A 288,358-nucleotide genomic window follows, 5' to 3' on the forward strand; every position below is an offset into this window, starting at 1 on the left:
CCCCCCAAACATCCCCCCAAACCCCATAAACATCCCCCCAAACCCTATAAACATCCCCCCGGACCCCATAAACATCCCCCCAAACCCCATAAACATCCCCCCGGACCCCATAAACATCCCCCCCCCCGGACCCCATAAACATCCCCCCCCCCCGGACCCCATAAACATCCCCCCCCCCCCGGACCCCATAAACATCCCCCCCGGACCCCATAAACATCCCCCCCGGACCCCATAAACATCCCCCCCCCGGACCCCATAAACATCCCCCCCGGACCCCATAAACATCCCCCCCCGGACCCCATAAACATCCCCCCCCGGACCCCATAAACATCCCCCCCCGGACCCCATAAACATCCCCCCCGGACCCCATAAACACCCCCCCCCCCCCGAACCCCATAAACATCCCCCCAAGCCCCAGAAACATCTCCCCCAAGCCCCAGAAACATCTCCCCCAAACCTCCATAAACATTCTTCCCCCTGCTCCAAGCCAAGTGTGCAAGTACACAGGCAATTTGAGGAACTGGAATGTGTGGAAGAGGGAGTGGTGGAGGCTCATGTGGAGCAACTGGCTGAATAGCCTGTTTCCGTGCTGTAAATACTTTGTAGAACGAGAGCTAGAATCAGTCCAGGGCTAGAACACCATTTTCAAAAAGGTGACACATTGACACTTGACACCCCGTTTTGCACACACCCGCTGACCATTCTCTGCCCTTGTTGCATGTTCTGCAGTCCATTGTGATGAAGTGTTTAACACTGATTGACCGAGTCACACGAGTTCATGGGACCCTGGTATGAATTCCCTAGTCCTACAGGTCACTGAAAAACTTTCCAGTTTTCAAGTCAATCCCTCATGATCAGAGCCATAATACTGTTCAGATCTCCAGAGGAAGTAGAGAGCCTGTAAAGGGATGTTGACAGGTTAAGTGAGTGGGCAAAACTTTGGCAGATGGAGCATAACATGGGTAAATGTGAACTTGTCCATTTTGGCAGGAAGAATAGAGAAGCATACTATTTAACTGGAGAGAGATTGCAGAACTCGGTACAGAGGGAACTGGGTGTCCTGGCACATGAATCACTTTAAGTTAGTATGTAGGTACAGCAAGTGATTAGGAAAGCAAATGGAATGTTGACATTTATTGCAAGAGGAATGGAATATAAAGGTAGGGATGTTGTACTGCATCTGTACTGGTGAGACCACATCTGGAATACTGTGTATAGTTTTGGTCTCATTTGAAAAAAATATATAATTGTGTTAGAAGCAGTTCAGAGAAGGTTCACTTGACTCATTCCTGGGATGAAGGGTGTTTTAAAATTCATTCACAGGGTGTGGGCTTCGCTGGCTGAGCTGGCATTTATTGCCCATCCCTAATTGCCCTTGAGGTTATCTTATGAAGAAAGGTTGAACAGGTTGGCCCTGTACCCATTGGAGTTTAGAAGAATGAGATCAGCTTATTGAAACATGTAAGATCCTGAGGGGATTTGATAGGATAGATATTGGGAAGATGTTTCCACTTGTGGGAGAGACTAGAACTAAGAATAAGAGGTCCACCATTTAAGACGGAGATGAGAATTTTTTCTCTCAAAGGATTGTTAGTCTGTGGAATTCTTGTCCCTAGAAAGCAGTGGAGGCTGTGTCATTGAATTTATTCAAGGCAGAATTAAACAGATTTTTGATAGACAAGGCAGTCAAGGGTTATGGGGGAAAGATGGCAAAGTGGAGTTGAAACACAACCAGACCAGCAATGATCTTACTGAATGGCGAAGCAGCCTCAAAGGGCTTGTAATGAATGGCACCTTCTCATGCGATCACAGAAGGTGCAACACCTACCCCTTTACCTCCTCCCTCCTCACCATCCAAGGGCCCAAACACTCCTTTCATTACAAGCCCACCGACTCCCACAGCTACCTCGACTACAGCTCCTCACACCCAGCATCCTTTAAGGACTCCATCCCATTCTCTCAGTTCCTTCGCCTCCGTCGCATCTGTTCTGATGATGTCACTTTCTAAAACGGCGCTTCTGACATATCTTCCTTCTTCCTCAACTGAGGTTTCCCACCCACTGTAACTGACAGGGCTCTCAACCGTGTCCGACCCATCTCTCGCACATCTGCCCTCACACAATCCCCTCCCTCCCAGAACCATGATAGGGTCCCCCTTGTCCTCACTTATCACCCCACCAGCCTCCACATTCAAAGGATCATCCTCTGCCATTTCCGCCAACTCCAGCATGATGCCACCACCAAACACATCTTCCCTTCACCCCCCCCGGTGGCATTCCGCAGGGATCGTTCCCTCCGGGACACCCTGGTCCACTCCTCCATCACCCCCAACACCTCATCCCCATCCCAAGGCACCTTTCCATGCAATCGCAGAAGATGCAACACCTGCCCCTTCACTTCCCCTCTCCTCACCGTCCAAGGGCCCAAACACTCCTTTCAAGTGAAGCAGCATTTCACTTGCACTTCCCTCAATTTAATCTACTGCATTCACTGCTCCCAATGCGGTTTCCTCTACATTGGAGAGACCAAACACAGACTGGGTGACCGCTTTGCGGAACACCTTCGGTCTGTCCACAAGCATGACCCAGACCTCCCTGTCACTTGCCATTTTAACACTCCACCCTGCTCTCTTGCCCACATGTCCGTCCTTGGCCTGCTGCATTGTTCCAGTGAAGCCTAATGCAAACTGGAGGAATGGTACCTCATCTTCCGACTAGGCACTTTACAGCCTTCCAGACTTAACTTTGAGCTCAACAACTTCAGACCATGAACTCTCTCCTCCATCCCCACCCCTTTTTTTAATCCCCTTTTTTCCACCATTTTTATATTTTTTATCCACTTATTTTTATTTTTATGCATTTATCTGAGGTTTTATCCCCCTTTCTATCCCATTTTCTATCTCTTTTTTTCTGCTTTGATTTGAGTTCCAGTGCCTGCAGTCTTTCCTTTTTGTGTTGACACAGGCAATTCTGGTTGCTTACTCTAGACATAGAGCTCAGCACAGACCACTGAGTAAAGTTATCACTTCACTGACAGGGTGGTGTCTGCATTTACCAAGCTATCGAGGAAGGAGGCAAATGTTTTCCATTTTACTGTAACGTTACTTCTGTAAATACGTGTGGTAAAAGTTTGAAATAGAATTGATAAAATTTTCGTTGATCTCCTGACCAAAAGACCTATTGCAGGTTAATGCCCCGGCAGGATATCGATGTTTATTTGTTGATTAGCAATCTTGCTGCCCATGTGTTGGTGTGATGTGTGTTGTGTTATTTTAAGGTGGCTGTTTGTACTATGTGGGGCCAAAGAAGGATGAGAAGAGAGAAGTGGTGGCAGATCGAGAGAAGCGGCGGCAGATATTCCTGGAGTGTCACTTCTCTGATATCGGCAGTCACCTGGGTCAGAAAAAAACTGTGCACAGGATCCAAAGCCGATACTATTGGTTGGGAATTGTAAAGGATGTTGTTGATTGGGTAAGGAAGAAACTGCAAAAAAAAAATCAGTGAATAACAACTGACAAGCTTTTTAAACTCGAGTTAACTGCATAGAATCTTACAGCTCATGAGCCTTTAGACCCTACCCTAGACCCAGGGGAATGCTCTGGGAACCAGGGTTTGAATCCTGGGAATGGTGGAATTTGAATTCAATAAAAATCTGGAATTAAAAGTCTGATGATGACCATGAAACCATTGCTGATTGTTGTAAAAGCCGATCTGGTTCACTAATGTCCTTTAGGGAGGGAAATCTGTCGTCCTTACCTGGTCTGGATTTCATGTGACTCCAGACCCACAGCAATGTGGTTGACTCTTAAATGCCCTCTGAAATGGTCTAGCAAGCCACTCAGTTGTAACAAACCGCTACAAAGTCACAAAAAAGGAATGAAACTGGACAGACCGCCCGGCATCGACCTAGGCACCGGAAATGATAATGGCAATCTCAGCCCTGTGACCCTGCAAAGTCCTCCTTACTAACATCTGGGGGCTAGTGCCAAAATTGGGAGAGCTGTCTCACAGACTAGTCAAACAACAGCCTGACATAATCATCCTCATGGGATCATACCTTACAGATAACGTCCCAGACACCACCATCACCATCCCTGGGTATGTCCTGTCCCACCGGCAGGACAGACCCAGCAGAGGTGGCGGCACAGTGATATATACAGTCGGGAGGAAGTTGCCCTGGAAGTCATCAACATTAATTCTGGATCCCATGAAGTCTCGGAGTTAACCTCCCTCCCTCAGCTGATGAATCAGTGCTCCTCCATGTTGAACATCACTTGGAAGAAGCACTGAGGGTGGCAAGGGCGCAGAATGTTCTCTGGGTGGGGACTTCAATGTTCATTACCAAGAGTGGCTCGGTAGCACCACTACTGACCGAGCTGACCGAGTCCTAAAGAACATAGCTGCTAGACTGGATCTGAGGCAAGTGGTGAGGGAACCAACAAGAGGGAAAAACACTTTCCACCATCAACAAGGCACTAGTCAGGAGTGTGATGGAATACTCTCCACTTGCCTGGATGAGTGCAGCTCCCACAACACTGAATAAACTTGACACCATCCAGGACAAAGCAGCCCGCTTGATTGGCACCACATCCACAAACATTCACTCCCTCCACCACTGATGCACAGTAGCAGCAGTGTGTACCAACTACAAGATACACTGCAGAAATTCACCAACGCTCCTTTGATAGCAACTTCCAAACCCACGACCACTACCATCTAGAAGGACAAGGGCAGCAGATAGATGGGAACACCACCACCTGGAAGTTCCCCTCCAAGTCACTCACCATCCTGACTTGGAAATATATCACCGTTCCTTCACTGTCACTGGATCAAAATCCTGGAACACCCTCCCTAACAGCACTGTGGGTGTACCTGCACCACATGGACTGCAGCAGTTCAAGAAGGCAGCTCACCACCACCTTCCCAAGGGCAACTAGGGATGAGCAATAAATGCTGGCCCAGGCAGTGAAGCCCACATCCCGTGAATGAATAAAAAAAATCATTTGTCCTTATTTACTCCATCTAAAGCGCTTATGAATTTGAACATGAATTTAAATCTCACCTGAGTTTTGTCTGCTCTAAGGCTTCTGCCGTGTTAGCTGGAGACCCAGCTTCTCCAGTCTCTCGAGTTAACCTTGTTTAACGAGCTTTATTGTTTGGAGAGTTTTTGCTTAAAGTGACTATGTTTAATTGCTGGTTGGTTGAAAAGTGATTTTTCTAAAGGACCATTTCTTATTTTTGTGTTGAAACTGTAGATTAAAATGTGCGACACTTGCCAGCATGCAGAACACTACAAGAACATGTCACGCAAGTATCCACCCTTGAAAGTGACCAGACCCTGGGAAATCCTTGGCTTTGACCTCATCGGTGAGTCACCTTTTCAATCGGGATTGTTTGCGAGTATTTAGTTTTTACAAAATCTGACGGTATTTGTGTCTTCTCAGGTCCTTTCCCAGAAACCACCTGCGGAAATACCTACGTACTGACGGTCACTGACTATTTTACCAAGTGGGTCGAAGCCATTCCAATAATGAAGAAAGATGCTTTGTCAGTAGCCAAAGGGTTGGCTACCACCTTTTACAGGTATTCCCTTTAAAATGTATTGGCTTATTCTGCCATTTCTCCTGTTCTAGGCATCAGTTATTTGTTTCTTTTGATAGATTCCTTGTTGTAAGTAGGAATGGGTGGAATTTTACTCTTAAAGCAATGTCCGAGACATGTGGCCTATCTGGAACCTCAGAGCTAGGTACAAAGTTTCATTCAATGCACCCATTGCTTTTCAGATATCACAAACTGCAGATACAGATCCTGAAGTTCTACAGCTTTGGGGTAAAATCTCTTTCCAAACCTCCAGACCCACAAAATCTTGGTCCGTCAGGGTTGTCGTATGAGGAGAGTTTGAGTAGATTGGGCCTATCTATATTCCCAAGAATTTAGAAGAATGAGGGGTGCTTTCGTTGAAACATAAAATTCTTAAAGGGGCCTGACACGGTAGACACTGAGAAGCTGTTTACCCTGGCTGGAGCATCTAGCAAATGGAGACACAGTGTCGAGATAAGGGGTCAGCCACTTAGAACTGTGATGAGGAGAAATTTCCTCAGAGGATTGTCTACCTTTGGAATTCTCTATCAAAGGGGCTGTAGATGCTCCATCATTGAATATATTCAAGACTCTGATGGGACAGATGTTTGGGCACGAAAAGAATCGAGGCATATGGGATCAGGCGTGAAAGTGCAGATGAGGTAGAAGATCAGCTATGATCATATTGAATGGCAGAACAGGCTCAAGGGGCCAAGTGGCACTGCTCCTGTTTCTTAGGTTCTTAAAACTCGAAACAGGACGAAGCGGTTGCTTAGAACTATAAGCACCAATTGAATGGGGTTACGTGGGTTTCACGGACTAGTTTGCTGGGCCTGGAGAAATGACAATGGCCCTCAGACTGAGGATGGGCCGTCTGTTGCTTCACACATTATAAAACAGTGTGGGTGCTGTCCTGGTTATTTTGTTTTTTTAGCCCCTCTCACAGACTCACCTTAAAAGATGTTTTTCTAATTTGTCTTGCTTGTAGTTCAAATTTTCTGTAAAACATTTTTGGAAATGCATAACATTAACACTGCGACATCAGTGAGTGCCTTTTAATCATCTCATATTACATACAAACATGTGAATTTGGAGCAGGAGTAGGCCATTCAGCCCTTCAAGCCTGCTCTGTCATTTGATAAGATCATGGCTGATCTGATTGTGGCTTCAACTCCACTTTCCTGTCTACTTCCCTATAACATTTGACTTCCTTGTTAATCAAGAATCTATCTAACTCAGCCTTAAAAATATTCAATGACTCTGCCTCCACTGCTTTCTGGGTTAGAAAATTCCACAGCTTAAAAGCCCTCTGAGAGATAAAAGTTCTCCTCATCTCTGTGTTAAATGGGAGACCTGTTGTTTTTCAGCTATGCCCCCTAAACCCACACCCTCCTTGTGGGTCTGATCGGTGACAGTTGGCATTGATGGGCTGTAACTGTAATGGCAGCAGAAGAAACCTTGATCCATTCTGCAATGCTTGCTTCGAAATCTAAGACTTGTGTTGATGAAGTGGTGCTGTTTGATTGGAGCATTCTCTTATCCCTACATCACTCAATTGTTAGCCTCATGCATGTTATTTATTTGACACAGGTTTGGGGCTTCAAAAGACATATTCTCCAATGAAAGCAGAGTATTTTGTGATGAGGTAATGGGTATTTTCATATGGATATTGTATGGATGCGCACATGCGTGTGCACGTGTCGTGCGTGTTTTGTAAGTGTGCGTACATACCGGATGAAAACTGAAAATTTGTTAAATCCTGCCATCAGTCAACATAAGTACATATCAGAAAACAAGGCTTTTTTCCTCCTTGCTCCCCCAACCCCATGATGGACAGTAGTGACTATTATCCTGTTAATTACATGGAGTGACATGCTTATAGTCTCTAGCTGTACAAAGTCCTGTTAGACCACACCTGAAGTTACTGTGTTCAGCTCTGGGAAAAGCAGCTTCTGAAGGATATATTGGTCTTGGAGGGAGTACAGCACAGATTTACCAGAATGATACCTGGATTCCAAGAGTTAAACAATGAAGGAAGATTACACAAACTAGGATTGCACTGTCTGGAATTTAGGCGGTTTAGCAGTGATTTGATGAAAGCTTTCAAATTATTAAGGAGAACAGATAGGGTAGAGAGAGAAACTATTTCAGCTGATTGGGAAATCTAGGGACTAGGGTCTAAAACTTACAGTCATTACCCATTACCTCAGCCAAGAACTTTCAGGAGCAAAATTAGAAAACACTTTCACACTAAAGGTTAGTAAAAGTTTCAAATGCCAATTGATACTAGATCAATTGTTAATTTTAAAAATGTGATTGATAGATTTAACCAAAGGTATTAAGGGGTATGGGGCAAAGGCAGGTAAATGGAATTAGGCTGCAGATCAGCCATGATCTCATTAAATGGTCGTATAGGCTCAAGGGGCTAAATGGCCTCTTCCTGTTCCAATGTTCCTATGCCCAGTGTGACTTTGCACTTCAATAATTGTAAGCTCTCCCTGTATATCAAGTTGGTATTTTATTCTTTCTCCCTCCTCCTGTCCCTCTGTGGAAACTTGGCCCCTGACTTTTGTTGCACATTCCACAGATTATGAATTTGTGATCACAGCATCAATTTTACTAACTGGTATCCTCCAGCTCAGCTTACTTTCCCAATTCTAAAAGAGGAGTGAAGAAAACTCTCTTGTTTCTGGTTTCTCATTAAGCACTTTTGTGCATATTTCACAGAACAATGTTTTTTTTGTTGTTGAAATATTCTGATGTTTATCCTTGGCCCATTTGTCAGTGTCTGAAATGTTTAATGTTGTGCCGGGGGTAGAATTTGTGCTTCTCTAGCTTTACATCCTAAACTCGTGTTTTGCTTACTTTCCATAGGTGAGCAAAAACCTGTTTGAAAGATGGAACATTAATCACAAAGTGACTCCCGCTGAACACCTGCAGCACACAGGACTCGATGACAGAACCAATGAAATATTGAAAGCAGCAATTAGAAATACAGTGAACTCCAAGCAGGGGGAGTGGGATGACTGCTTGGATCCCATCCTGTTTGAGTTTCGGACCTCAGTAAATTCAAGTACTAAGTTTACACCCTTTTTCCTGCTTTATAATCGAGAAGCTCGGCTGTCATCTGAGGTAGGATTGCAATCTGCTGGTATCCTCCAGTTACTATGAAGCAAGTACAGGCTGTTGATAAATTGTTTATACGTAGTGTTATGTGATACTTCTTTGGTGAACTCACGACTGGTTCTAACGGAAGGTCTTTGACCTGAAACGTCAACCCTACAGGTGCTGCCTGAACTGCTGAGCGTTTCCAGTATTTTCTGCTTTTGTCACACTCGGGGGTTTGTAACAGTTAATGTTGTGGGGTAATTTGATACAGTGGGTTTCGGTTGTGATCTGGATGTGGTTTCCACCCAGGCAGCACAAGGCAGGAGGGAGAATCTGTGCCAGAAGACCATCGAGAGACAGTCTCCACTCCTTTCCCAGGACTAGGTCGCCAGTGTTAGTTCTGCTTTGGGAGGTCCCATTCCAAGCTGAATTTGATAACTTGCCCGAGTACCAGAACCTAGGAACTACCAGGTAAACAGACCCCTGACCAGATTCCAATATAAGCCCACAGTCCACAAACACGAGACAGGAATAGTTTGATGTAAGTTTAAAGTACGTGTAAATGAGTAATGGTCCCAAAAAACTTGACCAGCTGAGTCAGAAGGTTGAGTTCTTGACCCACTTCAGAGACCAAGGTTTAAGCTGACAATACTGAGGAAGTGTTGCACCGTTTCAGATGATACGTTAAACTGCGGCCCATCTGCCCTCTCAAGCAGACACAAGAGATCCCACAGCCACAATTTCAAAGAAACCTTATCTGTTCCCATTAATATTTTGCAAACCTCCATCAAAATCACCCCTTAACCTTATAAATTCCAGGGGAATACAACCCTAGTTTGTGTAATTTCTCTCTCATAATTTAACCCTTGGTGCCAGGGATCATTCTGGTAAATTTACACTGTGCTCCCTCCAAGGCCAATATATCCTTTCTAAGGTGTGGTGCCCAGAACTGTGCACAGTTTCTCCAGGGCTTTGTGTAGCTGAAGCATGATGTCTACCCCCTCATATTCTAATCCTCGAGACAGAAAGACCAACATTCCACTCGCCTTTTTGAATATTTTCTGTACCTGTTCAGGACATTTTAATGATTTATGTACCTCGTCCACCTACCCCCCCCCCCCCCCCCCTCAATCTCCCTGGACCTCCTCTGTTTCCAGCTTTTCACTGTTTGGAAGGTCCCCTTTTTTCATATCCAAAGTGGATGACCTCCCATTTGTCCACATTGAAATCCATTTGCCACAGTTTTACCCATTCACTTAATCCATTGAAATCTCATTGTAGATGGAAGAATAAAATTACAAGGCTTACAATTACCACCTAGTTTTGTGTCATCAGTAAATTTGGATATTGCATTTCTATCTCATCATCTAAGTCATTAACAAATACAGTAAATAGCTGAGGTCCAACACAAATCTTTGTGGGACACCATTAGTAAGATCTTACCAATTAGATCACCTGCCCATTATCCTACTTTGTGTCTCCTTCCACATAGTCAATGTCCCAACCAGCTCAAAACCTGCCCTCAATTCCTTAAAGCTTCAGCTTAGCTAACAGTCACTTATGAAGGACTTTAACAAATACCTCCTGAAAGCCCATATAAATAACATCCACAAACATTCCCCTGTCCACTGCTTTAGTCAACTCTTCAAAAATTTTAACTGGGTTTGTCACATCTAACGTACCCTTTACAAATCCTGATGGACTGAAACTCCGATTATGTATAAAGGAATAACAACAATAAACTATTCCATTGCAGTAAAATAATCAGAATCCCACCCTGAGTGCATATGCTCATCAATACATCAAACTCCTGTTAAAAGCTCTTACAAAGAAAGGCACAGAGAGCTCAGGGACTGATTTGTCCAGAGTCTGAGGGATTGTAATACTGATACCGGGGGTGGTCCTTGTTGTTAATGACACTCTTTACCTTTGTTAAAGTTCTTCAAGAGCAATTTTCATGCCTGCCTGGTTCTGCATTTGGTAAAGTTCAAATTCTGTGCTTAAATCTACTACAAATATAAAATTACTAATAATAAAGTAACTTTAACTCCCAGCTGTGGCTTATTAGCTTAATATCTGTAGTTGGGAATTTACTCGAGTTTATAATTAAGAATAGGGTGACCAAACACCTTGATCAGAGAGAGAGAGACTGTGGATTTCCTAACGAACAAACACCATTACCCAGAATGAATTTCCTCATGAATATTGAAGTGAAATTGAATTCAGTTGAAATGAAATGTGTGTGTTCGTGTGTTTTCAGGGAAAATTTGAAATTGCACATGAGTACAGATTGCCAGAAACCTGTGGTATCAAAACTGAAAGTATAGATGAGTTCACCGATTCTGTGACTGAGCAGCAAAATGCGGTTAAAGAAATGGTAAGTGTGGGAAAGCTTGGCAAATGGTCCCTTTCTGTGAGCCAAATCCTTCTGATTTAATGGTGGATATCAGTTAGTAAAGACCTGGATCTTGGAAAAGCCTGAATTTTGAGTTCAGCGTTGGTGGTAGTTCCATCCAGGGAACAGTCATGATTGTTTGCAATATTAGTGAGCTGGGTGAAAGTGTGGATGAGTTGAGTTGTGTTCAGGCAAAATCACAGTTCAATTCTGCGAGTTATATCCACTTCATTGTGTCATTTTTATAATTTCTCTCTAGTTTGAGGCTTCTTATTCTTGTACTGCTGAGAAATAGCTGCTTCGACAGCTAACGTATGAAGTAACAGACAAGAAAAGCTTGCAGGTGGGTGGGGCTGGGTATAGACCTGCGCCTGTAGCAGCAGTTAAATTCTACGTGACTTTGATTTGAAGACTTAGAAAGGTTTGAAGGTTTTCTGTGTGTCGGAGACTGAAACTCCTTCCCAACCATTTTGTAAGCAAACTGATCTATGCACAGCTTACAAAATAAACCTGCATTTGAAGAATATTCACCAAACTTACACATTAGCTATTTGCTGAACCTTGACACGTAACTTGTATCTTATTTTAACTTCAGCTTTAAAAGCTTTTTAAAAATTGTGCGTCACCACTGACTCTGAGGTGGTTTTATGTTGGAAATATCAAAGAGGAAAATGAAATCTCCGAGCTCTGTGAATAGTTGTGTTTTGACTCTCTAGGTGATCGCTAACATGACTGCCGCTCATAAACGGGAAAAGAAGAATGCAAAGAGGAAAGCCAGGAAAGGAATTGAGCTCACTGCCGAAGAGGAGGTATTTCCGGGCAACTCCAACCAAACAGCTAAAAAGCACAAGAAAAGTCACTTTCTTTCTTTCCAAATCGAAACAACTTTGTCCTCTGAGCACAACGTGAACAGTGGGTTGGTGTGAAATGGCTTTTCAGTGATGTACAATAATACCGAGGAACTGAAGGAGAGAAATTGTTCAAATGAATCCTCCTGGGAATGTCATCTCAACAATGGTGTAGGTGACAGCGAAGAAATCCCAGCACTGAGTCCCAGCACTGTGTGCGCCTGGTGTCGAGCAGTCCAAATGCCAACTGTGAAGTTGACTGTGAATCTGATCAAAGCATCTTGCATCCATATTACTTTATACACAGACAGCATTAACTGTCAGTAGGAAAATACTGTGGATGCTGTTCATTCATTAAAGTTCAGTTGTTTGTGCTGAATTTGCTTTACAATTTGCACCATGTAAATATCTAATACCTGCTGAAATCCATCATTGTAAAATTATGAGGTATGTGATAAAAAGTGGTTCAGTAAATTTGCAGAATTACATGTAATCACTTCAGAAACTGAAATGATGTCCCGGCAGACCAATCGTGTCAGCCTGTTCCTGCCCCACGGAACTCATTTCTCGCTATCTTGACTCCCTTCTCTCTCCCCTTGTCCAGTCCCTTCCCACCTACATCCGTGATTCCTCTGACACCCTACATCACATCAACAATTTCCAGTTTCCTGGCCCCAACCGTCTCCTCTACACCTCCATCCCCCAACGGGATGGTCTGAGGGCTCTCCGCTTCTTCCTTGAACAGAGGCCCGAACAATCCCCATCCACCACTACTCTCCTCCGTCTGGCTGAACTTGTTCTCACACTGAACAATTTCTCCTTTAACTCCTCTCACTTCCTCCAAATAAAAGGTGTGGCTATGGGTACCCGCATGGGCCCCAGCTATGCCTGTCTCTTTATGGGGTATGTGGAACATTCCTTGTTCCAGTCCTACTCCGGCCCCCTCCCACAACTCTTTCTCCGGTACATCGATGATTACTTCGGTGCGGCTTCATGCTCTCGTCGGGACCTGGAAAAATTTATTAATTTTGCTTCCAATCTCCACCCCTCCATCGTTTTCACATGGTCCATCTCTGACACTTCCCTTCCCTTCCTTGACCTCTCTGTCTCAATTTCTGGTGATAGACTGTCCACCAATATCCATTACAAGCCTACCGACTCCTACAGCTCCTCACACCCCGCTTCCTGTAAGGACTCCATCCCATTCAACTCCTTCGCCTCCGTCGCATCTGTTCTGATGATGCCACTTTCAAAAACAGTTCCTCTGACATGTCCTCCTCCTTCCTTAACCAAGGTTTTCCACCCACGGTAGTTGACAGGGCCCTCAACCGTGTCCGGCCCATCTCCCGCGTATCTGCCCTCACACCTTCTCCTCCCTCCCAGAAACATGATAGGGTCCCCCTTGTCCTCACTTATCACCCCACCAGCCTCCACATTCAAAGGATCATCCTCCGCCATTTCCGCCAACTCCAGCATGATGCCACCACCAAACACATCTTCCCTTCACCCCCCCTGGCGGCATTCCATAGGAATCGTTCCCTCCGTGACACCCTGGTCCACTCCTCCAACACCCCCTACTCCTCAACCCCCTCCCACGGCACCTTCCCATGCAACCGCAGAAGATGCAACACCTGCCCCTTCACTTCCTCTCTCCTCACCGTCCAAGGGCCTCACTCTTTTTAAGTGAAGCAGCATTTCACTTGCATTTCCCTCAACTTAGTCTACTGCATTCGTTGCTCCCAATGCGGTTTCCTCTATATTGGAGAGACCAAACGCAGACTGGGTGACCGCTTTGCAGAACACCTTCAGTCTGTCCGCAAGCATTACCCAGACCTCCCTGTCGCTTGCCATTTCAACACTCCACCCTGCTCTCATGCCCACATGTCTGTCCTTGGCCTGCTGCATTGTTCCAGTGAAGCTCAACGCAAACTGGAGGAACAGCACCTCAACCCCTTTCCGTTTTTTCCCCCTCTTTGTTTTTTCCAATAATTTTTTTGATTTTTCTTTTCCCACCTATTTCCATTATTTTAAATGTATTTCCATCCATTGTTTTATCTCTACCTTTTAGCCTTTTTGATCCCTTCCCCCCACCCCACCCCCACGAGGGCTATCTGTACCTTGCTTGTCCTGCTTTCTACCCTTAATTAGCACATTCCTTAGATAATATCACCACCTTCAACACCTCTTTGTCCTTTTGTCTGTGACATCTTTTGGTTATCTCCACCTATCACTGGCCCTCTATCCAGCTCTACCTGTCCCAACACCCCCCCTCCCTCCTTTTAACCAGCTCATATTTCACCCCCTTCCTATTTTTACTTAGTTCGGTTGAAGGGTCATGAGGACTCGAAACGTCAACTGTGTTCCTCTCCGCAGATGCTGCCAGACCTGCTGAGTTTTTCCAGGTATTTTTGTTTTTGTTTTTGTCCCCCTATCTTAATCCTGAATGGGCCGGATCCACATCAACCACTGTAAACCATCTCACCTTAGTCTGCTGCAGGACAAGTACAGCTTACAGATGTCGGAGAGACAGGGAGAATAGGCTGCTCGAGTAGTAAGGAGTATTTATTTAATTATGTGCGCCTCATACTGAGGAAATGGTGCTGAAAATTGAACTGGTGCTACAAGTGGCAATAAAACACTCTAGGTTGTCCCTAAGGAGTCAAGGTCCCTTAATACTGCCCTAACCTTGGAAAGGTGTTGCTACTGCACTAGATAGGAGCTTGGTGCCTGTCCCTCCTCCCGCCCAGGATCTATCCTAGTCTCTCTCCTATTTCTCATCTACCTGCGGCCCCCATTGAAATCATCCAAATGCACAACATCAATTCCCACATGGATGCTGATAACACCCAGCTCTACCTCACCACCTCTCTCTTGAACCCTCCACTGCCTCTAAATTATCAGACTTCATATCTGAAATCCAAAACTGGAGAAACAGAAATTTCCCCCCCACTAAATATTGGGAAGACCGCAACCATGATCCCCACCACAAACTCGACTCCCTAGTCAACTACTCCATTCCTCTGCCTGGCAACTGTCTGAGGTTAAACCAGACTGTTCGCAACCTCAGTATCATATTTGACTCCAAGATGAGCTTCCAATCACAAATCCATGTCATCATTAAGACCGCTTATTTCCAGTTTGTAACATCACCTAATGCTGCCCTGCCTCAGCTCAAGTTTTGCTTTTGCCATCGTTCCAAACTTGACACTCCTGATCGAACTCTCATCTTCCACCCTCCAGAAACTTCATTCACAATTCAGCCGCCAGTATCCTAACTCTCAGCATGCTCTGTTCTCCCGTGCCCCCTGGGCATGCTAACCTGCATTGGCTATCGGCCTTGATTTTAGAATTCTCAATTTTGTTTTTCAAATCTCTCCATGACCTCGCCACCTCCCTATCTCTGTAATCTCTTCCAACCCTCCGAGATCTCTGTGCTCTTCCAATTCTGGCTTCTTAACCCCAAATTTTTAATCGCTCTGTCATTGGCAGCTGTGCCATAAGCTCTCAAATTCCTTCCCTGAACCTCGCCACATCTCTACCCCTCTTCGCCTGTTAATTCTCCCCTTAAAAGCTACCTCTGGCCAAGCTTTTGGCCATCAGTCCTAATATCTCATGTGGCTCAGTGTCAAATTCTGTTTGCTAACGCTCCTGTGAAGCACCTTGGGACGTTTTGCTGTATTAAAGATGCTCTATTTCCTACACCAGCTGTTCGGAGATCCCTCTGCGTAAAGGGTTGACAATTACCGTTGAATCTGCTGCAGTTCTGGGTTTTAATCAGAATTATGCAACACTTTAGCTGCCATCTTCATTAATTGTATTTCTGATTTGTAAATTGAAACAAGTAACTCAGTCATTCAGTCACATGATCTCAGTGCTGTTCACGTGTGTGTGCATGTGAACTATAAGCGTTTTGTGCATTTGTATGTAAAATGATAAGATGAAAAGCTGAGTGAGAGGATTTTTATATCTTTGAGTATTTTGCTTTCTTGGTTACTTCTGATAGATGTTTGTTCAGTAAATATCTGCCTGTGGAATTCACGTTGCCTACAGTTTGTGTGAGGTGTTTTCTACTAAATTTAGTACATGTTAAAACAGTTTCTCCTGGGCCACGCCTAGGGTTAGTCAGCATTTTCTACAGGACAAGCACTGCTTCAGGCTGATACCCACTACATACAGCCTAAACACATTTCACATAGGACCCAGACATCCAACTGACATGGGGAGGCGAAAGCAAGGTTCCCAGAGAGGAAAGGCGAGGTGTCTGAACAGCTGCACAATTCCTCTGCAAAGAGATATTTTACAGAATTGTAGCAAGCGCTGATAAAGACCAGGTATTCCATTAAGCCTGTCTTATCCTGGTGTGGCGTAACTCCCTACCCCCACATAGGCATCCAATCAGCAGTAAAAAGCAAAAAATGAAACCAGGAAAATCCTTCAATCATTTCTGACCCCTGCACCCTCCCCGCCATCCTCCTTTTTCCTGGTGCAGGAGACTGTTCAGCCCATTGTGCTTGTGCTGGCTTTTTGAAAGAGCTACTTAGTCAGTCCCGCTCTCCTCTTTCCCTGTAGCCAACTCTTCAAGCATTTAGCCAATTCCCTTTTATTCTAATTCCACCGCACTTTTGGGTAGCACATTCCAGATCACAACAACTCGTGCATAAGAAGAAATGTTTCTTCATGTCCCCTCTGGTCGAATTTCGAGGGGACTAGGGACACACAGTCCCCATTTACCCACCTAACCTCTATGGATAAGTACTATCACACAGACCAACTCTGATTTATCATCTGTTCCTTATTCAGCTGGATGAGGGCAAACCACTGATAATGATCTAGAATCGGTAACAGCTATCTCCATCTACAACGAGGGAGGGCAAATAAATCAACAGTTCGAGAATCGGGGGCATGACATTTAACCTTGCTGCATGCATGATGAAAGTGGGCAGTGTATTTTAATTAGCTCCATCTGACAGTAGTAGATCCTGTGTGTGGATTAATGTCTGTATTCTGGGCACTATATTTAATCCTGCAGTGGAGGTTTTATAATATCAAACCTTTGCAGAGATGAGTTTTATTTTCCTATTGTAATTTAAACATTGCATCTGAAAAGCAAATATTCAGAGTTTACTCATAATATGAAGTGATGCTACTGGGAACTTAGTGAAGGCATTGAACATATTGTGCATTTGAAGTCTGTAGGTGTTACTGAATCAATGGGTAAATGTGTGGACCAAAGGCTGGGTCCTTGTTCCAGGAGAAGCAAAATTGTTGCCTGGCTGTGCACAGTCACTTGTGTTGGGAACAACTTAATACTTCACAAAATCTTAACTTCATGTGCCTCTCTCTCACACACTAGATCTCTAATCATATCCTGGCACATTTGGAACTGTGTATTTGTTTATGTAAACCGTCTACACATTTAGAAATGTGTCGTCTTATTTAGTGCTTTATTAATTTGATTATTTATTCTGTATAGATACTTTTTCAAAACAAATTTTAAAAAAAAACTTCACAACTAATTTTGTCTGTTCACAAATTGGACGAACTGGCTGCATTTTAATCTTGGAATGTTTTTCTCTTGTCCCAGAGCAAATGACTATTAAGGATCTGCCCTGTGATTGTGTGTGTGGTGTGTTTTTCTGGTAAGTGGACGAGGCAAGGGTTTGTTGTCTTGTTCCAAACTGGGTTAAAGAAAATACTCAACACAGCAAACCTGGATCACCAGTTGAAAGCGTGTTTTTAACACTTTAATTTTTTGAACAGGTAGCCCTTGCATTTATATAGCGCCTTTCAACATCCTCGGGACGTGCCAAAGTGCTTTCCAACCAGTGAATTCCTGCTGTTGTGCAGGAAAATGACTTGGTGCAAAATGCCAGACCAAAGAGACTTTTTTTTACACCAATTAAGAATTGTAAACAAGCAGAAAGAGATTCCAAAATGAAGGCTGAGGAGTTGGAGGAAAGTACCCAACCTCATTACAATTTTGATCGATGAACCATAAAGCTGAATGGAGAGGATGTTTGGCTCATTGAAAGAGCTACCTAGTTATTTTCACTATTGTCTGCCTCCCTCATTGCCCTCCAAATCTCTCTCTTTCAAGTATCCATCCTCTTCCCTTTTGAATTGAGATCCCCTATGATAGGTGGATTCTTCAAAGTTTGGTGATTGAAAGGTGCCAAGTCATTGATCTCTTGAGGGAATTGACACCTTCGCGTTCCAGGAGCAGAGGCCATGTTGCCTTGCCCCTCAGTGATCTATTCTCTCTTCACCAGGGTCTGTACAAGGATGAGTTATATTTCTCATTGCTCCACAATGTCCATCCAAACTGACACACAGACTCCGCCTGCACACCCTGACACCGCCCCACCCCACCTCCGCTCACCCCACCCCCGGCAGAATTCAATCTTGCCTTCCAAGGCACTAATTCTGTTTTTCCAAGGAGCATTGTCCAGTTTTTTGATGAAAAAGGAAATTTGCCCATTTACTGCTGGAAGTGAAAGATTTCCTCTGTCATGTTTGTCAGCTATGACTGTGGCTGTTATTTTTAGCAAAAGGACAGTTGTGTTTTAGCTTTTCAAACTTTTGGGTTTCATTTTTTTTTTGCCTTCCTTTTGTACCTCAATGTTTGATCTGTTGCGGCTCTACTATATCACCAGTGCTGCCTTATCCCCAAGAAAGGTTTCATTGCTTGTTTTAGATTCATTTTCTTTGGCTAAGGTACAAGTAAACAGTTTAGTCTATGGGCAAGTTTAAGAAAAGTCTTAAATAATATGCGGTATTAATCCTTGTGAGATGTATTAAAAATGAACTTGAGTTTTGAATAAAAATGGAACAGGAGTCTTTCTGCCAGTCTGGGAATTACCGGCCAGAACCTTGCTGAATAAATCTATGAAATTAACAGTGGTGTACACTGTTGTTCCACTTCAATGTCAAATTCAATTATGTCAGGGCCATGGCTCAGGTGGTAGCCTAAGCCAGACCAAAACTCCCAGTACAGTACTGAGGGAGTACTGCACTGTCAGAGGGTCTGCCTTTTGGATTGTTAAACAGAGCTCCCGTATGTTCACTCGGGATCCAACAGCAATATTTCGAAGAAGAACAAGGGAGTTCTCCCTGGTGTCCTGGCCAATATTTATCCCTCAAGGACGTTACTAAAACAGATGATCTAGTCATTTATCAAGTTGCTATTTGTGGGAGCTTGCTGTATGCAAATTGGCTGCCTCATTTCCTACCACAGTTTATTGTACTGGTGATCTAACTCAGGGCAAGTTCTCTGCTCGTTTCTCCACGCCTCGCAGTCCTGTGCCATCCTCTTCAGCTGCTCCTAGGAGCCTCCCATTTTCAACTTCAATGGGCGATATGAGTCAGGAAAGATTACGTGAGGTGGTTTCCTTTTGCCTCGTGTGCTTAAACAAATCACAAGGCCCTCTTCCCGAAGGATCCTCTGCCTGTAAGCAGCTGTTGTCCCCCAAGGTTCCTGCTCTTCCACCATCACCACCAAAAATTCACTGCTTCTGCCATTGGCTATGGTTGTAACTCTGAGCATGTGAACCTTGTGTGGGCCTGGGGCAACTTGCAAAAGGACAAGACCGTCCCCTGAGGTCTTGATCCTGCAATAACAGTGACTACACTTCAAAAAACACTTCACTGGCTGTAAAGCGCTTTGGGCCATTTGGAGATGGTGACAGGCAAGTCATTTTTTATTACTTTCTGTGTTAGACAGGCTGCAGAGTGACTCAGGCATGTCTGTAAACATTGAGGTGTTCCTTTTTGTAGATGATAGTGTTGGCATATTCACGTAGGGACCCAGAGTTCTACTTACCATCATGAACAAGGACCTCAGCACCAGTGAAATAAGGAGTGTTGAGTGTCCAAGTCCATGATAGATCTGCACTGGTCAAGAAGTGGGGGGTTGGGGGGGAAGAGTCTCAAAAGGAATTGATCACAAGGCAAAAAGCATTTTTAAGATTTAACTCCAAGTTTGTTAGTTACCATCAAGTTTGTTGCAGATACCATCATGCTGTATGAGTTTCTTGTGTGGACTGTACATTTCTCCAGGAATCATGAAGTGTGAATTAAAGGTTTCTTTACACAATCTGATTGGCTGAAAGTACATTTAGAGTGTGAAGGGACAGCTGACGATGTTCACATCCCCTACAAGGCCAATGCTTGGTCATCCTGAAGCTTTGACTTGGAGGCTTGTATTAGAAGCACAATTGCATTTGGAGACCCAAAGAGTAATGGAGAAAGACTGAATGTCCCACTGGAGAAAGGGGGAAACAGATCATGGTTTTTTTAATGAGCTGGGGCATCATAACGTTTTCAAGCTGATGCCAGAATCATTCCTAAAGCTGTATCTGGGATCAAGCTCCTGGTGTACGGGTAGATGAGAATCTTGCAGAATAAATCAAGTCAAATGTAGAATTGAAGTTAGGCAATCTACTGACCTTCTCTCTCCTAGTGTTGGATGGTGCCAGAGTGTCTGTACCAGGCATTTTTGAAGGAATTGAGCTATCCTGTTTTTTTAAAAAATGGATGATCACTTTATCGGCAGATTCACTTAGGGGTCTTGTACCTAGAGACATTCTTACATTCTTGAGCAATGAGCCTTATCAGTGACATATGGTGGTGAGTGTTCTTGGATTGGCACAGTTTGGGGGGGGTGTGGGGGGTGGGGGGTGCTGGTATCAAAGGAATGCAGCCTGTGGTGGTGTGTTCGATCCCATGCCTAATATTGGAAGGTGGGAAATGCCGCCTTCCTTTTTGGTCGGCCTGTTAACTCAGTTATCAGGCAGGTTTCTAGTACTGCAGACGACTGCTGCTGCTTGATCAGCCTGTGAGTTGGAGGAAAGATCTGTCACTGGGGGGTTGGGAAGCCCTGAGGGTGGATTTGGGGGTGTGGGGGAGTACGGAGGTATCCTGGGGTGGATTTGCAAAAAAAAATACTGTATGATACAAAAGTATTAATGAATTCTTATTCTTAGCATTTTGTTGATTTAAGATGAAATAACAAATAAGTGGGTTAATTACACAGAAAGGACTACTTGAGTCTAAGGCAACAAATTACAGTTACTGTAAAAGAAAAATTGTTTGACCCAAGAGATAGACAGAGTTTGAAGATGTGTCTATCACTCCCATGGTCACCCTTTCAATTACAGCAGTAAGATGGATAGAAACTCAGGATCAAAAACAGAAAATGCTGGAAAAACTCAGCAGGTCTAGCAGCATCTGTGGAGAGAGAAACAGAGTTAATGTTTCGAGTTCATACGACTCTTCTCCAGAGCTAAAGACAGGTAAAAATGTGATGAAATTTATACTGTTTAAGGGGGTGGAGCAGGTGAAGCTGGATAGAAGGCCAGTGATAGGTGGGGGCAAAGGAGAGATTGACAAAGATGTCATGAATAAAAGGACTAAGTAGTGGTACTGGCTAAAGGAGATGCTGATGGTGGCATTAAGGTAAGAACGCAGAATGTGATAATAGCAGTACTCCTGTTAGACCTGCTGAGCTTTTCCAGCATTTTCTGTTTTTGTTTCAGATTTCCAGCATCTGCAGTATTTTGCTTTTATCTGAGAAACTCAGGATCTTTGCTTGGCGTATTGACACAAGTGAGTCCTTGGGCTCACACAGCTGTGCTTTTCCAGATCACAAGTCCTTAACCTAGATTGAATTGGTGTCTGGAGTGCTATTTCAGTAATGGGAAGCTTATAGTCTTGGAGTGTGTGAGCTAAAACCTTTTACCTGAAAAAAATAGCCATGTGACACTCTGGAGCTGCCACTAATCCAAGATTACAGCATCATAAATATCACAGCACAGAAGGAAGTCATTCAGCCCATCCTGCCTATGCTAGTGCCAGCTTCTCTAATCGCATTCTACTGCTCAGTCCATGTATCCTTTTACATTCCTCCTTTTGCAAATGATTTATTCAATTCATTTTTAAATGGGATTTAGTTATAATTCCTATAGAGACCTATAACTTTTACAAAAGAGATTTGAACTTCCATTTGATAGCTGAACGAATGACACAAGATATCATGTTTTGAAACTTTTACTGTAATAAATGACCAAAAGCTCTATTGACTAAGCACTATTTTCTTTTTGCAGGCAACTTATACTTTAACCTCAGCAAGGAACATCTTCTTTTATACTTATCACACATTGCACTCTTCACGGAATTGCAGTCTTTATAGTAAACAGTCCACAGTTCATCCTGGTTTCCAATGGGTTCCTATATCCCAGCTTTGACAAGTAGTAACTTCAAGTGACCTTCTTCAGGCATTTTCCTCCATTTCTGGAGAGTTCCTTACCACCACCAGCAGCAAAACCTGTTGCAATGATTCTTTTTCCTCTAGCCAAGCCAGACCAAATCTCCCAGGATCTGTAGAAGGCTACAGGATGCGTCTCTTTGACTAGGGACTGTCCCCTTCTCGCATCCAGCTGTGGTAGCTCGCAAAGTCGAGCAGCGACTCTCTCTGCTGACCAGACAGAATTGCTGTCTGTTTGTGATATTCACTGAGCCTGGAACCTGATCTCAAGAGTGGCTTCCTCTGCCCTCTTCCCCATGGCAATGTGAAACACATTAGCATTTCTCCCTAGAAAAAAACTTAATTAGCTATCCTTGATCCCGACTCCCTTTCAGCTTACAGGTAAGTAGACAGTTTACAGTACAACTGTTTGGAACCCGGTACCTTCAACCCTTTTCTGGGGCTTTGGGAGATTTAGAGTCTACTCGTTGCAAATCCAGAGACTGCTGCCATTGTCTCTTTAAGCAAATATACTTTGTTTTTACTGAGAAGAAGGTGAAATCTAATTCTTCCTTTTATCTTTAACAATCAAACTACCCAGGCTTACTGTCAGGCAGAGTGCAGAACAGGTCATGTGACCCCCATCATTGATCCTAAATTTAAAGCTACAGTCCCAAAATATAATAATCTTTTATAAACCTCACAATTGTAACAATAGTCTTAGTCTTATTTGCCACTCTTGAGTGAAGTATCACATGCTCTAATAGCCCTGACTAGAAAAATTATCTTTTAACTTCCTCTTTTATTCTAATAGTGATAATCCTCAATCCATTCCTGATAGAGGAAAGAGCTCCTTTCTATCTCTGAACATCATGGATTAAAATGTGTTTTAAATTCATTCAGTTTTCCTAAAAATAAACTCCAGCAATGAAAAGCTGGTGTCAGTAAAAGTGAGCATGAAGCTGTTGGATTGTTGTGCAAACCCAACTGGTTCACTAGTGTCCTGTAGGAGAAGGAAAGCCATGTCCTTACCTGGTCTAGCCTAAATGTGATTCCTGTCCTGCACTAACCCTAACTATACTCAGTTCTGCCGAAGGGTCATGAAGACCCAAAACGTTAACTGATTTCTTCTCCACCGATGCTGCCAGACCTGCTGAGTTTTTCCAGGTAATTCTGTTTTTGTTTTGGATTTCCAGCATCCGCAGTAGCTTTTAGCTTTTTGTTTTTATCTTTGGTTGATTCTTAGCTGCCCTCTAAAGTGAAGGTGCTACATCAGGGTAATAAATCTCAGGTATGCCAGCAACACCCACATCCCGAGAATGAATTTTGATAACTTCATTGAAAAGAAAATGATGGAATGTAATTAAAGATGTTGCTGATTGAATATTCAGTGTTGGCCTGAGTTATAATAAAACAAAATACTCTCTCCAGAGCGGGGCGAACAAATAAACTAATCTTTTAAAGCGCTTCTCTGTAGACTTGTGGAGTTTAGCCTCTCTAATATTTAAATAAGAATATGATTGCATATCAATTTAAATAAACTGCAACTCCAAATTAAACACTTGTAGATTTGCTGGCACAAGACACTGAGTCATCGAGGAAAATGGATTCTTATGGATCAAGTTCAGCTGACAGACGTCAATATTTGAAGGCAGAAGTGAAAGAAATATCCTGTTAGGGTTAAAAATATTACATACTTGCTTTATCTAATGGAAATACTTGCTAGCAATGGTAGAGTTATTTCTAAGCCTAATTTAATTCTGTAAAAGTAAAATAAATGGAGTGAATGTAGATAATTTTTATTATGTATTTATTTTCTTCCAAATTTTGTCACCATCTTATGATTTTAAAAAAAAATTATGCACCAACATCATGAGAAACTTACCAGAACAATATAATTCAAAATTGTACATGTGCAAGGCCTCGTCTCTCACAGTTCAGACATCAGACTTCCCGCGTTGCCATTTTGGTTAGACCTTTCTGTCACACCAGCACAGGCAAACTCCTAAAACTGATTTCCTTCTTCAAATCTCTTCCAACACTTCTTACCAAGACAGGGAAAGAAACAAGGGAAAGAAGCTTGGTTGTGAAGACGACATTGAGACTAGGATGCTTTGGCGGAGATTGTTTATTGCTTCTTACAAGTGTCTCCACCACTAAGGTGCTTTTAACTACTCTTTATTTTTATTGATTCCCAAGCTGATGAGCAACATTTATTGTTTTCTCCCACTAAAAATATAATGAATCCTGCTGTACTTGAATAAAGTTTGCAAAAATCATTGCTAGAAATAAGTTCTACAGGAATGAAAGCTGGATAAAGTGACCAGATGTATAGGAGGAGAAAAGAGTTTGATCCTTTCCAGAGAAAATTGATATAATGTTCCAGGGTAGGGCATTTATGTAATATTCATAGGACCAAACTTATCTTTAGCTGCTGAAATTATTTGCAAGTTTACACAGCTCTCCTAGCCATTTTAAACACAACAACCAGGGGGGCAACATGGATTTAACTTGTCATTCTTTCATCTCCATTTTCCATCATCAAGCTATTGTAACCATAAATGTTCCAAATGGCACAATTAGCCATCTACTCAGTTCTGCTACTCCTCGTCTGACTGCTTTTTCCTACAGGAATTGGACCAGGAAGAAATGGGGCTTTAATGTTTCTTTAATCCTTTTCAGCCTCTTCATCCTCGTGTGAGGCGTCACTAAAAATGACTAATTTCATCCCTTCTGAGTCACCCAGGTCTGGAAATCTAAGTGTACATTCTTCTAAAATTAATTTTTTCAATGTCTTATTTGTTTTTAGCACTCCCCTAACAGTAGCATATTTCAGCATGGTGCTCAATTCTAGCACATCATAGCACGCATCTGGTCTAGTTTGTATGTATAACCAGTTTAATTGCTCAATGAAGCTTCTTAGTTGATCTGCTTCTTTCTTAGTTGTAGGGTCTTCCTTTTGTGAGGATCTGGCCTGATTTATCGGGATCCTAATAACATTCTCTTGGTAAGAATGTTGAGTCAGGGTTATTCCCAATTTAGTCTGCCTAATATCTAACCCTATGTACTTAAAAGCTCCAGAAACCTGACTTCCAATTTTTAATCTCTTTATAATTTTACCTATCACAAATTTCTCAAATGTTGGTGTATTTGCTTTTCACAGAATCGTTATGGTGCAGAAGGAGGCCATTCGGCCCATCATGTCTGCACTGGCTCTCTGAGCATTTTAACTCAGTGCCATTCTCCTGCCTTTACCCTGTAACCCTGCACATTGTTTCTATTTAAATAATCATCCAATACCCTCTTGAATGCCTCAATTGAACCTGCCTCCACCACACTTCCACACAATGCATTCCAAACCCTAGCTGCTCGCTGTGTGAAAAAGCTTTTTCTTGCCTCGCATTTGCTTCTTTTGCAAAACACTTTAAAACTGTGCCCTCCGGTTCTCGATCCGTTTACAAGAGGGAACAGTTTCTCCCCATCTACTCTGTCCAGACCCCTCATGATTTTGAAAACTTCTATCAAGCCTCCTCTCAGCCTTCTCCTCTCCAAGGAAAACAGCCCCAACTTCTCCAATCTTTCCTCATAACTGAAGTGTCTCATCCCTGGAGCCATTTTCGTAAACCTCTTCTGCACTCTCTCCAATGTGTTCACATCCTTCCTATAGTGTGGCGCCCAGAACTGTACACAATACTCCAGCTGAGGTCTAACCAGTGTCTTATATAAGTTCATCATAACCTCCCTGCTATTGTACTCTATGCCCTATTAATGAAGCCTAAAATAATGTGTGCTTTAGAAACAACTCTCTCTACCTGTCCTGCCACCTTTAATGACTTATGTACATATACACCCAGGTCTTTCTGCTCCTGCACACACTTTAGAATAATATCCTTTATTTTATACTGTCTCTTCATGTTCTTTGTACCAAGGTACAAAGTACATCACCTCACACTTCTCCACATTGAACTTCATCTGCCACCTATCTGCCCACTCCACCAATGTGTCTATGTCCTTTTAAAGTTCTACACTGTCCTCTTCACAGTTTACAATTCTCCCAAGTTTTGTGTTGTGTACAAACTTTGAAATTGTCCCCTGCACACCAAGATCGAGATCATTTATATACATCAGGAAAAGCAAGGGTCCCAATACCGACCCCTGGGGAACTCCACTACAAACCTTCTTCCAGCCTGAAAAATACCCATTAACCATTACTCTCTGTTTCCTATCCCTCAGCCAATTTTGTATCCACGTTGCTATTCTCCCTTTTATTCCATGACCTATAACTTTCCTCACAAGTCTGTTGTGTGGCACTGTATCGAATGCCTTTTGGAAGTTTATGTGCACCACACCAACGGCCTTGCCCTCAACAATCATCTCTGTTACCTCTTCAAAAAACTACAAGTTAGTGAGACGCGATTTTCCTTTAAAAAATCCATGCTAACTCGTCTGAATCAATCCACATTTTTCCATGTAGCTATTAATTCTCTCCTGAATAATTGTTTCTAAAAGTTTCCCCACTATTGAAGCTAAACTGACTGGTCTGTAATTGCAGGGCAGACCTTTACGACCCCTTTTGAACAAGGGCGTAATGTTTGCAATTCTCCAGTCCTCCGGCATCTCCCCCGAATCCAGGGAACATTGAAAGATTATTGTCAGTGCCTCTGCAATTTCCACTCTCTCTTCCTTCAACATTCTTAGATGCATCTCACCTGGTCCCAGCACCTTATCAACTTTAAGTACCAGCAGCTTATCCAATACTTCCTCCTTATCAATTTTAAACACTTCCTGTGACTGAGTTTCCTCCTCTGTCACCATGGCCTGGGCAGCAGCTACCTCATAGGTAAGGACAAATGCAAAATATTCATTTAAAACCTCAGCCATGCCTCTTGCCTCTATGTGTAAACCCCCTTTTGCTCCCTAATCACCCCTACTCCTCCTTTTACCACCCTTTTACTATTGATGTGCTTATAGAATAATTTGGGATTTCCTTTTATGTTAGCTGCCAGTCCTTTTTCATAATCCCTCCTTGCTTCTCATATTTGCTTTTTCTCATCCCTTCTGAACCTTCTGTATTCAGCTTGGTTCTCAATTGTACTTGTTACCTGACAGCTGAAGACAATCAGCTTTTAATAGGACAGACCTAACTGAAAAATACCATAGCATGGATGCATCGTTAAGCCCATTAACACACTTCGTCAACCTCCATAATTCCCCTTCTATATCTCGAGCTACTTTCAGAGGTTTTAAGAATACTTCTCTTGTTCCCCTTGCAAAAATGCTGCTTTGATGTCAATGAATTTACATTCCCATGAGTATGTCACTAGGACTGCCAGGAAGATCCTCAAACTTACTTTTCCTGCTGTTGCGGGGGGTCTACACTAACTTCCTGGTGCCGCAGCTGTCCCTCAAACCCTCGAGCTACAAGTCTGGCCTTGGCTTTATACGCACCTTTGGGAAGTACTTTCTCTGTACATATTCATTTATGGGACAACATTGGCTGTCCTTGGTCTGACACTTCTGTGTAAATGCCAAACTCTCTCCACCTGTCAAGTTCTTTTTGTTTTGCCTCCTTTACCAATTTACCATCTAACTTGTTAGTAGACACTAGAGATTCTCTATGGTAGGGGCTCCTGTTTGTGTTGCTCCTTGCCTGTTCCTTGTTCCTTGCTCTTGGTAAACTAGGCCCCCTTCTAGATCTCCTGTCCCTATCCCGAACTGCAGACTAAAACTGACAAGTCTGTTTAATCTCAGAATTCACTGGCGATTAAACTCCAAACAACTATTCAGGTTGTGTTTATTTTACAACAAATCGACTTGTGGCTGTAGCCCCACCTCAGGAATATAACCAGTTCTCTATTTTGTGGTGTGGCACTTTGTCCATGTAGCACAGTGCATCATCAAACTTACCAGTGCAACACCATAAAACATCAGCTAATATTTAAAAACACGTACAAATACAAAATATATAATAAATACAAAAACACAAACAACTACAAAATATATAACCCTTTGTTTGTATTTTGAGCAGAGATTGAACAGAGATGTACACAGCTGTCAGATGGTGAGAAGCAAAGAGTTGTCATAGCCCATGGGTTGGTTTCTGACCCTCAGGTTTTATTTTTGGATCAATCTACAAGTGCACTGGATGGAGAAAATGAATATAATGTAAACAAACACATGAAACTGAGATATGCTGTAACACTCAGTGTATTCCCACAAAATATAATTTACTAACCTGAAATGAAAGTTGTTTTTGGACTCTTAAGACTGCAGGTCCGGTTTCTGAGTAGAACTCATGCAGCTAGCGTTCACATTAGAGACCACGCTCACAGTGAGCCAAGAAAACAATTTATATTTATCTCGCACCTTTCAAATCCTCGGGAAGTCCTGAAGCACTTTACAGCCAATGAAATACTCTTGAAGTGTAGTCACTGTGTAATGTGGGAAATGCAGCAGTCTATTTGTGCACAGCAGCTCCCACAAACAGCAATGTGACAAACGACCAGATATCTTGTTCTTGTTAAGTTGGTTGAGAAATAAATATTGGCCAGGCCACCGGGGAGAGCTCCCCTCTTTGTCTTCAAAATAACGCTCGGAGATCTTTTACATCCACCCGAGAGGACAGACATGCCTGTTTTTTTAAACGTCTCATTCAAGCTACAAAATTCTGAAGGGGCTTGATAGGGAAGACATGGAGAGATTGGGCAGAATTTTGCCCTTGATGGGCGTGTGGGCCCCACTGGCTCGGCAGCGGGTGGGCAGCTGACCCCCGCCACCGAAACGGACCCCACCGCCATTTTAAGTGGGCGGGTCACCCGATGGGAAGCGCCATGCACTTCCTGTGCGGGGGGGGGGGGGGAGAGGGATTCCCTCACTGTCAGAGTGCGCTCTGTCGCGCATGTGCATGAAAGAGCGCACATCTCCCTGAGACTAAGTGCTGCCTCAGGGAGATCACTGACAGTTTTTAAACATCAAGAATAGGCAAATAAAAAATTTATTAACATGTTCCCCTCACGTGACGATGTCACACGAGATGGGACATGTTAATAAAAAGAACATAAAGTTTATTAAACATGTTTAAAAACGGACATGAAACCTCATCCCGCCAGTGGATGAGGTTTGATGTTTTTTCAGAAGCCCGCTGGGGCTCTTGGCCTGTCTACCAGCCTTAAGGTTGGACGGGCAGGGCCTTTAATTAGCTTAATTATCCTGTCAATGGCCTCAATTGGCTATTGACAGGTCGGCGGGCAAACAGCTGATTTCGCTGTCCGCCCGCCTTCCTCGATATTTAAATGGACCAGGATAATGTTGGGGGTTCCTCCCGATGTCATCCCGCGTCATTTTCCCCTCAGTGAGTGGGCCCCACCCCCAACTCGCCGACGGAAACATTCTGGCCATTGTTTCCGCTGTTTGGGGAACCTCAAACATGGGCGTACAGTCTCAGGGTAAGGGCCTGATCATTTAGGACTGAGATGAGGAGAAAATCTTTCACTCAAAGGATTGTGAACCTTTGGAATTCTCTAACCCAGAAGGTTGTGGATGCTCCATAGTTGAACATATTATAAACTGGGTTAGACAGATTTTTGGTCTGTCAGGGAATTAAGGGATATGGGGAGCGGACAGAAAATGGAGTTGAAGCCCAAGATCAGCCATGATCATATTGAATGGTGGAGTAGGCTCAATGGGCCGAATGGTCTACTCCTGCTCCTATCTCTTGTGTTTAAAAGACAGCACTTCCAACAGTGCAGACCATCCTCTGTACTGCTCTGGAACTGTCAGCCTGGATTACATCTCCACAACCTTCTGTCTGGGAGATAGGAATGGTATCACTGAGCCAAAATGGAACCTTAAATAAACAAATGGCCCAAATAGCATAATAGGCCCAAAGGTGCAGAATAACGAGGGCTGTCCACTGGGTTAAAGGGAAGGAAAGTCTGCGGCTGGCGCTGTGCTTGTGGTTTCATTCAGTTCAATGGCAGACATGACCAGCCCTAGAACCCAACACGAAAATCCAACTATGGAAGCTTCACTACTGGCTGGTCACTCTGCCCCCCTCAGCTGTAACACAGTCTCCTGGTGACAACGAGTAACAGATCAGATAAAAGCAAAATACTGCGGATGCTGGAAATCTGAAACAAAAACAGAAAATGTTGGAAAAACTCAGCAAGTCTGACTGCATCTGTGGAGAGAGAAACAGGGTTAATGTTTCGAGTCCTCAACATATGTTAACTCTGTTTCTCTCTCCACAGATGCTGTTAGACCTGCTGAGGTTTTCCAGCATTTTCTGTTTTAGTAACAGACCAGTTTCTGTGCTGATCCAAATCTGTGGTAATGTTGCGACGAATGGAGTCCCATTGGGATCCTCTCATATCACCAAAGCCAAACAGCAAAGAGACATCTGACCACATGGAGTCCAGAGAATGGACATTCTAAATGTTTCTTTTGTTCCATGTCAGGTATGATTGTTTTTATGTTTTTTGCTTTTGCAACAGTCTGTGTACAGTGATAATGTTAAAATAACTGAGTTTCTAATCTGTTTGCACGAGCAGGACAAAAGGTGCTGCTAATCTCTTCAATATTTCAGGACCAGAAAGCACTAATCAAGGCAAAGCAGCGCCTCACCAGCCTCAGAGTAACGCACCATTTGAGCACTGAGAACAAAGCACAGAAAATAATCATCATCGACAGGGCATGGTGATGTAACAAGGTACACGTGAGGAATGAATAAAGAAAGGGAACCTGTATTTTAAGCTGATGCAGCGACAGGTACTCAGACGGGAGTCTGGAGACGATTCAACCGTGAATCATTCGGACACAACAGTCTACAGGAGAGCATCAGTCAGTGAGCACAGCAATAACTCTGATAAAGAATTGTAATTCAGAGACACTCTGAGAGTGACAAACACTGAATCAGTGAATTATCTGACTGCATGCAGCCATCTTAGTTTATGGATCATTTGCAGGATGGACCACCACACAACAAAGTAATTCACAGCCTAAAGTCCCAAGACAGCTTTTAAATTCAGATTGATTCCAAAATCACAAAATAAAGACAGAAATGAATATTTTTATTTCACACAGCTCATCAGAAGATTATAGTAAGATACTCCTTTTGCTTTCTCGTACAAAGCATTTTTAAACAAGTTTTGGTCCATTTTAATTTAATTTTTTCCCTACAGAAAGGGAAATTGATGTGCTGCCAGGCTTTGGCCGATGCTGCTGTGACTCAGTTGACCACCAGGAGGTGCACTTGTAACATGTGGCAAGCTAGCCTTCAATTAGCTTTTTGCCCTGGAGGAACGCGATGTGCTTTACACTGTCTTTCTCCGAGTTCCTGGGAAAGTTTGAAAATTTAACAGCTTTGTATTTGTGAATGAGAACTGGCATCTAGCATTCCAACACCCAGCACAATGCGAATCCCAACATGATTTTATTCCCCTGAATGTCATTGCAGAAATTGTGTTCACAAACCTCGCTCATTTCAAGATCCTCAGCACTGATTCTAAAATCAGTTCTCTTAAACATTTATTCATCTAAAATACATATTTTATTGATGCTTCTTTTACAACCTCCACCAACTAGAAGGTGAGGGGCAGCAGGTGTTTGAGGACACCGCCGTTCCAAGTCACACATCATCCTGACTTGGACATATATCAGCCATTAATTAACTTCATTGTCGCTGAATCCTCTGTCATTCATCCTGCCCTGTGTTCTTCACTAATCACTTTAACTATGCTTACCTCCCAAGTTCCTGCTGACTAAGACTCTATTGTAGAGCGCAAGAGGCTGGGGCTCTCGAACCATGTGAGAAAATTTACAGGTTCACAGGGACTTAAACAACTGTATGTATGTGTGTGTGTGTGTGTTTGTATCTATATAAGTGCATTTATGCAGCAAAACATAGACCTGGTTGGCAGGAGTTTAATAAAGAGTAAAATGCTTTATAAACTGAAGATTTGTCCATTTCTCCACTTGTGTGTGTACCAAGCTGGTCGTGTTGGCCACTTAGCTTCTCAAACCTGTTCCACCATTCAGTTAGATCACCTTTGATCTGTATCTTAACTCTGCCTTTGCTCCTTTTCTCTGGATACCTTTACCCTCAAAGTCTCACACTTTATGGTGGCCATCTCTGGTTGGATGTAGCACAGAAGGTTTCATTGCATGACCTTCCCCCACTGCTGGCCCAATACATCCTTCCTTGAGGATTTTCCCTGCTTTCCAAGATGGGAGGGGTAAAGTGATTGACAAGTGACCAGGAGTGTGACGTATATGTAAAGAATGGAGGGAGCTCAAGCAATCACTGTATCTACATTTGGTCTCCTCCCTGAACCTCTATATGGAGGATACTGCACCGAGATTCTTTTTTATTCATTCACAGGATGTGGGCTTTACTCACTGGGCCAGTATTTATTGCCCATTACTAGCCACCCTTGTTCAGGGGCATTTAAGAGTCAACCCCATTGCTGTGGGTCTGGAGTCACATGTAGGCCAGATCAGGTAAGGATCCTTCCCTAAAAGGCATCAGTGAACCAGATGGGTTTTTGGAACAAGCAACTATGGTTTCATGGTCATCATTAGACTTTTAAATCCAAATTTTTATTGAATTCAAATTCCACCATCTGCCATGGTGGGATTGGAACCCAGATCCCCAGAGCATGACCCTGGGTCTCTGAGTCCAGCAACAATACCACCGCACCATCACCAACCTCAAATACAATGCACAAAGGTGCAGGATGCACAAGCAAATCATTGTCTTACCCAGAAGGAGTGTTTCAAGTCCTGGAAATTCAGTCTAAAACTTTACCAGCTCTGCTTCAATCTTCATTGATCTTTTCTTCCACTCCTATTCTGAGGACAGTGACATAGAGCGGAATTGTCCGAGGCCGCTGGTCTGATAGGTGGTGGGTGTGGAAAATCTGGCAGGACCCACTCCCTGACGGTGCGAAGGCAGATTGCAATCTCCCGCTCAGCCGCTGATGGCGGGTCACGTTTCCCACCATCGATCGGAGGGGAGCTCGTTGTAATATGTTAGCATCTAATTAAAAGACCATCCTGCCAGGCTCTTGGACCCCGTCGTATCGTCCATCTCACGCCGACGTGTTTCACAACTGCACACAGGCCACGTGCACCTGGCGGCCTTCACTCTGGGGGAACTGGGGTGAGTGAGCAGCAGTGTTCACCACAGCTCACCCACTGTTTACAGGCCTCAGGGCGCCAGGGGGGGGCGAGGGAAACTGATGCCCGGCCCTGCAGGTGACTGCTGATGCATGAGGATGTCTGGGGGCAAGCGCACCCACCCATGCAAACATCACGAAGGCACCAAAGGGCCACCAAGCTCTCCATACCTTACCCCCTCCTACCCACCTCGCCCCTCCCTCCTCCAACAGACTGTGAGTCCACCACCACTTTATTGGACCGCGGAGCAGTTGGGCTGCACACGTTGTACAATCTCCTCACCAACACTGGCCATGTAGCAGTCACTGCTGGAGGTGCTCACAGCCCTTTGTAATCTCAGCATCCCAGTGTGGACCAGTGTCCCCCAGGTCGCAGGCTGACAGGACAGCCATGTAGCGCACTCATCTGTGGCCATCCGAGGGGTGACCAGCACTCTCCGGGAAGCGTTAAGGGGTGGTCACACAGGGCCAGGAAAGATGCTAAGTACAGCCATGATAACCACGTCTCTCTCTCTCATGCTGCAGGAGGACCACATCAGGATCATGGATCCTGGTGATCTAGCTGTATGCCTGATGGCCGACAGAGACAGTAGGAGATGGAGGAGAGAGTGACTGAGGCTCCTGGCCGCACAAAGGCAGGTGCAGCAACCTCAGGAAGAAGGGGCAGGAGTTCCCAACACGCTGCCCAGGAGTGACAGTGATCTGTGGCTGGTCAGCGCCTAGCGACACCCAGGGTCTATAGACGCCGCCTGTCATTCCTGCAGACGACTGAGAACCAGTGTCACTGCCAACTGCACATGTCTAGGGACCTGGTCGCTCACATCTGCCACTTGCTGCAGGAGATGGTGCCAAGGGGACATGGAGGACATCCTCTGCCAGTGGCTGTGAAAGTGACTGTGGTGCTCAACTTCTATGCCAGTGGCTCCTTTCAGGTGATCTCTGTGGGATTTCACAATCTACCAGCCACAAATGTGCCCATAAGGTCATGAATGCCACCTTCTCAAGGGCACACAACTTTGTGCATTTCGCCCAGGACCAGGACACCCAAAATGCAAGGGTTATTGGATTCACCCTGATCTCAGGATTCCCACAGGTGCAGGGTGCGATCGACTGCACTCATGTGGTGCTCAGGTCTCCATCGCTGCACTCAGTGACTTCATCAACTGCAAGGGCTTCCATTCACTCAATGTGCAGCTAGTGTGTGACCACCAGAAACGCATTCTGCAGGTGTGCGCACGGTTTCCAGGGAGTGTGCACGGCACCTACATCCTGAGTCACTTGCAGATCCCTGCAGTCTTCCAGGATCCACAGAGGCTGCAGGGTTGGCTCCTCAGGGACAAGGGCTACCCGCAGAGGCCGTGGCTGATGTCACCTGTGCGGCGGCCTCAGACTGCAGCAGAGTGACGGTATAATGAGGCTCATGCAGCAAATTGCAACTTGGTGGAGCAGATCATCAGGATGCTGAAGATGAGGTTCTGGTGCCTGGGCCAGCCTGGTGGGGCCCTGCAATACAGTCCACAGAGGGTATCAAACATCATCGTCGTCTGCTGCGCCCTTTACAACCTGGCACTGCAATGGGAATGGGAGCTGGCTGAGGAGGGAATGGCTGCACGTCTCCTCCGATGAGGAGGACGCTGATGGGGATGAGGGTGAAGGGATCGTCGGTGGTGATGATGACAGGAATGAGGCTCTCGCACTGGCTGGGTGAGGCAGGTGCACAGGAGGCTCTCATAGCTGTCAGCTTTGTGGGGGATGGTGATGACCTGCAGTGAGGTGACCCCATAGATCCTCACATTGCAGTTGTGAACGTTTTACTCCAGCCTGACTTATCCACCGCCAATACCCTCTGTGAGAATGCTCCTGTCATGGAGATGCAGTGGAGGCCCTAATAGTCACTCGATCGCAGGAGGATGATGACAACATGCAGTGAGGACACTCCATAGATCTTCACATAGCCTCTGAGAATGTCTGACCCCTGTCTGACTGAGGGCAGCTCACTTGCGCTCCATGATCAGGGCCAGCTCAGAGATGCAGCCATGAAACTTTAGGTTCTGTGTCTGCCTTTAGCACCTCAGCCTTTCAGGAGCTGGAGCACAGTGTTACTGGTCACAGATGCTGGTGTGATGGGGGCCAGCCCCACCTTAAAGGTGCTGAGAGCACAGAGAGAGAATGAGGGAACTCTGTGGTGCCTGCCCACGACATTCTGGCAGCAATGACCAGCACCATCGAGGTGCAGGTATCAGTAATGTGTCCAGGGAGTGTGAGGCTGGACCATCACTTTGGTCTGAAGGCTGCACAGACACAGGGAAGAGGCCCTGGACTGAGACACCTGCTTTTATCTTGTGCAGAAAGGTTTCACATCTGAGTGACAAACACTGCTCATCAGAACAAGGAGCCATAGGCAGGGAGACATTCTTGGGAGTTTATTGACAATAGTGAACAGTATGTACAAGTGATTAACACCCGTGCCCAGGCCGTGCAACTAATTCTCCTTAACTGTCCTAACTCTGCTGCTACGTCTTGGTGCTCCCTGGACATCCACAGTGGAGGTGGAGGCAGCCTGCTGACTGTGACACCCAGTCTGTGATGACCTTGGTGGGCGTCCTCTGGAGGGCCGAGACTTGGAGGGCCCCGGCCTGCTTTCGGGGTCCTGCTGTGTGGCAGTGACACCCTCCTCAGCCTGTGGAGCTGGAGCTGCTGGGGTCACAGGGAGAGGGGAGTCGGATGGTCTGGACACTCCCAGAGTCACCTGGGTGGATGACCCCGGACTGTGCACCTGCTGATCCTCCTCCCTATGGGTGCCCGAGGGCCCCAGGCTGACTCCATCAGCAGAAGGGGTAGCTGGAGTGAGATTGTGCTGCCCAGCACCCCTCTCGTGTACACACTGTTAGAGGCCAACTATAGCATCAGTGATGGAGTTGAGCCCACGCAGCAGTGCAGGAGTGATGTCCTGGACCAAGGTCTTCATGGCTGCTGCCATCTTGCCAGTGTTGACCTCAGTGTGTTGGCAATGCCGGCGCTATCACCTCAGCCTGAAGGCAGACGGACTCCTCCATTGTGCCTTGCAATCTGAGGAGTGCAGTGGACATCCCTTCCTGATGTTCCCCAGCTTGTCTTTGCAGCTCCAGCAACTGTGACATGACCGAATCCAGAGGCTCATCATCTGACTCAGACTCAGCAAATTTCTGGCCTCCAGTCCTTCGAGTGCCGGGGATCTGGGAAGTCCCTGCTTCCGCCTGCTGTGGATCAGACAGTGCAACACGCTAACCAGATTGTGATCCCGGGGCTGCTCTAAAGCTAGGTCCCACTGTGGTGTGTGTCTCTGCACTGGTGGAGGGTGTGGGTGAGCGCTGTGACGGGACTTCAGGGAGGGTGCCTTCAGATTCCTCTCCAGAGGCTTCTTCAGAGCCTGCTTGTAGGGTCTGGGCCGTGGACTCTGTCTGCAGCTTCCCAGTTGTGCCTGTGAAAGCAAGAGGAGATAATTAGTGCCTGGCAGTGGCCGGTGAAAGAGGACACATCACTCACAGCCTGGCTGTCTGGTGGATGTTGCACTGCTGGATCCTCACTTGGTAGAGCAGCGCCGACCTCACGGTCAGCACAGGACCGATCCCGGTCATCACTGGCCAGCTGGATGGCTCTGTTTTCAAAGTCCATGAGGACCTTGAATTCCTTAAAAACTTTGAATTCTGGCATTCCTCCATCTGCGAGCTTTCCCTCCTGTTGTGAACCAGTTTGTCCTGCATGGATAGAGATGGGAAGAGTGTTATCAGGACACCTGCCAGGCCAGATGATAAGTATGCCTGGTTTGTGTGGGTGGTGAGTGGTCCCAATGGACAGGTTGAGGATGGTGTGTGTGAAAGAGTGAATGGTGATGTCTCTTGCACTGGCAGTGAGTGAGGGCCCTGTGGGTGTGTGATGGGTTTGTGAGTGTGAGAGTTGGGAGTGATGAAAAGAGTGACTTATCCTGGTGTAACGGAGGAGATCATTCATCCTCTTGCGGCACTGGGTGGCTGTCCTCTTCTGCTTGGCGTTGGTGCTGACCATCACTGCCCCTGCTTCCCAAGCCGGGTTGGTTACGTTGTTACCCATCCTGTGGCCACAGCGGGGGGTAGAGCACATCCCGGCCGCCTCCACAGCATCCAGCAGTCGCTCGAGGGACCCATCGTTGAAGTGGGGGTGCTGCAGTCTTTTTGTCTTTGCTGGCCATGTCTCCCAGGCAGTGGTGCTGAGCCGGTGGTGATGAGCGCTTTGCTGGCCATGTCTCCCAGGCAGTGGTGGTGAGCTGGTGGTGATGAGCGCTTTGCTGGCCATGTCTCCCAGGCAGCGGTGCTGAGCCGGTGGTGATGAGCGCTTTGCTGGCCATGTCTCCAAGGCAGTGGTGCTGAGCTGGTGGTGATGAGCGCTTTGCTGGCCATGTCTCCCAGGCAGTGGTGCTGAGCTGGTGGTGATGAGCGCTTTGCTGGCGGCTGCCTTTAAAGATGGCGGCCGGCGTGATGCAACAGCGGGGCAATGGTGAGCGGGTGAATGAGAGCCCACCCACCGTGGAAACCCTGTGTTTAGCGGGAGTGAATATATAGTGAGGCTCAGGAAGATACGGTGTGAATGCCCGCCATTTTCATCAGCGGGTAGGGCTCCATTTTACCCACCCACTACCACACTTAGTGCAACTCTGGGAAAATTCAGCCCATAGTGTGGCATTGTGAATGCCGTATCACATATTCTATGTACGTAGAGTTGTTTAGTTATGTAATTTGTAACAACTTGTGTTTCTAAAGCACCTTTAGCATAGTTAAACATCCCAAGGTGCTTCACCAAAATGTTAACAGGCAAAGCCTGTCACCCAGCCACACAAGGAGATATTAAAACAGGTGCTCAAAATTTGGTCAGACTTAGATTTTAAGGAGTGAGGAGAGAGAGGTAGAGAGGCGGAGAGGTTTACAGAGGGAATTCCCGGGCTTAGTGCCTCAGCAGCTGCAGGCAGGGCCGCCAACCGTGGAGCAAAGGAAACCACAGATGAATAATTTGCTTTAATTAGAGCAGCATTGTTTTTATTTCCTGCCAGCACTCTGCAGATTACTGTGCACTTTAGCTTTTACTCCCAATGAGCAGGTTCAGTTTAGGTATTGGGGACCTAGATTCCATGCAGTATATTTATTTACCTAACTGGCAACTGTTATGCAGACAAATACAGCAACCGATTAGCACACAGCAATGTCCCATAAAATATGACCATTTAACCTGTTTTGCTGGTGCTGTTTGAGGGAGAACTTGGCCCAGAACATTTGGGACAGTTCTGTTAATCCTCAACAATTCAGATAGGCCTTAAAAAGATAGCATGTTTGATATTACAAAGCATTGGGGTCAGTTTATTTTAATTATTGCTCATAAAGTGATGAATATATTAACATTCTTTCTGCAAATGTTGCTGTAATGAATGGAAGTGACAAAAATCTAACGTACCTTACGTTTACACAATGGCCAACGATCATTGTGCTTGATCGTTATTTGACACAACTTATCTCAAAGCCAGAGTCCAACAGAAAGCCTCTTATCTTTGGGTCCAGTAGCTTAACTGTGTACTGATGAAATTAGTGAGAGTGGGGTAAAAATCTGCTGATAGCCCCTGTGTCTGCCTCTTCTCCCAGAGCTGCATGCTAGTCTCTGATGCAGAAATCCATCAATCACATGTTTGAAAGTTTTAATTGACCTGCAATATTTAGAACATTTTGGGGGGAACAGAATTCCAGATTTCCATCACCCTTAATCAGTCATTAGGTGTCATTTTAAGGTTATTGCTTCCTTGTTCTGGACTCCCCCCCCCAACTTTAGAGGAAGTAGTTCCTCTCTTTCTAACATATCATATCTACTCTTAGACTTAGCATAGATTTAGAAGCGACCTGATGGAGGTTTATAAAATGATGAAAGGGCTGGATATGTTCCTATTGATACTACAGTAATGATAGACTATTCCAGTTTAGCAGATTGGGTGGTGCGGCATGAGGGGACATGAGTTTAAATTGTATAAGAGTAAATATACCATTGACCAGAAACTGAACTGAACTTGCTATATAAATACTGTGGCTACAAGAGCAGGTCAAAGGCTAGGAATCCTGTGGCAAGTAACTCACCTCCTGACTCCCCAAAGCCTGTCCACCATCTACAAGGCATAAGTCAGGAGTGTGTTGGAATACTCCACACTTGCCTGGATGAGTGCAGCTCAAACAACACTCAAGCTTGACACCATCCAGGACAAAGCAGCCCACTTGATTGGCACCATATCCACAAACATTCACTCCCTCCACCACTGATGCACAGTAGCAGCAGTGTGTACCATCTGCAAAATGCACTGCAGGAATTCACCAATGGTCCTTAGACAGCACCTTCCAAAACATCTCTGAACAAGTAATTAAATACAAGCATAGTTCCTGCATAACAGTTTGAGAAGTAACATTTGTGCCACATAAATGCCAAGCAATGGCCATCTCCAATGAGAGAGAATCTAACCACCTCCCTTTGATGTTGAGCAGTATTACCATTGCTGAATTCCCCACCATCAACATTCTGGGGGTCATCATTGACTAGAAACTTTACACAAACATTCACTCCCTCCACCACCGACATACAGTAGCAGCAGTGTGTACCATCTACAAGATGCACTGCAGGAATTCACCAATGCACCTTAGACAACACCTTCCAAACCATCTTGAAAGACAAGGGCAGCAGATAGATGGGAACACCACCATCTGGAAGTTCCTCTCCAAGTCACTCACCATCATTACTTGGAAATATATCGCCGTTCCATCACTGTTGTTGGGTCAAAATCCTGGAACTCCCTCCCTAATAGCACTGTGGGTGTACCTACACCACATGGACTACAGCTGTTCAAGAAGGCAGCTCACCACCACCTTCTCAAGGGCAATTAGGGATGGACAACAAATACTGGCCCAACCAGTGATGCCCACATTCCACGAATGAATAAAAAAAAAATAGACTGGATGTTGGCAGAATCTTTCTTCCCAAGACAGTAGTGAGTTGCTGGTGTGGTGGGTGCTGACTCTCTACCAAGTGTCTTTATAGATAACACTTGGTCCATGTAAATAAAAAATGAGTAATAGGTGTTAAATCCAATATTTGTGTGTTGAGGGAAGAATGAGTCTGAAGCCAGTTTGTACCTTAAAATAGATTTATTTCCAAGCCTGCAGGGTAAAGACACAGACTCTTCCAATTCCCCCAGTGAGAACCCTAATTCTTCCCCAGCTGCTCTTGATGACCATGTACTCTATTGTAGCACAATTCCAACATTAACAACAGGCACCATTGTTGGGCCTGTGATCTCAATACTCATTGACACGTGTATGATTGTGATCTTTAACATTTTTGTGCATTTGTTGGTAAAATGATAAGAATGAAAGTAGAGTTGCATGAGTTGAACATTGTAAATGCTTTACAAAAACAAAAATACCTGGAAAAACTTAGCAGGTCTGACAGCATCTGCGGAGAGGAATACAGTTAACCTTTCGAGTCCGTGTGACTCTTCACCAGAACAGCTTTACTTCCTTGGTTACTAAATGGTGGTAGATGTTCCAGAATCTTACAGAACAGAAGGCCATTTGGTGCATTGTGCCTGTACCAACGCTTTGAAAGAGCTATCTCATTAGCCCCTGTTTTTTCCCCCATAGCCTGCAAATATTTCCATTTCAAACACAAATCCAATTCCCTTTTGAAAGCTTCCACCATCCTTTCAGGAGATGCATTTCAGATCATAACAAGCTTTGTATAAAGGGAAAATGTCTCCATTTCCCTCTGGTTCTTTTGTCAATCATCTTAAATCTATATCCTCTGGTTACTGACCCATCTGCCACTGGAAACGGTTTCTCTATATCTACCCGAAAAAAAAATCACAATTTTGAAGATTTCAGTTAAATCTCCCCTTAACCTTCTCTGCTTGAAGGAGAACAATCCCAACTTCTCCAGCATCTAGTAAATCTCTTTGGCACTCTGCATGGTGTTTTAAAATTTATTTGTGGGATGTGGCATCACTGGCTAGGCCAGCATTTATTGCCCATCCCTAATTGCCCTTGTTCAGATGGCATTTTTAAGAATCACGCACATTGCTGTGGGTCTGGGGGCCAGACCAGGTAAGGATGGCAGATTTCCTTCCCTAAAGGGGTTTTTATGTCAATTGACAATGGTTTCATGGTCATCATTAGACTTTTAATTCCAGATTTTTATTGAATTCAAATTCCACCATCTGCTGTGGTGGGATTTGAACCCAGGTCCCCAGAGCATTACCCTGAGTCTCTGGATTACTAGCCCAGTGACAATACCATTACGCCACTGCCTCCCCCACAGTATATTTAGTTCAGTAAATATATGTGTTATCTAAATGTACTTGTATTGTCTGTGAGGGGTTTACTACTAAAATGACTGCATGTGGTTAATGTAACTAGTTAGCAATTTCTATTGAACAACATTGATCAGAGTCCCAGCTGATACAGCAGCCAATCAGCACACCCACTCCCTCTATCGGGAATCTCTTAGGCAAACAGAATTGATCACACATTGCACAACAACTTTAATCATTGGAACATTGTACTATTTCCATGCCATCGGTTTGGAATAAAGCAGGAGCCAACAAGAGATGGAAACTGAAGGAATTTGAAAAAATGCAGGAAGGTAGAGAGGAACTTGGGGGAAAGGTAACGTATCGATGTGGCATTCGCTGGATGGCATCAAGGTAAAGTTCTATGGCTGATAACAGCACTTCCCTATAACTACATAGTCTCCAAAATGGCTCAAGTGATATACAATCCATTGCCTATTTTAAATGGGTTATCACAGTCCAGACTGAGATCAGCAAATTCAGCTCAAACCTGGGAACTTCCTAATTGGTATTGACACATTGGGCATGTCATTCCCAACTTGGGGAGTCTCAATACCAATTATATCCAGTTTATCTTTCCCTCATTCATTAAGTTAAGGTTCAGCCTTTGTCCATTAAATGGGAAGTTGAGGAGCTGCAAGACTTGGGGCTGCTCAGTGATCTCCTGTGGTGAATTTATGCAGGTTTGAGCTGTGGTATTCTTCCTATTGCAAGTTCCATACAGTGAAGCGAGAGGCTATGTTTTCACATATCTTTAAGCAGCAAGTTAGAAAGGGCCATCAACAGACATTTAACTCAGAAAACACTGGAGTTTTCATAATCTGAGGGTAGTGTAGGGTGAGATTTCCTCTTTCATGCACCCTATGTATTTTCATACATGTGCAACAACATGCAGTCCATGTCCAAATGCAGCAAGATCTGGACAATATCCAGATTTGGGCTGACAAGTGGCAAGTAACACGCCACACAAGTGTCAGGCAATGACCATCTCCAACAAGAGAGAATCCAACCATAGCCCCATGATGTTCAATGGCATTACCATCACTGAATCCCCCACTATCAACATCCTGGGGAGTTACCACTGACCAGAAACTGAACTGGACTAGCCATATAAATACTGTGACTGCAAGAGCTAGGAATCCTGCATTGAGTAACTCATCTCCTGACTCCCCAAAGCCTGTCCACCATCTACAAGGGACAAGTCAAGAGTGTGATGGAATACTCCCCACTTGCCTGGATGAGTGCAGCTCCCACAACACTCAAGAAGCTTGACACCATCCAGGACAATGCAATCCACTTGATTGGCACCCCTTCCACAAGCTTTCACTCCCTCCACCACCAACTGTGTGTGGCAGCAGTGTGTACCATCTGCAGGATGCACCGCAGGAATTCACCAAGGCTCCTTCGACAGCACCTTCCAAACCCATGACCACTACCATCTGAAAGGGTATGGGCAGCAGATAGATGGGAACACCACCATCATGGAAGTTCCCCGCCAAGTCACTATCCTGAGTTGGAAATATGTCGCCGTTCCTTCACTGTTGCTAGAACTCCCTTCCTAACAGCACTGTGGGTGTACCTACACCACATGGACTGCAGCGGTTCAAGAAGGCAGCTCACCACCACCTTCTCAAGGGCAACTAGAGATGAGCAATAAATGCTGGCCCAGCCAGCGAAGCCCATATACTGTGAATGAATAATAAAAAAAACCTCATTTTTCTTCAAAGATGAATCCTTGGTCTATAAGGAATGCCTGTGGGAGAGGAGTAGCTCTGGGGGTACAGGGCAGCTCTTAGTTACGATGTGTTGTGCACAACTGCCAAGTGTTGTAGGAGGAAGTGACTGGTGGGTGCTGCAGTTTTGAAAAGCTCCACAAAGGCCAGTAAGCTAATTACTATCACTATGTAGCCAACTAGAAAGGATATCATAGGGCTGAATATACGGTCAGGTCCACTGATAATTCCAAAGGGTGGAGGCAGATAGAGACAATGTACAACCGGGCAAGCTGGCTTGAGGCCTTGTTCTCATCTGATACATAGAGCCAGGTGGTGGCCAAGCCATGTTTTAAGAACAAAGAATGGGTGCATATTATATGGAATCCTCTCATCAATACCATAAGTTTAATATTGATATAATGACAGCTTGGACAATGTTAGGGGTCCCACAATAAACTTCGGGACCCTGGCCTAGCAAAGTCCGCCTGTTCTCACAACTGACCACTATCCGGGATGATGGTTTTTACTGTTGTTTAACTGCAGTCAGGGTAGAAATGGGAGATAAACTGAGAGTGGCCACATCTCTTCTTTGTTAATGTTGCTCCATTTTCCATTCTGAAGAAGAGGAAATTACTGCAATATTGTTTTGAGAAACCTGCTATTGCCTGATAACACCTGGTTTATGAGTTTTCAGAGAAAGATATGGTGGTTCTTCCATTGGGGAAAATGCAATGACCAGGTAGAAATGAACATTTTAGGATATGATCTATAAGTAATTTGAGAGATGACACCCAGACAGTATGCAGATAAGCACACGGTCTAGGTCACATGGCCAGTGTCTGGCTGATGATGATGAAAGAAAAGAAAATATCTAGTGTAAAACTTCAAAAATCACAACAGACGCAACTTCAGGTTTTTGGCAACTCACATTGGTGTAGCAAGTTTCAATTTATCCATCTTCCTCAGTCCTTGTTGCAGGTCCAGGTACTGAACACTGTCCTTTGATGTTGTTTCAGCTCCAGAGGTATATCAAGAAATCCATAAGCTATGTGAGCACACTGAAGGAGTGATATCAATGCCACAGGAGTGTAGGGTTCATCTAAAGAGAAACATGGGACAGAATTTTACAGCCCCTCCCATCGGCAGGATTTTCTGGTCCCGCCGAAGTCAATGGACTTTTGAACAGCTGGCCACATTTAGGGGTTATGTATATGTGGCAAAAGGTTAATATGCAGGTACAGCAGGTAATAAGGAAAGTTAATAGAATGTTATTATTTATTATGAAGGGAATTGAATACAAAAGTAAGGAGGTTATGCTTCAGTTATGCAGGGCATTGGTGAGACCACATCTGGAGTACAGTGTACAGTATTGGTCTCCTTATTTAAGGAAAGATGTAAATGCATTGGAAGCAGTTCAGAGAAGGTTTACCAGACTAATACCTGGAATGGGCAGATTGTCTTATGAGGAAAGGATGGGCAGGTTAGGCTAGTCTCCACTGGAGTTTAGAAGAGTAGGTGTCTTGATCAAAACCTTTAAGATCCTTGACAGGGTGGATGTGGAGAGGATGTTTCCTCTTGTGGGAGAATCTAGAACCAGGGGTCACTGCTTAAAAACAAGGGGTTGCTCATTTAAGACAGAGATGAGGAGAATGTTTTTCTCTCAGAGGGGCTTGAGTCTTTGGAACTCTCTTCTTCAAATGGCAGTGGAAGCAGAGTGTTGGGATATTTTTAAGGCATTGCTAGATAGATTCTTGATGAACAAATGGGTGAAGGGTTATCGGGGGTAGGCAGGAGGTTACAATCAGATCAGCCATGATCTTATTGAATGGCAAAGCAGGCTTTAAGGACCAACTGGCCTACTCCTGCTCCATGTTTGTATGTTTATAAATATAACCTGTTTTCACCACTCTTTGAGACAGTGTATTCTGGATCACAACAACTCACTATATAAGAATAATCCTCCTCATCTTCCCTCTGGTTCTTTTGTTAATGATCTTAAATCTGTGTCCTCCGGTTACTGACCCTTCTTCCAGTGGATGCAGTTTCTCCTAAACTCATCAGGATTTTGAACACACTTATTGAATCTCCCTTCAATCTTCATTGCTCTATGGTCTCTTCACTTAACTGAAGGTTGTAATTTTCTTGACACTTGCATATGTTGTAAACTGTCTGATGTGTCAGGTGTTCTCCTGAGGTAGTGCAGAGGGATGGAATGGCTTGAAAGCTTCCCTTGTACAAGAGGAGCTGTTCTTTCTCTGGTTTTCTAAATTTTAATTGCATCTTAGAAGTTAGCCCCCTATCCCATACTTTTGTATACAGTGCACTAATCACTTGGGTGGCACATTGTCATAATCTCTGTTATTTTCTCAAAGAACTCGGGTCAATTTAAGACCTCTTTTCCAGAAATACATGCTGACTCCCTCTTGCCATCCCATTTTTATTCTCCATATTTCATTACTCACGATAGATGTTAGTCTCCTTTGCCTGTAGTTGTTTGGGCCCTCCCTAAGCCACTCTTCAAAGACAACTGCTTGCTAATAACTTCCAAGAAATAGTGGCAAAGACATTATTAAATTCACTAGTCACTTCCTTAAGTTCCATTCTTTGAAATTCACTGGAGCTTTGGGCCTTAGTCTTTCTTAAATTTCCTTCTGCCTATCAGTATAGGGAGCAAGAAGTGTAGTGGTAATGCCCCTGAACTAGTAATCCAGGGGCCCAGGTTAATGCTCTGGGGGCATGGGTTCAAATCCCACAACAGCAGCTGGTGGAATTTAGATTTGATGTGACGTGTGGCTAACTGAACAGAGTGAACAGTTGAGGGTTTGATGAAGAGGTGAAGGAGATCCTTTTTTCCTTTCCTGCCTTTTTCAGGTTCCTACTTTGGTACAGAGGAAGAAGCTGATTGGTGAGCAACCGGTAAGTTATTCTACCTATAATAAATAGTTTGTAAAAGTTAAGGTATGACAGGGCAGCTCAGCTGAGTGGAATACACATCCTGTGGAATGTGGGGAGTCATGGACACATCTTGTGTCCTAGACAAACACATCTGCAGCAAGTGTCACTGGCTGTAGAAGCTTAAGCTCAGGGTTGCAGAACTTGAGCGGCAGCTGGAGTCACTGTGGTGCACCCGCGAGGGAGAGAATTGTGTGGATAGTATGTTTAGGGAGGTGGTCACGCCGCAGGTTAGGCACCTGCAGGCAGAGAGAGAATGGGTGCCAGGCAGTTTAAGAGTACCAGAAGGATAGTGCAGGAGTCCCCTGAGTTGATCTCGCTCACTAACTGGTTTTCCGTTTTGGATACTGGTGGATTCCTCAGATGGGTGCAGCAAGAGCCAAGTCCATGGCACCACGGGTGACTTAGCTGCACAGGAGGAGAGAAAGAAGAGTGGAAGAGCAGCTGTCACAGGGGATTTGTTAGTTAGGGAACTGACAGGTGTTTCTGTGGCCATAGACGTGACGCCAGGATGTTGTGTTGTCTCCCTGGTGCCAGGGTCAAGGATGTCTCAGAGTGACTGTAGGACATTCTTCTGGGGAACAGTGAACAGCCAGAGGTTGTGGTCCACATTGGAACCAATGATATAGGCAGGAAGAGGGATGAGGTTCTGAAAGCAGATTTTAGGGAGTTAGGAAAGAAATTAAAAAGCAGGACCTCAAAAGCAGTAATCTCAGGATTACTCCCAGTGCCATATGCTAGTGAGCATAGGAATAGGAGAACTGAGCGATTGAATACATGGCTGGAGAATTGGTGTAGGAGGGAGGGCATCAGGTTTCTGAGGCATTGGGACTGGTTCTGGGGTGGGTGGGACCTGTACAAGATGGACAGGTCACACCTTAGCAGGACTGGGACTAATATCCTCGCAGGGAGATTTGCTAGTGCTGTTGGGGAGGGTTTAAACTAGATTGACAGGGGATTGGCAACCTGAGAGGGAGCTCTGATTGGAAAGGAGCAAAACTGGAAGTAAACTCAAAACCTGAGAGAAGTAAGCAAAATTAGAAGGTTGATGAAGTGAAGGCAAGCCTCAAATAGGATCAGAATGTGGAATGATTTTAAAAAGACAAAGTTAAGGACACTCTACCTGAATGCATGCAGCATTCACAACAAGCTAGATGATCTGAAGGCATAAATAGAGGTAAATGGGTATGGTCTAATTGCCATTATGGAGATGTGGCCACAGGTTGACTGAGACTGGAAACTGAGTATTCAAGGATATCCTTCATTTAGGAAGGATACGCAAGAATGAAATGGAGGTGGGGTAGTGCTGTTAATAAGTGATGAGATCAGTAGAGTAAACTCCCGCCGTTCGTGCCCCCTGCCATCGCAATTTTGTTTACCCGCGCGAAACTGTATTTCGAATCACAGTTTGCGCCCCCGAATCCTTGCTCATCTGCGGTTAAAAATATAACAATCCCAATTTAAAAAGCACACATGCACAAACGTTAATAAACAAAATACTGCACCTTATAAAATTCCACCAGAAACACTGTTTGCCCCCTTGTCCTCGAAGAAAGCGTGCCCTGCAAAAGACCCTTCACTGCGCATGTGCAGTCTCCATGTGCATGTGGATTGGTGTGATTTACAGGGTTCTACAGGAGTGCAGTATTTTGCAGTACAGTTACAAGATAGGACAGCACTTTACTAAAAATGAGTGAGTCAGAACCAAGCAGAAAATGTCTCAAGAAAGTGATGATACCTGAAGAAAAAGTCACAATCCTGTATAGACTGCAAAATGGTGCAAGTGCTACCATGTTGGCCAGGGAATACTCTGAATGAATCCACAATCAGGTGCATTAGGCAGTCTGAAGAAAAAATAAGGGCCAGTGTTAGTGTTTCTGGTAGTCATACTATCAAGTTAACTTTTGCAAGGAGGAAAGATCCATACTTTAGAGGAAATGGAGAAGTTACTCAACATGTGGATAGAGGAGCACCATCAAAGGAGGATCCCAGTTAATGGTCCAATCATTCAAAACAAATGAATTGAATTATATCAGCACAAACAGTAGTAAAGAGGGTAGTGCTGGTGTCATCGGTGACGATGAAGGTGGTGCAGAAGGTGCTCCTCCTTGGACTTCCAAAGGATTCTCAGCCAGCACTAGATGGTTCGATTAAGCAGCATTTTGGGCTACATAACGTGAAGTTGGTGTGGGAGGCTGCTTCAGCTGACCATGCAGCTGCATGAGTGTTTCCCAAGGTGCTGCAGGAATACACTGAGGACAGAGGCGGTCTTCAACACAACCGAAACTGGCCTGTTCTGGAAGATGCCACCAAATAGGACCTACGTTTTGGAAGGAGAAAAGACAGCTCTTGGTTTTAAAGCAGGAAAGGACAGGCTGACACCTCTGCTATGTGCCAATGTGGCTGGCTTTAAATGTAAACTAATGCTGGTTTATAGGCCAGAAAACCTTCAAGCTTTCAAAAAGGAAAAATAAATCTCATCTGACAGCCTTTTGGAAGGCTAACAGCAATGCCTGGGTTACAGCAGCCGTGTTTGAAGATTGGTTTGCCTATTGCTTTCTGCCAGAGATCCACATTTATCTGAGGGTAAAGAACCTGTCTTTCAAAGTCCTACTAATCCTCGATAATGCACCTAGGCATCCACACACTCTCATCGTTGAGAGCCATCCAGATGTTGACATTTTGTTCTTACCCCCAAAACGACCTCACTTATCCAACCAATGGACCAGGGGTCATTGCCTCATTCAAGGCTCACCACACCCAACAAAGTTTCAGCCACATCCTTCATCTTCTAGAAACAGATGCTTCAACCACAGTCCTCGATTGCTGGGAAGAATTCAACACTCATAGCAGTAGGCATAATTAAGGACTCGGGGATGAATTTAGAGCTTCAACCATAAATGCCTACTGGAAAAAAGTTTGTCCTGAGGCTGTGGGTGGTATCACAGGGTTCCCCAATGTGGATGCTGAAGTGTTAAGGATTGTTGACTTGGCAAAACAGGTTGGAGGGGAGGGGTTCGAAGACATGAGCACAGCAGAAGTGGATGAGTTGCTTCGATCTCATTAAGAGGAACTCTCTATGGAAGAATTGTTGAACTGATGAGATTAGAAGAGCCTGAACAGGAGCAGGAGCAGAAGCAGAGGAGCCTAGAAATGCTCAATTCACAATCAAGATGATGGCAGATCTCACAAGGTCAGCTGAAGATTTGAAAAAAACAGGCGACAGACCATGATACAAGCATGGAAAGTATCATCGCCTCTTGTAGTGTGATTGACACGGCTATTGCTGCTTACAGAGAACTTTACAAATTTGAAAAACAAAGGGCGAAGCAGTCAACAACAACATCATTCTTCTCATCCAAATCAACACCTGCATCAGCCACATTGCCCATTCCATCTACATCCACTCTCAAGTAGAGGATGGTACCTGTACTGTGATTTGTAAATTATACTACAGGTAGGTACTGTATTCTGTAATTGATAAGTTTTAAATTGTTCCTGTTTTCTTGTGTTGACAAACAACTTTTTTTAGTAAAATTGTCTTCAATGTACCTGTACTGTAATGTACTGTACTGTGGTTTGTAAACTGTACTACAGAGTACTGTATTCTGTAATTGAAAAGTTTTACATTGCCAAACAATTTCTTCAGTAAAATTGTTTTTAATTTAATCAAAGAAATTAGTTTTTATTCACTCCATTAAGGTAAAAATGTGAAATTTGGAGATGGCTGGAACTTATCTAGTTCAGTCCCATTATAAACTGTGTTCACTGTTTGTGATTTCACCCTTCGCAAGATCTTGCGGGAATGGAACCCCTGCCAATGGCAGGAGTTTACTATATATTAGTGAGAGAGGATCTTAGACTGAAGATCAAGGTGTAGAATCAATTTGGGTGGAGCTAAGAAACAGTAAGGGGCAGCAAACATGGAATCAATGAGTCCTCAGAAAACTGGAGTCAATAAGAATCAGGGGGAAAACTCTCACTGGTTGGAGTCATATCTAGCACAAAGGAAGGTGGCTGTGATTGTTGGGGGTCAATCATCTCAATTCCAGGACATCACTGCAGGAGTTCCTCAGGGTAGTGTCCTAGGCCCAAACATCTTCAGCTTCTTCATCAACAACCTTCCCTCCATAATAAGGTCGGAAGTGGGGATGTTCGCTGATGATTGCACAATGTTCAGCAAAATTTATGATTCCTCAGATACTGAAGTAGTCCATGTCCAAATGCAGCAAGATCTGGACAATATCCAGGCTCGGGCTGACAAGTGGCAAGTAACATTTGTGCCACACAAGCGCCAGGCAATAGCCATTTACAACAAGAGATAATCTAACCATGGTCCCTTGACATTCAATGGCATTACCATTGCTGAATCTCCCACTATCAACATCCTGTGGGTTACCATTGACCAGAAACTGAATTGGGCTAGTCATATAAATACTGTGGCTACAAGAGCAGGTCAGAGGCTAGCAATCCTGTGGCAAGTAACTCATCTCCTGACTCCCCAGAGCCTGTCCACTACCTACAAGGCACAAGTCAGGAGTGTGATGGAATACTCTCCGCTTGCCTGGATGAGTGCAGCTCCAACAACAGTCAAGAAGCTTGACACCATCCAGGACAAAGCAGCCCTACTTGATTGGCACCCCATCCACATATTTTCATTCTCTCCACCACCAATGCACAGCGGCAGCAGAGTGTACCATTTACAAGATGCACTGCAGGAACTCACCAAGACTCCTCAGACAGCACCTTCCAAACCCATGAGCACTAAATCTAGAAGGACAAGGGCAGCAGGAGCATGGTGTTATGACACAGCAGTTGGTAAATGCTGAACTGTTCAAATCCCAGAGGGAAACTTGAAATAAATGTCACAACTAATTTTCAAGTTGTATGTTTCGAGATGCGGGCTATGAATTCAAAGTAATAATAAGACCGCTGAGTCTGAAGAGGTTTTATAAAACTAAATTAAACCTTTATTAATTAAAGAAAAGATTGTAAGTACATGCATATGTCTACAAATTACTGTTACAATAATTTTTAAATCCTCTAGTTAATCTGATTCCCAGTTACACCTTCATTAAGGCAACAGTAAAACATATAGATTTTAAAAGACCCAGGCAAGGTAAAGATACCCTGGACAGTCGAATGCAAAGTGAGTTCTCTTAACTTCAGTCCCAGAAGGCTGCAGTTTGAGGCATAGATGCTGAAGGCTTTTCACATTTGTTGAATTTTTGACTGCCTACCCTTACACACAGCCTTCACTCCTTTATACATATTTTCCCCTTTGAATGCAAACTCCCATTGTTTCACTATGTCTTTGGACTTTATCTTTCTGATAATAAAAATCTCTCATAGCAGGAAGGCTTACCAGTAATCTTTGGGAAAAAAATAAACACATTCTTTCTAGACTTCACCTGGCTAGGTGACACATTTCACTCCTTCTTTTGAAAACAATCTAGTCTGGTTTATTTAAAAAAGCAAATGTTCCCTCAACACCTATGTTTCTAAGCTTCCCATGTTTACCTAATTAACATTTCAAATCTAACTTCTCTTCTTCCATCAAAGCACACAGAGTAGCTGCCTCTAATTCAATTAAGTCTCACACACACAGACACACACACATATATAGATACATCCCACTATTACGCTATTTTACAATAAATTCCAATAACATTATGAGAATTAATATATCTTCCTGACACATGGGAACACCACCACCTGGAAGTTCCACTCCAAGCCATGCACCATCCTGACTTTGAAATATATCCCAATTTCTTCACTATCGCTGGGTCAAAATACTGGAACTCTCTTCCTAACAGCACTGTGCATGTACCTACACCACATGGACTGCAGTGGTTCAAGAAGGCAGCTCACCACCACCTTCTCAAGGGCAATTAGGGATGGGCATTAAATTCTGGCCTAGCCAGTGATGCCCACACCCCATAAATGAATATTAAAAAAAAACTAGAGGGAGTTGTTTATAGGCCACTAAACTATCGTGGTAACATTGGGCACAGTATAAATCAGGAAATTAGAGATAAATGTAACCTGGGAAATACAGTAATAACGGGTGACTTCAATTTATATGTAGACAGGACAAACCTAATTAGCACTAATGCTGTGGAGGATGAATTTCTGGAGTGTGTTCGAGATGGGTTTCTGGAGCAGTTCGTTGAGGAACCAACTAGAGATCGGGATATTTTAAATTAATATTATGTAATGAGAAATGGCTAATTAATAACCATGTTGTAAAGGAGCTTTTAGAAAATAGTGACCATAATATGATAGAATTTTACTTTAAGTTTGAAAGTGATATAATTCATTCTGAAACTAGGGTCTTAAATCTGAACAAAGGAAACTATGAGCGTTTGAGGGGCAAGTTGGCTATGGTGGATTGGGAAAACACACTAAAAAAATTGACGGTATACAGGCAGCAGCTAATATTTAAAGAAATATCACACATGGTTTACAACAAATATACATTCCTCTAAGACACAGAAGCCCATCAAGAAATCAACTGTGGTTAACAAAATTAAGTTAAAGATTGCATTAAATCAAAGAGAGCAACTTATAAGGTTGCCAGAAAAAATGGTAAACCTGAGGATTGGGAGCAATTTGGAAACTAGCAAAGGAAGACCAAGAAACTAGCGAGAAACATAAAGGTGGGCTGTAAAAGCTTCTTCAGGTGTGTGAAAAGGAAAAGATTAGCAAAAACAAAAGTGGAGACAGAAGAATTTATCATTGAGAATAGGGAAATGGCGGAGAAACTAAACAATTATTTTGTGTCTGTCTTCACGGAGGAAGATACAAAAAATCTCCCAGAAATACTTGGGAACCAAGAGGCTCATGAAAATGAGGAACTTAAAGAAATTAGTATTAATAAAGAAGTGGTACTTGAAAAATTATTTGGATTGTAGGTTGATAAATCCCTGGACCTGATGAGCTACATCCCAGGGTGTTAAAGAAGGTGGCCATAGAGATAGGGAGGGAGAGAGAGAAAACTGAGAACTACAGATCTGTCAGTTTGACGTCAGTAGCGGGGAAAATGTTAGAATCTATTATAAAGGATGTGATAACTAGACACTTAGAAAATAATGATATGATTGGACAGAGTCAACATGGATTTATGAAAGGGAAATCATGTTTGACAATCCTGTTGGAGTTTTTTGATGATTTTACTTGTAGCATAGATAAAGGAGAGCCAGAGGAAGTGGTGTATTTGGATTTTCAGAAGGCTTTTGATAAGGCCCCAAACAGGAGCTTAGTAAACAAAATTAGATCAATGGGATTGGGAGTAATATATTGGTTTGGTTTGAGAATTGGATAACAGACAAAAAACAGAGAGTAGGAATAAATGGGTCATTCTCAGGAAGGCAGGTTATTACTCGTGGGTTACTGCAAGGATCAGTGCTGGGGCCACAGCTGTTCACAATCTATATAAATGATTTGGATGTGGGGACCAAATATAATATTTCTAAATTTGCTGATGACATAAAACTAGGTGGGAATGTGAGTTATGAGGAGGATGCAAAGAGGCTTCAAGGGGATTTGGGCAGGCTAAGTGAATGGGTAAGAACATTTCAGATGGAATATAATGTGAATAGATGTGAAGTTATCCACCTTGGTAGAAAAAACAGAAAGGTGGAGTACTTCTTAAATGGTGAGATGTTGGGAAGTGTTGAGCTCCAAAGGGACTTGGGTGTCCTTGTTCATGAGTCACTAAAAGCCTGGAGCAAGAAATTAGGAAGGCAAATGGTATGTTGGCCTTTGTTGCAAGGGAATTTTCTGCTTCATTTATTCATGGGTTGCAGGCACCGCTGGCTAGGCCAGCATTTATTACCCATTCTTAATTGACCTTGAGGAGGTGGTGGTGAGCTGCCTTCTTGAAGCGCTTTGAGTACAGACGTAGAGATGTCTTGCTGCAATTGCACAGAGCCTTGGTGAGACCACACCTGGAGTGTTGTGTACAATTTTTGTCTCCTTATCTAAGGGTGTACTTGCCATAGGGGGAATGCAACAGAGGTTCACCAGACTAATCCCTGGGAAGGCGGGATTGTCTTTTGAGGAGAGATTGAGGAAACTGGGCCTGTATTCCCTAGAGTTTTGTAAAATGAGAGGTGATCTCATTGGAACTTACAAAATTCTTATAGGACATGACAGGGTGGATGTAGCTAGGGATGTTTCCCCTGGCTGGTGAGTATAGGAGCTGAGGTCACAGTCTCAGAATAAGGGACAGGCCATTTAGGATTGAGATGAGGAGAAATTTCTTCACTCAGAGGGCAATGAACCTTTGGAATTCTCTACCCCAGAGGGCTGTGGAGGCGCAATCACTGAGCATGTTCAAGACAGAAATCGATAGATTTCTGGTCACTAATGACATCAAGGGATATGGAGATAGCGCAGGAAAGTGGCGTTGAGGTAAATGATCAGCCATGATCTAACTGAATGGTGAAGCAGGCTTGATAGGCCGAATTGCCTACTCCTGCTCCTGTTTCCCATGTTCCTAACGGCCTTATCTGAAATTTCTATGATTCAAAAAAAAAATAATATTCTATCTCCAGCCCCTGGAAATGTATCTTTCCTGCTGGGAAAATTATTTCCATTTTCCTCAGTGAATACATGGAGCAGTGCATATTTCTTCTTCCGTAGTATGGTAGTAACAAGAAAACAAATCAAACATTAATATCAAAGTTAGATATCCAGGCTAAAGTTTCTGGTTTAATAGCATGGATATCTTGCAAGCTGTCTGCCAATCCTTTCTGAGTACAATGTTTGATGATGTGCTCCAGCATCTGCTTAGAAGATCCGTGGTTGCATGATGGGGCTGCTTTAATTTTCACCAACACCCCAGACGATCATACTTGCAAACATTGCACCAACACACCTACATCACGATACGTAATATACAGACAAGCACTAAGAGAGATGAAGAATCGATGGTGGGAAAACAAGGCTGATGAGCTTCAAGCAGCTGCTGATGAAAATGACCTGAAGGTTCCAGATGAAGGTCTGTGATCAATCTATGGTCCAAAATCAACAATGTGACACCCATTCTCTCAGCAGATGACAATTAGCTCCTAACAAATTGGTATAAGATTCCCTCTCATTGGGAAAAGCACTTCAGTAATCTCCTAAACTAACATTCTATAGTGTGCAATGATACCATTTAGTCAATTCCACAGCACCACACTCTGGAAAAGCTTGCTCTCGATTCTTCTCAAGCAGAAGTCACAGAGGCCAGAAAGCAGTTTTCTATGGGCAAGTCGCCGGGAGCTGATGACATCCCACCTGAAATATTCAAGTACGGAGGTATTCATGTGCTTAGGAAACTCATTAGTCTCTTCTGCCTAATCTGGAACCAGGGCACTGTGCCCCAAAACTACAAGGTTGCCTCCATAACTGATCTCTACAAATGGAAAGGGACCAAGTCCATCTGTGACAATCATTGTGGAATATTACTTCTTTCAAATGCAGGAAAAATTCTAAGAGTTATTCTTAATTGGATTCACCTCATTTACTGTGTACGCCCAGAATCACAGCGTGGCTTCTGTGAAGGATGTAGAACAGTAGACATGGTCTTCAAAGCATGTCAAATTCAAGAAAAGTCCCACGAACAGAATGAGGACCTTTATATGGTGTTCATTGACCTGAACAAGCCTTTTGACACAGTAAACTGTGGCAGGTTCTGTACAAATATGGCTGCCCTGAAAAGATGGTCAGGATCATTTGCTCATTTCACAATAACATGATGGTCAGCGTGATGCAAAGTGGCACATCATTGGATGTCTTTCCTGTCACCAATGGCACCAAGCAAGGCTGTGTAATGGCTCCAGTTCTGTTCGCCATATACTTCTCAGCCATGCTCCAGTACACACTCAAAGATCTTGACGCAGGAGTACATGTTCAATCCAGGACAGATGGCAAAAGGCTCAAGGCTTGTACAAAGTTTACTAAACAGCTATTGAGTGAACTCTTGTTCATGGACAATTGCACTCTCATAGCACATACTCCGGAGGATATTTAGCTGCTGATTGATCACTTTGCCCTAGACTCAGAATACTTTGGCTGACAATAAGTATCAACCTGCCTCTGGTCACCTACTCCAAGACCCTACAGTCACTAACAAAATCACACTCTTCTGTTCAGTAAACAAGTTTTGCTACCTTGTGAGTTTCCTCTCCAATAAGACTACCACTGGTGATGAAATCAACCATCGCCTGGCAAAAGCAAGCTCAGCGTTTGGCAGACTCACTTTGGAAAGAACACGGAGTTTGTCTCAGAACAAAGATCAAAGTCTACCAGGCAGTGGTTCTTACATCACTTCTTTATGGGTGCAAGACTTGGACAACCTACCGGCACCACATAAAGCAACTAGAAGCATTCCATCTTCACTGTCTGAGATTTACTTACAACATCAGGACAAAACCCCCAACACTAAGCTTCTTGCAAAGTACTGCATACCTGGCCTTGAGGGCATGCTCATCAGAGTTTAGCTTCACTGGGTCGGTCATGTGGTTCACATGGAGGAATTCCACATGCCAAAGGCATTATTCTATAACCAGCTGGGCACAGGAGCTTGCACCACAGGATATCCCAGAGATATAAAGACAATTGAAAGCTAACCTCAGAGCTTGTGAGCTAGATTCCATGACATGGGAAAAGACAATCTTGGACAGACAAATGGAGAAGTTTCTGTCAACAAGCGATTTCAACATTTGGGAAGAACAGAATCAAATGCCTTCAGGACAACAAGTACAACACAAAGCCAATGTCTCCATCCATCTTTCCAACACTGAAGTCATATGCAGTATTTGCAATTGGTTATGCACATTGAGACTTGGCCTAACGTCACACTAGACAACATCAACCTAGGCTGTAAACTGGTCTCTTTTTTTTTGCTGAACATGCATCTGTCGAAGTGACGGGAAAATTCAATTAATTAACAACTGCTACATCAGCAAAGAGATTCCAATTCACAGCAACTTAACCAACCCGTCAACAACTTGCCTCAAAACTAGAAGACAATTTTGGGCCTAAGTCCTTCAGCAATCTTACCTCTGCATCATGAGGATAGCATAATGCATGGAATACCAACTAGATTTCTTATAAAGGACCCCATAGTGCAAGCTGAAAGGTCAAACCTCCCTCACAAACAGTGAACAACCATCCACTGCCTCAGAACTGGTAGATGCTGTCACTTCTCCATAGACAGAAGGTTAAAACTGTTCATTTAGGAGATTTGTTATCCCTTGATATTTCTCACATTTGGGGCCTTTCGAAGATTTCAACATTTCCTTTTTCACCTGTTTGTTGTAAATATATTTATTTTAATATTCTTACATGTGGAAAAGGTACATGGAAAATATCGTCCAAAGGTACAGAAAGGACTGAAATTGAGTTGAACTGATAATTAGAAGAAAAAATGTACAGAGAATTTTTGAAATTGTAATTTTAAATTTCTGAGTGCATGTGGGGCTTTATTGTGCAAAACCAGTAGTAATAAATGGAATTCCATTGGTGGAATGAGAAAATTGCTGCTTCCATTGGGAACCATCTCGGCAAGTAAACTACCATTCTTTCCAACTTCTATCTGCAGCAAACAGAAGCCACTACTTCCTTCCCTTTGAAACTTAGCCATTAATAACGATAAGGTTGTTGAAACTTGTACAATATTCAAGCTTTTGCAAAATGACCAATGAGTCCTTTTCACCTAGCTCCTCCCAGAGGTGGAATCCAAGCCCCAAAATTAGGTCCTTCTTGCCTTTTGAGGTGGGTAACATGTTGTGAAGCCTCCAGTCCGGGGTTTGCTCAGCAGGTTCGTTCTTGGTCTTGTTAAGGGGAACCCTGGTGAGTGCTGCCAGGTGGCAACTTTTAACTTGGGAAGTAATTCGGAGACTTTCTGTTAGCTCTGGTCAGCTGCTTCTCTGCTGTTTGTGTTTCATGTTTTAATGTGATTTGAAGCCAATCAGAATTTAATTGTTTGGAGAGGGAAGTTTTAAGATTGGTGAATGTTTATAAATTTCTAACTCCAGGTCAGAATAAAACAGCAGGGATGTTTATCTAATCAATATATTGAGGATAATGCAAGAAGGTGAAAAAATGTTTACTGAATTTCTGTAGAACTGCATAACTCTCAATTTAACCGTTAATGAGTTTATGTTGATCTCCTTCGTAAATGGAATGAATATTGTAAAGTGCCTGTGCAGTGCTGCTTATTCATTGTATCTTTCTGTTGCACACTTGAAAGATAAAAATAACTTTTCAGTTTGGGAGTTTGGATCTGGTGAAGGTGGTACAGATGGGAGCTTTGTGATATTTCAGATAAATGCCAATGCGATCATGGCAGTTATTTTAATTTTGCTTATTGGAGGGTTTGATTACCTAACCCAGCAACTAGTGCACACACACCAGTCGGTATTGGTGCTGGTCCTCAGCCCAGGTAGATGGGGAGCGTTGGCAGCTGGAAGTGCATTCGGTTGTAAAACCACCTGCCAAATCCAAAAGAATGAAGGGTGATCAACCAGCATTGTGGTGACCCCGTGTGACATGCGAAAAGCTAAAAGAGAGAGCAAGCAAAAGGAGGGTTTGGTTACCTGTCAGTAGCCCACATCAGTTTGTAGACCCTGTACATTATTAAAAAAATTGGTATCCTCACTGAAAATAAGCATTAGTTTAAATGTGATGTTAATGTATTGTTAGTTTCAAATCCTACACATATGCTGTTCAATATAAAAATACATACTTGGGAATTAGTAACACAATGTCCATTTCATTCATGGAAGTGTTCCACAATTTATAATGAGGCCAATTGCTGAAAAAAAGAGACTTTTTTGTCAAAGCTTTTCCTTTTGCACTCATCAGGACAATTTGCAAGAATACCAAATTTAAAGGGAACAACAATTATGCTATATGAGAAGAATGCTGATTGGTTGGCAAGTGGACTCTGACTGATAGAGGCGGTGCTATGTAAAATGCACCAATTGATTGTGAATGACAGTTAACTGCCACGCATTGTTTGGAAAATTTAAACCAGACAGCTTAACTCTGATTGATCAAGGCATTGCCCTGAGGAATGAACCAGCGAATGGCTGTCACTTATCTTGTTTAGCTGGAACAGGCGCAATGTGTAAACGTGTCCTTTTTACCTGTAAAGAACAGGGCCCTGTGTATCAATATATATAGCTACCAGTACACACAAATGCGCCACACTGCCAAAATAGGGCTTGTAAAGACATCCTGCAGGATAATGGCTACCCTGATCAGATCATTTTGTGCTGTATATCACACATCATGAACGGGTCTAAGGCCGTCACTTTCAGCCCTAAAAGGTGCTCAGTCTACCTCAGATTACCCTGGAAGGGAAAGGCATCTTGAAAATTTGAGCAACAGGTAAAGCTAGCTGTTTCACAGTAGCAACACAAGTGGTATTCGCCACTAACAGGATACTGCCAGGAACCGGTGGATGTACTGTACTTAGATTTCCAGAGGGCATTTGATAAAGTGCCACATCAAAGGTTATTGCAGAAGATAAAAGCTCATGGTGTAGGGGGTAACATATTGGCATGGAAAGAAGATTGGTTAGCTATCAGGAAGCAGAAAATTTACATAAATGGGTCTTTTTCTGATTGGCAGGATGTAATGAGTGGTGTTCCACAAGGATCAGTGGTGGGGCCTCAACTTCTTACAATTTATAAAATGGCTTGGATGAAGGGACTGAAGGAATGGTGGCTAAATTTGCTGATGACACAAAGATAGGTAGGAAAGTAAATTGTGAAGAGGATGTAAGGAGGATACAAAGTGACATGGATAGGTTAAGTAAGTGGGAAAATATCTTATAAATGGAGTATAATGTGGGAAAATGTGAAATCGTTCATTTTGGCAGGAAGAACAAAAAAAGCTTATTATCTAAATGGTGAGAGATTGAGGAGCTCTGAGATTCAGAGGGATCTGGGTGTCCTAGTGCAAGAACACAAAAGGTTAGTATGCAGGTACAGCAGGTAATTTGGAAAGTTAATAGAATGTTATCATTTATTGTGAGGGGAATTGAATACAAAAGTAGGAAGGTTATGCTTCAGTCGTACAGGGCATTGGTGAGACCACATCTGGAGTATTGTGTACAGTACTGGTCTCCTTATTTAAAGAAAGATAAAAATGCGTTAGAAGCAGTTCAGAGAAGGTTTACTATACTAATACCAGGAATGGGGGGGTTGTCTTATGAGGAAAGGCTGGACAGGTTAGGCTTGTATCCACTGGTTGTGAGTCTTTGGAACTCTCTTCCTCAAAAGGCAGTGGAAGCAGGGTCTTTGAATATTTTTAAGGCAGAGCCAGATAGATTCTTGATTAACAAGAGGGTGAAAGGTTATTGGGGGTAGACAGAATATGGGGTTGAGGTTACATTCAGATCAGCTATGATCTTATTGAATGGCGGAGCAGGCTCAAGGGGCAGAGTGGCCTACTTCTGCTCCTAATTCGTATGTATGATTGTATGTCAAGCCAAAAAGACATTCTGCCTATCACACAAATGAATAATGTGGTATATGAATTTCAATGCCAGTGTGATGCTAGGTATGTAGGCTGTACATCCCAAAGACTGGCAGACAGTCAGACTGGCAGATGTTTCAAACAGCATGTTCCTTCCACTGTTCACAATGGGCAGGGTACAGACTGTACCCAACCATCCCATGCTTGGAAAACTCAAAACACAATGTCAAACATTAAATGCAATTCTACAATTGGACAACATTTGCTAAATAATCCTTAGTGTGCTAATAATTACGCTGACAACCAAATTAAGACTGTCACTCAGGCTCACAGTGTGGTGCATTTGTGTGTTCTGGAAGCTACATATATTAATACACAGGGCCCTGTTCTTTGTAGACAGAAAGAACATGTACACACGTTGCACCTGTTTCAGCCAAACAAAATAAGTGACAGCCATTCGCTGGTTCATTCCTCAGGGCAATGCCTTGGCCAATCAGAGTTAAGTTGTCCAGTTTAAATTTTCAAACAATGCTGGGCAGTTAACTGCCAGTCATCATCAACTGGTGCATTCTCCATGGCAACGCCTCTACCAATCAGAGTCCACTTGACAATCAATCAACGGTCTTCTCATATAATATAAATTGATGTTCCCATTACATTTGGTATTCTTGCAAATTGTCCTCATGAGTGCAAGATGAAAAGCTTTGACAAAAAATGACTTTTTTTCAGCAATACTCAAGTTCTGTACTACCAAATGACAATTAGCCCAATATTAAAATGTAGTGAAACAGACAATGTAGGTGCCAGTTCTGAAAGCAATTCTGATGTTTACTCCTCTTGCACTGGTCACTGTTGGGTAAGTGCACCAAATAATCTTATTTGGTTTCAGGTTTAATCCAAGTTAACTTGTGAATAAAAATCTAGGTATATAAAATATTAAAGGATCTGCTTTCCATCAAGTTGGGGCAACATGAGGCATAATCCAGTCCAGGTAAGGAGCTGCTGGGTGATATTTAGCTCCTCTTGTGGGGAAGAGCATAACAAGAGGCCATCAATATAAAATAGTCACCAAGAAATCCAGTAGGGAATTCAGAAGAAACTTATTTACCCAAAGAATAACGTGAATGTAGAACTTGCTACCACAGGTTGAAATGAATAGTACAAAAGCATTTAAGAGGAAGAAAAACAGAAAATGCTGGAAAAACTCAGCAGGTCTAACAGCATCTGTGGAGAGAAAGACAGAGTTAACGTTTTGAGTTGGTATGACTCTTCTTCAGAGCTAAAGAGAAGTAAAATTGTGACGAAATTTATACTGTTTAACGGAGGTGGAGCAGGTGAAGCTGGATAGAAGATCAGTGATAGGTAGAGGCAAAGGAGAGATTAACAAAGATGTCATGAACAAAAGGACAAAGGGGTGTTAATGGTAGTGGGTACTGGCTAAAGGAGGTGCTGATGGTGGCAATAAGGTCAGAAAGCAGAATGTGATAATAGCAGGACAATGGTAAGAACTCTGGAAAGAACAACATGAACCAGTGATAGATGGCCCTTGTGGGGGTGGGGTGCTGGGAAAAAAAGATCGAAAATAGGATAAAAGGTGGAGATAAAACAATGAATAAAAATGAAAATAGATGAAAATAAAAATAAGTGAATAAAAAATGAAAATGAATATTGAAAAAAGGGGATAAAAAGGAGGTGAGGATGGAGGAGAGAGTTCATGGTCTGAAGTTGTTGAACTCAATATTCAGTCCGGAAGGCTGTAAAGTGCCTAGTCGGAAGATGAGATGCTGTTCCTCCAGTTTGCGTTGGGCTTCACTGGAACATTGCAGCAGGCTAAGGACGGACATGTGGGCATGAGAGCAGGGTGGAGTGTTAAAATGGCAAGCGACAGGGAGGTCTGGGTCATGCTTGTGGACAGACCGAAGGTGTTCTGCAAAACGGTCACCCAGTCTGTGTTTTGTCTGTCCAATGTAGAGGAAACCGCATTGGGATAGCGAATGCAGTAGACTAAATTGAAAGAGGTGCAAGTGAAATGCTGCTTCACCTGAAAGGAGTGTTTGGGCCCTTGGACGATGAGGAGGGAGGAGGTAAAGGGGCAGGTGTTGCACCTTCTGCGATTGCATGGGAAGGTGCCGTGGGAGGGGGATGAGGTGTTGGGGGTGATGGAGGAGTGGACCAGGGTGTCCCAGAGGGAATGATCCCTGCGGAATGCCACCAGGGGTGGGTTGAAGGGAAGATGTGTTTGGTGGTGGCATCATGCTGGAGTTGGCGGAAATGGTAGAGGATGATCCTTTGAATGCAGAGGCTGGTGGGGTGATAAGTGAGGACAAGGGGGACCCTATCATGGTTCTGGGAGGGAGAGGAAGGTGTGAGGGCAGAGGCACAGAAGATGGTTCCGACACAGCTGAGGGTCCTGTCAACCACAGTGGGTGGAAAACCTCGGTTAAGGAAGAAGGAGGACATGTCAGGAGCACCGTTTTGGAAAGTGGCACGGAGGTGAAGGAACAGATGCGACGGAGGTGAAGGAACTGAGAGAATGGGATGGAGCCCTTACAGGAAGCAGGGTGTGAGGAGCTGTAGTCGAGGTAGCTGTGGGAGTCAGTAGGCTTGTAATGAATATTGGTAGACAGTCTATCACCAGAAATTGAGACAGAGAGGGTCAAGGAAGTGAAGGGAAGTATCAGAGATGGACCATGTGAAGGTGATGGAGGGGTGGAAATTGAAAGCAAAATTGGTAAATTTTTCCAGTTCCAGTTGAGAGAATGAAGTGGCACCGAAACAGTCATTGATGTACCGGAGAAAGAGTTGTGGGAGGGGGCCAGAGTAGGACTGGAACAAGGAATGTTCCACATACCCCATAAAGAGACAGGCATAACTGGGGTCCATGCAGGTACCCATGGCCACACCTTTTATTTGGAGGAAGTGAGACAAGTTTAGGGAGAAATTGTTCAGTGAGAGAACAAGTTCAGCCAGACGGAGGAGAGTAGTGGTGGATGGGGATTGTTCGGGCCTCTGTTCGAGGAAGAAGCTAAGGGCCCTCAGACCATCCTGGTAGGGGATGGAGGTGTAGAGGGATTGGACGTCCATGGTGAAGAGGAGGTGGTTAGGGCCAGGGAACTGGAAATTGTTGATATGGCGTAGGGCATCAGAGGAATCGCGGATGTAGGTGGGAAGAGACTGGACAAAGGGAGAGAGAACGGAATCAATATAGGAAGAAATGAATTCCGTGGGGCAGGAACAGGCTGACATGATCGGTCTACTGGGCCAGTCCTGTTTGTGGATATTGGGAAGGAGGTAGAAGCAGCTGTCTGGGGTTGGGAGACTGAGGTTGGAAGCTGTGGAGGGAAGATCTCCAGAGGAGATGTGGTCAGTGACAGTCCTGGAAACAATGGCTTGATGTTCAGTGGTGGGGTCATCGTCCAGGGGGAGGTAGGAGGAAGTGTCTGAGAGTTGGTGCTCAGCCTCTGCGAGGTAGAGGTCAGTTCGCCAGACAACAACAGCACCACCCTTGTCGGTAGGTTTGATAACAAAGTCAGGGTTGGACCTGAGAGAACGGAGTGCAGCAAGTTCAGAAGGAGACAGGTTAGAGTGGGTGAGGGGCGCAGAGAAATTGAGATGACTGATGTCACACCGACAGTTCTCAATGAAAAGATCAAGAGCAGGTAAGAGGCCAGAGGGAGGGGTCCAGGTGGAGGGAGAATACTGGAGGCGGGAGAAAGGATCCATTGAATGGGAGGAGGACTCCTGCCCAAAGAAGTGAGCATGGAAATGAAGGCGGAGGAAGAAGAGTTCAGCATTGTACCAAGCCCGAAATTTATTGAGGTGAGGGCGTAAGGATATGAACTGAGTCCTTTGCTGAGATTGAACGTTCAGCATCAGAGAGGGGAAGGTCAAAGGGTATGGTGAATACAGGACAAGGGCTGGATTAGAAGACGGGGTGAGGTCAGAGGGATGGGAAGACGTGGAGGGTCCTGGATGGGTGTTGGTAAGGGGAAGCTGGACAAGCACATGAGGGAGAAGGGAATAGACGTTTATGATGATAGATTTACATGAGGAAAGGTAGGAGCAGGCTTGAGTGGAGCATGAACACCAGCATGGACTGGTTGGGCCGAATGGCCTGTTTCTGGGCTGTATATCCTATGTTATCCTTATTTTTTAGTAAGATATGAATAATGACAGTAATAGCTTCAATAAAACAAGGCAGGCTGTTGTTTGGGCAGTAAACGGCCTCCAGTATGGCAAGTGGAAAGCTCAATGTGAGTCAGGCCCACCATATTGGTAAAGACTGTAAAAATCATCATGCTGTGCCCGCATCTGAAGCAGGTGTGAGGCCCTTTACCTATTCACATAAGGGGCTTAATGCCTTCCACTGCAAGATTATTTCGCCCAACGCAGCTGCATTCAGGAAAACCAGGTTGACATGCAAACTAACAGACAATCCTTAAAGGAACCCTTGCAGCATGCCACAAATATGGTAAGATTTTAAATTTCCTAATCTGCATGTGGAGCAAAGGAGGAGCAGTGGTGCCCCTCTCAAACCCACATTAAAAGGATGTTCACCGCTGCTAGCCCCAACCCCCTCCATTGGTGCTCAACAAGGAGAAACAGCGACTCGACTCCAGCCCCAAACGATCGCCACTGCTCTCCAGCGGCCACTGATCACTTATTTTCAAATTCTATACAGGAAAGAGGGAACTACTGCTCATGCTGGTTGTAGAATCATGTTCTTCAGAGTTAAAATGTCATTGCCATCCCTAAAATTTCTCTTCAAGTATTTTAAATATTAGTGGCTGTGAATAGAACCTGAAAGAATATTTTCTAACTGTTTTTGATTTTCTGTTTTTGCATTACAGTAATGGAAAATTCACTGATTGCAACTGCAAACATTCTGTAACAGAAGAAATAAAAGATGAAAGTCTGGCAAATACAAGTCTATGCCATTGTTTTTCAAATTCTGGACGTGGTCATAACAACGCTTTTATGCACTTATGTCCATGATGACAGTCAGTTCGGTTCTGACATAATTAACTTTGATATTTCTCATTCTTGTCTTGATCTTTGGGCAATCTGTATACTTAGGGTCACCTTAATAATTGGAGCCTCAATTGGAGTTTGTGTTAACCAAATAGATGGGCCAAAGAGACTAAAGTCGGCTGAATTCTACATAAGTATATTGTGTCTGCTGATGGTTGCATATGCAGAAGTAAAAATGTTGCTTTACTCTGAAACTGAGAATTTCCCAAATGACCCATGGTTCTGGTCTCTCTTTGCATGGACTTTGATATCTTCAGTTGCCACCTTCCACATTTTGCAAAAATATTCATGCTTAAAGACATCATCAACTTTTACAGTTGATTTAGAAGGAGGGAATGAAGACGAGAAGAGCTTAATGAGCAATGCTGGCCAGAATGAGAGAGAAAAGGCCAAGAAAAGCTCAAATTCAATCAGTACTGCATGGAGACTATTGACCTACTCTAAAAATAACACAGGCTTGATCACAGGAGCATTTTTCTTTCTTTTGGTAGCGAATGTAGGTATGTAAAATTTATTTTTGTTCATTTAAGTTAAGCTCTTTTTTTCCAAAAACTAATTTATCTATCTCACTTCTCATTCTGAACCAGATGGTTGCAAACTTGCAGTCCCATTCCTGGACTTGAAGCTTATACTCCAGTGCAGTACTGAGGAGTGCTGCTCTGGCAGAGCCACTGTTCTTTAAAGGAAACATTAAATCGAGTCTGGTGGCTGTTAGTAGATCCAAGGCACCATTTGAAGAAGGTCAAGAAACTCCTACTTTCTTGGTCAATACTCCTTAACTGACACCATCAAAAATGAATTAATTTGGCATTCAACTCAGTATTAATTCTGGGAATGCGTCATGCATAAAGTGCCTGCTGAATACATACTAACAGTTCAAAATAATTAATTGTATATGAAGCACTTGAGACATTTTTGAGTATGTGCCTAATGAAAAGCTTTAGTTTTTCTGGTGCAAGAGAGCAGTAAGTTCAGCCACCCTTTGTTTATTGATTAATAGGTAGCACTGTCATAGTAATGGGCTGCATCAACTTGGCAAGTACAACATAAGGCAAGAACTGTGATACCTGGCAGGCTCTCAGCATATCACTGAGTGGCTTTAGCAAGAATCTCCAAGCACTCAGCAGCACAGAATGCCCTCCCTTTTAATTTCAGGAAACGATGTGGTTGCAGGGACAGGCTACAGTGTGTCTAAATGGGGGAGCAGAGGTGGACTAATTAAACAATAAATTAACATTTTTCAAATATATCGATCGGAACTGCTTGCCCTGAATATAGGCCTGTAACAGTATTATCCAACAGGAATTGCTGACTAGCCACATATTTGGCTATGGTGACACTGCTTTTACTCATATGCATTAATTTTTGTGGAATTCACCTCACACAGAGTACATGTAAATGTACTTAATGTGCATATTTAATTAACTAACATCTACCATATTCAGTGCAAAACTTTGTAGTTTTTAACCCCATGGAAGCAGTTTTGGAGGCAGGGGTTGCGGAAATTTGTTCCTGCTCTCAACAGCAGTGACGGACAGTCAATTAAGGTACTTAATTGGGCAATGATCCAATATTCTGGCAAAGCATTGAAATTGCATCGGTGGCAAACAGGCACCCCCCCGCCCCCCCCTCATCCAACCTCCCCCCGCCCACCCCCCCCGCCCCCCCCAGCCACACCCTAACAAACACCACTCGCCTGGGTCAGGAAGCCAACAACGCATCAGAGGCCACACACACATGACCCTTCTGATTCAAGTGAAAATGAGCAAAAAGGCTGAGTGCATCACATCCACAGGCATTTGGAGACATTCCCCGAGATGACTCCAGTCACTATTTGAAGGATTCTGTTTGGACCATTAGATGAGTACCACCATCGATTTTTCATCTACAAGGGAGTCAAGGGTTATGGGTGGCAGACAGGAAAGTGGAGTTGAGGCCACAATCAGATCAGCCATGATCTTATCAAAGAAGTAGGGTTGAGAGGCCAAATGGCCTACTCTTGTTCCTAATTCTTGTGTTCTTTTGTTCCATTGTGTGGCGTCTCTTGCTCTCTGTCTGCCTGAGCAGTGCTCACGTTCCCCAGTGGGGTTGCTGGCCATCCCTCCCGTGGGCCCCTCCGATTGGCCCTCCCACATCTATTTGCCACCCGCCGTCCTTTATTTGATGGCGAGTGCTGGAGTTGGCCTGTTAACTGGTGGCCTCCTGTAAGATCACAGTCCAGGGCTCACCTCCGACACGAATGGCCTCGGGACTGGCCTCACCTCCTGAAAATTTTTAAAGTGGAGAAAATTTCAGCCATTCTCTTTCACCAACGTTTGGAATTCTGGCATGAATTTATCAGATATGCCCATCTTAATGCAGCTTCTAAGCTTTTGTTCATGTGTTATAGGACCGTGTTATGCACCAGGGGCCAGGAAAATTGTTCCATGCATGGATTCCATTTTGTGATAGATTGATATAAATATGGTTCCACTTTTAAACAAGTGATAGTAATATTTTGGGGAGAATGGCCTAGCCAAACTGACAAACAACCTAAATAAGAATAAACTAAATAACATACCAGGAAAGGAGTTTGAGGGTTATCATTAATAAACAGCGAGACTTCAGGACGGGGAGGTTAAAGCAGTGAGACTTCGGGACGGAGAGGGTAAAATAGTGAGACTTCGGGAGAGAGAGATTAAAGCAGTGAGACTTCAGGACAGAGAGGTTTAAACAGTGAGACTTCGGGACGGAGAGTTTAAAACAGCGAGACTTCAGGAGAGAGAGGTTAAAACAGCGAGACTTCAGGAGAGAGAGGTTTAAACAGCGAGACTTCGGGACGGAGAGGGTAAAATAGTGAGACTTTGGGACAGAGAGGTTAAAACAGTGAGACTTCAGGAAAGAGAGGTTTAAACAGCGAGACTTCAGGACAGAGAGGTTTAAACAGCGAGACTTTGGGAGAGAGGTTAAAACTGAGAGACTTCAGGAGAGAGAGGTTTAAACAGCGAGATTTCAGGAGAGAGAGGTTTAAACAGCGAGACTTTGGGAGAGAGGTTAAAACAGTGAGACTTTGGGACAGAGAGAGGTTAAAAGAGTGAGACTTCAGGACAGAGAGAGGTTAAAACAGTGAGACTTTGGGAGAGAGAGGTTTAAACAGCGAGACTTCGGGACAGAGAGGTTAAAGCAGTGAGACTTCGGGAGAGAGAGGTTAAAACAGTGAGACTTTGGGAGAGAGAGGTTAAAACAGTGAGACTTTGGGACAGAGAGGTTAAAGCAGTGAGACTTCGGGAAAGAGAGGTTAAAACAGTGAGACTTTGGGAGAGAGAGGTTAAAAGAGCGAGACTTTGGGACAGAGAGGTTAAAGCAGTGAGACTTCGGGAGAGAGAGGTTAAAACAGCGAGACTTCGGGAGAGAGAGGTTTAAACAGCGAGACTTTGGGAGAGAGAGGTTAAAACAGTGAGACTTTGGGACAGAGAGGTTAAAACAGCGAGACTTCAGGAGAGAGAGGTTTAAACAGCGAGACTTTGGGAGAGAGGGGTTAAAAGAGCGAGACTTCGGGAGAGAGAGGTTTAAACAGCGAGACTTCGGGAGAGAGAGGTTTAAACAGCGAGACTTTGGGAGAGAGAGGTTAAAAGAGCGAGACTTTGGGAGAGAGAGGTTAAAACAGTGAGACTTTGGGACAGAGAGGTTAAAACAGCGAGACTTTGGGAGAGAGAGGTTAAAAGAGCGAGACTTCAGGAGAGAGAGGTTTAAACAGCGAGACTTTGGGAGAGAGAGGTTAAAAGAGCGAGACTTCAGGAGAGAGAGGTTTAAACAGTGAGACTTTGGGAGAGAGAGGTTAAAAGAGCGAGACTTCAGGAGAGAGAGGTTTAAACAGCGAGACTTCGGGAGAGAGAGGTTAAAAGAGCGAGACTTTGGGACAGAGAGGTTAAAGCAGTGAGACTTTGGGAGAGAGAGGTTTAAACAGCGAGACTTCGGGAGAGAGAGGTTTAAACAGTGAGACTTTGGGACAGAGAGGTTAAAGCAGTGAGACTTCGGGAGAGAGAGGTTAAAACAGCGAGACTTCGGGTTGGAGAGGTTAAAACAGTGAGACTTTGGGAGAGAGGTTAAAATAGTGTGACAGAAGTAGGAGAATGGGTAAAATAAAAGCAAGGTTCCATATTCTATTCAGTTAAGATTGTCTGGGGAGCTCAGTGTGTGATTTGCACATCCTGCGCTATGTGGGAAATCGTAGAAGTTCCTGGCAGTCCGGATGACCATGTGTGCAGGAGGTGCCCTCGACTGGAGTAACTCGAGCTCCGGGTTTTGGAGCTTGAGCAGCAGCTGGGGGCACTATGGTGCATTCACGAGGCTGAGAGGTTCGTGGTTAGCATGTTTCAGGACGTGGTCACCCCGCAGCTTAAGGAAGTACAAGCAGAGAGGGAATGGGTGACCGCCAGACAGAAGAAGAGGACCAGGCAGGTAGTGAGGGAATCCCCTGTGTGCATCTTGTTCACAAACCGTTTTTCAGCCTTGGAAAACGGTGAGCGATGGTTCCTCTGTGAACATCCCTGCTCCTGTACTTGAATCCTCTCGCTATGAAGGCCAACATACCATTTGCCTTCTTTACCGCCTGCTGCACCTACATGCTTACCTTCAGCGACTGGTGTACGAGGACACCCAGGTCTCATTGCACATTCTCCCCTCTCAATTTATAGCCATTCAGATAATAATCTGCCTTCCTGTTTTTGCTACCAAAGTGGAGAACCTCACATTTAACCACATCTACTGCATCTGCCATGCATTTGCCCACTCACTCAGCTTGTCCAAATCACCCTGAAGCATCTCTGCATCCTCCTCACAGCTAACCCTCCCACAGGGCAAATACGTTCCCGTAAAGACAAGGGGGGGGGACCAAGTCTGGAGAACCCTGGATGTCAAGGGACATAAAGGTTTGGATTAAGAAAAAAGAGAAGCTGAGGGCAGATACCGAGGACTCAATACAGCAAGGTCCCTAAAAGGATACAAAAAGTGCAGGGGGAGCTTAAAAAGGAAATTAGGAAAGCTAAGAGAGTGCATGGGAAAGCATTGGTGGGTAGAATAAAGGAAAACCCAAATGGGTTTTTTAAATATATAAAGAGCAAGAGAATAGCTAGAGAAAGAGTAGAGCCAAATTAGGGACCATAGAGGTAATCTGTGTGCAGGGACCCAGAAGAAGTGGGTACAGTCCTCAATGAATACTTTGTGTCGGTCTTCACAATGGAAAAGGACGACACAGGTATATACATCAGGGTGGAGGACTGTGAAATATTAGAGGAAATTAACAGAGAGAGGAGGTACAAGCGGGTTTAGCGTTCTTAAAAGTGGATAAATCCACAGGCCTGGATGAGATGTATCCCAGGCTGTTGAGGGAGGCAAGGGAAGAGATATCAGGGGCCCTGGCAGTAATTTTCAAATCCTTTCTGCCCACAGGTGAGGTGCCAGAGGACTGGAGGACAGCTAACATTGTGCCATTATTAAAAAAGGGAGGAAGGGATAGACAGGAAATTACAGGCCAGTCAGTCTAACCTCGGTGGTGGGGAAGCTACTAGAAAGAATTCTGAGGGACAGAATATAGCTGCACTTGGAGGGACACCGATTAATCAGGATTAGTCAGCATGGATTTGTTAAGGGAACGTCATGTTTGACAAATTTGATTGAATTTTTTGAGGAGATAACCAGGAGTGTCGATAAGGGTAATGCATTTGATGTGGTCTACATGGACTTTAGCAAGGCTTTTGATAAGGTCCCTCATGGCAGACTGGTCAAGAAAGTAAGAGCCAATGGGATCCAAGGCAAAGTGGCATGTTGGATCCAAAATTGGCTGAGAGGCAGGAAGCAGAGGGTGATGGTAGAGGGATGTTTCTGTGACTGGAAGTCTGTTTCCAGTGGGGTTCCGCAGGGCTCGGTGCTGGGGTCCTTGCTGTTTGCGGTGTACATAAATGATTTGGACTTAAATGTAGGGGTATGATCAAGAAGTTTGCGGATGACATGAAAATTGGTAGGGTGGTAAATAGTGAGGAGGATAGCCGTAAACTGCAGGAGGATATCAATGGACTGGTCAGGCGGGCAGAGCAGTGGCAAATGGAATTCAACCCAGAAAAGTGTGAGGTAATGCACTTGGGGAGGGCTAACAAGGAAAGGGATTACACTATGAATGGTAGGACCCTGGAAAGTACTGAAGGTCTGAGGGACCTTGGTGTGCACATCCACAGATCCCTGAAGGTAGCAAGACAGGTAGATAAGGTGGTTAAAAAGGCATATGGGATACTTCCCTTTATTAGCTGAGGCATAGTACGCAAGAGCAGGGAGGTTATGCTGGAACTGTATAAAACTCTGGTTAGGCCACAGCTGGAGTACTGTGTGCAGTTCTGGTCACCACATTATAGGAAGGATGTGATTGCACTGGAGAGGGTGCAGAGGAGATTCACCAGGATGCTGCCTGGGCTGGAGGGTCTGAGCTGTGAGGAAAGATTAGACAGGCCGGGATTGTTTTCCTTGGAGCAGTGAAGGTTGAGAGGGGACCTGATAGAGGTATATAAGATTATGAGGGGCATAGATAGGGTGGATAGGAAGGCACTTTTTCCATTAGCAGAGGGGTCAATAACCAGGGGCCATAGATTTAAGGTAAGAGGTAGAAGGTTAAGAGTGGAGTTGAGGAGAAATGTTTTCACCCAGAGGGTGGTGGGAGTCTGGAACTCACTGCCCGAAAGGGTGGCTGAGTTAGAAACTCTCGTAACATTTAAGAAGTATTTAGGTATATACTTGCATTGCCATATCCTCCAGGGCTATGGGCCAAGCGCTGGAAAAAGGGATTAGTGCAGTCAGATCTTTGTTGACTGGCAGGGACACAATGGCTGACTGGCCTCCTTCTGTGCTGTAAACGTCTATGAGTCTACTAATGCTTCACAAGCAAGGTGAGGTAGCTATTGGGGAAGTAAGTAGGGTTCTTGACAGTGCTACAATATTGCTCTCCCTCTCTTTCTGTATATACACCTATATATATATAGGATAAAAGCAAAATACTGTGGATGCTGGAAATCTGAAACAAAAATAAAAATAGCTGGAAAAACTCCTATATACATAGGATGTTTGTATATATGTATTAGCTGGACCACTTAAATCACCACATCAGAAACTACAATCATTTCCACCAAAGTTTCTTCATAAAGGTCATAAAAATTTCAAAACTTCAGAAGAGCAAATATGTCAGGATTTGTGTAATGATATTAAAGAGGTTAAGGTGATCTGGTCACTTAGTCCGAATGCGGAGGAATATAATACCAGACTAATCAAGAGGATATTCTATGGTGAGCTGAAGCTTGGTAAGCACTTTGTGGTGATCAATTCAAAAGATACAAGGATTGCTTAAAAAATATTCTAAAAAATGGCATTGCACTGACACATGGGAGCATAGTGCTTGTGACAGGAAAAAGTGGCACAGCATCATTTGTAATATCCGGCTAGCCAAAGGAAAGACAGCTCAAAGGAAATCAAAGATCAGCCTCAGGTCATTCCAACATCCCCATGACTGTGCGTGGGTATTTCGAACTTTGCAGTCATATGAGAACTCATAACTTTAACTAAACTGGAGAAAAACATGGGCAATCCATCACACACACATAGACACACACACAAACACAGACACACACACACATAGCCCCAAAACCACATACAGTCTCTCACATGCACATGCAAAGACTCACACACACACACACACACAGACACACAGATACACAAAGACTCACACACATACACACACACAGACACTCAGATACACAAAGACTCACACACATACACACACACACACACACAGATACACAAAGACACACACATACACACACATAGACACACAGATACACAAAGACTCACACACATACACACAGGCACACACATAAAGACCCACAGACTCACACACTTCCCCACACCCACACCTCCACACAGTCTCTTACACACACACACACTCTCGCACACACACACACACGCACAGGCACACACACTCCATACACACACATTTCACACACACACAGAAAGATACATATGCACACACTCACACAGACTCTCTCTCTTTCTCTCACACACACATACACTCGCAAACAGTCTCGCCCTCACACACACACATTCTTGCACACACACACACAGACACACAGAGACACACTCCACGCACACACATTCCACACACACAGAAAGATACACATGCACACACTCACACAGTCTCTCTCTCTCTCTTTCATACACACAAACACACACACACTCACACACACACTGCCCCACACCCACACACAGTCTCTCATACATATAAGCACAGACTCACACACACTCAGACATACACAAAGACTCACACACATACACACAGGCACACACATAAAGTCCCACAGACTCACATACACCCCACACCTCCACACACAGTTTCTCACACACACAACTCTCACACACACACACTCTTGCACACACGCACAAACAAATGCACTCACACACACACATGCACAGGCACACACAATCCACACACTTACACATTCCACACACACACAGAAAGATACACATGCACACATTCACACAGATTCTCTCTCTCTCTCTCACTCTCACACACACACACACACACACACACACATAAGAACATAACATAAGAACATAAGAACTAGGAGCAGGTGTAGGCAATTCAGCCCCTCGAGCCTGCCCCGCCATTCAATAGGATCATGGCTGATCTCATTTCGATCTCAACTCCAATTTCCCGCCCTCTCCCCATAACCTTTCAACACATTACTAATTAAAAATCTGTCTATCTCCTCCTCAAATTTATTCAGCGTCCCGGCATCCACTGCACTCTGAGGTAGTGAATTCCACAGATTCACGATCCTTTGAGAAAAGTAATTCCTCCTCATCTCTGATTTAAATCTACCACCCCTTAGCCTAAAACTATGGCCTCTCGTTCTACAATGTCCCACAAGAGGAAACATCCGCTCCACGTCTACTTTGTCTATCCCCTTTAGCATCTTATATACCTCAATTAGATCTCCCCTCATCCTTCTAAACTCTAGCGAGTATAGGCGTAAACTGCTCAATCTCTCCTCATAAGACAAGCCCCGCATCTCTGGAATCAATCTAGTGAACCTCCTCTGAACTGCCTCCAGTGCAACTACATCCTTCCTCAAGTAAGGGGACCAAAACTGTGCACTGTACTCCAGGTGCGGTCTCACCAATACCTTGTACAGTTGCAACAACATTTTCCTATTTTTATGCTCTATTCCTTTAGTAATAAATGCCAAAATTCCATTTGCCTTCCTCATTACCTGCTGTACCTGCATACTAGCTTTCAGCGATTCATGCACGAGGACACCCAGATCCCTCTGCACTGAAGCATTCTGAAGTTTCTCTCCATTTAAACAATAAGTCGCCTTTTTATTCTTCTGACCAAAATAGATAACCTCACACTTATCCACATTAAACTCCACCTGCTAAATTTTGGCCCATTCATCTGACCTGTCCATTTCCATTTGTAAATTTCTTATTTCTTCATTGCAATTTACTTTCCTGCCTACTTTGGAGTCATCTGCAAATTTAGCTATAGTACCTTCTATCCTGAATCCAATTCATTAATATAGATTGTAAATAGTTGGGACCCAAGGACCGAACCCTGTGGCACCCCACTAGTTACAGCTTGTCATCCAGAAAAAGACCCATTTATCCCAACTCTGCTTTCTGTTGGTTAGCCAATCCTCTGTCCAAGCTAATATATTATCCCTAACTCCGTGTGATCTTAGCTTGTGTATTAATCTTTTGTGCAGCACCTTATCAAAGGCCTTCTGAAAGTCCAGATATACTACATCTACAGGATCCCCATTATCCACCTTGCTTGTCACATCTTCAAAGAACTCTAGCAAATTAGTCAAACACGATTTACTCATAAAACCATGCTGAATCTGATGGATTGCATTTTGACTTTCCAAATGCCCCATTACTACTTCCTTAATAATGGATTCCAACAATTTCCCAATGACAGACATTAAACTAACTGGTCTATAGTTTCCTACTTTCTGCCTCCCTCCCTTTTTAAATAAGGGCGTTATATTAGCATTTTTCCAATCCACTGGAACCTTTCCAGAACCAAAGGAATTTTGGAATATTATAGCCAATGCATCCACTATCTCCATTGCCACTTCCTTTAAGACTCTGGGATGTAGGCCATCAGGTCCTGAGGACTTGTCACCCTTTAATCTCAATAGTTTGCTCAGTACTTTTTCTCTAGTGATGGTGATTGTTCTAAGTTCCTCCTTCTCTATACCCTCTGCACTACCTGTTACTATTGGGGTGGTACTAGTGTCCTTCACCGTGAAAACTGAGGCAAAATATTGATTAAGCATCTCTGCCATTTCTGCATTCCCTACTATTAACTCGCCAGTCTCGTCCTCCAAGGGACCAACATTCACTTTAGCTACTCTCTTTTCTTTTATATACTTGTAGAAGCTTTTGCTATCAGTTTTTACATTTTGCGCTAGTTTTCTTTCATAATTTACCTTTGCTCTTCTTATTTTTTTTAGTAACCTTCGTTGATCTTTAAAAGTTTCCCAATCTTCCAGCCTGCCACTGGCCTTTGCAATTTGGTATGCCTTAGTTTTTTGCCTTTATGTTATCTTTAACTTCCTTGCTTAGCCATGGATGCTTTTTCCCTCTCTTACCATCTTTCTTCCTCTTTGGAATATATTTTACTTGGGAGGAATTGAATATCTCCTGAAATATCTGCCACTGTTCATCAACTGTGCTACCTTGTAGTCTTCCTGCCCAGTCCACTAGGGCCAAATCTGCCCTCATGCCTATGTAGTTACCTTTGTTTAACTCCAGAACACTAGTTCTTTGAAATTAAGTTTTAATCTAGAGTTATAAAGTAAACACAGTCCCTTCTCTAACCGTCTCTAAGACCAGCTCTCTACTGGAGGCAAAAAAAAAATCACAAAAGAGGATGGGGATTTCCTTGCTGACATCAGAGAGAAATTACAATGTGGAAACAAACCTTCTCGCCCTATCAGTCTGTGTCGGTGCTTATCCACCACATGAGCAGCATCTTGGAATCCCACATGGCCTATGGTCAGTTTCCCCTTTCATGGGAATCCATCAACAGAGAGTGGTCAATTCAGCCTCTAAAGCCTTTTCCACATTGCATTAAGTGCTTCCAGACATCACCTCCAAATGGCTTGGCTCTAATTTTAAGGTTCTGCTCCCTTGTTCTGGACTTCATCACAGGGGGGAATAGTTTAGCTCTGTTTACCCAATTGAATCCTTTTATCATCTTAAAAACTTTGATCAGATCATCCCTCAATCCTCCACACAATGTCCAGCCAATGCAACCAGTCCCCTCAACTCAACCCTTCCAGACCCAGCCACCGTTCTAAGTACTGCCGAAAAAGAGATATTCTGTCAAAGCTTTTCATCCAGTACTCATCAGGACAAACACAAGAATGCCAAATTTCAACATGAGCAACAATTTATACTGCATGAAAAAAGGGTACTGATTGGTTGGCAAGTCAGCTCCGATTGGTTGAGGGGTTGCCATAGGGAATGCTCCAAGGAGCTATTGTTCCCCATGCTTTTTTTTAATTCAAAAAAGGCACACTGCCTGCACGTTCCTTTTCCCTGCAGAGGTCGGGTCCGTGCATATGAATATATGTAGCTTCTTGCACTGACTAGTCTTTTTTAATCATTCACGGGGTGTGGGCTTCACTGGCTGGGCCAGCATTTATTGCCCATCCCCAGTTGCCCTTGTGAAGGTGGTGGTGAGCTGCCTTCTTGAACCGCTGCACGCTAGGTACACCCACAGTGCTGTTAGGGAGGGAGTTCCAGGATTGTGACCCAGTGACAGTGAAGGAACGGTGATATATTTCCAAATCAGGATAGTGAGTGGCTTTGGGTGGGGGCGGTGGGACTTACAGGTGGGGGTGTTCCTGTGTGTCTGCTGTCCTTGTTCTTCTAGGTGGTAGTGGTCGTGGGTTTGGAAATTGCTGTTTATAAAAGGTTTGTTGAGTTCCTGCAGTGCATCTTGTAGATGGTACACACTGCTGCCACTGTGTGTCGGTGATGGAGGGAGTGAATGTTTGTGGGTGGGGTGCCAATGAATTGGGCTACTTTGTCCTGGATGGTGTCAAACTTCAAGTGTTGTTAGAGCTGCACTCATCGAGGCAAATGGAGACCATTCCATCACTCTCCTGACTTGTGCCTTGTAGATGGCTGTCATGAAAATATAATTATTTTCATAATATCATTGTAATTTATTGTAAAGTTGGGTCAATAGTTGAGGTCTGGATTGTCTGTGCATGTGTGTGGACTTAACTGAATTAAAAACAGCTGGTCTGAAGACTTTGATGTGTCAGAGAGAAGCTAGGTTTGAAATGTTAAAAAAGTAAACATGGCTGAAGTTTTAGAATGTGAGGTGTAAAGGAAAATTTGCATTTTTAGATAACCTAGACTAGTGAATTTCAAAGAGATTGTAAGAGGCTAAGCCAAACAGTGAGTTTATTTTTCCCAATGATTACTGATAATATATGAGTGCTATGAAAGATTTATATTATGAAAAAACTAAAGTTGCAAAGACATATTGGGACAATGGGATTTACATTAAAAAGGGAGAAACCTGTACAAAGGAGATGAGATTATGTGTAAGAAAGCATTCTAAGATCTAACAAGTGTGAAAAGCCTCCAGCCTCTATGTACCAAGCTGCTGCCCAGGGTATTGGGTACTTTGCCTGGGTCTGTTGAAATCTATGTTGTTTTACTGTTGCCTTAACGGAGGTGTAACTGGGAGTTAGGTTAATTAGGGGAGCTAGGAGTTATCATAGTAGTAATTTGTAGGCCTGTGTATTTGCTTTAAATCATTTCTTTTATTAACAAATGTTTAATTTATTTTTGATGGTAATGCCATTGAATGTCAAGGAGCAGTGGTTATATTTTCTCTTGTTGTAGATTGTTATTGCCTGGCACTTGTATGGCATGAATGTTACTTGTGACTTGTCAGCCAAAGCCTGGATATTGTTCAAATCTTGCTGCATTTGGACATGGACTGCTTCAGTATCTGAGGAGTTGCGAATGGTGCTGAACATTGTGCAATCATCAGTGAACATCCCCACTTCTGACCTTATGATGGAAGGAAGGTCATTGATGAAGCAGCTGAAATGGTTGGGCCTAGGACACTACCCTGAGGAACTCCTGCAGTGATGACCTGGAACTGAGATGACTGACCTCCAACAACCACAATGATCTTCCTTGTCCTAGAGTGCAAGGTGAAAAGCTTTGCCAGCACATCCCTTTTTTCAGCAATACTCAAGTTCACCAAAATGACAACCGGGACCAAAAGGGTCAAGCCATGAGGACAGGTCATATCGACTAGACCTGCACTCCTCAGAGCACAGGAGACCAAGGATGATCTGACCAAGTGTTTAAGATGATAGAAGCATTAGCAATATTCTGGTATTGCACTGCACCCTCTCCAAGGCCAATATATCTTTCCTGAGGTGGGGAGGTGGTGGTACAGCAGTAATGACACTGGGCTTACAATCCAGAAGCCCAGGCTAATGGTCTGGGGAGATGGGTTCAAATCCCACCATGGCAGCTGGTAGAATTTGAATTCAATTAATAAATCTGGAATGTAAAGCTAGTCTCAGTAATCATGATCATTCATTACATCTGGTTCACTAATGCCATCCTTATCTGGTCTGGCCGACATGTGACTCCAGATGCACAACAATCTCTAAAATCTCTGGTTAATTCTCATTGCCGTCTGAAATGGCCAAGCAAGCCACTTAGTTGCAAAAAACCACTACCAAAAACTTGATAATGAATGAAACTGGACGGACCACACGGCATTCGAGTGAGGTACCGGAAACGTCAACAGCAACCCAAACCCTGTAGACTCTGCAATGTCCTCCATACTAACGTCTGAGAGCTGTCCCACAGACTAGTCAAGCAACAGCCTGATACAACATAGTCATCCTCACGGATTATATCTTACACGTAATGTCCCAGACACAACGATCACCGCCTCACCGGCAGGACAGGCCCAGCAGATGTGGCGGCACAGTGGTATGCAGTCCTCAACATCGACTCCAGACCTCATGAAGTCTCATGGCATCAGGTCAAACATGGGCAAGGAAACCTCCTGCTGATTACCACGTACCGCCCTCCCTCAGCTGATGAATCAGTGCTCCTCCATGTTGAACACCACTTGGAGGAAGCACTGAGGGTGGCAAGGGCACAGAATGTTCTCTGGGTGGGGGACTTCAATGTCCATCACCAAAAGTGGCTCAGTGGCACCACTACTGATCGAGCTGGCCAAGTCCTGAAGGACATAGCTGCTAGGTTGGGTCTGCAGCAGGTGGTGAGGGAACCAACAAGAGGGAAAAACATATTTAACCTCATCCTCACCAACCTGCCTGCAGATGCATCTGTCCATGACAGTATCAGTAGAAGTGACCACTGCATAGTCATTGTGGAGATTAACTCCCACCTTCACATTGTGGATAACCTCTATCGTATTGTGTGGCACTATCACCGTGCTAAATGGAATGGATTTCGAACAGATCCAGCAACTCAAGACTGGGTATCCATGAGGCGCTGTGGGCCATCAGCAGCAGCAGAATTGTACTTGAACACAATCTGTAACCTCATGGCCCGGCATATCCCCCACTCTAACATTACCGCCAAGCCAGGGGATTAACCCTGGTTCAATGAAGAGTGCAGGAGGGCATGCCAGGAGCAGCACCAGGCTTACTTAAAAATCAGGTGTCAGCCTGGTGAAGCTATAGCACAGGACGACTTGCATGCCAAACAGCATAATCAGAAAGTGATAGACAGAGCTAAGAAATCCCACAACCAACGTATCAGATCTAAGCACTGTAGTCCTGCCACATCCAGTTGTGAATGGTGGTGGACAATTAAACAACTCACTGGAGGAGGAGGCTCCACAAATATCCCCATCCTCAATGATGTAGGAGCCCAGCACATCTGTGCAAAAGATAAGGCTGAAGCATTTGCTACAATCTTCAGCCAGATGTGCCAAATGGATGATCCATCTCGGCCTCCTCCGGAGGTCCCCGGCATAACAGATGCCAGTCTTCAGCCAATTCAATCACTCCACGTGATATCAAGAAATGGCTGAAGGCACTGGATACTGCAAAGACTATGGGTCCTGATAATATTCCAGCAATAGTACTGAAGACTTGTGCTCCAGAACTTGCCGTGTCCCTAGCCAAGCTGTTCCAGTACAGCTACAACACTGGCATCTACCCAGCTATGTGGAAAATTGCCCAGGTATGTCCTGTACACAAAAAGCAGGACAAATCCAACCCGGCCAATTACTGCCCCATCAGTCTACTCTTGATCATCACTAAAGTAATGGAAGGGGTCATCAACAGTGCTATCAAGCAGCACTTGCTTAGCAATAACCTGCTCACTGATGCCCTGTTTGGGTTCCGCCAGGGCCATTCAGCTCCTGACCTCATTATAACCTTGGTTCAAACATGGACAAAAGAGCTGAACTCCTGTGGTGAGGTGAGTGTGACTGCCCTTGACATCAAGGAGCCCTAGCAAAACTGGAGTCAATGGGAATCAGGCAAAAACTCTGCTGGTTGGAGTCATACCTAGCCCAAAGGAAGATGGTTGTGGTTGTTGGAGGTCAGTCATCTCAGCTCCAGGACATCACTGCAGGAGTTCCTCAGGGTAGTGTCCTCAACCCAACCATCTTCAGCTGATTCATCAATGATCTTCCTTCCGTCATAAGGTCAGAAGTGGGGATGTTCGCTGATGAATGCACAGTGTTCAGCACCATTCGCGACTCCTCAGATACTGAAGCAGTCCATGCCCAAATGCAGCAAAACCTGGACAATATCCAGGCTTTGGCTGACAAGTGGCAAGTGACATTCGCACCACACAAGTGTCAGGCAATGACCATCTCCAACAAGAGAGAATCTAACCATCGCCCTTTGACGTTCAATGGCATTACCATCATTGAGTCCCCCACTATCAACATCTGAGCATTGACCAGAAGCTGAACTGGACTAGCCATATAAATACTATGGCTACAAGAGCAGGTCAGGGGCTGGGAATCCTGCGACGTGCAACTCACCTCCTGACTCCCCAAAGCCCGTTCACCATCCACAAGACCACAAGCCAGGAGCGTGATGGAACATTCCCCACCCGCCTGTATGATTGCAGCCCCAACAACACCCAAGAAACTCGACACCATCCAGGACAAAGCAGCCCACCCAACTGACACCACATCCACAAACATTCACTCCCTCCACCACTGACGCACAGTAGCAGCAGTGTGTACCATCTACAAGATGCACCACAGGAATTCACCAAGGCACCCTAGACAGCAACCTCCAAACCCACAACCACCACCACCTAGAAGGACAAGGACAGCAGATAGACGGGAACACCACCACCTGGAAGTTCCGCTCCAAGCCACTCACCATCCTGACTTGGAAATATATCGCCGTTCCTTCACAGTTGCTGGGTCAAAATCCTGGAACTCCCTCCCTAACAGCACTGTGGGTGTACCTACACCACATGGACTGCAGCGGTTCAAGAAGGCAGCTCACCACCACCTTCTCAAGGGCAACTCGGGATGGGGAATAAATGCTGGCCTAGCCAGCAACGCCCACATCCCGTGAATGAATAAAGAAAAAAGACACCATCATCATCATCGCTAGATATGTTCATCCCACTGGCAGGACAGACTCAGTAGAGATTGGGCCACACAGAGACACACCCCACGCACACAAATTCCACACACACAGAAAGATACACATGCACACACTCATGCGGTCTCTCTATCTTTCTCGCACACACACACACATACACATGCACACAGATCCACAGACTCACATACACACAGTCTCTCACACATGCATGCACAGACTCACACATACACAAAGACTCACACACATACACACAGACTCACATACACCCCCACACTCCCCCCACACCCACACACACACACTCTCACACAAGCACTCACACACACACACACACACATACAAATACAGAAAGATACATATGCTCACACACACACGGGGCAGAATTTTCTGCCCATCTGGGGGGAGGTTCAGGAGCGGCGGCCCCAATTAAGGCCCGCCCAGTGTGATGTCCACCAGGAAGCGCTGTGCGCTCCCTGTTCGGGTGGGGAGGGGGGAGGTTCCCTCAGTCGAGAATGCACTCTTTCACACATGCGTACGAAAGAGTGCACTCATCTCGCTGAGGCTAAGTGCTGCCTCAGGGAGATCAGCTCCAAATTAAAAAATGTTAAAAATAGAAAAATAAAATTTCCCTGACATGTCCCCTCATGTGACACTGTTACACGAGTTGGGACATGTCCATCGCTTTTAGTTAAGCTTTTATTCAATTTTTAAAAACCGACATGAAACTTCATCCTGCCAGCGGATGAGGCTTCATGCTTTCTCTGAAGCCTGCCAGGGCTCCCGGCCTGCCCGCTAACCTTAAGGTTGGACGAGCAGGTCCTTTAACTACTGCAATTACATTTTAAATGGCCTCAATTGGCCGTTGCCAGGTCGGCGGGCGCACAGCTGATTCGACTGAGCCCCCGCCGACCTGAAAATTGAAATGACCCGGGGTGACATCGGGAGTTCCGCCCGACGTCATTCCGCGTCATTTTACGCGTCGGCAAGCAGGTCCCCCGCGCCCCCCCCCCACCCCCCCCGGCACACCGACTGGGAAAATCCTGCCCACAGTCTGTCTCTTACACACACATTCTCACACACACACATTCACACACTCACACTTATTCTCTCACACGCACACACATTCTCACACACACTCGCGTGCACAGTTTCTCACACACACTCTCACACACACACACACTCACAGTTATTCTCTCTCACACACACACATTCTCACACACGCTCGCGTGCAGTCTCTCACACACACTCTCTCACACACACACATTCACACACTCACAGTTATTCTCTCTCACACATACACATTCTCACACATACACACACTCACACATTCTCTCACACACACACACATTCTCACCCATACACACATTCTGTCACACACACACACATTCTCACACATACACACACTCACACACACACACACACACTCACACACATTCTCTCACACACACACATTGTCACACACACTCGCGTGCACAGTCTCTCTCGCACACACTCTCTCACACACACACACATATGAACACACACAGTCACTCTCTCACACAGAGCCATAGAGTCATAGTGGTCTACAGCACAGAAAAAGGCCCTTCGGCCCATCGAGTCTGCGGCAGTCAAACAAGTATCTAACTATTTTAATCCCATTTTCCAGCACTAGGCCCATAGCCTTGTATGCCATGGCATCGCAAGTGCACATCCAAATACTTCTTAAATGTTATGAGGGTTTCTGCCCCTGCCACCCTTTCAAGCAGTGCGTTCCAGATTCCCACCACCCTCTGGGTGAAAGAATTCTTTCTCACATCCCCTCTAAACCTCCTGCCCCTTACCTTAAATCTACGCCCCCTGGTTATTGATCCCTCCACCAAGGGGAAAAGTTCCTTCCTGTCTACCCTATCTATGCCCCTCATAATTTTATACACCTCAATCGTGTCCCCCCTCAATCTCCTCTGCTCCAAGGAAAATAACCCCAGTCTATCCAATCTCTCCTCATAACTAAAACTCTTCAGCCCAGGCAACATCCTGGTAAATCTCCTCTGCACTCTCTCTAGTGCAATCACATCCTTCCTATAATGCGGATTCCAGAACTGCACGCAATACTCCAGCTGTGTAACTGTGTTATGCAGTTCCAGCATAACCTCTCTGCTCTTATATTCTATGCCTCGTCTAATAAAGGCAAGCATTCCATATGCCTTCTTAACCACCTTATCTACTTGTCCCGCTACCTTAAGGGATCGGTGGACATGCACACCAAGGTCCCTCTGATCCTCGGTACATCCCAGGGTCCTACTATTTATCGTGTATTCCCGTGCCTTGTTTGTCCTGCCTACGTGCATCACCTCACACTTATCCGGATTAAATTTTATTTGCCACTGATCAGCCCATCTGACCAGCCCATCTATATCCTCCTGTAATCTAAGGCTATCCTCCTCACTATTTACCACCCCACCAATTTTTGTGTCATCCGCGAACTTACTGAGCAACCCTCCTACATTCAAATCTAAATCATTTATATATACCACATACAGCAAGGGACCCAACACCAATCCCTGTGGAACCCCACTGGATACAGGCATCCAGTCACAAAAACACCCCTCGACCATCACCCTCTGCTTCCTGCCACTCAGCCAATTCTGTATTCAATTTGCCAAATTGCCTTGGATCCCATGGGCTCTTACCTTTGTTATCAGTCTCCCATGCGGGACCTTATCAAAAGCCTTGCTGAAGTCCAAGTAGACTACGTCAAATGCATTGCCCTCATCTACACACCTGGTCACCTCTTCAAAAAATTTAGTCAAATTGGTCAAATATGACCTCCCCTTAACAAAACCATGCTGACTGTCCTTGATTAATCCCTGCCTCTCCAAGTGTAGATTAATTCTGTCCCCAGAATTGCTTCCAATAGTTTCCCCACCACTGAGGTTAGACTGACTGGCCTGTAGTTCCCTGGTTTATCCCTTCCTCCCTTCTTGAATAACGGTACCACATTGGCTGTCCTCCAGTCCTCTGGCACCTCTCCTGTGGCCAGAGAGGTATTGAAAATTATTGCCGGCGCCCCTGCTATCTCCTCCCTTGCCTCACTCAACAGCCTGAGATACATTTCATCTAGGCCTGGAGATTTATCTACTTTTAAGCCTGCCAGACCACTTAGAACCTTCTCCCTTTCTATGCTAATTTCTTTAATTATATCACAGTCCTTCTGACTGATTTCCATACCCACGTCATCCCTCTCACTTGTGAACACCGACACAAAGTATTCATTTAGAACCTTACCTACGTCTTCCAGCTTCACATACAAATTACCACTATGGTCCTTAATGGGCCCTACTCTTTCCCTAGTTATCCTCTTATTCTTAATGTACTTGTAAAATAACTTTGGATTTTCCTTTATTTTACCTGCCAATGTTTTCTCATGCCCCCTTTCTGCTCTCCTGATTTCCTTTTGAAGTTCCCCCCCTACACATTCTATATTCCTCTAGGGCTTCTGCTGTTTTGAGCCCTCGGTATCTGCCATAAGCCTCCCTTTTTCTCTTTATCTAATCGTGTATATCCCTTGACATCCAGGGTTCCCTGGATTTGTTGGTCCCACCCTTTATCTTTACTGGAATATGTTGGCCCTGCACTCTCCCTATTTCCTTCTTGAATGAGCCCCACTGCTCTGACACAGATTTACCTAAAAGTAGCTGCTCCCAGTCCACTCTGGCCAAATCATATCTGATCTTATTAAAATCGGCCTTCCCCCAATTTAGAACTCTGATTTCTGTCCCATCCTTGTCCTTTTCCATAACAACCTTGAATCTAACGGAGTTATGATCACTATCTGAAAAATGCTTCCCCACTGATACCTCTACCACTTGCCCGACTTCATTCCCTAAAATTAAGTCCAGGACCGCCCCCTCGCTTGCAGGACCTTCTAAGTGCTGGCTTAAAAAGCTCTCCTGGATGCATTTTAAGAATTCCACTCCCTCTAAACCTATCACACTATGACTAACCCAGTTAGTCACACAGCCTCACACATGCACAATCTCTCTCTCTCACCCACACACATTCTTGCACACACACATTCTCACACACACACTTTCACACACAGACTCACACACAGTGCCTTCAATAGGGTGAATATTGGTGATCTGACTTTCATTTCTGACCCTTCTTACGTCTTTGCAAGGCAAAAATATTTTAACTTTAGTTGAAATTGACTTTCTTTGTTTCTTAAATATAGGAGAAATCTCTAGCCCTTATTTTTTGGGTTTAATATTGGATGGATTATCTCAAAAGGACAGCAGCAGTTTCAATAGAAACCTAATTGGGATGCTATTATTCACATCTGTAGGGTAAGCATCTGCCACCAATATTTCAATTGTTCTGCATAATAAATGTTTATTATGTTTGTATTTGTATTCACAGGCAATTGTGTTCTTACATAGTCTATTGTTGAAAACCTTGAGTTTGGAAAAGTGCTGGTGAGGAGCATGTGCTACAAAGATTACTGATTAAAGTATTGCCATGGTTTTGGCTCTGATAGCTATTTAAAGATCTTCAGATGGGTGATGGTTAAACTATTCAGCTATATTGACAAATACTACAAAATGAGGTGTTTATGAAGCTCTTGAATGAATACTAGGAACTTTATTTGCAAAAAAAAAATGATTGTGCTGGTCTATTTGCTGTAATTATATTTATTGCAAATTGTCCTGTGACAATTTGTGTGAGAAAAGAACTCCTTTAATGAAAGTAATAGTTTGTTGTGAAGCATGATTTTAAATAATTGTCATCGTCATGGTATAAAGGTTTTAAGGAATTGGCAGAGACAATAGCTTTGTTATTTTAATGTGTCTTTTCCACAGAGCAATAGCAGTGGGTTTTCGAGAAGGCCTGTTTAATCTGGCACTTGCCAGGTTAAATGTTAAAATTCGCAACGAGCTGTTCAGTTCCATACTGCAACAGGAAATCAGTTTCTTTGATGCCCATCAGACAGGTCAGTGGAACTTATTAAAAAGTGCAGAATTTAAAGACTGAAAATAACACTATTTAATGGACTGACTTTGTAATACCCATTGTGCACTGCGGTATTGCTTAGCAATTTTTTGGCTTCTGTAATTAATGAACGCAAAAAGAATCCTGTTGAAAACACAAAGGGAGTTGTTCAGGACAAATGGAGAATAAAACCAGGCAGGGTAAAAGGGACATCAGGCTTGAATCCACACATTTCCCGCTGGCTGGGTTAGGTTAAAATTAAGTCCCCCCAGTTCCCCGCCGTTCTGAAATGTTACTTCCTTTAGAATGATAGATACTTTGAAAAACAGATGTGTAACCTGAGTTGCTGAAACGTTTGATGAACCTCCCAAACCTACAATCTCCACCACTTGGAAGGACTAGAATCATAGAGAAGAATTTTCGGGTCGGTGAGTCGGGGCAGGGCCCACTCGCCGACGCGTAAAATGAAGTGCGCAGTGACATCGGGTGGCCGTCCTGATGTCACCACGCGTCATTTAGATTTTCAGTTTAGTGGGCGCGCAGCCAACTAGGCTGCATGCCCGCCAAACTGTCAAAGGCCCATTAAGGCCTGTTAAAAACTAATTGAATTAATAAAATGAGCTGCCCGTCCAACCTTAAGGTTGGCGGGCAGGCAAAGAGCCCAGGCGGCCTTTGCATTTTTAATGGAACCTCCTCCACAGGCGGAATGAGGTCTCATGAAGTGTTTTAAAATTCAATAAAATTTTTTTAAAAATTCATTCATATGTCCCAGCTCACGTGACACTGTCACATGAGGGGACATGTTTTATAAGTTTTTAATTTCTTTATTTAGATGCTTAATCTCCCTGAGCCTCAGGGAGATTTCTGCACTCTTTTGCGCACGTGTGAAAGAGCGCTGGCCACGACTCAGGGAATCCCCCCCGCCCGCACAGGGAGTGCTCAGCGCTTCCAGATGCGCATCTTGCTGGGTGGGCCTTAATTGGCCCGCCCATGTAAAATGGCGGTGCGGACCCGATCAGGGGTGCCAATCGGGTTCGCGCCCGCTCCCGCCCGTCCCCGCACAACCCCACCCGATGGGGGGAAAATTCTGCCCATAAAACCATCGAATGGTTACAGCGCAGAAGGAAGCCATTTGGCCTATCATGCCCATGCCAGATCTCTGTAAGAGCAACTCATTTAGTCCCACTCCCCCAGCTTTTCCCTGTAGTCGAGCAAATCTTCTCTCTTCCAATAATTATCCAATTCTCTTTTGAAAGCCTTGATTAAATCTGCCTCCACTCTCAGGCAATGCATTCCAGATCCTAACCACTTGTTGCTTAAAAAAGATTTTCCTTACGCTGCTGTTGCTTTCTTTGCCAATCACCTTAAATCTGTGCCCTCAGGTTCTTGACCTTTCCACCAAAAAGGACAATTTCTCTCTATCGACTCTGTCCAGACCACACATGATTTTGAACACCTCTATTAAATCTCCTCTCAACCAACTCTTCTCCAAGAAGAACACCCCAGCTTAGAACCATAGAACCATAGAAAACTACAGCACAGAAAACAGGCCATTAGGCCCTTCTAGTCTGTGCCAAAATATTATTCTGCTAGTCCCATTGACCTGCACCTAGTCCATAACCCTCCAGACCTCTCCCATCCATGTATCTATCTAATTTATTCTTAAAACTTAAGAGTGAGCCCGCATTTACCACGTCAGATGGTAGCTCGTTCCACACTCTCACCACTCTCTGAGTAAAGAAGTTCCCCCTAATGTTCCCCTAAACCTTTCCCCTTTCACCCTAAAGCCATGTCCTCTCATGTTTATTTCTCCTAATCTAAGTGGAAAGAGCCTACTCGCATTTACTCTGTCTATACCCCTCACAATTTTGTAAACTTCTATCAAATCTCCCCTCATTCTTCTACGCTCCAAGGAATAAAGTCCTAACCTGTTTAATCTTTCCCTGCAACTCAACTCCTTAAGACACGGCAACATCCTAGTAAATCTTCTCTGGTTCTATGGTTCTTTATTCGCTTCTCCAATCCATCCATGTAACTGAAGTTCACATCCCTGGAACCATTCTCGTGAACCTTTTCTGCAACCTGTCCAATGCCTTCACATTCTTCCTAAAGTGTGGTGCCTAGAATTGGACACAATACATTAGTTGAGGCTGAACCAGTGTTTTATAAAGGTTCATCATAACTTCCTTGCTTTTGTACTCAGGCCCTATTTAGAAAGCCCGGGATCCCGTATACTTCATTAACCATTTTCTCTACCTGCCCTGTCACTTCAATGATATGTGCACATATACACCCAAGTCCCTCTGCTCCAGCACCCCCTTTAGAATGTACCCTTTATTTTATATTGCCTTTCCTCATTCTTCCTACCAAAATGAATCACTTTAGATTTCTCTGCATTATATTTCACCTGCTATTTTCTGCCCATTTCACCATCCTGTCCATGTTCCCTTGAAGTTTATCACTATCCTTCTCATTGTTCATAATAGTCCCAAGTTTTGTGTAATCTGCAAATTTTGAAATTGTGCCCTGTACACCAAGGTCTAGGTCATTAATATATAAAGCAGTTGTCCTAACACTGATTCCGGTGGAACCCCACTGTATACTTTGTACCAGTCCAAAGAAACAACTATTCACCATTACTCTCTGTTTCCTGTCATTCAGCCAACTTCGTATCTAAGCTGCTACCGTTCTTTTTATTCCATGGGCTTCAACTTTGCTGACAAGCCTGTTATGTGGCACTTTTGAAAGTCCATGATTACAACATCAACCACATTACCCATTTAAACTCTCTCTGCTATTTCATTGAAAAACTCAATCAAGTTAGTTAAATATCATTTGCCTTTAACAAGCTGGCTTCTAAAGGGCAGTAAGTACTTGGAAATATTGCAATCTCCAAGTACTGCTACAAGTTACACATCATATTGAGTTGGATATGTATCGCTATTCCTTTATCGTTGCTGGGTCAAAATCCTTACATAATCGCACTGTGGGAGTACTTTCACCACTCAGACTGCAGAGGTTCAAGAAGGTGGCTCACCGCCACTTTCTCAAGGGTAACTACAAATGGGCAATAAATACTGGCCTTGCCAACAACAGCCACATCGCAAGAACTAATACAATTTTAAATAAATGAGCCACCTATCTTTACAGCAGTAGGGTCTCGGGACCACAGTTGAGTTAGTGGTATTATCACTAAAATAGTGGCTAAGATTATAGTAGACGAACAAAGAACAAAGAAAAGTACAGCACAGGAACAGGCCCTTCGGCCCTCCAAGCCTGCGCTGATCATATTGCCCGTCAACTAAAACATTTTGCACTTCCGGGGTCCGTATCCCTCTATTCCCATCCTATTCATGTATTTGTCAAGCTGCCTCTTAAACACCACTATCATACCTGCTTCCACCACCTCCTCTGGCAGCGAATTCCAAACACTCACTACCCTCTGCGTAAAAAACTTGCCCCGCACATCTCCTCTAAATTGTTCTCCTCTCACCTTAAATCTATGTCCCCTAGTAATTGACTCTTCCGCCCTGGGAAAAAGCTTCTGACTATCTACTCTGTCCATGCCACTCATAATTTTGTAAACTTCTATCAAGTCGCCCCTCAATCTCTGTCGCTCTAGTGAGAACAATCTGAGTTTCTCCAACCTTTCCTCATAGCTAGCATTTCCAGACCAGGCAGCATCCTGGTAAACCTCCTCTGCATCCTTTCGAGCAGCTTAATTAGCCGTGCTTCCAGGAATTGTGGCACTGTTGCCCCTTACGGCTGTAATAGTGGAGACTCGAGAGCACAATCTCGAAAATTTCATCTGACTACCTTTTGGGGGAATGAGTTCCAGATTTCCACTACCCTTTGTGTGTGAAGTCATGCTCCCTGATTTAGCTCAACTTTAGGCTAAACTGTGACTGGACACTGGGGCACAGGCTCACACTGGCAGCAAGTTCTTCTTTGCTGTACAAGGTAATGGACTGAAGACATCAAAATTAGTGAGAAAACAGATGGTGTCATGAGGTAAAAACAAAAAATGCTGGAAAAACTCTGTATTGGACTCGAAACGTCAACTCCGTCTTTCTCTCCACAGGTGCTGTCAGACCTGCTGAGTTTTTCCAGCAATTTTTGTTTTTGTTTCAGATTTCCAGCATCCGCAGTATTTTGCCTTTATCTTGGTGTCATGAAGTGTCTGTCCAGATGGATAATCTAAGATGGGATAGATGGCCTTCATCATTCATAAGCATTTTGTGATCTTTTTAAGTAGAGAGCCATGTAGAACTTATAGAGCCTGAAGAACTCTTACTGCTTCAGCACAAAGGAGAATTTTAGGCAATTATACATTGCATGGGAAAACCAATAAATGCAAGTGTGGGAGGAATAGAGCCACCCTAAGAAGTTAACTTGTGACATCAATCCACATGGTATGTGAGCATGTGTGCCCACAATTGCGTGTGTTTCTGTGTTTTGTTGTTGGCCTCAGAGCTTAGGTAAATGATATTGACCATAAGTACATGAAGCTTAAGAGCAGTTAGTACTAGGAAATAGGTACTGCCACTACTTGGAATAGAACTGTTCACCTGACCAACAGGAAGAGAACAAGTCCAGTAGCCGGTACTAACTGATTGGTTTCACTTTATGTTTGCCCCCTACACAATTTCTAACACAGACTTTTGTTTCCCTACAATTGAAATTTGTGGTAATTCAATCTGGTTAATATTACAGGGGAAATCACATCTTGTCTGACCTCTGATGCAACGGTAGTGAGTGACATCATCTCGCAGAATATTAGCTTATTTTTACGGTACTTGGCAAAAGCTTTTGGAATCTGTATCTTCATGATCGTTCTGTCCTGGAGGCTTTCCATGCTTGCAGTCATAGAAATTCCAATATTGTTAACATTTTCAATATTGTATGGGAAGAGTTACAAGGTATGTTCTAGTATAAATACACTTCAGCATAAAAAATCCAAGAGCTCCTTTCACCTGGATTGGTACATTATCTTGTGTCATTGTAGCTGCTCAACTCTCAGATAAGATTCCGAACCCGGTATTCTTTCCATCAGAAACACTACCTGCTTTCACCTCTGTCTCTACCCCAGCACATCTATTGCTGAAACCTACATTTACACTTGTCACCTCCAATGTTCTTCTGTCTGGCTTCTTAATTTTAAATACTCCGTCCTGTATACCACGATCACATCTTCTGTTAACATACCATCTCTCCCTGGAAAGCCTGAACAAATTCTGGGAATGAGACCTAAGCTGCCAGATAGTAGAAATTTGGGAGATAAATCCATCATATGAAGTGTAATGCAGAAGAGTCAATTCAAACACTGGGCATATATGGGCAAATGACCCATTATAACATTGCACACCTCTGATGGAGAAGTTATACACTGCCAATTCTATTTTACTCCTGTCTCATCAAAATTGTAGATGATTGAATTTGAAACAAAATCAAAATATTCTGTTCATACTAAGCTGAATTAAAACAAAGGGGGTACGACAGAGAATTTATGTTAATTCATCAAATTCCTGTGGCATTGTTCATGGGGATTGTTTTCAAATGAAGTGGGATTTGAGGGTGGGGAATAATTGGGTCAGGGCCATGGATAGTTCAGGTCCCATTTTAAGGTCATACATTCGATCCTTATCTTCACAAAATTTAAATTTTATATTATTATTTATAGTTAAATATCAAACATTTGTTAATTTGGGAAATAAAGAAGTAAAGTTGGTTGGACTTAGGAGTGTCTTTGCAGCGCAGGCGACAGAGCTGGGAGTTAAAAAAACAGGGGCACTACAGCACACCTCTAGTGGAAAAATACAGTTAACAGCTTGATAAGTTTACATGGGCAGTGGGGACACAAGAATTTATAATGGGAAAGAAAACTGACACAAAAACAGGACATGATTGTGACAATAGGAAGTAAAGTTCTGTAGATGGGAAGTGTGTCCAGATGGTTTTCAACATTTTATCGATTGAGGAATAGATGCTTATTTAGTGCTCTTTGGAAAATTATATTGTTCACTTAAGGTCACACCATCTAATAATTTACTACAATAATAACATATAGTATAGTAATTTGCTAACCTATTTTACTTTCCTTCTTTAGAAACTAGCCAAACAGGTTCAGGATGCTTTGGCAAATGCAAACAAGGTAGCAGAGGAGACAATCTCATGTATCAAAACTGTACGTAGTTTTGCTAATGAAGAAACCGAAGCACAGGATTATAGTGAGCGGCTGAATATAATGTATAACCTGAACATGAAACAAGTTTTGGCAGTGAGCATTTTTACTTGGGGCAACAGGGTAAGAAACAATTTGTTGCATATTTGTTACCTAGTTTGAGCAATAAGTTTCACAAACTCAACATGGAATTAGCAGGCAAAAACAGTTAGTATATCCCTAGAGTAAATGACACACACTAACCTGAATTGAAGCCCAGACTTTGTAAGCATGTACGTATGTGACAGTGTGTGTACTTGAACATCAATATATTTTGAACCTTCAGTTACTAAATTTCCCTTTGCAGCATTGAAATATGCAAATATTTCCTAGTACATGACAACCATTCTGTAATCCTAGTTGATGTCCAGTGATGCTGCATACAGGGAATGAGACTAAATGTAATCTTCAACTGAAATGGGGTTTGAGGCTGGGGTATAACTGAACCACATTCCACACCTAATTCCGTACCCATTTGAAAGGTATATGCTTTGTCACTATTTAAAATAATACTGTGAATTTATTGTTAGATAGCAAAACTTGCAGCAATTTGGGAAGCAGAGGAGTAGTGATAGTTGGAATAAGAGTTTCTCTACTGCCTGAAGAGCTGGAAGATGCAAAGGGCTTGGTACTACAGCGCAACTACTGGCTGAAGAGTGTAATTGCAGTGTGACAAGTTTACATAGGCAATTAGCATTATAGATGTGGACCTAGGAATTTATCATGAAACTCACACAGGCATAAGATTTCCACACCATGTTTTAACATATATGAAACACATTTGTGTTTATTTTTATTTTGTGGCATTGCTTATACAGGGCAGAATTTTCTGTTCTGGAGACTAAGTGTAGTGGCTGGAGGGAAAGTCAGCGTCATTCCAGTTGGGCAGTGGGGCAGGTTTTCCTCCAGATCTTCCACTTTTCAGCTCACTAGTTATGCATAGCAAGGAGCTTGTCAAACCTCAATGGCAGGGTGGGCAATGGTTCATCCATCCCGCCATTAGCTCATGAGGTTGAAGGTCCTGGACCCATATTTCAATGGCACCCGCGCACACATTCACTTACTACAGGACAGGTGAGAGCTGAAGAGTCAAACTATGGCACTGAGACAAAGCAAACCCTTAACTCCATGGTTCAGCGAGGCCTCCCTGGAGAGACTCCTCCAGGCCATCCAGAACAGGTGGGAGGTCCACTTTCCGAGGGATGGAAGCAGGAGGTCACCACCATGACCACACCAGCCTGGGAGGTCACCAGGGAGGGCAGCACTTGTGGACCTCAGAATAGAAATGCTCTGCAGTGCAGGAAGAGAATGAATGATCTCATCCGCTCCACCAAGGTAAGTGAACCTTCTAACTCCAAACTCAAACCCTCATAAGGCCAAAGACATTCACAGGGTTACAGTCCACAGGGATGTCACACTACCAGAAGGGACACCAGCACTGATTGTCTGACAGCCACTTTAACATCATCATCTCCTGGAAGATCCTGCATAATTGGCAGCTTCATCCCTTACTGGGGAGCACTCAGTACACACAGCAGGCATGCATGCTTCTGAGCTGCTCTTTCATCTGTCATGCTCACAGTCAATCCATCTGGCTTTTGTGCAGGAGAAGATTTCTCACAAGAGGGAGAGATCCCAGACCGGAGGGGGATGCCACAGTGGAGGACATTCACCCCCTATGAGGAGCAGATGGCACAGCTCACTGGTGAGGACAGAGATCGTTCTCATGTGGAAGGAGAGATTAGCCTCCCCGAGAAAGCCAGTGAGGGTCCATGCAGTATACATCGGCCATAAGGGGACAATGGCCGTGAGTGGCTTTTATTGTAGGTGACTGTCTAGTCATAGGATGATAGGAACAGAAATAGGCCATTCAGCTTGTTGAGCCTGCTCCGCCATTCAATTAGATTGTGGCTGATCATCCACCTCAATACCACATCCCTGCATATCTCCATATCCCTTGATGTTATTAATATCCAGAAATCTATCGATTTCTATCTTGAACATGCTCAGTGATTGAGCTTCCACAGCCTTCTGGGGTAAAGAATTCCAAAGATTCACCACCCTCTGAGTGAAGAAATTCTTCCTCATCTCAGTCTTAAATGGCCTGAACCTTATTCTGAGACTGTGTCCCCTGGTTCTAGACCCCCAAACCAGGGGAATCATTCTATCCACATCTACCCTGTCATGCCCTGTAAGAATTTTGTAAGTTTCAATGAGATCACCTCTCATTCTTCAAAACTCTGGAGAATACAGGCCCAGTTTCCTCAATCTGGTGAACTTCCAGTCAATCACTCATTATCTCTTCTCTATTTCAGCCACCAGCAAGAAAAGGCAGAGGGAGAGCACCAACCAGCGCATCAGCCCCAGCCCCCAGACCACCTCAGATGAGGATCCTGAGGAGGCATCAGATGACCCATCACTGTATCCTCCACCAGCACAGATACATACACCTTGGTGGGTCCTAGTTCTAGAGCAGGCTCAGGGTCACTATCTGGTGATCGCCTCATAGACGCGGGTCCACAGTAGTTGGAGGCAGTTACAGCCGAGGTTTCCGACACTCGGAGGACTGCTGGACACCAATCCCATGCAGAGTCCGAGTCCAATCTCGGGCCTCTGGAATTGACAATGAGAGAAATGTTGGAGCTACAATGATAGGAAAGGGAACATCAGGCAGAGTTGTCAGAGGCCATCAGCAGGTTGGAGCAAAGGATGGAGGGGTCCGTCTCCGTTCTGTCTGATGTCGTGGCTCCAGAATGCAAGCGCATCAAAGTCTCCATGGGATGCCTGGCGGCCGCCTTGGAGGCCCAGGTCCAGCAGTTTCTGCGGATTTGTGCTCAAACTTGCTCGTCATCGCTCTAGCCATGAGTACGTTCAAGCAATGGCTAGGTGAGGGATGTAACGGGATACCACAACCTCCCTCCACGGAGGAATCAGGGAGGGGCCCTTGGGCACCCACAGGGAGGAGGCATGTCAGCTGTACACCCCGGAGGCATCAATCCAGGACACTCCAAGGGTGTTCAGCCACTACAGATTGCCTCTGCCTGTGACCCCATCAACTCCAGCAGGTCAGGATGAAGGGGGTGCACCTGCCCTTGAGCAGGACACCCTTACCAGGCCGGGGCCCTCCAGGCCACCAAAGTCATCTCCAAGCCAAGCCTGATTCTCCATTGTATTTGCTGAATGACATGCAGATGTCAGAATCAGGCAGAATACAGAAGGACTAGAGGGGAAGTGAAAAAACTAATAAGAAAAGCAAGGAGAGAGCATGAAAAGAACTGAAAACCTACATGACAGGGAATCCCAAGATCTTCTATAAGCATGAAAATAATAAAAGGGTGGTAAAAGAAAGAGGATAAATAATAAAAAGGTGGTAAAAGAAAGAGTAGGGCTGATTAGGGATAAAAAAGGGGACTTGCACATGGAGGCAAGAGAAATAGCAGAGGTATTAAACAAATACTTTGCATCTGTCTTTACAAAGGAAGAAGATGCTATGCAGGTGATGTGAGAGAGGAGGTAACTGGTACCCTAGAAGAACTTACAATTGAGAAGGAGGAGGTGTTAGAAAGGCTATCTTTACTTAAAATAGATAAGGTACCAGGACCAGATGAGATGCATCCAAGGGTACTGAGGACAGAGAGAATGGAAATTGCAGAGGCACTAGTGATAATCTTCCAGTCTTCCTTAGACACAGGGGAGGTGCCAGAGGACTGGAGAACTATGAATGTTACACCCTTGTTCAAAAAGGGGTGCAAGGATAAAGCCGGCAACTACAGACCAGTCAGTTTCACTTCACTGGTAGGGAAGCTTCTGGAAACTATAGTTCGAAATAAAATCAATAGTCACTTAGACAAGTAAAGGGTAATTAAGGAAGGCCAGCATGGATTCATTAAGTAAAAATCATGTTTAACTAACTTGCTGGAGGTAACAGAGAAGGTTGATAAGGGCAATGCTGTTGATGTGGTGTATATGGATTTTGAAAAAGCATTTGATACGTTGTCACACAACAGACTTATAAGCAAAATTCGAGCTCTTGGAATAAATGGGAAAGTAGGCACTCAGATAAGAAATTGGCTGAATGACAGGAAACAGAGAGTAGTGATTTTCAGATTGGAGGAAGGTTTGTAGTGGAGTTCCCCAGGGGTCAGTATTGGGACCCTTGCTCTTCCTGATATATATTAATGACCTAGACGGTGATATGAAGAATGGCTGAAGGCACTGGATACTGTAAAGGCTATGGGCCCTGACAATATTCCGGCAATAGTACTGAAGACTTGTGCTCCAGAACTTGCTGCGCCCCTAGTCAAACCATTCCAGTGCAGCTACAACACTGGCGTCTACCCAGCTATTTAGAAAATTGCCTAGGTATGTCCTGCACAAAAAAAGCAGGACAAATCCAACCTGGCTAATTACCGCCCCATCGGTCTACTCTCGATCATCAGTAAAGTGATGGAAGGAGTCACCAGCAGTGCTATCAAACGGCACTTGCTTAGCAATAATCTGCTCACTGATGCTCAGTTTGGGTTCCGCCAGGGCCACTCAGCTCCTAATCTCATTACAGCCTTGGTTCAAACATGGACAAAAGAGCTGAGCTCCCGAAGTGAGGTGAGAGTGACTGCCCTTGACATCGAGGCAGCATTTGACCGAGTGTGGCATCAAGGAGCCCTAGCAAAACTGGAATCAATGGGAATCAGGGGAAAAACTCTCCACTGGTTGGAGTCATATCTAACACAAAGGAAGATAGTTGTGGTTGTTGGAGGTCAGTCATCTCAGTTCCAAGACATCACTGCAGGAGTTCCCCAGGATAATGTCCTCGGCCCAACCATCTTCAGCTGTTTCATTAATGACCTTCCAGCAATCATAAGGTCAGAAGTGGGGATGTTCGCTGATGATTGCACAATGTTCAGCACCATTCGTGACTCCTCAGATACTGAAGCAGTCCATGTCCAAATGCAGCAAGACCTGGACAATATCCAGACTTGGGCTGACAAGTGGCAAGTAACATTCGCGCCACACAAGAATCAGACAATGACCATCTCCAACAAGAGAGAATCTAACCATTGTCCCTTGACATTCAATGGCATTACCATCACTGAATCCCCCACTATCAACATCCTGGGGGTTACCATTGCCCAGAAACTGAACTGGACTAGCCATATAAATACTGTGGCTACAAGAGCAGGTTAGAAGCTAGGAATCCTGCGATGAGTAACCCACCTCCTGACTCCCCAAAGCTTGTCCACCATCTACAAGGCACAAGTCAGGAGTGTGATGGAATACTCCCCACTTGCCTGGATGAGTACAGCTCCCACAACACTCAAGAAGCTTGACACCGTCCAGGACAAAGCAGTCCACTTGAATGGCATCCTTCCCACAAACATTCGCTCCCTCCACCACCGACACACAGTAGTAGCAGTGTGTGTACCATCTACAAGATGCACTGCAGGTGTTCACCAAGGCTCCTTCGACAGCACCTTCCAAACCCATGACTATTACCATCTAGAAGGACAAGGGCAGCAGACACATGGGAACACCACCACCTGGAAGTTCCCCTGCAAGTCACTCACCATCCTGACTTGGAAATATATCACCGTTCCTTCACTGTCACTGGATCAAAATCCTGGAACTCCCTTCCTAACAGCACTGTAACTCTTTCGAGTTATCAACAGATCGCATGTAATTCTTTCGAGTACATTCACAGTTCTTGGTTTCCGGGAGTGGGACATGAACCCACAACCCTCTGTTTCAAAGGCGAGGGTGCTATGAACTGAGCCACAGCTGACACCTCCTAACAGCACTGTAGGTGTACCTACACCACATGAACTGCAGCGGTTCAAGAAGACAGCTCATCACCACCTTGTCAAGTGCAACTAGAGATGGGCAATAAATGCTGGCCCAGCCAGTAAAGCCCACATCCTGTGAATGAATAAAAAAAAAGCACATTGTAGGACATTACCCTGTAACCACAAACCTCTTGAAAATGAATGGGTTATCAACTCATTAAAGTGGGTACAGGAATGTGATGCAAAAGCATTTAAGAGTGGTTATCACCAACAGAGATTTTACTCTCTAATAAATATTACACCCAGCTGGCACCTTGTCTAATCCCTATGGGGTTTTCGCTGTTTGAGAGTGCTGGACTCTGATTATTCCCAGTTATAAGGACCCTCTGCTTCTCATCATCAAACTGATTTTCAGTCCAATTAACAATTTCCTTTCATCCCAGAAGCTTTCATCCTTTAATTTGCCTTTCATGAGGGACATTGTCACAGGTTTTCTAAAAGTCCGAATGTATAACAACATAACTGTGCTGCCTTCAGCTTCTCACACCGTACCTGAACCCCGAAATATGATAACCACTGAATGAAGCCACCTTGATTTTCTCTTATTAACTCCAATCTGGCTGATCAGCTCAGTTGTCTCATTTTACAGTAAAATCCCAGCATCACTCCCCCCACCACCTCCTCCCCCACCTCATCCATCCAGCTGTGGCTCAGTGGGTGACATCCTGGCTTCTAAGCCAGAAGATGGTGAGCTTCAGCCCCACTCCACAGCCCTGAGCAAAAGATTTATGCTCTGTGCTAGTGCACTGATGGAATGCTGCACTGTTGGAGGTGCCGTCTTTTGGATGAGAAGCTAACTGAGGCCTTGTCTGCCCTCAGGCAGGGGAGTTTTCATGCTGTCTTGGGAAATATTTATCCCTTGACCAAAAATCACTAAAATGGATTATCTGGTAATTTTCATAATGCTGTTAGTGGGAGCTTGCTGTGTGCAAATTGGCTGCCACGTTTCCCAGCAGTGACTACACTTCAAAAGTATTTCATTGGCTGTAAAATACTTCGAGATCATGAATGGCGCTGTATAAATGCAGGTTCTTTCTCCCCTCTTTTCTCTCTCTTTTATCTTTTACTCTCTGTTCCCAGCCCTGTGTCTCTGTTATATCTTAACGATTCCTAACTCCCGAAAATCTGCTTTCAGGACCTCATCCCTTTTTCTACCTATGCCATTGGTTTCAATGTGGACCGCCACCTCTGGTTGTTCACCCTTTCGTAGAAGAATGTCCTACAGCTGGCCTGTGGCATCATTGATCTTGGCACCAGGCAGGCAACACACCATCCTGGAGTCTCGTTTACGGCCACAGAAATGCCTGTCTGCTCCCCTAACTATGGAACCCCCTATTACTATTGCTCTTCCACTCTTTCTCCTCCCCTCCTGCGCAGCTGAGCCACTCGCGGTGCCACAAACTTGTCTCTTGCTACAATCCTCTGAGGAACCATCTCGCTCATGAGTATCCAAAATGGAAAAGCAGCTAGAGAGCGCGATAGCCTCAGGGGATTCCTGCACTACCTGCCTGTTTCTCCTAGATACTCTGGCGGTCACCCATTCCCTCTCTGCCTGTGTACTTCTTAGCTGAGGCGTGACCACCTCTCTAAATGTGCTATCCATGTAATCCTCAGCTTTGTGGATGCACCACAGTGACTCCAGCCGCCGCTCAAGCTCCACAACTCAGAGCTCAAGTTCCTGCAGCTGGTGATGATTCCTGCAGATGTGGTCATTGAGGGCACTTTGTGCCTGCATGACTTCCCACATTCCGCAAGATGCACATTCCACATGGCTGAGCTGCACTGACATACCTTATACTTTATATAAAGCGTTTACTACGGTATTTACTAATTTATTTTAATTATTATCTTAATTTAGAATAATTCCAATGTATACTACAATTTACTCTGTTTATCGCAGTCTCATTCCGTCTTGCATTCTTTTAACACTCTGGCTTCGCCCAAGTTAAACTAACTTGCTGGAGTGTTTTGAGGAGGTAACAGAGAAGGTCGATAAAGGAAACACTGTTGATGTGGTGTATATGGATTTTCAAAAGGCATTTGATATAGTGCCACACAACAGATTTGTGAGCAAAATTCTAGCTCATGGAATAAAAGGGAAAGTAGGCACTTGGATAAGAAATTGGCTGAGTGACAGGAAACAGAGAGTAGTGTTTTTCAGATTGGAGGGAGGTTTGTAGTGGGGTTCCCCAGGGGTCAGTGTTGGGACCCTTGCTCTTCCTGATATATATTAATGACCTATTCTGTGGTGTTCAGGGCATGATTTCAAAATTTGTATATGATACGAAGATTGGAAAAGTTGTCAACTGTGATGAGGATAGTCATGAACTTCAAAAAGGCATAGGCATGTTGGTGGATTGGGCAGACAAGTGGTAGATGAAGTTCAAAGGAGTGTGAGGTGATTCGTTTTGGCAGGAAAGCTTTGGAGAGACAGTATAAAATAAAGGGGAAGCCTCTAAAGGATGTGCAGGAACAGAGGGACCTCGGTGTATATGTACATAAGTCATTGAAGATGGCAGGACATTTTCTGGGCACCATACCTGAGGAAGGATGTGAAGGCATTGGAGAGTACAGTGGAGATTCTGGGATGAAGAACTGTAGCTGTGAGGATAGATTGGAGAGGTTGGAACTGTTTCCCTGGAGAAAAGAAGGCTGAGAGGAGACTTGATAGAGGCATTCAAGATCCTGAGGGGTATGGACAGGGTAAATGGTGAGAAACTGTTCCCATTCAAGAGAGCATCAAGAACTAGAGGGCACATATTCAAAATAATTGGCAAAAGGAGTAAATGTGATGTGAGGAAAATTTTTTCACCCAGAGGGCGGTTGGAGCCTGGAACAACCTGAAAGGGTGGTGGAGGTAGGTTCGATTTATTCAAAAGGGAATTGGATTACTACCTGAAAAGAGAATGAGCAAAGTTACAGGGATAAGGCAGGGGAGTGGGACCAGGTGGAATGCTGTTTCAGAGAGCTAATACAGACTCAATGGGCCGAATGGCCTCCTTCTGCACTGTAAAGATACTGTGACTGTGACACTGAGGTGTTCAGGGCATGATTTCAAAATTTGCAGATGATACGAAGATTGTAAATGTTGTCAACTGTAATGAGGATAGTCTTGAACTTCAAAAGGACATAAACATGTTGGTGGATTGGGCAGACAAGTGGCAGATGAAGTTCAATGCAGAGAAGTGTGAGGTGATTCATTTTGGCAGGCAGAATATGGAGTGACAGTATTAAATAAAGGGAGAAACTCTAAAGGAGGTGCAGGAACAGAGGGACATTGGTGTATATGTACATAAGTCATTGAAGATGGCAGGACATGTTGAAAGAACAGTTAATAAAGCATATAGTATCTTAGGCTTTATTAATAGGGGCATTGAGTACAAGAGTAAGGAGGTCGTGTTGAACTTGTATAAGACACTAGTTAGTCCTCACCTGGAGTACTGCATCCCGTTCTGGGTGCCATACTTGAGGAAGGATGTGAAGGCATTGGAGAGTACAGAGGGGATTCACAAGAATGACACTGGGATGAAGAACTATAGCCATGAGGATAGATTGGAGAGGTTGGGATTGTTTTCTTTGGAGAAAAGAAGGCTGAAAGGAGACTTGATAGAGGTCTTCAGGATTCTGAGGGGTAGGTACAGGGTAAATGGTGAGAAACTATTCCCACTCAAGAGAACATCAAGAACTAGAGGGCACAGATTCAAAATAATTGGCAAAAAGAGTAAATGTGATGTAAGGAGAATTTTTTTCACCCAGAGAATGGTTGGAGTCTGGAATGAACTTCCTGAGAGGGTGGTGGAGGCAGGTTCGATTGAGGTATTCCACAAGGAATTGGATTGCTACCTGAAAAGAGAGGATTTGCAAGGTTAGGAGGATAAGGCGTTAGAGTGGGATTAGGTGGAATGCTCTTTCAGAGAGCTAGTACATACTCAATGGGCCGAATGGCCTCCTTCTGCGATTCTGTGATCTCAGACAACAGGGCATGGCAGTCAACAAGCTGCCTGCAGCTCTGCTGCGCATGTTGGAGGTGTACCTAGACATAGCGGCAGGGTAAGAAATTCCAAACTAATTTCCCACTAGTGAGAAACTGACTTTTGCTATCATTCCAAATTTTGTGACCCCGCCGGTCATGAATCCCGCCATTGGCATGAGCGGTACATTCCGCCCATAGTCACTTTCATGGTCAAGGAGCAGAGCAGGAGTGAAACACAGCATAGGGGAAGGGGAGGAACACCCTCAGCGACAAATGGATAGGCTCTCTTATGCCTGTAAAGAGTTTGGTTTGAGTATCAGGAAGACAAATGTCATGGTCCAGGATGTTGCCATACCGCCATCTATCAGCATTGACAATGTGACACTGGAGGTTGTTGATCACTCCACATATCTAGGCTCCACAACACCAGGGTCAGGATTTTTCCCTTGTCGGGTGGGCTCGGTGGGAGCGGTTGGGAAGCCGCCCGCCGCCCGCCATTGGGGCTGGACCATGATTTCACGCTGGTGGGCCTATTAAGGCCTGCCCAACATGAAACGCGTACTTCAGCGCTGCCTGTGTGAGGGGGGAGGAGGTCGAGAGCGCAGGTTCACGCACGTGCACGTGTGCACATCGGAAAAGCTCCCTAAAGCACAGAGCTGCCTCAGAGAGATGAATGGTTTTGAAAATAAAAAATAAAGAATTTTAAGGTGTAAAAAAACATGTCCCCTCATGTGACTCTGTCCAACCATAAGATTGGATGGGCAGCGAAAAGTTTAAATCAATTGGATTAGTAACAGCCTTAACAGGCCTTTTAATTGTCGGCAGGCTTGCTGGCATGCTGCCAACTCCCGTGCACACCCGCCTACCGGAATATCGTGCAATGACGCTTGCCCAACATCATTGCCCATCAATTTATGCTCGAGCAGGTCGGCGTGTACCCACCCGCTCAGCGAAAAATCCTGGTCCAGCAATCTGTCACTGGATGCTGAAATCAACACACATCACAAAAGCTTCAGCTGTTATGTGCAAGCTGAGTAAGAGAATTTGGAACAACAGCAATCTGACCGAGAACACCAAACTGCGAGTCTACCAAGCCTACGTCCTCAATGTGCTCCTCTACAGTGGTGAGACCTGGACAACATATACAAGGCAAGAGAAAAGGCTGAACGGTTTCCACCCTCGCTGTCTCAGACTTATTATCGGCATCTCTTGGCAGGACAAAGGTCACCAACTCAGAGGTCCTGGAGTCTGTTAATTCCATCAGCATACATTCATTGCTAAGATAATGATGTCTGTGCTGACTTGGCCACGTTCATCAGATGGATGATGGCTGTAGTCCCAAAGATCTTATGTTTGGTGAACTGGCCAGTGGGTCATGACCTCCTGAGCATCCAAACCTCTACTACAAGGAAGTTAAGTATGGAGGTAGTGAACATTGACACTGACAACTGGGAAAAAATCGCTGACAGCCATGACCTCTGGGCTGCTTCGAAGGGCATTGGAAGAGGAGAGCAGAAATGAAAAGCTTAGCTGTCCGAGAAGAGGGCCCAGAGGAAACAGAGACCAGTGAATCATGCACCTTCTGAACCCACTGCTTTCCTTTGCAGCAAATGTAACAGAGATTGCTATGTCAGAGTGGGGCTTCTGAGACCTGCCAGGTGATGCTTAACATGGAGTTGTCACAAATCATCGTCTTACGAGATGGACAGCTACCACTGAGGGATAAAGGAACAGGGCAATCCTGAACAAACAAAACATGAAGCTGGTAAGCTATGCAATCAGGAAGGGAACTGAGGCTGGGGCCAGGGAGTGGGGCAGCCAAACTGTACTTCAACTCCAGTTATCCACCTTAGTTCTGTATCCTTTTATACCCTTACCAAACAAAACTCTATCAATCTCAGTCTTGAAAGCATCAATTATCCACAGCCTTTTGGGAAGAGATTGATGCTTACCTTATCAGGAACGCAACGAAGAGTCACTTCTGAAAATTAGAGTTGAAAGAACATCTCTGTTCCTGCCAGACATGCAACTAAGCTTTAGATTTTTAGAAGAAGGACAATTAATGTAATAGAAAGTGAACAGTGTGTGGTTTTATTTTAGGGTTTTGAAAAAATTGAAAATTAGGAACATATTTCCTAACAGGTGTAGGACAGATGACATATGCATTTGGCTGCACCTCTTTTAAAATGGGCCAGGAGGTTATTAAATCCCAGCTCCAGGAAGATGGTTGTAGTTGTTGAAGGTCAATCATCTCAGTCCCAGGACATCACTGCAGGAGTTCCTCAGGGTAGTGTCTTAGGCCCAAACATCTTCATCTGTTTCATCAATGACCTTCCCTCCATCATAAGGTCAGAAGTGAGGATGTTCACTGATGATTGCACAATGTTCAGCACCATTCACGACTCCTCAGATACTGAAGCAGTCCATGTCGATATGCAGTAAGACCTGGACAACATCCAGGCTTGGGCTGACAAGTGGCAAGAAACATTTGCACCACACAAGTGCCAGGCAATGACCATCTCCAACAAGAGAGAATCTAGCCATCACCCCTTCACATTTAATAGCATTATCTTTGGTCAAATACACCACTATCAACATCCTGTGAGTTATCATTGACCAGAACCTGAACTGGACCAGCCATATAAATACTATGGTTACAAGAGCAGGTCAGAGGCTGGGAATTCTGTGGTGAATAACTCACCTCCTGACTCCCCAAATCCTGTGCACCATCTACAAGGCACAAGTCAGGAGTGTGGTGGAATACTCCCCACTTGCCTGGATGAGTGCAGCTCCCACAACACCCAAGAAGCTCAACATCATCCAGGACAAAGCAGCCACTTGTTTAGCACCCCAACCTCAAACCTAAATGTTCAATTTCTCCAAAACTGATGCACAGTAGAGGCAGTGTGTACAATCTACAAGATGCACTGCAGCAACTCACCAAGGCTCCTTTGATAGCATCTTCCAAACCTGCGACCTCTATAATCTAGAAGGACAAAGGCAGCAGATGCATGGGAACACCACTACCTGCAAGTTCCCCTCCAAGCCACACATCATCTTAACTTGGAAATATATCGCCGTTCCTTCACTGTTGCTAGGTCAAAATCCTGAAACTCCCTTCCTAACTTCACTGTGGGCGTACCTACACCACGTGGACTGCAGCGGTTCATGAAGGCAGCTCACCACCACCTTCTCTTGGTCAATTAAGGATGGGCAACAAATATTGGCCTTGCCAGTGACACCCACATCCTATGAAAGAATAAAAATTGCATGTATTCTAACAAGTGGAGAGCTTTCTCCCTGATTCCCATTGACCTAAATTTTGCTAGGGCTCCTTGATGCCACACTCAGTCAGATGCTGCTTTGAGCATCACTTTCAGCTCATTTAATTAGGAGATAAAAAGCTTGGAATAGTAAAAGTGACCATGAAGTTTTCGGGTTATCACAAAATTTCAATTGGTTCATTAGTGTCCTTTAGTGAAGCAAACCTTCCATCATTACATGCTCACCAAACTTGCTGACTCTTGGTTCTATCAAACTACTGCACTGTAACAGTTCCAGAAGGCAGTCCAGTATCATTTCCCCAGGGCAACTAGGAATGAGTAATAATTGCCAGTCATGCCAGTGTCATCCCGATCTCAGAAAGAATGATGAAGAAAAGGTCTCTCTTTAAATTGTGTCTGTGTCTCAGTAGCCATTTGTGGTAAGGCTTCTTTCCTCCCTCATTCTGCCTGACATGACTTGAACCTGAACATCTATCACTTCTGCCTTTAAACCATTTTCTGATCTTTTCTCTGACCATGTTCCTCCAATTACCCTTGTTCTCTTCCTTCTTAAATGATGTTCATCTCTAATATCTTTCTGTTCTGAGGAAGGTTTTGTACCTGAAATGTCAGCCAATTTTCTATTTCTATTTTTCTGTGCCTATTTTGAAGATAGAAATAGGCTAATTGCTTCTCACTAATTGCACTTTTTCTCCGCAGGCTTTTCAGGTTTTTCTCCAGCTCACCACAGTGTTGTATGGTGGGCACCTTGTCCTGATTGACAAAATGACATCTGGTGATCTAATCTCCGTCTTCCTTTATCAGGTGGTGCTCGCTGATGCTCTTCAGGTTAGTGTTCTATTCAAGCAATTTCATACCAAATAAAATACTGACCTTTGAAGAAATACTAGACATTGAATTAATTAAAACAGGTATTTTCTTTTATTTCAGAACATCAGCACTTCATTTACTGGGATGATTCAAGGAATTGGTGTGGCGGAAAACATCTTTGCGTACATCGACAATAAACCAACCCAGAAAAAGATTGGAACATTCATTCCAGAAACTCTGAAGGGTGAAGTCACATTTAAGAATGTCACTTTTGCATACCCTAATAGGCTGCAAAACAAAATTCTCAATGTAAGTTGCCCCAATGAAGCTGAAATATTGGGCGGAATTTTATATCCCCTCCCAACAGCAGGATTTTCTGGTCCCACCGAAATCAATGGACTTTTGAACAGTCCGTGCATTTTACATCCCCACCCCCGTCACGACGGGGCCGTAACATTCTGCCCATTGAATTGTACATTGCTGCTGCTGAAGATAAAGGGACTGATTTTTCTGCTTGCCCCTTCACCAATACTAAGTGAGCCAGTGTATCCAACTTAGATTTTACTAAATCCACCTACATATCTATTTGGTGGGTTTACATCAGACAACCCTCTGGGAACGATCGCTGTTTCATAGGAAGATATGATTAAGGGCCCGCAGCCATGCAAATTCAGGGCAACATTTACGCCAGCTATCAAAAACAGCAGCCATTACAATCCAGTTAGGGATTTAAATAGAAATCCAAATACTTTATTTTAACCAATCAAACTACAACAAAAGATTTCACTTTTTTTTAACCATACCATCCCTGTCTTGACTGTGGATGCCCGAGTCCTTTGTTCTGGTTACTTTCAATACTTCCAAGTTAATCTGCTTGTTGTTTTCTTTGGTACAAGACTCTATGAGGACCACTATAGATTCTTCAACTAGTTTCAAACTAGGCAATCTTCCAGATTATGTTCACTCACAAAATTCAATCTGGGATTAAGCCTCCCCGCATTCCACATGGTGAATGATGAAGTTTGTTTCTTGCTCTCCTTACAGCGCAGGCCTAGCTAGCTATAGTTTACTTTGGCTATCACTTAGTGAGCTGCAGACCACACCAGGTCCAAAATGCAGCTAACTCTGTCTGCAAACACCCCGAAAAAATGAGACCAGAGAACTCTTCTACGCTCTACCCATCTCCATGATGACATAGCCTGCTCTGGGTTGTCCTCAAACCAACCTTTAGATTTATTATCCCTCATTTACAATTTCTTCTTTAATCTGATGAAGTAAATGGGTTTTACAACCTTTCAGGTACCACTAAATGTTTATAAACCAATTTAGTTCTGATTCCCAAAACAGAAACACCTCTCTGGAATGCACTTGTTGCAAGGATTGCAGACATCCACCTCTTTAGCTAAGTATGCCCACCAGCTGTTTTATAGATCTTACCTTTCTATTCTGACTTTATTAAACAAACATGGGTTATCATTTGAACTGCCATTTCTTTAGGTGTTCTGGCAATCTCTAAAGTCCAGAATTTTAATAACCTCTAAAGTATACATATGAGCCACAAACTCAATATTCGTAACAATGGCCTCCACCACCTCACCCAGTTCAGCCCTGCTACACCCAGCATAGCTAACAATTCTTACCTAAAGTCTCAGTAGTTTGCAGGTTTCCCTTTTACAAATCTGTCCGTCAGAAGGAGCTGCTCTAGAACTGTATTGCCATTTTAGCCACATGCACTAATTTTAGTATAAAACACGCAAAATATAGGAAAGGCCATCAGCCTGAAACATTAAGGGCAGAATTTTCACCACAGCAGCCGGGCACGTGCCCAACCTGCTCGAGCGTGAAATGACGCGCATGGATGTTGGGCGAGTGACGTTAGCCACTGGCCACACGTGGCCAATTGGGAATTCAGATGCACTTCTGAGGAGTAAATAAAAAATGAATAATAGATGTAATCAGTGGATCTGTGATCTCAATACACACATTCACACAGTGAATGAATGTGAACTTTAACCTTTTTGTGCATTTGTTGGTAAAATAGTAAGACATAAAGCAGAGTGTGTGAGCGTTTTAATTCCTTGGTTACTGACCGGCAGGAGGTGTCTGCTCAGTAAATATCCACAAATGAAGTGCCAGTTATTTGTGTTAAAAACAGAAAATGCTGGAAATACTCAGCAGGTCTGACAGCATCTGCGGAGAGAGAAATAATTAGGGCAAAATTTTTACCTTGGCGGGCAGGCTCAGCGGGACAGGCATTAACAGCCAGGAAGCTGACCGCCACCCGCGATCGAGGCTGGAAGGTGATTTCACACTGGCGAACCAATGAAGGCCCGCGCAGTGTGAAACGCGAGCGGCAGCGCTTAGCGCTGCCTGTGCAAGGTGGGGGGGGGGGGGGAGGGCGAGCGTGAACTTCGCACCCTTCAGAATCTCCCTGAGGCACAGAGCTCCCTCAGGGAGATCAAGAGCTTTTTAAAAAAAAATAAAGAATTGAAAAATGTGATAAAACATGTCCCCTCATGTGACTCTGTCACATGAGCAGAGATATGTTATTAATCAAATTTTAAAACTTTTAATTTATTTTTATTTGCTTTTGGAAACCTCATCCCACCTGTGGATTCTGAATTCTGCCCTAAATGTTTCAAGTTGATGGCCTTTCCTGTATTTTGTGTGTTTTCTACTAAAATTAGTGCATGTGGCTAAAATGATTAATACTTTAGAGGTCTTAACTTTGTTTCCTTTTAGCAAACAATAATCAAACGTCTGTTGTTTTTACAGAATATATCTTTCACACTATGTCCTGGTGAAATTACAGCTCTGGTGGGTGTTTCAGGGAGTGGGAAGAGCTCTTGTGTGCAGCTGATAGAGAATTTCTACACCCCACAGGCTGGTAAAATTTTACTAGATGACCGCTCAGTTGAAGATTATGATTATAAGTACATTCACTCCAAGGTAGGTGTTAGGGTTTGGTTACTGAATCTTTAAAGGTTAGTCTGTTGTTTATTATTATATACCACATCCTAGAAATCACTGTTGATGACTTTGGCAGATAAATGCCAAGAAGCTTACATGATATTTTAATGCTGGCATTAACACGTGTTTTAATTAGGTTAATGGCTCTACCAAGATAAATCAAAGCAAATTTTCAGACGGACTTTTCATTTTTGAAACTAAGTGCCGTGGTGGGCTGGTTCCGCAGCACGTTTCTCGATGGTCAGAGTGTCGGGAAATTGTCCCCAACTTTGCACTCAGAAGCTAATTAATTGTGCATAGGCGAGTATCTCACATGGCTGGTCAGGAACTGATTTGTCTGCCTTGCCATTACCTAACAGGGTTGAAAATCCGAGTGCCATATTTAGAAGCCACCCGAGAGCACTCATTTCACTCTCTCCAGCCCAGCTGTCCTCAGGAGACCCACAGAGATGTCTCCGTGGCAGAAGCATAAGAAGGCTGTCCCAAGGTTTAGCCACGACTCCCTCGAGGCTTTGGTAAGAGGCGTACGTGAGCATCGGGATATCCTATACCCCAGGATGGCTCCAGGAAGCACACCAGCCTCACCTCGCCGTCCTGGGAGGCAGTGGCAGAGGAGGTCAGCGTGGATGGCAACGACCCCCGGAACGCTATCAAGTGCAGGAAGACAGTGCAGCTCACTCCAGTCTCACACTCTCATCATGGCATCATGCACTCAAAGGGCTACACTGTTCAGGGATCTCACAAAATATTAGCTGGGGAGTCATGTCAGCACTGATTGTCTCATGGGCACTTTCACCTCACCACCATCTCGTCTATCATGCTGCACAAACTCCATCCTCAGCCCTTACTCGGGGTGGGGGTTCAGCACACACAGCAGGCATGCATGCTTCCCAACCTCGGCTCTATCCCTTCTCTTCACATTCCATCCCTTTGTCTTCACGCAGGCCAACATAAAGGAAAAATTCCAGATGGGAGGAAGGACGGGCAACACAACTGAGCTCACTACATTCGTGGAGGATGCCGCTGAACTGGCTGGAGAGGATAGGGATCGCTCCTGTGGGGAAGGCGAGATCGGCTTCTCCCAGCAACCCAGTACGAATGAGCACTCCATGAGCTGATCGCACCCTGACATTCACTGTGAGTGTCATGCAATCTTGCATTCTGCCTGCTCATGAACTAAATCTGTCTTCCCTCTCTGACGGGCACCAGCAGGTCCAGGGACACTAGGAGAGCCAACATAAGCCCCAGCCCCAGCCCCCAGCTCACCGCAGAGGAGGATACTGAGGAGCCATCCAAAGAAGAATCGTCACTGTGTTCACCTGCACCCTCCACCAAAGCAGAGATACAAACCTCAGTGGCTCATACTCCTAGATTAGGCTCGGGGTAACTTACTGGACAACCCTTTAATCGCACGTCTCCACAGCAGTCAGAGGCAATGAAAGCCCAGGTATTTGGAACTTGGAGGACTGCTGATGGTCAGGCACCCGCTGAGTCTGAGTCAGATATCAGCTTGTGAGCAGCCACTGAGATAATGCTGGAGATGGAATGACAGATGGGGGAATGTCAGGCAGAAATGTGAGAAAAAACGCAGCAGACTAGAGCGAAGGATGGAGGAGTCCGATGTTGTGTATCCAACATACAAGTGCCTTGAGGTCACCATAGGAAGGATGGCGTCCACCTTGGAGACCTTGGTCAAGCAGGCTTTGCCAGATTTGCACTCAGATCTGCACTCCATCGCTATAGGCATTAGTAGGATCTATCAGTGGCTATGCAAGAGGGGGCAGGGGACCTCAACATCCTTCCAGGTGCCCCTTCTCCTCAAGGAGTCAGGGAGGGGCCCATGAGCACCCACAGAAGGAGGAGCATCAGCCGGACACCCTGGGGGCCTCCACACAGGACACTCTAAGGGTGGCCAGCCCCTCTGAAAGCCCTCTGCCAGTGACCCCATCAACTCCAGCTGGCCAGGCCAAGGAGGGTGTATCTGCCCCTGAGCAGGTAACCCTTATCAGGCCAGGGCCCTCCAGGTTTCAGGCCACCAGGGAACATCCGCAAAGATCATTACAGGCAATAGGACGTAGCAGTCAGCAGGCTGCCTCCACCTCTGCTGTGGATGTTGGGGCTGCACCGAGGCGTAGCGGTAGCATTAGGAAAATTAAGAAATATTGACATCGCTTCTGGGTCACAGGTGTTCAATGACTGTACATATCTTGCACATTTGTAAATACATTTGCTGTTCATGAGAATGGTCTTGTCATTTGAAGGCATCATGAATATGCATTTAGTGCCTTCTTATTGCGAGGGTGAGCCATCCTCCCACTCAGTGATCACCTCCCTTTGTGAGCCTCACATTCATGTGATATCTACCTCACTCAAGATAGTTGCCAGATCCTTGTGTGATGTCAGGGAGATGTGTCAAAATTTTTATTGAAAGTGTGTGCTAAATGTGTTTGTAACCTTTATTCAATGAGACAACATTGTGTGAGGGCTGCTCAGCAGCTTTGATGGGATAGCTGCAGTTGTGTCTCCTCAGTGATAGTGCTAAAGCACAAGAGCTGATGCCATGAAGATATCTCCAACCATGCGCTCATCTCATTGTCCGTTGTGGTTTCTCATTGAGGTGGCGATGACTGCATCAAGTCCTTTGATGCACCGTTTGTGCTGTTGTGTCAACTTTCACTTCCCAGAGCGCATGGATACAGAGTGCACTGCTGACCTTTCCAAAGATTGGGGTCTGGTGAATCATGAGGGTTGGAGGTGCAAGTCCAAATGCAGAACTTGCTCTTGATGCTACTGGTTGTAAAGCCCTTTCACTGCACTAGCATTCCATTCAGGGACAGCGGGAATGTGGTCATCCCCTGTTGCCTGTACCTTACTCCTCCTGGAATCTTGTGGCAATCAATGTGGCACAGGCATATGTTCCACACTGTGCTTCTGCAATGGCATCCTCACGTGGAAGGTGACCCTCGTCTCTCTCTCTTCGTGTTCCTGCCCTTCCTGCTCTTCATTGTCCGAGGAGCTCTCAACCTCCTCCTTGTCTCCCTCTGGCAAGGGATCCCCCCTTTGATGTGCCAGGTTGTGAAGGGCGCAACAGACCATGACTATGCGGGACACCCTATGTGGAAAGTACTGCAGAAACCCACCTGAGCGGTCCAAACATCAGAAGCGCATCTTCAGGATGCCAATGGTCTAATCAATGATGGATTGTGCAGCTATGCATTGCATTGTACCTCTCCTCCGAGGCACTCTTGAGAACGACACATGGGTGTCATGAGCTATCGTTTGAGGGGGTACCCCTTATCCCCATGCAGCCAGGCCTGTAATCGCTGATGCCCTTTGAATGTGTGAGGAACCTGGGAGTGACTCAGGGTTTATGAGTCATGGGAACTCCCAGAGTACCTGGCGCAAACATGTATGATGTGCTTCTGATGATCGTACACCAGTTGAGCATTCGGGGAGTGGAACCCTTTCTGTTAATGAACATCAGGGGCTGCTGCCATGGAGCTCTCAATGCCACATGTGTGCAATCGATTGCATCCTGTACTCTAGGGAATCCTGAGGTAGCTGCAAACCCCAGAAATCTAACAGCCTGGCTAGCTTCATCGAGTGTGAACTTCACATAAAGATGAGCCTTACGGTAGAGGGCATCCGTCACCTCCTTGATACATTTATGTGCTGAGGACTGTGAGATGCCGCATAGGTCCCCTGTGGATCCCCGGAACATCCCGCAGGCAAAACAATGGAGCACAGTGGTGACCTTCAGGGGCACTGGCAGGGGATGTCCTCCCAGTCCATGGGGCATTAAATCCTCCCTCAGAATGTGGCAGATATGATCCACCACATCTTTGGACAAGCGCAGGTTTCTGCAGCATTGTCTCTCACTCATCTCTAGATAAGAAAATCTTCTCCCGCAGACCTTTGGTTGCATGAGTCGCCTCCGTGGTATGGGTTTAACCTTTTCGTGCTTTGGTTCTTGCTGGGGTTCTCCTGGGCCCTGGACCTGAGGCGGGGCCTCTCCCGAAGCTGCGCTCAGTGGAGGCGGGGCCTCTCCCGAAGCTGCGCTCAGTGGAGGCGGGGCCTCTCCCGAAGCTGCGCTCAGTGGAGGCGGGGCCTCTCCCGAAGCTGCGCTCAGTGGAGGCGGGCCCTCTGCCGAAGCTGCGCTCAGTGGAGGCGGGGCCTCTCCCGAAGCTGCGCTCAGTGGAGGCGGGGCCTCTCCCGAAGCTGCCCTCAGTGGAGGCGGGGCCTCTCCCGAAGCTGCGCTCAGTGGAGGCGGGGCCTCTCCCGAAGCTGCGCTCAGTGGAGGCGGGGCCTCTCCCAAAGCTGCCCTCAGTGGAGGCGGGGCCTCTCCCGAAGCTGCCCTCAGTGGAGGCGGGGCCTCTGCTGAAGCTGCGCTCAGTGGAGGTGGTCCATTCTCCTCCTCCTCCATTCCACAAGTACCATCAAGAAAGCAGCATTACCCCAGGCCCCATTATTCTTTCCTCCTCGTCCCTGTGGACTGACGGATAAAGCAGAGTAATGAATAACGGGGAAAAATAGGAAAGCTCCCACTCACAAACAGAAACCACTGTCATTGCCCTAGAGCTGTGCCTGTGCTTCTAGCCTTGTTGCTGACACAGCCTTGCAGGTGAAGTGTAAACTGGATGTTAACCCTGATACTTGACATCTCAATCCCACAGAGGTTGGAAAAGGTTTGGACGCCTTAATGACATTAATATCACCTTTCCAAACTCATTCCTGCAATCTCTGACCTGGAATCTGATTAAGGTTCACTTGCACATGAGCATTGACTGGATGCCCTTTGGTCTGTTATCTATGCCAATGGAGAAAGCACATTAGAGGATTTCATTGATGATCTGGCAGATGTGCCTCCTTAACAGTTGCCTCCATTCCCAAATTTCACACCCCTGTGTGTTAATGCCGAAATGGAGAAACTGTATTGTGAAACCAATGACTCCTGCAGTCTCTTGTTAATTTGCACCAAAAGACATTGGCTCCAATTGCACCTTCTCAAGGAAGTATTCTTCTTTTCTCTCAGCTCTGACTCCACTTCAATGTTGTGACTCTAAGAAGTTTGAGGGTGCCCCCTGAAAGGGCCCTTTAATCCAGCTGTGGTCTCCTCCCACACTAGCTCAGACCCCTCCAGCGCAGAATCATTTCTAGTTCCGATTTCAAACTGTGCAATTACTTCATTGATTGAAGATGGTGGTGCTCCATTTTAATTTTGAGATCAGCTTCGACCCTCCCCGCTGTCAGAGTCCCTCCAGTTTTCCTAGAACCTAACAATGTGTAGGTGGATCTCCCTCCAGTTATTCTACAGCCTCCCTCAGTAACAGTGGATCCCATGTCATTGTGGTGGACTTTCCAACCCTCCCCCCTGAACCCATCACATGCCCATACCCCATGTGGACCTCACCCTCCCTCATCCAGAGGCTGTGTGCACGGTCACATTCAGAGGACACCCCTCCCAAGATAGCTTTGAGTACTCCCTCCACTTTATTACATTTTCCCCATTTACAGGTTGCAGATGCCTCCCATGACCATGACCATCCCATCTGCAGCCCAGTACTGAGCCACACAAGCCCGTGGCCACCAACTGTGAACACACCCTGCACGCCTACCTGTGTCTTATCCCAAGTGAGCACAAAGGCCTTGCCCCTCCCTGGATCAAGGGTACAATGTGTGTGCCATGCATATCCCTGTAGCATGGTCTGTGAAACTCCAGGACTGCCTTTAATCTCTCACCCTGACTATGAGGTCCACAGAGCCCCAAGGCTGCCTTTACTCTCTCGCCATGACCTGTTGGCCCCAGACCAAGAACTATGGCTGCCTTTCAATGAGCTCTCCCATTCCCTCATGACTTATCACAACACAATTTCCCTTCCCCCAACTCCCCATCCATCAGTCTATATGCAACCCATCCCTCTTGTGCTACACTAACACCTATTCCGAAGTCTGTGTACATCCCCTCCCATTCAAACAGTTCAATTCCCATCCACTCCCTTGTGTGTCTTTGTTCCAGTTTTCCTTGTCGGGCTGCAGCTTCCCCACCCTGGTCTCCCCTCTGCCTACCATTGTTCCCCCTTCCAACCCCTTCATACCCCATTGCTGTGTGTCCATTGCCTCTCCCCTAGCCCCTTCCAACCCCTTCATACCCCTATTGACCCCCATGTCTCTGTCATTCTTAGCCCCCTCGCCCCCACTCCCGTTGCAATGCTAGTCTCTGTTTGAGGGTGCAGCCCTGCCTGAGAGTCACTGCACAGAGGTGTCCTCCCAGAGTATGGAGGCATCGATTGGGAGCAGACCAACCCTGCACCCCCACCAGTATGGTGTTCCACTGTCATTGCTGACAAACCAGCGCAGCGCTGTTGCAGGTAGGCGTTGAATGTTGCACTCACCTCAAAGTCTCAAGAGAAGTGAGGGCTCTGACTGATGCACACCACTCATCTTCAAACGTGTTTCAGACCAGTCTGAATTCCCACTGGCATGACGCAAGATTGGAAGGGGGAACATAATTCTGGTGAGTAGCATATTTAATGAGCATTCATGAGATGGTAACGTATGCAAATGGTCAACACTGATCAGTGGGATACCCAGCCCACTATCAACTCACCATGAAAGAGGTGAAGGGAAAATTCCAAACTGTTTACCCGTCGGGGGAAGCCCAAATTTTGGCCTCTCTCCAAGTTTTCCGCTCCCACCTGCCATGAAACCCACTGTGGACAGGAGGGGAAAATTCCGCTCCTAAGCCAGGATTTTCCCCTCGGCAGTTTGGGGGCGGGGCCCGCTTGCCGAGGGGAAAATGACGTGGGATGACGTGGGGAGGAATCCCCGACATCATCCGGAGCCATTTAAATCTTAAGGAAGGCGGGCGGACAGTGAAATCAGCTGTCCGCCCGCTGACCTGTCAATGGCCAATTAAGGCCATTGACAGGCTCGTTAAGATAGTTAAATGCCCTGCCCGGGACAACCTTAAGGCTGGCGGGCAGGCCAGGAGCCCCAGCGGCCTGTAGATTATTAATGAAACTTCATCCACTGGCGGGATGAAGTTTCATTACCGTTTTGTAAAAATTTACTAAACTTTATGAGTTTGTTATCAACATGTCCCATCTCGTGTGACATTGTCACATGAGGGGGACATGTTAATAATTTTAAAATGTCTCTATTTTTTGACTTTACTTACCTTTCACTAAACTCCCTGAGACAGGACTTTGCCTCAGGGAGCAGTGCGCTCTTTGACAGATGGGGAATCCCTTCACCCCCCACACAGGAAGTGCATAGCGCTTCCCAACGGGCAGGCCGCTGGGGGGGGGGCCCTTAATTGGCCCGCCCACTCAAAATGGTGGCGGACCCTGTTTCGGCGGTGGGGGTCGGCTGCCCGCCCGCCATCCAAGGACTAAATTCTGCCCCTAATCTTTTTAGGTCAATGTCACACAATATAACTTTAATGCTTTTTGAGGTAAAGTGAAGGGACCATCAAGTTATTATTTAAAGGCAAACCTTTGCAACCAGTGTGATGTTAGAAGGTGGCAGAGCTGACCAACAGCTCATTGGAGTTTTCATTCATATTGAGTATGTTGGCTCAAAAGATAGGACCAGGGTGGTTGTGGGGGCAGTATAGGATATTTGGCACAGTAACAGTCCTGATTGCTTTTGTGGAACCCAGAGGATCACTTCTGGTTCTCCTGACCCATAAAAGCAAATGAGGACTTTCATTTTGTGCTTCTGCTTGGCGGGACCAGCACCTGTAACTGGGTGCCTGTGCAAGGTGCTTGTCTTGCCTGGTTAAGTCCTAATATATTTGCATCACGGGACCCCAAAGGGTCACCTTTTCACTTAGGTGGGTGCTCTGCTGTCCTGCAATTACAGCCACCACCATTAAAATGAGCCCTCAGGAAGGAATGAGGCTTCAATCAACATATGGTTGATAAGTGTTTAAAACAGTATATTGTGGTGCCACAGTGATAGTATTAGTTTCACCCTGGCAGTTTCTCCATTCTCAATTAGACAAAGCAGGCAGGTATCTACAGCTCAGTTTATTGTCATTCTTTAGTTGACTATTAGGAAGTGAGCCAGAGACCCCATTCTTCCATTTCTATGCAGGAAGAGTGATGTTTGTCCAACGGTTCTTTGCAATTACATGGCTGAGTCATGTGGGGATGCATAAACAGGAATGGAAGTTCAAATATGTCATGGAGGGAAACTCACCACCACCTTCTCAAGGGTGGTTAGGGATGGGCAATAAATGCTGACCTTACCAGCAATGCCCACAAACCATGAATGATATTTTAAAAACACACTATGAACATTGTGTGCACCTGATGGAGAATTTCTATAACCCACAGGCTGGTGAAATTTTACTGGATGATCACCCAGTTCAATGTGGACTTGCACTGCCCTGAAGATACTCAAACTACTCAGAGTTTGTAAATATCCAACAGTGATAAAGCTGAAATGCTGGGGAAAGTGTCCAAATCAAGGCTGCAAAAATAATGGCAAAGTCCTATCTGGCACAGTCTTCAGTACTGAAGGCTGGTTGTGTTGGTTACCAAGAGGAATTATCAATGTGCAAAGAAAAAATGTAACATCTGAAGTCTATCTCCTAACGATGAAAGGATATTATTTTAATCTATCGCCATTTATGCAAATTTGTTTATATAACCTTCCCATTTCCAATTATTGTGATACAACTTTGTACATAACATTTTGATGAAACCTTTTTAAAAATTCTTGTTAAAGGTTGCTATGGTTGGTCAGGAACCAGTGTTGTTTGCCCGATCAATACGAGAAAATATTTCATATGGCCTCCAGGACTGTTCCATGGATTTAATCATACAGGCTTCCAAGACAGCTAATGCGCATGAATTTATTACTGAACTGAAAGATGGCTACGATACAGGTAAAACTCATTAAATTGATTACAGGTGTTGATACCACTGGTGTTCTGAAATATCAAATTTTTGACAAACCCCTCCCCTCAAAATAATTGCATTAAAACAGCCCTAAACTATCTCATTTCATATTTACAGCAATGATCAGATCTGCTTCTTTCTTGCTCAAGACTGAGGTTTGTATTAAAGTATCTGAACAATGCAACCCTCGGATAAGCATTGTAATTTCTTCTGCTAACACGATCCATATATAGTGTGGAAGGTGATATAGATTTGGTGGATAGGTAGCAAATAACATCTGTGCCACTCAAGTGCCATCACCAACAAGAGAGAATCCAACAATCTCCCCTTGACATTCAATGACATTACCGTTGCTGAATCCCCATCATCAACATGCTGGGAGTTAATATTGACCAGAAACTGAACTGGACTAGCCATATAAATACTGTGGCTACAAGAGCAGGTCAGAGGCTAGGAATTCTGCGGCGAGTAACTCACCTCCTGACTTCCCAAAGCCTGTCCACCATTTACAAGGCACAAGTCAAGAGTGTGATGGAATACTCTCCACTTGCCTGGATGAGTGCAGCTCCAACAACACTCAAGAAGCTGGACAGAATCCTTTTTTTCATTCATTCACGGGATGGGGACTTCGCTGGCTGGGCCAGCATTTATTGCCCATCCCTAATTGCCCCAGAGAAGGTGGTGGTGAGCTGCCTTCATGAACCGCTGCAGTCCATGTGGTGTAGGTACACCCACAGTGCTGTTAGGGAGGGAGTTCCAGGATTTTGACCCAGTAACAGTGAAGGAATGGCGATCTATTTCCAAGTCAAGATGGTGAGTGACTTGGAGGGGAACTTCCAGGTGGTGGTGTTCCCATGTATCTGCTTCCCTTTTCCTTCTAGAAGGTAGTAGTCATGGGTTTGGAAGGTGTTGTCTAAGGAGCCTTGGTGAATTCCTGCAGTGCATCTTGTAGATGGTACACACTGCTGCTACAGTGCGTTGGTGGTGTAGGGAGTGAATATTTGTGCATGTGGTGCCAATCAAGTGGGCTGCTTTGTCCTGGATGGTGTCAAGCTTCTTGAGTGTTGTGGGAGCTGCACTCATCCAGTCAAGTGGGGAGTATTCCATCACACTCCTGACTTGTGCCTTGTAGATGGTGGACAGGCTTTGGGGAGTCCGGAGGTGAGTTACTCGCCGCAGTACAGCTACAACATTTGCATCTACCCAGCTATGTGGAAAATTGCCCAGGTATGTCCTGTACAGAAAAAGAAGGACAAATCCAACCTGGCCAATTACCACCCCATCAGTCTACTCTCGATCAGTAAAGTAATGGAAGCAGTCAAGAACAGTGCTGTCAAACAGCAGTTGCTTAGCAATAACCTGCTCACTGATGCCCAGCTTGGATTTCACCAAGGCCACTCAGCTCCTGGCCTCATTACAGCCTTGATTCAAATATACACAAAACAGCTGAACTTCCGAGGTGAGGTGAGAGTGACTGCCCTTGACATCAAGGCAGCATTTGACCGAGTGTGGCATCAAGGAGCCCTAGCAAAACTGGAGTTAATGGGAATCAGGGGAAAAACTCTCCACTGGTTGGAGTCATACCTAGCACAAAGGAAGATAGTTGTGGTTGTTGGAGGTCAGTCATCTCAGCTCCAGCACATCACTGCAGGAGTTCCTCAGGGTAGTGTCCTTGGCCCAACCTTCTTCAGCTGCTTCATCAATGACCTTCCTTCCATCATAGGGTCAGAGGTGGGGATGTTTGCTGATGATTGCACAATGTCCAGCACCATTCGTGACTCCCCAAATGAAGCAAGACCAGCAATATCCAGGCTTGGGCTGACAAGTGGCAAGTAACATTCATGCCACACAAGTGCCAGGCAATGTTTGAACCAAGGCTGTAATGAAGTCAGGAGCTGAGTGGCCCTGGCGGAACCCTAACTAACCCTAACCCTAACTAACCTCAGTGAGCACGTTATTGCTGAGAAAGCGCTGCTTGATAGCACTGTTGATGACCCCTTCCATTACTTTACTGATGACGGAGAGTAGACTGATGGGGCGGTAATTGGCCGGGTTGGATTTGTCCTTTTTTTTGTGTACAGGACATAACTGGGCAATTTTCCACATATTTGGGTAGATGCCAGTGTTGTAGCTGTACTGGGCGAGTAACTCAGCTCACTGGAACAGCTTGGCTACGAGTGCGGCAGGTTCTGGAGCACAGGTCTTCAGTTCTATTGCCGGAATATTGTCAGGGCCCATATCCTTTGCAGTATCCAGTGCCTTCAGCCGTTTCTTGATATCACTTGGAGTGAATCGAATTGGCAGGAGACTGGCATCTGTGATGCTGGGGATCTTCATAGGAAGCTGAGATCACTTGGCACTTCTGGCTGAAGATTGTAACAAATGCTTCAGCCTTATCTTTTGCATTGATGTGCTCGGCTCCCCCAACATTGAGGGTGAGGATATTTGTGGAGCCTCCTCCTCCAGTGAGTTGTTTGATTGTCAACCATTCACCACTGGATGTGGCTGGACTGCAGGGCTTAGATCTGATCCGTTGGTTGTGGGATCGATTAGCTTCGTCTATCACTTGCTGCTTATACTGTTTAGCATACAAGTAGGCCTGTGTTATAGCTTCACCTGGTTGACACCTCATTTTTAGATCCCCTGGCTTGATGGTAGAGTGGAGGATACGCCGAACCATGAGGTTACAGATTGTGTTCGAGCACAATTCTGCTGCTGCTGACGGTCCACAGCACCTCATGGATTCTCAGTCTTGAGTTGCTAGATCTGTTCGAGATCTAACCCATTTAGCACAGTGGTAGTGCCACACAACACAGTGGAGGGTATCCTCAATGTGAAGGTGGGACTTTGTCTCCATGACGACTGTGTGGTGGCCACTCCTACGATACTGTCATGGACAGATGCATCTGCGGCCAGGCAGATTTGTGAGGATGAGGCCAAGTATGTTTTTCCCTCTTGTTGGATCCCTCACCACCTGCTGCAGACCCAGTCTAGCAGCTATGTCCATTAAGACTCAGCCAGCTCAGTCAGTAGTGGTGCTACTGAGCCACTCTTGGTGATGGACATTGACCACCCCCACCCAGAGGACATTCTGCACCCTTGCTAAGTGGTGTTCAACATGGAGGAGCACTGATTCATCAGCTGAGGGAGGGCGATATGTGGTAATCAGCAGGAGGTTTCCTTGCATGTTTGACCTGATGCCATGAGACTTCATGGGGTCCAGAGTCAATGTTGAGGACTCCCAGGGCAACTCCCTCCAGACTGTATACCATGTGCCGCAACCTCTGCTGGGATGGTGATGGTTGTGTCTGGGACATTAGATATGATTCCATGAGGGTGATTATGTCAGGCTGTTGTTTGACTAGTCTGTGAGACAGCTCTCCCAATTTTGGCACTAGCCTCCAGATGTTAGTAAGGAGGACTTTGCAGGGTCAACAGGGCTGAGTTTGCAGTTTCCGGTGCCTAGGTCGATGCTGGGTGGTCCGTCCGGTTTCATTCCTTTTATGAGTCTTTGTAGCGGTTTTATACAACTGAGTGACTTGCTTGGACATTTCAGAGGGCACCTAAGAGTCAACCACATTGCGGTGGGTCTGGAGTCACTTGTAGGACCAAGCCAGGCCTACCCTAAAGGACATTTGTGAACCAGATGGCTTTTTATGACCATTGACAATAGTTTAATTGTCATCATCAGACTTTTAATTCCAGATTTTTATTGCATTCAAAATCCACCATCTGCTGTGGCGGGATTCGAACCCGGGTCCCCAGATCATTGCCCTGGTCTCTGGATTACTAGTCCAATGACAATACTATGCCATTTCCTCCTCAGGACAAAGTAGCCCACTTGACTGGCATCCCATCCACCACCTTAAACATTCATTCCCTCCACCACCATTGCACAGTGGCAGCAGTGCGTACCATATACAAGATGCACTGCAGCAACTCACTAAGGCTCCTTCAACAGCACTTTCCAAATCTGTGATCACTACCACCTCGAAAGACAAGGGCAGCAGACGCACGGGAGCAGCACCACCTGCAAGTTCCCCTCCAACTCGCACACCATCCTAACTTGGAAATATATGGCTGTTCCTTCAGTGTCACTGAGTCAAAATCCTGGAACTCCCTTCCGAACGGCACTGTGGGTGTACCTACACCACATGGACCACAACAGTTCAAGAAAGTGGCTGAGCACCACCTTCTCAGGGGCAATTCGGGTCGGGCAATAAATACTGGTCTTGCCAGCAATGCTCACATCCCATGAATGAATTAAAAAAGATTGTGAAGTGCCATGCTGTGAGACTAACAAAATCTGCATAAATCTATTTAAACAGTGTCAGACTCATGTCTATGCCTATCACACTCTGGCATAACGCTTTGTCAGATCTGCATATTTCCCTGCCACACTTGCAACTGACTAATATTTTATTCATAAACTAGCAACCAACCACAATTGAATAGAATGAGAAAGTACCAATTCAGGTGTACTAAAGAAGTATTAAAATGACCAAACATGAGTCAGCAATCAGTAAATTGCTGCCAATAAAACCAGCAGGAAACTAGTGAAATCGATCAGAACCCTTTTTTGGCAGCATGTTTTCTTTGTAATTGGAGTGCACAGTACTTCAAATATGGTAGAATAATGATGTTCCCGGCAATGCTTATACAGTAGGTTTATTGTGAAGAATAACACTTTCATAGGGTGCTGAAGCATCACCAGTGCTCTTTGCTCCTTGGGGTTAGTCACCATTTCAAAAAACAGTGAGGAAGAAGTTAAGGAAAGTTCTTCTAGTAACCTGAACAATACCATATAGCTGTGTACTTGATTATTTCTGTTGATGACTGAAACAAATCTATACTGGGGAAATCACCTCACAGCATGTAAAACATTAACTTAATTTGTGTGTAAGATCTTCTAACCAGTTTCTGCCTTCCTTAATCAGAGGCGGGAGAGAAAGGCACAAAGCTGTCAGGTGGCCAGAAGCAAAGAGTTGCCATAGCTCGTGCATTGGCTCGTCATCCTCAGGTTTTATTGCTGGATGAAGCTACGAGTGCATTGGATGGAGAAAGTGAATGTGAGGTAGGCAAACATGACACGCATTAGTAACAGCTTCTCACCTTTAACATAAGGAAGTGTCATTAAGTACTTAACAAATAAATACAAGGAAAGGACATGCTGATTCAGGAAAGATTAGGAGAGACCAACAACCACTTCCGTCCATCTAGCATTTTAATGTAGAAAAACATCTCAAGGTGCTACCCAGAGACAAAAGGAAAAAGATGGATTCTAAACCAAGAAGATAAAAGAAGAGGTGGCTAAAAGATTTGTCTTAATGAGAGTCATGAAGGAGGAGAAAGAATTGGAGAGATTTTAGGGAGAAAATTTGAGAACATGGAATCTAGGCAGGAAAAGACACTGGTGTCAATGGTGAGGTGGAGGATGCACCAAAGGCCAGAATCGGGGGAATAGAATTCAGACGGGTCGAGGGTGGGGAGGGGGGCAGAGAATGGGTCAGAGTTATGGGGTTACAGAGAGGGAGGCATGAGAAAACAGAGGAAATGAAACCTAAGGATGACAACTTAAAAGTTGATGTAGGTATTGGGTGATTAGGAGCCAATATGGGTCTGCTAGCACTGGAGAGATGGGCATGTGTGATGCAACTTAGGAAATGACTAGCAATATTTTCGTTGCACTGAAGTTTATGGAGGTGTATTGAAGGCTTACCAGGAGATCATGGAACAGTCAAGTTTGGAGGTGACAAAGACATAATTGAGGATTTAGGGCTGAGGTAGGAGCAGAGGTAGTGATACTATACCATATTATACTAACTTCTATTTCTGTTTCTGGGAAGGTTTGCAGAATGCTATTGTTCAATCTCACAATTACGCGATGCAGGATTCCATTTATGCCTTTTCCATAGCATTTTCTTTATTGAAAGCGCTATATATGGAGCTGTTTTATTTTAAATATGTTAAGAATCCCACATCTTGGGACACACTAATATTGAATTTAAATCAGGGGTGTTGCAAGTTGTCACAATTTAGAGATGCCCTGTTGTAACACTTTAAAGGATATTTGTTATTATTTTCTCAGATCATAGTTTCAGTGTATCCAAACTAAAATAAGATATTTCTCTCAAGAGAACCTCACAATATTAGTCAAGCTGAACCACAATGACAAGGACACCGATTGTCCATTATGAATAATTGATTCTATTTTTACTGTCCGGTACCATACTGGGAACCAAGAATAGTCAAGCTGATGGAAATTTTTCTCAGACAGATGATTTGTCTGCCTCTTTGTTTCCTAGTTTCGTAACAAATGGTTGTACATTATAGCTAAAATAAATTGGTCAAATTTTTTTTTGATTGTTATATGCAATGTAAAAATTTCTATGCTAATTTACTACATCGACATGAAAGGCTTTGTGTTCCATTACGAATTCACTGGTTTTCCACAATATTAATTTGTGCTTGTCATTGGTAAACATTTTCAATGCAGTAATTCAAAATGATATGTTTTGAACGCGCTGTGTACATAAGCAAATTCTAGTTGTTGGCATGGATTAAAAATCTACTCACTATTTTAGGTCCTAGAAGAACTGTCCAAGTTGAAGAAACACTGCACCATCCTTATTGTAGCACATCGTTTGAGCACTGTGAAAAGTGCACAGAAAATAATTGTCATCAAGAAGGGCATGGTGATAGAGGTGGGGAATCACAAAGAATTAATGCAGAGAAAAGGTACCTATTTCAGAATGGTGCAAAAGCAAATACCTGCTTTAGAGTCTGACAATAACAATTAACCATAAATCCTTGAATTCAAATAAAATTGGTATCACTGGAGAAAATATTAAAATTAAGGATAATAAGTGAATTAAAATAAGCCAAACTTTTGATGTATGTGGGGGAATGTGTAAGATGTGAGGGAAGATTTCCCCCTGTTGTTCATATAAAGCAACACTAAATATTTGGGAAATTCTATGTTTACTAAATGACAGCTTTGGACGATTTATGATGGGCAGTTATCTATCTGGAGAAATCTTTTCGAAATCTCAGATTAGAATGACCCACTTCATTACAATTGTAGGATTAATTTACATACTTTTTGAAATAGAGTGTGTAATGAAAGAAGATTTTAGCTTTGCTCTACCAAACAAAAGGAAAAAGCTCAGAATGAAACTGCAACTTTGTGGAAAAGGCTTCAGAATCTGATTTATATTAGAACAGACTTACAATTATGCTTGTTTTCTCTTATACAAATGTATGTATTCTTCTAGTCTCAATGTATTACTTATATTGCTTTGCAAGTGTAAATTAAATTGATTGTGAAAACAATGTCTCAAGGTGTTTTATTTTTGAATTATGTCCCATTATGAAATTCTTCAGTTGATAATGAGTAAAAAGGATGAATTTTCCTGGCGATCCCAGGCGGGACTGGAGGCATGCCAGCAATTTCCCACTAGCGGCTGGCCTGCCAGTCTGTCACCGTGGTCCTGCCTCCAAGCTATTTGAGGGAGGCTGCATCATTGGAAGGAGGGGGTTGACTGTTAACCACCTGTCAGCAGCAGGTAGCCAATTAAATTGTCCATTGAGGGCACTGAATCAGAAGCCAACTGGAATATTCCAGATTGCAGGCAGCTCATGCCCCCCACCCCACTGAGACTGAGGTCTAGCCAATGAATGGAGGAAGCCTCTTGGTGACAGGCCAAGGGGGCCAGTGATGCCTCATTCAACTTAACCGAGCACTGTAGCTGCAATTGACAGAGGGCCACAGTTACGGCTCCCCCTCCACAATGGCAGTCTGGCAGCTGTGCCCCTTTTCATTTTTTAAAGTTGGAAAATTCTTCAGAAGGCACCTCTATCTTGGGATGCCATTTCATTTACCAACCTCCTTCAGCAGTGCCTACCTCTGAGAGTGGGGCTGCTGATCCTTCAGTGCTGGTGGGGCTCCTTTTGGCCCTCCAGTCTCAGAACCCATCCGCCACCTTGATTGGACAGGGGTCCAGGAGGTGGCCATTTAATTGGCTGCTTCTTCCAAAATTTCCCGGGGGGTTCTGCAGCCGGCATTTCCTGGTTCCCAACCCGCATTTCATCCTGCCCTCAGTGTCAATAACAAACAAAAAATACTAGAAGCACAAAGCAGATCAGTCGACATCCATGTATGGGGAGGGTTTAAACTAGATTGGCAGAGGGTTGGGAACCTGAAAGGGAGCTCAGATTGGAGGAAAGCAAAACTCGTATCAGGATGTAGAAAAGTAGTAAACAAAATTTGAAAGCAGACCAAGCGAAGGCAAGCATCAAATAGGATCAGAATGTGGAATAATGTTAAAAAGACAAAGATAAGGGCACTCTATATAATGCATGCAGCTTTTGTAACAAGGTAGATAATTTGAAGGCACAAATAGAGGTAAATGGGTATGATTTAATTGCTATTATAGAGATGTGGTTACAGGGTGACCGAGACTGGGAACTGGATATTTGTCATTGAGCAAAGATAGGCTAAAAGCAAAATGAGGCGGGGTGGTGCTGTTAATAAAGAATGAGATCAGTACATTTGTAAGAGAGGATTTTAGTTTGAAGGATCAAGATGTAGAATCAGTTTGGGTGGTGCTAAGAAACAGCAAGGGGCAGCAAACATTGTTGGGAGTTGTTTATAGGCCAACAAACTAGTGGTAATGTTGGGCACAGTGTAAATCAGGAAATTAGAACCACATGTAACATGGGTAATGCAGTAATAATGGGAGGCTTCAATTTACTTATAGATTGGGTAAGCCTCATCAGCACTAATGCTGTGGAGGATGAATCCCTGGAGTGTGTACAAGATGGGTTTCTGGAGCAGTACATTGAAGAACCAATTGGCTTGGGCTATTTTGGATTTTGTGTTATGTACTGAGAAAGGGCTAATTAATACCCTTGTTGTGAAGGAGCCTTTAGGGAATAGAATTTTTTACATTAAGTTTGAAAGTGATATATTTAATTCTGAAACTAGGGTCTTAAATCTGAACAAGGGAACTTATGAACATATGAGGAGCAAGTTGGCTATTATGGAGTGGGAAAATACACTAAAAAATTTGACGGTAGACAGACAATGCCGAATATTTAAAAAAGCATTACATGGTCTACAACAAATATATATTCCTCTAAGACACAAACATCCAATAGGGTGTTCAAACATGGGCCAGAGAGGTGAACTCCCAAGATGAGGTGAGAGTGACTGCCCTTGACATCAAGTCGGCATTTGACCGAGTGTGGCATCAAGGAGCCCTAGCAAAACTGGAGTCAATGGGAATCAGGGGGAAAGCTCTCTGCTGGTTGGAGTCATACCTAGCACATAGGAAGATGGTTGTGGTTGTTGGAGGTCAGTCATCTCAGCTCCAGGACATCACTGCAGGAGTTCCTCAGGGTAGTGTCCTCGACCCAACTATCTTCAGCTGCTTCATTAATGACCTTCTTTTCATCATAAGGTCAGAAGTGGGGATGTTCACTGATGATTGCACAATGTTCAGCACCATTTGGGACTCCTCAGGTACTGAAGCAGTCCATGTCCAAATACAGCAAGACCTGGACAAAATCCAGGCTTGGGCTGACAAGTGGCAAGTAACATTCACACCTCACAAATGTCAGGCAATGACCATCTCCAACAAGAGAGAATCCAACCATCGCCCCTTGATGTTCAATGGCATTACCATCACTGAATTCCCCACTATTAACATCCTGGGGGTTACCACTGACCAGAAACCGAACTGGACTAGCCATATAAATACTGTGGCTACAAGAGCAGGTCAGAAGCTAGGAATCCTGCGACGAGTAACTCACCTCCTGACTCCCCAAAGCCTGTCCACCATCTACATGGCACAAGTCAGGAGTGTGATGGAATACTCCCCACTTGCCTGGATGAGTGCAGCAACCACAACATTCAAGAAGCTTGACACTGTCCAGGACAAAGCAGCCCACTTTATTGGCGCCACATCCACAAACGTTCACTCCCTCCACCACTGACGCACAATGGCAGCAGCGTGTACCATCTACATGATGCACTGCAGGAATTCACCAAGGCTCCTTCGACAGCAACTTCCAAACCCACGACCACTACCATCTAGAAGGACAAGGTCAGCAGATAGGTAGGAACACCACCACCTGGAAGCTCCCCTCCAAGTCACTCACCATCCTGACTTGGAAATATATTGGCCTTTCATTCACTGTCGCTGGGTTGAAATCCTGGAACTCCCTCCCTAACGGCACTGTGGGTGTACCTACACCACATGGACTGCAGCGGTTCAAGAAGGCAGCTCACCACCACCTTCTGAAGGACAGCTAGGGATGGGCAATAAATGCTGGCCCAGTCAGTGAAGCCCACATCCTGAGAATGAATAAAAAAAGATAGGAACGGTGAATCAACTGTGGCTAGCCAAAGAAATTAAAGATTGCATTAGATCAAAGGAGGTGGCTAATAAGGTTGCCAGAAAAAGTGGTAAGACTGAGGATTGGAAGCAATTTAGAATCCAGCAAAGGAGGACCAAGAAACTGACAAAGAAAGGGAAAAGAGAATATGAGTTAAAGCTAGCAAGAAACATAAATGCGGATTGTAAAAGCTTCTTTTGGTATGTGAAAAGGAAAAGATTAACTAGGACAAATGTGTGTCCATTACAGGTGGAGATAGGAAAATTTATAATGGAGAAGAGGGAATGGCGGAGAAACTAAACAATTACTGAGTCTGCCTTCACAGGGGAAGGTACAAAAAAAATTCCCAGAAATATTAGGGAACAGAGGGGCTTGTGAAAGTGAGGAACTGAGAGAAATTAGTATTAATAAAGAGGTAGTATTTGAAGAATTAATTGGATTGAAGGTTGATAAATCCCATGGACCTGATGATCTACATCCCAGAGTGTTGAAAGAGGTGGCTATAGAGATAGTGGATGCATTGGTGATCATTTTTCAAAGTTCTATAGATTCTGCAGACTGGAAAGTAGCAGATGTAACCTCAGTACTTAAGAAGGGAGGGAGAGAGAAAACCGAGAACTACAGACCTATTAGTTTGACGTCAGTAGTAGGGAAAATTTAAGAACCTATTTTAAAGGATGTGATAACTGAACGCTTGGAGAATAATAATATGATTGGACAGAGTGAACATGGAATTATGAAAGGGAAATCGTGTTTGACAAACCTGTTGGAGTTTTCTGAGGATATTACTTTTAGCATAAAGGAGAACCAGTGGATGTGTTGTATTTGGATTTTCAGAAAGCTTTTAATAAGGTCCCAAACAGGAGGTTAGTAAACAAAATTAGAGCATGCGGGATTGGGGCTAACCTACGTGGTATGGATTGAGAAGTGGTTAACAGAGAGAAAACAGAGAGTAGGAATAAACGGATCATTCTCAGGGTGGCAGGCTGTTACTAGTCGGGTACTGCAAGCATCAATGCTGGGGCCACAGCTATTCACAATCTATGTAAATGATTTGCATGTGGGGACCAATTGTAATATTTCCAAATTTGCTGATGACACCAAACTGGGTGGGAACGTAAATTGTGAGGAGGATGCAAGGAGGCCTCAGGAGGACTTGGACAGGCTAAGCAATGGGCCAGAGCATGGCAGATGGAATATAATGTGAATGAGTTATCCACTTTGGTAGAATAAACAGAAAGGGAGAGTATTTCTTAAATGGTGAGAGGTTGGGAAGTGTTGATGTCCAAAGGAACCTGGGTGTCTTTGTTCACAAGTCACTAAAAGCTAGCATTCAGGTGTAGCAAGCGATTAGGAAGGTAAGTGGTATGTTGGCCTTCATCGCAAGGAGTTTTGAGTGCAGGAGTAAAGATGTCTTGCTGCAATTGTATAGAGCCTTGATCAGGCCTCACCTGGAATATTGTGTCGTTTTGGTTTCCTTACCTAAGGAAAGATATACTTGCAACAGAGGGAGTGCAACAAAGGTTCACCAGACTAATCCCTGGGATGGCGGGATTGTCTTATGAGGAGAGATTGAGGAAACTGGGCCTGTATTCTCTAGAGTTTCGAAGAGTGAGAGGTGATCTCATTGAAACTTACAAAATTCTTACAGGGCGTGACAGGGTAGATGTAGATAGGATGTTTCTCCTGGCTGGTGAGTCTAGAACCACGCTCTCAGAATAAGGGGTAGGCCATTTTAAACTGCGATGAGGAGGAATCTCTTCGGTCAAAGGGTGGTGAATCTTTGGGATTCTCTATCCCAGAGGGCTGTGGAAGCTCAATCACTGAGCATGTTCAAATCAGAGATCGATAGATTTCTAGATACTAATGACATCAAGGGGTATGGGGGTAGCACGGGATGGTGGAGTTGAGGTAGATGATCAGCCATGATCTGATTGAACGATAGAGCAGGCTTAATGGGCCAAATGGCCTAGTCCTGATCCTCTGGGCAGGATTTTGCCCTTGGTGGGGTGGGTGGCAAGCTGACTGCCTCCTGCAATTGGCTCCGCACTGCGATTTCACGCAGGTGGGCCAACTAAGGCCTGGCGGCAGGGGGAAGAGGGAGAGTCACTCTGTCACATGAGCTGGGACATGCTTTTAATTCAAAAATAAAGTATTTATTTAATGTTTATTTGCTTTAGGAAACCTCATCCCGCTCGTGGATGAGGTTTCCTAAAAAAGGTAAAGGCCACTTGGTCTTTGCGTCTGCCCGCCGACCATTAGGTTGGACGGGCAGTGTAAATTTGAATTTAATTAGATTGTTAATGGCCTTAATAGGCCTTTTAATTATCGGCGGGCTTGTAGCCAACTCCGCTGTGCGCCTGCTGAACTAAATATCGTGAGACTGCATGATGATATTGGGACGCACGCCAAGCGTAATATTCTGCCCTATGTTTCTATGGCTGGAATTTTGCAGATCCTCATGCTGGCAGGATCTTCTGGTTCAACTGGTGCGAACGGAGATTTCAATGGCTCGCTGGCCCCGCTACTGGGAGGGGGTTGGGGAGGGCTGGAAGTTTTGGGGTACAGCTCTTAATCAGAACTTTAAATATGTCAATGCTTTACATTAAGCTGAGGATCAGTAGACCCCCATCATCCTTTCCTCACAGTGCCAACATTTCCACTGATAATTTCAGCCAAGGTCTGAACAATAAGATCCCAAGAAGCACATTAGTGTTCAAATTCCTGGTCATTGCAGTAGGAGGTAACTAAATATATTTGACTAACTGGATTGAATTTTTTGAGGAGTAGGGTTGATAAGTACAGTATGGTGGATGTGGTCCATGTGGGTATTAACAAGGCTTTTGACAAGATTCCACATGATGGACAAGATTCCATATGATGAACTGGTCAACAAGCAAAAACCTTTGGCATTCAAAGGAGTGGAAAATTGGATCCAAACTATGCTTAGTGGCAGGAAGCAAAGGGTTATGGTTGACAAGTGTTTTTGGGATTGGAAAGCAGTTGCCATTGGGGTTCTGCAAGGCACAGAACAAAAACAGAAATACCTGGAAAAACTCAGCAGGTCTGGCAGCATCAGCGGAGAAGAACAAAGTTGACGTTTCAAGTCCTCATGACCCTTCAACAGAACTAAGTAAAAATAGGAGAGGGGTGAAATATAAGCTGGTTTAAGGTGGGGGGGTGGGGGGAGAAAAGTGGGGGTGGGGGGTGGTTGTAGGGACAAGCAAGCAGTGATAGGAGCAGATAATCAAAAGATGTCACAGACAAAAGAACAAAGAGGTGTTGAAGGTGGTGATATTATCTAAAAGAATATGCCAATTAAGAATGGATGGCAGGACATGCAAGGTACAGATAGCTCTAGTGGGGGTAGGGTGAAATAAGACTAAAAGGGCATAAAAGGTATAGATTTAAAAATAATGGAAATAGGTGGGAAAAGAAAAATCTATATAAATTATTGGAAAAAACAAAAGGGAGGGGGAAGAAACGGAAAGGGGGTGGGGATGGAGGAGGGAGTTCAAGATCTAAAGTTGTTGAACTCAATATTCAGTCCGGAAGGCTGTAAAGTGCCTAGTCGGAAGATGAGGTGCTGTTCCTCCAGTTTGCATTGAGCTTCACTGGAACAATGCAGCAAGCCAAGGACAGACATGTGGGCAAGAGAGCAGGGTGGAGTGTTAAAATGGCAAGTGACAGGGAGGTCTGGGTCATTCTTGCGGACAGACTGTAGGTGTTCTGCAAAGCGGTCGCCCAGTCTGTGTTCCAGCATCCGCAGTTTTTTGTTGTTATCTCTGCAAGGCACAGTACTTGGACACTTGCTTTTAGCAGTTATTATTAATTATTTAATCCAAATGTAAGGGGCGTGATAAAGACGTTCACAGATGATACAAAAATTGGCCAAGTGGTTGACAGTGAAGAGGAAAGCTTTTGACTGCAGAAATATATAGATGGAATTCAATCTGGAGAAGTGTACAGTAATAGATATTGGGAGGTGTGAAAGGCCAGGGAAAAATGGGAGATACTGAGCATTGTGGAGGAATGGACAGAGCTTGCCATGTATATCCTCAGATCCTTAAATATAATAGGGCAAGTCGATAAGGTGGTTGAGAAGGCATATGGCATGCTTTCCTTTATTAGCCCAGGCAAAGAACTGTATACAACACTAGTTAGGTCACAGCTTGAGTACTGCATATAGTTCCCTGCTCACCACATTGCAGGAAAGATGTGATTACACTAGAGAGGGTGAAGTGAGATTTACAAGGATATTGCTGGAACTGGGAATCTTTAACGATGAAAAAAAATTGGATAGGCTGGGGTCGTTTTCCTTGGAACAGAGGAGGCTGAGGGATGACTTAATTGAGGTGTATAAAATTATGATGGGCTAAAATTGAGTAAATAGGAACAACCTATTTTCCTTAGCAGAGGGGTCAAAAACTAGGGAGCGTATATTTAGAGGAATTGGTAGAGGATTAGAAGGGAAATGGGGGAAAATTTTTTCACCCAGAGGGTGATGGGGACCTGGAACTCACTGCCTGAAAGGGTGGTAGAGGCAGAAACTCTCACCCATCTAAATAGTCATTACATATCTACTTATAGTGCAGCTTGAACCCACAACCTTCTGACTGAGGTGAGAATGTTGCCACTGAGCCATGATGCACAGGACCCTTTATAACATTGCTAAAATCTTCCTTTTTAATGCACAAATTATGTAAATTCACCTCTGAAGATGGTGTCATCTTATAGATGATACATTTACTTTTGCCTTTGGGAGAGACAGATGAAGAACTGCAAGGTCCATTGGCTGAGGTTGAGCCAGACTGTCTGCAATCGTGGTATTGTCTTTGATCTAAGTTTCCTGCCACATATCCTTACATCACCATCTACTTTCTCCTCCATAACATCACCAGCCTCCACCTCTACCTCAGCTCATCTGCTGATGAACCCCTTATCCATTCTTTCTTCCCTCCGAGAATTGACCATTCCAATGTTTATACAACCATACGAATTCGGAGCAGGAGTAGGTCACTCAGCCCCTTGAGCCTGCTCCATTCAATAAGATCTGATTGTAACCTCAACCCCACATTTCCACCTATCCCTGGTAACCTTTCATCTCATTGCTTATCAAGAATCTATCTAGCTCTGCCTTAAAAATATTCAAAGACTCTTCCACTGCCTTTTGAGGAAGAGAATTTCAAAGACTCACTGTCCTCTGAGAGAAAAAAATTCTCATATCTGTCTTAAATGGACTACCCCTTATATTTAAACAGTGACCTTATCCAGCTGGCTTTCCATCTTCTACCCTAAATAAATTTGAGCTCATCCAAATCTCTACTTTCCTAACCTAACTTGCGATTTTCTGTTCACCCATCATCATCTACGCTCACTAACCTAGGCCAGTTGGGCAATGCCTCAATTTTAAAACTCACAACTTTGTGTTCAAATCTCACCCTCTATTTCTGTAATCTTCTCCAGCCCACAACCCCCAAAGATCTCTACACTCCTCCAATTCTGGCCTCTCACTCAATTTTCCCAATTTTAATTGCTCCATTGGCGACCGTGCCTTCAGCTGCCTGGGGCCCTAAGCTGTGGAATCCCCTCCTTAAACCTCTCTGCCTCTCTCTCATTTAGGATGCTGCTTAAAACCAATCTTTGGCCAAGCTTTTTGGTCACCTGTCTTAAATACATGTGGTTCATTCCCTCTCTCAGCTGATGAATCAATGCTCCTCCATGTTGAAAACCACTTGGAGGAAGCACACAGGATGGCAAGGGCGCAGAATGTACTCTGGGTGGGGACTTTTAAGAGTGGCTCTGTAGCACCACTGCTGACCGAGCTGGCTGAGTCCCAAAGGACATAGCTGCTAGATTGGGTCTGAGGCAAGTGGTGAGGGAACCAACAAGAAGGGAAAACGTACTTGACCTCATCCTCACCATCCTGCCTGCCGCAGAGGAATCTGTCCATGACAGTGTCGGTAGGAGTGACCATCGCACAGTCGTTGTGGAGACAAAAGTCCCACCTTCACATTGAGGATAGATTTCTAACAGATCTAGCAACTCAAGACTGGGCATCCATGAGGTGCTGTGGGCCATTAGCAGCAGCAGAAATGTGCTCGAATACAATCTGTAACCTCATGACCCAGCATATCCCCCACTCTACCATTACCATCAAGCCAGGGGATCAAACCTGCTTCAATGAAGAGTGCAGGAGGGCATGTCAGGAGCAGTACCAGGCATGCCTAAAAATGAGCTGTCAACCTGGTGCAGCTATAACACAGGACTGCTTGCATTCCAAACTGCACAAGCAGCAAATGATAGACAGAACTAAGCGATCCCACAACCAACAGATCAAATCTAAGCTCTGCAGTCCTGCCACATCCAGTTGTGAATGTAGGTGGACAATTAAACAACTCACTGGGGGAAGAGACTCCACAAATATCCACATCCTCAATGATGGGGGAAGCTCAGCATATCAGTGCAAAGGATAAGGCTGAAGCATTTGCTACAATCTTCAGCCAGAAGTGTCAAGTGGATGATCCATCTCAACCTCCTCCGGAGGTCCCCAGCATCACAGATGCCAGTCTTCAGCCAATTTAATTCACTCCACGTGATATCAAGAAACGCTGAAGGCACTGGATACTGCAAAGGATATTGGACCTGACAATATTCCAGCAATAGTGCTGAAGACTTGTGCTCCAGAACTTGCCGTGCCCTTAGCCAAGCTGTTCCAGTACAGCTACAACACTGGCATCTACCTGGCTATGTGGAAAATTGCCCGGGTATGTCCTGTACACAAAAATCTAACCCAGCCAATTACCGCCACATCAGTCTATTCCCCATTATCAGTAAAGTAATTGAAAGGGTCAAAAACAGTGCTATCAAGCAGCACTTGCTTAGCAATAACCTGCTCACTGATGCCCAGTTTGGATTCCGCCGGGGCCACTCAGCTCCTGACCTCATTATAGCCTTGGTTCAAACATGGACAAAAGGGCTGAACTCCTGAGGTGAGGTGAGAGTGACTACCAAAGACATCAAGGCAGCATTTGACAGAGTGTAGCATCAAGGAGCCCTAGCAAAACTGGAGTCAATGGGAATCAGGGGGAAACTCTCTGTTGGCTGGAGTCATACCTAGCACAAAGGAAGATGTTTGTAGTTGTTGGAGGTCAGTGATCTCAGCTGCAGGTCATCACTGCAGGAGTTCATCAGGGTAGTGTCCTCGACCCAACCATCTTCAGCAGCTTCATCAATGACCTTCCTTCCATTATAAGGTCAGAAGTGGGGATGTTCGCTGATGATTGCAATGTTGAGCATTCACGACTCCTCAGATACTGAAGCAGTCCATGTCCAAATGCAGCAAGACCTGGACGAAATCCAGGCTTCGGCTGACAAATGGCAAGTAACATTTGTGCCTCACAAGTGTCAGGCAATGACCATCTCCAACAAGAAAGAATCTAGCCATCGCCGCTTGATGTTCAATGTTATTACCATCATTGAATCCCCCACTATCAACATCCTGGGGGTTACCATTGACCAGAAACTGAACTGGACTAGCCATATAAATATTGTGGCTACAAGAGCAAGTCAGAGGCTAGGAATCCTGCAATGTGTAACTCATCTCCTGACACCCCAAAGCCTGTCCACCATCTACAAGGCACAAGTCAGGAGTGTGATGGAATACTCCCCACTTGCCTGGATGAGTGCAGCTCCCACAACACTCAAGAAGCTTGAAACCATCCAGCACAAAGCAGCCCGCTTGATTGGCACCACATCCACAAACATTCACTCCCTCCACCACCAACGCACAGTAACAGCAGTGCGTGTACCATCTACAAGATGCATTGCAGGAATTCACCAAGGCTCCTTCAACAGCACCTTCCAAACCCACGACCTCTACCATCTAGAAGGACAAGGGCAGCAGACATATGGGAACATCATCACCTGGAAGTTTCCCTCCAAGTCACTCACCATCCTGACTTGGAAATATATCGCCGTTCCTTCACTGTCGCTGGGTCAAAATCCTGGAACTCCCTCCCTAACAGCACTGTGGGTGTACCTACACCACATGGACTGCAGCAGTTCAAGAAGGCAGCACACCACCACCTTCTCAAGGGCAACTAGGGATGGGCAATAAATGCTGGCCCAGCCAGCGAAGCCCACATCCTGTGAATGAATAAATAAACAAAATGGTTCAGACAAAATACATGAGTTAAAAAAACTTTCCACCCCTCAGGTATTATACAGACTAATTGCTTCTTTTATTTCCAACAGGTTTTGAATTTCCACGTGCTGAAATCTGCGCGCCATTTTCCACCCACCGGCAGAGTCCACTCCGCATGCGCAGGGCCGTCAGGACCACACTACTCCTCCGTCTCCAGCCTAAATCCTTCCACTTACCCTGGTGTCAAATAGATCTAGATATCAAAAAAGTAAATTCAAAATATTTACACTTAATACAACACATCTGTGCGATGGAAATTGATTATGGGATCTAACAAAGCCACAAAGAAAGGTTTTAAGTCTGAAGCAGGTGGGGCGGAGGGATAGAAGCGGATTGTGGTGATGCGGTGGGAGCACGTGCCTGTGTTGGGCGGTGAAGGCGGTTAGAAGCCGCGCGGGGCGGCTCAGGGCTGGAGTGGGATCCACGCTGGGCGGCCGCTGTGGTTGTTGGACGCTGCAGTTATTTTCTGAAAGTCGAGGTCGGCAAATGTTCATTGTCCTTCGCGGGTGGTGGAAAGCGCGAGTGATCTGAGTTTTGGGTGAAAATGCTGGAGGGATTATTGACTTCCATTTGTTGCAAGTTTCTGTCTTTTATTCATTGGGCTGTTGCCGCCGAGATGATCCCCCAGCCCGGCCCTTTCTTAACCCCCCCACAACTCCCACACACACACTCCTCCCCCACCCACACACCCCTCCCCCACCCACACACACCCCTCCCCCACCCACACACACCCCCTGCTCACACAAACCCCCCCCCCCACACCCACACACTCCTCCCCCACCCACACACCCCCCCCTGCTCACACAAACCCCCCCACACACACACACACTCCTCCCCCACCCACACACCCCCCTCCCCCACCAACACACCCCCCCCCTGCTCACACAAACCCCCCCCCCACACCCACACACTCCTCCCCCACCCACACACACAAACCCCCCCCCATCCACACACCCAACCCCCCCCAACCCACACACCCCCCCTGCTCACACACCCCCCCCACACACACACACACACACTCCTCCCCCACCCACACACACAAACCCCCCCCCATCCACACACCCAACCCCCCCCCAACCCACACACCCCCCCTGCTCACACAAACCCCCCCCCCACACACACACACTCCTCCCCCACCCACACACCCCCCCCTGCTCACACAAACCCCCCCCATCCACACACCCAACCCCCCCCCAACCCACACACCCCCCCTGCTCACACAAACCCCCCCCATCCACACACACACACACTCCTCCCCCACCCACACACCCCCCCTGCTCACACAAACCCCCCCCACACACACACACTCCTCCCCCACCCACACACCCCCCCTGCTCACACAAACCCCCCCATCCACACACCCAACCCCCCCCAACCCACACACCCCCCCTGCTCACACAACCCCCCCCCCCACACACACACACTCCTCCCCCACCCACACACCCCCCCCCCCACCCACACACCCTCCCTGTTCACACAAACCCCACACACACACACACACTCCTCCCCCACCCACACACCCCCCCTACTCTCACAACCCCCCCCCACACACACCCACACCCACCCCCCCCCACACACACACTCCTCCCCCACCCACACACCCCCCCTACTCTCACAACCCCCCCCCCACACACACCCACACCCACCCCCCCCCCCACACACACACTCCTCCCCCACCCACACACCCCCCCCCCTTGCTCACACAAACCCCCCCCCACACACACACTCCTCCCCCACCCACACACCCCCCCCCCTTGCTCACACAAACCCCCCCACCATCCACACACAACCCCCCCCACACACACACACACACCTCCCCCACCCACACCCCCCCCCCTGCTCACACAACCCCCCCCTCATCCACACACCCACCCCCAACCCACACACCCCCCCCCTGCTCACACAAACCCCCCCCCCATCCACACACCCACACCCAACCCCACCCCCCAACCCACACACCCCCCCTGCTCTCACAAACCCCCCCCCCATCCACACACCCACACCCAACCCCCCCCCCAAACCCACACACCCCCCCGCTCACACAAACCCCCCCCCATCCACACACCCACACCCAACCCCCCCCCAAACCCACACACCCCCCCGCTCACACAAACCCCCCCCCATCCACACACCCACACCCAACCCCCCCCCAAACCCACACACCCCCCCGCTCACACAAACCCCCCCCCACCATCCCCACACCCACACCCAACCCCCCCACACCCACCCACACACACACCCCACTCCCTCCAAACACACACACACACCCCCCCCCCAAACACACACACCCCCCCTGCTCACACAAACCCCCCCCATCCACACACCCACACCCAACTGCCCCCCCACACCCAACCCCCCCCACACACACACACACACCCCACCCACACGGACCTTGCCCCCACCCCCCCCGCCTCACCCAAACACACACACACCACCTTGCACACCCCTCCTCACCCCCCCCCCCCCCCCCCACACACACCCCCCCAGACCGGCCCTGTCTTTACCCCACCACACACACCCCCCAGACCGGCCCTTTCTTTACCCCCACACACACACACACCCCCCCCCTAGACTGGCCCTTTCTTTACCCCCCACCCACCCACAAACACACACACACACCCTCCAGACTGGCCCTTTCTTTACCCCCACATCACAACCCCCAGACCTACCCCTTCTGCCATTGAGCCTACCCCTAGCCCTTCTCCCCGCGGTGCCAACTGATGTTAACCTCAGGATTTTTTGCAAGGATAGGAAATACTAGAACTTGGTATTTTTCTGTCTAATGGATGCTGATCAGGAATCATCTTTCAGAAAAGTTGTGTGCTGGTTGTTACTATCTTTCTGAGATTGTTATCTGATAGTATATAAAGCTGGCATCTGTGGTGATTTCACACGCTTTCAGCTGCAGTCTTATTGCCTGAGTTTACATGATTGTTTTCTCCTCCTCAGGAAGGAGCTGTGGGAACTTTAATTTATAAAAATGAGTGGAAGAGCCCGATCTCGGGCTCGAGGGAGGGCCCGTGTCCCTGAAGTAAGTGCCCAGCCTCTTGCCCCAAGGCCGGTAAGTAACTGCTTACAAATACACACTTGTTTTAGATGTTCTAGTGCCTCTGTAGTTTATATCATACCGACTTTGTAGCAAAGTTTTAATCTGCACTTAAGTGGTGGGCAAGATTCTAGAAGCAATTATTCGGGATAGAATTAGTAGTCGCATGGCAAAATATGGGTTGATAAGGAAGAGCCAGCATGGATTTCTGAAGGGGAAATCATGTTTGACTAAGTTGCTGGAGTTCTTTGAAGAGGTAACAGAGAAGGATGAGGGTAACGCTGTTGATGTGATGTACATGGACTTTGAAAAGGCATTTGATACAGTGTCACACAACAGACTTGAGAGAAAAGCTATATTGCTCATGGAATAAAAGGCACAGCAGCAACGTGGATACAAAACTGGCTGAAAAATAGGAAGCAGAGAGTAATGATCAATGGATATTTTTTGGGCTGGAGGAAGGTTTGTAGTGGAGTTCCCCAGGGGTCGGTATTGGGACCCTTGCTTTTCCTGATATATATTAATGATCTAGATCTTGGTGTGCAGGGAACAATCTCAAAGTTTGCGGATGATACGAAGCTTGGGAGTGTTGTGAACTGCGATGAGAACAGTGTAGAACTTTAAAAGGACATAGACAAGTTGGTGGAGTGGGCAGATAGGTGGCAGATGAAGTTCAATGTGGTGAAGTGTGAGGTGATGCATTTTGGTAGGAAGAACATGGACAGACAATATAAAATGAGTGAAATTTTGAAGGGGGTGCAGGAGCAGGAAGACCTGGGTGTGTGTGCACAGATCATTGAAGGTGACAGGACAGGTGGAGAGAGCAGTTAATAAAGCATATAGCGTCCTGGGCTTTATTAATAGGGGCATAGAGTACAAGAACAGGGAGGTTATGCTGAACTTATACAAGGCACTCGTTAGACCTCAGCTGGAATATTGTGTACAGTCCTGGACATCACATTATAGGAAGGATGTGAACACATTGGAGAGAGTGCAGAAGAGGTTTACAAGATTGGTTCCAAGGATGAGAAACTTCAGCTATGAAGATAGATTGGAGAGGTTGGGACTGTTCTCCTTGGAGGGAAGAAGGCTAAGAGGAGATTTGATAACGGTATTCAAAATCATGAGTGGGCTGGACAGAGTAGATAGGAAGAAGCTGTTCCTGCTCTTAAAAGGATCAGGAACGTGAGGGCACAGATTTAAAGTGATTTGCAAAAGAAGCAAATGTGACATGAGATAAAACTTTTTCACACAGCGAGTGATTCGGGTCTGGAATGCACTGCCTGGAAGTGTGGTGGAGGCAGGTTCAATTGAGGCATTCATGAGGGCATGTGTAGGCGTACAGGGAAAAGGCAGGGCAATGGCACTAGGTCATAATGCTCATTTGGAGAGCCGGTGCAGACAAGATGGGAGAAAGGCCTCCTGTGCCATTTAAATTCTGTGATTCTGTAAAACTGCTCACAGGCAACTGCCATTTGTTATCAGGCAAACCAATCTTTGAAAATAATGTAATAAAAAAAAAACTAACTTGGAACACTTGGCCTGAATCTTGCACTGAAGTGACAGCACTTGCCACTGACCTCAGGAAATTGCCCACAAAGTTTCAGTAATAACTATGATGTGGACTTCCACTTTCCCAGTGTTAATTTTGTTATGGGGATCTCTGGTGTCCAATGACAACGATGTAATCAAGCAGGCTAAACATTGAAGAATTCTCACACAGCAAAGCAGGAATAAAAACCACCAAAGATGATTCTCTTTTTTATTGTTTTATGGAGAATTGAATAGAGGCATAAACTTTGGAATTAAGATAACAACTGAAATATGGAGGTATCAAGGCCAGAGAGGTAGTTGAGCAGAAATATGTTAGTACATCATTAAAAACTCAGTTGCACCTCATTCAACAAGCTGTAACTTTTTCGAGCATTTTTCAGTGACACTGGTGGTGTTTAAAAAGTGGGGATTCTCTGATAAAACAGCTTTCACCAATAATCAATAACTAGCTTGGTAGGAAGGCGTTTCCCCCATTTTATAGCTGTATCCTTGTGGCTTGATGATTTCCCTGAAATTTTTAAGATGTGTGGTGAAAGCTTGTTTTCTCCACACACCGCACCCACCCCCCCTTCCACCCATCCCCGCAGAGCTTGGAATAGGGGATAGGTGGAAGGGCAGAGGCTGATGTAGGGGGCCTGATGGGGTCCTTTTGAACCTTTCTTTTAAAAGGTCCCCTCATGCACACTTGGGATTGTGACTCCTCTAAGGGGCCGTGAGTCATTATTCTTTAAAACCTGGCCTGACTCTATGAAAATTGTGGAGGAGTAGGAGATACCTATCTCTGTGGTGGAGCCGACCAGGTCAGGAGCGCTGGATGTGGGCTTCTGACAGGAAGCAGCCTGTAGCCTTTAGAGGCAGTCCCGAAAATTGAATGGGGTTGGGGATCCCAGAATCTGAACCTGCCCACCATTTTTAAAGAGCTCCCGAGTCAACCGGACTCGGTGAAAATCCAGGCTGATATCTTTCCTACCTGTACCTAAATTAATTTCAATCACTGGCATATGTTGAAATGGGCATTGAGGTTGCTATGACTAAAAAAGCTAATTGCTTCAGAAATAAATGTAGGCCTGTCTTATACTTTGAAATGTAGGCACCTGCTCCAGTACCAGCTCCCACAAGACCTGCAACTGCAGGGGAACCTGAACTACTTGGTCGTGGTCGACAAAGAGGGCCCTCTGGTGCAGTGGGACGTAAAGATGGTGAGGCTTGATTTAAAATGTGTACCATCATAGGTCTTACAATTGAAACTTTATAATTTGTGTATATAAATAGCCTTTGGGCAGTTCTTTATGCTTGTGGAAGGAAAATAGGGGCATTCTCTTGTGTGCAAAGATTTTTGTTCAGAGGTCTCAGAAGTCTGTCTTGGTCAAACCGGAAACCATAGGAAACCAATGCATGTCATCAATCATTGGTGCATGATGAATCCACATCTGAGAAGCTTTCTTTGGTTTTGGGTTGATTGAATCTTATCATTAAGCCCTCTCATGGCATTATTGCATAGCTCATTCAATTCTTGATTGACTAGAGCACAAGAGGAGGATGTTAAGAGGCTTCAAGGTGATTTAGAGAAGTTGAGTGAGTGGGCAAATACATCACAGATGCAGTATAACGTGGATAAGTATGAAGTTATCCACTTTGGTAGGAAAAACAGAATGGCAGAGTATTATTTAAACGGTGATAGGTTGGGAAATGTTGGCGTACAAGGACACCCAGGTCGCTTTGTGCATCAATCACTGAAAGCAAGCATGCAGGTGCAGCAAGCAGTTAAGAAGGCAAATGATATGTTAGCCTTCATTGCGAGAGGATTTGAGTACAGGAGCGAGGATGTCTTAATGCAGCTATACAGGGCCTGGGTGAGACCACACCTGGAATATTGTGTGCAGTTTTGGTCTCCTTGCCTAAGAAAAGATATACTTGCTACAGAGGGAGAGCAGAAAAGGTTCACCAGACTGATTCCTGGGATGGCAGGATTGTCATATGAGGAGAGATTGGGCTGTCTAGGCCTGTATTCATTGGAGTTTAGAAGAACGAGATGGGATCTCATTGAAACGGTTAAAATTCTAACAGGGATGGACAGACTGAATGCAGGGATGATGTTTCCTCTGGCTGTGGGGGGTCTAGAGGGTGATGAACCTGTGGAATTCTCTACCACAGAGGGCTGTGGAGGCCAAGTCACTGAATATATTTAAGAAGGAAATAGATTTCTGGAACCCTAAAGGTATCAAGGGATATAGGGAAAGAGCCTCCCGCTCTATGGTGTTGCGGAGGAGTAGGAGATACCTATCTCTGTGGTGGAGCTGACCAGGTCGGGAGCGCTGGATGTGGGCTTCTGACAGGAAGCAGCCTGCAGCCTTTAGAGGCAGTCCCGAAAATTGAATGGGATTGGGAGGGCCAGCCAAGATCGTATTGAATGGTGGAGCAGGCTGAAAGGGCCAAATGATCGACTCCTGCTCCTATTTTCTATGTTTCTGTTTTTATTAGCCAGTGAAGAGATTGGTGTTCATCAGACCTTTTTGTTCCAGAAATTAAATCTTGGTGTCCTCAGCTTTTGCATAGCAAACAAAGCTGGAAAATTGCATGTTGTGAGCTTAGTTCATAGTTCATGACTCACAACAAAGATATATCCCAGTGAGGAAGAAGGATTCTAGGAAGGAGAAAAACCAACCATAATTAACCAAGGAAGTTAAGGATAGTATCAAGTTGAAAGACAAAATATACACTCTGGCTTACCATTAATCTTTGCCAGAGGATTAGGAAAGTTTTAAAATCCAACAAAAGATGACCAAAAAATAATAGACTGAGAAACTAAACTTTGAGGGTAAACTGGCAAGTAATATAAAAATGGACAGTAAGAGCTTCTTTAAATATATAAAAAGGAAGAGAGAAGCCAAAGTGAACATAGGCCCCTTAGAGAATGAGGCTGGGGAAATAATGGGAAACCAGGGAATGGCAGAGGAGTTGAATAAATACTTTGCATCAGTCTTGACGGTAGAAGACACTAATAACATTCCAAAAATACTAAATAATCAAGGGGCAAAATGGGTGGAGGAAATTAATACAATAACTATCACTAGAGAAAAAATATTAGGGAAACTAAATGGGGCTAAAGGCCAATAGGACCCCTGGACCTGATCGGTTGCATCCTAGGATATTAAAGGAAGTACCTATACAGATAGTGGATGCACTGGTAATAATCTTCCAAGAATCCTTAGATTCTGGAAAAGCCCCAGAAGATTGGAAAAATGCCAATGTAACGCCCATTTTCAAAAAGGATGGGGGGGACAAAAAAACGGGTAATTATAGGCCAGTTAGCTTAACATCCGTCATTGGGAAAATGTTAGCCTATTATAAAGGATGTAATAGAGCATTTAGAAATGCATAATATGATCAAACAGTCATCATGACTTCGTGAAGGGGAAGTCATGCCTGACAAATTTATCAGAATTCTTTGCGGGGGTAACAAGTAGGGTAGGTAAAGGGGAACCAGTAGATGTAATATATTTGGATTTCCAAAAGGCATTTGCTAAGGTACTGCACATAAGGCTACTTAATAAGATAAGAGCCCATGATGTTGGGAGTAGTATATTAGCATGGATAGAGGATTGGCTAACTAATAGAAGACAGAGTTGGGATAAGGGGGCATTTTCAGCATGGCAGCTGAAACTAGTGGAGTGCCACAGGATCAGTGCTGGGCCCACAATTATTTACAATATATATTAATGACTTGGATGAGGGAACTGAATGTACTATCGCCAAGTTTGCAGATGACACAATAATAAACAGGAAGGCAAGTGGTGAGGATGATAGAGTCTACAGAAGGATATGGGCAGGTTAAGTGAGTGGGCAAAAACTTGACAAATGGAATATAATGTGGGAAAATGTGAGGCTATGTACTTTGGCAGGAAGAATAGAGGAGCTGAATGTTATTTAAATGGAGAAAGACTGCAGAAAGCTGCAGCACAGAGGGATTTGGGGGTCCTCATGCATGAATCTCAAAAAGCTAGCATACAAGTTCGGGCAATAGGAAAGGCAAATGGAATGTTGGCCTTTATTTCAAAGGGAATGGAGTATAAAAGTAGGGAAATCTTGCTAAAACTATACAAAGCACTAATTAAACCACACCTAGAATACTGTGAACAGTTTTGGTCCCCTTATCTAAGGAAAAATATACTGGCATTGGAGGCAGTCCAGAGAATGTTCACTATCTCTATCACTATCCTGGGTATGGAGGGATTTTCTTATGAGGAGAGGTTGAGTAGGCTGGGCCTGTACTCAATGGAGTTTAGAAGAATGAGAGACAACCTTATTGAAACATAAGATTCTTAGGGAACTTGACAGGATAGATGCTGAGAGGTCGTTTCCCCCTGTGGGAGAGTCTAGGACCAGAGGGCATAATCTGAGTAAGGGGTTGCCCATTTAAGACAGAAATAAGGAGGAATTTCTTCTGACAGTATAGAATCTGTGGAATTCTTACTGCAGAGTATAGAGGCTGGGTTGTCAAATATATTCAAGGCTGAGAGAGACAGATTTTTAATCAGTAAGGGAATTCAGGGTTATGGGGAAAAGGCAGGAAAGTGGAGTTGAGGATTATCAGATCAGCCATGACCTCATTGAATGGCACAGCAGACTCGATGGGCCGAATGGCCTACTTCCGCTCCTATGTTATATGGTCTTGCGTCTTATGGTCTTATAGTATTTGATTTGTTCTTTTAGTATTTCCTGTCATGGGTTTTCCCCTTTCAAGTAAAGTAGGCCACTTGTTACCATTCTTCTAAAAACTCCAGGGCTTGAAAAGAAATGAATATTGATAGCTGAACATCATAATAGTGCAAAGAAACACCGATCAGGTATTTCTACTATAAGAATTGTGGGTGTCCTTCCTGTTTGTGGAGAATGCATGTGATTGCATTAAATTAATATTCTGCCTCCTGTTCATAATTGTAATGAGTTTGTGTAGCTGTGAAGGCTGTGTCTTCCTGTCGGTTGTTTAGTTGAACAGCATCCGATATAAATGGAAGCTGGAAATAATAGGACCTTTTAGTAGTTCCTCAAGACTGGTAAAATAAATATAACTCCATTGCACTGGATTTGACGTGTATAATTTATTCTTGTTTCTTGAAAATGTGGCAGTCGTTGAGGTGATATCTGCTGGATTTAAAGAGATGTCATTGGCAGAAAGAGGGGGTCGGCGGCGAGACTTCCATGATCTCGGAGTTAACACTAGGAAGGCAATGGAGCATGTCAAGGAGTCGAAAACAGGTAAAGTCTAGTGTGGAGTAGTTCAGGGTTTACATTTGAGGTTGCTTGTACTGATGATCACTTTCTGTGGTCAAATCTTAAGATCGTATGTTAGTTTCAGAGCTTTATGTTCTAATTCATTTATCTCCACTGAATGAGCAAGTGATGAAGTTGCATGTTCTAGATCAAAGGTGTCCAAAAATAATTTTAATAGGTTTTTACTCTTTGTCCATTTCATTTTCTCTTTCAAAAACAGAATTACCTGGAAAAACTCAGCAGGTCTGGCAGCATCGGTGGAGAAGAAAAGAGTTGACGTTTCGAGTCCTCATGACCCTTCAACAGAACTGTTCTGTTGAAGGGTCATGTGGACTCGAAACGTCAAGTCTTTTCTTCTCCGCCGATGCTGCCAGACCTGCTGAGTTTTTCCAGGTAATTCTGTTTTTGTTTTGGATTTCCAGCATTCGCAGTAGTTTTTTGTTTTTATCTCTTTCTCTTTGCTCATTTTACTATACCAATATATTTTTTAAAAAATTAGTCAAAACCTTTCAGTTTTTAAAGGCTTTTTGAAAAACCACCTGAGCTCTGTGGCGTTCAGCACTTAATACAATTTTTGGCATGGCTTTTGCATTGGTACAAATACTGTAGTTGCCTTGTACTTGGTTTTTGGTGTATGATTCAAATTGCTACAGTTGACACCAACAATCCAGATCAAGCAGCTGCTATTGTGCTAATGATGCCATTGTGAAATCATTGGTGGCTCCAAAGTGGATCAGCACAGTGACCAGGAATGATTATGCATTGGTACAGCCATTAGATAAGTGTAATTTATTAGGTGGTTAACACAGGACATTAGACTCTCGATTTCCTCCAAATCTTTGCCCTATTATGCATGTCTGCGCTTGTACCCATGACAGTGGTAACACACTTTTTTTTTGTGGAGAAGTATGAGTACCTGTTATAATCTAGCTAAAACAATGAAGCTTTTTCCACCTTGAGGCTTTGCACAAGGGAGATGTAGCAGAAGCAGTTTTGGTTATTTAATGTTTTTTAAAAAAAAACTAGTATTGAGATTGAGTTGGGGAGGATTAAAATCATAAACTGTTATAACAAGTATGTGCTAGTTTTCGCTAGACCATCTAGTGTATCTGCTCAATCTACTTGCCCTATTTTTTCCAAGCAACTAACAAGTAATGGTTTGTGGCAGAAAATTTCCAGCTACTAACCATTCTTGATGTAAAGATTTTTTTCTGATCTTTGGTCCTTTTGTGATTGTCTCCACTTGTCAAAATTAGATGGCCTCAATATTTACTACCTCACAGCCCTTTGTACTCTTGTTGAGCTGCCCAAAGTTGCAGGGAACTGCCCAATTATGATCCGTGTCTTCTACATGTTGAAATTGTCACTGTTTTTATGCTTTATACCTCTTGATAGAAAATCTAGAATTCTTGCTTTTTTATGGCCTTTATTTACTCATGCTCCCACATTTTTTTAAAGCTCCACATGCCTGCAAATCTATTGTTTAAGATGTATTATTTCCCTATTCTAAGAAATACCACTTATTTTTCTACACTGTCACCTATCATATAACCCTAGTCTGTTCTTCAGTCTTCTGCAATCCTATACATCAGAAAATGTTAATTTTGGCTTCCGTTTCTAAATTCGGATTCTTTACTTGTGTATGGTTAAATCAGAAAGATCCCAACGCAATCCTTTGCAACAGTACTTGCTGCATCCTACCAAACTTCTGCACACCGCTGTTTTTACTCTTTGCCCTCTAGCCAACTCTTGTCCATGCAGCATTTTCCCCTTAATTCCCATGTGCTGTGCTCTTTGCCATCAATCTTCTTGATATCCTTTTTAGAAGAGGGGTAACATTTCCGATCCTCTTAATATTGAGACATTGCCATTCTATAGCATTTTGGAAAATAAAATTCAGTCTGTTATTTCCTCGTTTCTCTTCAGATCCTCAACTTTGGTACCCTGGCTTTGAATAATAGCCTCTGCTGTAATTAATTAAGTGACTGCTAAATAACTCATTTATACCCTTTCTGTTGTAAGCTAATTACATGAGTTCTCTCCATATTCTAAGTACTGTAGTTTAGGTAAACACTAATTGAACACTGAACTTTAAATAAATGTGTCATAAAGTAAAAGCAGCACTTACATTTATATTGTGCATTTCATGACCTCAGATGTCTCAAAGCAATTTCAGAATGATCTGCTTCTGAAGTGTTGCTGTTGTGGTGCAGAAAATTATTAATCTTTTATATTTTCAGGTATTTCTGGAAGTCTAATACGTCTGATAACAAACTATATTCGCCTAAACTCACGTCCCCAGTGGGCCCTATATCAATACCATGTGGATTATAACCCTCAAATGGAATCGCGACGTCTGCGTACTGTACTATTGTTTATGCATGACAAAATTCTTGGTACAACTCGTGTTTTTGATGGCTCCATCTTATTCCTGCCTATAAAACTGGAAAAGAAAGTAAGTTCTAAATCCTTTAAGACACTATCGGAAATGTAATCATTTTGTCTTAAAAGAAGGAGCCTGACCTTGTGGTGGAATGAAAAAGAAAATATAATGCAGTGAACTTATTCTTAGAATTCAGCTCTCTCGCTGTTGATTAACCCTGCATTTTTGTGAGCTTTGTGATCTCTTGCTGAGCTGCTTCCCCTCCATTTTGTAATGAGGTTTGAAGTTTTCCATTTTTCAGAACATTTATAAAATAGTGCAGACGGAGGCCATTCAGCCCATTCTGTCTTGGATAGAAGAGCTATCCAATTAGCCCTGCTTACCTTGGCCCTGCAGATTTTTCCTTTCAAGTACATATCAAATATCCTTTTGAAAGTTACTACTGAATCCTCTTCCATGCCCCTTTCTGATAGTGTGTTCAAGATCGTAACTTTGAAGCAGACACACCAGATAATGTAGATGGAGGAGTTTAAGGCACTTGGGCCTGAGTTCTGTCCTGGGACCTTTTAGAACTGGACTCAAATTGTGAAAAGAATGAGCTGGGAGGGGAAGGAACAGGCTACTGGAATATATTGTACTATGTTCAGCACCTGCCCCCACCATTTGATTCACCTCTGTAAAGAACTAAAAAGCTTTGCATTTATATAGCACTTTTAACAACCACAGGATGTCCCGAAGAGCTTTGGTGAGACCACACCCTGTAGTACTGTGCCGTTTTGGACTCCATATTTAAGGAAGGATAAACAGTCCCTCTGGATTGAGGCTGACTTGCTTGCACCCTGGGATTGATGGGTTCTGAGATGACTAAATCCAGTGTGCGATCTACAGACTCTGCCACATGCGGGGCGGGCAAGTGGTGCTTGAAGGATTGGGTAGATGGGTTGTTTGGAGGTTTGTGCGCTCCCTCCGATGCCTCGATTTCTCCTGCCATGACTGTGTTCCAAGCAGATCAGTTGCTTCTGGAGCCTGGTGTCAGGCGTATGAACGACATGTCCTGTCCAGTGGAGCTGGTTTTGCGTGATTAGTGTCTTGATGCTGGGTGAGTTGGCTTGGGAGACGACACTGCTGCTGGACCGCCTTACTTGCTAGTGGATTTGGAGGGCCTTGTGAAAGCACTGCTGGTGGTACTTCTCCAGTGCTTGAAGGTATCTGCTGTAGGTTGTCCAAGTCTCTGAAGCATATAGGAGCAAGGGAACCACTGCTGCCCTGTAAACCATAACCTTAGTCTCGGGTTTGAGATTGTGGTCCTCAAATATTCTTTTCCTCAGATGGCTGAAGGCTTGAACTGGCACATTGGAGGCAATAATACATTTTCACCGTCCATGTCTGCCTTTGTCGAGAGGAGGCTCCCAAAATCAGAATGCACACTTTCCAGGATCTCATCACTGATCTTAATTGGCGGGCGATGTTGTGATGTGGGAGCTGGTTGGAAGAAGACCTTAATTTTCCAGGTGTTTCGTGAAAGGTTCTCAGTTCTTATTTTGACTTTTAAGGAAGGATATATTTGCATTGGAGGCAGTACAGCAAAGGTTCACTAGATTGGTCTTTGGGATGAGGGAGTTGTCCCATGATGAGAGGCTGAGGTAAATTGAGACTGTATTCTTGGAGTTTGAGAGGTGATCTCATTGAAACATTCAAGATTCTGAAGGGGCTTGACAGGGTCGATACTGAGACAGTTTTCCTGGCTGGGGATGTGGGGGCACAGTCTCGAGACAAGGGGCCAATCATTTAGGACTGAGATGAGGAGAAACTTTACTTAAAGGGTTGTGAATCTTTGGAATTCTCTACCCCAGAGGGTTGTGGATGCTTCCTTGTTGAACATGTTTAGAGCTGGGATAGACAGATTTTTTTGGTGTCTCATGGAGTCAAAGGATATGGGGAGCAGTTGGGAAAGTGGAGTTGAAACCCAGGATCAGCCACAATTATTGAATGGTGGAGCATGCACAACGGGCCATAAGATCTACTCCTGCTATTTCTTGTGTTCTTACATGTGTGAAGTACTTTTGAAATGTCGTCACTGTTGTAATGTAGGAAATGTGGCAGCCAATTTACACATAGCCAGCTTCCACAAACAGCAATGTGTTATTGAATAGATAATTTGTTTGTGATGTTGACTTGGGGATAAATATTGGCCAAGGCACCCTGGATAACTCACCTCTTCAAAATAGTGCCATGGAATTTTTTTCATCTGCCTGAGAGGGCAGGGTGGGTGGGAACCTCAGTTTATTGTTCCAACGAAAAGACATTGCAGCCCTCCTTCAATACTGCACTGGCATGTCAGCTTTATTGATTTTTGTGCTTCAGTCCCAGAGAGACTTGAACCCGCAATCTTCTGACTTGGGCGAGAGGTTACCAACTGAGTTACAGCTGACATTTTTGATATTGAGCATGTATTGTTTAAAATTCTTGGTGATCAATGTATGTGCTTTTTCTGTTGTGTCTGTTATGATCTCGGTAGAGACCAGTAACTTTTTAAAAAAGTAGACACAAATTGAAATCCCAGTTATCTATTAAGAGAGTGAAGCCACAAGATCCCATGGTTTAAAACTGAAGAATTTTTACTATACAGGAGTCAAGAAAGCAGACACCAAATACTACCTATCCTATACTTCAACTTCCAGAATTAACGTGAGTTAATAGGCAAAAGGTGGTTGAATATAAATTGCACAGTAAATGACAGTAACAATGAATACAGACCTTAGGAATTGGCTCAGCAGTCTGCTCAAATTTTAGTGATCATACTCAGTCATTGAGTCCTTTCAACTGTCTTCTTCACAAGGAATTTCAACTCCTCCCTCTCGGAGCTAGTCTGATCTCCAGCAGACAGCAGTGCACAACCAACTAGAGCTCCACAGACATGGTCTTCACCACAAATGTCACGTCTGTAGAAGTTGCTCAACACGGCCTGGATAATGTAGATCCACCAATGTTCTCTTCAAGTAACAGAAACAGCTGCAGCATCCTTTCTCCTTGCTTATTCTCAGCTTCTGGATCTAGGCTTTTCTTGAGCCTTCAGCTTTTGTTCTGCTCCAGTGGACTGAAAAACTGCTGCTACACAGCTTGGACTGATCTGTGTCCTTTTTTATACCTTTTCAACAAGTTTTAGTTTCGATTTCCCAACTTCCGCTTGCTCTGAGTTCTGATGAAGTCATACGGACTCGAAATGTTCACTCTATTCCTCTCCGCAGATGCTGTCAGACCTGCTGAGTTTTTCCAGCTACTTTTGTTTTTGTTTCAGCTTGCTCCTGACATCCTTGGAGACTAGGAAGTTCAGTTTTACTTGTGTTGATTTTACTGCTTCCCTTTTAGTTTCATTTTCAGTTCAGCTTTTGTTTTGAGGTAGGATCTGCCTCAAACATAAAAATCAAATTTCCCCCAGTGTGTTAGAAGGATCCGAATGAAAACACAATTGCATAGCAGGCTTAAAGAGAGATTGTCTTATTGGGTGTGATATTTTACCTCTGGAACTGTCAGCCTGGAGAATCCTCTTATAGTTGCAACAGAGATTTGAAGACTGGGAGGGGAGAAAAATATATTGAGAATTCACATCCATTGACGGCCGCCAGAGAGGGCTAATGAATTTATACCCATCAATACTTTGTTAAAGCAAGTACTAACACCGCTATGCCAGCTACTAAGTTCAAAGAAGCTTGGGGTTTGTAACAGGCAACCTATTAACTCAACAAATGGTGTCTGAACTACTGCAGACAGAATTCCTGAGCAAAACTGTAGGATTATTTCTCCAGATAAAAGCAGAGAGTGGAGGATTGTTGTTATAAATTGTCTATAAAATCAGTACCAGTTAATTACAACTGTGCAGTTTCCAGGCATGATGGACTGGAATTACCCAATGAGCTCCATTCTGGCTGGGAAGAGTGGTGCCACTTCTTACAGTTCATAATTCAGGATTTGAGCTTGCATACTTAGGAACTGTATTGAGACTGTTGAATACAAATGCTAAATCCTAAGGCTACATTCAATCAGCAGAGTTGCATTTAAGTCTTGGTGAAGAGGTAAAATGTGCCTACTGTACCCAATTTATAGTCCAGCTCTTCATTTAGTAGGTTGACATTAGACATAGCAGCATAGAACTTTGGAGCAGGAGTAGGCCGTTTAACCCTTTGGGCCTGCTCCACCTTTCAATAAGATCATGGTTGATCTGGTTGTGATTTGAAATGGTTTTTAAGAAACTGTTGGAGGTGCTAATTTCCATCTAAAACAGGGAAGCTTTCAGGGTTAAGCATGTGAAATGTTTGAGTTTTAATAAGATTTGTCACCTTTCCTTAATTGAAAGGTCACTGAGCTACTCAGCCAGACACGTGATGGCCAGAATGTGAAGGTAACGGTTACTTTGACCAATGAATTGCCTCCGACTTCTCCAACGTGCCTTCAGTTTTACAACATTGTATTTAGAAGGTAAGCGATTGACAGGGTATCTTTTGGCCTGGAGACTTTTAAGGATTGTGGGGATTTAAATGGTTAGCCACAGCGATTGAACTAACACAGGCATGTTGAGTAGGATAGCTGCCTGTTTTGCAAGCTCTGTGATTCTAGGAATTATTTAATACTGTTTAACAATGACACAATTTGAAAGTGAACCTCCTTCCTATTGGATTGAAAATTTACCATTTGGATGCACTACTGTTTTCAAGTCAGACAAATGCCCTAGATACTAGAGAAAGTATAGGGTTGAAAGGAATATCCTTGTGTGGAATGTGCACTGATTTTTGCAAAACAAATTCCTGCTTAAGAATTTCCCACTAGCTTGTTTACTGGATGTAACTTGTAGCATGAGCTCATTGCTTGTCAGACATCTGACTGATCAAAGAAAAAATTCAGATGGGCTGAGTTGATCTTGACACGTTTTATTGTAATTCTGAGATTTAAATAATTTGAAGTTTGTTTAATAATCTTCCAAGGATGGCATTGCCTCAGGGAAATCTGAGAAATTTGCAGTTGGGCTAATTTAACTAGAATTCTTCTTACATCTGCTGTGTTAAATAGATTTGATTGGAATTGTCACATTTCTAAAATCACTTCAATTCCTGAAGTATTTTTTTTTCAGACTTTTAAAGATGATGTCCTTGCAGCAAATTGGTCGAAACTATTACAATCCTCAGGATCCCATTATGATTCCACAGCACAGGTAGGTGACAACTAGTTACAAATGCTAACATTTGATTTGATTGAGCTAGTGAGTCTTCCTTGTACCTGGCAAGTTATGTGTAGCCTTCAGGAACAGCAGGGTGTAAAGACATAATTTAGTAATGTTAGCATACTGTCTATTTTGTCCTTACTTGATTTCTACTTGAATCCACATATATATAATGGCTTGTCAAATTGTAATTATCCCTTCCCACAGGTGGCTACACTGGCAGCAGAGTAGAATTACCATGTGAAAAGTTACCTACTGTTACTTTAGATATGGCCATAGGAATTTATAATTGAAAAAGTTGACAAGAATTGTATTCGGATGTAAGATTTTTTAATATAGGTTCAAAATCGATTCCATCTAATTAAAAGCAAACTAAATTTTAAATACACATAAACTGTAGGAAAATTTAAAATGATGGAAGATGTGAACTTTTTAATATTTGTTCATTGGACATGGACTTTGCTGGCAAGGCTAGCATTTATTGCCCATCCCTAAATTGCTTCGAGTAGGTGGTGGTGATCTGCCTTCTTGAACCGCTGCAGCTCATGTAGTGTAGGTACACTCTCACGATGCTGTTAGGAAGGGAGTTCCAGAATTTTGACCCAGTGACAGTGAAGGAATGGTGATTATGTTTCCAAAGTCAGGACGGTGTATGACTTGGAGGGAACTAGCAGCTGCTGGTATTCCCATGCATCTGCTGCACTTGCCCTTTTAGTTGGTAGTGGTTGTGGGTTTGGAAGGTGCTGTCAAAGGAGCCATGGTGAGTTACTGCAGTTCATCTTGTAGATGGTACAGTCGGTTGCCACTGTGTGTCAGTGGTGGAGGGAGTAGATGTTTAAGATGGTGGATGGGGTGCCAGTCAAGTGGGCTGATTTGTCCTGGATGGTATCGAGCATCTTGGTGGTGTTGGAGCTACACTCATCCAGGCAAGTGGAGAGTATTCCATCACACTCCTGACTTGTGCCTTGTAGGTGGTGGACAGGCTTTGGGGAGTCAGGAGGTGAGTTACTTGCTGCAGAATTCCCAACCTCTGACCTCTTGTAGCCACAGTATTTATATGGCTAGCCCAGTTCAGTGTCTGGTTAATGGTAAGCCCCCAGGATGTCGTTAATGGGGGATTCAGTGATGGTCATACCATTGAATGTCAAAGGGAGATGGTTAGATTCTCACTTGTTGGAGATGGTCATTGCCTGGCACTTCGCACAAATGTTACTTGCCACTTATCAGTCTGAGACTGAATATTGTGCGGGTCTTGTTGCATTTTGACATGGACTACTTCGCTATCTGAGGAGTTGAGAACAGTGCAGAACATTGCGCAATCATCAGCCAACACCCCCATTTCTGACCTTATGATGGAAGGAAGGTCATTGATGAAACAGCTGAAGATGGTTGGGCTGAGGACACTACCCTGAGGAACTCCTGCAGTGATGCCCCGGGACTGAGATAATTGACCTCCACCAGCCACAACCACCTTCCTTTGTGCTGGGTATGACTCCAACTAGTGGAGTGTTTTCCCCCTGATTCCCATTGACTTCAGTTTTTTTACTGCATCTTGATGCTGCGCTTGGTCAAATGCTGCCTTGATGTCAAGGTCAGTTACACTCACCTCTTGAGTTCAGTTCTTTTTATGTTTGGGCTAAGGCTGTAATGAGGTCAGGAGAAGTGTGGCCCTGGCAGAATCTATATTGAGCATCAGTGAGCAGGTTATTGCTGAGTAAGTGCTGCTTGATAGCACTGTCGACGACTTTTTCCAACACTTTGCTGATGCTAGAGAGTAGACTGATGGGGCGGTAATTGGCTGGGTTGGATTTGTCATGCTTTTTCTGGACAGGACATACTCGAGCAATTTTCCACATTGCCAGGTAGATGTCAGTGTTGTAGCTGTACTGAAACAGCTTGGCTGGGAGTGTGGCTAGTCCTGGAGCACAGGTCTTCGGTACTATTGCTGGAATGTTGTCAGGGCCCATAGCCTTTGCTCTATCCAGTGCCTTCAGTTGTTTCTTGATATCATGTGGAGTGAATCAAATTGGCTGAAGACTGGCATCTGTGATGCTGGGGACCTCAGGAGGAGGCTGAGATGGATCATCCACTTGGCATTTCTGGCTGAAGATGGTTGCAAATGTTTCAGCTTTATCTTTTGCACTGATGTGCTGGGTGTCAGCTGTGGTTCAGTTCATAGCACCCTCGCCTTTGAACCAGAGGGTTGTGGGTTCATGTCCCACTCCCGGAAACCAAGAACTGTGATTGTACTCAAAAAAAGAGTTGCAATCTGTGACTGTTGATAACTCGAAAAGGGTATCATTGAGAATGGGGATATTTGTGGAGCCTCCTCCAGTTGTTTAATTGTCCACCACCATTCACGACTGGATGTGGCAGAACTGCAGAGTTTAGATCTGATCTGTTGGTTGTGGGATCGCTTAACTCTGCTTCTGTTGTTTGGCACGCAAGTAGCCCTGTGTTGTTTAACCAGGTTGACACCTCATTTTTAGCAATGCCTGGTGCTACTCCTGGCATGCCCTCCTGCACTCCTCATTGAACCAGGGTAGATCCCCAGCTTGATGGTAATGATGGAGGAGTGAGGGATATGCCAGGCCATGAGATTACCGATTGTGGTTATATACAATTCTGCTGCTGATGGCCCATAGTGCCTCATGGATGTGCAGTTTTGAGCTGCTAGATCTGTTCGAAACAGTGGTAGTGCTGCATGACACGATGCAGGGTATCCTCTTGTGAAGACGCAACTTCGTCTGCAAAAGAACTGTCTGGTGGTCACTTCTACCAATACTGTCATGAACAGATATATCTGTGGTAGCCAGGTTGGAGAGGATGAGGTCAAGTATGTTTTTTCCTCTTGGTTCTCTCACCACCTGCCGCAGACCCAGTCTAGCAGCTATGCCCTTTAGGAATTGGCCAGCTCGGTCTGTGGTGGTGCTACCGAGCCACTCTTGGTGATGGACATTGACGTCCCCCACCCAGATTGCATTCAGTGCCCTTGCCACCCTCAGTGCATCCTCCAATTGGTGTCCAGCAATGTGTGCTGATCCATCAGCTGAGGGGGGGCAGTGGCAATATCCTGCAGGAGGTTTTCTTGCCCATGTTTGACCTGATGTCATGAGACTTTATGGGGTCAGGAGTTGATGTTGAGGGCTCCCAGGGCAACTCCCTCCTGACTGTATACCACTGTGCCACCACCTCTGGTGATGGTGTCTGGGGCATTGTCTGTAAGGTATGATTCCGTGGCTGTGACGCTGCGACTATGTCAGACTTTTGCTTGACTAATCATTGGCCAACTCTCCCAATTTTGGCACTAGCCCCCAGATGTTAGTAAGGAGGACTGTGCAGGGCTGACCGGGCTGGGACTGCCATTGTCATTTCCAGTTTCCCAGGTCGATGTTCATTCCTTATTCACTTTGTAGCAGTTTGATACAACTGTGTGGCTTGCTAGGCCATTTCAGAGGACATTTGAGTCAACCGCATTGCTGTGGGTTTGGAGTCACATGTAGGCCATGCCAGACCATTTAGGGATGGTAGATTTCCTTCCCTTAAGGACATTAGTGAACCAGTTATGACAATTGAGTGGTTTTGTGGTCACCATTAGATCAGCTTTTAATTCTAGATTTATTAATTGAATTTAAATCCCGCCAGCTGCCGTGGTGGGACTTGAACCCACGTCCCCAGAGCCTTGGCCTGGGCCTCTAGATTACTAGTCCAGTGGTGTTATCGCTATGCCATCGTCTCCGCACTAACATTGAGATATTTTCCCTCATGACAGGATCATGGTTTGGCCAGGTTACACCACTTCAATTCTACAGTATGAGAACAGTGTCATGTTATGTGCAGATGTCAGTCACAAGATTCTGCGTAGCGAAACTGTACTTGATGTAATGTATCAGTTGTATGAGCAGTTTGGTGAACAACGGTTTCAGGAGGCCTGCTCCAAGGAGCTAGTCGGTGTAATAGTTCTTACCAGGTAAGATGTGACTGATAGTTTGGGTTACTTCATGTCTTCCATATAGAAAAAGGGCACTTGGGTTGATGAGCTTGAGGGGGAGCTTTACTCTACTCCACACCTGGGTCTTGCAGTACTATGCTTTTTGAATATTTGATGCTAATTCTTCCTTCTGTTTAAATTAGGCTTTTTTCCATAACATGTTTTTAGGATGTACTCGTTCATAAACTAATTCATTCATTATGGTGACTTCTAGGTACAACAACAAAACTTACAGAATCGATGATGTTGATTGGGTTCAGAATCCACGAAATACCTTTAAAAAGGCAGATGGATCTGAAATCAGCTACATGGATTACTACAAGAAGGTACAATTGTGTGTTGCCATTGATCTTCAGTAAAAAGTTATAACATCTCTACATTTCTCGTGTAGTTTACTGAATAGTATGTTGGTAAACTGGCTTTTGTGTGGTGGGGATGTGGGCTAGGAAGATTTGAGCTATGCCTGTTTTTCCCACAGCAATATAGTACAGACATCACTGATCTGAACCAGCCAGTACTCATTAGTCAGCCCAAACGGCAAGGACCTGGAGGTACTACTATTGGACCCATCTGCCTCATTCCAGAGCTGTGCTATCTTACAGGTAATAAGAATTTAAAGATACCTAATTTGAAGCAGCATGTAATAGTTATGATAAAGGCAAAATACTGGAGATGCTGGAAATCTGAAACAACAAAAATTGCTGGGAGAACTCAGCAGGCCTGACAGCATCTGTGGAGAGAGAGACAGAGTTAACGTTTCGAGTCCGCATGACTTTTAGAGTCATACGGACTAGAAATGTTAACTCTTTCTGCAGATGCTGTCAGGCCTGCTGAGTTTTTCCAGCAATTTTTGTTCTTGTTTGTAATAGTTATGTCTTGTCTATAACTCCTTGTAAGTATGAAACTATGTTCCACCTCATAGGCTGGATCTTACTCATGTAGAACCACATTCTGGCGGAATGGTGGTGCAGGATGTTGAAATATTTCTCTACTGTCCAAGTGGCTGTGAATCATGTATTTTGAGATTGGCTAACTGTACTGAGGTTTTGTCCCATTTTGCATTCCAGTGAGCTACTGGGAGGAAGTCTTTAAGTAGTAAAACAGTTTTTAAACTCTAAATTTGGCTGTGATTTAGTGCACATATAATTTAGCATGTGCTGGTGATTATGGTTAAATACTGGGAAATATATTGTACAGATTTTCAGCAAGGTTGTTGTGAATTGAAGGAAGCTGTTTCCAAAGGGTTGCCAGTTTGTTCAGTGGATCTTTGATCTGTGCAAAAGATCAATTTTGATATGAATAGGTGATTTGCATTGATAACTGCTCTTTCTCAATCCACAATGGCCTTGTGGAGCACAGCATGTGACTGCAAGACACAAAGCTATAATGTATATGAGAGTCTTCATCGAAAAGTGCCTCAAGCCTCTCATGTGCCCTTGTTTGAGTTCACTGTATATGACATTAAGCAGTAACTGAGTGCACTTGATTCAGGAAAGGCATTGAGCCTGGACAACATCTTGGCTGGTGCTGAGGACCTGTACACCAGACCTAACTGTTCCTGTAGCCAACATTATGGCCCATCTACAAAAGTAGGACAAACCTAACCTGATTAACTACTGCTCTATCAGCTTCTAGTCGAGTCATGGAAGGAATAGTGACATTAAGTGGAATTCCACTGACCCTCTGTTTTGGCTCTGCCAGAATCAGTTGACCCCAGACCTCATCACAGCCGCAAAACCTGAAAAACAGAAGAGGTGAGGCTCTTGACTTCAAGGCATTTGACTAGGTAAAGCATCAAAGTGTCTCCTGGCTCTTTGCTAAAGCAAAATAGAGCAATACAAGGCATCAGCACAGAAGGAAGAATATGTTTTTGCAGCTTGTGATTTTCTGACCCAGATGCTATACCATGATGGGACCAAATTTGCAGGTTTTGCTTTTAATAGTGTCAGCTTCAATGGCTCAATGGTAGCACCCGCCACTTGAATCACAAGGTTCCGGGTTTAAGTCCCACTCCAGGGCTTGAACACACAAATCAATGCTGAAACTGCAGTGTAGTACTGAGTGAGTGCTGTACTGTTGGAGGTGCTCTCTTTTGGATGAGGCATTAAACGGAGGCCCCATCAGCCTGCTCAGGTGAATTTAAAAGATCCCATTGAAAAAGCGCTGGGAAGTTATCCCCTGTGTCTTGGCTGGTATTTATTCCTCAATCAACATTACAAAACAGATCATCTGATGTGCACATTACATGACTACACTTCAAATAAGCACCAAATTGGTTGTAAAATGCCAAAGGTGGTTGTGAATGGCGTTATATAAATGCAAATCTTTCTTTGTAATTTATAGGTATGACTGATAAGATGCGTTCCGATTTCAATGTTATGAGAGATCTGTCTGTACATACAAGACTAGCACCAGAACAGAGAGAACAACGGTTGTGGCGTTTCATGGACTACATCCAAAAGTATGTTCTTGAATGAAATGAAAGTTGGAAAAATCCTTCGCCTTCAGAAGTATAAAAACCAAAATTTTGTAATCAAGCTTCTTGTAAAAAAAAAATTGGAGCATATCCTTTCAGTAGACTGTAATAACATTTAAATTCAGTTCATTGTTTTAATTCTGCATCTGTATTGGTTACTTGAGTTAGTAGATGAACTCACTTTAATTTGAATGTTTGATGCAGTCCTATCTCATTTTCCTTGGCCTCGGAGTTTGGTCCAAGCCAGCACTGGGACTGGAGTCTGAGCCAGCTTGCACTGCTTACACTAAGAATTTATAATGTAATTTTCTTGTTCTTGGAATGAGTCTGAAGTTTGAATACTAGCAATTAGAGTACAAAATTAATTTGTTTAATTTATCCAATTTACATATAATTACATAGAATATAGAGCACAGAAACAGGCCATTTGGTGAAACTGTTCAATGCTGGCGTTTATACTCCATGAAGCCGCCTTCATCTAGCTCTATCAGCTTAACCTACTATTTCTTTGTGTTAATCTAGTTTCCCTTTAAATGCATGGGAAAGTTTTTGCTCTCTTGTGCAAGCAGCCTGATGACACACATAGAAACTGCCAATTACAAACTGAACTCTGTCTTTATACATTGTTGTTCTATGTTAGTGTATTTAATTTCTTTTGGATGCCATCAATGCAGAAAAATAGATTTTAGGCTTGAAATTATTAGGTTACAATGAATATTTCAACTTTTATTTTTAAACAGGGATGATAATGTACAGAAGGAACTCTCCGATTGGGGTCTCCAGTTTGATACCAAATTACACTCGCTGTCTGGCCGAGTGGTGCCTTCAGAGAAGATCCACCAAGGTGGAAAAATGGTAATGTTCAAGTGTAGAATGGAGTAGCAATTCTTTCCTTGTCTTAATTTAAGCATTTGAAATCCCAGCCAGATTGTGAATGGCTGTAAACAGTATTTAAATCCATACGTAAGAAGGAATTGCTAAATTCCCTCAGCCAAATAGTTATTGAATCTACTTCATGGCAATGAGTTGCTTCATCTTTGAAGCACTGTTGGTGGTTAAGCCCAGCGTGAGGATACTTTCAGGACATCGATAGACATGTGGAATTAAGTGGCAACTAACTTTCAGCCACTGGCCAGCAATGTGTTGTTTAAGACTGGTTATTACATTGGAATGCAAGCTACAACAGGCAGAAGATAGTGAAATTAAGTGTATAAAAGTAGTATTGTAGGCAGGTAGTCTTTGTGATAAGTCTTGTTGGGAAAGTGGCTCGCAGAAATTTAGATTTACATTAGTGTTACTTCAACTTGGGAGCAGAGGAACTAGATTTGGCTCTGAGCTTGTTCTGCCATTCACCTAAGTCATGACTGATTTGTATCTCAACTTCATTTATCTGACTTGGTTCCATAATCCTCAAGACCTTTTGACATCATACAAATTTACAGCACTGAAGGCCATTCGGCTCATCACACCAATTCCAGCTGTTAGAGCTATCCAATTTGTGCCAATCCTCTGCTCTTCTAAATGAACATGTTTCCTTATCAGGTATACGTCCAATTCCCAAACTAGACTGGGGCTGTGCTAGTTAATGCTAGAGTTTCATAAATCTATTTATTTCCATGTGGCTATTGGTGGCTGGGGATATGATGACAAGTGGTACACAACAAAACTCTTGACTCTGGTTTCAGTGCTTTAAAAAGAAAGTTTCTATTCACACACAGAAACAGCAGCACCGCTAGTGCAAGCACCAAACTACATTGCATGGATGGGATTTGATTTTGTGAACTGATGTCATTAATAATTGCACAATTTAGCATGTGTGAAAGTAAATTCTCAAAACTGTTGCTTTGCCTTACTGTAACTGTTGTATGCTGGCAATTTTTCTTAATTCAATATGGAGAAGGAAAAAACTAAAGATCTCTCTAGAATAGGTATGCATTATAAAAAAACAATTTGTGTGTATGTTTAATTGCACTTTATGCTTTGTCTACATTTTCAATGCATGGGTCCAATTGCTTTTCAGTTTGACTATAATCCTCAAGCAGCAGAGTGGTCCAGAGAAACCAGAGGTGCTTACCTGATTAATCCTATTCCACTGGAGAATTGGGTGTTGGTTTTCACCCGAAGGAATGCTGATGTAGCTAGGAGCCTCTTCCAAACTCTAGGCAAAGTAGTAAATGCAATGGGCATTAGGATGGAGAAGCCATTAATGTAAGTATTCAACAATACTAGGTATAGTTCACACTATTCCACCATTAGTCTAATTATGTTGGGTAATGCACATGAGATACCATAAATATTCCTGTCAACTTTAGGAACATAGGAACAGAAATTGGCTATTTGGCTCTTTGAGCCTATTGCTCCATTCAGTGAGATTATGGCTGACCTGTGACCTAACTTTATACCTGTCTTTGCCTCATAGCTCATCTTTTGGTTAAAGAAAATCTATTAATCTCAGGTCAATTAATTTTAAATCCATCATCGACAGCCATTTGCTGACGAGTTCTAAACTTCTGCCACCTGTTCCCTGTAAAGGTGTTACCTGGCCACGGTGCTAAGAGGCCTGCTCCTAATTTTAGGCTGATTTCCCCACTATTCCTAGATTCCCCAGCTGGTGGAAATAGTTCCCCTCTGTGCCCAATCAGTTCCCCTTGTGAATGTGGGAGCATGGTGTATTTTGGTTATCAACAGTTTTGAAAAAAAAACACAATCTAAAATGAAAATATACAAGTAAAAACCTTTATTTATACCGGCAATAAAATATAATGGTTGCCCATAAGTGCCTGTTCTGCATCACTGAAATCTGAACTATGGACAGGAGGACACTTCATGCCAGGAGAGGAGGCCCAAAGAAGAGGGAAACCTCCTCATAGATTAACTTTGGAAGATTCATGCCTTTCAATGCCTTCATCAATACCACATCCTAGCAAACCGAATTGATTGAAAAACTTGGATCTCTTTGGCTTAATTTAAGGCATGCTGGACACATATATACTGTTGCATTGAGAAAAACTTAAATGTTGACGAAGTTTAGTTTGTGCCTAAGACAGCTCCAAGTTGCAAACAGAGGTGGGCTGTGAATAATAGTTTCTCTAATGGAAAAGCCATATCCTTCCCTTTTTAATGTAATTGTTTTCTCAATCCCTTCACTCACAAGACTGGAGTTTTAATGAAGTGGTCTCCAGTCCCTGATTCATTGTGGGAGAAATTACATAATTAGTAACATGGAGTTAATTCACAGTGACTGTCCTGTAAATCTTGCTTTGGGCCTAACATCGATTCCCTACTCCAGTGAAGAAAGATTAACATCCTGCAGTCAGTGTGAGACAGTCTGGCATGAACCAAAGGACATCAATCAGATGGTTTTTGGAGAAAGCTGACGAGCAGCAAGCTGAGCAGCAGTCACTCATTCTTGATACCATCTGTGGATAAAGAGTTCAGGTCTTACAGAAGAGTGGAGATTATGGATGGGGCCATTTTGTACCGTGCCCAATTTTCTTCCTCATTGATGTCTACTCCGTTTGCAATTCCTCAGATACTAACTGTCCATGACCATGGGCAGCAGGCCCTGTACAACATTATCCAGGCTTGAGCTGGCATATTGCAAGTAATATTTGTGCCACAAATATCAGACAAAGACGATCTCCAACCAGAGTGAGTCTAACCTCCTGTTAATTTTTAATCACATTCCCACCATCAACTTTCTGCCATCGCGATCTTAGGGATCAGAAACTTGACCAGAACAGTCCCATAAATGCCACGGTTGGGTGACCAGTTCAAAGATGAGGTATTTTGTGATGAATGGCTCACCTGACTCCCCATTTACAAGTCAGGAGCATGATGGAGTATATTCCACATGGGTGGGTGCGTGTAGCTGTGTCAGAGAAATTAACTTGAAACATTCACTCTTTCTCTCCACAGATGTTCCCTGACCTGAATATTTCCAGCCTTTTCTGTTATTGCTAACTTAATCTTGCTGGGTACTTTGCAGCTCTGAGTATCTATTTTGAATTGGCAAGTTGCTATTGTATTGTGATTATTTTGGGACATTGATGGAAATGGAGGAAATTTTACCTGGGTAGGTTCCAGCCCTGACCACTTTCTGTGGCTACATTTGATGGGGTTATGATGGGGCTACATTTGATGGGGTTATGATGGGGCTACATTTGATGGGGTTATGATGGGGCTACATTTGATGGGGTTATGATGGGGCTACATTTGATGGGGTTATGTTATACATTGTCAATTTGATCTGGTCACTCCAAAAAACATCTTGTTTTATTGCTGTTCTAAAATTAGCATTTTTAATTGCAGGATTGAGGTGGAAGATCGCAGTGAGGCATTTTTGAAGGCATTGCAGTCTAATGTTACTCAGTCTACAAGAATTGTAAGGGGGCATATTTATTTATTAGTTTAAAGAGATTTTAATCCAGTGTTACTTATCTCTGATTAAAGTTAAGCTTGCAATTGTGTATGTGTGGGAGTTAAAATGGCAGAACAGAATTTATTCCTTTTGGAGCCAGGTAATCTTTTTGAAAAGGTGAAAAATCCAAAATCTGTAAAAGTGGGCGGGGGCAACTTAATAGCACAGAAGAATTATGTCTATAGAATCCTAGATTGTGAATAAAAGTATCAAGTACACAACCAGTAGCAATGCTAAACTTGTCCAAATCATTGGTTGGGCTATAGTTGAACAATATTGGCTAATTTTGGGCATTGATCTTTAGGAATTACATGAAATTGGTGCCAACATGGTTCCCTAACATTATCCCGTGGCTTTAGTTAACAGAACTCTGAGCAATGGAGTCTCTTTGTGAGAGTAGTGAAGGTTTGGAGGAGTTCTAATAGATATGCTCGAGGTTTTAGAAGGATTTTGATGAAGGAAGTGGGCTGGTGGGAAGTGGGAGCAGGAAGCTCCCAATTATTTGTCAGTAACTTGGTCTCCTGCATAAAGCATCTCTAGGTTAGCCTTTCAAAAGAGGAAAAATGGCATTATTGGTACTTCATAAAATTGAAGAGATTGGATGAGATGGAAAGCATCCATTGCAGTGATAGGCTTATGAAGAAAAATAAACTGCATTAAAGTGGTAATTCTGTGTTCAAATTAACTTTCATCCCCTCACCAGGTTGTTTGTGTCCTTCCATCTAACCGCAAAGACAAATATGATACAATCAAGAAATACTTGTGTGTTGAATGCCCTACCCCGAGTCAGTGTGTCGTCGCCCGCACTTTGAGTAAGCCACAGGCATTGATGGCTATTGCTACAAAAATTGCTTTACAAATAAATTGTAAAATGGGTGGTGAACTGTGGAGTGTTGAGATACCAGTAAGTATTTGCACTTGAATGAAAATCCACATGTTTTCTGTATTGCAAAATAAAATGTTTCTTTGGACGTTTTTATGGCTAATTAAATGCCGGGGAGAGAATACAACCTTAAATATCAAAGACTCGTTTTCTGTATCACAGCAGAGGAGACTGCTGCTGAACTGTCTCAGCCCTCCTGTACTGTGTATTCAAAACAAGGAATAGTGTACAAATTGGCTCTCACTAATAGTGCAAAGCAAAGTGGTTACAGCGGATCAGAAAGGCATTGTGGCTTTGGTACTGAACTAGAAACTAGACGTGGTGAATTAAAATCTTAATGTGTCATTGTGAAATTAAGCTCACTTGAGGATTTGGGAAAATCTGCACAAGTAGCTGATTTTGATTTTATTGTATCTTAAAGCATGGGTGACATTTTAACTTAGTGAATTTTTTACAGCTCAAACAGCTTATGGTGGTTGGAATAGATTGTTACCATGATAACGCTGCTGGGAGAAAGTCTATAGCGGGATTTGTAGCCAGTCTTAATCAATCAATAACAAGGTAAGCTCCAGTTGGAAGATACCCTTCCGAAGCTGTAAATAATTAGGATACCTGTATATCAAAACATTTAAAATATTTCTCTCCATATAAAATTTGATAGTTTGCTCCTAATCTTTAGTTTGAAATTGAATTGAGTTTCCACATTTTCAGAAACTTATAACATTGCTTTTTCACAGAATCGCAGAGTTATTACAGTGCAGAAGGAGGCCATTTGGCCCATCGTGTCTGCACCGGCTCTCCGAATGAGTATTATGACTTAGTGCCATTCTCCTGCTTTTTTTCCCGTACCCCTGCACATTGTTTCTATTCTAATGCCTGCTTGAATTTTTTTTTTTTTTTTTTTTGTAAAAATATACTTTATTCATAAAATATCTTCAATCACATTCCAAACCATTTCAAAAACAACATTACAAGGGTACAATCCAGGTTAAACTTTTACAAAATGTATCACCAGGTGCATCAGTACGAACGGTATTACAATCATTTACAGCCTTTCATTTTGATCTGTACAGCCCGAGGGGCTCTAAACAGTTCCCAGTCTCTCGGTGCGCTGTGGTAGAAAGGTCTTAGACAGCGACCCTTCCCCATTGCGCCTTTGCGGCAGCTGCCCCAAGCTTTAGTGCGTCCCTCAGCACGTAGTCCTGGACTTTGGATTGTGCCAGTCCGCAACAATCGGTCGGGGACAACTCTTTGTGCTGGAAGACCAACAAGTTTCGGGCAGACCAAAGCGCGTCTTTCACCGAGTTGATGATCCTCCAGCTGCAGTTGATGTTTGTCTCGGTGTGTGTTCCTGGGAACAGCCCGTAGAGCACAGAGTCCTGTGTCACAGAACTGCTCGGGATGAACCTCGACAGCAACCACTGCATCTCTCTCCAGACTTTCTTTGCAAAGGCACAATCCACAAGGAGGTGAACAACGGTCTCTTCCCCACCACAGCCACCTCGAGGGCAACGTGCAGAGGGGGTGAGCCTCCTGGCGTGTAGGAAGGATCTGACGGGGAGGGCCTTTCTCACCACCAGCCAAGCTACGTCTTGGTGCTTGTTGGAAAGTTCTGGCGATGAGGCATTCTGCCAAATGACTTTGACAGTCTGCTCGGGGAACCATCCCACAGGGTCCACCCTCTCCTTTTCCCTCAGGGCCTCTAGGACGTTACGTGCTGACCACTGCCTGATGGACTTGTGGTCAAGTCTTATAGTCCACATTCAACAGTGAAATGGGTCGCCAATTTCTAATTTCCTCCCTTTCCCCCTTGTGCTTGTAGATGAGGGTGATGATGCCTTTCCTCATGGATTCTGACATACTACCGGCCAGGAGCATACTCTCGTACACTCCTAGCAGGTCTGGGCCGATCAAGTCCCACAGAGCCGAATACAACTCCGCCGGCAAGCCGTCGCTTCCGGGAGTTTTACTCTTCTCGAAGGACTCAAGGGCCTTAGTCAGTTCATCAGGAGTTAGCGGTTTGTCCAGGCTCTCCCGCGTACTGTGGTCTAAGACCTCCGTGATAGAGGACAGGAAGGACTGGGAGGCCGTGCTATCCGTGGGCTTCACGTCATACAATCCGGCATAAAAGGATTTGCTGATCCTCAGAATGTCGGACCGTGATGACTTTACTGAGCCGTCTTCTTCCTTCAGGCTGCTGATCACAGAGCGCTCTCTGTGTACCTTTTGGAAGAAGAAACGTGAGCACGTCTCATCCTGCTCCACGGAGCGGACTCTGGAACGGAAGATGATCTTGGAGGCCTCCGAGGCAAAGTGCGAGGCTTGCTGGCCCTTCACCTCTTGGAGCTCCTCCTTGACATCGACCCCCATCGACTGCAGCCGGAGCAGATTCTGCATCTTTTTCTGGAGTCGGGACATTTCCCTCTGTTCCTTTCTAGCTTTCTGGGTGCCTTTGAGGATGAAAAACCTCTTGATGCTTCCCTTGATCGCTTCCCACCAGTGTGTCAGGGACTCAAAGAGGGGTTTCACGGTTCTCCAACCTTTGTAATCCCTCTTGAGCTCCTCAATGTTCTCTGGGGTCAGCAGTTGCACATTTAGCTTCCATGCCCCCCTGCCCACCCTCAGGTCCTTCTCCAAGTGGCAGTCCGCCCGTAGGAGGCAGTGTCAGAGAAGAACACCGGCTTGACCTTGGTGGATCTGACTGTGAATGCACGGGACACAAACAGGAAGTCTATCCTGGAACGAATGGACCCGTCTGGCCGCGACCAGGTGTATCTACGCTGCGCTCCGTCTGCAGGGTTGCTGAAGACGTCGTGCAGCTTGGCATTCTTAACTGTTTCCATCAGGGATCTGGACGTAGCGTCCAATCTGCTGCCGGCCCTGCCGGATTGTCCAGCCGCATCGATGATGCAGTTGAAGTCACCGCCCAGAATGACCGGCCTGGAGGTCGCCAGCAGCAGCGGGAGCTGCTGAAAAACCTCCAGCCGCTCAGCCCCTTGTGCCGGGCCATACACGTTAATTAACCGGAGTGGAGCGTTCTTGTACATTACGTCTGCTACGAGGAGTTGCCCGCCCACCACCTCCTTGACCTCGGAGACGGTGAAGTTGCCTCCCCGCAGCAGAATACCCAGGCCGGAGGAACGAGAGTTGTTTCCGCCCGACCAGATCGATGGCCCATGGGACCACCATCGTGACCATTGCCTGTAGGAGCTGAGGTGCGGTATCGCACACTCCTGCAGAAACAACAGGTCAGCTTTGACCTTGGCTAGGTAGTCCAAGGTCGCAACACATCGCGTAGTAGATTTAATGCTACGCACATTTATGGATACAATCTTTAAACCCATTTTAAAGCATTTATTCTCCTACCAAACCCACTGTCTCTGAGAGTCCCAGACCTTTAGTCTGCTCCTTCATACCCGTAGTGAGCTCAAATTCCTTCACTTTGGATGGGCTGAGGTAGATCTCCTTGGCCGTGTTCTGCTCCGGTGGCATCTGGAGGTTCACGTAGAGAGTGGGTTTTGAGATGACCTTTGCTGGAGAAGCTTCTCCAAAACTCACCCCCTCTGGGGTGTTGCTGTTCCCGGCTTCCTGGAGCTGGGGTGCGATGATTGCCTCACTGCTCCCAGATTCCAGGGGCTGTGGTGCACTGGCCTCCTCAGGTTGCACTCAAAGTTGGGGTGCGCTGGTCTCCTTGTTGTCTCCAATTTTCTGGAGCTCGGGTGTCTCGTCCTCCAACGCCCTGGAGCTTTGCCGCCTCTTCTGTCGGTGCCGCCCTGGCACTTCATCATCCGAAGAGCTGCTGCCCTTGTCATCCGTGTCGGATGGGAGACGCCTCTTGCCGCTTCTCTGGGAAATGCCTTTGCTTCTTCTTCGCTCCTTCTTACTTTTCTTGTTCTTCACCGTCCGCCACTCCCCCTGCTGCTTTTCCACTGCTGCCTCCTCCTCCATTGATTCGCTGTCCTGAGGACTGGGAGGTACAGGGGGTAGTGCTGCTGATTGGCTCTCTGTTGCCTCAATCTCTTTCTCCACCTTGTCTCTCTCTGTGTCCTCCTTTGTCCCGTTGAGCTCCCTGGGGGCCTTGGTGGTTGGAGTGACACGAAACATTTCTTCTGCTTCCCCCTGGTCGGCTTTGGCTGCCTGTGCGTAAGTACGGCAGCGTTTGGGGCAGGTCCTGTAGAGGTGACCTGCCTCGCCACACAGGTTGCAGCACTTGGCCTGTTTGCAGTCTTTTGTCTGGTGCCCTTCCTGTTTGCAGATCTTGCAGAGGGAGGCGCTGCAGTTGGCCGCCACATGACCAGCCTTGCCGCATGAGCGACAATGCTTGGGTTGCCCAGCGTAGACCAGGTAGCCACGGTTTCCCCCGATAGCGAAACTGGAAGGAGGGTGGAAAATGGCTCCCTTACCATCGGTCTTTAGCGTGACCTTAAACAGGCGTTTGCCTGTCCAGATCCCCAAGTCGTCTCGAATCTCGGTGCCGCTCCCCACCTTATCGAAGTACCTGGTGAGGAAGGTGACCACGTCGGCGACAGGGACGAAGGGGTTGTACACATGCACCATCACCACACGTTCCCGTTGCAACGGCAGAGAAAAGTGCGGCTCCGCCGTCAGGATCTTCATCTCCGGCAGGTCTCTCTTCTCCTCGAACACCCTCAGGAGCTGGACGCAGTCTGCCACCCGCTTGAACGTCACGTCAAAATAACCACCTTTGCGGGAGTCATGCAGGGTGAAGATCTCCGGAGCTTCGAAGCCGCACGCCTTCAACAGGATCCTCCTGGCGAAGAAGCCCCGATCCATAGGTGATCCTCCTTCGCTGTGGTTCACCGTGACTCGGACGGTGATAGGTAACCCACGGTATGGATTTCGATTGCGATTGGTTATAGCCCTTCCATCCCGACCTTGCCTTGGCAGGACCATGGTGTCGCCCCTGCAACACTTGATCTTAGCCAAAAGGCCGAGAAGCGAATGCCTGCTTGAATGCTTCGATTGAAGCTTTTTTTTTTTTTTGTAAAAATATACTTTATTCATAAAAAATCTTCAATCACATTCAAAACCATTTCAAAAACAGCATTACAAGGGTACAATCCAGGTTAAACTTTTACAAAATGTATCACCAGGTGCATCAGTACAAACAATATTACAATCATTTACAGCCTTTCATTTTGATCTGTACAGCCCGAGGGGCTCTAAACAGTTCCCAGTCTCTCGGTGCGCTGTGGTAGAAAGGTCTTAGACAGCGACCCTTCCCCATTGCGCCTTGGCGGCAGCTGCCCCAAGCTTTAGTGCGTCCCTCAGCACGTAGTCCTGGACTTTGGATTGTGCCAGTCCGCAACAATCGGTCGGGGACAACTCTTTGTGCTGGAAGACCAACAAGTTTCGGGCAGACCAAAGCGCCTCTTTCACCGAGTTGATGATCCTCCAGCTGCAGTCGATGTTTGTCTCGGTGTGTGTCCCTGGGAACAGCCCGTAGAGCACAGAGTCCTGTGTCACAGAACTGCTCGGGATGAACCTCGACAGCAACCACTGCATCTCTCTCCAGACTTTCTTTGCAAAGGCACAATCCACAAGGAGGTGAACAACGGTCTCTTCCCCACCACAGCCACCTCGAGGGCATCGTGCAGAGGGGGTGAGACTCCTGGCGTGTAGGAAGGATCTGACGGGGAGGGCCTTTCTCACCACCAGCCAAGCTACGTCTTGGTGCTTGTTGGAAAGTTCTGGCGATGAGGCATTCTGCCAAATGACTTTGACAGTCTGCTCGGGGAACCATCCCACAGGGTCCACCCTCTCCTTATCCCTTAGGGCCTCTAGGACGTTACGTGCTGACCACTGCCTGATGGACTTGTGGTCAAAGGTGTTTTTCCGCATAAATTTTTCCACCAGGGACAGGTGGTACGGCACGGTCCAACTACTTGGAGCGTTCCGCGGCAGCGTGGCCAGACCCATCCTTCGCAACACCGGGGACAGGTAGAACCTCAGCACGTAGTGACACTTGGTGTTTGCGTACTGAGGGTCTACGCACCGCTTGATGCAGCCACACACAAAGGTGGCCATCAGTATGAGGGCGATGTTGGGCACGTTTTTTCCCCCTTTATCTAGAGGCTTGTACATCGCGTCCCTGCAGACACGATCCATTTTCGACCTCCAGATAAAGCGGAAGATGGCTCGAGTGATCGCCATCGCGCAGGAGTGTGGAATGGGCCAGACCTGCGCCACGTACAGCAACAGCGAGAGTACCTCACACCTGATGACCAGGTTCTTACCCGCAATGGAGAGGGAGCGTCGCTCCCACATGCCCAGTTTCCTTTTCACCATAGCCACTCGCTCCTTCCAGTTTCTAACGCATGCCCCGGTCCCTCCGAACCATATCCCCAGCACCTTCAGGCCGTCAGCCCTGACAGTGAAGGGGACAAAGGATCGGTCAGCCCAGTTCCCAAAGAACATGGCCTCGCTCTTCCCACGATTTACCTTGGCTCCCGAGGCCAGTTCGAACTGGTCGCAGACGTGCATCAGTCTGCGCACCGACAGCGGATCCGAGCAGAAGACGGCGACGTCGTCCATGTACAGGGAGGCTTTTACCTGAGTGCCTCCACTGCCTGGGATCGTCACTCCTCTTATGCCCGGATCCTTCCTGATGGACTCGGCAAAGGGTTCTATGCAGCACACAAAAAGGACAGGCGAGAGAGGGCAGCCCTGCCTGACTCCAGATTTAATCGGAAAGCTATCTGTTTCCCACCCATTGATTGAGACTGCGCTACTGATGTTAGTGTAGAGCAGTTGGATCCAATTTCGAATTCCCTCCCCAAAGCCCATTTTGGAGAGCACATCCCCCATGTAGGTGTGCGATATTCTGTCAAAGGCCTTCTCCTGATCCAAGCTGATGAGGCAGGTATCCACACCCCTGTCCTGTACATAGGCAATCGTATCCCTGAGCAGCGCCAGGCTGTCAGAGATCTTCCTGCCTGGCACAGAGCAGGTCTGGTCAGGGTGAATCACCAATTCCAGAGCGGATTTGACCCGGTTGGCGATGACCTTGGACAGAATCTTATAGTCCATATTCAACAGTGAAATGGGTCGCCAATTTCTAATTTCCTCCCTTTCCCCCTTGTGCTTGTAGATGAGGGTGATGATGCCTTTCCTCATGGATTCTGACATGCTGCCGGCCAGGAGCATACTCTCGTACACTTCTACCAGGTCTGGGCCGATCAAGTCCCACAGAGCCGAATACAACTCCGCCTTCGATTGAAGCTGCCTCCACCACACTTCCCGGCAGTGCATTCCAGACGTGAACCACTCACTGTGTGAAAGTTCTTTTCTCACATCATCTTTTGCAAATCACTTTAAATATGTGCGCTCTTGTTGTCGATCCTTTTATGAATGGGAATAGTTTCTCCCTATCTACTCTATCCAGCCCCCTCATGATTTTGAGCACCTCTGTCAAATCTCCTCTTAGCCTTCACCCCTCCAACCTCTCACAACTCAAATTATTCATCCCTGGAACCATTCTTGTAAACCTTGAAAGAAGCTGCTTCGTTCTTAGTGAATAGAGGGGAGCCGGAAGGTTTTTATCTGTAACACAATTCAAACCTTGAGGGGGAAGTGTTTTTTTTCACTTTGTTTGCCCCCTCTTTCTTCTATCCCCACCACACATTTTCTGCTCTTTCACCCCCACCCCAACTCTCCTATTTAAGATTGTTAAAAAAACTATAGTAAATGACAGGGCACTTAATACAGTAGTTTGGAAATAACACTAAGTGTGCAGTGTATTTCCATAGTGTATCCTCATCTATCCTGATGCTTTCAGATGAAAGACCATGTGATCAGCACCTTGAAATTAATATTGAGAACCTTCTAAATAAGCCAAGTCCTGAAGACTGGATTCTATAAGTAGTCATGTACTTAAACAATCTAATGCAATTTTCATCGATGCTCTAGTTTTTACACGGACAGCACTGAGGTCTCTGACCCAAAAATGACCTGGCTCCTTAGTAAATTATCTTGACTATAGGACAAGATTTGTTCTTTGTAGGACTTGTCGCAGTTTCTGTGGATCCAGCCTAGCTACAAATTGTGGGTGGTGCAGCAACCAACATTTTAAATGTTGTGAAGTTGCAGAAATGTTGACGGAGCTTTGCTCTGCTCTCCCGTAATAAGTAGGATTTTCTACTCAAGGAATAAGTAAACTTAATTTTGGTTTGATTGACCTTGTTACTGTCTAATGAGTTGTCCACATTTTAAAAACTAAAAAGGCCTAGAACTGTGGAAGTGCTGGGCTAGTAGGATTTGGTGAAGAATGATGCAGCCAAGGTTTAATTGGAGTATTTGTTTTTGGTATATTTGGAGAATCTAGTGTGCTATTTTATAATTGAGGTGTTTTAATATCTGCTCTTCAAATGTTTATAAAGATGCGGGTATAAACTTGATTGCTAGATGAAATCTGTGTGAAGGATTACATTGCAAAGTTTTCAAGTTGAAGATTTTAGGATGAACAACTCATTGATCTTGTGACTAGGTGGTTTTCTCGCTGCATCCTGCAAGAGCGTGGACAAGAACTTGTAGATGGATTAAAAGTTTGCTTACAAGGTAGGTTCATGTTATAATTGGATAAAAGCTGTTGTATACTTAAGAGCCAGAAATATGTGCAAGGGAACAGTGACTTGTGTTGAATATTTTCATGATGGGCCCCTGGGAACATCAAAATTATATATAAACTACTTCTACAGGTTGGTAAGTTTGCATTTATTTAAAGATATGTATTTCAAAATTTTTGACCAGAGGTGTAGGTGAATTTGACATGTTAGTTTTCTGAGCGTAGACCACCAGAATATGCGGACTCATTGCATTCCTAAAAGTCAAGGAGCTGAGCTTAGTGTGATCGCAATTTGACAAAAAATGTCATTTTTTTTTCAGCTTGCTTGTATGGTGCAGGAATTGTGGGATTATCCACCAATTCCTCCCAGGGACAAAGACAAAAATTGCTGGAAAAACTCAGCAGGCCTGACAGCATCTGTGAAGAAAAAGGCAGAGTTAACATTTCAAGACCGTGTGACTCTTCAGATCTGATAGAGTCACATGGTCTTGAAACGTTAACTCTGCCTTTTTCTTCACAGACGCTGTCAGGCCTGCTGAGTTTTTCCAGCAATTTTTGTCTTTGTTTCAGATTTCCAGCATCCGCAGTATTTTGCTTTTACCTCCCAGGGACAACTCTGCTGAAGCTACGACAGCCAATGAGGGAGAAACCCCCCTGTGATAATGCTTTGATGTCACTTGCATGGAATTCCTCTGCAGACTTGATAGGCCCATGATTAATAACTTTTGGGTGGCACGATGCTGAAAGAAACTAGGGAATGAGATCTACAAAGCGCAGTCAATCAGCTTGAGAGGATCTTCTTGGCCCAGATTTTGAGATAGCAAGAGTGAAATTGTCAGCGTTTGTCATCATTCCTCCTCTGAAACTGCAAATTGTGGAGTCTGTACATGAGCAATTAAACATTCAAATCCAGAAGTTTGCTGTCAGTGAGCCTGCTTATTTGGAGTGTGTTGAAGTCCTTTCAGACTGCAATCAATTAGAAATCATTAAACTGGCAAGAACTTCCCCTTTTAATGTTCTTTGTCTCACTGTAAAAACTCTTAAAAGTTGTATCATGTTAAACGAGGTATAACTGGGTTCTAAAGCTGTATTAAGTTCATAATGTTTAAAAAGCCTCAGAGCAATTTTACATTTAGTATGCAGTAGCAACACTAGTGGTATTTTCCACTAACAGGATGCTGCCACCAAATCATAAAGACATTCTGCCTACTACACATGCATCTTGAGTTTCAGTGTCTGTGCGATATCAGGTACATAAGCCGTATGTCCCGACAGTTGGATGGTATCAAACAGCACATCCCTTAGGCTTTTTGCAATAACTGCTCAACCAAGCCTGTGCTTGCATAACTCAGATCATGTTTAACATTAGATGTGATTCCTTGATTGGACAGCGCTTGCTGAAAAATCCCGAATGTGTTAAGAATTACACTGGCAACCAATATCAGTTGAGCTTGCAATGTAGTTCCTTTATGCTTTCTAGAAGCTACATGTGTTCATTCGCAGGGACCTGTCCTCTGCAGGCAGAAACAATGTCTAGGCATTGCACCTTTTTTGAATTAAACAAAAGGATGGGGTCACTGGTGCATTTTCCACAGCGACTCCTTGACCAATCAGAGCCGACTTGCCAACCAGTCAGCACCCTTTTCTCATGCAGTATTAATTGTTGCTCCCATTGAAATTTGGAATTCTTGCACCTGTCCTGATGAGTGCAGGATGTAAAGCTTTGGCATGACTTCTTCAGAAATACTCAAATTTTACATTTGTTGACTGTTAAACTTCTCCTTAAATTCCAGATTTTTAAATTCTCAAACTTTATTTTGTACCTTTAGTCCCATGGTGGACAATTATTATTGTGTCATCTGCATTAAAAAAAAATTAAAGTGAAAAGATTCGGTGATTTTGTTCTTTGCTTCCTGATTTGCTGTTTGAGAATACTGAAATATGTTATGTCTGCTTACCCTGCTTGTTGACATCACTTCTGTCAGACACTTGGGAGGTCCCCTTGGTGCCAGAAAGAAGCCAGTGTTTGAAGAGGCAAAGTGTGTGCCACTGAGATCTCTGGATCTTTGTGGACAACTTTCTCCCATATTAATGGTGAGTGCTATTCCTTTACTGTTGACTGCAAAATCTGGGTCAGCGTGAGAGTTACTTCCAAATCAATGACGAGGGCATGACAGGAGCAGCACCAGATATTCTTAAAAATGAGATGTCAACCGGGTAAAACTATAACACAGGAGTACATGGCAAGCCAATCAGCATAAGCAACATGAAATTGACAGTTAAGCGACCCCACAACCAATGGATCACTTGGAAGCTGTGCAGGCCTGCCACATTCAGCTGTGAATGGTGGTGGACAATTAAACAACTAACTGGAGGAAGAGGCCCCATATATATCCCCATCCCTCACTGAAGGGAGGAGCTCAGCACATCAATACAAAAGACGAGGCTGAAGCATTTGCAACCATCTTCAGCCAGAAGTGCCAAGTGAATGATCCATCCCGGCCTCTTCTTGAGGCCCCCAACATCTCAGATGTCAGTCTTCAGTCAATCCAATTTACTCTGATGGAAGATTGACAGTGCTATCATACAATACTTACAATAATCTCATTGACACTTTAGTTTGGGTTTTGCTACTCAGCTTCTGACCTCATTACAGCCTTGGTCCAAACATGGACAAAAGAGCAGAGTTCAAGAGGTGAGATGAGTGTGACTGCCCTTGACATCAAGGTAACATTTGACCGAGTGTGGCATCAAGGAGCTGTAGCAAATCTGGAGTCATGGGAATCGGGTGAAAACTCTGCTGGTTGAAGTCGTACCTAGCACAAAGGAAGTTAGTTGTGGTCGTTGGAGGTCAGCCATCTCTGTGCAAGGGCATCACTGCAGGAGTTTCTCAGGGTAGTGTCCCAGGCCCAACCATCTTCAGCTGCTTCATCAATGATTAACCTTCCATCATCAGGTCAGAAGTGGGGATGTTTGCTGCTGATTGCACAATGTTCACCATTTGCGATGACTCAGATACTGAAGCTGTCGGTGACCATGTGCAGCAAGACCTGGTAAACCATTCCGGTTTGGGCTGATGTGGTACAAATGTCACTTGCCACTTAAGTCCCAGGCAATGACTATCTATCTCCCCTTGTCATTCAATGGCATTAGTATGACTGAATCCCCCACTATCAACACCCTGGGGGTTAACGTTGACCAGAAACTGAACTGGACTAGCCATATAAATACAGTGGTTATAAGAGCAGGTCAGAGGTTGGGAATTCTGTGGCGAGTAACTCACCGTCTGACTCCCCAAAGCCTGTCCTCCATCTACAAGATACAAGTCAGGAGTGTGATGGAATACTCCCCGCTTGCCTAGCCAAGTGCGGCTCTAACAACATTCAAGAAGCTTGACACCAACCAGGGCAAAGCAGCCTGCTTGATTGGCATCCCATCCACCACCTTAAACATTCACTTTCTCCACCATTGATGCATGGTGGCAGCAGTATGTGCCATCTACAAGAGGCACTACAGCAACTCAACAGGGCTCCTTCGACAGCACCTTCCAAACCTGTGACCTATACCACCAAGGAGGACAAGGGCAGCAGATGCACAGAAGCACCTCTACCTGCAAATTTCCCTTCAAGCCACACTATTTTGATTTGGGGCTATATCGCCGTTCCTTCGCTGTCGTTAGAAAAGGAGTACAGGATTCTGACCTAACAGCACTGTGGGTGTACTTACACCACATGGACTGCATTGGTTCAAGAAGGCAGCTCAGCACTACCTTTTCGAGGCCAATTAGGGATGGCCAATAAATGTTGGTCTTGCCAGCAATGACCACATCCCATGAAAGAATTAAAAAAATAAATAAACAATGCAGGATCTAAAATGATGAAACAAATCTGGGCACCTAAAGACCTTTAATCTTGCATCAGTAACTAACATTATTTGAACTGATCATTGGGCACAAACTTGAAGATCACCTAAATGAAAATTTCTGGATTCTCCACTGGTATGCAGTGTGGGAGTTAAATCAGTTTTTGTGCCTAGTTCACAGTAAAAGGGCAAGATTGGTTGTGGATTAGTTACAAAGGGATGTTTTCTATTAAGTTCAGTAATGCTACTTAATTTGTTAAATTTTGATTTCCTCAGCTGCTTTAAAGACATGGCATGCATACAATAAGTGCCTACCTGGTCGTATCATCGTGTACCGTGATGGAGTTGGTGATGGGCAGCTCAACACAGTAGTGAATTATGAAGTTCCACAGCTGCTAGATTGTTTGAGATATCTCACTGACTACAAGTGAGTTATGCAAATTCTCAAATGCCTAAGCAGTATGAGAAGTGTTTTTTGCCGTTTTTATTGGCACATCTAGCGAATGTTTCTTTTTCAGTCCGAAGCTATCGGTGATTGTTGTAAAGAAGCGTGTTAATGCAAGGTTTTTTTCACAATCTGGTGGAAGATTACAGAACCCACCTCCTGGCACTGTCATTGATACAGATGTCACAAGACCAGAATGGTAAAGTATAGTTTTAAAGATTCAAGCATAATTTTAGATTAAAGGATTTTAGTTGACCAGTTTTTTGCAAATAAAAATCAGACTCTTAGATGTGTGCTTTTTTTCAGGTATGATTTCTATATAGTCAGCCAGTCAGTGAAAGTTGGTACAGTTACACCAACGCACTATAACGTAGTGTATGACAGCAGCAACTTGAAACCAGATTACATGCAGCGGCTAACCTACAAGCTGTGCCACATGTACTACAATTGGCCGGTGAGTGAAATGACCTCTGCTTTTATTTACTAAAACTGACCAGGCTGGAGGCTTGAATGTTCCAATGTTTTAAAGTAACCCCCATCTTAAAAAAGAAATTGTTTCTCAGTCATCAGCTGCCAGACTTTTGAGGCTGGAGTTAACTTGTTTGTCACTTGAAAGTTACTACAAAGTGAACTTGAAGCTTGAATGTTTGAATTTTTTTGGTATGCGAAGCTTAACATCCATACGCCATCCATTGTGGGGTAGAGTGTTACAGTGCAAAAGCAAAGTTGGTGTGGAGTGGACCCTGCTCCTTGCCAACCAGCCCTGAGTCATAACGCCTCTCACTGAGGAGGAAATCCAGCCCTCAGGAGCAGTTCCATCGGTCTCAGCAGTGCCAAGAACCCATTACTGGGCGCTGCCTTGACTGCAACCAGGAACAGGAAAAAGGCTGATGGATCCTGGAACCAGGTAAGTCTGGGATCTTGGGCAGAGGAGGTTTGGACTGTTTAGTTTGGGTGGGTGGGTGGGGTGTGTTTAATGGAGCAGGGTGGGTACTATCTTGAGGGGTTTGCCCCCAATCTGCACAGGGAGCAGACCCCCTCTTCTTGCCCACTCAAACTGTTTTATAGCCTGTGCAGCATATTATCGGGGCCAATTGACTTGGTAATGAGCCTAAATGACCCTTGATTTATCCTGCTTCTCTAAACCCCCCCCCCCCCCTTCCCCCCATATTATAGGAATGGGAGTGAAGGTGGTGGGGTGGGCACCCACCCTTTATTACGTGCCCCCCCCAGCTGAAAACATATCCCGCAGGGGGCACGTGAAATGCAGTCTGTGTTTTCTCTCAATTATTTGGACTTTTTTTTAAATTTAGTCGTACAGTTTTTAATTTCAAGTCCTGGCATAATCCTAACCAATCACCTCTAACCCTCAAAATATCTTTAGTTGACATTTGTTGGGAATATGTATGTATTTAGAGCTTACTGGGAAGAGCAGTAAGCTTGTTTGAATGTGCAAAAGGGAATGGGCAGGGAGACATTCATATTCAAACCCAAAGTGTGTGGAGGTTAAATCATTTCAATATTTCAAACTAATCCAGGGAAGTTGAACCAGAGGATGTAATTGAGAATTGAATAAAAAGTAAATTAAGGTTGTCCTTGACTGAGGGTGGGATTTTCCCCTCCTGTGGTGGTGGGTGGGAAAAGCGGCGTTCTCCCCACTGGCCACAAAGGTGGGTTTTCGGGCCCGATTGTCCACTTGTCATCTCGTTAAATATGCATCAGGAAACGCGTCACATCGCCAGTGGGAGTACTCTGATTCGCCCGCCCCACCGTAACCTCAGTGGAACCTCGCCCTGGGCACCATATTTAAACTTGCATCCATTTTCTTGCTGACTGCAGCCCAGGATTACTCCAGGTTAGAGATGGTCCTCAAACCAAAGAAACATGCAACCCTAAGTTTAGTGATGTGTCGCTGGATCACCTCTGGATGCCTTTGAGGACCGCTGTGACCTTCCCTACCCTTGTGGAGGAGGCCACCCAAGTCACCAATCTGGCCTGGTAGGAGTGTTTGTGGTGGTGTGTCAACTCTGTTTGGAAGCGAGCTGGGATCAAATGTCACAAACAGATGAATGATCTCATCTGCACAGTGAGGGTAAGTCAACCTTCTCGTCACTCTTGCCACATTCTCACAAGCCCCTCAGGCTTTCACAGGATGACATTCTGCAGGGAACTTGCACACTACCAGCACAAGGGACATCACCACACTCGCTCCTACACACAAATTGACACCTCCACTTGGGCTCCACTCAGCACATACACACAAGGCCGATATCCTTATCACCTGCCTTGGCATGCTTCATGCTCTCTCTCACTCTATCTGTCTTTATGCAGGCCAAGCTCGCCCATATTAAAAGGGAGATGTCCCGAACCGGCGGGGGCATGCCAGAGATCAGAGCCCTCACCCAGTATGAGGAACAAGCAGTATAACTGGCCGGAGAGGACTGGGACTGTTACCTGTGGCAACATTGAGACTGGTGGCACACACCTAAGTGAGGACCCTGCACCAGCTGATCCTTCACCGCAAGACTGAGTGCAGTGTGATGTTTTGTACATTGCTGCCATGCACTAATTATCTCTCTTCTCTTTTATAGGTACCTCTACCTATGACACAGGGACACAGAGAGCCAGCCCTTCCTGTCCAGGCCCCTTAACTCTTCTGATAAGGATCTTGAGGACACAATAATGGAAGACCTGTCACAACGCTCATCCACACTCTCCACCAGTGCAGAGACACACCTTAGTGAGATTTAGATCTAGAGCAGGCTCAGGGTCACAATCTGGTGAGCACAGCAGTTTCTGGTCCACAGCAGGCGGCGGCTAAAACATCCAAGGTCACTGGCACTCAGGATTGCTGGAGGCCAGGATTCTGTTGAGTCTAAGTCAAATGACGAGCCTATGGACTCTGTCTTAGCGCAGATGTTGGAGCTGCAGCGACAGTCACTGGAATATCAGGCAAGGTTGTTGATGCATTCCACAGGTTGCAACATATGATGGAGTCGGTCCACGTTCAGTCTGACGTGCCGGCACACAGGTCAACACTGGCAGGATGGCAGGGAAGACCTTGGAGACCTTAGTCCAGGACATTGGTCCTGAACTGCACCAGGAGCTGCACTCCATTGCTGTAGGCTATGCAAGAGGGCGCCAAGACACCTCGATCTCACTCCAGGTGCCCCTTCTCAAGGAGTCAGCCAGAGGCCCCTGGGCATCCATAGGGATGAGAATCAGTAGCTGGGCACCTGGGGAGAGCCTAGATGACTCTAGGAGCATCCAGCCGATCCCACTCTACTGCCTGTGACCCCATCATCTCCAGCTCCACAAGTCATGGGCGGGTGCGAGAGCACCTGCCCCTCAGCAGAAGACCCAAAGTGGGCTGCAACCCTCCAGAGGGCGCTCGCCAAAGTCATCACAGACAACAGTGTAGTGGTCAGCAGGCTGCCTCCACCTCCACTGTGAATGTTCGGGATGCCCCTCTTTGGGCTTGTCTGCATTGCGCCCACAAGGCTATCGTCAAAAGGGATGTCATACTAGTCCATATGTTCTGCTCCGCGTACCCTCACCTAAACACTCGCCAAGCTCAGCAGTGCGACATCCATATGATGTGTTGCGGTTAAAGGAACCGTCTAGTATGATCTTGATATGCATCACCTTGAGGTGCTTTGCCAGACGCATGTCTCACTGTCATGAATACACTGACGATTGCAGTGCAACTCCTGCCTCTTGTAGGCTGCTGGAGAGACGCTTGAAGAGGCAGTACCTTCTGTCGTGTGTTGCCGGAACGCCCCTCTGCAGGCGGAGCATCATCTCGGTGAGGACACGTGCTCCCAAGGCTCTGTCACCCCTCAGATGATCAGGAATGGTGAGCCTAGTGTGTAACTACTCACTGTCGGATTGAAGAGAATGGGTGAGATGAGAAGGCTTGCACTGCTGGTGGCGATGTGGGCCCGTCATGGAGTGCAATTGTCTGAGAGGATGATCACTGCTACTCATCATCCTCCTAGAATCTGGTAGCTATGAGGACCTCGTGCACGCATGCCACTTGCTATAGCCTCTTGCCCTGCTGCCTCGGCTTTGTCACCCTTATCAGCCTCCGCCCTCTCAATGTCAACCTTATCGGAGGAGACATGCAGCTTCTCTTATTTTGGCATCTGGCAAGCCCTCCCCCTTTGCAGTGCCAGGTTATGCAGGGTGCAGCAAGCCACAATGATCCGTGAGACTGTCTGGAGAAGTGTACTGGAGTGCGCCGTGAGACTTGTCGGGGCATTGGCATTCTATCTTCAAGATGTCAATGGTTTGCTCTATTAATTGTGTGGTAGAATGAGCATCGTCGTACCTTCCCTTAGATGGCTTTTGTGCTGCACAGGTGACATCAGCTACGTCCTTTGTAGGTAGTCTTTGCTACCAAGCCAACCCTGGATCTTGTGTAGTCCCTCGAAGATGCCCGTGATCTACGATCTAATCAAGATGTAGGAATCATGGCAGCTTTCTGGGATCTGGAGCAAACCTGTATGATGTGTTTCTGGTTGCAGACGAGCTGTGTGTTGAGCGAATGGAACCCTTTCCTGTTGATGTATTGCACTGCTTGTTGCCACAGAGTTCATATAGCCACATGAGTGCAGTGGATGGCACCCTGGTAGGAATTCCAAGATGGCAGCAAAGCCCAGCTCTGGCTGCCTGGCTAGCTTGATCTCTGGAGAAGTGCAGATAATTGTGGGCCTTGGCAAAAATGGTGTTCATCACCAGCTGTGTGCACTTCAGTGGACGTGTGAGATCCCACGGAGGTCTCCAGTGGAGCCCTGGAACGAGTGACTCACATAGAAGTTGAGAGCGGCGGTGACTTTGACAGCCACTGGCAATGGATATCCTCCCAGTCCCCGTGACATCAACTCCTGGAGAATGTGGCAGTTGTGAGCCACCAGATCCCTGGACATGTGGAGGCATCAACGGCACACTCTCGTTCACCTGGAGAAAAAACATGCGTCCTCTGGGATCGGAGGGTGCTCTGCTGCCCCTTGCTCATCAAGGTGAAGCTTCCCTGTTTGGTGAGCCTGGCGTCATAGTCTTCTCTGTCTTTCCTCCTGCCTGCATGTGATGATGCAGGCAGCATTAAATGCATCTTTCTTCTTCCTTAGTTCTCCTCTCTGTAGGGTCAATGCAAAAATGATGAGTGAGCGTCAGCCTCCAAAGGCCCTCTTTCTGTCGCTGACTATTGAGTCACAGAGTTCAAGTGTTTGGTTAGAGTCTAGGCATATATTTACCACTACAATCCTTGGCTGCGCACATAGTATTGGTGTGCTTGCTGCCCCTCCGCACTTGGATGTCCTGCATTTATTCCATGCACTAGATTTCTCATTCGGGGCACTCTTCAGTATCTCCTCCTTTGGAAAACACAAGGGCTAATGTTCAGTGAGGGAATGAGAACATTGGGGTGTGTGGTGCTAGGGATTCCCAACCCTGAGCCTGCCCGCTGCAAGATTCGGAGGCGCTGTTTCAAATCCGCGTCTGTGGTTTGTCCTGGTGCCAACTTCATTCTGGGGAATTAGCATGATTGGGACAAGAGCTTATTTCAAGCAGATCAATGATTTGAACTAATCGGGATTCATCTCACATGAATGCTCCAGATTGCCTCTATAGTTAATGAAATGCTGCTAACATTCCTTAGCTGTGCATTCTTCCTCAGATGGGTGCCCCTTTAAGGCACCCCCCACCCCCGCCCCGTGCACTGATCAAATTCTCTTAGAAGCTCTAAGAACCCTCCCGAGCTGTGTTGCTTCGTAGTTTCATTTTCTAGTGCAACATACCTACTGCTTGAAAGATGGTGGCCCTCAGGTTTTGCTACCGGACCACTCCTATGTGACTGTGCAAATACCTTCATCCTGGAGAAGCATAATGTAAGGGCCCCTCCCTCCAATAACTAAGTCCTCCCCCCTGTAGTCCTTGTCCCCATTTATAATTGAGGTGGTTACCCCTGAGTTGTTTGAGGTGGATGTTCCTATGTCCCATGTTGACCTTACCCCTCCGCATCTTGAGGCCTACTGTATAGGGACCCCCACCCCATGAGACCTAGTGCCCACCCATACAGTACCTGTTCCCGATCTATAGGCTGCAGATGCCCCGTCCCCAACTGTGACTCTGCCATCTGTGGCCCAGTGCTATGCTCACAACCTCTGGGACCAACATGCTTGAGGTGATGACCATGCCTGCGCGCACCATGCTGGGCATGACTGACATGCCCTCCCCCTCCCTAGACTGGGACAAAGACTTATCTTTGCAATCTCAGTTGTCTAAACTGAAGTGCTTCCTTTCTCTGCTCTCTTGTCATTCTGGCCACAAGGGCTTTCCTCTTCCCCCACCGCACCTCCAGTCATGTCTGTGTGCACCCTTCCCCAACCAAGCCTTTGCCCTCTGGACCGTACCCTTGCCTCTGTCTTGCCTCCCCACGTTCCCCTGCCTCAATCAAGCCTTTGCCCTCCATCACACTTCAACCCATCCCCCTGCTTACCACTAGCCTGGTAAATATTGCCTTGTTTGTGAAAACCCTCCGAAATCGATGTGCTGCTGACTGCGCAGCCTGGCACAGAGCCGGAGGACCCACAAGCACAGCATGATGCAAAGTGGGCGACCATACCCTGAAGTCACAAGTGCATCTGGCGAACTGTACTTCAGGTTGCGTATGTCCAATCCTGTATCAGGCCAGTGTAATTAGACACTGGCGTGGCCTTTTGATCCTGTGTGGGGGCATGATTCCAGCGAGATACCTTGATAATGAGCATTCATGATATGCTAATGTATTCAAATTTTGTTCCTGACATGGTGAAGCAGGAAACACACTCCACTATTGAAGTCTGCAGCACTCCCTGTTTTCACGCCAATAGAAAACTGACTTTTTTGCTCCTGCGATATTATCCTGTGCTGCCTACCATTATGTCAGCCACTGACTGGACCGGAAAATCCGGCCTGAGTTTTTGTGCTCAAAGTAATATCCTAGGCAGATTGAAGGCCAAAACATTGGCCTGATGCTATGATGGGTGAGTTGGTATACATGACCAAACTTTGGCTGATGAATCTAATCAATGCCATTTCTTAATTTAGGCCACATTGTCATTTGAAAAATCCAAGTAAGATGCAATGGAACCAAATGAGTTTCTTTTTTGTATAGTGGTTTGAGACGTTTATTATATTTCTGCTTACTTTGTCTTAAACAGTGAATTGTTTGCTCTTGCTTCAGGTGGTTGATTAAAGGGGTGGGGTATCATGCTGCAGTTCAGAAAGAACATAGGAATGCAGGAGTAGGCCATTCAGCCCATGAGCCTGCTCTGCTATTCAATCATGGCTGATCATCCACTTCAGTGCTTTTTCCTACACTATCCCCATATCCATTTGTCATTGGTATTTAGAAATCTGTCAATCTCAGCTTTAAACATACTCAATGGCTGCTTCCACAGCCCTCTGGGGTAGAGAATTTCAAAGGTTCACAACCCTCTGAGTAAAGAAAAATCTCATCTCGGTCTTAAGTGGCTTCCTGCTTATTTAAAAACTGTCCCCCCTGGTTCTAGACTCCCCAACCAGGGAAACACCTTATCTGCATCTAGCCTGTCTATCCCTCAAGATTTTGTAGGTTTCAATGAGATCACCTCCCATGCTTCGAAACTCTAGAGAATACAGGCCCAGTTTCCCCAATCTCTCTTCATAAGACAGTCCTGCCATCCCAGGAACAAGTCTGGTGAACCTTTGTTGTACTCCCTCTATGGCAATAATATCCTCCCTTAGATAAGGGACCATAACTGCACACAGTACTCCAGGTGCGGTCTAACCAAGGCCCTGTACAATTGAGCAAGACTTCACCACTATTCCGTTACTCAAATCCTCTTGTGATAAAGGCATGACTGCATTTCATCCAAAAAAACAAAACTAATGTATTTGCATCTTAAATGCTGAATTTAACCTAAGGTTTTGTGCTTGAAAATGCATAAAATCTTTGTAAATGAACTAATTTTGTTTTTTGTCTCTCTTTTATAGGGTGTCATCCGCGTGCCTGCCCCCTGCCAGTATGCTCACAAGCTAGCATTCTTAGTGGGACAGAGTATTCACCGAGAACCCAGTCTGGCATTGGCAGACCGACTTTATTACCTGTGAACGTAACAAGCTACCGTGTTTCCTGTTGTGATCACTGCTTAAAAAAGCAACTTTATAAAATTTACCAAGGATATATTTTCTAGACCAGCGAAATTTTCAAATGTTTGGGCACATATGTACGAATGGAAAACCAGACCTATTCTTGTATTCATTCCATCTGACTATTAATTTGTTTGCACACAGTCTCTTGCAGCTTTTTAAATATCTTATGTTTTCTGCAACCACAAGTTGAGGCAAATGTTGCTCAGGTCTCAGATTCAGATTCCCTCTCCCTGAGCAACCTTTGTATTTACTAATGTTAAGTTCTCTGACTTAAAGCAACATAGAATCATAGAAATTATTGTGCACCATGTCCAGTGTGCTCCTGATAGCTTGATTGGAGCAACCTGCTCTATAATCCCCTTTCCCAGTATCCTTTGATTTTCTTTTTCTAATGTGTGCCCAATTCCATATTAAGTGTGCCTTCTAATAACACTCAAATTCCAACTACTTGCTTATCAAAGGTTAGAGTCATGGGAGGTGGCCATTTGACCTGCCTCTCTATCCATTTTCTGCAAAACATCCATCCACTTTGTCCTATTTCTTCACCCTTTGCCCATAACTTGTTAATTAAAAAAAAAAATTGTTTTTGTTCATTTCCGTTTTGAAATGTATTATGGGTTCACTGTTTCAGGTAGGGGCTTCCATTGGAGGAGAAGCCAAATTTGTGAATTTGTCTGTATTGCAATGACCCCACATGCCTTTTTTTATTCAATCACTGGATGTGGGCATCGCTGGGCTGACGCGTATTACCCTTGAGAAAATGATGGTTCTTAAACTGCTGCAGTGTTTGTCATGAAGGTACCCCCTCAATGCTGTTAGGTAGGGAGTTCCAGGATTCTGACCCATTCCTAAAATGGTGTTCCAATAGTGTTCCACCTTCATCTCCTAATAGTGACTTGTACTACAAACAGTACCTATTGTGGTTAAGCTAATGACTTGTACAAATTCAGTACTGCTCATTTTCTGTAGTGCCCATATATAGAACACAATCCCATTTACTTTATTTGCTCTTTTCTACCAGCATTCCCTCCAATTTAAAGATTTGTGTGTCTACACCTTTAGTTAGCTCCTCTAGTTTCTCACCTGTGATTCTTCTGTGATCCTGGTTGGTGAACATCTGCATGATATTTGATCATGGAAGGGTGTGCAGCTGAGCCTGGCCCTGCCCTCGCCTGATCATCATATTTGCTGACAGCAGCAGTCACCAAGTAGCTTAGAGGAGACAAAACAGAAAATGCTGGAAAAACTCAGGTCTAACAGCATCTGTGGCGAAAAGAAGTTAACCTTTCGAGTCCGTATGACTCTTCAGAGCTCTGTTGCTGTTAGACCTGAGTTTTTCCAGCATTTTCTGTTTTTGTTTCTGAATTCTAGCGTCTGCAGTATTTTGCTCTTAGCTTAGTGGACAACCTAGGGAGAATTTCAGTTCCCCAGTAGAGGGTTACTGACACTGATTGTAAGCCTTTGCTGTGATCGGAACAGACTAGACAATCTAATCTGGAAGGTACACAGCAGTACCTTTTCCTGATCGGCCACATGTGGCAGCTTTGCAATTGTCATCGGGATTAATTTTGGCTCAAATTAAATGGTTTTTTTTTACACAAGGCTGGACTAGAGGTATATAAACACCTTGTTCTCCCAATCCCCCAGATTATTTTCTTTCTGGCATAGTATATTCAAGTGGCAGCCAAGGGGACAGTATCTGTTTATGCCTTGTCAGATGCCACTCTGCACACCTTGAGGTGATGTGTAAGCACTGCCTAGTGATGGCCTGATTGTTCAATGGGAAGAACGCTGGCCGTCTGCCTACAGTAATGCAGCTGAGGTTATAAACTTGGGATCATGGGCAAGGATCCCTATTCCCTTCACTCCACTATGTAGTGCATTGGACCGGAGTAAATGGATCTTTGTAATCAAATTTTGTTTTAAGGGTGGGGGCGGCTGCTGGATGTCAAGCTTGGTCTATGTCAGGTTTACTTTGACATTTTGCAAACTACTGGAATCAGCTGAATTTACTGTATTAACACATGTCCAAGTGGGCATCAGTTGGACAAATTACTTGTGAATAAATAATTGAGTTTTTCTGTGTAAAGTACATTTTTGAATCATTTTGCCAACCTGTGACTTTTTGAACCACTCCTGTATTGGTTTTTGCTATATGTCTGTTAGATGGTATAATTTAGTTACTTAAAATGCACATTTTCCAATGATGTTTTTGACAACTGTAAATGTTGGACTGTCGAATTTGTTGGGATGTCAATTGCTGTAGATGTTTTTGGTGAAACTGTATCTTAATAAAGGTTCTGCCAAACTGTGGGTATGTGGTAGGAAGAGCCATGGCATTGTTGTAAACAAAATATTTACTTATTTTTGATTTTGTTAACGTTACAAGAGTTTAGCATGGGCAGAAATGTTAATTGTAAGTATTGCACTTAGCACAGTGGCAAAATTGAAGAGTTTCAAATCTTCAGCCAGGACGATTGTTTTTTAGTTCTTTAGTTTGGCTGTATTAATTTTAAGAAATGATCAGTAGTTCTGTGGCTGTAGTCAGCAGTTGAGAAATAACTGCTTCTAGAAGACAGGTTCTGCAAACACCATGCATAATAAAATGTTGTGGTCTTGGTGTCCAAGTACCTGCTGTGACCTAATGCAGATTAAAATGGGCCCCAGTTTGCTAGGACCTAAATGCTGATCTCTTGAACAATTAATAGACATTCCTTTGATTATAGTATTTTTGTTAGCTCTTGTGCAGAACAGGTTTGGAATTTTAAACATCTACCAATTGACAACATAGTCCTGTCATGAATATTACCAAATTCAATGTTAAATGTGTAAGAATGAGTTGCTCTTTTTAAAAAGAGTGTTGGAATGTGCCTGGAAAGGATTCACTGCTTCCTTTGGGTTATGTATTGGCTTTATTTAACTTGGTGAAACGGTTTGTAGAAGACCTGGTTTGTAGATCAGTATCTGGGAGTTTCTGTGATCAGTTTCATGAGTATCTTCAGTGTATGTGCATGTGGTTTGTGAGGGACATCACCTGTTCTTGTGCATATCCTTTCACCAAGATGTGCCAAGTCCTTAGCACTAATCACTACTGATGCCTTTAATATGGTGAACCATGTTTTTTTGCTGGTATGAATGATACCAAATATCTAATGGTGGTTAACTAAAATGGTCTTAATTTTTAAAACTTCTTTCATGGGATGTTGTAAAGCTAACGTGCTGCTCATCTCCAATTGCCCATCAGTAAGTGGTGAGCTGCCTTCTTGAACCGCAGCAGTCCATGTGGTGTGGGTGCACCCACAATGCTGTTAGGGAGGAAGTTCCAGGATTTTGATCCTTGTTAGGTTGTGCAGCTGTAAACTTTGTACCTTTTTGTTTGTCTATTTCTGCATGTACATTGAATCAATTCATAGCTGGTTCAAAATAAAAGCGTTGGAGGTTTGTGAAGTTATGGTTGATGTTTCTTCACACGTGCATTCAATGTGCAAATTATGGACCAGTCCAACTTTGCTTGAGGTTGCACCACGATGTGATTAAATGTTTCACTCATGTTTAAAGACCTGATGCTATGTAGTCCAGCCCATGTAGTCTACCCAGCTGGTAGCTGGGGATATGTGACCCTGCACTTGTTTATGATATCAACTAGGTTGCTAATACAACCTACTTGGTTATCTTTGCACAGTAGGTTAATTCTGTATTAAATTTATTAGTGAATATCATCTTATGGTCCTAGTTTTGGATTTCCCTGCAAATTCAGATATTTCTATTCATTTAATCTTTTAAGCCCTTTCAAAATTTTAAAGACCTCTATCAGATCATCTCTTGGCTTGCTGTCATCTAAATAGAAGAGTCCCAGCCTGTTTAGTGCTTCCTGATAGTAGTACTGTCTCATTTCTGGTATCACTGAATTGTAACGGTGCAGAAGGAGGCCATTTGGCCCATGTCTGCACCAGCTCCAAATGAGCATTATGACTGTTGTCATTCTCCTCCCTTTTCCCCATAACCCTGCACATTGTTTCTATTTAAATAACCTATTGCCCTCTTGACTGCCTTGATTGAACCTGCCTTCACCACACTTCCAGGGAGTGCATTCCAGACCCAAACCACTTGCTGTGTGAAAGTTCTTTCTCTCATTGCATTTGCTTCTTTTGTAAATCACTAACTCTGTGCCCTCTCGTTCTTGACCATTTTACGAGTGGGAACAGTTTCTTCCTATCTACTCTGTCCAGCCCCCTCATGATTTTGAACATCTCTTTCAAATCTCCCCTTAGCTGCCTTCCCTTCAAGAAGAACAGTCCCAATTTCTCTAATCTATCCTCATAGCTGAAGTTTCTCATCCCTGGAACCGTTCTTGGAAATGTCTTATGCACTCTCTCTCCAATGTATCCACATCCTTCCTATAGTGTGGTTCCCAGAACTTACACAATACTCCACCTGAGGTCTAACTAGTGTCTTATCCAAGTTCAGCATAATCTCCCTGCTCTTGTACTTTATGGCCCTATTAATAAAGCCTAGGATGCTGTGTGTTTTATCAACTCCCACCACCTGTCCTGCCAGCTTTAATAACTTGTGTGCATATACACCCAGGCCCTTCTGCCCCTGCATATCCTTTAAAGTCGTGCTCCTTATTTTATACTGTCTTTCCATGTTCTTCCTTCAAAATGAATCACCCCTCACTTCGCTGCATTGAACTTTATCTGCCCACTCCATCAACTTATTCATGTCCTTTTGAAGTTCTACACTGTCCTCACAGTTAACAATACTTCTAAGTTTCGAATCATTTGCAAACTTTGTAATTGTTCTCTGCACGCCCAAGATTTAGATCGTTATATATATATATTATCAGGAAAAGCAAGGGCCCCAATACCAAGCCCTGGGGAGCTCCACTGCAAACCTTCCTCCAGCCTGAAAAATATCCATTGACCATTACTCACTGTTTCCTATTACTCAGAGCCAATTTTGTATCCATCTTGCTAATGTTCCTTTTATTCCATGAACTATAACTTTTCTCAAGTCTGTCGTATGACACCTGAATGCTTTTTTGGAAGTCTGTGTACACCACATTAACCCTGTTACCTCTTCAAAAAAACTCCCAAGTTAGTTGAACACCATTTTCCCTTGAGCAATCCATGCTGGATGTTCATAATTAACCCACATTTTTCCATGTGACTTAATTCTATCCCAAATTGTTTCTCAAAGCTTCCCCACCACCAAAGTTAAACTGGCTGGGCTTATCCTTACGCCCTTGTTGAAAAGAGGTTGCAATGTTTGCAATTCTCCAGTCCTCTGACAGCTCCCCTGAGTCGAGGGAAGACTGAAAGATTATGGCTGGTGCCCCTGCAATTTCCACTCTCACTTCCTTCTATATCCTTGGATGCATCTCATCTCATTTTGGGGGAGGCTGTGGCTTGGTGGTATTTTCACTGGTCTGGTATTCCAGAGACCCAGGGAAATGCTCTGGAAACCCAGGTTTGAATCCCACTACAGCAGATGGTGAAATTTGAATTCAATAAAAAAATGGAATTTAAAGTCTCCTGATGACCATGAAACCATTGCCAATTATTGTAAATTATTGATTGACTAATGTCCTTACCTGGTGTGGCCTACAGAGCTGCAGAAATGTGGTGGAGTCTTAAATGCCCTCTGAAAAAGGCCAATTTAGGGATTGGCAATAAATGCTGGCCTAACCAATGACAACCACATCCCATGAATGAAAAAAAAATCTAGCCCTGGTGCCTTGCCAACTTTTAAGCACTGACAGTTTATCAATCTTGAACCCTTCTAGTGATAGATTTTCCTCCTCTGTCACCATGGCCTGGGTAGCATCTGTTTCCTTGGTAAAGATGGATGAAAAGTATTCATTTAATATCTCGGCTATTCCCCCTGCCTGCTTGTGTAAGTCCCCTTTTTGGTCCCTAATTGGCCCTACTCCGTTTACCACCCTTTCTATATTTATGCGCATAAAGAAGACGTTGGGATTCTCCTTTATGTTGGCTGCCAGTCTTTTCTCATCATCTCTCTTAGCTTCTCTTATTTGCTTCTTCACCCCTCTGAACCTTCTGTATTCAGCTTGGTTCTTGATTGTATTTTCTACCTGACACCTGTCATAAGCACATGTTTTAAAATTTTAATTTCCATCCCCTTTTTCATTCAGGGAGCTCTGGATTTGAAATCCTACTATTACTGTGTAAATCTTTTTTGCACTTTCCATTGCTTTTATAGCCATGTGCACACTTCTGGTTTATTACATACTTGTAAGCATAGCCTAACAGGTTCCATATACACGAAACAATTCAGAAACATGGAATCTATTCTAGATTTAGATAAAATTACTGTACTGAAAGAGGCCATCCTACCCTGGTATTTATGCTATTTTTATTCATTCATGGGATGTAGGCTTTGCTGGCTGGGCCAGCATTTATTGCCAATCCTTAGTTGCCCTTGATAAGGTGGTGGTGAGCTGCTGCCTTGAACTGCTGCAGTCCGTGTGGTGTAGGTACACCCACAGTGCTGTTAGGGAGGGAGTTCCAGGATTTTGACCCAGTGACAGTAAAGGAACGGTGATATGTTTCCAAGTCAGGATGGTGAGCGACTTGGAGGGGAACTTCCAGGCGGTGGTGTTTCTATGTGTCTGCTGCCCTTGTCCTTCTAGATGGTAGTGATAGTGGTCGTGGGTTTTGAAGGTGCTGTCTAAAGAGCCTTGGTGAATTCCTGCAGTGCATCTTGTAAATGGTATACACTGCTGCTACTGTGCGTTGGTGGTGGAGGGAGTGAATGTGGATGTGGTGCCAATCAAGCGGGTTGCTTTGTCCTGGATGGTGTCAAGCTTCTTGTGTTTTTGGAGCTGTACTCATCCAGGCAAGTGGGGAACATTCCATCACATTCCTGACTTGTGCCTTGTAGATGGTGGACAGGCTTTGGGGAGTCGGGAGGTGAGTTACTCATCACATAATTCCTAGCCTCTGACCTGCTCTTGTAGCCACAGTATTTATATAGCTAGTCCAGTTCAGTTTCTGGTCAATGGTAACCCCCAGGATGTTGATAGTGGGAGATTCAGTGATGGTAAGAGTATCAAGGGGTGATGGTTAGGTTCTCTTGTTAGAGATGGTCATTACCTGACATTTGTGTGGCGCAAATGTTATTTGCCACTTGTCAGCCCAAGCCTGAATATTGTCCATGTCTTGCTTCACTTGGACATGGACTGCTTCAGTATCTGAGTCATCGTGAATGGTGAACATCACGCAATCATTAGCGAACATCCCCACTTCTGACCTCTTAATGGAAGGATTGATGAAGCAGCTGAAGCTGGTTGGGCCGAGGACATTACCCTGAGGAAGTCCTGCAGTGATGCCCTGGAGCTGAGATGACTGACTTCCAATAACCACAACCATCTTCCTTTGTGCTAGGTATGACTCCAACCAACAGAGAGTTTTCCCATGACTCCCATCGACTCCAGTTTTGCTAGGGCTCGTTGATGCCACACTCAGTCAAATGTGGTCTTGATGTCAAGAGCAGTCACTCTCACCTCTGTCCCACCTCAGTCACTCTTAACTGTCTTTCCACAGATGCTGAGAGACCTGAGTTTTTCCAGCATTTTTTGTTTTTGATTTCCAGCATCCACACTATTTTGCCTTACTCGCATCTCACCTTGGGAGTTCAGCTCTTTTGTCCATGTTTGAACTAAAGCTGTAATGAGGTCAAGAGCTGAGTGGCCCTGGCGGAACCCAAACTAGGTGTCTGAGCAGGTTATTGCTAAGCGTGCTGCTTGATAGCAATGTGATGACCCCTTCTCATTACTTTACTGATGATCGACAGTAGACTGATGGGGCGATAATTGGCTGGGTTGCATTTGTCCTGCTATTTGTGGACAGGACAAACTTGGGCAATTTTCCACATAGCCAGGTAGATGCCAGTGTTGTAGCTGTACTGGAACAGCTTGGCTAGGGGCACGGCAAATTCTGGAGCACAATTCTTCAGTACTATTGCCGGAATGTTGTCAGTGCCCATAGCCTTTGCAGTATCCGGTGCCTTCAGCCGTTTCTTGATATCACTTGGAGTGAATGGAATGGTCTGAAGACTGGCATCTGTGATGCTGGGGACCTCCGGAGGAGGCCGAGATGGATCATCCACTCAGCACTTCTGGCTGAAGATTGTTTTAAATGCTTCAGCCTTATCTTTTGCACTGATGTACTGGGCTCCTCCATCATTGAAGATGGGGATATTTGTGGAGCCTCCTCCAATGAGTTGTTTAATTGTCCACCACCATTCATGACTGGATGTGGCAGGACTGCAGAGCTTAGATCTGATCTGTTGGTTGTGGGATCTCTTAGCTCTATCACTTGCTGCTTATGCTGTTTGGCACGCAAGTAGTCCTGTGTTATAGCTCCATCACGTTGATACCTTATTTTTAGGTATGCCTGGTGCTGCTCCTGGCAAGTCCTTCTGCACTCTTCATTGAACCAGGATTGATCCCCTGGCTTGATGGTAATGGTACAGTGGGGTGATATGCTGGGCCATGAGGTTACAGATTGTGTTTGAATACAATTCTGCTGCTGCTGATGGCCCACAGCGCCTCATGGATGCCCAGTCATGAGTTGCTAGATCTGTTCAAAATCATTTAGCACGGTGGTAGTGCCACACAACACGATGGAGGGTATCCTCAAAGTGAAGGTGGGACTTCTTCTCCACAATGACTGTGAAGTGGTCACTCCTACCGATACTGTCATGAACAGATGCATCAGTGGCAGGCAGGTTGGTGAGGATGAGGCCAAGAATGTTTTTCCCTCTTGTTGGTTCCCTCACCACCTGCCGCAGACCCAGTCTAGCAGCTATGTCCTTTAGGACTTGGCCAGCTCGGTCAGTCGTGATACTATGGAGCCACTCTTAGAGATGGACATTAAAATCTCCCATCCAGAGTACATTCTACGCCCTTGCCACCCAAGTGGTGTTCAACATGGAGGAGCACTGATTCATCAGCTGAGAGAAGGTGGCACGTGGTAATCAGGAGTTTTCTTGCCCATGTTTGAGCTGATGCCATGAGACTTCATGGGGTCTGGGGTCAGTGTTAAGGACTCCCAGGGCAACTCCCTCCTGACCGTATACCACTGTGCTGTCACCTCTGCTGGGTCTGTCCTGCAGGTGGGAGAGGACATCATCCCTGGGACATTATCTGTAAGATATGATTCTGTGACAAAACATGGACAAAAGATATGAACTCCCGAGGTGAGAGTGACTGCCCTTGACATTAAGGCAGCATTTGACCGAGTGTGGCATCAGGGGGCCCTAGCAAAACTGGAGACGATGGGACTCAGGGAGAACTCTCTGCTGGCTGGAGTAATTCCTAGCACAAAGGAAGATTTTTGGAGGTCAGTCATCTCAGTTCCAGGACATCACTGCAGGAGTTCCTCAAAGTAGTGTCCTAGGCCCAATGTTCTTCAGCTGCTTCATCAATGACCTTCCTTCTATCATAAGGTCAGAAGTGGGATATTTGCTGATGATTGCACAATGTTCAACACCATTCACTGCCACTTATACTGAAGCAGTCCATGTCCAAATGCAGCAAGACCTGGATAATATCCAGGTTTGGGCTGACAAGTGGCAAGTAACGTTCACGCCACACAAGTGTCAGGCAATGGCCATCTCCAACAAGAGAATCTAACTGAACTAAACTAGCCATATAAATACTGTGGCTACAAGAGCAGGTCAGAGGCTAGGAATCGTGCAATAAGTAACTCGCCTCCTGACTCCCCAAAGCCTGTCCGCCATCTACAAGGCACAAGCGAGGAGTGTGATGGAATACCCCTCCACTTTCCTGGATGAATGCAGCTCCTACAACACTGAAAAAGCTGGACACTGTCCAGGACAAAGCAGTCCACTTGATTGGCGCCACATCCACAAACATTCACTCCCTCCACCACCGACGCACAGTAGCAACAGTGTGTACCATCTACAAGATGCACTGCAGGAATTCACCAAGGCTCCTTAGACAGCACCTTCCAAACCCACAACCACTACCACCTAGAAGGACTAGGGCAGTAGATAGATAGGAACACCACCACCTGGAAGTTCCTCTCCAAGTCATTCACCATCCTGACTTGGAAATACATCACCGTTCCTTCACTGTCACTGGGTCAAAATCCTGGAACTCCCTTCCTAACAGCACTGTGGGTGTACCTACACCACATGGACTGCAGCGGTTCAAGAAGGCAGCTCACCACCACCTCAAGGGCAATTAGGGATGGGCAATAAATGCTGGCCTAGCCAGCGAAGTCCCGTGAATGAATTAAAAAAAAATGACTATGTCTTAGAGACAGGTCTCCCAATTTTGTCACTTGCCCACAGATGTTGGTAAGGAGGACTTTGCAGGGTTGAGCCTTTGTCATGGTGGTCTGTCTGGTTTCTTTCCATGTGACTTGGTGGGCCATTTCAGAGGGCATTTAAGAGCCAACAACAGGTCTGGAGTCACATGTAGGCCAGACCAGTTAAGGATTTCCTTGCCTAAAGGGCATTAGTGAAACAGGTGGCTTTTTAATAACAATCGAGTCAACAATGGTTTCATGGTCATCATTAGACTTTTAATTCTAGATTTTTAATGAATTTAAATCTGCTATGTTGGGATTCAAGCCCTCGCCAGTGCATTACACTGCGTTTCTGGATTACTAGTCCAATGACAATACTACTACACCATTGTTCCACACAAGCTGCCTCCAAACCACTTTCATCTAACCTTATCACCATATCCGATCTGCAGGCATGTTCTGGAGTGCACTCTACCTCATCACCAACTCCTCTCCTCCCCTCCATTGCCTCTGCTTTGTTATGATGCTTGTCTGACATCTGTATTGGATGAGCAACATTTTCCTTCAATTAAATATTGGGAAGTGTAGAGACAGTGCCTCAAACTCCATCCCTTTCACGGGAGCAAGTTACAACCTTGGCATCCTATTGGATCCTGAACTGAGCTTCTAACACCAAATGCTCTCTCATCACAGACAACTTCCATCGCCTTAACATTGCTTATCTCAGCAACGCCCCCCCCACCCCCCCGACTCTTCTCACTTACTGAATCCCTCACCTATGCCTTTTGTTATCTATAGCCTCAACTATTATAATTGCTCTCCTGGTGGCTTCCCACCTTGCACCCAGCTTCAGCACATCCAAACTGCTGCTAGTGCTCTAACTCTTGAATTCTGTTTGCCCATCAATCCTGTATTTGCTGATCGAAGTCGGCTGGGAAAGTGTCATTTAAATTTCTCATCCTTGTTTTGGAATCCCTGTTGGCCCTATATTCCCCTCTCTCACTGCAATCGCCTCCAGCCCTACAATTGTCCAAGATCTCTGTGCTCCTGTTCTGACCTATTGTGCACCTGTGATTTTAATCACTGCCATTGACAGTTGTGCTCTCATCTGCTTAAACTCTAAGTTCTGGAAATCCTTCCCTGGAACCTCTTTGCTTCTCAACCACTCTTTAACATGCTCCTTAAAACCCCTTTGACTAAGTTTTTGGTCACCTGTTTTAATATGTCTTGTGGTTCAGCTACTTGAGCTGGTTCTGCCATTAAGATCATGTCTGATCTGCAACCTAACTCCATATACCTGCCTTTGCCCCGTACCCTCTGATATCCCTGGTTAACAAAAATCTATTAAACTCAGATTTAAAATTAACAATTGACTTTGCATCAATTGCTGTTTATGGAGGAGTTCCAAGCCTCTACCACCCTTTGTGCCTATAAGTGTTTCCTGACTTCACTCCTCAAATGTCTGGCTTTAATTTTTAGATAATGGGGTGCTTCGGATTAGGAAACAATCAACAAATAGTTTTTCTCTTATCTACCTTATCTGTTCTCCTTGCATTTTGTTAATGTTCCTGTGAAGTTCTTGGGATGTTTTATTATTGAAGGTGCTATTTAAGTGCATTTGTAATTTGGTCACTGCAGCAAAACTCCCCAAAGAGCTGTCAGAGAGTAGAAGGGCTGTGAGAGAGTAGAAGGGCTATGAGAGAGTAGAAGGGCTGTGAGAGTCAAAGGGCTGTCGGAGAGTAGAAGGGCTGTCAGAGAGTAGAAGGGCTGTCAGAGAGTGGAAGGGCTGTCAGAGAGTAGAAGGTTGTGAGAGAGTAGAAGGGCTGTGAGAGAGTAGAAGGGCTGTCAGAGAGTGGAAGGGCTGTCGGAGAGTAGAAGGGCTGTCGGAGAGTGGAAGGGCTGTCGGAGAGTAGAAGGGCTGTCAGAGAGTAGAAGGGCTGTCAGAGAGTGGAAGGGCTGTCAGAGAGTAGAAGGTTGTGAGAGAGTAGAAGGGCTGTGAGAGAGTAGAAGGGCTGTCGGAGAGTAGAAGGGCTGTCGGAGAGTAGAAGGGCTGTCAGAGAGTAGAAGGGCTATCGGAGAGTAGAAGGGCTGTCGGAGAGTAGAAGGGCTGTCAGAGAGTAGAAGGGCTGTGAGAGAGTAGAAGGGCTGTCAGAGAGTAGAAGGGCTGTGAGAGAGTAGAAGGGCTGTCGGAGAGTAGAAGGGCTGATGGAGAGTAAAAGGGCTGTCAGAGAGTGGAAGGGCTGTCGGAGAGTGGAAGGGCTGAGAGAGTAGAAGGGCTGTCAGAGAGTAGAAGGGCTGTCGGAGTGTAGAAGGGCTGTCGGAGAGTAGAAGGGCTGTGAGAGAGTAGAAGGGCTGTCAGAGAGTGGAATAGCTGTCAGAGAGTAGAAGGGCTGTGAGAGAGTAGAAGGGCTGTCAGAGAGTGGAAGGGCTGTCAGAGAGTAGAAGAGCTGTCGGAGAGTAGAAGGGCTGAGAGAGAGTAGAAGGGCTGTCGGAGAGTAGAAGGGCTGTCAGAGAGTAGAAGGGCTGTCAGAGAGTAGAAGGGCTGTCGGAGAGTAGAAGGGCTGTCAGAGAGTGGAAGGGCTGTCAGAGAGTAGAAGGGCTGTCGGAGAGTAGAAGGGCTGAGAGAGAGTAGAAGGGCTGTCAGAGAGTGGAAGGGCTGTGAGAGAGTAGAAGGGCTGTCGGAGAGTAGAAGGGCTGAGAGAGTAGAAGGGCTGTCAGAGAGTGGAAGGGCTGAGAGAGAGTAGAAGGGCTGTCGGAGAGTAGAAGGGCTGAGAGAGTAGAAGGGCTGTCAGAGAGTAGAAGGGCTGAGAGAGAGTAGAAGGGCTGTGAGAGAGTGGAAGGGCTGAGAGATAGTAGAAGGGCTGTGAGAGAGTAGAAGGGCTGTGAGAGAGTAGAAGGACTGTCAGAGAGTAGAAGGGCTGAGAGAGTAGAAGGGCTGTCAGAGAGTAGAAGGGCTGAGAGAGAGTAGAAGGGCTGTCAGAGAGTAGAAGGGCTGAGAGAGAGTAGAAGGGCTGTCGGAGAGTGGAAGGGCTGAGAGAGTAGAAGGGCTGTCGGAGAGTAGAAGGGCTGTCAGAGAGTGGAAGGGCTGTCGGAGAGTAGAAGGGCTGTCAGAGAGTAGAAGGGCTGTCGGAGAGTAGAAGGGCTGTCAGAGAGTAGAAGGGCTGAGAGAGTAGAAGGGCTGTCGGAGAGTAGACGGGCTGTGAGAGAGTAGAAGGGCTGTGAGAGAGTAGAAGGGCTGTGAGAGAGTAGAAGGGCTGTGAGAGAGTAGAAGGGCTGTCGGAGAGTAGAAGGGCTGTGAGAGAGTAGAAGGGCTGTCAGAGAGTACAAGGGCTGAGAGAGTAGAAGGGCTGTCAGAGAGTACAAGGGCTGAGAGAGTAGAAGGGCTGTCAGAGAGTGGAAGGGCTGTGAGAGAGTAGAAGGGCTGATGGAGAGAAGAAGGGCTGTCGGAGAGTAGAAGGGCTGTCAGAGAGTAGAAGGGCTGAGAGAGTAGAAGGGCTGTCAGAGAGTGGAAGGGCTGTGAGAGAGTAGAAGGGCTGATGGAGAGTAGAAGGGCTGTCGGAGAGTAGAAGGGCTGTGAGAGAGTAGAAGGGCTGTGAGAGAGTAGAAGGGCTGTGAGAGAGTAGAAGGGCTGTCGGAGAGTAGAAGGGCTGTGAGAGAGTAGAAGGGCTGTCAGAGAGTGGAAGGGCTGTCAGAGAGTAGAAGGGCTGAGAGAGTAGAAGGGCTGTGAGAGAGTAGAAGGGCTGTCGGAGAGTAGAAGGGCTGAGAGAGTAGAAGGGCTGTGAGAGAGTGGAAGGGCTGTCGGAGAGTAGAAGGGCTGTGAGAGAGTAGAAGGGCTGTCGGAGAGTAGAAGGGCTGAGAGAGTAGAAGGGCTGTGAGAGAGTAGAAGGGATGTGAGAGAGTGGAAGGGCTGAGAGAGAGTAGAAGGGATGTGAGAGAGTGGAAGGGCTGAGAGAGAGTAGAAGGGCTGAGAGAGAGTAGAAGGGCTGTGAGGGAGTAGAAGGGCTGTGAGAGAGTGGAAGGGCTGTCGGAGAGTAGAAGGGCTGTCCGAGAGTAGAAGGGCTGTCAGAGAGTAGAAGGGCTGTGAGAGAGTAGAAGGGCTGAGAGAGTAGAAGGGCTGTCGGAGAGTAGAAGGGCTGTCGGAGAGTAGAAGGGCTGTCGCAGAGTGGAAGGGCTGTGAGAGAGTGGAAGGGCTGTCAGAGAGTAGAAGGGCTGTCAGAGAGTGGAAGGGCTGTGAGAGAGTGGAAGGGCTGTCAGAGAGTAGAAGGGCTGTCGGAGAGTAGAAGGGCTGTGAGGGAGTAGAAGGGCTGAGAGAGAGTAGAAGGGCTGTCGGAGAGTAGAAGGGCTGTCGGAGAGTAGAAGGGGTGTCAGAGAGTAGAAGGGCTGTCAGAGAGTAGAAGGGCTGAGAGAGTAGAAGGGCTGTCGGAGAGTAGAAGGGCTGTCGGAGAGTAGACGGGCTGATGGAGAGTAGAAGGGCTGTCAGAGAGTAGAAGGGCTGTCGGAGAGTAGAAGGGCTGTCGGAGAGTAGAAGGGCTGTCAGAGAGTAGAAGGGCTGAGAGAGTAGAAGGGCTGTGAGAGAGTGGAAGGGCTGTCGGAGAGTAGAAGGGCTGTGAGAGAGTAGAAGGGCTGTGAGAGAGTGGAAGGGCTGTCAGAGAGTAGAAGGGCTGTCAGAGAGTAGAAGGGCTGTCGGAGAGTAGAAGGGCTGTCAGAGAGTAGAAGGGCTGTGAGAGAGTAGAAGGGCTGTCAGAGAGTAGAAGGCCTGTCAGAGAGTAGAAGGGCTGTCGGAGAGTAGAAGGGCTGTCAGAGAGTAGAAGGGCTGTCAGAGAGTGGAAGGGCTGAGAGAGTAGAAGGGCTGTGAGAGAGTAGAAGGGCTGTCGGAGAGTAGAAGGGTTGATGGAGAGTAGAAGGGCCGTCGGAGAGTAGAAGGGCTGTGAGAGAGTAGAAGAGCTGTCAGAGAGTAGAAGGGCTGAGAGCGTAGAAGGGCTGTCAGAGAGTAGAAGGGCTGAGAGAGTAGAAGGGCTGTCGGAGAGTAGAAGGGCTGTGAGAGAGTAGAAGGGCCGTCGCAGAGTAGAAGGGCTGTGAGAGAGTAGAAGGGCTGTCAGAGAGTAGAAGGGCTGAGAGAGAGTAGAAGGGCTGTCGGAGAGTAGAAGGGCTGATGGAGAGTAGAAGGGCTGTGAGAGAGTGGAAGGGCTGTGAGAGAGTAGAAGGGCTGAGAGAGTAGAAGGGCTGTCGGAGAGTAGAAGGGCTGTCAGAGAGTAGAAGGGCTGTCAGAGAGTGGAAGGGCTGAGAGAGTAGAAGGGCTGTGAGAGAGTAGAAGGGCTGTCGGAGAGTGGAAGGGCTGTCGGAGAGTAGAAGGGCTGTCGGAGAGTGGAACGGCTGTCGGAGAGTAGAAGGGCTGTCGGAGAGTGGAAGGGCTGTGAGAGAGTAGAAGGGCTGTGAGAGAGTAGAAGGGCTGAGAGAGAGTAGAAGGGCTGTCGGAGAGTAGAAGGGCTGTCAGACAGTAGAAGGGCTGTCAGAGAGTAGAAGGGCTGTGAGAGAGTAGAAGGGCTGTCAGAGAGTGGAAGGGCTGTCAGAGAGTAGAAGGGCTGTCAGAGAGTAGAAGGGCTGTCAGAGAGTAGAAGGGCTGTCAGAGAGTAGAAGGGCTGTGAGAGAGTAGAAGGGCTGTGAGAGAGTAGAAGGGCTGTCGGAGAGTAGAAGGGCTGTCGGAGAGTAGAAGGGCTGTCAGAGAGTAGAAGGGCTGTGAGAGAGTAGAAGGGCTGTCGGAGAGTAGAAGAGCTGTGAGAGAGTAGAAGGGCTGTCAGAGAGTGGAAGGGCTGTCAGAGAGTAGAAGGGCTGTCGGAGAGTAGAAGGGCTGATGGAGAGTAGAAGGGCTGTCGGAGAGTAGAAGGGCTGTCGGAGAGTAGAAGGGCTGTGAGAGAGTAGAAGGGCTGTCAGAGAGTAGAAGGGCTGAGAGAGAGTAGAAGGGCTGTCGGAGAGTAGAAGGGCTGAGAGAGTAGAAGGGCTGTCAGAGAGTAGAAGGGCTGAGAGAGAGTAGAAGAGCTGTGAGAGAGCAGAAGGGCTGTGAGAGAGCGGAAGGGCTGTCAGAGAGTGGAAGGGCAGTCAGAGAGTAGAAGGGCTTTCGGAGAGTGGAAGGGCTGTGAGAGAGTAGAAGGGCTGAGAGAGAGTAGAAGGGCTGTCGGAGAGTAGAAGGGCTGTCAGAGAGTAGAAGGGCTGTGAGAGAGTAGAAGGGCTGTCGGAGAGTAGAAGGGCTGTCAGTGAGTAGAAGGGCTGTCAGAGAGTAGAAGGGCTGTCAGAGAGTAGAAGGGCTGTCAGAGAGTAGAAGGGCTGTGAGAGAGTAGCAGGGCTGTGAGAGAGTAGAAGGGCTGTCGGAGAGTAGAAGGGCTGTGAGAGAGTAGAAGGGCTGTCGGAGAGTAGAAGGGCTGTCGGAGAGTAGAAGGGCTGTGAGAGAGTAGAAGGGCTGATGGAGAGTAGAAGGGCTGTCGGAGAGTAGAAGGGCTGTCGGAGAGTAGAAGGGCTGTCGGAGAGTGGAAGGGCTGTGAGAGAGTGGAAGGGCTGTCAGAGAGTAGAAGGGCTGTGAGAGAGTAGAAGGGCTGTCAGAGAGTAGAAGGGCTGTGAGAGAGTAGAAGGGCTGTGAGAGAGTAGAAGGGCTGTCAGAGAGTAGAAGGGGTGAGAGAGTAGAAGGGCTGTCAGAGAGTAGAAGGGCTGAGAGAGAGTAGAAGGGCTGTGAGAGAGTGGAAGGGCTGAGAGAGAGTAGAAGGGCTGAGAGAGAGTAGAAGGTCTGTCGGAGAGTGGAAGGGCTGAGAGAGAGTAGAAGGGCTGTCGGAGAGTAGAAGGGCTGTCAGAGAGTAGAAGGGCTGTCGGAGAGTGGAAGGGCTGTGAGAGAGTAGAAGGGCTGTCGGAGAGTAGAAGGGCTGAGAGAGTAGAAGGGCTGTCAGAGAGTAGAAGGGCTGAGAGAGAGTAGAAGGGCTGTCAGAGAGTAGAAGGGCTGAGAGAGAGTAGAAGGGCTGTCGGAGAGTGGAAGGGCTGAGAGATTAGAAGGGCTGTCAGAGAGTGGAAGGGCTGTGAGAGAGTAGAAGGGCTGTGAGAGAGTAGAAGGGCTGAGAAAGTAGAAGGGCTGTCGGAGAGTAGAAGGGCTGTCGGAGAGTAGAAGGGCTGTCGGAGAGTAGAAGGGCTGTCGGAGAGTAGAAGGACTGAGAGAGTGGAAGGGCTGTCGGAGAGTAGAAGGACTGAGAGAGTGGAAGGGCTGTCGGAGAGTAGAAGGGCTGTGAGAGAGTAGAAGGGCTGATGGAGAGTAGAAGGGCTGTCGGAGAGTAGAAGGGCTGTCGGAGAGTAGAAGGGCTGTCGGAGAGTAGAAGGGCTGTCGGAGAGTGGAAGGGCTGTGAGAGAGTAGAAGGGCTGTCAGAGAGTGGAAGGGCTGTCAGAGAGTAGAAGGGCTGAGAGAGAGTAGAAGAGCTGTGAGAGTGCAGAAGGGCTGTGAGAGAGCGGAAGGGCTGTCAGAGAGTGGAAGGGCTGTCAGAGCGTAGAAGGGCTGTCGGAGAGTAGAAGGGCTGTGAGAGAGTAGAAGGGCTGTCAGAGAGTTGAAGGGCTGTGAGAGAGTAGAAGGGCTGTCAGAGAGTAGAAGGGCTGTCAGAGTAGGAGGGCTGTCAGAGTAGGAGGGCTGTGAGAGAGTAGAAGGGCTGTCAGAGAGTAGACGGGCTGAGAGAGAGTAGAAGCGCTGTCGGAGAGTGGAAGGGCTGAGAGAGAGTAGAAGGGCTGTGAGAGAGTGGAAGGGCTGTGAGAGAGTAGAATGGCTGTCAGAGAGTGGAAGGGCTGTCAGAGAGTAGAAGGGCTGTCGGAGAGTAGAAGGGCTGTGAGAGAGTAGAAGGGCTGTCGGAGAGTAGAAGGGCTGAGAGGGTAGAAGGGCTGTCAGAGAGTAGAAGGGCTGAGAGAGAGTAGAAGGGCTGTCAGAGAGTAGAAGGGCTGTCGGAGAGTGGAAGGGCTGAGAGAGTAGAAGGGCTGTCAGAGAGTGGAAGGGCTGTCGGAGAGTAGAAGGGCTGTCGGAGAGTAGAAGGGCTGTGAGAGAGTAGAAGGGCTGAGAGAGTAGAAGGGCTGTCAGAGAGTAGAAGGGCTGTCGGAGAGTAGAAGGGCTGTCGGAGAGTAGAAGGGCTGTCGGAGAGTAGAAGAGCTGTGAGAGAGTAGAAGGGCTGAGAGAGTAGAAGGGCTGTCGGAGACTAGAAGGGCTGTCGGAGAGTAGAAGGTCTGATGGAGAGTAGAAGGGCTGTCGGAGAGTAGAAGGGCTGTCGGAGAGTAGAAGGGCTGTGAGAGAGTAGAAGGGCTGAGAGAGTAGAAGGGCTGTCAGAGAGTAGAAGGGCTGTCGGAGAGTAGAAGGGCTGTCGGAGAGTAGAAGAGCTGTGAGAGAGTAGAAGGGCTGAGAGAGTAGAAGGGCTGTCGGAGACTAGAAGGGCTGTCGGAGAGTAGAAGGTCTGATGGAGAGTAGAAGGGCTGTCGGAGAGTAGAAGGGCTGTGAGAGAGTAGAAGGGCTGTCGGAGAGTAGAAGGGCTGTGAGAGAGTAGAAGGGCTGTCAGAGAGTGGAAGGGCTGTGAGAGAGTGGAAGGGCTGTCGGAGAGTAGAAGGGCTGTGAGAGAGTAGAAGGGCTGTCGGAGAGTAGGAGGGCTGTGAGAGAGTAGAAGGGCTGTGAGAGAGTAGAAGGGCTGTGAGAGAGTGGAAGGGCTGTGAGAGAGTAGAAGGGCTGTCGGAGAGTGGAAGGGCTGTCGGAGAGTAGAAGGGCTGTCGGAGAGTAGAAGGGCTGTCGGAGAGTAGAAGGGCTGTCGGAGAGTAGAAGGGCTGTCGGAGAGTAGAAGGGCTGTCGGAGAGTAGAAGGGCTGTCGGAGAGTAGAAGGGCTGTCAGAGAGTAGAAGGGATGAGAGAGTAGAAGGGCTGTCGGAGAGTAGAAGGGCTGTGAGAGAGTAGAAGGGCTGTCAGAGAGTAGAAGGGCTGTCAGAGAGTAGAAGGGCTGTCGGAGAGTAGAAGGGCTGTCAGAGAGTAGAAGGGCTGTGAGAGAGTAGAAGGGCTGTCGGAGAGTAGAAGGGCTGTGAGAGAGTAGAAGGGCTGTCAGAGAGTAGAAGGGCTGTCAGAGAGTAGAAGGGCTGTGAGAGAGTGGAAGGGCTGTGAGAGAGTAGAAGGGCTGTCGGAGAGTAGAAGGGCTGTCAGAGAGTAGAAGGGCTGAGAGAGTAGAAGGGCTGTCAGAGAGTGGAAGGGCTGTGAGAGAGTAGAAGGGCTGAGAGAGTAGAAGGGCTGTCAGAGAGTGGAAGGGCTGTGAGAGAGTAGAAGGGCTGAGAGAGTAGAAGGGCTGTCAGAGAGTGGAAGGGCTGATGGAGAGTAGAAGGGCTGTCGGAGAGTAGAAGGGCTGTCAGAGAGCAGAAGGGCTGAGAGAGTAGAAGGGCTGTCAGAGAGTGGAAGGGCTGTGAGAGAGTAGAAGGGCTGTGAGAGATTAGAAGGGCTGTGAGAGAGTAGAAGGGCTGTCAGAGAGTAGAAGGGCTGTCGGAGAGTGGAAGGGCTGTGAGAGAGTAGAAGGGCTGTGAGGGAGTAGAAGGGCTGTGAGAGAGTGGAAGGGCTGTCGGAGAGTAGAAGGGCTGTGAGAGAGTAGAAGGGCTGTCAGAGAGTGGAAGGGCTGTCAGAGAGTAGAAGGGCTGTCAGAGAGTAGAAGGGCTGAGAGAGTAGAAGGGCTGTGAGAGAGTAGAAGGGCTGTCGGAGAGTAGAAGGGCTGTCGGAGAGTAGAAGGGCTGTCGGAGAGTAGAAGAGCTGTGAGAGAGTAGAAGGGCTGAGAGAGTAGAAGGGCTGTCGGAGACTAGAAGGGCTGTCGGAGAGTAGAAGGTCTGATGGAGAGTAGAAGGGCTGTCGGAGAGTAGAAGGGCTGTCGGAGAGTAGAAGGGCTGATGGAGAGTAGAAGGGCTGTCGGAGAGTAGAAGGGCTGTGAGAGAGTGGAAGAGCTGTCGGATAGTAGAAGGGCTGTGAGAGAGTAGAAGGGCTGTGAGAGAGTAGAAGGGCTGTGAGAGAGTAGAAGGGCTGTCAGAGAGTAGAAGGGCAGTGAGAGAGTAGAAGGGCTGTCAGAGAGTGGAAGGGCTGTCAGAGAGTAGAAGGGCTGTCGGAGAGTAGAAGGGCTGATGGAGAGTAGAAGGGCTGTCGGAGAGTAGAAGGGCTGTGAGAGAGTAGAAGGGCTGTCAGAGAGTAGAAGGGCTGTCAGAGAGTGGAAGGGCTGTGAGAGAGTAGAAGGGCTGTCGGTGAGTAGAAGGGCTGAGAGAGTAGAAGGGCTGTCGGAGAGTAGAAGGGCTGATGGAGAGTAGAAGGGCTGTCGGAGAGTAGAAGGGCTGTGAGAGAGCGGAAGGGCTGTCAGAGAGTAGAAGGGCAGTCAGAGAGTAGAAGGGCTGTGAGAGAGTAGAAGGGCTGAGAGAGAGTAGAAGGGCTGTCAGAGAGTAGAAGGGCTGTCAGAGAGTAGAAGGGCTGTGAGAGAGTAGAAGGGCTGTCGGAGAGTAGAAGGGCTGTCAGTGAGTAGAAGGGCTGTCAGAGAGTAGAAGGGCTGTCGGAGAGTAGAAGGGCTGTGAGAGAGTAGAAGGGCTGTGAGAGAGTAGAAGGGCTGTCGGAGAGTAGAAGGGCTGTGAGAGAGTAGAAGGGCTGTCGGAGAGTAGAAGGGCTGTCGGAGAGTGGAAGGGCTGTGAGAGAGTGGAAGGGCTGTCGGAGAGTGGAAGGGCTGTGAGAGAGTAGAAGGGCTGTCGGAGAGTAGAAGGGCTGTGAGAGAGTAGAAGGGCTGTCAGAGAGTAGAAGGGCTGAGAGAGTGGAAGGGCTGTCTGAGAGTGGAAGGGCTGTGAGAGAGTAGAAGGGCTGATGGAGAGTAGAAGGGCTGTCGGAGAGTAGAAGGGCTGTCGGAGAGTAGAAGGGGTGAGAGAGTAGAAGGGCTGTCAGAGAGTAGAAGGGCTGAGAGAGAGTAGAAGGGCCGTGAGAGAGTGGAAGGGCTGAGAGAGAGTAGAAGGGCTGAGAGAGAGTAGAAGGTCTGTCGGAGAGTGGAAGGGCTGAGAGAGAGTAGAAGGGCTGTCGGAGAGTAGAAGGGCTGAGAGAGTAGAAGGGCTGTGAGAGAGTAGAAGGGCTGTCAGAGAGTAGAAGGGCTGTCAGAGAGTAGAAGGGCTGTCAGAGAGTGGAAGGGCTGTCAGAGAGTAGAAGGGCTGTCGGAGAGTAGAAGTGCTGAGAGAGTAGAAGGGCTGTGAGAGAGTAGAAGGGCTGTCAGAGAGTAGAAGGGCTGTCAGAGTAGTAGGGCTGTGAGAGAGTTGAAGGGCTGTCAGAGAGTAGAAGGGCTGAGAGATAGTAGAAGGGCTGAGAGAGAGTAGAAGGGCTGTCGGAGAGTGGAAGGGCTGAGAGAGAGTAGAAGGACTGCCGGAGAGTAGAAGGGCTGTGAGAGAGTAGAAGGGCTGTCGGAGAGTAGAAGGGCTGAGAGAGTAGAAGGGCTGTGAGAGAGTAGAAGGGCTGTCAGAGAATGGAAGGGCTGTCAGAGAGTAGAAGGGCTGTCGGAGAGTAGAAGGGCTGTGAGAGAGTAGAAGGGTTGTCGGAAAGTAGAAGGGCTGAGAGAGTAGAAGGGCTGTCAGAGAGTAGAAGGGCTGAGAGAGAGTAGAAGGGCTGTCAGAGAGTAGAAGGGCTGAGAGAGAGTAGAAGGGCTGTCTGAGAGTGGAAGGGCTGAGAGAATAGAAGGGCTGTCAGAGAGTGGAAGGGCTGTGAGAGAGTAGAAGGGCTGTGAGAGAGTAGAAGGGCTGAGAGAGTAGAAGGGCTGTGAGAGAGTAGAAGGGCTGAGAGAGTAGAAGGGCTGTCGGAGAGTAGAAGGGCTGTCGGAGAGTAGAAGGGCTGTCGGAGAGTAGAAGGGCTGATGGAGAGTAGAAGGGCTGTCGGAGAGTAGAAGGGCTGAGAGAGTAGAAGGGCTGTGAGAGAGTAGAAGGGCTGAGAGAGTAGAAGGGCTGTCGGAGAGTAGAAGGGCTGTCGGAGAGTAGAAGGGCTGTCGGAGAGTAGAAGGGCTGTGAGAGAGTAGAAGGGCTGATGGAGAGTAGAAGGGCTGTCGGAGAGTAGAAGGGCTGTGAGAGAGTAGAAGGGCTGAGAGAGAGTAGAAGAGCTGTGAGAGTGCGGAAGGGCTGTCAGAGAGTGGAAGGGCTGTCAGAGAGTAGAAGGGCTGAGAGAGAGTAGAAGAGCTGTGAGAGTGCGGAAGGGCTGTGAGAGAGCGGAAGGGCTGTCAGAGAGTGGAAGGGCTGTCAGAAAGTAGAAGGGCTGTCGGAGAGTAGAAGGGCTGAGAGAGTAGAAGGGCTGTGAGAGAGTAGAAGGGCTGTCAGAGAGTAGAAGGGCTGTGAGAGAGTAGAAGGGCTGTCAGAGAGTAGAAGGGCTGTCAGAGTAGGAGGGCTGTGAGAGTGTAGAAGGGCTGTCAGAGAGTAGACGGGCTGAGAGAGAGTAGAAGGGCTGTCGGAGAGTGGAAGGGCTGAGAGAGAGTAGAAGGGCTGTGAGAGAGTGGAAGGGCTGTGAGAGAGTGGAAGGGCTGTGAGAGAGTAGCATGGCTGTCAGAGAGTGGAAGGGCTGTCAGAGAGTAGAAGGGCTGTCGGAGAGTAGAAGGGCTGTGAGGGAGTAGAAGGGCTGTGAGAGAGTAGAAGGGCTGTCGGAGAGTAGAAGGGCTGTGAGAGAGTAGAGGGGCTGTCGGAGAGTAGAAGGGCTGAGAGAGTAGAAGGGCTGTCAGAGAGTGGAAGGGCTGTCGGAGAGTAGAAGGGCTGAGAGAGAGTGGAAGGGCTGTCAGAGAGTAGAAGGGCGGTGAGAGAGTAGAATGGCTGAGAGATTAGAAGGGCTGTCAGAGAGTAGAAGGGCTGTCGGAGAGTAGAAGGGCTGTCGGAGAGTAGAAGGGCTGTCGGAGAGTAGAAGGGCGGTGAGAGAGTAGAAGGGCTGAGAGAGTAGAAGGGCTGTCAGAGAGTAGAAGGGCTGTCGGAGAGTAGAAGGGCTGTGAGAGAGTAGAAGGGCTGTCAGAGAGTGGAAGGGCTGTCGGAGAGTAGAAGGGGTGTGAGAGAGTAGAAGGGCTGTCGGAGAGTGGAAGGGCTGTGAGAGAGTAGAAGGGCTGTCAGAGAGTGGAAGGGCTGTGAGAGAGTAGAAGTGCTGTCGGAGAGTAGAAGGGCTGATGGAGAGTAGAAGGGCTGTCGGAGAGTAGAAGGGCTGTCGGAGAGTAGAAGGGCTGTGAGAGAGTAGAAGGGCTGTCAGAGAGTAGAAGGGCTGTGAGAGTAGAAGGGCTGTCGGAGAGTAGAAGGGCTGATGGAGAGTAGTAGGGCTGTCAGAGAGTGGAAGGGCTGTCAGAGAGTAGAAGGGCTGTCAGTGAGTAGAAGGGCTGTCAGAGAGTAGAAGGGCTGTCAGAGAGTAGAAGGGCTGTCAGAGAGTAGAAGGGCTGTCAGAGAGTAGAAGGGCTGTGAGAGAGTAGAAGGGCTGTCGGAGAGTAGAAGGGCTGAGAGAGAGTAGTAGGGCTGTCAGAGAGTGGAAGGGCTGTCAGAGAGTAGAAGGGCTGTCAGTGAGTAGAAGGGCTGTCAGAGAGTAGAAGGGCTGTCAGAGAGTAGAAGGGCTGTCAGAGAGTAGAAGGGCTGTCAGAGAGTAGAAGGGCTGTGAGAGAGTAGACGGGATGTCGGAGAGTAGAAGGGCTGTCGGAGAGTAGAAGGGCTGTCGGAGAGTTGAACGGCTGTGAGAGAGCGGAAGGGCTGTGAGAGAGTAGAAGAGCTGTCAGAGAGTAGAAGGGCTGAGAGAGTAGAAGGGCTGTCAGAGAGTGGAAGGGCTGTGAGAGAGTAGAAGGGCTGATGGAGAGTAGAAGGGCTGTCGGTGAGTAGAAGGGCTGTCAGAGAGTAGAAGGGCTGTGAGAGAGTAGAAGGGCTGTCAGAGAGTAGAAGGGCTGTGAGAGAGTGGAAGGGCTGTCAGAGAGTAGAAGGGCTGAGAGAGAGTGGAAGGGCTGTCGGAGAGTAGAAGGGCTGTGAGAGAGTGGAAGGGCTGTCGGAGAGTAGAAGGGCTGTGAGGGAGTAGAAGGGCTGTGAGAGAGTAGAAGGGCTGTCGGAGAGTAGAAGGGCTGTGAGAGAGTAGAAGGGCTGTCGGAGAGTAGAAGGGCTGAGAGAGTAGAAGGGCTGTCAGAGAGTAGAAGGGCTGAGGGAGAGTAGAAGGGCTGTGAGAGAGTGGAAGGGCTGAGAGAGAGTAGAAGGGCTGAGAGAGAGTAGAAGGTCTGTCGGAGAGTGGAAGGGCTGTGAGAGAGTGGAAGGGCTGTCAGAGAGTAGAAGGGCTGTGAGAGAGTAGAAGGGCTGTCAGAGAGTAGAAGGGCTGTGAGAGAGTAGAAGGGCTGTCAGAGAGTAGAAGGGCTGTCAGAGAGTAGAAGGGCTGTCGGAGAGTGGAAGGGCTGTGAGAGAGCTGAAGGGCTGTCAGAGAGTAGAAGGGCTGTCGGAGAGTAGAAGGGCTGAGAGTGTAGAAGGGCTGTGAGAGAGTAGACGGGCTGTCAGAGAGTAGAAGGGCTGTCAGAGTAGTAGGGCTGTGAGAGAGCTGAAGGGCTGTCAGAGAGTAGAAGGGCTGAGAGATAGTAGAAGGGCTGAGAGAGAGTAGAAGGGCTGTCGGAGAGTGGAAGGGCTGAGAGAGAGTAGAAGGGCTGTCGGAGAGTAGAAGGGCTGTGAGAGAGTGGAAGGGCTGAGAGAGAGTAGAAGGGCTGTCGGAGAGTAGAAGGGCTGTCGGAGAGTAGAAGGGCTGTGAGAGAGTGGAAGGGCTGTCGGAGAGTAGAAGGGCTGTGAGAGAGTAGAAGGGCTGATGGAGAGTAGAAGGGCTGTGAGAGAGTAGAAGGGCTGTCGGAGAGTAGAAGGGCTGTGAGAGTAGAAGGGCTGTGAGAGAGTAGAAGGGCTGTCAGAGAGTAGACGGGCTGAGAGAGAGTAGAAGGGCTGTCGGAGAGTAGAAGGGCTGTCGGAGAGTAGAAGGGCTGTGAGAGAGTAGAAGGGCTGTCGGAGAGTGGAAGGGCTGTGAGAGTAGAAGGGCTGTGAGAGAGTAGAAGGGCTGTCAGAGAGTAGAAGGGCTGAGAGAGAGTAGCAGGGCTGTGAGAGAGTGGAAGGGCTGTGAGAGAGTAGAAGGGCTGTCAGAGAGTGGAAGGGCTGTGAGAGAGTAGAAGGGCTGTCAGAGAGTGGAAGGGCTGAGAGAGAGTAGCAGGGCTGTGAGAGAGTAGAAGGGCTGTCAGAGAGTGGAAGGGCTGTCAGAGAGTAGAAGGGCTGTCGGAGAGTAGAAGGGCTGTGAGAGAGTAGAAGGGCTGTCGGAGAGTAGAAGGGCTGAGAGAGTAGAAGGGCTGTCAGAGAGTAGAAGGGCTGAGAGAGAGTAGAAGGGCTGTCAGAGAGTAGAAGGGCTGAGAGAGAGTAGAAGGGCTGTCAGAGAGTGGAAGGGCTGTCGGAGAGTAGAAGGGCTGAGAGAGAGTGGAAGGGCTGTGAGAGAGTAGAAGGGCTGAGAGAGAGTAGAAGGGCTGTCAGAGAGTAGAAGGGCTGTCGGAGAGTAGAAGGGCTGTCGGAGAGTAGAAGGGCTGTGAGAGAGTAGAAGGGCTGAGAGAGTAGAAGGGCTGTCGGAGAGTAGAAGGGCTGTCGGAGAGTAGAAGGGCAGTCGGAGAGTAGAAGGGCTGTCGGAGAGTAGAAGAGCTGTGAGAGATTAGAAGGGCTGTCGGAGAGTAGAAGGGCTGTCGGAGAGTAGAAGGGCTGATGGAGAGTAGAAGGGCTGTCGGAGAGTAGAAGGGCTGTGAGAGAGTGGAAGGGCTGTCGTAGAGTAGAAGGGCTGATGGAGAGTAGAAGGGCTGTCGGAGAGTAGAAGGGCTGTCAGAGAGTGGAAGGGCTGTCAGAGAGTAGAAGTGCTGTCGGAGAGTAGAAGGGCTGATGGAGAGTAGAAGGGCTGTCGGAGAGTAGAAGGGCTGTCGGAGAGTAGAAGGGCTGTGAGAGAGTTGAAGGGCTGTCGGAGAGTAGAAGGGCTGAGAGAGTAGAAGGGCTGTCAGAGAGTGGAAGGGCTGTGAGAGAGTAGAAGGGCTGTCGGAGAGTAGAAGGGCTGAGAGAGTAGAAGGGCTGTCAGAGAGTGGAAGGGCTGTGAGAGAGTAGGAGGGCTGTCGGAGAGTAGAAGGGTTGATGGAGAGTAGAAGGGCTGTCGGAGAGTAGAAGGGCTGTGAGAGAGCGGAAGGGCTGTCAGAGAGTAGAAGGGCTGTCAGAGAGTAGAAGGGCTGAGAGAGAGTAGAAGGGCTGTGAGAGAGCGGAAGGGCTGTCAGAGAGTGGAAGGGCAGTCAGAGAGTAGAAGGGCTGTCGGAGAGTGGAAGGGCTGTGAGAGAGTAGAAGGGCTGTCGGAGAGTAGAAGGGCTGTCGGAGAGTGGAAGGGCTGTGAGAGAGTAGAAGGGCTGTCGGAGAGTAGAAGGGCTGTGAGAGAGTAGAAGGGCTGTCGGAGAGTAGAAGGGCTGTCGGAGAGTGGAAGGGCTGTGAGAGAGTAGAAGGGCTGAGAGAGTAGAAGGGCTGTCAGAGAGTGGAAGGGCTGTGAGAGAGTAGAAGGGCTGATGGAGAGTAGAAGGGCTGTCGGAGAGTAGAAGGGCTGTCGGAGAGTGGAAGGGCTGTGAGAGAGTGGAAGGGCTGTGAGAGAGTAGAAGGGCTGATGGAGAGTAGAAGGGCTGTCGGAGAGTAGAAGGGCTGTGAGAGAGTAGAAGGGCTGATGGAGAGTAGAAGGGCTGTCGGAGAGTGGAAGGGCTGTGAGAGATTGGAAGGGCTGTCAGAGAGTAGAAGGGCTGTCAGAGAGTGGAAGGGCTGTGAGAGAGTGGAAGGGCTGTCAGAGAGTAGAAGGGCTGTCGGAGAGTAGATGGGCTGTGAGGGAGTAGAAGGGCTGTGAGAGAGTAGAAGGGCTGTCGGAGAGTAGAAGGGCTGTGAGAGAGTAGAAGGGCTCTGAGAGAGTAGAAGGGCTGTCGGAGAGTAGAAGGGCTGAGAGAGTAGAAGGGCTGTCAGAGAGTGGAAGGGCTGTGAGAGAGTGGAAGGGCTGAGAGAGAGTAGAAGGGCTGAGAGAGAGTCGAAGGTCTGTCGGAGAGTGGAAGGGCTGAGAGAGAGTAGAAGGGCTGTCAGAGAGTAGAAGGGCTGTCGGAGAGTAGAAGGGCTGAGAGAGTAGAAGGGCTGTGAGAGAGTAGAAGGGTTGTCAGAGTAGTAGGGCTGTGAGAGAGTTGAAGGGCTGTCAGAGAGTAGAAGGGCTGAGAGATAGTAGAAGGGCTGAGAGAGAGTAGAAGGGCTGTGAGAGAGTGTAAGGGCTGTGAGAGAGTAGAAGTGCTGTCAGAGAGTGGAAGGGCTGTCAGAGAGTAGAAGGGCTGTGAGAGAGTAGAAGGGCTGTCGGAGAGTAGAAGGGCTGAGAGAGTAGAAGGGCTGTCAGAGAGTAGAAGGGCTGAGAGAGAGTAGAAGGGCTGTCAGAGAGTAGAAGGGCTGAGAGTGAGTAGAAGGGCTGTCGGAGAGTGGAAGGGCTGAGAGAATAGAAGGGCTGTCGGAGAGTGGAAGGGCTGTGAGAGAGTAGAAGGGCTGTGAGAGAGTAGAAGGGCTGAGAGAGTAGAAGGGCTGTCGGAGAGTAGAAGGGCTGTCGGAGAGTAGAAGGGCTGTCGGAGAGTAGAAGGGCTGTCGGAGAGTAGAAGGGCTGATGGAGAGTAGAAGGGCTGTCGGAGAGTAGAAGGGCTGTGAGAGAGTGGAAGGGCTGTCGGAGAGTAGAAGGGCTGTGAGAGAGTAGAAGGGCTGATGGAGAGTAGAAGGGCTGTCGGAGAGTAGAAGGGCTGTGAGAGAGTGGAAGGGCTGTCGGAGAGTAGAAGGGCTGTGAGAGAGTAGAAGGTCTGTGAGAGAGCGGAAGGGCTGTCAGAGAGTGGAAGGGCTGTCAGAGAGTGGAAGGGCTGTCAGAGAGTAGAAGGGCTGAGAGAGAGTAGAAGAGCTGTGAGAGAGCGGAAGGGCTGTGAGAGAGCGGAAGGGCTGTCAGAGAGTGGAAGGGCTGTCAGAGAGTAGAAGGGCTGTCAGAGAGTAGAAGGGCTGTCAGAGAGTAGAAGGGCTGTCAGAGAGTGGAAGGGCTGTGAGAGATTAGAAGGGCTGTGAGAGAGCGGAAGGGCTGTCAGAGAGTGGAAGGGCTGTCAGAGAGTAGAAGGGCTGAGAGAGAGTAGAAGGGCTGTGAGAGATCGGAAGGGCTGTCAGAGAGTGGAAGGGCTGTCAGAGAGTAGAAGGGCTGAGAGAGAGTAGAAGGGCTGTGAGAGAGCGGAAGAGCTGTCAGAGAGTAGAAGGGCTGTCGGAGAGTAGAAGGGCTGAGAGAGTAGAAGGGCTGTGAGAGAGTGGAAGGGCTGAGAGAGAGTAGAAGGGCTGAGAGAGAGTGGAAGGGCTGTCAGAGAGTAGAAGGGCTGTGAGAGAGTAGAAGGGCTGTCAGAGAGTAGAAGGGCTGTGAGAGAGTAGAAGGGCTGTCAGAGAGTAGAAGGGCTGTGAGAGAGTAGAAGGGCTGTCAGAGAGTAGAAGGGCTGTCAGAGAGTAGAAGGGCTGTCAGAGAGTAGAAGGGCTGTGAGAGAGTAGAAGGGCTGTCGGAGAGTAGAAGGGCTGAGAGAGTAGAAGGGCTGTGAGAGAGTGGAAGGGCTGAGAGAGAGTAGAAGGGCTGAGAGAGAGTAGAAGGGCTGTGAGAGAGTAGAAGGGCTGTCAGAGAGTAGAAGGGCTGAGAGAGAGTGGAAGGGCTGTCAGAGGGTAGAAGGGCTGTCAGAGAGTAGAAGGGCTGTGAGAGAGTGGAAGGGCTGTGAGAGAGTGGAAGGGCTGTGAGAGAGTAGAAGGGCTGTCGGAGAGTAGAATGGCTGTCAGAGAGTAGAATGGCTGTCGGAGAGTTGAAGGGCTGTCGGAGAGTGGAAGGGCTGTGAGAGAGTGGAAGGGCTGTCAGAGAGTAGAAGGGCTGTCGGAGAGTAGAAGGGCTGTGAGAGAGTGGAAGGGCTGTCGGAGAGTGGAAGGGCTGTGAGAGAGTGGAAGGGCTGTCAGAGAGTAGAAGGGCTGTGAGAGAGTAGAAGGGCTGTCAGAGAGTAGAAGGGCTGTGCGAGAGTAGAAGGGCTGTGAGAGAGTGGAAGGGCTGTCGGAGAGTAGAAGGGCTGTGAGCGAGTAGAAGGGCTGTCAGAGAGTGGAAGGGCTGTGAGAGAGTAGAAGGGCTGTCAGAGAGTAGAAGGGCTGTGAGAGAGTGGAAGGGCTGTCGGAGAGTAGAAGGGCTGTGAGAGAGTAGAAGGGCTGTCGGAGAGTAGAAGGGCTGTCGGAGAGTAGAAGGGCTGAGAGAGTAGAAGGGCTGTCAGAGAGTAGAAGGGCTGAGAGAGAGTAGAAGGGCCGTGAGAGAGTGGAAGGGCTGAGAGAGAATGGAAGGGCTGAGAGAGATTGGAAGGGCTGTCAGAGAGTGGAAGGGCTGTGAGAGAGTAGAAGGGCTGTCGGAGAGTAGAAGGGCTGAGAGAGTGGAAGGGCTGTCAGAGAGTGGAAGGGCTGTCAGAGAGTAGAAGGGCTGTGAGAGAGTAGAAGGGCTGTCAGAGAGTAGAAGGGCTGTGAGAGAGTAGAAGGGCTGTCAGAGAGTAGAAGGGCTGTCAGAGAGTAGAAGGGCTGTCGGAGAGTAGAAGGGCTGAGAGAGTAGAAGGGCTGTGAGAGAGTAGAAGGGCTGTCAGAGAGTAGAAGGGCTGTGAGAGAGTAGAAGGGCTGTCAGAGAGTAGAAGGGCTGTGAGAGTAGAAGGGCTGTGAGAGAGTAGAAGGGCTGAGAGAGAGTAGAAGGGCTGTCGGAGAGTGGAAGGGCTGAGAGAGAGTAGAAGGGCTGTGAGAGAGTGGAAGGGCTGTGAGAGAGTAGAAGGGCTGTGAGAGAGTAGAAGGGCTGTCGGAGAGTAGAAGGGCTGTGAGAGAGTAGAAGGGCTGTCGGAGAGTAGAAGGGCTGAGAGAGTAGAAGGGCTGTCAGAGAGTAGAAGGGCTGAGAGAGAGTAGAAGGGCTGTCAGAGAGTAGAAGGGCTGAGAGAGAGTAGAAGGGCTGTCGGAGAGTGGAAGGGCTGAGAGAGTAGAAGGGCTGTCAGAGAGTGGAAGGGCTGTCGGAGAGTAGAAGGGCTGTCGGAGAGTAGAAGGGGTGTGAGAGAGTAGAAGGGCTGAGAGAGTAGAAGGGCTGTCGGAGAGTAGAAGGGCTGTCGGAGAGTAGAAGGGCTGTGAGAGAGTAGAAGGGCTGTCGGAGAGTAGAAGGGCTGTCAGAGAGTGGAAGGGCTGTCAGAGAGTAGAAGGGCTGTCAGAGAGTGGAAGGGCTGTCGGAGAGTAGAAGGGCTGTCAGAGAGTGGAAGGGCTGTCAGAGAGTAGAAGGGCTGTCAGAGAGTAGAAGGGCTGTCGGAGAGTAGAAGGGCTGTCAGAGAGTAGAAGGGCTGTCGGAGAGTAGAAGGGCTGATGGAGAGTAGAAGGGCTGTCGGAGAGTAGAAGGGCTGTCGGAGAGTGGAAGGGCTGTGAGAGAGTAGAAGGGCTGTCGGAGAGTAGAAGGGCTGTCAGAGAGTAGAAGGGCTGTCAGAGAGTGGAAGGGCTGAGAGAGTAGAAGGGCTGTCGGAGAGTAGAAGGGCTGATGGAGAGTAGAAGGGCTGTCGGAGAGTAGAAGGGCTGATGGAGAGTAGAAGGGCTGTCAGAGAGTGGAAGGGCTGAGAGAGTAGAAGGGCTGTCGGAGAGTAGAAGGGCTGATGGAGAGTAGAAGGGCTGTCGGAGAGTAGAAGGGCTGTGAGAGAGTAGAAGGGCTGTCAGAGAGTAGAAGGGCTGAGAGAGAGTAGAAGGGCTGTCAGAGAGTAGAAGGGCTGAGAGAGAGTAGAAGTGCTGCCAGAGAGTAGAAGGGCTTTCGGAGAGTGGAAGGGCTGTGAGAGAGTAGAAGGGCTGAGAGAGAGTAGAAGGGCTGTCGGAGAGTGGAAGGGCTGTCGGAGAGTAGAAGGGCTGTCAGTGAGTAGAAGGGCTGTCAGAGAGTAGAAGGGCTGTCAGAGAGTAGAAGGGCTGTGAGAGAGTAGAAGGGCTGTCGGAGAGTAGAAGGGCTGTGAGAGAGTAGAAGGGCTGTCAGAGAGTGGAAGGGCTGTCAGAGAGTAGAAGGGCTGTCGGAGAGTAGAAGGGCTGATGGAGAGTAGAAGGGCTGTGAGAGAGCAGAAGGGCTGTCGGAGAGTAGAAGGGCTGTCGGAGAGTAGAAGGGCTGTCGGAGAGTGGAAGGGCTGTGAGAGAGTAGAAGGGCTGTGAGAGAGCGGAAGGGCTGTCAGATAGTGGAAGGGCTGTCAGAGAGTAGAAGGGCTGAGAGAGAGTAGAAGAGCTGTGAGAGAGTAGAAGAGCTGTGAGAGAGTAGAAGAGCTGTGAGAGAGTAGAAGGGCTGCCAGAGAGTAGAAGGGCTGTGAGAGAGTAGAAGGGCTGTCGGAGAGTAGAAGGGCTGTCAGAGAGTAGAAGGGCTGTGAGAGAGTAGAAGGGCTGTCAGAGAGTGGAAGGGCTGTGAGAGAGTAGAAGGGCTGATGGAGAGTAGAAGGGCTGTCGGAGAGTAGAAGGGCTGTGAGAGAGTAGAAGGGCTGTCAGAGAGTGGAAGGGCTGTGAGAGAGTAGAAGGGCTGATGGAGAGTAGAAGGGCTGTCGGAGAGTAGAAGGGCTGTCGGAGAGTGGAAGGGCTGTGAGAGAGTAGAAGGGCTGTCAGAGAGTAGAAGGGCTGTCAGAGAGTGGAAGGGCTGTGAGAGAGTGGAAGGGCTGTCAGAGAGTAGAAGGGCTGTGAGAGAGTAGAAGGGCTGTCAGAGAGTAGAAGGGCTGTGAGAGAGTGGAAGGGCTGTCAGAGAGTAGAAGGGCTGTCGGAGAGTAGAAGGGCTGTGAGAGAGTGGAAGGGCTGTCAGAGAGTAGAAGGGCTGTCAGAGAGTAGAAGGGCTGAGAGAGTAGAAGGGCTGTCAGAGAGTAGAAGGGCTGAGAGAGAGTAGAAGGGCTGTGAGGGAGTAGAAGGGCTGTGAGAGAGTAGAAGGGCTGTCAGAGAGTAGAAGGGCTGTCGGAGAGTAGAAGGGCTGTGAGAGAGTGGAAGGGCTGTCAGAGAGTAGAAGGGCTGTCGGAGAGTAGAAGGGCTGTGAGGGAGTAGAAGGGCTGTGAGAGAGTAGAAGGGCTGTCAGAGAGTAGAAGGGCTGAGAGAGAGTGGAAGGGCTGTCAGAGAGTGGAAGGGCTGTCGGAGAGTGGAAGGGCTGAGAGAGAGTAGAAGGGCTGTCAGAGAGTGGAAGGGCTGTCAGAGAGTAGAAGGGCTGTCGGAGAGTAGAAGGGCTGTCAGAGAGTGGAAGGGCTGTCAGAGAGTGGAAGGGCTGTCAGAGAGTAGAAGGGCTGTCGGAGAGTAGAAGGGCTGAGAGAGTAGAAGGGCTGTGAGAGAGTAGAAGGGCTGTCAGAGAGTAGAAGGGCTGTGAGAGTAGAAGGGCTGTGAGAGAGTTGAAGGGCTGTCAGAGAGTAGAAGGGCTGTCGGAGAGTGGAAGGGCTGAGAGAGAGTAGAAGGGCTGTGAGAGAGTGGAAGGGCTGTGAGAGAGTAGAAGGGCTGTCAGAGAGTGGAAGGGCTGAGAGAGAGTAGAAGGGCTGTCAGAGAGTGGAAGGGCTGTGAGAGAGTAGAAGGGCTGTGAGAGAGTAGAAGGGCTGTGAGAGAGTAGAAGGGCTGAGAGAGTAGAAGGGCTGTCGGAGAGTAGAAGGGCTGTCGGAGAGTAGAAGGGCTGATGGAGAGTAGAAGGGCTGTCGGAGAGTAGAAGGGCTGTCAGAGAGTGGAAGGGCTGAGAGAGAGTAGAAGGGCTGTCAGAGAGTGGAAGGGCTGTGAGAGAGTAGAAGGGCTGTGAGAGAGTAGAAGGGCTGTCGGAGAGTAGAAGGGCTGTGAGAGAGTGGAAGGGCTGTCGGAGAGTAGAAGGGCTGTGAGAGAGTAGAAGGGCTGATGGAGAGTAGAAGGGCTGTCGGAGAGTAGAAGGGCTGTCGGAGAGTAGAAGGGCTGTGAGAGAGTAGAAGGGCTGTCGGAGAGTAGAAGGGCTGTCGGAGAGTGGAAGGGCTGTGAGAGAGTAGAAGGTCTGTGAGAGAGCGGAAGGTCTGTCAGAGAGTGGAAGGGCTGTCAGAGTAGAAGGGCTGAGAGAGAGTAGAAGGGCTGTGAGAGAGCGGAAGGGCTGTGAGAGAGCGGAAGGGCTGTCAGAGAGTGGAAGGGCTGTCAGAGAGTAGAAGGGCTGTGAGAGAGTAGAAGGGCTGTGAGAGAGTAGAAGGGCTGTCAGAGAGTAGAAGGGCTGTCAGAGAGTGGAAGGGCTGTGAGAGAGTAGAAGGGCTGTGAGAGAGCGGAAGGGCTGTCAGAGAGTGGAAGGGCTGTCAGAGAGTAGAAGGGCTGAGAGAGAGTAGAAGGGCTGTGAGAGAGCGGAAGGGCTGTCAGAGAGTGGAAGGGCTGTCAGAGAGTGGAAGGGCTGAGAGTAGAAGGGCTGTGAGAGAGCGGAAGGGCTGTCAGAGAGTGGAAGGGCTGTCAGAGAGTAGAAGGGCTGAGAGAGAGTAGAAGGGCTGTGAGAGAGCGGAAGGGCTGTCAGAGAGTAGAAGGGCTGTCGGAGAGTAGAAGGGCTGAGAGAGTAGAAGGGCTGTGAGAGAGTGGAAGGGCTGAGAGAGAGTAGAAGGGCTGAGAGAGAGTAGAAGGGCTGTGAGAGAGTAGAAGGGCTGTCAGAGAGTAGAAGGGCTGTGAGAGAGTAGAAGGGCTGTCGGAGAGTAGAAGGGCTGAGAGAGTAGAAGGGCTGTGAGAGAGTGGAAGGGCTGAGAGAGAGTAGAAGGGCTGAGAGAGAGTAGAAGGGCTGTCGGAGAGTAGAAGGGCTGAGAGAGAGTGGAAGGGCTGTCAGAGTGTAGAAGGGCTGTCAGAGAGTAGAAGGGCTGTGAGAGAGTGGAAGGGCTGTGAGAGAGTGGAAGGGCTGTGAGAGAGTGGAAGGGCTGTCAGAGAGTAGAAGGGCTGTCAGAGAGTAGAATGGCTGTCGGAGAGTAGAAGGGCTGTCGGAGAGTGGAAGGGCTGTGAGAGAGTAGAAGGGCTGTCAGAGAGTAGAAGGGCTGTCGGAGAGTAGAAGGGCTGTGAGAGAGTGGAAGGGCTGTCGGAGAGTGGAAGGGCTGTGAGAGAGTGGAAGGGCTGTCAGAGAGTAGAAGGGCTGTGAGAGAGTAGAAGGGCTGTCAGAGAGTAGAAGGGCTGTGCGAGAGTAGAAGGGCTGTGAGAGAGTGGAAGGGCTGTCGGAGAGTAGAAGGGCTGTGAGAGAGTAGAAGGGCTGTCAGAGAGTGGAAGGGCTGTGAGAGAGTAGAAGGGCTGTGAGAGAGTGGAAGGGCTGTCGGAGAGTAGAAGGGCTGTGAGAGAGTAGAAGGGCTGTCAGAGAGTGGAAGGGCTGTCAGAGAGTAGAAGGGTTGTCAGGGAGTGGAAGGGCTGAGAGAGAGTAGAAGGGCTGTCGGAGAGTGGAAGGGCTCTGAGAAAGTAGAAGTATATCAGCGCCTTTGGCTGATGGTGAAGTTTCTGCAGGTTCATCAAAAATTACTTTGAAAACTCACTTATCGGAAATTGCACCAAATTCAAGTGGACATTGCCCAAAGATGCAAAATATTGACCACATTAACTGGAGCTTTTCAGCAATAAAAGCATTTGTCAAATGTTGCTGCCTACGTGTTTATAGCAGGAGCTCAGTACAAAAACAACAAGGAACTGAATTCTTTGTTTTAGCATTTAAGCTTTATTTGTAGTGATAATGCACAACATTGAAATTACCGAATGTGGGAGCCTGAAATCTCAACTTTATTCACTAGGGACATTTCATCAGGTACCAAACATTCTTGCAACATTTTTAAAAGTCATTCATTAAAACAGCTGATTCCGTGTGAAATATCAAATTTCAGCATTGAGATAATCGTGGTAATGCACTCTGTCTACTTTTTCTATTTCCTTAAACATTGAGTTTTAAAACCTGTTATATCGCTGTAAAAGAAAGGGGTTTGAAATGGTAGATAGTTGAGATGCTAATGGACTAGTTTTGATGTACTCTCATAGACTGCAGATGATTGCCAATTCATTATCTTGTCATAGTAATTGATAAATGTCTCTCACTCATATGGCTGGAAGTTTTTATCTCTCTGGGTGTGCAGTTATAAAATAAAAGAATTACTGACACATTCTGGTTTTATGAACCTGGAGGTAGTCAGGTTCTAAGTAAGGTGTGATCCTGGAGAGAGAAACTAGGAAATCAGTTTAAATCAATTCAGACCCACGAGAGTGCTGTAATATAGCATTTATTATTTTTGTTATTACACTAAGGTTGTATCAATAGAACTGAGTCAATCTGAAGTTGTGTGTGTCCATCCAACAGAAATAAAGCAGCTTTATAGGTTTTTAAAAATTCATCCACAGGATGGTATTTACTTGCTCTATGGTGGTGGTGAGGAGCTACTTGAACTGCTGCAGTCTAAGTGGCGATGAAGGGATGGCGATTTTCCCAACTGTGAATGGGATATATCTTGGAGGTGGCACTGCTCCTCCTGCCCTTGTCCCTCTAGGTGGTGGTGGGTTTGGGAGTTTGAGCAGTGAAAGTTTAGTACTCACTGCATTCATAGTAGAGATTTTGAATGTTTTAGCCAGTGACTGAGGTACAATCAGGTGGGCTGCTTTGTCCTGGATAGTGTCAAGTTTCTTGAGTATTGAGAGATGCACTATCCAATTAGAGTATTTCATTGCACTCCTAATAAGTGGTGGAAAGAGTTTGGGAAGTTGTTAAGTAGGACATTTGCTGCAGAGTATCAACTCTCTTCCCTGCTTTAGTAACCACGGCATTTATGTGGCTGCTCCAGTGAAGTTTCTGGCCAATGGTGACCCCCCACCTCACTGTATGTGAAGGGATTTGGTGATATTATTGAAGATCTAAGGGGATGAAGTTGGGCTCTTTTATCAGATGGTCTTTGACACTTGTGTAGCATGAATGTTACTTGCAATTTATCAACCCAAGCCTGAATGTTACTCAGGTCTTGCTGCCTGTGGGTATGGACTGCTTCAGTATCTGAGGAATGGAGCTGAACACAGCAGTTGTCAGACAACATCCCCCAATCCTGACCTTGTGATGAAGGGACAGTCTTTGCTTGAAGCAGTTGAAGATGGTTGGGCCTAGGCCTCTGCTCTGAGGAACTCCTAGGGCTGAGATGATTGGCCTCTAACAACCACAACCATTTTCCTTTGTGCCTAGGTTTGGCTCAAGCAGAGAGTTTTCCCCTGGTTCCTATGGACTTCAATCTAGCCAGGGCTCCTTGATGCCACACTTGGTCAAATGCTGCCTTGGTGTCAAGGGCAGTCACTCTCACCTCGCTTGGAATTCATCTTTTGCCCACGTTTGAACCAAGGCTGTATTGAGGCCAGAAGCCAAGTGGTTCCTCCAGGACCCAAACTGAGCATCGGTGAATGGGTTACTGGTGCGTAAGTGCTACTGAATAGCACTGTTGATGACTCCTTCCATCACCTTGATAACTGGGAGAAGACTGATAGGGTGGTAATGGGCCAATAATTTGAATTTATATACAGCCTTTAACATTGTAAAAAATACCCCAAGATACTTCACAGGTGCAAAATCAAATATTGAGCTAAAGGAGACATTAGGAAAGATGACCAAATGCTTGGTTAAAGATTTTAAGGAACATTTTAAAGAGGACCGAGAAGTGGAGTGGTGCAGAGGTTTAAGGAGGTCTTTATAGAGCTTAGGGTCCAGGGTTAAAAGCACCACCTCCAACAGTGGGACAAAGGGTGGGAGTTGCATGAATGGCTAAAGTTTGGACTTGTTCCTTTGCAGGTGGGTGCCAGTGTTGTAGCTGTACTGAAATAGTTTGGCTAGAGGTGCGGCTGGTACTGAAGCATAAATCTGAAGTACTAAACCAGGATGCTGTCAGGGCCCATAGCTTTCACTCTATTCCGTGCATTCAGCCTGTCCTAAATGTCACCTGGAGTGAATTGAATTGGCTGCAGACTGGCACATGTGATGCTGGGGTCATTGGGCAGCCTCCAAAATGCATCCCATTCTGAGCTCGACAAATCAGCATTCCTTCATCGCCACTTGGACTGCAGCAGTTCAAGAAGTAGCTCAGAACCACCTTACAGCAAGTAATTGCCAACCTTGCCACCCTGAGGATAATTTTTTTAAAAATCCTATAAAGCTGCTTTATTTCTATCGGATGGACACACAGAACTTGGCATTTCTAGCTGAAGATGGATGCAAATGTTTTAGCCTTGTCTTTTGCACTATGTGCCGGGTTGTGCCATCATCACTGAGGATGGCGATGTTGATTGAGCTGCCTGCTCCTATTAGTTGCTGAATTGTCCACCATTATTCACGACTGGATGTGACAGGACTGCAGAGCTTTAATCTGAACCATTAGTTGCCTCACTGTTTGTTCTGTCTGCCATTAGAAAGATAAAGCATTATGTGCATAGAAGACAGAGTATTCACTCCAGATGACAGGATTAGAATGGTACAACACAAAAGGTGGCCATTTAATTCATTGTGCCTCCGTCAGCTCTGTGAAAGAGCTATCCAATTAGTTCCAGTTGCTGAAACAGAAATACCTGGAAAAACTCAGCAGGTCTGGCAGCATCGGCGGAGAGGAGCACAGTTGACGTTTCGAGTCCTCATGACCATTCAACAGAACTAAATAAAAATAGGAAAGGGGTGAAATATAAGCTGGTTTAAGGTGGGGGGTGGGAGGGTGTTTGTTGGGACAAGCAGCCAGTAATAGGTGGAGATAACCAAAAGCTGTCACAGACAAAAGAACAAAGAGGTGTTATAAGCTTATATTTCACCTCTTTCCTATTTTTACTTAGTTCTGTTGAAGGGTCATGAGGACTCGAAACCTCAACTGTGCTCTTCTCCGCCGATGCTGCCAGACCTGCTGAGTTTTTCCAGGTATTTCTGTTTCTGTTTTTGTTTTGGATTTCCAGCATCTGCAGTTTTTTGCTTTTAGTTCCAGTTGCTGCCCTTTACACCCCCCCCTCCCCTACAGCCGTGCATTGTTTTCACCTTCAACTATTCATCCAATTTCATTTTGAAAGTTATTGAATCTGCTTCCACCACTCTCGCAGGTGGTGCATTCAAGATCACACTTTATTTAAAAAAAAACTTATCTCCCTATCTCCCTTTTGCCAATCACCTTGGATTGGTGTAATCTGGTTACCAACCATTCTGCCAGTGGAAACTGTTTCTTCTTATTTAACAGCCTTACTTTGTGCTGTCACCTTTTCTAGATTAGTGTATGGGAGCACACTGGTGTCTCTGCTGCACCCTGTAAAATTGCTCCAGTTTATGTAGCCTTCCAAACTGCATGACTTGACCAGATTGAATTTCATGTCATGTCTGCTTGTTCATTGGTCCATTTATGTTCTCAAGTTTGCTACTACTCTTCTCACTGTTAACTGCAATTCAGGTTTGTGTCATCTCCAAACTTTGAAATTATTTCCTGTATATCCAGCCCAGGTAATAAATTTGTATCAGAAGATACTTGGTCCAAATATGGGGGCGGGGCAGAGTGTGGGAGGTGGGTGGTGGTTGTCACCCCTGTACACGCTTCCCTCTGGTTTGAAAAGCAACTGCTCATCACTGCCCCAGCCAGTTTAGTATCTATGCTGGCTTTAATCCCTTGGCCTTCAGTTTTGTTGACAGGTCTATTATGTGGTAATTTATTAAATGCTTTTTAAGTCCATCGACACATGAACCACACTGCCTTCATCAAACCTCTCCGTTACTTTATCAAAGATCTTAATCAGGTTTGTCGGACACTGTTTGTCTTTAACAAATCTGTGTTGATTTATTTTAACCTGTGTTTTTCAACATTTGATCTGGATTATCTATAAAAGTTCCCCCACCACTGAAATTAAACTGACTGCTCTGTAGTTACTGGGTTTATCCCTCCCCTGGATTTTGCCTAGGGCGTAACATTTGCAATCCTCCAGTCCTCTTGCGTGGAGCCCCTATCCAAGGAGAATTGAAAGATTGTGGCCGCAGCCTGTGCGATTTCCACTCTCACTTCCCTCTATAATGAAGGACGCACCCCAATTCGGACTGGGTGACTTTTCTACTCTGAGCATTGACAACCTTTTAAGTACCAGCTTTCTATTTTTATCCTGTCCAATTTCCCTACTGCTCCTCCTTTCCTGTGACATCAATAGCACTCACTTTTGTGAAGACAAATGCAATCTGCTCATTTAGCGCCTTGCCTTTGAACTCTAATTGGCCCCACTCTTTCTTTGACTATCCTTTTACTTTGTGTTTATAAAAGACTTGGGAACACAAAACTATTCTCATCCACCCTCTTTTCTCCTCTGTTTTCCCTGCACTTTTTGATTCCAGCTTGATTCTCTACTGAATCTGACATTTATCATATGCCTGCTTTTTTTGTTTCATTTTATTCTCTTTAGTTTTTGATGCCCTTCCCTGTGGCAATTTGTCTAATCTACCCAATTTATCATCCCTTTGAAGACCTCCCATTACTCATTTGCTGTTTTACCTACCAGCCTTTTGATTCCAATCCACCTGAGTCGGATCCAATTTTAGCTCCAAAATGAACCCTCTTCCAGTTGAGTATCTTCGGCTTCAATTGTTGTTATGCCATTGATAGGCAATGTACAAATTAATTTCCATAAAAGATGCTCAGATTACCTGAGAGCAATGGATGCCACTGAATGTCAGAGGTATTTACGGAAGAGCTGAATTTCTAACAGCGATTCTTTGACAAATTTTAATGTTCTATAACAAGTTGAATCTAGTCAGAAGTGAGGGTCTCAGTAACTACATTGTGACTTGTCCCACAATCTAGACGTGAGATGTCTCCAATATACTTCAGTAGGGTTAATCACTGTTCAGTATCTTCATGTATAAAATTGCCACTTACCCCTAAATCAGGGATACGGCCCAAGCAAGCGTTCCTTATTTCAAGGGCCCTCAGCTTTCAGAGCTTATATCATTATTGGAGCATCTCGCAGGATGAATGGTTAGGAGGTTTATTATGCACTTGTGCTGTTCAAGGAGGTAGTTTCCAACAAATTCTTAATCACAACAGGCTAGCTGTCATCCATTCTGTGGCACTTCTGCCTCTGGGGTCAGTAGATCCTGGGTTCAAGGCAGACTACAGGATTTGAGCATGTAATCCAAGTTAGCTTCAGTGTAGGACTGAGGGATTGTTGCAGGTGCTGTCTTTAAGATGAAATCTGCCTGTTCTGAGTTTAAAAAATCCCATTGTATTATTCAAAGATCAGGGAAGTTCTCCCAATGTCCTGGGCCAATATTTATCCCTCAACCATCATCACAAGAACCAATCAACTAGCCACTTATCTCTCCATGTGAGGAACTTGCTGTAGGTGTGCAGATTGGCTACTGTGCTTACCTTCATAACAGTAACTTCACCTTTAGCAGCAATTTGCATAAAAAGCGCATTGAGACATTTTGAAAGGTGCTAAATAAATACAAGTTTGGTTGTTCTTTTTGGAAAGGTCAAGCTTGTCACTATTTACAATCAGTGACCTTACCTGTAAATTGGATAAAGGGGGTTGTCACAGTCTTCCAGTTTTTGAGTGGTGCTGAGTGTGATTTGATGCATTTGGGTCCATGCCACCACAGATTGAATATTGGTGTTGGGCAGTTTTATGCTACAGTATCTTACACATCCTCTGAATGCAATCTCCAATTTGAGGTGCCTAACTAGTTTTCAACTGAGTTCAACTCTGGACATGCAGCTCATGATAAATTCGGACCACAGCCTTCTGGAGTCCTTTTGCTAAGCAAAGGTAATCCACCTGCTCATCTCCGGCAGGTTGTCGTTGCGTGTGCACTTTCTCCTTAATACTGTTTGTAGATTGTACGTGAAATACGCTGATAAGCTTATTTTGTTCGGCGGAGGAGAGTTTTGTTCTTGAACCTTTTTGGTGGTTGGTATTAACCAGCTCTGTGGAAGCTCTACTACAGGCAGCCTCACTTGATGCAAACGAGAGGTTAAACTCAGTAACCTGGTACTTAGCACTTCAGAGGACTGGTTTAGTACAGGAAGAATCCCAGATATGTTCTTTGTATCAGAAGTGGCCTGTGCTTTAAATGCTTAGATTGCCAAGTGGAAGTACTTGATGCCAGGGGCATTACCTTCAATCTATGAAGCAACAGTAAATTTTCATTATCATTTATGATTTTTGAGCATTTCTTCCAAACGAAAATGACAAACTTAGCTTTGTATTATGAGTTCAGACTAGTTTCCCCAAACTTAAAACCGTGGTCGGGATTTTCGGGCCCCACCTGCAGGGGGACCAGAAATTCCTGCCCAAAGCCAATGGACACTTGGCTGCCTCTCCAAACTTTCCGTCCCATCCACGATGATTCCTGGCTCGTATTTACTGCACTGATTGGTGGATTGTTTCGCCCTTTGCAGTATTTCTAGGAGGTAATAATCATAATCATGTTCACTGCCTATGATCTGTGCAGACTTCAAATTAGCTTGTAATATATTCAGAATAACTTGCACAGGTTCACCAAGAGTTTCTGCCTTGGTGCTTTTCCCATGAAAAGCCTTTCAACTCAGTCCGATGTAACACTGAAGAGTTTTTGGAAACTTGTTGATGGCCAATGGAACTGTTTGGAAGGTAACGATGCAGGTTTTTGAAGGATAGTAGTTGGAGGGTAGGGGAAAGATGGGAGATAAGCCAGACTGGGTTTGGAACAGGAGTGGGTGAGTATACCAAATGCTTTTGTGTTCTGTTGCTGAGAACATTGGTACCGCTAATGTTTTCATTCAGCAATCATACAGCAAGGAAGAAGGCCTTTCAGTCCATCATGTATACGCCAGTTCAATTAGCCCCACTCCCTCTACACTTTCCTCATAGTCCTGCACATTTGTTCCTTGCATAAAATGAGGGGGTGGGTTGGGGGGTGGGGGGGGTATTTTAAGTTTTATGTTTTATGAGCATTTTTGTCTTCAAGAGACACAGAGCTTCTAAAATGGGGATGGAGGTAACTGGCTTAGGCAAAGGGCTCCTTAGGTTGAGGTGGTTCTTGTAGGGTAACTTTGTGGTGTGAGCAACGTCATTGTTGTTCCCACACGGAGATTCTTAATTTTTGTTGTTGTTGTCGAAGATGCAGCCCAGTATTCCAGGTCCCATTGACTTCCTTCATTGAGGCAATGGTGGAGGTCTCACCATGTGCTGGCTACTTATATACTCAAAACCACGATGCAGGATTAGGAGGGAGCAATAATTTAAACCGAGTCATCTTATCCCTTCACTGAATCACTTTGCAGTTTGGCTGACTGCTAAATTTCTCTTCCTCCTTCCTAAAGGTGTCCTTAGTTGATGATGTTAGCCAATGAGTGCAATTCCACAGCTGGTACCCATTTCAGATGCTCCACACAGCGAGTTCCCAGCATCTTCAGAGATAAGCATAAGCATATCGCTCCTATCGCGGATTGACCCTTGTTTGACAAACCATGACCATCTCACCATCACATTTGTTGCTCCATTTGAGTTGGAAACAATTGGGCTTGAAGGTTGCTGGAGTAATTTGTAACAAAAATATATATTTTTAAAAACTGCCTTTTAAAAAAAATAGCACCCTCCAGAGGGGGATGGAGAAATCCTCAATGTAGACCCAATTTTTAATTTAGAAAAAAAAAAGCAAAAAGAAAATGCTGCTCCATTGAGTTTACTGCAGAGGTATGGCCGATCAGTAGACATTTCAGTGCTGCTGTCCTTTGGAATATGTCCTAGTTCACTCCTGCCTATTAGACAGTCCCATCCACCTGAAGTGAAAGAATAGTCAGGATTAGTATTGGGGTTAAAATAGGTCAACAAAATGATCTCAACTCCACCAACATTCTTAAAACATCATTTTTGATTTTAAAAAATGTGTCCTGGTTGAAAATTATTTGAATTATGGAAAGCAGATGAAGGATTAACAGTGTCACATTGATGGACTGGACCTTGATTTTCCAATGCAAAATTTCATTCATGAATCACCTCTACATACTCATAAACACTGATACACTTTCCAAACGTGGTGGAGATTAACTTTACAAGTATTTGTTTTATTCTTCCTTACTTGACCCAGACTCTCCATTGAATAGTGTATGAATGGTTATCAGGGCAATTGGATTGGGAGTCAAGCTTCCAGTGTGAAATATTCTACAGCTCCTAAAGAACTTGCTACTCCCCCAGTCTGTCCTCTGTCCAACAAACACGAAAAACCAACCTTGGCAACATGTCATCACTACTTCCTGTTTTATCTTGTTTTATTCCTGTTACTGGTTTCAACGTTGGTGTCCTGTGCAATGAACCAAGTGGTCAGCCTTTCACCACTACTGCTCAATAAGAGAAAATAGTACTCCTCACCATAACCACCACCACCAATGAAGTGCTATTGACCAGACGCAGCTAATTCCTGATACTAACACTATGCCCTGATCACACTCCTGCCTGCTTCATCTGATATAACTCTGCAATTGGGCTAATTAATCTTGACTCATATTTTCCTAATTATTTATTGCATATACAGTTCAGGACAAGCTATTAATAGTTATATACTGACTGCTCAGTAGAAATTGTAATTTATTGTTGTAATGTTTTGTTGGCTGTTGTAGTTGACAGAGTCAGTAGATATAAGATTTGAACAGGAAAAAATACCCTTGCTTGGAAATAAGGCTAAAAGAGATTGCTGTAGTTGAAGAGCGAACATTAGCATGGGTGCAAAGGGCTGAATGGCCTCCTATGCTGTAATTTCCATCAATGGCTTAATGTACATTATTTGAAATTTGAAAGCAGTGTCAAGCAAAAACATATCTCACGGAAATGTCCCGTAGACATCATTTTCCAAGTTAGGAAAGCGCCTGCCAGTAAACGCTCAAGGCATAACATATACAATAGAGAAGTAGATTATTCTACAAAAAATCAAATCATTTATTTATAAAAACTTTTTACACATGAATAAATTTACACATGCACGCACCCACATCTGTTACCACAAACATATTAAAGGCTGATTAGCTCTTCATTAAGGATAGCATGTGAATACACCAATAATTTACAATACTTTACACTGTAGTCTGATTGTTGTAGTCACAACCTGGGAAGGGAGTAGCATCATTTCATTGGAAGGACATTTTACAAAAAGGAAGGCAATCTGTAAATAATGTATAGAAACAGTAAAAACAAGAATTTACAAATGATCCAATGTACAAAAGAGAAACATCAGTTAAATGTCATTGTATTAAATTAAAAGTATGTACGAAATCTGTTTCATTGGCTGGTTAATGTTTATTTGCACACTTCCATATCCATACCTGGTGGGGTGTAAAGATCACTCCTGTCCAGCATATGAAAACACATTATTCAGCCAACCAATTGTTTTTTTGTAATACAAAGCTGTGTTGCTCTTAAAACAACCCATCAGCTGCAATTTAATGGGGAACGAGGCTGTATGGAATAAAAACTCTGGGTTGTAGCAGTGAACACATTAAAGGTATGTTTTATTTAACATTGGTCTGGAACCTGCTGTTATTTTTTGCACAGTTTGCATGCCATTATTTTATCAAGAACATATACCAATTTTAACCAGTTTAGGACACAAAAACTGATATAAAGTATACATTTTGAGGGAAAAGCATGCATTTTCATGTATATGGTATGAAATGCATTAAGTAACAAAGAGGAAGGGGCTTGCTAATTGTTTTGCTCTTCGGTTGAATGACATTTTATGTTGCTAAGACAAAGATTTCACTGTGGATTGGATAGGTACAGCTATACTCCAGAGGACAGAGAGGAACACTGGACACTGACCCAGGTAGGCAAACACAAGACTATCACAGTTTTGAACTAATGGCTTTTGGTGGGAAGAGGGATGATGAATACAGACACCACATACAACGTATACCTTCTGTACCACTGGGTGATGAGTTTAAAAAAATGATCATTGTGTATCTCTAAGGCAAAGCTGTAAAGGGCAGCTATTACACCATGTGGAAATAAGACCGTGGAAGTGCATGACTATTCGGAGTACACAAGAATCACTTCACTCCACCAAGCTTCCTCAGCAGTTTCTTTCCTTTTGATAACAGTCCCTTTTTCTTTTTTGAAGCCATATCTCTGGCCCAGATTGGGCTGTCTGGCCCATCTATTATAGCAGCTCCAGAGTGGTGATGGTGATGGTGGGGATGTACAGTTGGAGACGGAGCCCTCCTTGGAGTGTTTTCACCAGGGACCTAGTGTGCATCATACGATTTGATTAGTTTTTTTTTAAAATGTAGAAAGGGATTGCGTTAAAGGATAAATGAAAACCAGAAGCTGCACACGGATTTTAAAATGCACAAAGGACTACTCTCTGACTTAAGTTACAGCACCGAAATATTACACACCTGAAGATACCATAGATGAGATTTGTCTAATGCATCTAGCAGCTCAAATTGAACAAGTCTACTTATCTTAGCTTTACGAGGAAAACAAACATAAAGTCTTGAAAGAAAAAGTGTTCCCCAAAGTCTTGGATCATTGCTGTTCAAACAAAAAGAGACCAACGAATAGTTTGCGACAGTGATAGAAATAGCTGACCAAAATAGTAACTCGTGATCTCAGGCAAATGAAAGTGTTTTAAAAAATATATTTCAGGTGAATTTAGTGTGCAGGACGAGTGAAGAATCTTCACAAGATCACTTTTGGGGAAGAGTGTTTTTTCTTTCACAATCATTTCTAAATTTGGCTCAGCTGCATCAGACCTACAGGAGCTCCTGCTATAGGTATCTTCAGTTGCTCACTTACGTGAAGGTTACAGTGCGTTTATTAAGATGTGAAATGAACACTCTTCTTCTGTTCCCAGCAGATGAGAAAGAAACAAAACAGAAAAAATTGCAATGATGATATTGAAATGGAAAAATCAAAACCCAACAAACATTGTTACTCATATTAAAATAAAGACAGAGCATTCAGCCTCAACCCCAGAGAGCTTCATTTATACCTACATTCTAACTTAGATCCAACACAGTAAATAACTGGAATTTCTTCTTTCCCATGGCAGTGTTTTAAACATTGTTAGGTTTACTGGCAGCTTCAATACTACATTTTGGGCAATTTTTAAAAGAAATTTGCACTTAAAATGAAATGTATTTTCATCTTTTCAAAAGGACAGTCTGTGATTGTCCTGAGTTAAACTGTACTGAGTTAAGCTGTGCTGAGTTAAACTGTACTGAGTTAAGCTGTGCTGAGTTAAGCTGTGCTGAGTTAAAGTTGTACCTTATCTCATCTCAGAAATGTTTACTTACACAAAATCACAGAATTATTGCAGCACAGAAGGAGGCCATTCGGCCCATCATGTCTGTGCCGGTTGGTTCTCTGAAGGAGCAATTCACCTAGTGCCACTCCCCACAACCCTGCACATTCTTCCTTTTCAGATAATAATCCAATTCCCTCTTGAGTTCCTTGATTGACTCTGCCTCCTTTACACTCTCAGGCAAGTGCACTCCAGATCCTAACCACTTGCCACATAAAAAAGTTTTCCCTCATGTCGCCATTGCTTCTTTTACCAATTGTCTTAAATCTGTGCCTCCTCATTTTTGACCTTTCCAACAATAGGAACAGTTTCTCCCTATCTGCTCTGCCCAGACCCCTCATGATTTTGAATACCTCTATCAAGTCTCCTCTCAGCCTTCTCTTCTCCAAAGAGAACAGTCCTAACTTCTCCAATCTATCTAACTGGGGGTGTGCTGTTGCTCATGTTCCACACAAATCTCCTTGCACCCTTCTTCATTTAACCCTAGCACCATATCCCTTTATTCCTTTCCCTCCCATGTATTTATTTGGCTTCCTCTTAAATGTTGTTCATTTCAGCCATTTTTTTATGGTAGCGAGTTTCACATCCTAATCACTCTCTGGGTCAAGACGTTTCTCCTGAATTCCCTGTTGGATTTATTATTGCCTATTCATATTTATGGCTCTTGGTTCTGGTCTCCCCCAACAAGTGAAAACATCTTTTCTACATCTACCCTATCAAATGCTTTTGTAATCTTAAAGACTGCTATCTGGTCTCACCCTAAGTGTTTTTTCCTATCGAAAAGCCTGTTTAATCTTTCCTGATAGTTATGACCTCTCAGTTCCGGTATTGTCCTTGAACATTTTTTTTTGCACCTTCTTAGTGCCCAGTGAATGGGCAAATACATGGCAGATGCAGTAAAACATGGATAAGTGTGTAGTTATCCACTTTAGTAGGAAAACCAGAATGGCAGAGTATTATTTAAATGGTGATAGATTGGGGAATGTTCATATACAAAGGGACCTGGGTGTCCTTGTACACCAATCACTGAAAGCAAGCATGCAGGTGCAGCAAGCAGTTAGGAAGGCAACTGGTATGTTGGCCTTGATTGTGAGAGGACTTGAGTACAGGAGCAAGGATGTCTTACTGCAGCTGTACAGGGCCTTGGTGAGACTACACCTGGAGTATTGTGCGCTGTTTTGGTCTCCTTACCTAAGAAAGGATATACTTGCCATAGAGGGAGTGCAGCGAAGGTTCACCAGACTGATTCCTGGGATGGCAGGATTGTCGCATGAGGAGAGATTGGGCCGACTAGGTCTGTATTCACTGGAGTTTAGAAGAATGAAGGGGATCTCATTGAAATGTATAGAATTCTGACAGGGATGGACAGACTGGACGCAGGGATGATGTTTCCTCTGGCTGGGGGTCTAGAACAAGGGGTCACAGTCTCAGGATATGGGGCAGGCCATTTAGGACTGAGATGAGGAGAAACTTCTTCACTCAGAGGGTGGTGAACCTGTGGAATTCTCCACCACAGAGGCTGTGGTGGCCAAGTCACTGAATATATTTAAGGAGGAAATAGATAGATTTCTGGACTGTAAAGGCATCAAGGGATATGCGGAGAGAGCAGGAGTATGGTGTTGAGTTAAAAGATCAGCCATGATCATATTGAATGGTGGAGCAGGCTCGAAGGGCTGAATGACCTACTCCTGCTCCTATTTTCTATGTTTCTATGTTTATAACATGGGCACCAGAACTGTCTACTGGTGTGGTCTAAACAAGGTTCAATACAAGTTTAACATAACTTATCTCCATTTCAATTCTGTCCGTCTAGAAATTAACCTCCGTGCTTTTTGTAACGGCCTGTGTCTACCTTCAGTGATTCATATATTTGTATTCTCGAATCCCCTCTGCTCCTTTACCCCATTTAGGAATGTATTTTCCAAGGAATATGTGGCCTCCTTATCCTTCCTTTCTTATGTATAATGAAGTACTCCGAACTACACTGAGTAGATTGTATAAATGATGGTGTGGGTTTCTTTGACGAGAATGTGGATATTCTCAGGAATGTTTTGGATTTATTTGTGATGAAGTTTTTGACGAAACTGCACCAGACGACGGGATTAATTTGGGGGCTGCAACTTCTGAAGACAAAGTGCCTGTTCCAGGTTGATGAGCAATGAAAGACCCTCAGTCATCAGGACACATCCACCACTGCTCTAATCCTCTGCTCATCAGTAGATGGGAAGTGCACAGATCTGCTCCATTTTTTGTTAATTATGTTTACTTTTACACCTCTGAAATCAGATCTGTGGTCGAATGATTATGTCAGATAATGCTGCTGAGTGTAATAAATGCAAGCATACAAAGATAAAAAACATATAAAGCACTGAACTCTCACACAAACAGCTCTGCTCAAACAGGACTTTCAGACTGAAGCAAGTTGGAAGGAAAAAAAACCCAAAATGCCACAACAACAACACATGCATTTATATAGCACCTTCAACATAGCAACACATACCAAGCACTTCACAGAAGCAATTAACAAAATTTGACACCAAGCCACATATGGAGAGGGTGAGCACAGCTGACCAATAGCTTGTCTGAAAAGGCAGAGGAGTAAAGTAAGGTAGAGTGGCAGAGGGGTTTAGGGAGAAAATTCCAGAGGTTTGGACCTCAGCAACTGGAGGCAGGTCACCGATGGTGCAGTGAAGGAAATCGGGATTGCACAACAATACATTTGTTCCCTTTTCTCTTTTAGTAATGTCATTATGTCCAGATTAAGGATGAATCATTAATTCATTTCTGCATGAATTTCACGCCATTGCAAGAACTGAGTGGAAGGTACCTGGTGGTTACAGGCAGTAGGTGGGTTGACTGGGACTGGTGATGTCAGTCACTGGATCAATCAGAACTCGCTTGATCGGCTTTCAAAAGGAGGAGAGGAACTCTCCCCAATTTGTCTAAGTGAGTCTGCTCTGATCTTCTGCCTCTCCCAGGAAATTGTGGGCTGAGGTGGGGAGCAGGGGTGATAGTGCAAATATGGAGTGGAATTTAATGCCCTCCCCATGGTGAGTTTGATGGCAGGGGGCATTTAATTGGGCAGGAGTCTTGTGGGGTGGGGACCCCAGCTGCCTTCTCACCTCCACCCCGAGTAAGTCCACAGCTGGAAGGCCCAGGGATGGGATCCCTGCCCCACCATTTGAGGTCTCTAAGTGGAAATTCAATGCCCGTTTAAGTGCCTCATCCTGCTCCAACTGGTATTAACTCAGCAGTAGGCAGGGTTCACCATGCAGGGAGGAAGACAAAGCAAACCCTGGCTCGCGGGCTTCCAGGGGATCCCTCTTTCAAAGGCACTCAGTGCCTGATCAAGGGACCCGGCCTCAGAGGATCACTGAGAACCATCCCCCCCTGCCCCTGCTGCCAAACCCCCGCTCCCCTGTGACACACACTGTGCCATCACTCACCTGCGCCTGGGTCCATTGGAGATCCCGGGGCCTCAGGTCGGTGCAGTACCGGCAGCAGTCACTGCCTCTCCGGTGGCACTGCCGAGCAATGAAGAGTTGCCGGCCTCTGGTTGGCTGGCAGCTGTCAGCGGGTGGGACTTCTGCCCTCGGGGCCCTTGATCCCGGGGATGGCCTGTCAAGTGCCTGATTGACACTTAACATGGTGGAGCTTCTTGTAAAGAAGTGACGAGGGAGTCTCGCTGGCTCTCTTGCCAGAGGGTGAGACGTCCATCGCCTCCATTAAACACCGCCCTTGGTGTGTAGGACAGGCTTGGCAGATAAATGATCTTTATCTGTCCGTTATTATACACGTTCCTAATTTCCGACTGATGAATTTGGCACACCTCACCTCCAAACATGCTCATTGCCCTGTGCAGGTGTCTTACTTCAGGCGTTAGTCTGGGGTTAATTAGAAATTCTGCTACCGAGCACGGAACTGAACTTTCATCCAAAAAAGATTGTGTTTGCAGCAAGTTACAATTATACCAATCTTAAATTTGCAGAAAATATTCTCCCTTTCTGAGGGAAATTACGTGCATCCAATGAACTAAATGTCTGAAAGCAAAATAACTTGTCGATTGATTCAGATGCTGTGAAAAGATGAGAGTGCAAGGAAGGGGATGCATAAACTAGCAATACTACACAAAGCAAATATTGCAGTGACACCACTAAACAAAAACTGCGAATTTTACTCTTTACATTCAGTTGAGTGAGAATTTTACAAAATGCCAGGAGTTAAAATGAACTCCTGTCACTGCAATAACATCAAAACCACCGACATTTAGCCACATCAAAATAAATGCTATACAGTGCCTCATTAATACCTGATTAAAATATTATGATGAGTCAATATTAAAAATATCTCACCCAGTATCACAGCAAAGCCATGTGTACATTGACACCAACTTATAACCAAGCAATTTTAAAATAGATTCACAGACTATTGCTGTAATGTCCTACTCTCCACCCCCAGCCCCAAATCCATTTCTCCATCTTTTGGCCTCTTCCTAACTCCTTCACATTTCCCTTTCTAAACATCCTGAATTTCTTTAAGGATCCAGCATAGTTCACATCACAGGAGGAAGCCACAAAAAGCAGAGACCCAAATTAGCGCCAGCGCTGAAGCTAATTCAACTGTCTCACAGAAAGGGAGGAATTGAGTGAAACTGTCTCTCTAAAACACTGAACTGAGGGGAGTCAGGAGGTGAGTTACTCACTGCAGGATTCCTAGCCTCTGACCTGCTCTTGTAGCCACAGTATTTATATGGCTAGTCCAGTTCAGCTTCTGCTTAATGGTAACCTCCAGGATGCTGATAGTGGGGGATTCAGCGATGGTAACGCCATTGAATATCAAAGGGGAGATGGTTAGATTCTCTCTTGTTGGAGATGTAATTCATCTCCTGACTCCCAAAAGCCTCTCCACAATCTACAAGAGATTGGACGGAAATTTCTGTGCCCGCTGGGATCGGGTGTCATGGTGGGTGTGAGTGAACAATATGGCGGGAAGGCCAAAAATTGGTTTTAAGCCATCGTGAAATACGTTTGCAACCGTCCTCTCTGCCCGTCAATGACGCGCTGCGTTTCCCGCCACCGGGCATTGGGAACTTGGTTATATCTGCATCTCATTATAAGCCCAGCTCGCAGGAATCATCCCCCCACGTTGGATCATCCGAGCAGGTTGGCGTGGCAACAGCCTTCACAAGGTGTGCAGCTGGCGAGGTGAACTTTGAGGGAAACTCGGAGGCGAGTGCACACTAACGTAGTGCAGCACTCGGAAGGGTCGCCTGTTGGACCTTGAGGTTGAGGTGACGCGCATTCAGGCGAGCGCACAGGCAAGCCGCCTTTACCCGGTGGCTGACAGAGCAGTGCCAGGGCAGCGGCTGCCCTGCGGCTGAAGGTGGTGCACAAGCCCTTGCCGGGGGGTACGGGGGAGGGGAGGGAAACAGCCACACATTAGGGACACTTTGTATAAAGTGACCATTCCTCTGCAGCTGAGACAGTTCAGACGCAGCCTCACTGACATGTGTGGAGTTGGGCCCCTAGCTTCTCTGCCCATTCGGCAACACAGAGGCATGAAAGTGCCACCAAATGCTCCAGAGCTTTTCACCCCTCGGGCACAGACTGCCAGCTAATGAGCGTTTTAGTGGACTGCAGAACAATTGGATGACTGGGCAAGTTGTAGAATCCCCTTGTGAAAGCTGGTCATGGAGCAGTCACTGGTGGAGGTGCTCACAGCCCCTGTGCAATGTCATCATTCTGGTTTGGACCAGTCTCCACCATGGTTCAAGCTAACAGTGCAGCCTTGCAATGCGGGTTAGGAGAATGCCTGTGCCTGAGCTGAGAGCACAACTTGCAGTCCAATGGGCAAAGCTGCTGCCAATTGGTCAGGTAGAGTGGGGCGGAGATGGGTGGGGTTTCGGGCAGCCATGCAGCGCACTAAACTCTGGCCATCCAAGTGGTGACCAGCACTCTCCAGGAAGCATTAAGGGGCCTCAGACTGAACCAAGACAGGTTCTCAGTACACCCAAACTAACCCACGTGTCTCTCTCTTTCATCCTGCAGGAGGAGTACATCAGGAGCATGGAGCCTGGTGATCTAACTGTCTGCCTGTGGTGTACAGAGAGCGGAGATGGCGGAGGAGAGAGTGACGGAGGTTCCTGGCTGGGCAGAGGGAGGAGCAGCACTCTCAGGTAGAAGGGGCAGCTGAGCTCTCGCACACACCGCCAAAGAGCCACAGCGAGCTGGGGCTGGTCAGCGCCTAGCGACACCAAGAGTCTATAGACACTGCCTTTCATTCCTGCAGATGACCCAGAACCAGTGTCACCATAGACTGCGCATGTCTGGGGAACTAGTCAGTCACACCTGCCACTCGCTGCAGGATTTGGCGCCACAGGGACATGGAGGGCATCCACTGCCAGGAGCTGTGAAAGTGACCACGGTGCTCAATTTCTACACCAGTGGCTCCTTTCAGGGCTCCACAGGTGACCTCTGTGGGATATCACAAGCCTCCCCCACAAATATACCCATGAAGTCACGGGTGGCATCTTCACGAGGGCACACGGAACCGGGACAGACAGGATACAAGAGCGAAAATAAAAATACCTGGAAAAACTCAGCAGGTCTGGCAGCATCTGCGGAGAGGAACACAGTTATTTTTGCTTTTATCTTAGGATACAAGAGCGATTGGATTCACCCAGATCTCAGGTTTCCCACAGGTGCAGGATGCCATCGACTGCACTCACGTGGCGCTCAGGTCTCCATCGCAACACACGGTCAACTACATCAACCCCAGGGGCTTCCACTCACTGAATGTGCAGCTGGTGTGTGACCACCACAAACACAACCTGCAGGTCTGCGCACGGTTTCCAGGGAGTGTCCATGTCTCCTACATCATCAGTTGGTCACAGATCCCTGACGTATTCCAGGGTCCACAGAGGCTGCAGGGTTGGCTCCTCGGGGACAAGGGCCACCCACAGAGGCCGTGGCTGATGTCACCCGTGCGGCAGCCTCAGACTGCAGCAGAGCGACGCTATAATGAGGCTCATGCAGCAACTCACAACTTGGTGGAGCAGATCATCGGGATGCTGAAGATGAGGTTCTGGTGCCTGGGCTGGTCTGGTGGGGCCCTGCAATACAGTCCCCAGAGGGTGTCACACATCGCACTTGCAAACATTTGACTGCAGTCTGGCTGATGGCAGCGCGAATACCCTCTGTGAGAATGCTCCTGTCATGGAGATGCAGTGGGGGCCCTAATAGTCGCTTGATTCCAGGAGGATGATGACAACATGCAGTGAGGACGCTCCATAGATCTTCACACAGCCTCTGAGAATGTCTGACCCCCATCAGGCCGAGGGCAGTTTGTTTACGCTCTGTGATCAGGGTCATATCATAGTGACACAGCCATGAAGCTTTAAAAGCATCTGATCCTTTGTCTGCCTTCAGCACCTGAGCCCTTCAGGAGCACAGCATCACTGGTCACAGATGCTGGTGTGATGGGGGCCAGCCCCACCTTAAAGGTGCTGAGAGCACAGAGAGAATGAGGGAACTCTGTGGCGCCTGCCCACTACATTCTGGCAGCAATGACCAGCACCATCGAGGTGCAGGTATCAGTAATGTCTCCAGGGAGTGTGAGGCTGGACCATCACTTTGGTCTGAAGGCTGCACAGACTCAGGGAAGAGGCCCTGGACTGAGACACCTGCCTTTATCTTGTGCAGAAAGGTTTCACATCTGAGTGACACGAACACTGCTCATCAGAACAAGGAGCCATAGGCAGGGAGACATTCTTGGGAGTTTATTGACAATAGTGAACATTATGTACAAGTGACTAACACCCGTTGCCCAGGCTGTGTAACTAATTTTCCTTAACTTTCCTAACCCTGCGGCTACGTCTTGGTGCTCCCTGGACATCCACAGCGGAGGTGGGGGCAGCGTGCTGACTGTGACACCCTGTCTGTGATGACCTTGGCGGGCATCCTCTGGAGGACCGAGACTTGGAGGGCCCCGGCCTACTTTCGGGGTCCTGCTGTGTGGCAGTGGCCCCCACCTCGGCCTGTGGAGCTGGAGCTGCTGGGGTCACAGGAAGAGGGGATTCGGATGGGCCGGACACTCCCAGAGTCACCTGGGTGGATGGCCCTGGGGTGTGCAGCTGCTGACCCTCCTCCCTATGGGTGCCTGAGGGCCCCTGGCTGACTCCTTGCAGAGAAGGAGAAACTGGAGTGAGATTGAGTTGCCCCACGCCCCTCTCGTCTACACACTGTTGGAGGCCAACTATAGCATCAGTGATGGAGTTCAGTCCATGCAGGACTGATGTCCTGAACCAAGGTCTCCATGGCGGCCGCCATCCTGCCAGTGTTGACCTCGGTGTGTTGGCAATGCCGGCGCTATCACCTCAGCCTGAAGGCTCCTCCATCGTGCCTTGCAATCTGAGGATTGCAGCGGACATCCTTTCCTGATGTTCCCGAGCTTGTCTTTGCAGCTCCAGCAACTGTGACATGACCGAGTCCAGAGGCTCCTCATCTGACTCAGACTCAGCAAATTTCTGGTCTCCAGCAGCTCCTCCGAGTGCCGGAGACCTGGGAAGTCCCTGCCCCCACCTGCTGTAGATCAGACAGTGCGATGTGCTCACCAGTTTGTGACCCCGAGGCTACTCTAAAGCTAGGTCCCACCGAGGTGTGTGTCTCTGCGCTGGTGGAGGGTGTGGGTGACGCTGTGACAGGTCTTCAATTGGGGTTTCAGTAGATTCCTCTTGCGATGTATATTTGGGGCTTGAGTTGAGGACCTGGGTTTTTGACCCCCTCGGCTGTTTCCCAGATGTGCCTGTGAAAGCAAGGAGAGATAATTAGTGTCTGGCAGGGGACTGCGGAACAGGGGAACTGACTCTCAGCCTGGTTGTCTGATGGATGTTGCACTGCTGGACCCTCACTTGGTAGAGCAGCGCCGACCTCACCGTCAGCACCGGAACGGTCCCGGTCATCACCGGCCAGTGGATGACTCTATTTCCAAAGTCTGTGAGGACCTTGATTTCAGGCATTTCTCCACCAGCCTGCAACCTCTCCCTCTTGTTGTGTGCCAGCTTGTCCTGCATGAATACAGATGGAGAGAGTGTAAGCAGGATGCCTGGCCTGTGTGGGTGGTGAGTGGTCCCATGGACAGGATGAGGACAATGACGGTGCATATGAGAGAGTGAATGGTGATGTCCCGGAACTGGCAGTGAGTGAGGGCCCTGTGGGTGTGTGATGGATTTGTGAGTGTGTGAGTTGGGAGTGATGAGAAGAGTGACTTACCCTGGCAGGATGGAGGAGACCATTCACCCTCTTTGGGCACTGGGTGGCTGTCCTCTTTTGCAGGGAGTTGGCGCTGACCACCGCTGCCAATGCCTCCCAAGCTGGATTGGTGATGTTGCTGCCCATCCTGCAGCCAGAGAGGGGGCAGTGGACATCACAGTGGGGCCTCCACAGCGTCCAAAAGGCGCTCGAGGGACACGTCACTGAATCGGTGGGCGGGGAGGTGCAGTCTTCTTGCCCTTTGGGGCCATGTCTCTGTGCAGCAGCCTTGGGCTGGAAACGCTGAGAGGTGAGAGTGCGGCTGCACTTTAAATATGGCGCCTGGGTGTGAGGAAGCGATGAGGTGACAGAGTGACGGGCAAATGAGAACCTGCCCACCATCGAAACGCCATGTTTCCCGGGAATGCACGATTAATGAGGCGGGATTGGGACATTACGGTGTGAAAAGCCGCCATTGTGGCCAGTGGGTAAAACGTTCTTTCTCTCGCCCATTACCACACTTAGTGCAAATGTGGGATGATTCTGCCCATTAAATCAGGAGTGTGATGGAATACTCTCCACTTGCCTGGATGAGTGCAGCTCCCACAACACTCAAGACATTTGACACCATCCAAGACAAAGCAGCCCACTTGATTGGCGCCACATCCACAAACATTCACTCCCTCCACCACCGACGCACAGTAGCAGCAGTGTGTGTACCATCTACAAGATGCACTGCAGGAATTCACCAAGGCTCCTTCGACAGCACCTTCCAAACCCACAACCACTACCATCTAGAAGGACAAGGGCAGCAGATAGATGGGAACATCATCACCTGGAAGTTCCCCTCCAAGTCACTCACCATCCTGACTTGGAAATATATCACTGTTCCTTCACTGTCGCTGGGTCAAAATCCTGGAACTCCCTCCCTAACAGCACTGTGGGTGTACCTACACCACATGGACTGCAGCGGCTCAAGAAGGCAGCTCACCACCACCTTCTCAAGGGCAACTAGGGATGGGCAATAAATGTTGCCCCTAGCCAGCGAAGCCCACATTCCATGAATTAATTAAAAAAAGATCACTGCCTGGCACTTGTGTGGCACAAATGTTACTTGCCACTTATCATGGCTGAATGTTGTCCTGGTCTTGCTGCATTTGGACATGGACTGCTTCAGTATCTGAGGAGTTGCGAAGGGTGCTGAACATTGTGCAATCATCAGCGAACATCCCCACTTCTGACCTTATGATGGAAGGAAGGTCATTGATGAAGCAGCTGAAGATGGTTGGGCCGAGGACACGACCCTGAGGATCTCCTGCAATGATGTCCTGGAGCTGAGATGACTGACCTCCAACAGCCACAACCATCTTCCTTTGTGCTACGCATGACTCCAACCAGTGGAGAGTTTTCCCCCTGATTCCCATTGACTCCAGTTTTGCTAGGGCTCCTTGATGCCACACTCGGTCAAATGCGGCCTTGATGTCAAGGGCAGTCACTCTCACCTCACCTCGGGAGCCCACTTCTTTCATCCATGTTTGGCCCAAGGCTATAATGAGGACAGGAGCCAAACCCAAACTGAGCATCAGTGAGCAGGTTATTGATGGTAATGGCAGAGTGGGGGATATGCCGGGCCATGAGGTTACAGATTGTGTTCGAGTACAATTCTGCTGCTGCTGATGGCCCACAGCACCTCATGGATGCCCAGTCTTGAGTTGCTGGATCTGTTCGAAATATATCCCATTAGCGCGGTGGTGGTAGTGCCACACAGCACGATGGAGGGTATCCTCAATGTGAATACAGGGCTTGGTCTCCACAAGGACTATGTGGTGGTCACTCCTATTGATACCCAGAGTACATTTGACGCCCTTGTCACCCTCAGTGCTTCTTCAAAATGGTGTTCAACATGGCAGAGTTGTTATTAATTATTAATTAATTAGTTATTAATTAATCAATTATCCCCCACTCTACCATTACCACCAATCCAGGGGATAAACTCTGGTTCAATGAAGAGTGCAGGAGAGCATGCCAGGAGCAGCACCGGGCATATCTAAAAATGAGGTGTCAACCTGGTGAAGCTACAACACAGGACTACTTGATTAATTAATTACTAATTAATTATTAATTACAGATTCATCAGCTGGGGGTTTGGGATGGGTGTGGGGTGTGGGTGGTGATGGGGGTAAATAGTAACCAAAAGGAGGTTTCCATGCCCATGTTTGACCTGATGCCAGGTGACTTCATAGGATCTGGAGTCGATGTTGAGGAATCCCAGGGTAACTCCCTCCCGACTGTATACCACTGTGCTGAGTCTGTCCTGCCGGTGCCCAGGGATGGTGATGGTGGTGTCTGGGACATGATCTGTAAGGTATGATTCCGTAAGGATGACTATGTCAGGCTGTTATGATATTAATACGGACTGTGGAGGTTTTCCACTGTTGTTTCAGGTGCACAGGTTGACGTCGGTTGGTCTGTCCGGTTTTATTCCTTTTTGTAGAGGGTCAATACGTGTGCAGGTTGGGCCATTTCACAGGGCAGCTAAGAGTCAGCCACATTGCTACGGGAGTCACATGTAGGCCAGACTAGATAAGGACAGCAGCTTCCCTTCTCTAAAGGGCATTAGTGAACCAGATGGATTTTTACAATAATCGGCAATGGTTTCATGGTCACCGTCACCAAGACTAGTTTTCAATTCCAGATTTTATTAATTGAATTTAAATTCTACCAGCTGCTGTTGTGGGATTTGAACCCATGTCCCCAGCGGATTAACCTGAGCCTCTGGATTACCAGTCTAGTGACATGACAATTATGCCACCGTCTTCCCTCAAAGTTTAGTTTGATTCCCTTACAGTTACAGTTTTTGAGTCAGATGGCAGGCTAATCCCAGAGTCATGTAATTGGAATTTGAAAGGAAAGGGATGTTTCAGGGCAAGTGCACTGCGAGTAGCTAAAGAAAATGATGCTGTTGTCAAAATAGCTGTTGGCAGTTTGAGGTCCAGTTTCTCAACTTGATGAAGGACGACCTTATTGGGTCTGCTTCCCCTGGTCAGATGAGGTGAGGTCATTAATGGGAAGAGAAAGCATCTTTGTTCCTTCTAATGGGGACAGTGATTCTGAACTGACATGAGAGCCAATCTCGAGCCACTGTCCCTGGTTAAAAAACACCCACCAGGTGGGTGGGAAGGTCCATAGATGATGTGAAATGCTTTCCACACAGAGAACTGGGATAACCTTCTGCATTCATGACTGAGGATGATCTGCAGCTCCGGGTGAATTTAATTAGTGATTTGCAAATCACACGGGTGACTGCAGAGTGAAGCAATAAATCATAACTGGTTAACTTTTAAATCTCAAAGGATAAGGCGTACATCAAAAAGAATGTTGAAAAGGCAACAAAAGCATAAATCCAACAAACAGCTATGAAATGAAGCAAAACCTGAATGAGTCGATGATTTATTTAAATCTATTTGAGAGTAATATACTTGCCCTTTTCCCTTTCACGCGTACTGGTGCATCTTGAGGGTATCTGGCAGGGACGTCAGAGAGATAGACCTCAACATCATCAGGCACTTCTTCCAGGAAATTTGAAGGAACCAGACCTTTCTGGCCATTGATCTCCCCCTAAAAATTAATGGCACAATATTAGGCCAGAGGACCTGAGCTGCCCACAGCCCCCCTGTTCTTTCCTGATAGCCCAGCAAATTTTTCCCCTTCAAGGTTTATCCAATTCCCTTCTGAAAGTTACTGAATTCGCTCACACTGCCCTTTCAGTTCGTGCATTCTATATCGCAATAATTCACTGGGAAAAAATTCTCAACTCACTTAAAAGTGCTAAACCTGCCAGCTGTGCAGACAAGCTAAGAAGGAAATAGATTTCTAGACCCCTAAAGGCATCAGGGAGTATGGGGAGAGAGTGGGAGCACAGCATTGAGATAGAGGATCAACCATGATCTTATTAAATGGCTGAATAGGCTCAAAGGGCTGAATAACCTTCTCCTGCTCCTAACTTTTAAGCTTCCAAAAGGAAGGTTCTTAAGAACCTGTATAACATGAGAGACAGGTTTCATGTAGAACAGTGGAAAGTTGTTGTGAAGGATAAATTGACTTTTGTGTATTATGGATGGGGGCAGGCGGTGGGGTGTATCAATTAAAATGTTTAAATCTGAGGTGGACAGGTTGTTAATGGATATGGAGTAAAAGTGGGTCAGTGGAGTTGAGGTCCTGGTCAACCAGATCTCATTGAACAGTAAATGTAAATCATATCAAGGTAGTTATATCAAAGTGATATTTTGGATAAAAGTTAAACTCAACAAATGGTTTGTGAAAATGTAACTAGCACATTCACAAATGCTGTGAATTTAAAGACTTCCACAACTTTCATTTATTCAAACGTTGACGTTATCTTTGAATCAGAGAGAGGTATGGAGGAAGCATAGGCCCAGTGATCTGATTTCCTAGTGGTCTTTCTGTCCCATCCCACATGATTCAACCCACAAACACCTGGGAACCCTCCCCCCTGACCTTAGTGCTCCACAACATACCCCCCCAACCTTGCAATATCGTGGAAGGGGCAAAAACATAGAAAAAAAATCACTGTCATTTCCTCTTTAATCCCCATTGGCTGTAGGCGACAGATACCATTGTCCTAGTCAACCCATCAAACTCAATAATTCCTAATACCTCTGCTCACAAGAACACGCCCAGCTCCCTGCTGAACATTTATTATTTGCTCCATTTCACTGTTTGTGGGATTGTACTGTTCCTATTTTTAACTACATAACAGCAACTACAACTCAAAAGGATAAATCATTGAATTTGAAGCACTTTGGGGTATTCTCAGGAAATAGCTACAAGCTTTTCCAAACACTCACTCCCTCCACTGCTGACGCAGGGTGGCAGCAGTGTGTACAATCTACAAGTACACAGCAGGAATTCACCAAACCCATAACTACTACCATCCAGAAGGACAAGGGCAGGAGATAGGTGGGAACACCACCACCTGCAAGTTTCCCTCCAAATGACACACCACCCCAAGTAGAACATGTATCGCCGTTCCTTCAACACCACTGGCTCAAAATCCTGGAACTCCCTCTCTAACAGCACTGTGGGTGTACCTACACCACAGGGACTGCAGCGGTTCAAGAAGGCAGCTCATCACCAAATTCTAAAGGGCAATTAGGGATGGGAAATAAATGTTGTCCTAATATACCTGAAAGATAGAAGTTACATACTTCATACCATAATTTCGATGTTCCAGAGTGATTCATTTTGTAGTGTGGTTCCTGTTAACATGGGGAAGTGTAGCAGCCAATTTGAGCACCTCAAATGAATAATGCGAGCAGCATTTCCACACATAAAGCTAACTTCTTTTCTCTCCGTTCAATAAAACAACGACAGCTTTGAAGTTTATTTTAAATATTGTTAAGGATAAACCTACGTAATAAAATCCATCTTCATCCAGTTCCCCCCAGACATTGATGATGTCTCCAGCACAAAACGTTAACTCAGCCTGAAACAGAGAAACATGAACTACTTACAACACAGTCCTGTTTATATCAAAAAACACAATGATCGATGGGGAGCCCTTTTTTGTTTGTTCTTTGGTAACGGTGACAGGAAACAAGGAAATTGGAGGAAGATTGGACCTCGGCTGCAGTTATACTCGGAATCCACCAACGTGAATGAACTTGTATTTATACAAAGTTTTACACAAGAATATAGCAACTTTAGGGTTGTTTTTCATAAACTGTCACTTGTCAAATTAAGAAAGACTTGAATTTGATTAAATGTGATTGAGGTATTCAAAATCATGAGGTATCAAGACAGGGTAGATGGAGAGAAACTGTACTCACTTGTGAAAGGATCGAGAACGAGAGGGCACAGATTTAAAATAATTGCCAAAAGAAGCATAGGTGACATGGGGGAAAAGATTTTCACGCAGTGAGGGGTTCGGGTTTGGAAAGCTCTGCCTGAGAGTCTGGTGGAGGCAGGTTCAATTGAAGCATTTAAAGTGGAATTAGACTGTTATCTGAAAAGGAAGAATGTGCAGGGTTACGGGGAGAAAGGGGGAGAATGGAACTCAGTGAGTTGCTCATTCAGCGAGCTGGTGCAGACATGATGGGCCAAATGGCCTCCTCCTGCACAGGAACAATTCTGTGATTCTGTGATTCATTTCTACAATGTCTTTCCGAACCTCACAATGTCCCACAGTGCAGAATATTATTTAATGTAGAGAGGCTGCAGACGGCTGTGGTACAGAGGATTCTAGGTGCCCTCAAACATGAATCATAAGAAAGTTAACATTGCAGGTACAGCAAGTAGTTAGGAAGGCAAACGGAATGATGGCCTTTATTGCGAGGGGGATGGTGTATAAAAGTAGGGAAATTGTGTTACAGCTGTACAGGGCAGAGTTGGGATCCACCTGGAGTACAGTGCTACATACAGACAGTGCTACATACAGACAGTGCTACATACAGACAGTGCTACATACAGACAGTGCTACATACAGACAGTGCTACATACAGACAGTGCTACATACAGTTTTTGGGCTGGATTTTTGTGTCCCAAAAAAGCCACGAATGGATGCGGGAATCAGCAGAACTGAGGCCACAGGAGCGGGAATTTAAATTTCCCTCTCTAAAAGACGATCACACAAACTTCCCATAGGCAGGGCACAGAGGTGAGAGTGTCAGATTGTGCAACCATTCTCGTGTAGTCACTGCATTGTGTGGACATCAACACCAGCAATGGTAATATCATTATGTATTCAATGTGACAATAACATTAAATTTGCTTTGGTTTTGATGGTCTGAGTATGCTTCACCTTTTGTCTTTCTGGTGCAGGGTACGCCAGTATGTAATGCGGGACGTGAGTGGCTGGATGCTCTATTACACAGGCATTGAGTGGACTTTGGGTGCAAATGAAGGGGTCATTTCAGACATCCTGGATGGAGGCAGCAGCCCTGGCATGAGGTGGAAGCAGATCTTTGGCAGCCTAGCTGAAGGAGCGTTGGATCAGGGCGTCCTTGGTGTACCTGCCTCCCTGGAGGTTACCAAGGTCTGCATCTAGCCCTCAGCATTCTCCGCACTGTGCTCCTCTTCTGACTCACGACTGGATTTATCCTCTGTGGCCTGTGGAGCTGCCTCAAGATCCTCTTCCTCCAGTGGGTCCCCCCTTGCCAGTGTCAGATTGTGGAGAATGCAGCATGCAACCACAATCAGTGACACCCACTTTGGAGGATTATTGTAGTGCACCCCCTGAACGGTCCAGGCATCGGAAGCACATCTTGAGAAGACCTATGGTCCTCTCTACCACCGCCATTGTGGAGGCATGGCTGCTATTGTAACATAGCTCTGCCTCTGTTCTTGGGTGGCAGAGAGGCGTCATAAGCCACCTTTTCAACAGATAGCCCTCGTCACCCAGCAGCCACCCACCCAGCCGGGCTGGAGCGCTGAAGAGCCTCAGCACCCTGGAGTGTCTGAGGATATAAACCTCATGGGAGCTGCCTGGGTACCTTGCACAGACTTGTAGAATCTGCATCCTGTGGTCACACACTATCTGCACGTTCATGGAGTGGAAGCCCTTCCTGTTGACGAAGGCACTGGGCTCACCCCCTGGCGCCTTGATGGCCACATGTGTACAGTCTATAGCACCCTGGACACGGGGGAAGCCAGCAATCGCTGCAAACCTTCTGGCTCACTCAGCCTGGCTGGCCTCGTCCATACGGAAAAGAATAAATGTCATTACCCACCTGAACAGAGCTTCTTTCACCAGCTTGACACAACTGTGGACAGCTGATTGTGGAGTGTCCCAATGATCCCCCACTGACCCTGGAAAGAGCCAGAGGTATAGAAGTTGAGGGTCACTGTGACCTTCAGAGCCACTGGTATGGGGTGTCCACCCATACAGCTGGAGGTGATCACAGGCCAAATCATATGACAAATATAACAGTCTCCCTGGAGAGGTGGAGCCTCCTTCGATATTGCACCTCGGACATATTGAGGTAGCTGCCTCACTGCCTGTAAACCCTGGCAGCAGGATAGTGGCATCTTCTGCAGCCCCTTCCTCCTTGGACTACCTGCTGGCCCAGCACCCCTTGTGCCTGCACCTCTCCCCCCACAGGTCCCTCCCTGGAAGCTGAATTGGGACACCCCAGTCTCCTCTCCCTTCTGCCCCTCTCTCCCTCCTCAGAGGAGGCCACAATCCCCATTCCCAGGGTAAGGGAAGGCTGCCTGATACCTGGAAGGGTCCACACGGTCTGAATCCTCCGGGGGCCTTGGAGACACCATTGAATCCTGAAAAGAAGCCTGGAAATGCTAAGAATGAAACCCCAAACAGAGGTGATGCTGCCAAGTACCAATAAGCAACAAGCAACAAACTATCCCCAAAACTCCTCACTACTCACACTGGCAATGCTGCTGATCCTCTTTATCCCGCCCGTGGATGAGGTTTAGCAAATTGTTGGATGCCCACCTGCCTGTTTTGCCCGTGCGACGGGCACGAAATCACACGGGCAACGTGAAATCTCGCTTAATTGCCTTTTTAATGGCCTTAACTGGCCTCGAAATTGATTGTGGGCGTGGCTCCAGCCCCTGCCTGTGCCTGCCGACTGGGATATCGCACAAGAGCGCGATGACGTCAGGACGCTCGCCCGATATCGTCACGCACTATTTTATGCTCAAGCAGGTCTGGCGCGTGCCTGCTCAGTGAAAAGTTCTGTCTGAGGAGTCAGGGACACTATGATGGTAAGTGTTAGATCTTTTTACAACTTCAAATATCATTATTCGATGCTGTCTTATAAGTTAAATGTGTTTTTACTACAGTGATTGAACATGGGGCTCTGTCCTGCAAAGATAACTTGACCATTACATTGGCCAGCATTGTGTAATTGTTGAGATGCATTTGAGTACCTTTCCCGGTGGAAAAGTGCAATTATGCATTCAAATGGTAGAAAACATTGCCTGGGAATACTCCTGTTATGATCTGAACAGTGATTTAAATGTCCAGAGTGCTTTAACTTAGAAAGAATTGGCCTGCTGCTTAAAATTATAAAAAGACCCATCAGGTCTGTCAGGTTCAATAAACCCTACTGTCTGGATCTGCAATGGGTTATTTTGGCAGCTGAGCCTATTGTGAATACTTGGCTGAATTTCAAAAGCTTCTGAAGCACTTAGCTCAGCAGGGGGCTTTGTTTACACAGTTGCTCAGGATACTGAGAGCATGGTTTGATTGACAGTTTTAACAGGTTATAATAAGATTATCTGTCTTTGATGTGGTTTCTGAGTAGATGTTTGTTTTTATTTTACACAACTCAATGAACACTTAAGGGGATTTAATGATCTTCAATGGTACTGGAGTTTTTTTCTGTGCAGTATGAATGGCAGTGTTTGACAGTTTTATTAGATTGGTAGAGGTTTAATTATTTTTTTAAGTCCATTTCAAAAGTTTCCCATTACTATTACATGGCTCCTGAGGGCTGTACATAGTGGATAGTGGGTGAGTGGCTATGGAGAATACATGGGGGCATAGGAGGGGACAAGGGGGATATGAGGGGGCATAGAGTGGGTGTGTGAGGTGAGGGCTGTGGGCATAAGAACGATGTGGAGAGCTGGGTCGATGTCCCTGAGAACTGAGGCGAGTCTTCTAACCAGCCCACCTCAGCACCCGCACTCCCCCTGATGCTGTGACAAACCTGCCAAAGGAGGTGGCAAACCTGAACCTTGCCCAACCTCACAGAGACAAAAATATGGCGGGTATGGGAGGGGGTGACAATTCGGGGTCGGCAGTGTTGGGAATGGCCCGACTTGCATTTCCCGAATCTGTAACAAAAATCCAGCCCTTAGTCACCAGACCTAAGGAGGGCTATCCTTGCACTGGAGGCAGTTCAGAGAAGGTTCACTAGATTGATTGCTGGGATGGAGGGGTTATCTTATGAGGAAATGTTAAGCAGGTTGGGCCTATTCTCACTGGAGTTTAGAAGAATGAAAGGTAATTTGATTGAACATGTAAGATTCTGAAGGGGCTTGACAGGGTAGATACTGAGTGGATGCTTCCTCTCAGGGAGTATCTAGAACTAAGGGGCACCGTTTCAAGGTAAGGGGTCTCTCATCCGCTGTGCCATTACAGGGAACTACAGACCTGTTAGACTGACATCAGTCGTAGGGAAAATGCTAGAATCTATAATAAAGGATGTGATAACAGGACACTGGGAATATAATGGTAGGATTGGGCAGAGTCAACGTGGTGTTATGAAAGGGAAATCATGCTTAACAAACCTGTTGGAGTTTTTTTGGAGGATGTTACTAGCAATCTAGATAAGGGAGAACCAGTGGATGTGGTGTATTTAGATTTTCAAAAAGCTTTCAACAGGTTTTACACAAGATTAGAGCACATGGGATTGTGGGGAATATACTAGCACGGACTGAGAATTAGTTAACAGACAGAAGACAGAGAGTAGGAATAAATGGGTCATTTTCAGGTTGGCAGGCTGTAACTAGTGGGGTAAGAAGCTTCAAAGGAATTTGGAGAGGCTAAGCAAATAGGCAAAAATTTGGCAGATGGAATACAATGTGGAGCAATGTAAGGTTATCTACTTTGGTAGGAAAAGCAGAAATACAGAGTATTTCTTAAATGGTGAGAGGCTGGGAAGTGTTGAACTTCAGAGGGACTTGGAGTGTCCTTGTTCCTGAGTCACTGAAAGTTAACATGCAGGTACAGCAAACAATTAAGGCAATGGTATGTTGGCCTTTATTACAAGAGGATTTGAGTATAGGAGTAAAGATGTCTCACTGCAATTATATAGAGCCTTGGTGAGCCCACACCCGGAGTGTTGTGGACAGTTTTGGTCTCCCTACCTAAGGAAAGATATAGTTGCCATAAAGGGAGCGCAATAAAGGTTCATTAAATTAATTCCTGGGATGGAGGGATTGTCCTATGAGGAAAGATTTAATAAACTGGGCCTTTATTCTCTGGAGTTTTAGAAGAACGAGAGGTGATCTCATTCAGACATACAGAATTCTGACAGGGCTCGAGGGGGTAGATGCAGGAAGGATGTTCCCCCTGGCTGGGGGAGCCTAGAAACAGGGGACACCGTCTTAGAATAAGGGCAGAGCTGGCATTGAGGGCTGAGATGAGGAGGAATTTCTTCACTCAGAGGGTGGTGAGTCTTTGGAATTTGGAGGTTCAGCTGTTGAGGATATTTAAGACAAAGATCAATAGATTTCTCCATTTTAAAAACATCAAGGGATACGGGAATAATGCAGGAAATTGGTGTTGAAGTAGAAAATCAACCATGATCTCACTGAATGGTGGAGTGGGCTCGAAGGGCTGAATAGCCGACTCCTGCTCCTATTTCTTAGGTTCTTATGTACTGACCCTCCGACATTGCAGCACTCCCTCAGTAATGACCCTCTGTCAGAGACCCTGCGACCTGAGAACTGACCCTCCGACAGTGCAGCACTCCCTCAGTATTGCACAAGGCATGCTAGCCTAGTCTATTTGCTCAAGTCTCTAAGGGAAAAGTTGAAACAGCCAATCAACAGGCAAGGATTGTACAGTTAGATGCCTGTGGACAAATCAGTTGCCAGTCTGATGGCCTGTCAATGCTGCACAGTGTATGAATCTGTTAAAGAGAATCATAGCTTCTTACAGAATGTGGCCATTCAGCCCATTGTGCCCATGCCAGTCTATGAAAGAGCTATCCAATTAGTCCCGCTCCCCGTGCACTTATACCCATCACCCTGCTAAGCTTTCCTTTTCAAGTATTTATCCAAATTCTCTTTTGAAAGTTCCTCTTGAATCTGCTTCTGCTGTCCTTTCAACATGTTCCAGATCAGGACAACTCGCTGCATTCCAAAAAAACTGTCCTCATCTCCCCTCTGGTTCTGTTGCCGATTATGTGAAACCTGAGTCCTCTGGTTACTGACCCTCCTACAAATGGAAATCATTTCTCCTTATTCACTCTAAAAAAAACCCCCTCATGGGGGAAAACAAGGAGGAATTGAATCAACTTCCCGCTGTTGCTCAAAAATGACTGGGTCAGTCAGAAAGACATCTTAAAAATAAATGTTTTTATAGAGAGCTTTGGTTAAAGGAGGTTATGGTGGAGTGATAATGTCCCGGGATTAGTAATCAGAGGCTGAGGTTAATGCTTGGTGGGGTATGGGTTTGATCCCCACCATAACAGCTTAAATTCAATTAGTAAATCTGGAATTACAAAGCTAGACTCAGCAATGGTGATCGCAATGACTATCATCGATTGTTGTTAAAAACCCATCTGGTTCACTAATGTCCTTCAGGGAAGGAAATCTGGTCTGGCCTACATGTGACTCCAGACCCACAGCGATGTGGTTGACTCTGAAGTGACTGAGCAAGTTGCACTGTTATGGGGCTGGGGCTCGGCAGCCAACGCTGCCTTTGCTGACGACGCCCACATCCATGAAAGAATAGAGAAAAATAATGAGGCTTCTTTGAGATTACTACCTCCACGTCAACGTTAGGCGAACTCTCCCTTGGGTCATAATCATACAGAGCCACCATTCTCCGGGTCGTGATTGAATGCTGCTGGCTGCTTCGTCTGTTCCTCTCTGTTGTAAAATACACAAGTTTTAAAATAATACACTGATGTTCTGATGCTTCTTTCACTTGCAGAAGTTATCTCTGTTAATTCTGCCACTTCTGTCCACCACCCCCCGCCCCCCGCCGCCGCCAACCCCTCCAGCAGTCTTGAATCTACCTGAAGTCTCTCTGGGAGGAGAGAAATGATCACTGATTTGGTAATATGGCAACCATTGGGAAGGTGAGAGACACACACTTAGGACTGGCACTCAAAATCCTTCAAACAATCAGGGCAGGGGAGGGAAAGATTTCCTCAGGCCAGTGCTGCTAACAAACCATAAATCCAATTAATTGGTTACTCCAGATAGAGTAAGAAAGAAAGATTTGGATTTATAAAGCACTTTTCATGATGACTCTGCTTTATGGCCAAGGAAGACTTTTTTTTAAGTGTAGTCACTGTTGTAATGTAGGAAGCGCAGCAGCCACTTTATGCACAGCAAGCTCCCATAAACAGCTACGAGATAATGACCAGATAATCCATTTCAGTGATATTGGCTGAGGGATAAGTATTGACCTAGGACACCAGGGGGAACTCCTGCTCATCTTCAAATAGTGCCATGGGATCTTTCACATTGATCCAAGAGGGCAGACAGGGCATCGGTTTAACATTTGGCACCTCGGACAGTTCCGCACTCTCTCAGTACTGCACTGGAATCTCGGCTTTGATTTGTTTTTGTCTGGGAGTGGGACTTGAAATCACAATGAACCTACAAGTAAGTGCATTGTAAATATAGGAAATATATTCATGTCAACAAACACATCAACCAGAGGAAATCTGCCCTGACTGTTGGAGGACTCTGACTATATTCACATACAGAAGTGTTAGACAGGATGAGGTCTGATCCATCTATAGGGTTGCCAACTCTGGTTGGATATATTCCTGGAGATTTTATCACATGACACCCCATGCTGTCAAACACCCCTTTTCCCAAGATCTGCGATATTTTTTACAAGTAATCAACAAAAATGTTCAAATAAATTTTTTGCACATTTTTTCCTTAATTTGTGGGAACTTCAGGACAATCCTGAGGGGGTTGGCAACTCTATCCATCCAGCCTGTCACACATAATCACAATGCTTTATCCTTCATAATTCAGACACGCCACCAAACCCAGGGTCACTTCATGTCCTGGGAGAGGCAAAAAAAAGATAAAAGCCAATCAGTGGAGAAAAAAAATCTGGAAAACTCCCCTCTGACAAATTAATCAAAGACGGATTTGTTCAGGGGAGGTTTTGTCTGACAAACATGGTTCATTTTTTTAAGGAGGAAGTGGGGTGGGGTGGGGTGGTGATGGGGTGGTGGTGGGGGCGGGGGTCGATGAGGGCAGCAAGTTTGATGGAGTCTACATGGATTTTCACAAGGTTTTTGGGAAACTGATCACAAAAGTAAAAGCCCACGGGATCCAAGGGAAAGTGACAAGTTGGATCCAAGATTGGCTCAATGGCAAGAAACAAAGGGTTATGGTCAATGTGTGTTTTTGTGTTTGGAAAGCAGTTTTGAGTGCAGTTCCACAGGGCTCAGTGCTGGACCTCTTGCTTTTTAGGGTATATATCAATGATTTGGACCTCAATGTAGAGGGTATGATCAAGAAATTTGCAGGAGGCACAAAAACTGTCGGTGTGGTTGGTAATGAAGGAGAAAGCTGTGGACAGCAGGAAGATATCAATGGAATAGTCAGGTGGGCAGAACAGTGGTGAATGGGGGTCAGTCTGGAGAAGTGCGAGGTGATACATTTAGGGAAGGCTAACAAGGCAAAGGAATAGACACTAAATGGTGGAACACTGAGAAATGTAGAGGAACAATGGGAGATTCCTGAAGGTAGATAAAGGTGGTCAAGATAGCTTATGGGGTACTTATTAGCCGAGGCATAGAATATAAGAGCTGGAGGTTATGCTGGAACTGTGTAAAACACCAGTTAGGCCACAGCTGGAGTATTGTGTGCAGGTCTGGTGACCGCACTATAGGAAAGATGTAGCTGCAGTGGAGAAAGGACACAACAGATTTACGAGGATGTTTCCTGCTTGGGGGAATTTGAGTTCTGGGGAAAGATTGGATTGGCTGGGGTTATTTTCTTTGGAAGAGAAGCCTGAGAGGAGACCTGATTGAAGTGTATCAAATAATGAGGGGTTTAGATAGAGTGGATAAGAGAGTCTTATTCCTCTCGGTTGAGAAATCCCTAACCAGGGGTATAGATTTAGTGTAAGAGGCTGGAGATTTAGAGGGGATTCGAGGGGAAATAACTTTCACCCAGAGGGTGGTGGGGATCTGGAACTCACTGTCTAAAAGAGTGTTAGAGGCAGAAACCCTCATAACATTTAAAAAGTACTTGAATGTACACTTGAGGTGCTGTGACCTGGAACAGGAAAATGGGATTAGGCTGGATAGCTACATGTCAACCGGGGAGGACATGATGGGCTGTAAATGCCTACGATTCCATGATTCCTCCAACGATCAGAGCCACCAGGTTTTGAGAGATTCTGCTGTCATGTGGGATTAGTTCATTTCTTGGGCTGGTGACAGGCAGTGAGGAGACAGGAGGGCCTTTGGGAGAGGAGAGAGTGGGGAAAGAGAATAAAGGTGAGGAGAAATTCACACCCCCAAAAAGTGAAAAGGGGCTTGTGTATCTGGATAAAACCTGGCAAGAGTCAGAGGTCAGTGCATTGATCCAAGAGCAGCTGAGTAGGAATCTGTTGCTCTACTGGAAACTTGTGGCATCTCCTGCTTCTGTTCTCATTGGTTCATCTCTTCAAAGTTACCAAGAGATGAGGGATGATATTTAATGGAGGTGATGGGCGGGGCTCTCGCCTGTTGTCTGGGGAGCTGGTGAGACCCCCCCCTCCCATTGCTTCTTTTTGGGTTCACCCTCCTGCCAATCAGGCAGTCGAGAGGCCAGTGGCTGGCCTTCCCCCCAGGATCAAGGATGCCGAGGGCAGGAGTCCTGCCTCCTGAGAGCTGCTGGCCAATCAGAGGCTGTAAACTCCATGGAACGTCAGTGTCTTTAAGTATTGGCCACTTCAGGGCCTCAACTGGAGGCCGGGGCGTGAAGGCCACTCACCGGCCATCTCGCCGTGGCCTTAATCGGGCGGGACGGGGTGGGGGGGGTGAGGCGGGAAACCCGCCAAACCTCCCGCCTAATGAAATGCCCTCATCGCCACCAAACTCATCACGGGGAAGGGCATTAAATTCCGCCCTATCGCTCTCCACCCACAGGCTGAGCAGGCGATGTTTCTGAGGAATGTTTTCTTACAAAATGAAAAATAAATCGAGTGAGTGAAGAATGAAGAATTGCAGATAAAAGGGAGCCGCCCACATTCAGCGCCAAGCTCACACACCCCATGCAGTGTTCAAATTGGACAAGCATCAAAATACAAAAGGAATGAAATGAAACACCACTTAGCACTTATCGGCCCAAAGTAAAACCAGCAAAACATTTCAAAAATAAAAAAATTAAATTAAAAACAGCACATGAGTTTTCTGGAAGAAGTTAGTTTCCACAGACCTCGTTTAGACTTGCGGGATCTACGGTTAACAGAGCGAGTGCTCTCTCTATCGCGCTCAGAGTTCACTTCAGGAAAGGGATGCGTACAAATAAAAACAAGAGAGAGAAGAGAAAATGTGAAGCAACCAGAGGACCCGCTGCGACACCCTCCCCTGGGTGTAAAATAATCTCTCAATAGCCCTGTTAGAATCCCAGAGGCAAAGCAAGGAGGTGAATCCCAGCCAAGTGTTTAACTGACCAGGGCTGGGAAACTCTTTCGAGTTATCAACAGTCACAGTTTGCAACTCTTTCGAATACAATCCCAGTTCTTGGTTTCCGGGAGTGGGACATGAACCCACAACCTTCTGATTCAAAGGCGAGGGTGCTATGAACTGAGCCACAACTGACACCTCAACCAGGGCTGGGAAGAGGCTCCAGTGAGTCGCAGCTTCCCAGAGGCTCTGGGTAACACTGGATTTCGGGGCACTGGCTGATGGTGTCTGAGTTGTTACCTGCGGTCTAGACTGTCAGACAGACTGAACTGCTCAGACTCCAATGATCTGGCTGCAATCACCACACTAACATGGAAAATGACTGATACCAATAAATTTGCAAGAGCCTAATGTTGTTTAACATTGTCACTATTCGGCCCATCCTCCTGTCCCCCTCTCACTGTAAACCTATCCCATTGCAGCCACGTTCGGGAGTTCCCATCTTAACGGAGCTTCTCCGTTATGACCAAGGCCGGTCTTTCCTCCTGGTGTTTACCGTCCTGCGTCACTTTGCTGTGCCTTTCTTTTAAGATGCACTAAATTCAAAGCTGAATGAGTTAAAGCCGTTCTTAATGCATTAACAGATCAGAGAGACGGAAAGAGTCTCCTCATCCCCCAGTGCACACAGACAATCGCTGACTAATGCAAATCTGGTGCAGGGACTGTAATGAATGCAAACCAAGCACAATCAGGTAAAGCGTCTCTTAATTTTACAATGACTAATACCAATTTTCTCCACTGGAGTGTTGAGAGGCAGGTAACCCTGTTTGACCAGCTGATCCATCATTTCTTCGTCGTCTGTCTGGATTTCGGAGACCATGTTACACGGGATAAGACCCACCCTTCCATTAGTCTCTCCGTGATAGAATCCGTCTGCATCCTTAGCCCCACGGACCTGAAAAAAATATTTTTCAGAAACACACAGATCATCACCGTCCAGCCCGAAGCTCCCGCTGTTACAACCACAAACAGGGTGGAATAAGGGGGTCAGGGGAGCGTTGGCAGAGTCAAGTCTGGAGGAGGTAACAAAAAATGAGGGTTGCAGCAGCGGATCAGCTAAAGGGTGGAGACATGTGATAATAACAGAGGGGGTTTTGGACAGCATTTGGATTTGGAAACTCAGCTCAGGGATAAATAGGACAGAGGGGGGGAGGTGTGAAGTGAGAGCACAGAGTTTGGAAACAAAAATTACCTGGGAAAACTCAGCAGGTCTGGCAGCATCGGTGGAGAAGAAATCAGTTAACGTTTCGAGTCCTCACGACCCTAGGGTCGTGAGGACTCGAAACGTCAACTGATTTCTTCTCCACCGATGCTGCCAGAAGGGTCGTGAGGACTCGAAACGTCAACTGATTTCTTCTCCGCCGATGCTGCCAGACCTGCTGAGTCCTTCCAGGTAATTCTGTTTTTGTTTTGGATTTCCAGCATCCGCAGTAGCTTATAGCACAGAGTTTGGAGTCTGGGCTGAACCTGATTCTTGCAGTTTTCCCAATGTTTAATTGATGGTAGCTGCAGCTGATCCAGGTTAGATGTCAGACAGTCTGACAGCACAGAGACATGGGGGGGAAGGTGGAGAGGGTTGATGGAGGTGATATCAGCATCCTCACCCGCAATCCCTTGTGCCGAAGAAGATTCTCCCTTGCGGACGGCTGATTTTGAGATTTTCTTTGAAATGTTTCCTTTGACCCTGTGTGAACGGGCTGTGTGAGATTTTGTGTGCAGTTTTTTGCTTTTATCTCTGTGTGAGATAGCGCTGAGCTCAGCGCCTATTTGGATAATGTGGAGTCGGGCATTCAGATACCATGGCCCACCTATCTCAGCTGATGTTGAGGTTACACATGAACACTGAACCCATTGTCTTCAGATGATGTCTCTCCGAGGGGGTGGGGGGAACAAAACTGGGATGAGGAAGGGGAGGTGGTCAAGGATCGACCCTTGCTTAAGGGCGGGAAAATGATCACTACATTAGGGTAGAGTAGAACCAAGCGAGGGGAGTCTCACTGAACTGAATAAGGAATGGGGGTTGGTGGGAGAGGCATTGGAAAAGGATGGTGTGCCCAACTGGGTCTCAGGTTAGAGGCAGGATGAGGAGGGATAGTTTGCCAGGTCCTAGTCACATAGAATGTCATTCGTGTCATTTCAGTCCTATTACAGAGAGCAAAGCTGACTGGAGTGAGTTTGGGGAAAGATGGAGGTGGATTTTGGAGGTGATAACATGTCGAGGGTCTGCATTATTGCTAAAGTAAAACAAAGCTATAAAAAAGCAGCCCAAATAAGAGAGTCAACAACGAACAAATCTAATGTATCAAACTTATGTAAAACTATAAAAGGTTTCTAACTATTTTCAAAGGCTGTGTTTATTTTTGCTGTAACACTAATACTTCCTGCACATGCGCAGTCTGCAGTCTCTGTCAGTGAGTTTCAGCCGCTTACATTAAAACAAAGTTGGCTTGACAGAGAGTAACAATAAAGGTCAAGTTACCCACTCTTAACTCTGTTCAGTCAACTGAAAGTTCTTGTATTTAGACTAAGTATTGTTTATGAACTGTTTCCTTTGTAAAACATGCTTCTGATGATTCAGTGAATGATGAAGATATATAATCAGGAAATGAGATTCCCAACATCTAATGAACCCAGAGGAGCATTGATTGTAATATTTAGTATAAGCACATTTTTCAATTAAAAAAATCAATAAAAGAAAGTAATTTGAAAATATTTAAGAAAAAAACTCATTACCCAATGTAGGACTTGAATCTATGTTCCTTGAATTAGTTACCAGCTGAGATAATCAGCTACATGGGAAATCCCTTCACCAAGACTGAACATAAATGGAATTAATTCATTTTCACAGCTCCAGGCGCCCAAGTGAAGTAACTTGCAGCAAATAGATGGAGTGCAAAACAAACTTGGCAGAGATTCCATATTCTGAACTCCTGACACCAGCCAGAAAGAGAGATCACAGTTTGCACACACAGTGTGGGCTGGGTGTCCACATCCAACTCTTCCTGATGCCTTCAGTCAATGGCAGGAGTGACAGTGATTTTATAACTGTACTGTTAACCAGATACGCTGACACAGTGCATCGTGCAAAGCAACACAGGAATTGCTAGTTTAAAAAAAAAACACATAAAAACATAAGAAACGGGGGCAGGAGTAGACCATATGAGCCTGCTCCGCCATTCAATATCATCATGGCTGATCTTGGGTTCCAACACCACTTTCGCACTCACTCCCCATATCCCTTGATTCCCTAAGAGATCAAAATCCATTGAGTTTGCATTTTCCCATCTAGGCATTCATATGAGACAATGGTAATGGAGTTATTGATTCATCATGGTGATGAAAGGTCATTGACCAGAAAGGTTAACTCTGTTTCTCTCTCCACACGGATGCTGCCAGACCAGCTGAGTATTTCCAGCATTTTCTGTTTTTATTTCAGATTTTCAGCGGCTGCAGTGCCTTTGCTTTCTCGTTACCTTAATTATTTGTCCCTCCTTGAACGGAAGCTCTTCCTCTGCAGCATCAGGATTGGGTGACATTGATAAAGGGTCATAATCAAAAAGAGCCACAAACACTCTCGGTGGGAGGTCCTCGCTGCACACATCAGGCTCCGATTCCGGAGACAGCCGCCCTCTCCCACGGTATCTGCCTGCAAGACCAGATAGTTGATACACTGAGTTACCCAGTCAGGGTGCACTGTTTGTAACGCTGCTGAAACAGTCAGAGACAGACTGGAAATGGACCTGCTTCCTTTCAAATGTGGCAGTTTTTAAATACAAGAACACATTTGCATTTATATAGCGCCGTTCATGACCACAGGGCATCCCAAAGCACTTGATAGCCAGTGAAGCAATTGTTAAAAGTATAGAAGCTGCTGTAATGTCGGAAAAGCAGCAAGTTCCCCGCAAACAGTGAAGTGCCAACAACCAATATCTGTTTTAGTGATGTTGGTTGACGGGTAAATATTGGTGACAGGTGACAAATAATCCGCTCTTCTTCGAAATAGTGCTGAGTGAGCTTCCACATCCACCTAAGAGGGCAGATAGTGCCTCAGTTTAAATTCTCATCGGAAAGATGATACTTGACAGTGCAGCACTCGCTCAGTACTGACCCTCTGACAGTGCAGCACTCCCTCAGTACTGACCCTCTGACAGTGCAGCACTCCCTCAGTACTGACCCTCTGACAGTGCAGCACTCCCTCAGTACTGACCCTCTGACAGTGCAGCACTCCCTCAGTACTGACCCTCTGACAGTGCAGCACTCCCTCAGTACTGACCCTCTGACAGTGCAGCACTCCCTCAGTACTGACCCTCTGACAGTGCAGCACTCCCTCAGTACTGACCCTCTGACAGTGCAGCACTCCCTCAGCACTGACCCTCTGACAGTGCAGCACTCCCTCAGTACTGACCCTCTGACAGTGCGGCACTCCCTCAGTACTGACCCTCCGACAGTGCGGCACTCCCTCAGTACTGACCCTCCGACAGTGCGGCACTCCCTCAGTACTGACCCTCCGACAGTGCGGCACTCCCTCAGTACTGACGCTCCGACAGTGCGGCACTCCCTCAGTACTGACCCTCTGACAGTGCGGCACTCCCTCAGTACTGACCCTCTGACAGTGCGGCACTCCCTCAGTACTGACCCTCTGACAGTGCAACACTCCCTCAATACTGACCCTCTGACAGTGCAGCACTCCCTCAGTACTGACCCTCTGACAGTGCAGCACTCCCTCAGTACTGACCCTCTGACAGTGCAGCACTCCCTCAGTACTGACCCTCTGACAGTGCAGCACTCCCTCAGTACTGACCCTCTGACAGTGCAGCACTCCCTCAGTACTGACCCTCCGACAGTGCAGCACTCCCTCAGTACTGACCCTCTGACAGTGCAGCACTCCCTCAGTACTGACCCTCTGACAGTGCAGCACTCCCTCAGTACTGACCCTCTGACAGTGCAGCACTCCCTCAGTACTGACCCTCTGACAGTGCAGCACTCCCTCAGTACTGACCCTCCGACAGTGCGGCACTCCCTCAGTACTGACCCTCCGACAGTGCGGCACTCCCTCAGTACTGACCCTCCGACAGTGCGGCACTCCCTCAGTACTGACCCTCCGACAGTGCAGCACTCCCTCAGTACTGACCCTCCGACAGTGCAGCACTCCCTCAGTACTGACCCTCCGACAGTGCAGCACTCCCTCAGTACTGACCCTCCGACAGTGCAGCACTCCCTCAGTACTGACACTGCGAATATCACAGTTGGATTTTGTGATGAAGTTTCCAGAATGTAGCTTGAACCAACATCTTTTCACTCAGAACTGAGAGTGCTGCGCACTGAGTCACTGGTGATACCTTTTGACAGTTAAATGGGGAAATTAATATCTCCTGGACATTTAAAAAAAATTCTAGGCTTGTTTGGAAAGGAACAGGTGGCCAGAAAAAGCAGCCTCCAGGCTCCCTCATCTCCTACGCAATCCTGCTCACTGTTAGTGTGAGCATAAGAATTGTAACGATCGCCAAGGAGTGGTACACATTGCTCCACAGTATAAATTAAAGGCCAATGTCTCACTCTGCCTCGGAGCAAGTCTGTCTAACTGGCCTGTGTCTGTCATATACCAGGGCACCCTGAGATCTGATTTGTCTCATTGCTGTTTGTGGGAGATCGCTATACACAGATTGACTCCCACATTTCCAATATGATAACCTGTTCTGATGAAAGGTCAGCGACCTGAAACGTTAACTCTGTTTCTCTCTCTACAGTTGCTGCCAGACCTGATCAGTATTTCCAGCAATTTCTGTTTTTGTTTTAGATTTCCCGCATCTGCAGTATTTTGCTTTTATATGACAGCCCAGTATCCGCAGTTCAAAAGTGTTTCATTGGATGTAAAACGCTTTGGGATGGGCTGAGGTTGTGAAAGGTGCTATAGAAATCCTTGTGTTCGTTGTACTGCTGAAGGTTTAAAGTGACAGTGTGCACAGTCACTCTCGCACTGCTCCTGACCAAGCACATCCCAGGTGAACAGCAAACGCGAGTCACAGGAATTCAGCTCTGACTCAGTGACTATTTAAAGCTTTAAAACTTCAACTTTTTTACAACTTGGTGTCTTATTTTCATGAAAGAGCCCAGGATTTCTTTTCCTATGACTGGTGTGATGCTAGAGATGAAGTGAGGAGGACTGGGAGATTGTGGGTTAGCTGCTGTCTTCTGTGTTGCTCAGCTGGTTACATTGATCTGTATATAACGCACTCTGTTACACTGAATCGGAGAAGTTAAGGGGAGTGATTACCGTATCGATTCTCGGATGTCACGCTGCGTTGGAGGGGCCATTTCCTTCGCCCAGCAATGTTACGATAATAAACATCTTCCCTCGTTGGAGAGATATTACCTTCACTCCCTGAACGGGAGCGACCTCCCTCACTGTTACTGTCCACTGTGATTTCTACATGAGGATAGAACAGGAGATGTCATGTTACAAAGTCAAGGTAACCTGTATTAAAACACAGCCCTTCACTCCGTCTATATTCTCATGCCCAGTAACTTTACTCATCCCCCTGTCACTGTCCAGAGATTTCACCACATGGGCTGCAACGGTTCAAGAAGGCAGCTCACCATCATCTTCTCAAGGGCAACTGGGCAATAAATGCTGGACCCAGCCAGCGACACCCACATCCTGTGAACAAATATAAACAAAAATACCCTGTAGCTGCTTTTAATTTTCAGCGCGGCTTCTGTGTCGTTTTGTTCTTGAGGAGTTTCCGTTTCCTCAGTGCAGAATGTAAACTGAGACAGGTCAGTAACCCCCAAAGTGTGATATTTTGTTGGGTGAATTTACTAAATTTAACTTTACATAAAATAACTTTACAGTCGCACGGGAAGGTTCCCCCTGTGCTTATTCGAAAAGAGACAATAAATAACATTTTATAACAGGGTAAATAAGGAGAAACTGTTTCTGCTGGCAGGAGGAAGAAGAGGAATTTCTTTCACACATCGAACATAACAAAGCCATTTAGCCTCTCAAGCCTGTTATTCCGTTCAAAGGTATCTTTAACCAACTCCATTTACCCACCGTAATCCCATTATCCCTTTTATTCAGTCTTTCATGGGACGTGGGCATTATTGGCAAGGGCAGCATTTGCTGCCTGTCCCTAACTGATCCATCTCAGAGGGCAGTTTAGAGACAACCACATTGCAGTGGGTCTGGAGTCATATGTAGGGACAGCAAATTTCCTTCCCTAAAGGACATCGGTGAACCAGATGGGTTTTTTACAACAATCGACGATAGTTTTACGGTCACCATTACTGAGACTAGCTTTATATTCCTGATTTATTCATTGAATTTAAATTCCACCAGGTGCTGTGAATCCACAGCCCTAGGGCATTAGGCTGGGCCGCTGGATTACTAGCTCAGTGACAGTACCACTACACCACCGCCTCCCCATACCTTTCGTTAATCTCAGTTTTAAAATTAACAATTGACTTCACATCGATTATCACTTGTGGATTAGAGTTCCAAACTTCTCCCACCCTTTGTGTGAGAAATGTTTCCTAATTTCACTCCTGAAAGGTCTAACTCAAAATTTTAGATTCTATCCCTTAGTCCTAAACTCATCAACCAATGGAAATCATTCCTATCTGTTCCCATTAATACCTTGTAAACATTGATCAAATCACCCCTTAGCCTTAATTCAAGAGAATATGACTCTAGTTTGTGTAATCTCTCTCTCGTAATTTAACTCTTGGTGCCAGGGATCATTCTGGTAAATTTACACTGTGCTCCCTCCAAGGCCAATATATCCTTTCTAAGGTGTGGTGCCCAGAACTGCGCACAGTTTCTCCAGGGCTTTGTGTAGCTGAAGCATGATGTCTACCCCCTCATATTCTAATCCTCGAGATAGAAAGACCAACATTCCACTCGCCTTTTTGATTATTTTCTGTACCTGTTCAGGACATTTTAATGATTTATGTACCTCGACCCCCTTCCTCCCACCCCCAGCCCCCTTTGGACCTCCACTGTCACTAGCCTTTCAGTACAATGAAATCCATTTGCCAGTTTTTCCATTCACTTGAGCTATCAATATCTCTTTGTAATTTTATACTTTCATCTACGCTGCTTAAAATGCTGCTTTTGTGTCATCAGCAAATTTGGATATGTGCCTTTCTGACCCATCAGCTAAGTCATTGGTTAACAGTGAGTTGTTAAGGTCATAAGATGTAGGAACAGGAGTAGGCCATTCAGCCCATCGAGTCTGCTCCGCCATTCAATGAGCTCATGGCTGATCTGATAATCCTCAACTCCACTTTCCTGCCTTTTCCTCATAACCCTTGATTTCTTTACTGATTAAAAATCTATCTCAGCCTTGAATATACTTAACGACCCAGTCTCTACAGCCCTCTGCGGTAAAGAATTCCAAAGATTAACTACCCTCTGAGAGAAGAAATTCCTCCTCATCTCCATTTTAAATGGGCGCCCCCTTACTCTAAGATTATGCTCTCTGGTCCTAGACTCTTCCACAAGGGGAAACAACCTCTCAGCATCTACCCTGTCAAGCCCCCTAAGAATCTTATATGTTTCAATAAGGTTGTCTCTCATTCTTCTAAACTCCAATGAGTACAGGCCCAACCTACTCAACCTCTCCTCAAAAGAAAATATTTCCATCCCCGGGATCAACCTAGTGAACCTTCTCTGGACTGTCTCCAATGCCAGTATATCTTTCCTTAGATAAGGGGACCAAAACTGTCCACAGTATTCTAGGTGTGGTCTAACTCGTGCCTTGTACAGCTTTAGCAAAACTTACCTATTTTTATACTCCATTCCCCTTGAAATAAAGGCCAACATTCCATTTGCCTTCCCTATTACCTGCTGAACTTGTATGTTAGCTTAAACAAAAACAGAATTACCTGGAAAAACTCAGCAGGTCTGGCAGCATCGGCGGAGAAGAAAAGAGTTGACGTTTCGAGTCCTCATGACCCTTCAGTTCTGCTGAAGCAGAACTGAAGGGTCATGAGGACTCGAAACGTCAACTCTTTTCTTCTCCGCCAATGCTGCCAGACCTGCTGAGTTTATCCAGGTAATTCTGTTTTTGTTTTGGATTTCCAGCATCCGCAGTAGTTTTTTGTTTTTATATTTGTATGTTAGCTTTTTGGAATTCATGCATGAAGACTCCCAATCCTCTGTGCTGCAGCTTTCTGCAGTCTTTCTCCATTTAAATAACATTCAGCTCCTCTAATCTTCCTGGCCAAGTGCATAACCTCACATTTTCCCACATTATGTTCCATCTGCCATGTTTTTGCCCACTCACTTAACCTGTCTATATCCCTCTGTAGACTTTTTGTGTCATCCTCACCACTTGTCTTCCCACCTATTTTTATGTCATCCACAAACTTGGCCATAGTATATTCATTTCCCTCATTCAAGTCATTAATATGTATTGTTATTAATGACTTGGATGAGGGAAATGAATGTACTTTTGTGATCTGGAACGCACTGCCTGAAAGGGCGGTGGAAGCAGATTCAATCTGAACTTTCAAAAGGGAATTGGATAAATGCTTTAAGTGGAAACATTGCAGGACTATGGAGAAAGGGCAGGTGTTCCTCACGTGTCAGTGCAGACTCGATGGGCTGAAGGGCCTCTTCTGCATTATGTGATTCTGAGTGAGACTAATTGGATAGATCTTCCAAAGAGCCGGCACAGGTAGATGGGCTGAATGGCCTCCTTCTGTGCTGTCTGATTCAACTTACCAATCGATGGCACGGTCATGGGCCTCCCTCTCTGTACAGTGCTACCATGGGATGCCCTTCGGGCCAAATGATCCATTCTGTCCGACATACGCCCGGCTCCCGAGGGATTACCTAAAATCTGGAGAGAGAAATCCAGGCGGAGGGAGGTAAGTTGTGACATCAGGAATCGGTTACATTTTCATTTTACTGCAATGAAACTAAAAACAAAACAGGTCTACTGGGGTAAACTCTAGTCTACAGAAAAGCAACTGGTCAAATTAACAGTGGCAGCAATGGGCACAAACAGACCCTGTGAGGATTCGGGCTCTTTGCAAGCAAATGAAGATATTCACAATGATGTTTTTGGGCACTGAGTGCTGACCAAGCCAAGCAGAGCAGAAATAAATCATGAAATGTACTGAAAAAAAGGAAATAAATAAGCAGAGAAAAGTAAAATAGGAATAATTAAAAGACTGATTGGCAGGCAGATGGCAGGAGGGATGTTTATTCCACACACCAGTAATCTTTCCTTGTCCCTGTGGACACATATTGTAACTGCATTTGGCACACTAGAGTTACTTGTTTTTAATTTAGTTGTCCGGGCAACCTGCTTCTCTTCTCTGGAGAGAATGTCCCTTCCATTATTGTTGTTTGTCACATTCTTCTCAGCTCTGTATTTTGGTGTGTCCCTACTGGCAACATCTGAGACTGATACGGACCTCCCGTTGGAAGCTTCCACACTGAAGAAATCCTCTTCAACGCCAACTTGCCTTTGCAAAGGTCTTTTGCGTCCCCTCGTCTGCAGGGGAGCACATCTGCCTGGGCTGCCAGCAGTTCCCGAATCATTGTCCCGTCCTGTTGTCGAAAGTCTTGGATTTACACAGCTCTGTCTGTTACTCAAAGATTGTGCAACCTCTTCCCCGCTTGCACAGTCTAATGCACTGTCTGGGCTCCTCGTGGCCTCTCTACTTTGTCTGCTAACCCTATCTTCCCACAAGTATTCATCCATACTGGAGGCAGCCTTTGGAGATGAGTTCGGCTCCTGAGATTGTCTCTTTGATGTTAAGGGCAATGATTGCTGTCTGTTGTGTTGCAAGTAGGGTTTGCACGTTCTATTACTCTGTAATCTTTTCTCCATTTTTGATTGCACCTCTACCTTTTCTCTACCAGCCGAGTTTGGGTTGCCTTCTACTGTTTTGGGTGGCTGTGTTCCTGCATTTTCTCCACATTCCTCGGCTAGCTCGGGAATACTGAAAAGTTTTTTATAATGAAGTTTCAGTGATGAAATCTCAAGGCTTTCCTTCTGAGCTTCTCCAACACTTTTATTCTGAAGGGAGATCTACAAGTAGTTTGTTAAATAAGACAATAGACAGTGTGGTCAAACAATCAAATGGGGAAAAGAAAATAAAGACAGAATTAGTTTTTAGAGCCAGTGCAGAATGGGGAGCATGCAGTCCATCCCATGACATGCTCTGAATGGGGAATCTGTAAAAATACCATCGCAATACAGAAGTTACTTGAAGTAATAAACAGAGGGCCCAAAGCTTCATACAAACACAAGGGGCTTTGCTGCTCCATGATTTACTCAATCAGGCAGGCAAACCAATATAACACTAGCATAATGCAAGCAAAACTGCAAAATATACAGCTGAGGTGCACCTCTGGACATGTCGGAACCAACAATGAAAACGAAAGGCTCTGCCTAGTGACTCCATCACTCTCGGACCTTGTGTGTAACATTAGCAACTTTCATGTCATCAGCAGCGAATTGGTAATGTCACTGGATTAGTAATCCAGAGGCCCAGGCACGTGTCCTGGGAATGTGGGTTCAAATCCCACCACAACAGCTGATGGAATTTAAATTCAATTAATAAATCTGGAGTATAAAGCTAGTTTCAGTAATGGTGACCATGAAACTATTATCGATTGTCATAAAAACCCATCTGATTGACTAACATCCTTTGGGGAAGGAAATCTGCCATGCTTACCTGGTCTGGCCTACATGTGACTCCAGACCCACATTAAAGTGGATGACTCTTAACTGCCCCTCTGAAATGGCCGAGTGAGCCCCCCAGATGGGCAACAAATGTTGGCCTTGCCAGTGACAGCAACACCCACATCCCATGAAAGAATAAAGAAAAAAAATGTAGAACTGGAACATTTAAAAGGGCCATGAACGAAATGTTAAATCTCACACACAAGGAACAACCTGGTTTGACGGATTTAATTACAGCCAACGGCATTGAGGTCATCCATCCAGGTCAAAAATAAAGTAAAGAATTTGGATGTGCCTGCAAATTGGAAACTACAGGAGCCAAAGAGACAGTGAGAGGCAGTTTTAATGCTTTACTTTGCCCAATGTAGTGCTTTGCACAATGGAAATTTGCCCTGGGATTGGGGTCCGGGATTAACAGGGTCAAACTTTACTATTCATTCCCATTGAGCAAGTGCAACAGCCGGAAACACAAAGCTGGAAAATCCACTCCTCTGACAGATACGCTCGCATTTCACTGTAAAAAATTATAGGGGCTGTAAGGAACAAACAGTGTGGGTGAGGCTAATTGGATAGCACAGGCACAATGGGCTGAATGGCATTCTACCAAGCTGTAAGACTCTATGATTAAATGCTGGAAGGCTGTGCAATACAATGGGGCAAGAGAATAAATAAAACATTAGTATCAAGAGGCAGGGTCAAATAAAACATCATTTATTTCTGGAGTTTGTGACTGTCACAATAAAACACTGGGGCCTGACCACTGCCTTGCAGTAGAGTGCCATTCTCCTCTTACACTTCCACTGTGACAGGTTCTTACATTGATTTCTTTCTGCAGCATTAAGTTCATAACTCCTGACTGAGTGAGCTGAGAGTGAACAACTCTTGAGTTTGAGACAACATGGAGAGGAGTTGGTTTGATTGATGAGCCTCCTCTGCAAGTCCCCAGCATCACAGATGCCAATCTCCAGCCAATTCAATTTACACCACATGATATCAAGAAACAACAGAAGACACTGGATACTGCAAAGGCTATGGGCCCTGATAACATCTCGGCTGTAGGACTGAAGACTTGGTGCTTCAGAGCGAGCCAAGCTGTTCCAGTACAGCTACAACAATAGCATCTACTCAGCCATATGGAAAATTGCCCTGGTGTGTCCTGTCTACAAAAAGCAAGGCTCACCAAGGCTCCTTCGCCAGCACCTTCCAAATCCACAACCTCTACCACCTAGAAGGACAAGGGCACTGGATGCATGGGAACACCACCACCTGGAAGTTCCCCTCCAAGCCACACACCATCCTGACTTGGAAATATATCAACCGATCCTTCACTGTCACTGGGTCAAAATCCTGGAACTCCCTCCCTAACAGCACTGTGGGTGTACCTACACCACATGGACTGCAGCGGTTTAAGAAGGCAGCTCACCACCACCTTCTCAAGGGTAATTAGGGATCGATAACAAATTCTGACCTTGCCAACAACACTCACATCCCAGGAACACAATAAAAAAGCTGAATTGCTGAGTCAATTCGGTGTAAAGGACACAAACATAAGAAATAGAAGCAGCAGTTGGCCATTTGGTCCCTTGAGCTTGCTCTTCCATTCAGTAAGATCATGGTTCATCTTCAGTCTCACTACACCTTTCTGCACTATCCCCATGTCCCTTAATTCCATTAGTGTCCGAAAATCTATTGATCACAGTTGTGAACATGCTCATTGACAGAGCTCCTGCAGCCCCTCTGTGGGTAGAGAATTTCAAAGAGTTACAAGGTGCTGGGTGAAGTCATTTCTCCTCATCTCGCTCCGACCTGTGTTTACACACCAACAATAACATTGTTTAAAGATCTACAGTTTGGGTTTGTAAACCCTCCTGTTGCCCACCCCCCCCCCACCCCCCCTGCCCAACCAATGAATTGGTCATCAGGTCACTCATCGAATGGTGTTGACAGACCAACTTCCCCTCAGTGTGCAGGCACACCGCTATACCAGATAGTGCCCTGTCTCAGTAATCCAGCACATTCATTAAACCAGCTGCTTTAGATAACAAAAGAGACTTGCACTTATAGAGCATCTTTCATCATCCTGGTTGTCCCAAGGTGCTTAACATCCAATGGAGTAGCTGTCAACGTTCTGACGTTAATTTGCCACCAAAATAACAAAACAATACAGATTACTTCAACAATCGGACAGATCTTGACAACAGAGGAATTGGTTGTACGCCCTGTGCAATGGTTTCCATTAACTGACTGAGGTTTCCTGGCAATCTGTCCACAGGGAGTTAGAGACTTAAAGGAGAACCCACTTTAGGAATGGGGACCCTCAGTTGAAAGGATGTGGGCGGGAGAATCAACACGACGACAGTTTTATATCCCAATATCCAACCGCACTCCCTCTTGGGAGCCCAGGATCAGCGATTTACCCAGAAGTAAAATACTGCAGGTGCTGGAACTCCGGAATAAAGACAAAAACAAAAGTGCTGGAAATACTCAGGTCAGGCAGCATCTGTGGAGGGAGACGTTTCAGGTTGGGATGACCTTTCATCAGAACTGAAGAAAGAAATGTAAGAGTTTTAAGCCAGTGGAAGGTGGGAGGGGGCAGGAATAATGAAAGGGAAGCCCTGTGATAGGATGGAGGGCAGGAGAGATTAAATAACAAAAGATTTCAATGTACAACAACCAAAGAGAGTGGTAATGGGTATAGTAAAGAAACAAAGGCTGAATTGCTACATAAAAACCATCTGAGTGCAACATGAAGGGATGAGGAAAGGAACAAGATGAAGACTGGTCTGAAATGTTAACTTTGTTTCTCTCTCCAAAGTGGCTGCCTGACCTGCTGAGTATTCCCAGCATTTTCTGTTCCTAAAAACAAAAAGCTAAAAGCTACTGCGGATGCTGGAAATCCAAAACAAAACAAAAACAGAATTACCTGGAAAAACTCAGCAAGTCTGGCAGCATCGGCGGAGAAGAAATCAGTCAACGTTTCGAGCCTCCATGGTTCTGCCGAAGGGCCATGAGGGCTCGAAACGTTGACTGATTTCTTCTCCGCCGATGCTGCCAGACTTGCTGAGTTTTTCCAGGTAATTCTGGTTTTGTTTTATTTTCTGTTCCTATTTCAGTGATTTACCCTTTGGATTAACAATAAATATTAGTTGGTGTTTGTGCCGCAATTCAGGAGAACCTGACGTGTAGTCAGCCCAAGGTGCAATCTGGCTCTTCACCAGCTTGTCAAAAGATCCAAGGGGATCTCAGACCAGACCAGTTGATCAGAGGGGGATCTCAGGCCAGACCAGTTGATCAGAGGGGGATCTCAGGCCAGACCAGTTGATCAGAGAGGGAACTCAAGTCAGACCAGTTGATCAGAGGGAGATCTCAGGCCAGACCAGTTGATCAGAGGGGATCTCAGGCCAGACCAGTTGATCAGAGGGGGAATCTCAGGCCAGACCAGTTGATCAGAGGGGATCTCAGGCCAGACCAGTTGATCAGAGGGGATCTCAGGCCAGACCAGTTGATCAGAGGGGGATCTCAGGCCAGACCAGTTGCTGTCAGAAATGTTAAACCTTGAGGCAAGTGTTTGGGCCAAGGGGTGGAAATTGAAGCCTTGAATTGGGAGTGTATTTGAATTCAGCCGCATTCATCCCAAAACATGGGGATGTTGCTGCATTGGCTGATCCATTTACAGGCAGAGCCATTGACACTAACTTTGCAAAAGGAAACATCCAAGTAATTGTTCAGCTCTTCCTCGTTCCTGTCAGCGGGTGATTTAATGGAATTGCAGTTCTGGCTGGAATTTTCTTGGAATTGTATAGGTGAAGGGGCCAGAGGGTGGAAAGCCACGGAGAGTATCCTAAATTCCCGATACGCAGTCCCAGGGGTTAGATAGTGTGTCAGGAGGCAAATTCATAAAACGTGCTCTTAATTCCTGTGCGAGGTCTTGGTATGTGAGTCTGTCCCTGAAGCTGCTCATGACCTCACCTGATGTCTGTTCATAGGAGGATGACTGGATGATGATGAGGAACATTGGCTGATCTCAGGAACAGTGTAGTCAGCGTAACATCCCCATCACCAACATAACTGCAATGAGCAAACACAGTCCAGAGATCAACACCGAACCCTCCCCTACCCCTTCCCATTCTGCTCAACACTCTGCACTATACTGTGTGGTGCTTTTAACCAAGCAACATACAAGACAGAGCTGGACATTGCACCTTGGTGCTGTGAGCAGGTTGGATACTACAATGACCTCACTTGGAACTAACCAGGAAATTGAGATCTTCCCGGAGCAGATCTCAGCTCTGGTGTTAAAATTACACAGAATTTACAGTGAGGAAACAGACCATAGCTCCCATGGATCCACATGGTGTTTATGTTCAGTATAAGCCCCCTCTCATTTATTTCAATTCACTCTATCAACATATTCTTCAGTTCTTTTTCCTCTCATGATTTTATCCAACTTTCCCTAAAATGTATCCATTCTATTTACCTCAACCACTCCCAGTTATAGTGAGTTCCACATTTGCCCCACTTTCTGGGTAAGGAGGTTTCTCCTGGATTCCTGATTGGATTTATTAGTGACTGTCTTATATTAATGGTCCCTGGTTCTGCCAAGTGCAAACATCTTCACTACCTTGACCCTATCGAACCTTTCATAATTTTAAAGACCTCTCCCAGGTCACCCCTCAGCATTCACTTTTGTAGAGAAAAGAGCCTCAGTCTGTTCAATCTTTCCTGATCCAGTAAATCCTTTCTGCACCTTCTCCAGTGCCTGGATATCCTTTTTATAATATGGAGATCAGAGAACTGTTCACAATGCTGCAAAAATATAGTCTCAGCTAAATTCTATCTCTCTAGGAAGGAACCCCGGTGTTTTGCTTGCTTTTCATGCTATTATTAACCTATGTCACTGTTTTTAGAGATTGTTTATCTGTCCCCAGATCCTTCTGTTCCTCTACCACATTTAGACGCTAATTGCCCAAGGAGAATGTGACCTCCTTATTCCGCTTGTTAAAACCCACCGCCTCATACACAAACACAATGACCCGTAACCTCTGAGTTCCAGGGCAGTGTATCTGGGGGTTACCCCAAAGAGGGGCTGGGGAACGCCTCCCCCCCAGAGGTTACCAGGTAAGGTTTGCACAGCAACTGCCTGGTAAGTTCAAACTTACGATGGGAAGTTGCCCTGCACTGGGAACCATCCGAAAATGCAAACTTCGGATGGTTCTGACTGTCTTACAGGAATAGTTCCTCAGAAAAAGCTAGAAGAATTAAAACCACTTCTAGCGGGTAACTATTGTACTGACCTTCCCAATCCCTCCACGGGATCCCTACAACTACCCCGCACTCCTCACTACACCTCCCCCGAAAACCCCCCCCACGGGACACCTCACTACCCCACTACACCACCCCTAAACACCCCCACACCCCCAACCATGCCCCACACCCCCGAGTTCCCCAAAACCACCCCCTGACTCACACGGGACCACCAGACTACACCCCCCCGCCCAGCACCAACTGCACCCCCCGGACCACCTGACCCCACTCGACCACCTGACCCCACTCGACCACCTGACCCCAGTCGACCTCCTGACCCCACCCCAAATCCTACCCACTCACCTTACAAACCCAGCTTCTTCCTGGTTTGAAAGTGGTCGGACCTTTAAATTTACCTGATTTACAGCAACCAGTGCAGTAAGAAAGGGGGCCACATTGCGTCTGACTCTGCAGCCCTCCACACAAGGCTCGCTGTGGGAGCGCGCCGCACCATACACTTCTCACACTTCGCACCCGGCCGGGAAAAAATGGATTGAAAGGATTTTGAGGTGAGAGACGAGGAGCAGAGAGGCAATCCGACTCTGACTGTCACTCCGCAGAAGCTCAGACACTCCCTGCCTGGCATCAGCTGAAATCACAGGTCACCCTGTGGAGGGGTTCCCCTCACTATCATCACCCTCACTACCTCACTATCATCACCCTCACTCCCTCACTATCATCACCCTCACCCCCCACCACCATCACCCTCACCCCCCACCACCATCACCCTCACTCCCCCACCACCATCACCCTCACTCCCCCACCACCATCACCCTCACTCCCCCACTACCATCACCCTCACTCCCCCACTATCATCACCCTCACTCCCCCACTACCATCACCCTCACTCCCCCACTATCATCACCCTCACTCCCCCACTACCATCACCCTCACTCCCCCACTATCATCACCCTCACTACCTCACTATCATCACCCTCACTCCCCCACTATCATCACCCTCACTCCCCCACCACCATCACCCTCACTCCCCCACTATCATCACCCTCACTCCCTCACTATCATCACCCTCCCTCACTATCATCACCCTCACTCCCTCACTATCATCACCCTCCCTCACTATCATCACCCTCACTACCTCACTATCATCACCCTCCCTCACTATCATCACCCTCACTACCTCACTATCATCACCCTCACTACCTCACTATCATCACCCTCACTCCCTCACCATCACCCTCACTACCTCACTATCATCACCCTCACTCCCTCACTATCATCACCCTCACTCCCTCACTATCATCACCCTCACTCCCTCACTATCATCACCCTCATTACCTCACTATCATCACCCTCACTCCCTCACTATCATCACCCTCACTCCCCCACTATCATCACCCTCACTCCCTCACTATCATCACCCTCACTCCCTCACTATCATCACCCTCACTCCCTCACTATCATCACCCTCACTACCTCACTACTATCACCCTCACTCCCCCACCACCATCACCCTCACTCCCTCACTATCATCACCCTCACTCCCTCACCATCATCTCCCTCACAATCATCACCCTCACTCCCTCACTATCATCACCCTCACTCCCTCACTATCATCACCCTCACTCCCTCACCATCATCACCCTCACTCCCTCACTATCATCACCCTCACTCCCTCACCATCATCACCCTCACTCCCTCACAATCATCACCCTCACTCCCTCACTACTATCACCTTCACTCCCTCACTACTATCACCCTCACTCCCTCACCACCATCACCCTCACTCCCTCACTACTATCACCCTCACTCCCTCACCACCATCACCCTCACTCCCTCACTACTATCACCCTCACTCCCCCACCACCATCACCCTCACTCCCTCACTATCATCACCCTCACTCCCCCACTATCATCACCCTCACTCCCTCACTATCATCACCCTCACTCCCCCACTATCATCACCCTCACTCCCCCACTATCATCACCCTCACTCCCTCACTATCATCACTCTCACTCCCTCACTATAATCACCCTCACTCCCCCACCAACATCACCCTCACTCCCTCACTAGCATCACCCTCACTCCTCACTATCATCACCCTCACTCCCCCACTATCATCACCCTCACTCCCCCACTATCATCACCCTCACTCCCCCACCTACAGCCTCACTCCCTCACTATCATCACCCTCACTCCCTCACTATCATCACCCTCACTCCCCACTATCATCACCCTCACTCCCTCACTATCATCACCCTCACTCCCCCACTATCATCACCCTCACTCCCCACAATCATCACCCTCACTCCCCCACCATCATCACCCTCACTCCCCCACCATCATCACCCTCACTCCCCCACCACCATCACCCTCACTCCCCCACTATCATCACCCTCACTCCCCCACCACCATCACCCTCACTCCCTCACTATCATCACCCTCACTCCCTCACTATCATCACCCTCACTCCCCCACCACCATCGCCCTCACTCCCTCACTATCATCACCCTCACTCCCTCACTATCATCACTCTCACTCCCTCACTATCATCACCCTCACTCCCCCCACTATCATCACCCTCACTCCCCCACTATCATCACCCTCACTCCCCCACTATCATCACCCTCACTCCCCCACCACCTACAGCCTCACTCCCTCACTATCATCACCCTCACTCCCTCACTATCATCGCCCTCACTCCCCCACTATCATCACACTCACTCCCTCACTATCATCACCTCACTCCCCCACTATCATCACCCTCACTCCCCCACAATCATCACCCTCACTCCCCCACTACCATCACCCTCACCCCCCACCATCATCACCCTCACTCCCCCACCACCATCACCCTCACTCCCTCACTACCATAATCCTCACTACCCCACTACCATCACCCTTACCCCCCACCATCATCACCCTCACTCCCCCACCACTATCACCCTCACTCCCTCACTACCATCACCCTCACTACCTCACTACCATCACCCTCACTCCCTCACTACCATCACCCTCACCCCCCACCACCATCACCCTCACTCCCCCACTACCATCACCCTCACTCCCCCACTATCATCACCCTCACTCCCCCACCACCATCACCCTCACTCCCTCACTATCATCACCCTCACTCCCTCACTATCATCACCCTCACTCCCCCATCACCATCACCCTCACTCCCTCACGATCATCACTCTCACTCCCTCACTATCATCACCCTCACTCCCCCACCACCATCACCCTCACTCCCTCACTATCACCACCCTCACTCCCTCACTATCATCACCCTCACTCCCCCACCACCATCACCCTCACTCCCTCACTATCATCACCCTCACTCCCTCACTATCATCACCCTCACTCCCTCACTATCATCACCCTCACTCCCCCACTATCATCACCCTCACTCCCCCACTATCATCACCCTCACTCCCCCACTATCATCACCCTCACTCCCCCACCACCTACAGCCTCACTCCCTCACTATCATCACCCTCACTCCCCCACTATCATCACCCTCACTCCCTCACTATCATCACCCTCACTCCCCCACTATCATCACCCTCACTCCCCCACAATCATCACCCTCACTCCCCCACCATCATCACCCTCACTCCCCCACTACCATCACCCTCACCCCCCACCATCATCACCCTCACTCCCCCACCACCATCACCCTCACTCCCTCACTACCATAACCCTCACTACCACACTACCATCACCCTCACCCCCCACCATCATCACCCTCACTCCCCCACCACCATCACCCTCACTCCCTCACTACCATCACCCTCACTACCCCACTACCATCACCCTCACTCCCTCACTACCATCACCCTCACCCCCCACCATCATCACCCTCACTCCCTCACTACCATCACCCTCACCCCCCACCACCATCACCCTCACTCCCCCACCACCATCACCCTCACTCCCCCACCACCATCACCCTCACTCCCCCACTACCATCACCCTCACTCCCCCACTATCATCACCCTCACTCCCCCACTACCATCACCCTCACTCCCCCACCACCATCACCCTCACCCTCCAATACCATCACCCTCACTCCCCCACTACCATCACCCTCACCCCCCACCATCATCACCCTCACTGTCCCAGCCACCATCACCCTCACTCCCTCACTACCATAACCCTCACTACCCCACTACCATCACCCTCACTCCCTCACGACCATCACCCTCACCCCCCACCATCATCACCCTCACTCCCCCACTACCATCACCCTCACTCCCCCACCATCATCACCCTCACTCCCCCACCACCATCACCCTCACTCCCCCACCACCATCACCCTCACTCCCCCACTACCATCACCCTCACTCCCCCACTACCATCACCCTCACTCCCCCACTACCATCACCCTCACTCCCCCACTACCATCACCCTCACTCCCCCACTACCATCACCCTCACTCCCTCACTATCATCACCCTCACTCCCTCACTATCATCACCCTCACTCCCCCACTATCACCACCCTCACTCCCTCACTATCATCACCCTCAGTCCCCCACTATCATCACCCTCACTCCCCCACAATCATCACCCTCACTCCCCCACTACCATCACCCTCACCCCCCACCATCATCACCCTCACTCCCCCACTACCATCACCCTCACCCCCCACCATCATCACCCTCACTCCCCCACTACTCACCCTCACCCCCCACCATCATCACCCTCACTCCCCCACCACCATCACCCTCACTCCCCCACTACCATCACCCTCACTCCCCCACCACCATCACCCTCACCCCCCACCACCATCACCCTCACCCTCACCCTCCAATACCATCACCCTCACTCCCCCACTACCATCACCCTCACTCCCCCACCACCATCACCCTCACCCCCCACCACCATCACCCTCACCCTCACCCTCCAATACCATCACCCTCACTCCCCCACTACCATCACCCTCACTCCCCCACCACCATCACCCTCACCCTCACCCTCCAATACCATCACCCTCACTCCCACACTACCATCACCCTCACTCCCCCACCACCATCCCCCCCACCCCCCCCCCACCCCACCACCATCCCCCTCACCCCCCCACCACCATCACCCTCACTCCCCCCAACTACCATCATCGCCCTTACCACCCCCACCCACCACCACCATCACCTTCTGCCCAATCACCCTCACCCACAATGATAGCCTGGTAGTGAAGGTATTTTTTTAGTTTAAAGATGAGTATGTTGGAGACGGCCTCTCTATCTGGAAACACTTTTTCTTTCTCTTGTCTGAAAAGGCATCCCGCGGCGTCTTCCGTGCTGACTGGCCTGCTATTGGCTCTCCAGCTTCAGGGGTCTGCCCACCATCCTTAATTGGACAGTGAGTCCACCCTCTGGCCACTAACTGGCCAATCCAGGGGAATCCATGCTGAGCGCCAATTCCCCACCCTGTTCGGGGCTGAGACTCCCATTTGTCCCTAAATCGGGTCCTGACGCCTGTGGGAATATCCAGCCTCTGATCTAACCCGGCAGAGCTTAAGCAAGGCTTCCCCCCCACTTTATATTCTAGTCCTTTAGTTAGAATGGCTAATGTCCCATTAGCCTTTTTGTGGATTTGCCTGTGCCTGGCGATTCTATTTTAATGACTGTAGACACAAAACCCAAAATCTCTTTTGGGCTTCCATTATAGCCAACTCTTCACCATTTAAATAATATTCTGATCTATCCTTTCCTGGTGTAAAATGGATGACCTCACAGCTGTGTTGAAATCCATCCCCCACAGTTCTGTCCAGTTGCTTAAACTATCAAAGTCACTTAACAATTTTATGCTCCTGTCTACATTAATTACTGTACCAACCACCTTTGTGTTATCAGCAAACATTCAGCTCCAAACCACCAGAGCTGGCAGAATGGACCAGGTGGAAAACCACCAATAGCAGGACCACTCCCCGCTGAGGGGACCCCTCCCCGCTGAGGGGACCCCTCCCCGCTGAGGGGACCACTCACCGCTGAGGGGACCACTCCCCGCTGAGGGGACCACTCCCTGCCGAGGGGACCACTCCCTGCTGAGGGGACTGGTGCCATAAGATAGCGGTGGAGAACAGTGAAGAGAACCAGATTCAAATTTAAATCTTTACAACGTAATTCCTTAAACTCAGAAAATAAGATATCGAAGCTTCTGTAACTGAGAACGTTGTGATATCTAAGGAGGAAAGGTGGACCTGTGTTGACATAGAGAGCCATAACTCAGAAACACCCCGAAATGTTTCACACCAATGACCTTTGGAGTGCAGTTAGTGTTGTTCTGTATAGAGAATGTATCTTACCTTCAGTGCGTTATGTGAAGTCACACTGTGCCTTCGCCTACCCCCTTCATCAAGTTGCATTTCTGAATACAGCTCCTCTTCATCCTCCTCCAAGATGTCCGACAAATCCGATCCCCGGCTGCTCTCTGTATGGTAGTCATCCACATGGCTGTACTGTTGCTGTTGGCACAAAGAGCAAAAAGGTAAACTAGCCTCTGTATAGCGTCACAGTAGGAATGACCCTTAAAGAATCTGCGTTGCAGTGTAGGTTAAGAGGACGTCACCTGTCACCAACCTGTCACCTGTTAGCAGTACTGGGGAAAGTGCTACTGTGCCACTGGGATGGTCTTCACCTGAACCATGCTGGGACCTGTGTTCTGGTGAGTCGTATAACTAGGGTGGGAAAAGGGACTTTAAACCTAATAGTGGGGGCAAGGGATAATGTTTGGGAAGATGTGATAAATTAAAGAGAGAGGACAAGGCAAGAGATCAAGGTAGAAAAAAGGGAATTGATAATCAGAGTATGGTAGGAAGGGACAGAGTGTGCGCCAGTCGATAAGGCTACAGGTTGTGAAAATAATAAAAAGACAAAATTAAAGGCACTCACAGCATTTGCAACGAGACATGAATTGTTGGCACAAATGGAAGTAAACAGGTGTGACCTAATTCCCATTCCAGACACGTGGCTACAGGGTGACCAAGGCTGGGAACTGAATATTCAAAGGTATTCGACATTTAGGAAGGATAGGCAAAAAGGAAAAGGAGGTGGGGTTGCACTGTTAATAAAGGATAGGATCAGTACATTAGTGAGAAAGGAGCTTAGATCAGAAGATCAAGATGTGGAATCTGTTTGGGTGGAGCTAAGAAACAGCAAAGGGGCAGCAAACTTTGGTAGCAGGTTGTTCATAGGCCACCAGACAGTCGTGGTAATGTAGGGCACAGTATAAATCAGCAAATTAGAGGTGTGTGTAACAAGGGTAATGCAGTAATCACGGGGACTTCAATCTACTTATAGACTGGGTAAAGCTGATTAGCACTAATGTTGAGAAGGACAAATTCCTGGAATGTATATGCGATGGTTTTCTAGAACAGTGTGGAACCAACTATTTTAGGTCTAGAATTATGCAAGAGAAAGGGCTAAATAATAATCTTGTTGTAATGGAGCCTCTAGGGAGGAATGATTATAACGTGATAGAATTTTACATTAACTACATCACTTTCAAACTTAAAGTCAAGAGAAGTTAAGGGTTGCATTAGATCAAAGGAAGAGGCTTATAAAGTTGCCAAAAAAGTAGTAAGCCTGAGGATTGGAAGCATTTTTGAATTCAAAATGTTCTGAGATGTGTTCTTCTATCTTGCCCTCCAGGCATGGGACTTGGTTAATAGACAGACTGTAGACACCCTTTGGTATCTGCTTAACACTTGTTTATCAATACTACATCTAAACAGGTTACAGAGTAGGCACGTAGCTCCTAGGCATAATTCCAGCCTCACTGTCGAGAGACTGACTAGCGTCAGTGGTACATCATCGTCTACGTCATACATTAGCATATCCTGTCTGTTAACCCTTTATACTACACAAAGGAGGTCCAAGGAACTGATAAAGAAAGCAAACTAGTGAGAAACATTAAAACAGATTAAAAGTTTCTGTAGCTATGTAAAAAGGAAAAGCTTAGCAAAGACAAATGTGGGCCCAGTATAGGCAGAGACAGGAGAATTTATAATGAGGAATAAGAAAATGGCAGAGAAACTAAACAAATACTTTGTGTGTGCCTTCAGGAAGTAAGATACAAACAACCTCCCAGAAATACCAGAGAAGCAAGGGACTAGCAAGAATAAGGAACTGAAAGGAATTAGTAAGAAAGTAGTACTGGAGAAATTAATGGGACAGAAAGTTGATAAATCCCCTGGACCTGATGAGCTACATCCCAGAGAGTTGAGAGTGGATGCTGTGGAGATAGTGGATGCTGTGGAGATAGTGGATACTGTGGAGATGGTGGATGCGGTGGTTAGTGATAGTTGGTGATCACCTCGCAAAATTCTATAGATTCTGGAATGGTTCCTACAGATTGGAAGGTAGCAAATGTCACCCCACTATTTACGAAAGGAGGGAGGGAGAAAACTGGGAACTACAGACCTGTTAGCCTGACATCAGTAGTAGAGAAATTGCTAGAATCTATTATAAAGGATGTGATAACTGGACACTTAGACAACAATGGTAGGGTTGGGCAGAGTCAACATGGATTTATGAAAGGGAAATCATATTTAACAAATCTGTTGGAGATTTTTGAAGATGTAACCAGCAGGATCAATAAGGGAGAACCGGTGGATGTAGTGCATTTGGATTTTCAGAAGGCTTTTAATAAGGTTCCACACAGAAGGTTAGGAAGCAAAATTAAATCACATGGGATTGGGGGTAATATACTGGCATGGTCTGAGGTTTGGTTAAAACAGAGTAGGAATAGACAGATCATTCTCAGGTTGGCAGGCTGTGGTTAGTGGGGTTACTGCAGGGTTCAGTGCTCCAGCTGTTCCAAATTATCACAATGATTTGGACGTGGGGATTAAATGTAATGTTTCTAAGTTTACTGATGACACAAAACTAGGTGGGAATGTGAGTTCTGAGGAAGATGCAAAGCGGCTTCAAGGGGATTTAGACAGGTTAAGCGAGTGGGAAAGAACATGGCAGATGGAATATAATGTGAAAAAATATGAAGTTATCCACTTTGGTGGAAAAGAACAGAAATGTAGAGTATTTCTTGATTGGTGAGAGATGTTGTGGTGAAACTCAAATACTTCCCTTCCTTAGTTCGTAAGTTGGGACCCGACAAACCTTGGACCTCCTGCGCGTGTGCTGTCCGAGAAATGGCCGCACGTGTGCAGTTTGGTTAGTTTAATGTTCTTCAGGCGGTGCCCGGCTCTGTAATGCACTGAGGGGAAAAGAGAAGATTGCAAAAAGAGGCAAGTCAGATGACCTGCGATGGAGCGCCATTATCCTATAGGTGTCACAGGGAGCAGGACGTGGGAGGGGGACAAGGAGAAGGTCCAAAAAGGTAGCCCCAGGTAAGGGATGAAGACAGGAAAAGGTCCGTTAAGTCAAGTTAACAGAAAGGAGAAGGGGCAGAGGCTCCAAATTAAAGAAAGAGCTGCAGGGAGTAGCTTTAAGCCAAGTGGGCATGAGAAAGCCCTGAAGATCCAGGAAGGCAGCTGAAGGCTGGTGACTCCATCCTGCAGGCAGCTGAAGCAAAGGTGCCCCTTCGGAGCATCGGTGTTCTGATTGGCACGGCCGAGATCTGAAATTGTGTTTGGAAGATGAAGTGCTCGGGAATCCGGGGTAAAGAAATCTCGGAAGGTGAGATTGAAACCCAGCGAGGTGGGTTATTGTTGAAGCCGTCCAAGTGGGAGTGACGTTTGGAGAGAATTCCAAGGTGAGAATTTCAAATGTGGAGATTGGATACACTCGTGAGAAAGACAATGTGTCAGTGAGACTGGTTGACTCACAATGTGACAAACAACTGGATGGATTGTTGAGAAATCCATGGAATCTGTTTTGGTTGCATCTGTCACCTATTGTGTAGTGTGGGATGTCCGACTAAAGTGTGCCTGTTAATTCACACGTACCTCATACTTGCCTGACTGTTAGACCCTAAGATAGACATTGTAAATTGTTTTATCTTTCTGAACAAAACTTTACTATACCTTACTAAAGTTCATTTTTGTTTGTTCAAAACCCACGGATTCTTGTGGCTTTATTTACTGAGTAAGCATCTTGAATCTCAAACTTTATCTACTTTAGACAAAATGTCCCTACCGGATCTCCCTCCACGTCCTGGGGTCTGGCCAAGGATCATAACATAAGTTGGGGGCTCGTCCAGGATCTTGAATCCACAGACAAATACGAATGCTGATACTTGCTGAGGTTAGAGTTGATAAGATTTCCATGGTGAATTTTACCAGACTGATTGAAAAGCAGAATGGGTTTGTCAATTGCTAAGACTCTTCTGGAAAGGGAAGATTTATCCCTGAATAATTTGCAACAATTAACCAAAGCTCGGTTAATTGCGTTAGCAGAAAAGTTAGTTAGAGTTAAAAACAGGAGCTAAGAAAGCAGAAATGACTGAGGTAATAGCACAGCATCTGGGACTGGAAGAAGAAAAAGTTAATCCAGAAAGCAATCCCGTTGAGTTAGCTAGAATTCAGTTGCAGATGAAGCAGCTTGAGATAGAAAGAGAGATGAAAGACTTGAATTGAAAGTAATTGGAATGAAAAAGTTCGAATTGAAAAAGAGGAAAAAGAAAAAGAACAAAAGAAATTAAAATGTGAAAGTTTGAGTTTCAAAGACTGAAAGAAATCGGACAACATGAACTGGCTGGAGAAAAGCTTAGGGTACAGGATGAAATAGGGTCCAATAGTTCAGATGGGGAATCAAGTCCCATTC

The 288,358-nt window shown here is 45.9% G+C and overlaps 4 protein-coding genes across 7 annotated transcripts in view; 3 read left to right on the forward strand and 1 right to left on the reverse strand.

Moving 5' to 3' along the window:
- Positions 1-12,404, forward strand: part of LOC144687932 (gypsy retrotransposon integrase-like protein 1) — a 13,723-nt gene extending 1,319 nt beyond the window's left edge. The window contains exons 2-8 of one of the 2 annotated variants that reach the window (XM_078554558.1): positions 3,277-3,470; positions 5,255-5,366; positions 5,444-5,582; positions 7,170-7,224; positions 8,454-8,711; positions 10,948-11,064; positions 11,799-12,404. In XM_078554558.1, the coding sequence (XP_078410684.1) occupies positions 3,277-3,470; positions 5,255-5,366; positions 5,444-5,582; positions 7,170-7,224; positions 8,454-8,711; positions 10,948-11,064; positions 11,799-12,008 (1,085 nt within the window). In that variant the 3' untranslated portion in view covers positions 12,009-12,404. The remainder of the gene's footprint in view (positions 1-3,276; positions 3,471-5,254; positions 5,367-5,443; positions 5,583-7,169; positions 7,225-8,453; positions 8,712-10,947; positions 11,065-11,798) is intronic. The other variant, XM_078554559.1, reaches the window with a different exon arrangement.
- A 45,655-nt stretch (positions 12,405-58,059) lies between these two features.
- LOC144687933 (ABC-type oligopeptide transporter ABCB9-like) lies at positions 58,060-126,888 on the forward strand. 3 transcript variants are annotated; one of them, XM_078554561.1, is made up of 12 exons: positions 58,060-58,160; positions 65,723-66,403; positions 86,799-86,910; positions 87,424-87,554; positions 92,267-92,472; positions 93,660-93,857; positions 107,570-107,698; positions 107,801-107,989; positions 110,456-110,629; positions 119,384-119,543; positions 124,494-124,630; positions 126,141-126,888. In XM_078554561.1, the coding sequence occupies exons 2-12, from the start codon at positions 65,779-65,781 to the stop codon at positions 126,354-126,356; spliced, it is 2,277 nt and encodes a 758-aa protein (XP_078410687.1). In that variant the 5' UTR covers positions 58,060-58,160; positions 65,723-65,778; the 3' UTR covers positions 126,357-126,888. The 3 variants fall into 3 exon arrangements, with proteins under 3 accessions (XP_078410687.1, XP_078410686.1, XP_078410688.1); XM_078554560.1 differs by having other exon boundaries at positions 58,070-58,238; XM_078554562.1 differs by lacking the exon at positions 93,660-93,857 and having other exon boundaries at positions 58,070-58,238.
- Positions 126,889-138,423: 11,535 nt separating this feature from the next.
- On the forward strand, positions 138,424-189,211 carry piwil1 (piwi-like RNA-mediated gene silencing 1). Its single transcript, XM_078554670.1, has 19 exons — positions 138,424-138,469; positions 147,891-148,019; positions 150,275-150,489; positions 154,772-154,893; positions 155,543-155,623; positions 159,405-159,602; positions 159,838-159,949; positions 160,102-160,225; positions 161,967-162,084; positions 162,840-162,954; positions 164,120-164,307; positions 166,411-166,483; positions 167,223-167,423; positions 167,860-167,963; positions 175,909-175,979; positions 180,124-180,274; positions 180,366-180,491; positions 180,599-180,746; positions 188,309-189,211. The coding sequence occupies exons 1-19, from the start codon at positions 138,424-138,426 to the stop codon at positions 188,423-188,425; spliced, it is 2,439 nt and encodes an 812-aa protein (XP_078410796.1). The 3' UTR covers positions 188,426-189,211.
- Positions 189,212-247,754: 58,543 nt separating this feature from the next.
- rimbp2b (RIMS binding protein 2b) overlaps positions 247,755-288,358 on the reverse strand; it is a 213,230-nt gene continuing 172,626 nt past the window's right edge. The window contains exons 12-19 of the mRNA XM_078554672.1: positions 283,942-284,100; positions 270,396-270,513; positions 266,943-267,095; positions 264,142-264,314; positions 261,395-261,563; positions 256,783-256,886; positions 249,739-249,810; positions 247,755-247,922 (exon numbers count right to left, since the gene is read on the reverse strand). Of these exons, the coding sequence (XP_078410798.1) occupies positions 247,755-247,922; positions 249,739-249,810; positions 256,783-256,886; positions 261,395-261,563; positions 264,142-264,314; positions 266,943-267,095; positions 270,396-270,513; positions 283,942-284,100 (1,116 nt within the window). The remainder of the gene's footprint in view (positions 247,923-249,738; positions 249,811-256,782; positions 256,887-261,394; positions 261,564-264,141; positions 264,315-266,942; positions 267,096-270,395; positions 270,514-283,941; positions 284,101-288,358) is intronic.

This window comes from Cetorhinus maximus, chromosome 12, assembly GCF_964194155.1.
Source record: "Cetorhinus maximus chromosome 12, sCetMax3.hap1.1, whole genome shotgun sequence".
In the NCBI taxonomy this organism is placed as follows: domain Eukaryota; kingdom Metazoa; phylum Chordata; class Chondrichthyes; order Lamniformes; family Cetorhinidae; genus Cetorhinus; species Cetorhinus maximus.

What these genes read in the sequence shown, in the direction of transcription:
- piwil1 (XM_078554670.1), top strand. Translation starts at nt 138,424, where the DNA reads ATGGGATCTAACAAAGCCACAAAGAAAGGTTTTAAGTCTGAAGCAG. An exon ending in TGTCAAGGAGTCGAAAACAG is followed by an intron (nt 148,020 to 150,274) that starts GTAAAGTCTAGT and finishes TTATATTTTCAG; the next exon opens with GTATTTCTGGAAGTCTAATA. An exon ending in TTACTCAGTCTACAAGAATT is followed by an intron (nt 166,484 to 167,222) that starts GTAAGGGGGCAT and finishes TCCCCTCACCAG; the next exon opens with GTTGTTTGTGTCCTTCCATC.
- LOC144687933 (XM_078554561.1), top strand. Translation starts at nt 65,779, where the DNA reads ATGAAAGTCTGGCAAATACAAGTCTATGCCATTGTTTTTCAAATTCTG. An exon ending in TGCAAAACAAAATTCTCAAT is followed by an intron (nt 107,990 to 110,455) that starts GTAAGTTGCCCC and finishes TTGTTTTTACAG; the next exon opens with AATATATCTTTCACACTATG. An exon ending in GAAAGATGGCTACGATACAG is followed by an intron (nt 119,544 to 124,493) that starts GTAAAACTCATT and finishes TTCCTTAATCAG; the next exon opens with AGGCGGGAGAGAAAGGCACA.